This window comes from Trematomus bernacchii, unplaced genomic scaffold (genome assembly GCF_902827165.1).
Source record: "Trematomus bernacchii unplaced genomic scaffold, fTreBer1.1, whole genome shotgun sequence".
In the NCBI taxonomy this organism is placed as follows: domain Eukaryota; kingdom Metazoa; phylum Chordata; class Actinopteri; order Perciformes; family Nototheniidae; genus Trematomus; species Trematomus bernacchii.
Window position 1 is genome coordinate 5,434,736 of NW_022987588.1, and position 286,223 is coordinate 5,720,958.

Here is a 286,223-nt window from a genome sequence, read left to right on the forward strand (position 1 = left end):
AACATGTTATTCATATATACCAGAGGTGGGAGTAAGTCCGACATGTGCAAGTCATGAGCAAGTCTCAAGTCTTGACCTACAAGTATCAAGCAAGTCCCAAGTCACTGTGGTGAGAGTCAAGCAAGTCAAGTCAAGTCATTGCTCAGGTCAAGTCAAGTCAAGTCAAGTCATACGAAATTCTGATGAATAAGCCCAGTTTCCGCATTTAAATCAGTTAAAAGACAGTGGTTATGAAAATGGATTTAACCCACACTATGATCTTCATTACATACACAGTTAATAATTTGAAATCTAATTTAGACCGATGACAATCATATTAGATTCATATTAACCCTAGAACTGCAGACAATATAGCTAGGACTGTTCAAAAAGGCAGAATTCCAGGTAAGAAAATCATATATGGCATTTGCCATTAGACATATTTAATTTAAATGTCTGTTAACACTAGAACCGCCAACAGCGTCAGCACCTACATAGATATCATTTTCAAATAATTTAATTTCTTTCTCTTCATAATTTCCTTATAAACTAAGTAGGATGATTTAAAACTCAGTTAATTGGGTTAATTTAGAAATTGCTTCAGTTTATCATCATAACAGATCAAAAAGTTCAGATTAATTTTACAATAAATCAAGGAATGATGCACTTCTACAAACAAAAACATCATAATTAAAACATTTAAACAAACTACTAAAAGTAGATGAACTACATTATTCAAAAGTTTACAGTAACTTCTGATAATAACACAGGGGAAATAAACGAGGCATCTCTTTTCCTCTCTCTCTCTCTCTCCCTCTCCCTCTCCTGACAGCCCGTCAGTATCAGGGTTAGTCAAAATGAATCCCTTGGCGGTTCTAGTGTTCATTTACCGTTTTGTCTTCTCTTTGCAATGCTTAATCGATTTGAAACCAAGTCTAACGTAGCTTAAATTTAACGTTAGCTTTCTAGCTAACACAACACATTCACGCACCTTTCTCTGTGGGTTTTTTTGTAGTGACAAATGAAGTTGGATGTTGTGGTGGTCGTGTCACCGATCTTTATGCTGCAGACCCTGCATACCGCTGTTCTCTTCTTATTAGCGTCATCGACAACATAATCCAAACTTCACTATTTTTGGAGTAACGCTAGCCACTGCCATGTTAACTGACACGCCTGCCGTCTAGTGGGTTGCCAGGTTTGCGCGCACGGCGCTATAATCACCCAATCACGTTTTTCGAAAAAACTAAACGTAATATCTCACTACAAAACAAACGCAAATATTTAATTTTAAACAGTCAAGTCCTTTCAAGTCATCTGTCTCAAGCTTAAGTCAAGTCTCAAGTCATGAATACCAAGTCAAAGTCAAGTCAAGTCTTTTATCAATGTTAGTCAAGCAAGTCTCAAGTCAAAAAATATGCGACTCGAGTCAAGTCATGTGACTCGAGTCCCCACCTCTGATATATACATTTGTTTTGCTTTCTTCTTTTTAATCTTTAGTAGGGTTAACTTCTTTTAAATACTGTACATGAAAAGAATAGATGTGTCTTTCACGGCATATTTGGCTTATCAGTATTAGGGCTGCACGATTTGGGGAAATAATCTAATTGCGATTTTTCTGACAGATATTGCGATTCGATTTGCGATATTTGTTTTTAAGCGGCCCAACGGAAGTTTATTGTAAAATGCGGCCATATCTCCGGCTAGGAATGTTGTATCAACGTGCTCCCGTCTCTAGCACCCCCGCAGCCCGAGCTACGAGTGAAAGAACTAAACTTACATGAAACTTCCGTTGGGTTGCTTTAAAGTCAAGCTTCAGTTTAAGATTCACTCTGTAATAGATAACATGTGATGGAGCATTACTGACCTGACTCAGATGCTTTGTTTCACCAAACCATCTAGGAAAGCTCCATTGGAAGCCATTTGGAAAAGGGCAGGCACTTTCAAAAATACTTGGCAGGTGATTGGATCAATCTGTCTATCACCTTCTATCATGGGCCACTTCTGATTGGTTAACAATGGCTGGTACATGTGGAGCACAGCACTTCTGATTGGTGTGGATGACTGACACAAGGAAAAAAAAAAAAAAAAATCACAGGCTTTGCGATTTGATAATTGCATCATTTCAAATCGCGATTTCGATTTCATATCGATTAATCGCTCAGTCCTAATCAGTATATAGATAAGTTTGTCACGTCATTTGAAAATGCCATGAGAGCTTTATGTGACTTATGACAGCAAAGGGAGCACAGAAAAACAGATTACCAACAAGCAGCCTTTATTTCCAGGATGAATTGCAAAGTGAGACCTTCAGACAAGTTGAAAGCAGACAATAAGTTGTCTCTGAGCCGTTCGGCTGTCATCATCTCGCTCAGCTGTAAGTGATTTTACAGTCTTTTTCAAATTCTATTTGCAAAAAAAAAACCTAAAACGACGAGGTTAAAATATACTTTATGATTATTTATCGTATCATGTATGGTTATGGTTATCTTGACACATGCTGCATTGAGTGATGAATAACAGCCTTAAAGATTAATGTCAAAGGAAGGGTAATGCTGCCATCCTTATCTGGAGCTCAGGTCTTCAGATGCACGCTGAGGTTTCATTGGCTGGCTGCTGTGTGCCTCAGCCTATGATGCGCTGCCTCTATCATCCCTGTCAAAGCTCTGAGGGCCTCTGTGTCTGTCTTGATATTCAGGGCTGAATCTTCTCACTCCCCTGAGGTTCTGGTGAGGTTCTCACTCTTCCTCTTCATGTGCCTGCCTGTGTGTAGTGGTGTGACCCTGTCTTCTCCCTCTCACGTCAACACACTGCGTCAGCTTCTCATTTCTGCGCTGCCGTAGATTGGCTCTCGCTGCGAGATCTTCCTGCTACAAGAAAAGCAATTTCTGGTTTCAAAAGAACTACTGCAGACCAATAGTAAAAAAAAAAGGAAAAAAAGGAAAAATCACTTACTAAGTCTCTTCCTAACCACTTTTTCTTGAACTCTATGGAAAACTTCATGGGGTCAGGGAAAGATGTAAAGAGGTGTTGCCAAGGACTTAGGATAAGATAACCTTGGTTCTATGAGAATCCAGCTGCACTATAACACGACAGCGAATAGATGTTTTTATTTATTTTGAGCAACTTTATTAATAACCCTTACAAAATGAGTAAGGTAATCCTGTCCAAAACAGAATCACACCTCTTAGATGGGCCATACAATGCTCATTTTCAGCTTCATGACATGTCTCCATGCTCTAATGTTCAAAAAGCTCTTTATTTCTCTCATACTGCCTGTGCTGCAGCACCTCTTTTCACCCTCTGTCTGAAACCAGAGCCCAGTCTGCTCTGATTGGTTAGCTCTGCTCTGTTATGACAGTCAATCACTCAGAGATGTCCCGCCCCTTAGCCTATCATGTGCAATTGGTTGGAGCGCTAGCCAAAAGAAGCACGAGTGTTCCATAGAAAGAAGGCTGTGGCTCAGTGGATAGTATGATGGACTTCGAATCAAGGGATAGCAAGTTCGAGTCCCACTGCAGTCAGCATGTCGTTGTGTCCCTGGGCAAGACACTTCACCCCAAATTGCTCCTGTGGGGATTGTCCACAGTACTGAATGTATGTAAGTCGCTTTGGATAAAAGCGTCTAACAAATGACATGTAATGTAATAGTTATGTCACTATGTTAATTAAGTCATATATAATTTACACATATAATTTATATATATATGGGATTTTGGCCTTTGCAGACCATTTACATGGTCAAACACATATATAACACACTTCAGGAAAGGAAAAACCAAAAAAAACATAATAGTGCCTTTTCAAAAATGATAGTTTTAATTAGCCCTAGTTAACATTTAAAAAGTGATGGCTGATGTTTTTGAGACTGTATGGTAAATGTTGCTGTCTCACAGAAATGTGACACCATTATCTCCTTTCCTTCAGTTAAGGAAGGTCCAGTGTAGGGACTCTGCTTAGGGAGATAAGAAAATAATAATGGAAGCCCCTTCCCTTAGCATTTGGAGAATTCAAACAGCTTTATCATGGCTGCCACTTATGGCTAATACTTTGGGGAAATTCACTGCAAAAAAACAACACAATTTGACCACAGCCAAAGTCTCCCTGGCCTCTTGTTTCATGGCGGTGTGGTGTGGCAGTATCTCCAAGCTGTCGCTAACAAGAAATACAAAATTGGGCTAATAAAAAATAATGAGCTGCTTGTGTTGTCCCAGTCCCGGAACTTTATCAGCACATGATTTCATTAAACTCTTTAACAGCTCTATTTTAAATCTTTATTCTTTTATAGTTATACTGGATGAATGTGTTCATTTTTATATATTGATGTGTGCGTAGCTTTTAATGTGACGGAGTGTTGCATGTAAATTCATGTTTTTAGTGTCTGCTGATTGTTCTGTGTCCAGGGACTGCAGAGAGAAATAGACAACGAGCTAAATCTGGCATAAAACTCTTCTTTCTTTTTAGGATAAATGAGTTGTTGTGCGTGCTCCTTGTTTGATAAAGACTAATAATAACAGCTGATGGTATAACACAGAGATCCATCATTCTGTAGACGAACAAATAATTTACCTACGGCACTTTGCAGAATTCTGTAAAACACTCTGTGCTGTACATCGAATAAGAAATCAGTGTCAAATTAGTATTGTGTATCTAAAGTAGCTTATTTTATTCCTTTTTCATGCACAGACAAAATGACAACTTCCCTAAATGTGAAATTGGATTTGATATTGTTCAAGTGTATGAGTAATATCCTGTAAGCAGTATGCAGGCTTGAAATGCTATCATGTACTGAATCACTTTGAAAGGCATTCATAAACTGAATGTATCATTTCAAGCACCGTTTGATGCTCATATGGTTTCCTTAATATCATATGAGGTTAGACACATTCTGTAATGTAATGTAAGTATTAATCTAGTAACTAAGTGTTGTAGTTATATCTTGTAATTTTCTTCAAATATATCGTATCATTTAGTAACATATGTTCGTTTGTGGCTTATTAACTCCGAGTTTACGATGTCTTCCTCTAATGTTATCAATATGTTGTAGGCGCTGGCAGGGCATCTGTTTTGTCGATATTCACTTCGCCAGGTGTCTCTCACGGGCGGTGATGCAGTCATCAAAGCTGAACAGTGCAATTTGAATATTCATAACACACCCAAATCAGGATTTCCACGTTCAGCATGGAGGTGTGGATCAGAGCGGCATTGTATTTAAGATTATTTTCATTTTGTGTTAACACACACCGTTGCAAGATTATCTTCCCTTTCCGCCAATTTACCACCGTGAAACGAGAGGCCTTTATTGTATCCTTGTGTTTTCTGCCATGCCTGGGAGTAAGCTGGTAAAGGACAGGAACATATCAGGTGGGCACATGACCGTGATTCAAACTGCATTTAAGTTCATCATGTTAACTGAATCAACAGTGCTCACAGGGTTAAAAGGTGTTTCAAAGGGCTTTTGTTGAACTTCTTTCCTATAAAAAAACTCCTGAAAATGTGATTGTCAAGAGGGAGTTATCCTTCTTAATTAATCACATAATGCCTAATAGAAAAAAATGATTAAAATACTGCTTTCCGAGTACATAATGCATTTTGATTTCATTTTCATGATTATTTATTTGATCTTTTTCATCGGGGATGTGGTCAGAAGTGTACAGCATCCACAAATAAGGGATTATTATCAAATTGTTATTGATTGGATAGTTATACCTCAGCTGAAAACGAGGTTTTTTGTTCAGGAACAAATCCTATCAGAAGCTTACAAAGTTATTTCATAGATCGATATTGATCAACCAAAAAAACAGTTTTTACTATGATTGCCTTACATTGCTGTCACCGAGCTGTCAGCATCCTCCATGTTGCACAGATGTGAGCACATATTGCACGTACCCTTTATTATTAAATGGCTTCTGGATGGTTTCCTCCTGTTGCCAAACGCCTTTCTGTTCTCCACTGTCGCTCTGTGGTTCCTCGATGAAAAACAAGCTGCTATTTTTACATATGGCAATGAAGTTTGTTGGACCAAAATAAAACCGTAACCAAATGTGTCATCCTCCCAAACTAGTTCATTTTGATGGCGTATTACTAGTTGTGATTATGTGACTTCTACAAAGGAAATCTTATAAACTGAGACATATTTGTATCGGATTAAATCCTGTCATGTGCCATTACTGCAATTACATGTTTCAGGTTTGAAATTCACCTAAGCTTCATTGGTGCTTTCACTTGTTGATTCTTTGCTTCACTTTAACAAAAAAGTCAAAAGCTTGAGACTCAAACTAATTTCTGTAAATTAGATTTATCAGGCTGTTGCTAATCTTGGCAACTCAGTCAACACTCACTGAAGATACTTCGCACTGACTTAAGGGCGCATTCTTCATTTGTAAAAGGCTTTTTCAGGGTCAACACAGTTATCTTGTGCTGGAGTAGAAGTGGAACACAGTACAACTAAAGCATGCAAACACTGTGCCAGTGGAAAAACTGCCAATGACTGCACTTTGTTATGATTCACAAAGACAGCACCCACAAGCTGGATCTGATGCATCAGGTCACATTAGATGTTTTAATTTATAGTCAAACAGAGGTTAGAGCACCATTATTTTCCATATCCCTTAAATATAAAAGTGATTGGAGCTGTAGAGGACTGTTGGCCCAATTGTAAGTTGGATTATACACAGATTTTAGTAAGTTAGGCTGCAAATACTTTTTTGGAAAGGTGTTTTTTGCCAACAGGCATTGCAAGGACAACCTTTTATTTGCTTGAACTGGATACTACATTAAGTTGGATAATAAGTGGTCGTTAAGGCTTAAGCAAGAACAGTTTTCTGGGTTTGCTTCTTTGTTGTTTGTTTTACTGAACATCTGCATAAGACTTTCTCCCACTAGTACTGAAAACATGCTTTTAAAAATATAAAACTCACTTGGATTAAAGATCACACTGTCAGCATTTCAATCAGGAGAGACGGTTTTGATGTGAGAATACATATTTGTTGCAAAGATACACAAATTAATGTAATGGTGATTTTGGCGATTAGGCCCCGTTGTGCAGGAAGTATCATTCGGGAGGGGAGAACCGATCCGATGAAACCCCCCTGGGGTCTAGACACTGGTGGTGGTGAATAGATGGTTGGGTTCGGTCTGAAGAGGAGTGGCTTAGCTTGACCCTGGATTCAGAGGGACAGGAGGTGAAAAGAGGGTGGAGGAGGGTTGCGTCGAGTCACCTGAAATGACAGCTGTCAGAGGGGGGAGAGCAGATTTAAAAGGTTTGGCAGAGCGCTATGATAGGCTCTTGGGAATAGAGCGAAGTGATTGGTTAAGCTGGAGAGTGACGCCCCCGATCGAGAGAGAGTAGTTACGTAGGAATAGTGAATAGACGGTCTTCCTGGTTGAACTTACGCTGAGCTTCATTTGTATAGACATTTCTCTTATAAAGGATCACCTTTTTTCATTATATTATGTCTTTAAAGTTGAGGTCTGGATTTAAAAGTTTGGAGTTTGAAGTCTCACAAAGATAATATACTTGGTACAACAGAATGCTATACCTGTACCTGTCATTGTTTAATAAGTTACTGCTTGGATACACTTCAGCTGTCAAACCTGTAAACACTTTCTAAACTGAATGTAAGATGTTTTCCACCAGGCAGCTGTATTGCACAGACTCCACTCAGGCATAAATCCGGGTATACATTTTGAATAAAACATTCATATAGAAGCACTTCAAATCCTACCTTATACCGTATGCAGTATGTGGTAACTTAATAAATGTTTTATATCATACTGAAATGTGGCTTTAATACATTTTTGTTACATAAAGACTGCTATAAACAAATAAGTTTTCTTCTGTTGACATTTACCATAAATTAATAAACATCTAAAATGTCTTTAGATCTGCTTACATCTACATTCATGTGTTTGTTTGAATAAGGATAATTCATTGGGAAAATGGGTTTCATCATTTAAAAAACAATTCTTCATTGGTAAGAACAGTTTTGTGGTCAAACAAGTCATAAAATGCCTGATTATACATTCCTTTCCCCTTTTTTCTTCTCCATCTCCTAAGTTGTGTGAGTAGAAACAACAGTTTTTGACCTCTCTTTAAAACCTACTCTTTTTCTTTTGTGTCTTTGCGCAATATTAATTCAGTTAAAATGATCTCTACTGTATCATAATTAGATCAAAGCTTTGTTTGGAGCCATTTATTTGGTTCTGACAGGCCAGCAGGTGTTTGGAGAGATGACGACGCACCAGAAAAGGACAAACATTGTCCTGACAACGCTGAACAGCTGGTGTGGAGTGTGACACCTGTGCGCCCGCCCAGCGCCATGTCGGCCCGCTCTGGTACAAACTTCAATCAGGCTACGACAGCTGAACCAGAGACGTCGGTGCAGACGCTAACGGCATCTGTCACAAATCACCAGGCTCGCTGAGATGATGGAGCGTGGATTTTGGAGGGCAGGGGGGGATGCGTACAATTATGTACAGTATCTGCACATTTGTCCTCCTCTTTCATCTAGCAAGGTGAAACGCTCAATCAGTGGCATCTGTCTTACCTTGCGTTTGTTGCACAGTTTATCTGACTCGGTTTGATTGAGAGTTGAAATGTCTTGGGCAAACATCAAGGCTTTGGCAGCACTCAGCAGATAAGAAAGTCGAAATGTCAAAATGACACACACACTTTGTCAGATGTGGTTTGACTTAGTGTAACTACAAGATCAGAGGCTTTATTTTTTGAGGTAGAACAGGATGTTCTCTGTATTCTGGTGAGTGGGGTTAGACAAATATATCACACAATTCTTCCAAGGTAACTACAATCTTTTCAAATATTGGATTAACTCTATATACGAAGCCCCTAGTAAAAAATGTTAGAAACAACGCCAATCAGCACATTATGGCTCCATTAAACATGTCAATAAATCACCTTGCCATCAACTAATGTGTTGAGGTCTTGGAAACTTCACGTCCGGGTGATGCTGAGTGGTTGCTTAGTGATTGTGAATACTATCAGGTAATGCAGCAGCACGGGTAAAGTTTCCTAGCAACTGAAAGTGAGGTGTAAATGAACATTTATTGGTTCAATTACTGTCTTCATCACAAATGCTGTGGGAGCCATTGTTGTGCACTAACACTCTTACATATTTTGCACATGCATGTAGGTTTGATTTTGAGTTGACATGTGTTGGAAATGTTCAGATTCAAAGGCTTTATTAATGATGATTAATAATGATAACTATATTCATATAGCACCTTTCATGCAGGATGCAGCCAAGATTGCTTAAAAAAACAAGCAGAAAAACATAACAATATTAAAATAAATAAAAACTAGGTGCAGAAAGTATGATCACGATACAATAAAACATGAACAATGATACCAGATTACCTGAATTAAAGCCATAATTCACATATGCACCACAGTTACAAGTCCCAGGCTCTTTCAACATGGCAACATATAACATTACATTACATTACATTACATTGCATTTAGCTGACGCTTTTATCCAAAGCGACTTACAATAAGTGCATTCGACCAAGAAGATACAAACTTGAAGAAAACAGAATCATATAAGTACATCAGGTTTCAGAGAGCCAAAACATTTCTAGTGCTACTCAACTGGCTTTAGATAAGCTAGTCCTTTATTAGTATATAAGTGCTTTGTTAGTAATTGTATTGCTCGAAGTGGAGTCGAAAGAGATTAGTTTTTAGTCTGCGCCGGAAGATGTGTAAGCTTTCTGCTGTCCTGATGTCAATGGGGAGCTCATTCCACCATTTTGGAGCCAGGATGCATTCTGGATGAGCTGCAGAGGTCGGATGGCACATGCAGGTAGACCAGCCAGGAGGGAGTTGCAGTAGTCTAGGCGTGAGATGATGAGAGCCTGGACCAGAAGCTGCGTCGCTTCCTGGGTCAAGAGGGGACCTATCCTCCTGATTTTGTAAAGAGTGTATCTGCAGCAGCGGGTTGTAGCAGCGATGTTTGCAGTGAAGGACAGGTTGTTATCTAGGGTCACACCCAGATTCCTTGCAGCCTGAATCGGGGAAACAACAGAGGGGCCGATGTTGATTGTTAGGTCAAGAGTGGACAATCTTTTCCTGGCAGTTCAGTCTTGTCAAGGTTGAGCTTGAGGTGGTGAGCAGACATCCACTGAGAGATGTCTGCTAGACAAGCAGAGATGCGTGCAACAACCTGGGTTTCAGAACGGGGAAAATATACTTAAGATAAAAAGAAATAAGATATAAAATAGTGCGATAAAAAGAAAGCAATTTAGCAGGATTACACTTGCTCCTGCTTTAGTGTACATGAGTTAAGACTCACTGCAGACTCACTTTAGTTAAAGCTGTGTATATTGGGATCCAACATTTCCCCTATTCCTTATTTAAATATTGCTCGTGTTACATTTTACAATAAAACGCACCTCATTCTGAGTCTGAAATTGGCTTCTACCATCTAGTTTATTGTCCATTGAAAAGGTTTCTTGCCGGTTGGTATCTCAAAATGGTTTTACAAGAGCATTAACTGCCTCAATAGCAGGGAAAAGCACAATGTGCATACAGCAGAACAGACAGAGAGCAAATAAGGTTATAGAAACTGGAAAAAACCTGATTAGACAGTGTCTGGATGCTAACAGGGAGCCCCCACTCAACTAGCGCTGCTTCAAAACATTCCTCAGCAGGATTTGCCCGCCCTCCTGTGAGGCTGTCAAGTCATCTCTGCAAACTCTTTCCCTTAATTTCCCCCCAAAGACTCAGAAAGCCTATTTGTGATGTGAACGGCACAATTTGTTGTAACGTGTTTAACATATCAATGATTTGGGTCAGAGTTACAAATGAGATTCTGACAGTTGTTTCCAGATATATTGCTACTGCTACGCTACTCTGATTTTTCAAATAGATTCATACTGAAGGGTTGTAAATATACGACATTCAGAATCCCTTCATATTGCACTCGAGCAACGGCAGATCAAGTGTCATATGACAAGGTAGCCTTAAGCAAGAAACAGGATTTACATATTGACAATCATTTCTTTGATTAGAATAATGATTTGTACTTAATTCTTTAACTTATCCAGCTTAGAAAGGAGTTATTTATTTGATCTGCTGAGTGATTAAAACCCACTATATTAGCACGCTAGCTATCCTGCTAACGCTAGCTACCCAAACCATGAAGTACGATATGCCTAAATGTGACTTTTTAAACTGGAATATTGTCATGTATATGTCAAAGGTCAACTCAAAGAATGGTTGAGAAACAAACATCTGTGCAATCACCGCTAAATGCACTTTAATACAGGGGTATCTCCTCTTGCACTTCAGCTCTTGTATCTTCTCTTGCACTTGTTGCTGCTATATTGTATTACCATGTCATAAATACTTGTGTATGCTGCTCTTGCTCTTTTGCACCTTTTGCATATCATGTATTTTGTTTTTGCTATGTTTGTAAAATGTAAACTTCTTAAACGTTTTATGTGATGGAAATGAGCTCAAAGCTAAATCTGGCACTGTTACGCTTGACACATTTTAATGTTTTAAGTGTTCATTACTGTGCATTGTCCCTGCCAAATAAACGATTAAATTAATAAAATAATGTCATATAGCTTTATATGAAGAGAACTGTATTGCTGCTTTGGGTCAATACCTTATACTATATACCATCCTGAAATATTATCATCTTATCTGTTGCTATGGCAAACATGGAACAAGTCATTCATAACCAAATTAGTCATTAAAAAAACCCATTAGAGTGGTGTTTCTTATCTATTTCTGTTTTAGTTTCCACCAACTTTTAAGAACAATGGATCCTATGCTTTTTTTTAAAAGTGTTAAACGTGGCTGAGTAGAGTTTTACATTTGGATGATAATGCTCTGGTGGCCTTATGTATGATATGCAGCTACAGCTAGGGGTTGGAGTAGCTCAGCTGGTATGTGAATAATAGCACAATTGTCACTTTCTGTAACTGCAAAACACTGCATTTTATAAAACAAACATGGAATTTAATCCTAATTTGGTCAACAAACTTGCACACACAACAACACAACTATTAAGTGAATTGTTGTCATGGTGGAACATGCAAGGAATTCAAATCAGTAATTATACTTACCTTGAACATATACACACATAAACACCTGCACAAGAGGTGCTGCTGTCCCTCGGACACCAAGATCACCCCAAGCTTGTTTTGGTATACTATCCAAAATACTACGTCACATATGATGTTTGCCGTTGTCACCATTAATTGTGGTTTTATGTATCTAAGAGTCCTCCAGGTGATAAAAAGTCATTCTCTGTGTGTTCGGCAGTTTAAAACCACTCTCTTACAATAAATCTGTCCTGAAGACAGAGACAAACCTGTCACTCCAAATTGATTTGCGATCATTAACTGTAGAGTTTTTTTTCTGTTATTCGATTCTCTATTCTTTACCAGTGACTGTGTTGAATTCCCTCATCTCCACCAAACCATCTCCTCCTTCCAGAGTGTCACGGAAAAAACCTCTCACTTTTAACGCATAAATATCTGTGCGTGTTATTTTATATTTGGTAGTTACCCATGTTTGAGTATGAGGAGGAGAAAGAAAGTGGGCTAAGGGCAGGAAATGTGTGAGCAATAACAAAATAAATGGTGTGAATAGAGACGGGGGAAAGAAAATACACTCTGTTTTGTTAGAGTTTCAGGTTGAGAGTTGGAGATATGTACAAAAGCATTGTGAGTGAATTGTGTGTCTCCACAAAGAGATACATGCTTTCAGTTTATTCAGTATTCAATGCAATTTTTTTTGTTTTCATCAGGATGCAGGCGCTCTTTAGTACACCCACAAGACTTCTTTGTCAGATATATGTATCAGTAAGGATGCTTGGGTAATTTCCACTATCTCATACCCTTTCACAAGCATGGAAGTTGACAGCAAACAGAAATGATTCAGAGGTTTTCTCAGCTACTTCTCCTACGGCTGTTAAATCACACTTTTTCACAGCCATGAGTTTAACATTTGTTATGTCCTTTCCCAGAAACTCTTGAGAGGGAAAAATACTTGGCTAAAAATAAGACTATCCTGAATGTTTTTGGTTGTTTCATTGCAACAGTTTTTCAGGGTTTGGCTGACTGTCGGGCTGAATAGATTTCATTATGAGCCTTTGACAGCTGCCACTTAGTTTTAATTTACAAATTAAGTTGAATGAAAAAGCATTCATTTATAATTTTTTTATTCTCAAAAGCAAAAAGCCATAATCCAGTATGAATAATTTAGTAGCTATGAGGTTTTTTGGTCTAATAGATATTTTCACTGTCTTAAACCTTTATGGTAAAAGTGTCTTAGGGAAATAATAAAACAGGCATCTCATTTTGTTTCGTTGGATAAATATTTAGATTGAATATTGTTGGAATTGCTTGTTCATGCCAGTCCTGAGGGCCTCCATATTAACGCACACCATGCTGGCATTCATCTGTTCGGCCATGTTGTGTTTGGCCAACAGACATCTGAAGTGTCTGTTTCTTTGGCATATTACAGATTTACGGGTTCTTTCTTTTTGTGCAGGCTGAGAACATTGTGGCAAGTCAGTGGTCAGCTGTAGTTCTCGTGGTGTGTTCAAGTACAACGTTTAACAAAGGAGGCAATGAGAGCCAGCACTTCTTCGCTGTTGGCTTTGTGTGTCAGGGCCCTTAATCTGGTGGTGTGGGAATTGTCGGGATCACACAATTTCACACCCACCTGCAAGAAGAAACGTATTGGTGTAATCCGGATTAGTGTTCATACTGCCGCTTCCTTTCTCATTAGAATTCCTTGTGTCATGTTGTGAAAAAAAGTTGTAGAAAAGTTCAAAAATGCTAAAAATGTCCAGACAGTTAGTGCCAATGTATTTCCTCCCTCCCTGGCGGCATTATAATGTTTAGTTATTATATAAATCTGAAACTGTTACTGATCCTAAACATCATTCTAAATGACATCTTCTTTCATTGATTTTCAACAGTATTTTATTAGTGATAAACCAACTGCCCTGATGATACATACATTACTTTTGAGATTATGTTACACACAAACTATGTATTTTCTGTCAAAAATAAATAAATAATATAAAGAGCAATAACTGACCTTGTTTGCCATCACTAAAGGACAAAACATGGTCAAGAGAATCACCTCATGAGTTCATGTTTTAGGTAAATATATGTACAATAATTTACATTATTTGCAGTTGTCTAATACAGCGTTTTAACTTCCTTAACAAAATGACATCACTATGTAACACTCTCACTTCTATTGGCTAGCGCTCCAACACATGTTACAACATTTGCTAAGGGGCGGGAGATCTCTCAGGGGTTGGCCAATCACAACAGAGCCGGCCAGCTAACCAATCAGAGCAGACTGGGCTCTGGTTTCCGACAAAGGGTGAAAAGAGGTGCTGCAGCACAGGCAGTATGAGATAAATAAAGACCTTTTTGAACATTAAAGCATGGAGACATGTCACAGTAGAGGCACTAAATACAACTATGACCCTGAAAATGATCATAACAGGGTCCTTTAACTGGATTTCTAGTTGCAGTACCATGTTTGGCCACAATGTTGAACCTGGACGAATCATAAAATCATATTTAAAAACTCCCTTCTAATGGTTGTTTAGCAGCCTTTAAGAATATATCTGATTGTATTGAGTTGTATTTCTTGCCATGTCTGCACACACACCTGTTACTTCCTGTTCCGTAAGCTTACAGCTGTTTCTCCTCTTTCTCCTCCAGTATTTTTCTCCTCCTCACGGACTCAGTAGAGGTCAGGTGTTAACAGTGTTGGGTCGGGACATGGCTACTGTATTTATGGCCTCCCTACGGTCTGTGCTTTAATATGTCAACACAAACGAGGCAGGATTGAGTGTCTCATGACAAGGGACATTTTTCACCGCTCCCTCTACTTCACCTCTGTCCAGCTGTTCAAGGTCCAGATACTCTCTTCTAGCCTGTGAAGCAACCTATCAAGGACACAAAGGGTCTCCCAACAGACCCTTTTTTTTTTGGAGAGGGTATATTTTAAAGGGCAAACCAAGAAAAATAGCAGGATCACATGCTCGACAAAGTAGCAGATGATCAATCTTTCATCAGCGGTGGGACTGACTTTTCAGTAATGGAGTCCTGTGGAGTTTCAGCTCCTAATTACTAGACTAAGAGTCCCTGAGGAATATTAATTATAAACCAAAGTAAGCTGCCGATCCATTTCTAAACGTGTCGGCAATGTTTGCTACCTTTGTGTCTGAGGTTATTGTGTGTATGATTGTGACGTTTTTTAGAGCCCTTAATCTTCCCTCTATCTGTCCACATTGATATCATTCTTTATCTGTTAACACCTCTTGAAGCTCCGAGCTCAGATGTGGTTTTATTCTGTCGTATTTGATAAGAATAAAGTAACCACCCAACCCCCCCCCTCTACCCTCAAGCATTAATTCTGACGGCCGTGCTGCAATAAGTCAGAATGATATCTGTTTAGCTTTCAATAGATATTTTTCTGCCCCTGGCTATTTGTTTTGACAAGACAGGGACCGCTCCTCCATATATCTAAATGCATTCCTCCACCTCCGGCTCTCTGCAGCCCTTCACTGGCACTTAAGGCTCTACAGGCCGTAGATGTTAGGAAGTCGATAAATGATTTGTATCCTTTCTTACAACGTTAACAGCATCCACAGCAGTCATTGCAGAGCACATCCCATATATTTGTTTTTTCTCCATTACATCTTGCAATAAGACACTAAGTAACATTGTGCCTCTTTATTAAAAAGATGAATCAAAAGCCTTTTTATTCAGTCTGTTCAAGCATCCACTACCCACAAGTTAACAAAGTCAAGTGCTTTTTTATGATTCGAGGGCATAGCTGGTCACCACAAATCATATTTGATTGGATACATGTTTCATATATATTAAATCAAATCAAATCAAATCAAGTTTTATTTATAAAGCACATTTAAAAGCGATTTTTGGTCGAGCCAAAGTGCTGTACATGTAATAAAAACACATTACTACAATCACAATAAAAGACAATAAATTACAACAGATATATATAAAAAACACAGGGAAAAGTCAGGAGTCGTGCTCCGCTCTAACTACAAGGCCAGAGAGAAGAAGTGTGTTTTTAGTGTAGATTTAAAAATATTATTTTATTATACATAATATATATTATGTGGGTGTGTGTTTTTGTAGATAAGTGAGCAGGCATAGGGAGTGCGGTATTACGTTATCAAGATAGAAACAAAAGGCAACTGTATTCCCTGAAAGTTGCCACCCTGCTACAGTATGGACAATCTTGCACTATGTACATTCCCTAAGATATTGAAGTGACTGTTATTTTGTTATTTTGTATATATTGATTGTTGTGTTTTATCTTAATGTGTGCATATGTGTAAATGTGTCAGTTGATTGTATATATATAGGATATACATATTTGTATTATTATATTTTTGTATTCGGGATTGTTGGAAATGTTTTTTCGATCTCACTGTCTGTACACACAAACTGATTGACATTAAAGTTGACTTTGACTTTGATACAAGAAATATGTAGTTAGATTAGAGGTACATTCTTTAAATATTGGGATTACTGGGATTACAATGTTACGATAAATTACAATAAAGAACAATTTATTAGAATTAGCATTTGCCTTCACATTGAAAGACTTCACATGTCTCATAACATCAAGTGAAACGAGTCTCGAGTGAAAGCTAATCTACCAGTCCATCATTTTGTGAGGAAGATTGTATTTGTTTCATAAACTGTAGTATGTGATGAAGTGTTTCATTGTTGGTTTATAGCCTGAAATGCTTAATGAAAGGCATTTTCTTTCAACAACAAAAAAAGGAGAAGAGCAGAGGACACATTTAAAATATATATATCTTGTTTTCCTCTTTACTACGGTGAAATTATGTTTTTTCTTACGTAAATCAAAAGAAGTAAAAAAACAGGATATTGGTTTTTATTTCCTCTTGCCTTTATTTACATTGCATTTGATATTGATAGTGAGTGTCACACCCCAGTTCTACAATAGCTGGCATGTCACAAGGATTTTTGGAAGTAGGTTAAATATAAAACCAAAAACATTCACTGGCCGTTTCTCAATCGCGAGGATATTGGCTTCCAAGCCAATATTTCAAAGATGCTACGTCATCGAGTGCCGCCGAAGGACTGTTCCAATCTCCAGCATACTTGGAATTCCACCGAGGCCGCGTCCTTGGTTTGGGGGAAATTTCGAGGCTGCACATGGGTAGACTTCGCGTCCTTAAAATCCCCACAATGCTTTGCGCATGGACCAATTTCCCCAAATCTGTGGCGGAAGATGTAAGGCGGGGCCTCTCATATGACGCACACCTGCACACTTGCTAGCCTGTTCCACTCTTCGTTTTCCGAATGCCAGGAAGTATTCTTGCCTTGCTTCTGAAGCAAGATGCTCGGCTCGGCTGTGCTACCAAGCCAGCATCCTCGCGATTGAGAAATGGCCACTGTATACAGAATCCCATACGCTCCTCTATCCTGCCTGTTCAACAACTATTTCATCAGCTACACAATTTGCTTCTACTTTTGTTTTGTTTCTCAGGGTTAAGGTTCAGCCAAATATACCAGTAATCAGAAGAAACACCTCCATGCTCATCTATGAGAGAGTAGCAAGTTGTGAAACGGTTTCAAAAATGGACTAATGTGCAGTGGATAGATACTTTGTGTATACAGTTGGGACAGAAGATGTAGGTGTGGTGTTTCTGGACATCTGGTGCCTTGTTGTGTTTTTCCTCAGGATTTACAAGGAGGTAACTTGGGTTTGGTGTCTCACACAGAAGCGAATACTGATGAGCTGCTGCTAGCTGAAGGAGACCATGCTGTTTTACTCTCAGGTGGTTTGATGAATTAAACTTGCTGCCATCTGGTTTTAAAGCATGTGATATGTGAACACACATGCACACGTTTAACCGCTCTGTAATGTATTGTAAATGAACCCTTGTGTGGATGCGGATGTGGAAGGGCTTAAGGCTCTGGGCGGGGGGGGGGGGGTCATTGATCTGTGGTGGCAGCGTGGCGGTCGACCTTCTCTCCAGGAGCGTGTGCACACAGAGTCGTCGTCCCCCCCCCCCCCCCTCCCTTCATGGCTTTTCTGATTAGTGACGGTAAAAATTGACTTTCTGTCTGGTCACAGAATGATTCGTGCACATTCAGTGCATTAAGTTTTACATCACTGATGCCGGGTGGATTTAGCATTTCAAACTCTCTTGGCCTCCTTGAGTCATGATTGCTGCTCTAATAAACAAAGGCAGGAGTGGAGGCTGCCGCACAATACCCAGGCCGGATTGATAAACAACTGGCCCATTATTATAAAAACTGACAACATTTTTATCTCCTCATTTTTATATTGTGCATTACAAATGGATTCATAAGTGTTATCGCTGAGCGTTGCTTTGAAATACCAGCAGTTATAAAACATCACGGCACAAGTCGGTCATAATGTGGTTTCTTGAGAGAACTGACTCGGAGCTGTTTATTGAAATGCAAACTATTATTTTGGAGAAAAATACATCTTATAGCGATATTATCTTCTCTTATAAACAATGTACCTTATTATGTATAATGTAAGCCCACTTCTTTCTATATTTCTCATTCTTTCTCTGTGGCACTTTACTAACAATAGCTCCGTGGCCTGGCAGTCCACAAGTTCGTTATCTCTGTTTGATTATGTCATTCTCCTGATTTGAATTCAAAACCCTGGTCTAATATTTGGTCTTTGTCTTCACTTGACTTCATCACTTGATGACCACCATTAAACTGACCTCAGCTCCCTCGTTCTCTCAAACTCAAATTAATTAGAGTAATTGCTCTGCTTTCCCTTTTGAATATTAAACATCTTTGCGTGATGAACTGGTAGTGAGCTGTACCTGTAAATGAATAATCCTGTTTCACATGTGATAGACCAGGGGTGTCCAAACTGTTTTCGCCGAGGGTCACATACAGAAAAATATACGAAGGGCTGGGCCACTCACTAGAGGTGAGGTATATCGCCTCATAAGTTCAGTTATAAGTTAGCAAAATCAATCAAATGTAGGTAAATGATGCTTGTGAGTGTTGGCAGCTCAACCCTCAGCCTCAGATTGATTATAATAAGGGGAACAGGAAGGGTGTATTTCAAGCTTGTTGTGTAAATAAGTCATTGGGCTTTTTTCTTATCAACTAAGATATGTTAGAAAATGTTTCCAACTTTATTGACTGAATTTATTTGAGAAGTGGTCTTATAAACACATGAATACTACTGTGTAATATATTTTTACATTTACATTTAAGAAGTACAATATAAGACAAGCACACGTTTTCATTTGTGGGCCATATTCCATTCCGCGGGCCGCATTTGGCCCCCGGGCCGTAGTTTGGAAACCCCTGTGATAGACAATGTTAAACTGAAGGGAACCCTTTTTGGACTTGGAATTGAAATATTGCAACACATGTTTGGTAATGAATCTGTTCACCAATAATATACACATGCGCATGACAAAAAACCTTTACCATTCATGCACTGTTACCATGTGACACAGTGCATTAGCTTACAACACTTTGTGTAATACAATTAGAGCCTTTATATATCTCCTCAAGTTCAAGCAGGTGTTGCTTTATAGCGTCTTTTTATTGTTCTCAGTTAGCAGTGCAAGCCTGATGCTAGTTTTAATGTGGTTAAAATGGCCGCAAAGAGCCAAGCACGTTAGCACCCAACTAACCCGAGTACTAAAGCTCTATAGTGTGTGTGTAATATCCTTAAATCTATTCTGCCTCATTCACAGGGGTTGGGAGTTGCTTCCATCACGCAGGTTTGTTTCAGCAGAGTGATTAAAACATGATTATTATTGGGGTCGGATGCAGCTGCGTGCCGGCAGAACACTGGCCAGCGCGGTCCGACTGATGTGATGTGTGTCAGGAGCATCATGGGGGGAAAGACCCATTAAAGTGCTGCTCAGATTTACACAGCAGTTAAACCGCAGGTCAGAGTCGAGTGGGCTTTTGGAGTGCATGTACAAGTATAGACACACAGCAGCCTACCTGTTTCAGCATGCCGGCTCTACACATCCTTGCGTGTGTTCTGTGGGCAAGAAAAGGTCAAGCACTGTAACGGTGGAGGCAGAGTAGGGATTTTTGATGGTGGAGAGCAAGGTGCGGACAGCAGGTTACCTTTTCATCTCCCTTCTCCTCGCCCTGTCGTGCATCACCGTGTATATCGGTAAAGAGAGCAGGATGCTGATTCATGCTGGCAGAAATGGACCGGCCAAAAAGGAAGAGAGAGAAAGACAGAAAGATAGGAGCTCCTAAAATGGCTCTGAATGTGTGAAAAAGTACCCTGCCAATACTGGCCGTAAAACTTAAGCGACAGCCGGCACAAACCCATGAATCAGAGTGTGACAGGATTGTAGAGTTCAGTATGGCAGGGACAGGTTCCAATCAAACCAATACCTAACCTTCAGCTGGGCCGCTGACTGGCACAACAAGATCTATGGAGCCGGAAATGTTACGAGGGAATGAGTGATTGTTTGCTGGTGTAGTACTTTTATCTCTTTCTTAAACCAGCTGCAGAGCAATTTGAACATTCAGTTGGATTAGAAAGACAGGCAGAAGATAAAAAAACATGTGGCTTTGTGTCGCAGGTGGGTTGTCAAAACCAGAGTAAATGGCTGTGGGTAACAGTACTACTATAGGCAAAGTTAAAAGCGGCACTGTTGCTGGCAGCTAGGAAAGTCAGATCTCATATCAGAGCATTGTCATTTTTCCTATGTCGCACTGTGTATGTCATCTATTGAAAGAAGCACCTCAGGTAATTTGATGATGGAGTGCATATAGATTAATGTTGCTGTTGATGGAGCACCCAGTGGGAGTGTGATCTTGAGGTGTTTCCATCAGCTTGCCTTCTCATCTAAATCTTTTGAAACCTCCTACAAGCCCACAGGGAGACAGGAATATACAGCCTGCCAGGAGAAGACAATAGAGAATGGCCAGAAGAGTTTCATCTCATCAATCTTTGGCTCACATTGCTGTTTCCGTCTTACTCATGCAGAAACATATTCTTTTTCAGTCTCTAAATCATGGAGTTATCTGGCTCCACCGGATAACGTTAGGGTTTATTTTCAGAGGCTAACTGTATGTACTTGAAGCTATTGCAAACTTATTTCAACCTAATCTTTTTTAGCCTGACACGGTGCCACAGGTTAATCCCTCAGTTAAATGAATGGGTCACTGCTCGTCTTTCCGACCTGGTGTCATGAACCTCCTCTGAGCAATGTCTAGGACTGAAACGTAGAAGAACGTTTTCTTAACCCACCTGCCTGACTGGCTGCCTGACTGGCTGCCTGGAAGATTAAGACAAAAAGGGCTCAAAGGTTCGGAAGAGGAAGGGAGTAAGAAATTGAAAATAAATAATTCTAAAATGATGTGCAATTCCTTGTTTCAACATGCTGCTGTAACGAGAAATGTTTCCAATTTGGGATCAACAAAGTACATCTCATCTAATTTAATCGTATCTTATCTGATTGATTTGTTAAATTGTTTACTGATGATTTAGCCAATGCCACACAACACAGTGTTTCTAAACAAAGCTAGATTGTGCTTGAACCAACAAACAGAAACATATCTCTTAACTTAGACTGTAAAAACATAAACCTAGTTTCTGTGATCTCACTCAGATGTTTCTCAAGAGCCGTTGGAAAGCTAAAACAGGGTTGCTCTGCTCCTTCACTTATTGCGCCTCACCGGAGTCTTCTACAAGCTGCTACTGTAGCTTGACAGCTTTGAGTACTTACTACTGGGAAGCCATTTTTGTTGTTTACGTTTGTAATGATCTTTTTTTGGGGGACTGGCTTTGGAAAAGAGGCCTAAAGGGACAGGCTGTCAGTCTTGACAACATGTTGTAGCTAGTGCTGCTTGCTACTTACATGGCAAAGAGTTTGTATTGTCGGGCTGGGTTTTCCGGTTGGATAATAAATAAAAAAAGTCTAGTTTATTCAGGTTGGCTTCTTCATACCACCCAAGCTATAAAGAAGCAGCAACACTTTGATTTGTGGCAGTACAAATCACAAAATGTCCTTCATCATCATCTCTGCTCTGTGTGTTTGTCTCTGCTTGATCTTTGTTTCTGGGCCATTTGTTTTGATCAGCGTGCAACACACTGACAAACTCCCTGCTGTTAATTCATGTGTCAGCATATATGACCTTAATGTCTCAGCTGCTCAATGTTTTACTTTCTAAACATGAATTGTCTCCTTGTCTCTTGTATTCCTGCTGTGGCTTGCTGAGCGTAGCAATGATGCAGTTAATGAGAAAAAGCACAGCAGGAGTAAGACAGAGAGAATTACAACTTGCTGGCCTAGATTAGAAATCTATAAACAATTCCTCAAGAAGCAGCAGGACTTCCTGTTTTCCTGACACCAAAGCCAGCCTTATACCCTTGAAAAGTGAACAGGAGGAATGAAGCAATTAATTCACAAAGTTGTTCTTTCTTCCTCCCCCTCCTTCCTCACCCTGCCTCTGATGACTTAGAAATTACCTTGAATTGCTAACATTGTGTGTTAATATAGCGTATAATGTGACACTAAATATGCAGATATGTACAGCACAACACCTGATTTCACATCTGAGTGTCAAAGTGCCATCTGTGGGGTCACCTGTTGGCTCTGATGTCACGGCAACCAGCGGACAGAAACATGGGAGAGGAGGGAGAGGTAACAAGGAAGTGTGAATGAGAAAGAAGAGGCAGGGAGGTCAAAACACTTACCCCGATATGTTCGGTAACAAAGAGGGGGCTCAACTTTTCAAAGCACATTTGATATTGGACAGGAAGAAAGTACAAATACAAGAGACTTTTGTTGGAAAGAATTGGTTGAATGAATAAAGAAGAGGAGCAGCAGGCATTTGTGTAAATCTATGCTGAGATGCTTTAACTGGAAAGCGAAAAGGTTGCTCAGTCCACTACTAAATCAATGATTCACAATTTACAAGTTCATGCAGAAATTACTACAAATCTTATTATTAAGGTACTATCTGTTTTTGCATTAATTTGAAGTGGATATTTGTAGTGGAAAATGACTTTATATTAGTATTTATATTAAAAATTGGAGGGAATGGAGAAATGCCACTAGTTCTTTTGATCCTTCATGTGGACTGTGTTTATTTCATCTTGCGAAGGGCTTAAAGGTGGGGTATGTCATTTTGGAGAAACCAGCTCGAGTGCGCTAGAATTTGAAAGTACACAACCGGAAAAAATCTGCCCCTTCTGTTGTGGAGATCCAGCATAACACAACAGGAAAGAATGAAACAGAGAGGAATCAATAAAACACAAACACAGATATAGCTGATAAGTAATTATTATTTAGTTGTTGCAACAAACAAACAACAATGGGAAGTACATCACCTGCTGCCACAGCAGCCAATCGTGGAAATGCCCCCAAGAACAGAAGAAACACAGGGCTATATATACTTTTCTAAATGACACACGAACATGTTCCCCAAACATGTTTAACACACACACATTGTATCATGCAGCCAACCACACAAATGTCACATGTTTTTCTCTCTGAAAGCTATACCTGTATATGTTTAAACGTCATCATCTCATGACATCTTTACGATTAGTTAACAAACAAAGGTTAACTGTTTTTATAACCCAAGGCCTTCTCTGAACTTCCTATACCCTCGGTGTCAGCTCACTTAAAATGAATACATCTATTGATAATTCAGAACGACCATTGTCTCTCTAACTGTGTGTGACCCAACTCAGTAACACACATCATATGGAATACCATGTGATCATTAATGAATATCATAAATACGCTGTATTAAACATTCTGCCATAACACTTCCTTCAGACTTCCTTACAGAGCCCCTCCTCCAACACACACGAACGCGCACATGACCAATGAGGGCACGAGATAAGTTTGTGCACGAGATGGAAGGCTGACAGGCAGGTAGGCCATCCAGTCATTTTAGCCGGGCCGGCTAAAATGATTGGTCGTGCTTTTTACAGTATTACGGCTTCCACAGATGTATTTATTGTCAAAGCATTTAATATATGCATTGCTATCGGAATGTTAAGAGCATTCCATGGAATATAACAAAAAGTGTTTCTGAAGTGAATTACTAACCCCACCTTTAAGTTTAAATGCAAATATACTTGCATTTTATATGTTTTAAGACCATTATTCCACCCACACAAAGAACACTTGACAAGATAGAATATACATATCTTTACAGTACATTATATCCACTGTGTTCATATATTGTGTGGACCTTTTGACACTACTCACACTCAACACATGCAACTTAAAAAAACTGTCAGAATCAATCTTCAGTCTGCCTCATTGCTTTGCTGTCAGGAGTTTATTCAGAAATAAAACTGAAATTAAGACGGAGAGAATGATCGAACAGTAGAAGTAAGAGTGAGAGGAGGATTGCATTTGAGCAAAACTGTATGAGAGGGCACATCTGTCTGAGAGTGTGTGTGTTTGTGTGTGTGTGTGTGTGTGTGTGTGTGTGTGTGTGTGTGTGTCTGTGTGTGTGTGTGTGTGTGTGTGTGTGTGTGTGTGTGTGTGTGTGTGTGTGTGTGTGTGTGTGTGTGTGTGTGTGTGTGTGTGTGTGTGTGTCATATTTTTTCTGCGCGTGGGAAATTGGATGACAGCGCGTTTGTCACTGCAGTCGCACTCCGCTGCTCTGGAGTGGCACTGCAGATGGATGTCTCTCAAATGCTTCAGTAAGCATGCCAATTCACCAGCTCAAACAGATGCTAAATGCAGATATTAGCTGTAAAGACTATTTGCCTAACTTTGGTGATCAGGGAGACACTTCCTCAAGCATTCTCGTCGGAGAAGCTCTCAGAAGCAGAAGACAGTTTGAAGCCATTCCTCTTTTAGCTAAGCTAGCAGCATGGATTTCTCTGTTTGATAATGTCAGACTTAAATGTATACCATAAAGCAGCTTTTTATGTTTCATCGTAAATAGGTTTACTATTTTACCCGTGCCACATACAAAACAATACCTCTTAAACAAAAAAAACTAAACAAAAGTCTGATTAGCCTTGGCTGTACTTTGATATATGCTAACACAGGATATGTTAGCATGTTACAATGCTAGCTGTAAATATTTAACATGCTAACATCATGTTAGCATGTTAAAGACACAGTTAGTAACATGTATTTTATAAAGAATGTTAACAGGCTAACAGTCTTTATTATGCTAAGTGTTAAATGCTAACCGTAGCTTTCAGAATGTTAATACATGATAGTTTACTACAACGTCATGCCTACATAGCTAACCAATATAATGGTACAAGCTGAGAAGACTGAACAGAAAATAAAATCCTTTGAATTGTTTAATTACTTTATTTTCTCTTCTCTGTCACAACATGTGACTTTGGATGATGGTGTTATATCTGCTGTCAGTTTTCACCTGTCAATGCTCCCAACGTTTTGTGCAATTAAATATAAAACATTTTAAGGTTAGCTGAAGTGAAAAAGTTGCCCTATTAAAAAAAGAAAATTAGATCATTTTTCAAAAACTTCTCTACCACCATAGCAGCTGATTAAACACCACAGGACACATGAGAATCAGAGGAGGAAATGCCCTTCATTTCATCGTTGATGGGAAGCAGCAGTGAAATTGAGATATTGCGCGAGTTTTGTTCGATTGAAGAATTTTGCATAAAGGCACTGATTCACATTTTTGCAGAAACATTCTAATGCAACATGACTTGTTCTTCATCAGAATAATGCATCCCCATTGAGTCTTGTTTTCCTGAAGAAATGTTACACTAATCCCCAGTTGAGTATGTGACATAAGAAACAATAAACCAAATATCATTCAGAGGTAGAGAGTGACGTATATTGCATATTGAGATTAAGGTGGTACTAAAGCATAAAAAGGCTTCACAATGGCTCCAGATGTATTCATAGTCAAGTGTCTTTTCCTGAGCAGCCAAAGGGTGTTTTACATTTGCATGCTCCAAGCAGCCTGCTGGAAACAGGCAGGGCTCCAACACTGGCTGTGGCCACCGCACTGGAACAGATGTCACACCTGGTTTGTGTGATCTCTGTTGTTGGGGTGACCTCTTGGTCTCTAAGCAACACACTTGTCTTGGCTGATGGCCCCTGCAGATGAAGAAGTGTGTGTGTGTGTGTGTGTGTGTGTGTGTGTGTGTGTGTGTGTGTGTGTGTGTGTGTGTGTGTGTGTGTGTGTGTGTGTGTGTGTGTGTGTGTGTGTGTGTGTGTGTGTGTGTGTGTGTGTGTGTGTGTGTGTGTGTGTGTGTGTGTGTGTGTGTGTGTGTGTGTGTGTGTGCGAAAAGGCTTCAGTTCCCTGTGAATTTGCATGTGTGTGTCTCGTGTGCAAGTGTGTCTCCTTCCACACACAGTATACATTGGTGTACAGCCAAGCCAGATGACGACAGAACATGATGATGTGTGTATGAGAAATACTACACAGTATGATAGCGCTGATATGAAATAGGTGCAGCCCGCATTAGATACAAGTAAAGCATCTCCCGGTTTCTCCACATCCCCCCTCAAACCCCTCTAGACAATGATGGCATTCCTGGTTGTCGACTTACTGTTCCTCAGAAAGCCTTAGAAATCCTTTCTCCCGGCCCTACACCCCCAAAAGACACACACATGCACACACATACACACTGATACAACACTAATCTCCCTTTCACAGTCTCTAATGGAAAGGATTCAGCTGAGTAGCTTCGAGAAGAAAAAGAAAAAAAGTGCAGTGCAAAGTGAGAGCGTACAGAGAGGAAAGGTGGTATGTTCGGAGAGCGAAGACAAAATGGGATGAATAGAGAAATGAGTTTGTATGTCAAAAGATCATACATGCATGAGAGGAGGACACCACGGTAAGAGGGAGGGAGGGGGGGAGTTTAGACAGAACATGGAAACCAAATGGCAAAAAGAATAGAAAATCACGTCACCAGAAATGGCTTACTAGTCTCATTTCACCCCACACTTGAAGCTGAAGAGAAAAACTCTTTAAAGTACTTATCCGCACCTACACAATCGGGGATTACTCCTTCTATACAAACACATTGTCACCCTATAGCCAGGTTGTCCCAGCTGTGATAACATACAACATAAAAATAACATAGAACCCATCTGGCTGAGCAGGAATGATGCTCACACAGATGCATGTACATCCCTCTAAAGTATTCCATAGGATGAGACGCTGTAAGCTCTATGAAAGTGATTAGTGCTGCTTTGACAAATGAGCAGGCTGTCTTGACGTATAGCAGCAGCATATGTGTGCAAAATCACGTTTTTCCTGCACATCAGTCCGTGCCTGTGTGTGTGTGTGTGAAAGTATTTGAGTGAGACTTCAGCGCCGCCCCTTCTGTCCTCTGCAATTGTCCTACGTATGTGTGGACGCAGCACTCTGTATTTAGGAATGCGTGGGATTGGAGAGAGCAGGGAAGGTCACTGTGAAAATGTAAATCAGTTGAATGAATCAGCCGATCCAAATGTAGGCTGTGCATTAAGTTATGTAAAGGCCACGTTCGAACAAAAGAGGATACACCACAGTGTGGATCTCTCTGCTTCCGAGGTGAGCTCACTCTGTTGTGCCAGGGGCGGACAGAATGATTAGTAATGAGACCAAAATACTAAGTTCCTCTTGTTTTAAATAACCTGTGCTTGATCCACTGATAATCTTGAATGTCAGACAGTAAAGTTAAATGTGACAACAGCCTGACTTTTGTTTTGTATGTCTTACAGCACTTCTACTGTATTCCCAACATGGCCTTGCTGTAGAAGCAGTGTACAGTATGTTCCTGTAGATCTTCAGGGTATTGTGGGGTGTTTGGTAAAAATCAAAGATGTAGAAAAAAAGTGCGGATGCAGCACTGTAACTGTATCTTTCCTTGAATTTGTTCAAGTAGCACCAGCAACATAAACAATCCCCTGTGGCCAAGCAGGTGTTTTCCCCAGAGACCACCACTGTGAAAGAGACATCTGTAAAACTTCTCACAGGACACCTCAATTATAAAGACGCTCCGTAATTACTCTCTGAATGTATACAGCTTTTATCAATGTAGGTTTATATTTTTAAAACTTGTAAGGCACGCAATTTTGTTGATAAAAGTGTTGATAAATGTTTGTTTTTGAATAATTACTAATCTTCATTTAGACTTAACACAAATGTTGCTCTTCAATCCGCCACATACCTAGAATCATTTGAGGTAAAATGAAGGTATTCTGATTCTGATTCTGAAAAGTCTAAGGTACATAACATAATGTCGTCTTATCTTCAAGACATGTCGACAAGCCTCACATTTATTGCAGTCAAATATTTGAGCTGCAAGGTAAGCTACTAGCTGACAGCATTCAGGGCCGTCCCTGGCCAACTTGGGGCCCTAAGCGACATTGTGAGATGAGCCCCCCCCCCCCACCAACAGGAGTGAAAAAAAATTGTTTTGGAAACAAAGTACTTTGCAAATATAATTCCTGTTTATTATTATTATCAACACAGTTACTTTTTTAGACAGTGAGGTAAATGTGCATGTATGTCGTTCAGTATGCGTTTACAGGTGAATACGTCTGCATTTTCCTGCCAAATACTAGCCTCAAAAAGATTAAAATATAATGAATGCAAATAAAATACTTCTACTAATAATAATAATCATAATCATAATCAATTCAATAATATAAATACTATATTATTTTATTATAATATAGTTGTAATATAGTCAAGACAAAACATGCTTATTACATGCTCAAAAACTGATATTTTTTAAATCTGTATTCAAATGTAGTTCCCTCTGTCAGCAACGTATCAACAACTACACACACATTTCTATCAGTATTTCTCTGTGTTGTGGCTGACATGATGATGACTGTTAGGAGTTAAGGGGAGAGGCTGAGCATCACCATGAAATGTGCAAATTGACATAAAAATGAATAAAAGGGGAAAGAAATGCTCCGTTTTTTAGGCTGTAAACTTGAACTTATGTAAGCCAACTAGACAGACATTTTATCACTCTTCCTCCTGTACATTAGCAGATAAAAGGCATAACATACTTGAATGAATGGTGAATAAAGAATGCTGGAAATAACTGCATCTCCATTAGCCATATGCTAATGGAGGGGGGGGGGGGGGGGGGCTGGGTGCGCGGAGAGCTGCGCTGAGAACTGCGCACAAGCCAAGCTCATAAGCCGAGGCCCCCTGCGCGAGGCCCCTTGCGCAATGTGAGGCCCCATGCAGCCTGCATGATCGGCCTGTAGGGAGGGACGGCCCTGACAGCATTGATATCCTCTTGGGATCATTTGCAATATAATATAATATATATTGGTAATAAACTATTTAACAACAATTAGATACATTAAATTGCCACGGACGGTAAGAAAATGCCAGCAAGACATGCAAAATGTTTAAAGAAATCACATATATACATTGTAAAGGATATTGTAAATCTAATTATATAATTACAATATATAGCACTATACTGTAGGTTTTGTTTCTTGGGTCAGTCTGCATGTATTTGCCATATAAATGCTGTTAAACCTGCTTTTTTTTGGAATTACAATGGTAGTCTTTCGAGGTCCACACCACACTGTAGTAATCTGTATTGAGTAACAATGCTGTGAGTCAGTAGATGTTTGTCGTTCGGTGTACACACATGCCGCTGTGTGTTTATCTACAGGTGTACAATATGTGCTGGAAACATATTTATAACAAAACAGTCTGCAGGCTTTAGCTTTGATCTTTGTGTGGTGGTGGTCTGCGTGTTTCTGTGTGTTATGAGTGGGGGAGCACGGTTAATGAGATCTGGCCTGAGGAATGGTCTTGCTATGTGCCCTGACACCCATTTATTCTAATATAGGACATATTGACTCGCACTAGGAGGTTACGATGAGCACATGTTATTAATCACATGTCCATAGTAATCACACAGGGCACCAAACATTGTCATGAGCAAAGAGAGAGGAAATTATTTGTGCGTGTGTGTGAGTGTGTGTAAGTGTGTGTGAGTGTGCATGCCTCAAAGCATGCTTCTGTTACCATGGGCTCATTATCCCTCTGTCAAACACTGAGAAGGGCTCTTCTCTCTAAAGACTTTTATGACAGGGAGAGATGAAAACAATGACTGAGAAATGATTTGAATGAATACTGACATGAGCACACACGACTGAATACATACCTGGACACACATTTTGCTCATTACTCCTCTCAAGGTGTCATTACACCAAGATAACAAGGGTCACGGCAGGAAGTCAAGGGAGAAGAAAGACTGGACTTGACTAGGTAACCTAAAAGTATTTCATGGTGTTATAAAGCAGTTTATTGATTTATTTCTGAATAAACAATAAACACAAAGCCCATACTACTACTTATTTTAAAAGGATGGGAATGATCATGACTTTAATGATCGTGGTATTTAAATGAAACACGTTTTTCTTTTAATTAATGACATTAAACGCCCATGTTTAGATCAATGCATAGTACATCAAATCATATTACTTACAAATTAATTGTGTTGATCAATATGACAATACCGTTTTACAATAGATACAAATAGTATTTATAATAACAGGTTTTAAAAAAGATATGTAATGCTCATGTTCAGGTTCATATTTGTATTTAGTGCCTCTACTGTGACATGTTTACTTTAATGCTCAAAAAGCTCTTTGTTTCTCTCATACTGCCTGTGCTGCAGCACCTCTTTTCACCCTCTGTCTGAAAGCAGAGCCCAGTCTGCTCTGATTGGTTAGCTGGCCGGCTCTGTTGTGATTCGTCAACCTTTTAGAGATGTCCCGCCCCTTAGTATATCACCTACCATGTGTTGGGGCAGCCAATAGAAGCTTGATTGTTACCTAGTGATGTCACAATGGAATTGGAGTAAACAAAGTGGGCCAATGGAGGTGTTTCAAGCAGGGGAGGGGGGTTTGTGGGAAAGAAACTCCCTCTGGAGGGGAGGATTGGAAAACTCTGCTTCTTGTCAGTGTTGGTCTATGTTTGTGTTTGGCTCAATCAATACATATTTGAAGGCTTAAATTGATGATTTGTGCTCACAGTAACTATTAATGTATGTTATAATTCAGTCTGTACTTCTCGCTTGCACGAAATAAAGAATTGGAGGCAATCAGAAATGATAGAAGTAGGCACTGACAAAGATGACACTAATGGCGCATTTCCATTGCAGCGCGTAGCTCGCTTTAAGCGTGCCGTGTCGTGCCGTCCCCTTTTTTGGTTGTGCTTCCACTAGGCCTCGTTCCGGCGCGGCACGGCGCGGGGCCACTTTTTCCCCTCTTTTCTGGCCCTAGAAAATTGTGGTTCTATCGGGGCCAACAAACAGGACTGAGTCGGGCTGAGTATGCTAAACTAGAGAGAGGAGCGCTGGCAAGAGGGCTAGAACTACAACAAGATGGACATATTTGACCGTGATTTAATTGTAATACACGTTTCAAAATGATGCCGAAGTAACAACATACTGATACCGGTTAGTAAAAACCATGAATTAATGCTTTGTCAAGTCTGCAGACAGACGGCAGGCAAAAAACCTTTTAAAATTCGTGTTTTTCTAGATGGAGATTGGCTAAGCTAACGCAGTATATGCCCCGACCGTCCACACTCACAACAACGGCCTATACAGACATAAATAAAGCAGCGACTGTATTCACCATGACACAGGCAGTCTGTGGTTTGTACTTGTTTAACTTTTGTCGAGTTTCTGAACATATATAAGGAGCTGTGAGCTCTGAGTGCTCACAGCTAACGGCTGTGTTGTGTTTCTGGATTTCTCATTGAAGATGACGTCACGGCTCCGCCTACACTGCGTTACTATAGTAACTACCCCAGTTCCTAAACTGTAATGGAAGCGCAGCATGAAGTGAGTCGGCCCTGTTAAGGCCCAACGCGGCCAAGCCGTACCGAGCCGTACCGAGTGTGGCCGAGGCCGACCGTGTAGTGGAAATGCGCCATAATGCTTACATTAGTAAGTCCAATTGAAGCTGCATTGAAGATGATGCTTGTATACACTTGAGTCTCTCTGATTCTCTGCATATTCGTTGATGTATGTATATAATCCTGCTGTGCCAGTAAGCAGAAGTGCCTCCATAGTACAAAAAGCAATATCTCTGCAGGTGGTCAAACACAGCAAGTTTGAGTCTTATGACGAACACACACACATGTGTATTCACATTCACACAATATTTAGGCACACATGCATGCAGCTGTATCAACCGCCGTCCATTTGTTGTATGCATCTCAGTAAAGGAACATTTAAGTGCACAGTTAGCTATGATTCTGCATATGAAACACCCCTATGCAGATAGTGTGTGAATAATATTACCAGTAAACAACACTTAGTCTTACACGTTATTACATCAGCCCCACACACAGTGGTAAGAAACATGAGATTAAATCTCAGCTGGTTCACTCCGAACATTCAGTACAGAGATCTTAAGATCTAAGATCAGTACTACATGTGAGGATTAATACTAAATGTTTTATTGTTGGGCTTTTCTTCAACCTATTATTAATTACACATTACATACAATTGGTGAGAAGTGGTGTTTGGTTGCTAACAATACGTCTCCCATTGTATCTTTTCAGCGTTACACCCTCGTCTCTATGCAGTGCTCTTGTTCTTTTAACATTTGTAATCACCCTCCATATTCTGTGTAAAAAAAACTTCAGCACATGGGTTTATTTTGTCCCTGGGTATTCTTGTGTTTATCAGTTTCTGGCACCCCTCCTTCCCTCCCTCACTCTTCAAAGACTCTCTACCATACTCTTGCGTCGCACTCCACACACACACGCAAACACACAGGTACATTGCACTAGGACTAGCCCCAGGGGGTCACAACAAAGCGGGCGCCATTAATGGAACCTGTGGCGAGAAGAGAGAAGTGGGGGAGGAGGGGTATCATTCAACTGATATGCTGCAGCTTCTGGGTCAACAGGACAACATGTGACAAAGAGATACTGCATACTGTATAGGCAGGAGAGAGCTCTTACATTACCAGGGGAAACCAGAGGGACTGGAGAACACTGATTGATTTTGAGCCAATGAAAACAGACCAACATTTTGTCTTGGATGTTCATCAGGGTCCAAATGTTGAAGAACTAACAACCTTGAATGTGTTATAAGAACTGGATACCCAATCAAATGATCGTGTCTATTTACAGTAATGAGAATTGCTTGCCAGGATCATACAGTAAGAAAAGTCTAAATAATGGGTTTAGTTACTGGTTATGGCCACCGTATCTGTACAGTAGTGTTTCTCCCACTGACCTCATCCACAAGTTCCCATACAGCTCATATGTTACATTACATTACATGTCATTTGTTAGACGCTTTTATCCAAAGCGACTTACATACATTCAGTAGTATACTGTGGACAATCCGCACAGGAGCAATTTGGGGTGAAGTGTCTTGCCCAGGGACACAACGACATGCTGACTGCAGTGGGACTCAAACTTGCTATCCCCTGATTCAAAGTCCAGCACACTAGTATTCACTGAGCCACAGCCTCCCATGTGCATGTAGCTAACATGCTGATGATTGTTTTGATCTTTAATTGCAACTTCTTTGTATCAAAAAAATGCATGCATTATCCTACTTGTCTTTGTTTGCAGTTAAAGTTGTCCTTTCATTAGTAGTACAGCTGCTGTTTTACAATGGTGGTCTTACGGGTAAAATGCTTTTTGAGTTTATTGGGGATTTATGCTGCAATACAGAGAGTGACCACTAGGTAAAATCCAAACCTTGGCAGCCAGGGTTTATTATAGATCCATGCTGACAACATGTTTTACAGAATACAGAGATCCTCCCCTTAACCCAAAAGCATTATCGTTTTTCAGATATGCCACATGCCATGTATTTACAAATGATAGCGTTTAAATCGGTGGTTTGGTTCTAATACGACTCCATCAGTTTACTTTGTGGTCTATAATGTTTACTTTGATTACTTTTCCCTTGGGTGTATGATTCACTATTAAATGTGATAAATAATGCAATCAGTCATTCTGTTGACTTTGGATCCTTAACAGGCGTTAAACTAATCTTCTTGTCAAGGTAGGGCAGACTCAGGACTCCGGTGTAATATTCACATACACCTCATTTAAATAGTTCACGCTAAATGTTTAATTGATCTGTTAAACGTATTCTGTGTGGTAGTTTAAGGTCATTTATAACTGTATGGAGGCTATGCTAGTGGACTGCGAGCACCGGAACCTCGAAGCGGCGGAGAAACTGTGGGCTTACACTTATTGTGCCGCATTTGCGCTTCAGATGAGGAGGTGAGGCCCCCCTTATACCCTTTCTTTAGTAGTATTGTATAAATTGGAAGGCTAACTAGGTAATCAGCTCGCCGGTGATTTGCAGCTGCATGCGTGGTGAACTGCGTGTTAGAAAATATGAGATCTCAGACTGGCATACCTGTACGTCAATCAAGTGGCAAATGCCATAGTAAGGATGGATGATAGGCTAACTTTGTTTTTTTTGGGGGTTTTTTATTTCATTATTTCATTTTTTACTTTTGTTTTATTTAATTCTTTTTTTTTTCAATGCCATGCGATCTACCCAAACTACCCCTGGTTTAAACTAACACCATAACCCTCCTGATAAATAAACTCCTCTGTATTTCAGTTCGGTGGTGTCAAACTGTGTTTGTTTGCTGATAGTCGATGGGCCTCATGTTGCACAGGGATCAATACAAAAGGTTAGGAGGGTTCAGATGATCTTTTCTCAGTGGCATTCAGCTGGCCTCTCATCTCAAACGCTTTAATCTGAAAACAAACAACAGCATTATCACCAATTATGGCTGGGATTAGTTCATAAGCCTTATTTGAGTGAAGGAATATAAGATGACACGAAAAAACAATGTGGCTCAGAAAAAACAAATCTCAAGGTAAGAGGTAAACAAACAGCCAGGTGTATTGATGACAACACTGTTTGTGTCAGTTCTTTGAAGAGACATATTATCCTCATCTAATGTTCATATATGTATTGTGTGTATTCTGTTCTGTGACATGTCTCCATGCTTTAATGTTCAAAAAGGTATTTTTCTCATACTGCCTGTGCTGCAGCACCTCTTTTCACCCTCTGTCTGAAACCAGAGCCCAGTCTGATCTGATTGGTTAGCTGGCTGGCTCTGTTGTGATTGGTCAACCGCTTAGAGATGTCCCGCCCCTTAGCCTATCACACATAATGTTTTGGAAGCACTAGCCAATAGTAGCGTGAGTGTTAAAGTGATGTCATTATGTTACGTAAGTTAACAAAGGAGTCCAATCGAGGCATATTGTTGCTTTGAATAAAAGCGTCAGTTAAATACAAAGTATTTTATTGTAAAACATGACTCTATCTATCTATATTATCTTGTTACCTTGAATTAAATGTGTGTTGCATAACCTTGCAAAAACAGGTGGTGCATTTCAATATACCTACTGTACCTCAGATACTAAACTGAAGTCTAGATAATGCTTATGCCTTAGATTATTCTCATCTATTAGGTTCTAGGAACAGATACAGCATACTGTATATTGTCATTGGCGCATGTGGATTGTGTTTGTGTACTGTATGGCTGTGCAAGAGTGAGGGAAAGAAACAGGGATTTGGTACAAAGAGTGTGTTTTATGTAACAGTGCGGAGTAGATCAGAGAGCAGAGCATGACCTATTTTTAAGGCTCCGCGGAGACAATGTTTCTGTTCCATGCACTGGAAACCATGACTCCTGCTCTTCATAACCACTTTACAAAGCTTACGGTGCATTAGAAGGTTGAGTCGGGGAGAACTGACAACCCACCCCTCTCACAGATAGTGAGGGGAGTCGCTATTAGATTGAATCCTGTATGTGCAGTCAAGCCTCCATTACATGCAGCATCCTCTGTATTATAGTTTGGATTTTGTTCAGTGTACATGCCGTGTCTGATGTTATTTACTTCCTGTGGTCACTCTCACCGTCACGCTCTATGTTTTTTCTATCAGTGATATTGTTTAAAACATTTCACACTTAAAAAATAACACAGCAAAGTGTTGTCCATCCAAGATTGAACACTTTTTGATATTGGGACAATTTTCAGTGCCTGTTATAGGTTGTGAATGTGTAAAGCTCAAATCTAGCTCTAACTTAAACACTGCTGTAGGGATTTGTATGTGTATTAAATCATATACATGTACAATTTGAAATATTCAGTTTAAAGGTTAATCTAAAGTTCATGTTATAGTGGTGTTTTTTTTTTAAAGAGAATTCGTTTTTTGTTTTTTGTAAAATGCCTGAACACTTGGCTTGTATGAAATGAGAGACTGCTATCAAATCAAATCAAATCAAGTTTTATTTATAAAGCACATTTAAAAGCGATTTTTGGTCGAGCCAAAGTGCTGTACATGTAATAAAAACACATTACTACAATCACAATAAAAGACAATAAATTACAACAGATATATATAAAAAAAAACACAGGGAAAAGTCAGGAGTCGTGGCTTTGTATGGATTTGTATTGGTATTTCTGCATGTGAGTGAAAATGTTTAAATACTCTGTTGTCTTTCTTTCAAATAACAAGAGCTTTGACTTTATATATCCTTAGCTCATCACATGGTGAATGCATGAGGAGTTGGTTGAAATATTAAATGTGCCTATTCCTAACCTATTTTGAACAAATCTCTTTTAAAAAACGAAATGTATTGATTCCTATACTGCCTGTACAGCCAAAGGCTAAAGCATTCAATGTGTATAAGTTAGCAGCAGAACATAATCCTTTGCTGAAAACTACTCTGCCAAATGGTTTTAGGAAATTACTGAGCCTTTCAAAAATTAAACTATGCATTTAGGAGCTATTTTTTTTTAAAGATTTACAGCTTTATTATGAAGAATAGGCTGAGAGCCGCAGATGTACAGAGCGAGAGCTTAATTGGTTTTGGTCTTTTAATGGGAGACAATAAGAACATGTAGAATAACCAATCTTATACTCTAAAGGGATTTAAACCAACCATTTTATTTTGAGTTAAGAGAAGCGAGTGTACATATTGTTCATTGTTTCTATATATACCCTTTCCTCTCTTCTCTGTGACTCCATCTTTGTCTTCCTACCTCTACTGTATCTTTTACCACCTCGCTTTTCTCTCTGCCTCTCTTGTTGCCTCTCTTCTTCTCCACCCGGAGTTACATAAAATGGTGTGAAGGCCTGGCTGTGTGGGCTGCAGAGTGGAGGAGGACCACGCCACTTTTTGAACTTTCATTCACTAAGGAGCTTCCAAGTTCAGCATCCTTGCAAACCTCCTCAGCCAGCTCAGTGTACTATTTATGAACCCACCTCCATCCCTCGGCACATTAACGTCGCAACACCCTCTGTTTCTTAAGTATTATGGTCCCTCCGGAAGTATAACGTGCACATTTTGAACTAATGGATTCGGTTATGTCTTCTTTTATGACAGCATTGTCTAGTTCCTGCACTCCTCTGTGTTTGTCATCCTGTGACATTGCTTTGACCTGTTTCAATTATGGATTATTCTAATGATAATTGTTTAGTTTATAGAAAATGTTCAGCTACTGTAACAGAGCTCAAATTGATATCTTCAAAATAGATTGCATATTATGTTTGAACAGTTGACAAGCAAAATGCATAGTTCCAAACGTCTGAGATCTAATCGTCTGTAAATGAAATGCTTCTGTTAAATGATTAAGACGAAATACATTATACATCCTTGTACTATTCATCGTGCCACAATAGGTAAAACCAAAATCCAAGATAGAACAGTGATAATTGTTGGGGAAATATTTTCCAAGGCCCATAACTTTGACCCAGTTTATCAGTTCATACTGTCCTGACTGAGCACACGCTGCTGTACTCTCAGTGTTGTGTCTCCCTGTTCCTGCCTGTTGGCGTCAGCTGATAGAGGTGTTATCATTCTATCTTGTTATGCACAATGTTGATTATTCTCTCTGAACTAGCTAAATACATGGGTCTGGGGGAGAGTTCTTCAGAATTGACGTGGCAACTCTACCGTGAAGTCAGAACCTCTGACTCTTTGACTTGTTTTGTGAATTCTCCGTCCGAAGCTCCTAAATAAACCCATCAGTGTTTGCCATCAAAGCTCCAGCTCTCCCCGTGTCTCCTTTTGAGTCGGTGACTCCTCCTGCATTGCTACACAGACGTTTCCCCCACACTAATCATGGGAAGATGGTCACTTTTAAAATGTATTTGGCCCATAACAGTATAGCATGAGAGTCACTGGGTCAGCAAACTTGTTGTTTATGTAAATAACAGCATTCATTTCAAACCTTTATTTATCCAGGTTGTATCCCATTGAGATCATTGACCTCTTTTTCAAGGGAGACCTGCTCATGATTTGTGTGGGTAGAATAAAGCCCAGTAGTGCTATTATATCAATATGTATAGTCATAAATATGTATCAGCAATATTACTTACAAATATCTTTGTTTATGAAAATGTATTTTGACCTTTTTTTGTCAAAGAAAAAAGTGTCATGAAGTGGAGAGAGTCTGTTATAAGTATAATTGTAGGAAAACGATTTGAGTGGCGCTGTATTATTTACACAATGTAATGTGCAGATGTGTTCTCTTAAAATGATGTCAATATTGCATTTTTTAAATATCAAAGGTATTGTAAAAAAGGTTATCAAAACCCATTACCACCATAAGTTACATGTATAATGTAAGGGTCTACTGTATTGATAATTAATTTAGATCTGCATTTTTCCGAGCAAGATGTGCTTCTTCCTTTCTTTAAAAAAGTGACTTTATTTAAAGACTTGTGTTATATGAATGCAACTAAAAGCTTGGAAATACAATACACCGTGTTGGCTCGACACAGTCATGAATAACTGATGTCTAAATGAAAAGCAGCAGGTTGTGGTTTTTCATTTCTGTCAGTGTTGATCTTGGAGACGGTGTCCTGGCCGTATGAAGACAGAGTGTCACTTCATAACGTCGATGGATGGGATTAGTATCAGCACTTAACAAATGAAGAACATCCTTCATACTAATCTTCCTGCTGTCAGACATGAGCAGGGGAGACTCCTGCTCCCTGACTCCAGATCAGCTTACTACTAATGACACACCCACAGCTTTCCGCCCCGCCATAATGAACACAACAATAACAGCACGAGTGGCCAGACATGCATAAATATTGGATAATGTTTCTAATTTGTTGTCCTATTAAGAACACATTTGTCATAGCAGTTAATAGTGAAGCTTTTTTTTCCTGAGGAAGGAGGACAGAGTGACAGAAAAGTTTGAAAAGAAAGTCATTCACATGGTTGATTTTATGGGGATATATTTCCACTTCCAGTAACTAATTACAAGCATTTAGCTGCAGAGCAAATCAATCAGCGTATCGTGAGTCATCACACAAATTCATGCAAAATCATTCACAGCAAAATGATGAAGTGGCAAGCATCTAACACTCCTCCTTTTGTCACTCTAGGCTACCAGTGCTCTCCTTCTGTCCTTCTCTCTCTCAGTCTCTATTTTGACCTTCAATAACTTCCTGCCTTCCGCGTTCACATTTCTCTTCTTTTGTGTGTGTTCCTTTGGACTGATTGGAGTTTTTCTTTAGAACTTTACACTGTGCTGATGTCCTCATATGCTGTTCATGACGCATACTCAAGATTCTTCTGTCGTTTTTGTATTTTTAAAGTGAAGAGAGACTGAAAACAAGCATATTTCCACATTAACTGATTACATTCAAGGCGTTTTAGGTTGATGAATAAGACAAATATATGTTAGATAGATGCTATAATGAAGTGCACTTTAATGTACAGCATAATAGTGACAGTTTTCTCTGTCAATCATTGCATGCAGAGGACCCTGATTATGTTTTCTTTGGCTAAATTGGCAACACAAACCTTGAGTGTGGTTTTTCTCAGCTCATGAAATACTGTATGTCACAATGAAGGAGCTGCTGAACAGTGGCAAAGAGGATTGACAACTTTCCACTGTAATTATTGAAATTGTAGCTGTTGTGCACTGACAATACGTCTTGGCCTGTCTCTCTCCCCCATTAGCCCAGAATGAACCGGAAACACTTGATGCATGAGTGACAAGGCGCCAGCAGATGTTTCAACAGCTGTCTTTACATGTCCTCCTATTAACACAGGGAAAAGCTGCATGTAGACATCTCAACAGGACTGTGTGTATTCATTTGTGCACATAAACACAGTCTTTTTTTCTTATTGATTCTCAATTTGTTGTTTCTAGAGTAGTTGGACATTCAATCTTCAATGAAATTGGCAGAGTTAAAGGAGAGGTGTCATGGCCATTTCCACTGATCATAATTCCATTGTTGAGGTCTACTAGAATAGATTTATACTGTGCATTTTTCCAAACTCACATTGGTTTCTCATACAGCATCTCTGTAAACTACTTGTATTCACTGAATTTCACTCTCTGCCTTTAACGGCTCGTTGTAGCTCCAAAAGCTCCAGCCCCCACCCTCCCTGTGAGCACAGTGTGCTCTGATTGGTCGGGACGTTGTGAATCACGCTGAGCTCCGTGGAGGTGTTGTTTCCTTGTTTAGGATACATAGCGAAACACAGCCAAATTCATCCTGAGCACACACAAACTCACATCCGAAGTAAAAACAATAAGTGTGGCTTGATATTGAGTAAGAAAAAGGTTGATAAACGCTGTGAGAATGGGTCTGCGGAGAGAATTTCCAACTGTCTGTTATCAGCCTGCAGCCAGGGAGGAGAAATCAGCAGAGCTGCCTGCTCCCTGCACACAGATGTGTGTGTGAGGAAGTCCGTGGATCGGTCAATTTGGACCAATCAGCGGGGGCTTAACGTAACGGCTCCGCGGACGTAACGTGACGGCTCTTCGGGATTGGTCCATTTCGTTCCGGGTACCGCTTGACATCATGCCGTACCCGGAACGAAATGGAAGACTCAAATGGGCAGTGACGTATCTCCAACGAGGCGTTTTGGGGAGGTATTTTCTGTGTTAGAGTTTTACTCGCTACAGGGTGTACTTTGAGGGTTTTGACTCTGCACACCGTTTACATGCATAAAAACCTTCATAACACACAAGGGGACGGGTAATAACCGGAAAAGCATGACACCTCTCCTTTAAGACTGATTTTAGCACTGTCTGAATATTTCAAGCCCACATTTTTTGAATGGGACCACTTTGAAGTGTAATTACTTGAGCAGCGTATCTGTACTGTTTACCGTGCAATCATTGTTCCACAAAGTACAAAAGTTGCAACCATAATAACTTTTAAAAGCAGTACAAGTGTTTCCTTCCAATATTGCAAACCATTGTACTTTGGCGACTAAAATATACCCTCATACGTCAGTCTCAACAAGCTGCTATTTCTGTCCAAACACTCACTTAAAAGCCCAGAATATACGATTTAAAAGGATATACAATATATTGTCAGAAAAGGAACATCATATTTATAACTTTGATTTCATTAGGGAATGAAAAGTGTTTTAGTCACTTAGATTGAGTCTATCGTATCTACATAAGGAACGGGTCCTTTCCCATGGAGTCCACAGTGTTGCACCACCATGTTTCTATAGCCCAAAAGGGACAACCTTCACTCAGGCTCTAGGGCTTTCCAAGTCTTTAAGTAACCTGAAATTCACCAAAGTTCTCGATACGCTTGGAAACAGAGCGGAGACAGGGAAGGTATTCAGTTGCAATCTGCAAACTCACTGCAAATCCTACACACAAGTACATTAAGACACTCACACACAAATCATAGCAAACCTACTGAGGCAAGAAACAAGGGGAATGAAATCAAAGATTATTGGTGGTCGTATTTATCTTGATTGAATGATATAATAACAGAGAGACAGACAGGAACCAGGGATACTACATGTACTGTATGTGTTGTGCACCTTGAACATAAAGCAACCAGAGTTCCTATTCAGGATTAAATTAGATTATATCCCTTAACATTGGATTTACTGGTCTCAAACATCATTGTGTAGCCACATTGTATAGGCTGGGTTGTGGTGGAGTCGGGCTCTATCTGCCAGGGTGGGGGGTTGTTTGAACAAAATGATATAGCGTTTCACTTGAATGACATTAAATCATACATAAATACTGGCAATACCCATGATTTCACTCAATATAGGAGACTAATCAGACCCTGAGTCTCCTGGAGAAGAGGTTAAACGGGCCAAGCAACCCCCCCTCCCCACAGGAATTTATATAACAACAAACTGTCAGCTTGTCATGAACTGAGTGTTTCGCTGTTACAGTATAGAGTGGGAGGATTTGACAGTCCAGCCCATAGCTGTGTGGGTCCTGCTGCTCTGTCACTGAATTCTTAAAGAATTGTTGCTGTTTTCTGCCGTTACAGCAACCCTTCCCTCCCAATGGGAGTGCTTGTGACAAGTTTGTCCAAAACCCCTTGTGAGACAACAAAGAACATCTGTCTTATCCTTACAACCGGAGGGACAACAAGTACGGACTTTGCCTGCCTAAATAACAACCACTTAAGCACAAGGAGACATTTTATTGTTCAGTTTTGCTCCGTCCTTGTACAAGGTCTCACAATTTAACAACTAGCAAAGCGGGAATGCTGGAGGTCTGATCTTTTACAGTATGAGGGAAAATGTGTGCTTGCTCGCTGTTAGATTTCCATATTCCTGCTAAATAATTCACATGTTCATGTTTATCCTTCTTGCAGTATGCAAAGGGTCAGAGTTGATTTGTAATCGACAGAAGAGCTGTTCATGTGCGAGCCACTGTGCCCAACATCTCAATAAACACAAACGTATGATATGCAGTACAACCCGCTCAGGTCCTGACATCATATACTCCAACTGCACCATCGAGAAACATTTCCATGTCAGAGAAAGAGGAAGAGGAAAAGATACACAAAGAGTAAACGAGCGACTGCAGCACTCCTGCCTACGCCTCTGCCAGACAATTTAAGTGCAGATCTATCCCGCCTCTACCACCTGCGGTAGGGCCTCTGATACAATGGAGCTTAAAACAATGAATAAATCATCTCTGCTGTACTTAAAAGCACCCCTTTTGTCCTTCAAACCATTGAAACACTTGCTGTTATGGCTGTTTGATGTGCAAGAGCGGAGGGTAGAAACCCAATAGATGGAAAAGTTAGTGGCGGATGTGGTCTTAGTCTCTTTTCCCCCCTTTTGGGGCTAAATTGGGCTTGAAATGACAAGTAATAGGGCATATCTGAGTAGCAAATCAGGAGCCAAACCTTGTTCTGACGGGGGCGAAGGGTCGTGGATTTCCTGTTGCTTTGAGCTGGTAGTAGGTGATTTCCTTTACATCTCCTGTGGGACTTTCTACACCATTAGTTAGGACATTTCTCTCCCATGAATGATGGAGCTGTCAGTGAATGAACACTTTGGACTGACCGATTCAGAGACTAACTCACATAATACGAGACAGCCTTTGTGTCTTTCAAAAGACAGTTAGAGGCAAGGAGACAAAGTCCACTTTCACCCCTCTATTCCCCACGTAATATTCTGTAATTGTTTTACGCGCTGAGTGCTGACGTCCTGCGGGCTTCTGCGGGGAAAGAGATGGATTTTATTTCCATTTTCAGTTCTATGTGGATGAGTCCTGGCCTGCACTACTAATAAGCACATCCGCCACACTTTAAGGACTGGCTTAATTACTGATTCTTGGCTGACCTTGCTGTCTGAACTTTGCTTTAGAGCATCAATTGTGGCTCGTCAATTTCTATGTTAATGAACACTTGAGGCGATGGGGAGGGACAGGGAGGGGACTATTGTTTTTAGACAAAGTTGATGTTCCGAGGAGGCGCATGATTAAAAGACTGTTAAGTAACCTTGTGTGAGAGGGATAAATAACATAAACTAACAGATGTCCTTAAATCTGTCCTGTGTCTCAAAAGTAGTGCTATAACATTTTATATCTAATCCGTTGAGTCAAAACTAAACAGAGAAGCAGCGTATAGTTATTATGCGCCATATATCTGATTGTAGCTGCCTTCTATTTAATTAAATACCTATTCATATCTGGCACCGCACTGTGACTGTTATTATATTATTTCATACCTTTCTTATTCCACTTAAGCTTGTTATGTATATTCGTTTGCTTCTTCATGACTTTTTTTGTATCTATTCAAATGTCCTTTTATCATGTGTTTCTGTTGCGCTATACATTATATGTTCTTCTTTTGTGTAAAGCACTTAGAATTGCCTCATGTTGAAACGTGCTTTACCAATATACTTGCCTTCCCTTGCCTTTCCTTAATAACATTCTACAAATAGAGCACTGAAAAACATCAGCTTTAAAAAAAGGACTTACTGAGAAACACACACACACACACACACACACACACACACACACACACACACACACACAGAATAACAAGCTGAAAAATAATAACAATGTCCATGTTTTGGCTGGTAAAAATGGACAAATGAATATAGGTACATGATCATGTTCTTTTATAAATCCCACCGTGCACATACACTCCGGGAAAGGCACGTGGAAAGAGTACGTGTGAAGCTTTACATTGCTGCACCTGTGGGATTTCTTCAACCCAGCTCGCTCTCCCTCTTCCTCCCCTGTGATCCTCTGTCTTCCTCTATTCTTCCTCTACCTTTCCCTGTGTTCCTTTAGATGGAAAACGCTGATCCTGCTCCAGCCGTCTGATTAAAAGGAAAAGTCTCAACTGGGAATCATCAAGAACGCTCCCATGACGGCTCTGGATGCACGCTCTTGATTGGCTGCTTGATGTATAATTCAGGTTAGATGGGAGACCTTAATGAGACTGGCTAATGATGTTGACAAGTGTCTCAGCGTTGATAAAAAGGAGTTACGCCTGCATGCTTAGGCGCTGATCAGACAGAGCAGTGTGTGTAGGTAGAAAACGTGAGGCGCACCGCACTTCTTGTTTCTATTGAAGACACCCGGATCTAACAGTTTTAGGTTTTATTTTGCCGTTTGCTTCCACTGACTGACTGCTAATAGCTTAACAACCTCCATTAACAACCCAGTCTCACGGCATTTCATGTTATTAGTCACGAAATTAATTTAATCTATTGATTTGTGTTCACCAACACGATTTTCACCTTTTTTTCGTGTCACACAGAACGATTTTAAATGCAATGCATTTCTATTGGTAGTATGTTTCGTGCCTGCAACACGTCTTTTTGTCCGGTCGGGTCTTGGAAGACCAGAAGCTGTGTGGTTCATAAAAACATGTTCTTACTCAATATCTTACCCTAAGCCTAACCCTATCCCTTTTATTTTAAATTGTATAATGTCTGAGTTTTTTTGCCGTCAGTGAGGAAAAGAAATGGCTCAGAGCCTCAGAATACTGACATCTGTATTTTATGTCATCTTTTTTTCCTTCTAATTTGTTATTATTTGGTGCAGGCACGAAACATACTACCAATAGAAATGCATTGCTTCTAAAATCGTTCTGTGTCAGAATACTTAAATCTGTATTTTTTCCTTCTAATTTGTTATTATTTACATTGCTTTTAAAATCGTTCTGTGTGACACGAAAAAAATGGCGAAATCGTGTTGGTGAACACGAATCAATAGATTCATTTCGTGACTATAACACGAAATGCCGTGAGACTGTGTTGCCATTAAACGTACACTACCTAGTTAAAAATAGATGCAAGGCATATTGGCATAAATAATTGTCTCACCAACACAAAAGTAGCACTCAAAATGCTGTAACAAGGTGTCGTGAAAGTATTGATGATATCACCCGGGTCTGCAGCTCCCCTTAGCTTTACAAAAACGTTATAGCTTTAGCTCATTATAGCTTTCTGGCACGCAATTCTGCTGTTTTGATTCGCTCTCATCACACTCATTACCATGTTTTTGGACGCAGCATGCAGCTAACCCACTGTTCACTCTCTGCTCAACACCAAACAGCTAAGCATGCAGAGTAACTTGTTTTTGATTAGCTAGTTAGCAATTAGCCGCTAATCTAGCATCGCACATTGCGGCATACTGTAGCAGTTCAAAATGTTGGAATAACATTCATCAGGGGACCAGAAACACAACGCAAACACTATGATTGTATTGCTTCCTAATAGCCAGATGTGTAAATAAACAACTGTTTGCGTACAATTCCACAGTTCACCATATAAAGTCAAATGGTCAATGTTTTTTACACAATTTGTTTCTGCTGCTATTTAGCCTACGCTTAAGCTAACATTCATGTTGAATATTTGTGCTTTTATTTTTACATTTTTCACTGTGCTATTTGGATTTTCAAATGCTTTGAGAGAAGGTTATATGTCTTCATATCAGGTTAACTGTTTAAAAAATATATTTTTTATGAAATTCATTTTTGGTTTGAAGTCAGGTTTCTAGCTTTTGAACCCATTAAGTTTCTCTTTGCATCTACATTTTAATGTGATCTGTGTTTGTCCTAAGTGTTTTTGTTTTTCAAATGCACATACTCACAAACCATCTTGGTAGCAGAGTTTTCAGAGTGCTTCTCACTGAGCGTTCGCCTCCTCTCTTCCCCACAAGTTAAGTTCTTATGATAATTTATGTGGGTTGAAGATAGTTTGTTGGTGAGTTGCTGAAGTAGAACATCTAGTTCTCTGTTGAAATATTTAGCAGTACTCAGCTTGTGGAAAGATGCTAAACTGTAGAATCTGATTAATGTTACTCTCACAAGCTCTCACCACAAATAAAATGAAAAGCCAGTGAAGAGCTCGGGCAAATACAAGTGATAATGTCCTTCAATTTCCGGTGCCATAACACACTTTTAGAAAATAAACAAGGAGTGGGTGACTGACAAAGAGGAACATTCAACTTCATGTTAAATATAATGCACCCCTTAGACTAAATTAAACATGTTTGCATGTATGGCTTAACATTTATAGTATTAAAATATCAAACATGTGCGGTGAGTCTGACTATCTTTCTAAGACCTTTTCGGATGTGTAATTAAGTAGATTATTTGTTTATACATAATTTAGAATCAGTAATATTTTTGTATATCAATTTGACCCTGCTTCATTTTGTATTGTATACTAATTCTCATGTTACATTTTTGTATTATTGTTTTACAAATTCGAAATAAATCATATCAAAATCAAATCAAATCAAATACTTTTTGTTTTGTCACTAAAACTCAAAGTGGTGGGTGGTAAAAATACATGTTCTGATTCTAACAACCCTATGTGTCCTATTCTCAAACTCTAAAACCATCTCCTCTGTATTTTAAAATGGACCTGAATTGACTCCCTGATCAGAAAAGCTGATTATCAAAATGAGCCTTTAGTTTTAATGATACACAACAGCAAGAAGATGGGTCTAATTAGCCAGGAACCGTCAGACTAATTGTGTGTCACAGATGAACGTGTTGGCAGTATCAGTATCAATTATTAACAGAGCAAATCAGCCATAAAGGTACAATTTATAAAAATGAAATAACATTTTCTAAGGGGAACCCCTGGGGGACTGTTTAACATAAGCTGACTCTCACCGTGATGTATTGGTTTTTATTTCAATTGTGTGCTCTGGCTGTCATGAGTTTTGTGCTGGCACAGATGTGCATACCAGATGAGCAGGGGAAATGGCATCATCTCTACAATTACAGGAAGGTCACGACCTGCTGTCACGGCAACCGCTTGGCATCCGTTTGGAAACTGCTTGGCATCCGCAACCTGCAGATTTCATAAACCTGCAATTAGGCACTGGGCATGTATCAGTCAGCACACTCTGTGAAACATCTGCTTTTGTGTGTGTGTGTGTGTGTGTGTGTGTGTGTGTGTGTGTGTGTGTGTGTGTGTGTGTGTGTGTGTGTGTGTGTGTGTGTGTGTGTGTGTGTGTGTGTGTGTGTGTGTGTGTGTGTGTGTGTGTGTGTGTGTGTGTACAACAGTAACAGATTATAGGGGAGACAAATGCCAGGCAAAGAAAGAAACAGATTGATGAGAAGCAAGAAACCATTTTGTTATGCTGAAATGCAAAAACTATTCTCAGCTTTGTCATATTCGGCAGAATTTATCATGAAACCAAAGGACGAGGGAACATGAATGTATCGTACATCATGGATTTCGTTTTTTTTTTATATGTTTCACCTCTTCTCAGTCCACACAGATGCTCCACTGGGAGGATGAGGCTCCCTGAAGTTCAAGCTGTCGCCTTTTAGATCACACCTTTCTCTGTTCATGAGTCCAATAACCTGCAGTAATCACACAGACAGGATCCTTCATTGGCTCACCTTGAGAATATGTAAGGTGATTTATGTACGTTTAAAAAAAAAAATAAGCAATTAATTAAATGACTATGTGTAGTGTGACGAATCCGCGGAGAATTATCCACTCTCTATACAGTTTATTTTAGCTCTACAGAGCCTTTTATTGTCTTCCAGCTCATTGTTTTGGTTCTGTCTCGCCTCACCAGCTCTGTTTCCAGGCAGCTGATTTCAGATTAAAAGCTTTATAAACCTACACTAAACTACCTGTACACTAAGCATTTAGCAAGAAAACTAATTTGACTATTAGCTGATGAATAATTTAGCAGCTTGAAAATCATGTAGTGCAGACCATGAACGCTGATGCTGCTCTTTTTCTGCTGTTGTATGAGGAAAAAAGGCAACTGTATGCTAACATATCCATTGTACAACTCTCAAAGACTATCCAGGTGTTTGAAATGGGCTGTTCTGGTCCCAGGTATAGGCAAAAAAATCATCATATTTTGAACGTCTGATTAAAGGTTACGTTCTTAAAAGATAAACTGTAATGCATCAGCATGAACATACCAATACATATACGTTTTCATGTACATTTTATACTGGATTTAAATTCATTTAATGGCACCAATATATAGTATAGGTATTTCCAGTTATATCAGAGCTAAACATTTTCAAGAAGGAAGAAATGGACTTCATGTTGGAATCAATTTGTCTGTGAGCTACATCTGTTTGTGTGCATGTGTCTCGTCTCTATGACAATTCACATTATTTTTCAATTTGAACCAAGGAAATAATTGTTTCTTGATCTGATTGCATTCTAATGCCAAGTCTATTTCTGTCCTTGCGTGAAAGTGGGGCATGATGCTTATTCAAGATATTACTCTTTAAAGCAAAGTTGTTCCTCTTTTCTTTTCTTTGTGAGTGCTTTTATATATATATATAGAGTTGTTATTGTATTGTGAAAGAGGCTGCTGTGGAGAGCCGTTTAGAAACTGGACAATGCAGCAGCAGCAGCAGCAGCAGCAGCAGCAGCAGCAGGGGAAGAAAAAGAAGTGTGGGAGTAAGACGTGGTGGGGTCCTGTGATCTGTCAGTAGTTTCAATAGCATCACTCCTGCACCATTTATCCACTGAATATTCAGCAGGCAGCCAGTGAGTGAGTGAGTGAGTGTGAGTGAGTGAGTGAGTGAGTGAGTGAGTGAGTGAGTGAGTGAGTGAGTGAGTGAGTGAGTGAGTGAGTGAGTGAGTGAGTGAGTGTGCGAGCAAGTGTGTGAGTGGGTGATATTTTTTAAAGACAATGCAGAGGAGGATTTATGTCATATCAGTCAGCTCTATATTTTCCACATGACGGATAACGGTCAGGTACCTACTCATACTCTGAAAAGAAAAACTGTGGAGGCAGATACGTCTGTGACGAGTTTCCTGAGCCCCAGGCAAGTGTGGTTACACAAGACGGCCCTCTTCTTTCCCAGAAAGTTTACAGACATAACTGATCCTGATAGGATATGATGAAGAGAGAAGTGTCCTCATATTGACACACAAACACCCGGTCTCATCTGCAGTGCACTCGTCCTTGATGTCCTTGAGTTGTCAGGCTTATAAAAACATGGAAGTCTTTTCCCACCACTTGTCTTTCTTTTTGATTCATCATTTAAGGGTAATTTACTTATGATGGATAATGTGTAAACCCTCTTGATAATCTCTATTATTGAGATGACTGCTATTAGGAAAGGATTGATGTGTTCTTCAGTGATTGACATGCAGAATGGATATTCTCTGTCAGCTTTCATTTTTTATTTCATGTTGAGAAAATATCACAGTTTACTGGCTTCTGTTAAAATAGGCTTTACGCAGCTTTTCTGCATCAACAATTCATAATTAATACTAGAAAACAATACAAGATATTTAACAAGATGCTATCAGAGGTTTGAGAAAAACAAAAACAAAAGTCAAAATCAAACAACAATTTAGTTGGCGTGTGGAGTAGCTGTTTTAGGTGAATGAGCTGTGAGTTAATGAGATGTGTTCTTCCCACAATAGAATAGAATTGGGAGGGATGAAACCCTCTTTTAATTGTCACACATGCAGAGCACACAGCACACACAGGGTGTTTCTCAATCGCGAGTAAAGCTGCTTCAGAGCCACTATTTCAAGCATACTACGTCATCGAGTGCCACCGAAGTACTGTTCCAATCTCAAGCATACTTGGAAATCTACCGAGCACGGCGTACTCCGTTTGGAGAAATATCGAGGCTGCACATGAGTAGACTCCGCGGTCTTAAAATCCCCACAATGCTTTGCGCACGGACCAATTTCCCCAAATCTGTGGCGGAAGATGTAAGGCGGGGCCTCTCATATGACGCACACCTGCACACTTGCTAGCGTGTTCCACACTTCGTTTTCCGAATGCCAGGAAGTATTCTTGACTCGCTTCTGAAGCAAGACGCTCGGCAGACATGTGCTACCAAGCAAGCGTACTCGCGATTGAGAAACACCCCATATTTTAGGTCTGGTCGGGGACTTGAACTGGCGACCCTACAGCTCCCAGTCCAAGCCCCTACTGACTGAGCCACTGCCAGGGAAGTTTTGAAGTGATGGAAAGTAACTAAGTATTCAAGGTGCTTGCACATTACCTGTATTTCCGTTTAAAGCGACTTTATACTACATTTAAGGGGGAAGTATTCTACTTTTTACAGCTCTTTTATGTCCACTGCTAAATTCGTTATTCAGGCACATTTTTTGTTTTGCGGATTACGCATTATTCTTATTCTTATCATTCTTTATGAGCGCAGTAACGGTAAGGTATCTAATTACTTATTTATTTAGTATTCCATAACTTAATAACAGAGATGGTCAAATTAAAGTGGTAGAGACATGGCAGAAATCCTACAATGAAGCGGGAGAGTGAAGTGTTCTCCCGTGAGAGGGTGATCAAGAAAAGAGAGCGAGCGGAAGTAAAGTCCCCTGGTTTGTCCCCTACTCTAACGCCAGGCAGGCACATGGTATGATCATCATAGCCATATGAGGCCGGAGGGCTTTCCTTTGCTTCCAGCTGTCAGATTGTAAACAAAGTCACGTGACTGAGGGCAGATGTCAGCGCTGACAAGGTGTGTTTCCCGCAGCGAGACACTACAATACTAATTGTGGGCTTAACATGTTGATTCGGCCACAATAGAAAACAACAAAAAACGTACATTAGCCCGTACCTGTGCACGTCTCTGTGTTGATGTATTGTTAGATTAAACTACCAAACACTATGTCAATTGTTCCAGTTTTCTAATTGCTCTCACAGGGCTCAATTTCCTGCTTCATATTAAATAGATTGATTACAATTGTATTTATTATACATGTACATATAGTCTCAAGAAACATTTTTAAATCAGGACTTTTAGTTTGTTTACAGTGTGGTAATTTAACGGTTTTACATAGTTTCCCCACCATTGATTATAGCTGTGACTTGTTTGGTGATCACACTATGAATTGTGTTTATGTACATAACAAAGTATATCTGCTTATAACTGTTTGACAGCTGGCACAGGAGAATGGAATTTTGTTTGCGATAATTGCAGCATTTAAAATAATATCCAACAGAAGAGATGTTTATTTCATAGAATTATCGTCCTCTAGATAATCTACACAAGATATTGTTTCTTTTCATCCTTTATCTTTTTAAAGGATAAAAGCATGAAAAGCTGGTTTCGTTGGGACACAGAAACCAAAAAATAACCAGTTTATCAAGAAGACATTAGTAATTTGAAATACTTTGCAAATCAATATGTCTCTGATAACCTGACCTTTGAGTTTTATAACTGTGGTTTCGGAGGGATTCAGTCCAAATACTGTCAACATTTTAACCGAAAAATAAAGAATTAACTGATTTTAGTGCAATGCCCCAAATGTTCTATTAATGTAAAGCATTTGTTATCCAGCACGATGTTTTACAAGCCCCAAACAGACGGTTCACACACCTGAGGGAGACAGCGAATACAATGTTCAGTATTACTCAAGCAGATATCAAATCGCTAAAGTATTCACCATTTAGTGTGTGAGCTTTATTTCCAGACAGCATTTACCTGAAATTGTAGGATGTGTCTGATCTTCGCCACTAACGGCTCATACTGAACAACAAGTGGAGAAACTGAATCATCCACTATTGTTTCTGTATACCTGCACACCCACACAGGTTCTCTAGTTTATCTGATAACACATTTAAACAGGAGGAAAGTCCACACTTAAAATCACTTGTGTGGGATTATCAAGGGTGTGCAAGGCCTTTAAAGCCATCCCGTTTGCAGTCGGAAACAATGTCAACATGTTTGAATGTATTGTTAACATTGTTATACTATTCAAAGAAAGACAAAATAAATATCTTTGGGAAAATATTGTATCTAAAGTACTGCCTTTTGACGCTGTCTTAAGTGACATTTCTGTGTCTGTGTTTTTTGACAGTAGCTGGCAGGCTGAGCTCCTCAGATGTGGTTGTGTCTGAGGAACGAGGATACAGCAGATCAGCTTCATTGAAGTATTTAAATCACCAAGCACATCCTCTTTATTGGAAATCTGTAAGTAATTGGATGTTGCAACTGATGGGACTGATTTCCACATCACACCATCAATGTGTTTTTTCACTGGAGCGGCCACACAACAAAACTCAAGTATAATTCTCCAAGGTTTCTATTTTTCTTAAAGGGCCCATGTCATGCTTTTCCGGTTATTACCTGTCCCCTTGTGTGTTATGAAGGTTGTTATGCATGTAAACGGTCTGCAGAGTCAAAAACCCTCAAAGTACACCCTGTAGCGAGTAAAACTCTAACACAGTCTATGCTGCCCCAAAACGCCTCGTTGGAGATTTCTCATTTTCCATTGTTTACTTCCTGGGTTCTGTGACGTGTGAATACCCAGAGGCCACAACCTCTGCCAGCCTTTCACGAAACAAAGCTTCCCAAACCTTTCAGCGATTCATGCCGGATATGTACAGCGTAGGGCACTGAAGAACGATGCTGCTCCTACTTTGTTTGGACCAGCGGGAGATTCGGGTACACAACCTGTAAGTATTCATTGTTGTTTGTGTATTTATGATGTTTAAAACAAACAAGGTATCTACCACGACTGTTTAAATGGGTAAAGGTTTTTCGGGCTGCTAAGTTGGGATCGCGGAGAAATGCTCTCCGCAGACCCATTCTCACAGCGTTATAAACCTTTTTCTTATTCAATATCAAGCCACACTTATTGTTTTTACTTCGGCTGTGAGTGTTTGTGTGTGCTCAGGATGAGTTTCGCTTTATCTCGCTGTATCGTCGACCCGGAAGCCTGTCCGCTCCTCGCAGCAGATCGCAGCAACGAGCCTCGCAACTTCCCGACCAATCAGAGCACACTGGGCTCACAGGGAGGGGGGGGGGGGGGGTGCAGGAGCTCCAACAAGCCGTTTAGGACAGAGAGCGAATACCGGTGAATACACAGAGTTTACAGAGATGCTGTATGAGAAACCAATGTGAGTTTGGAAAATTGCACAATATAAATCTATTTTAGTATACCTCAACAATGGAATTATGATCAGTAGAAATGGCCATGACATGGGCCCTTTAATAGGTGACATTAATGGATTTGGGATGTGTCTGTATGTGTTCATTCATTAAACTATATGTTTCTCTTCACTTATCCACCCTTTAAATCATTATCATTTCATAGTCAAGGAGAGGTCTTATTAGTGTTAGCAATAAACACATGTTCAATTATAATTTCCATTTAGTTACATGTGAAGGTTAAGAGTGTGTCATCCATAAACTAGAGCTTTTATTTAGTGTGTGATATTAACATAATTGACACTTGCTAAAACATGTGGGCTAATAAATAATTTCTTAAAATTACATTGTAATCATAACCTGTTCTTCCGATAATGCAGTTACATACAGATATTCAATTATTCAATAAACACAGACACAAAGTAGGCTACTGTTAAATACATTTAAAAAACCTGTATCCACACATTTAAGGCTGGTTAGTTTTTTAATAAATGAGCAAATGTGTATGTGTTTATTTTAAGGGGGACATACAATGACACTGCTGTGCTGTACTGTGCACCCTTATTTTCATTAGGACAGCGCTGATAAAGCAATTACAAAGACCAACAAAAGTGTTATAGAATCCGACTGACAGCTGCTCCACCTGTGCTGCACATTGTCGTCAGAAACGGGCTACTCTTCACGTGACTGTTTACAGGAGAGGACATCAAATTCCTCAACAACAAAAAAATAGTTTTTCCTTTTTATGCTACCTTTTCTTGCATCTCTCCTTGCGTCGTAGGTGGGAGGGACTAAGGTGAATGAGAAGGCGGAAGTGAGGGAAAAGTGGAGATAATTAGGGGAATTTGCCGAACCCAAATTTGTTTCCTTCAACGTGCACCAAACGAACAATAACCCAACCTAAACATTAGACTATATTATAACCCTAACCGAGGGAGACAGCACTGGAAACATTTATTTTTACGGAGGTAAACACGAGGTCAATAAGTGGAAACAAATGTGTGCAACAGGGCAAACACAATACGGTGCAGGGCTAAGCGCTACTTGATCATTGATTGATTGATTGATTGAAAAGTTTATTAACAGCTTGTATATTGGGTACAGTACAGTACAGCTCAAAACATACAATTGTTAAGGGGATGCAGACCAGAGAAAGACTTTCGTCTTGTTTACATCAGGGTCCCCCATTTCCAATTCATCATATCATTTAAGACATATAAGACATATTTGACATACAGATGGCTTATTTACAATTTACATACAGGTGGTTTTTTACATACAGATGGCTTAATTACAATTTTCATTTTAGATTTCGTTCTAATACATCCTAACCGGACATTTAAGACATACCAAGTCTACAGATATACAGTTAGTAACAGAGTCTAAAATGCGAGTATATACATAGATGGGGGGGGGGAAGCTGTCCATTGTACGACAGGTTGAGATTTGTACCATTACCGGGGCCAGTTTTGCAATGCTCTCCCCCGAAGGTGCTCTTTAAGAGAGGTTTTGAAGGTAAGTATAGTTTTACTTTCCTTTACAGTTGTGGGAAGAGCGTTCCACCTTGATGTGGCATAATTGCGAAACGTGTATTCCCCCTTTTTTGTGCCAAATCTGGGTTTTACATGATTTGTGGAGCTCCCTCTGGTGTTATGATCATGGTATTCCTTGACCTTTGGGAAGAATTTTGACATGTACATGGGTACCATAGAGGTGTAGTGGATCTTGTAGACCAGGCCCATTGCAAGTAGCTGTACTCTGTCGTCTACTCTAAGCCATCCTAGGTTGTCAAAGTGGGCAGAGGTGAGGTGGGTTCTAGATGAAAGGTCAAGCAGTAGTCTGACCAGTTTATTTTGTGATGTTTGAAGTTTTATTTTTAGCGCCTTGGAGGTGCTATGGTACCATGACGTGCAAGCATAGTCATAGTACCCTTGAATGAGTGCTCCTGCCAGAGTTTTCAGGGTGTTTTTGTTTACCAGAGAGGAGATCCGGTATAGGAATCTAGTTCTTTGATTGACTTTTTTTATTACATTGGATGCCATTTTGTCACAGGAGAGGTTTGCCTCAAGAATAGATCCTAGGTATGTAATTTCCTTCTTACTTGTGACAATAATGTCACCCACTGCAACTGAGAAGTCGTCGGATTTGCTGAGATTATGTTTCGAACCGAAGAGAATGGACTCTGTTTTACCCAGGTGTAATGATAATTTATTATCGGCGAGCCAGGTGCAGATTCTGCCGAGCTCGGAGCTGAGGGTTTTTTCAACCTGCAATCTGCTCCTGTCAGAGACCAGCAGGGCTGAGTCGTCCGCGAACAGGAACAAGTTGCAGTCACATGCTGATGACATGTCATTTGCATAAATTAGGAACAGTAACGGACCTAATATGCTTCCTTGTGGAACACCACAGCTCACTGGGAGGGGGGGGGGACAGAGTACCGTTTACCTCCACCATCTGTTCTCTCCCCTCCAGGTAGGATTGCATCCAGCTCACCGATAGTTTATCAAAACCAATTGCTTTTAGCTTGTCAATCAGAATGGGGTGATTGACAGTGTCGAAAGCCTTTTGTAGGTCCAGCATCACCATGCCGCAGTATTTACCCTCGTCCACCTCTTGTTTGATGTGGTCGTTCAAATAAAGAAGGCATGTGTCAGTGGAGTGGGATGTTCTAAAGCCAGATTGAAATTCATAGATTAGTTTCTTTTCCGCGAGGTACTTTTCGACCTGTTCATATACTATTTTTTCCATGACTTTCGAGATGGAGGTAAGTATAGAAACAGGGCGGTAGTTGCCTGGGTCTAATTTGCTGCCCTTTTTGTGCAGGGGGGTTACTCTTGCAATTTTGAAGTCTTTGGGTACTTATCCCTGTTTTATGGAGAGGTTAATTATGTGAGCTATGACTGGTGAGATGGCGGTTGCTGTGTCTCTGAGGAATTTGGAGGGGATATTGTCGTGGCCAGTGGCCTTGTTAGGTTTGAGGGCGCTCAGTTTAATGAGTACCTCTGCTGTTGTTACCCTTGCTAGACTGAAATCATCTTTGCGTACCCCTAGGTTTTTGTAGTAGGTCATGATGTGATCTACTCCAAAAAGCCCTGAGTGGGAGGGTAATTTATTTACAAGAGTTGTGGCTATGTTTGTGAAAAAAATGTTCAAGTACTTGGCCACATCCAGTTTGTCTGTGATGAGCCTGTTATCTGTCTTTATGTTTAAGTTTGAAAATCTCGTTTTGAGTTTTTTACTGCAGCCAAGCTGGTTATTGAGTAATTTCCAAAGTTCACGGGGTTTATTTTTGTTTTCCTCAGTTTTCACATTGATGAAATTCTTTTTGGCAGTTTTGATCATGGAGCTTACGTCATTTCTTAGTCTGTTTCTTTCCATTTTTAGTTCAGTCACGTGGGCCTGGAGTTCACTGCTCGTGCTTTTGGAAAGCATTGACTGACTTTTATGAAACTCAGAGCATTTTTTGTCTCTGGTTTTCATGGCGGTCAGTATGCCGGAGTGCATCCACGGCTCAGCGCGATTGTTTACCCTGGTTGTTCTTAGGGGGGCCAAATCATTGAGTATTGCAGAGAATTTGTTTTTGAAACCAAGCCATGTTTCTTCAACTTGTGTACCACTGAGCTCATGAGGAGCATTCAAACGGGCCGCAGTGACGCAGGTGAGTTTCAATTCAGCTTGATTTGCTACCAGCTAGCTAATGAGCTAACGTTAGTGTATCGTGTTCTCAGTCGGTTGTTATGCAGTGCTTTTTCTCCGGTACATTTTTCCTTTGGTGGCATTTTAAACAAGCTAAGGTGCAGGATGTGTGTTGATGGTCAAATTAAATAATAACTTTATCAGGGAAACTTATGTTGGTTGTGTAGCAGGTGGTTGTTGTGTCTTTCATTATTATGTGTTAAATTCGGCCAGTGATAGGAACATGTTTCTGCTTAATGGAAACATTCCCTTGCTGTATGCAAACACGGCATGCATATACAGAGAAAACAAACAATATAGGCCATAACTATTTGTGCAAATGCAAGTTTGGAACATAATGGCTCACAGTAGGCTAGTTTTCTGCACCATAGTTATAACTACTCATAACAAAGGCTAATGTACGCCTAGCCTACAAGATTAGAGTCACTTTTATATGATTTTCCGGATAACTCAAATGTTCGTTTACATCCTAAATTGACTTTGTAGTTTCCAGTGACCATATCAAATAAAATAAATAAACACAGACTAATTATCTTCCAGAGTTCTTAACCTTATACATCTGTCCTATCTTTAAAATAAAACAGTATGCTTTTGATGTTATGCACAACTTCATTATAAACAACTAGCCTGCAATTTATCTGAACTGCTATGTTGTGGACTGCTATCAGGATTAAAATAGCACCACCTCTACGGTAAAATGGCTTCAAATGAAAGCTGTTATTCCTGTGTGTTATTATGCCTCTGCAGGGGAAGTTTATTGAGCACAGTGAAAGATAATTGGTTGAAAAGTGGCCACATTTCATCTTGTTTAAAGGACCCGAGCTACTTTGATAAACACCACAAACAATCTTTGATCACTTTTTAACTGCATGAGTCACATATTGCACCTGCTTGGTTCCCATATTGCTCATAATATCAACCACCTCTGTGTTTTGCTTTATGAATACTATTCATCTAAAAAGGAAGATGCTATTTAATAAGACCTCATCCCCTCTTGAGTCATTTCATTTGCAAGGACATTTAACCTGAATAAGACTTGGAAGTCAGACTGTATTTTTTAGATATCCCCTCTTACTAAACTGAAACATCAGCAGCATTTGGGACTGACTGTATTTGTGGTTCAATTTAAATCTATTCCCTCTCCTTCTGTTGCTCCCTTTTTCCTCTTTACCTCCCTTCTCTCTCTCCCACCCCTTCCCTCTCCCTCCTCCAACAAGTGAAGATCCTTTCCGCACATCCCGTTCTGTTCAGCGTTGTAGATTTGAGTTGAGTTATAGGTGTCTGCTGGAATTTATTTTCCCCTCATCCATTTCACTGTTTAAATCGATGAAAATGACAGAGTGCAGGTGCAGTCGCCGCGTGTGTTAGAGCCAGCGGGGGCCGGTGTGTGGTGCACTAGGACCGGGGAGAGATCCTTCTCGTCGTGTGCATTGCAACTGAAGAGCGGAGCTGTGGAGGAAACCCTCCATCGGATCTGGCCATTATATCCATACATTTATTTTTCCCATCTCCAACGCCGCGCTGCTGAGTGGGGATCGCAACCGACCAGTGCGTCTGGGATGGCGAAGCACCCAGGAGAGGATTAGTAATTGAGCAGATTTGCGTAAAAGTCAACTGTCAGCTTTTGGAAGGGGGTGATCATTTGGCATGCTTCGCTCCCACTCGTTTTGGTATACATTTGTTTATTGGTTGTAGTAGTATTCTTTTCTCTCATTGCTACCCATCATCGGTTTTATTTCAAGCGCGCAAAGTCACATCTGCGTAGGAGAGCGCTTGGCGCACTTCTTCCCCAAAGGACAGAGACAAGATCTCCATTATTCTGCTTGGATTTAAACCGGACGACTCTCTGAATGGGTGACCTCGCCGAAACACAGACTATCACTGGCTTGCACCCATTTTATGGAAACGTGTTTTCTCTTTTGACCTGGAGTTGTGATGTCCAAAGCCTTCCCCACTGACTGACTGTCGTTTCATTTTGGAATCGAGTTGAAGGTAGGCCAGTTTTTTCTCTTGGCTTGCCGACAAAACCCAGTTTTTCTGAGTATTTCATAAAGTTCCCCAACCTCAATTTAATAGGTACTTTGATTATTGCGGCAATGTATTAACAGCCTGTGACTCTGCTTGTTGTTGAGCAGTTGTTATTCTAGGGGTAAATCACGATGCTGGAGATGTGATATTTACCGGTTTAAAAAAAGGCTGTGAGCCAGTCTAACGCTTTAAGAAGGAGAAGTTCACTGTTGCATCAATGAGAAAAACAAGGAATCATTATAGCCAACAACATTCAGAAAGCAGGAGATGCATAATCAAACTAATGGTATGTGTCGCAGTGTGAGAGGGGATCTCAGAGCCTCTCTTCCTTGAACTGAGAGCCCCTGTTTTGTATATTTGGCTCACGATACCGCATGTTTGCTCATGAGCTCAGTGATGGAGATGCCGGAGGAGCCCTCTGCAGTGCAGTCTCACACACCGGCCCGCCGGGCTCACTGGAGCTCACTAAAGAGAGGATTTAGATAAAGGTGTAAACGAAGAGGCAGCTTTCCCTGAAGCCAGTCTCCCCGTAAGCCTTATTATATTCACTGTCGTGTCTTTTATACGGAGGATATCTGGTGCTGGTTTCACTTAGGGCAGCGGTTCAACACAAACATAGACCCAAGTTTCTTTGTAATGGTTGCGCCAGAAAATAACTTATCATTCTCTCTCTCTCTTCTCGCTCTCTCTCTGTCCCTCACGTGCACGCACACACTCCCCCCCCACACACACACACTTCCAGTGATCGATCGTGTGTGAGAGCGTGCGTCACAATAGTTGTTGCGGAGTCCAAATTCGACACACGGGCTACATTGGCATGCCAAAACTCGCGCACACGCTTTCAATTTAGTTATTGCCCCCTCACACGCTTATCGTATGACTCCGGCATGACAGCTGTATGCTTCATCCACGTACATTCTGTACATCCTACTGTACGAGTTTCCCATGAGGACAAACAGCGCGCTCCCTTGGGTGGAACTGCGCGAATGCCGACGCATGACGCAGGGGTCTGAGTGATGATCGATGACCACTTTTGATTCTTATTGGCAACCCTCCGGAAATATAGGGCTCAATTTTTTTGTTTGCTTTTTTAAATGTCAAGTCATGTTTGCTCGGCGCTGCTACAAGTCGTTTTGGGGAGAGATTGTTGGTGGTCTCTCGGTCAGTGGCTGCTGGGCTCATCTTAAACATGTGCTGTCAGTGAGAGCCTACCCCTCTCGCTTTCTCTCACACTCATGAGTATTTAGGTTTCCTAAACACATTTAAATGTAGCCATTGCTGTAGCTGTTTTTCTGCTGAACTGTATTTTGTGAAAACACCAAGGCTGGTCTTTTATGATGGTAATATGTGCAGACAGTCCTTTTTTCGTTTGTCAAGTGTCTTATTCTTTCAATGCTGCTAGAGACTTTGTGCCAGAGGCCAGTTGGAGGTGAGCCTCATTTCCAATGCACGTTTTTAAACATTAGAAAGTCATGAAGATGTCTCTGTGTCACTGTGGATTTTAGATGTCATCTTCTTCCTGCATTAATGAATTCCTAAAGTCACGTCTGTGCGATGTTTCAAAGTGCAGCAGATAAAAGTGGCAGGCCGTCGCAGCTGCCAGCAGCGCCTCATCTCTGGGAAGATGACAGGAACTGTCCGTGGTCCTGAAACAGACAGCTCCTTTGTTCAACTCTGGGCTGATTTTGTAAGTTGAAATGTTCAGTGCTGCAGTTAATTCTCTTTGGCTTCTCTTACATTATTGCTGTTTAAATATTTGAGCAGCCACTGAGCTCCAAGCATTTAAGCCATTTTGTGTGTGTCACAAGTAAACAAATTGTGCATTCATAGGGAACCATTAAGTCTGTGTAATGAGCTCCAACCATGTGGAATACATTTGAAAAAAGACTTTGAGAATCAGGCCAGCTATGCTGTCTTGTCACTTTTGTCTGATAATGGATTTCATTATACCAACATGCACATTATGCCTATTTACTTCATACTATACTGTTTGTGACCCATTTGGATTTACACATGAGGACCCATTGTTGCACTGCTCTTGGCGTAATGGCACTCATACATCCTGTGCCCTGTGTTTTCTTCAGTTTTGGCCCTGCATTACAGTGTTGGCTTTAAATGGCATCATCATGTGTACAGAGTGATGTTGAAATCCATTAGCTGATCATCATGAAGTGGTGCTTGTCCAATGCACAAATAGTTTTTTTTGAAAATGAGTCCCATCAACCCTATAGAAAAGGACTCTTAACAATATGACATGCAGGTCTGTAATAACTTGGGGACCTGCTCTGTCTGCTTAGTTATGTCATATGTATCTGAAAGGAACCATGTCTTCTCAGTATTCCATGTGGGTTATAGGTAATGCAATCAGAGAATACATTTACTTTTGTGTAAAATGTACAGAACATGTGTTTTATTTATATATATATATATATATATATATATATATATATATATATACTAAAATAAGAGCAGATACAAAGCCTTTAATGGCAGTGTTGAGGTTTGTCAGTATATTGCTTCAATTCAGGGCTTCTCTCTCTCCCTCTGCCATCAGATTCTTGGCAATAAAAAGCCCACATTTCATTCTCGCTGTAATATTTTATAAATGTGCCTTTGAGTAAAGTGCCATTGAGACTCCAAATCAGAAATACTGATGATCGTGCCTGAAAAGGCATTTCTCCCGCTGCAGTTTATATTCCATGGTCTAAACACCCAATCGTGCCTGTTAAAATGCACAGGGTGCACATAATGCCCGCCATTGGCAATGTTGGTGGCCTGAGTTCAAATCAAATGAGCCCTGGGATAGCCATGACATCTAATATGCCCCTAATAGTTGTCTGATTTACTTTTGCTTACGATTAATGTATGTTCCTGATCCAATGTGTATTTAAACATCCTTGCATGAGACCGTGATAACCCTATCAGTGTCACTAAGTTGCTCAGTACCCAGTGGGACCACAGCAAGGCAAACTGTTTGTTTGTAAGCGGTCATCTTGTTGGAAGGAAGCGCTGTTAGAGAGTCGCCCTGCACTGATCCTGTGTTGGTGATGAATGATGTGTGTTTTTTCCTAACGTTGATTGAATCAGACCGCCCCGCGGACCCATTGCCTTCCCAAGTAGCACTCGAAGGCGATCCTGCGGTGAAGTGTATCAATAAGCGGGTGGATGGAGTGTAAGTGGTGGTGTTGCTGCAGGCAGACAGCCGGAGATGAGAAGGGGAAACACGGTTAGGGAGAATACCGCTGATCACACAGCAGATTGGGAGCCCTTGGTGCTGGCGTCTGTCTGTCCCTGCCGTGGAGAGGGAGAGGGGTGGAGCTACAGAGCCACACACACCGGGCCAACTTCAGTTCGGATTCCTTACTGAATCCAACTCAGGTTAGCTGTATAATCAGGAGTCACAAGCCCTTGCTGTTGTATTTGGTCATTTCAGTTGAACTGTTATTGGGTTACAATCGCGGTTGAGTCACAACAAAGCGTCTTGCGAGAACAGCGTTTTGATGGCTTTGTTTTGAAGGCTGGTTGCTTTGACGTGGACCCCCATGAGGCCACTGGCAGCTGAGCTCCCACTGTGGCAGATTGATATTTGTAATTTAAGGGAAGCTGTCACACAGCATCCTCCAGATGGAGAGTGCCGCGGAGGCACGCAGTCGATTAAACACGGTTTGTTTAGAAATAATCATTTGATGTGGGTGCTGAGGATTCATTTGAGGAATACTGGCTCAAGGGTTCAAAATGTTCAATTATGCACAGACGCAGGCAGTCACACATTAATAAAATGTAGAATACACAGCAGTGTCTGGGATTAGATGCTTTTAGCCTGCCTGTCATCTGATGAAGCCCCTCGCATCACAGCAGAGGACAGGTCAGTGATTTGTTTCCCTGTTGCAGAAAAAGGTTGAGGATAGGTTGCGGTTGAGAGCTAATTCATTAATTCAACCACCGCCGGCATAGATACACACACGCACGCACACACACACACACACACACACACACACTCTCATGCACATTGTTTTGATCACTGAACTATCGGAATGGACATTCGGAGGAGGGTCATGTTTTAAAAGACCATCTCCTCCTTGTCACATTGATTGACAATAAAGAAACAATAAACTGCGCAGAGAAAATACTGCTTGATTGACTGCCCTTCAAAATAACCAAACGTGTGCAATAAATCTGGTTTCCATCTCACAAATTAGGACGACGGCATTTAGATGCTGGTTTGAAGACCTTCGATGTTGTAGTCTTAAGGCATTGCCGCTTATAGGTCTCGATGAAAGCTGAGCCCTGCGATGATACAGCGCCTAGAAGCACTTATATGATTTAGATTTGTCCTACTGTCAAAACAGTTTGACATTTGTGGGATGATTTGGTTGAAGGTGAGGCAAACAAAAGAATACATTTCAGTTCTTGTCACACAGCTATCGCAGCAGACTGTCTGAAATCTTTTCTAGGATGTCTTGTTCAAATCCCTGTGAATCATGAGCTATAAATTAAATGTGTCGCAGGGCCCTCTGATCCTTTTTGGCAGTCTTTTGCCGGGCCGTTCGTCATTTAATTTCCCCTCCATGCTTTATAAAATGTGTATATATGGTAGCCAGCTATGTAAAACAATTAGCCCCACATCACACGCAGATAATTGCCTATAGATTGGGCAATGATGGAATAATGACCTCGACCACTGTTGACCTTTCGTAGGTCATAGAGACAAAACAGACCAAATTGTTCAGCCTTCTTTGGAAAATCATGCTGTTTGATTCCCAGTCTCATAGAAAAGTGAGTATAGCTCTGGTGGGATCTGCAAGATCAATTTGAAAGTGATTGTTATATTTAAACATGTAGGGTTTTATATTAGTGTCACTACAATTAGAATAAGGACATTTAATACATGTACTAGTATTGTCAGATTAGCTTTATATATTAATGCTGATTGCTGTATAGTCAAACCTAATATTTAGAATATAAGGTTTTATTCTTGCGTGTAAATGCCAATATTATATTGATTCTTTGGTCCATTTTATTGTCCATATTAGCTGATACCTTAAAAACTGCCTGATGAGATTTTGATACAGCTCTAGTGTAAATATACTCATGTACGTGCTGATATCATTTCATTTTTAGTCACACAACTCACATTGGAAATGTTTATTAACAGTAGCATATTGTTTGAGTTTGCCATCTAGGCTTGGGTCTCATTGCCCCCTAAAACTAATATACATATAGACTATTGAGGAGTGATGATTAAACAACTGCAGCCACAGGTGGTTTCTTTGTTTTTTACCATTCTTCTTCCATACTCTAACTTCTGGCTCTCTGCAAGTTCTCACCTGAAACATTTACTTTGGTAAACTTAGCTTCTCTTTTGAATTGTACTTGGACAGCTGCCAATGTGGTAAACATAATCAGGCTTTTCAAGTTCACTTATAAGGGGTTGGGCTTTTGATTGATCCCTCTGAAGGTAGCTGGACTGAAGTGGTGTGTTTTCTTCGCTTACCACTGTGTGAAACTTTGTGTTAAGACATTTATGCAGAGCTTTCATTCAAAATGGCCTCAGTATCTAAATCAATGAGGGAAGAGGAACGACAAGGATATAATAAGAGTACAAAGTCATTTAAGTATTTATTTATTTAGCTGTCGAAGCATACTGAGATGTCTTTAAATCCCTTTTCTCCAAATAATACAGAGAATCAGTATCACATATGTTTAAGGGAATATTTATCGAGGTTGGACTGCAATTATATATTTCAATCAATGAATGTAAACATGCATGTACTGTAAGCACCTCACTTTTATATTGCCGGAGGGTTCATTTTATTCTTCATTCTCATCTTACTCACAAATCACAGTATCCAAACAAGACTGTCCTCCCAATAAATACGTCTTTTATGAAATGTCCACATATGGAAACATGTGACGAAGCACTCTTGTGGCCATTGTTATCATGACTCATGTCTGTGTGGAGCAGAAGGAGGTCAGGGTGGATGGATTGGTCACAAAAGGTAATTTTTACATGTTTTCTTGTCAGCCTTGGTTCCTTTCGATGATTACGATCGTTCCTTGCTGTAACTATTGTAACCATGACAACACAAGTCCATCATGCTTAAAATACAATTTTAACCAATATCTTTTGTGCTTACCCCCAACCAAACCTTAACCACAGTTGCGTCAGATCAGAACACTTTTGTATGAGTTGTTCTGGACTGCATGGGCAGCAGAAATGTAATTCGTTTTTTTAGGACTTTTGATCCAAACACAACAATACAATACAAACATAAAATATATTCTGCAAACTACTGACATATTTTCAGTTAGTTTGTGTCCTCAGCTCCTTACTAGTGTAAGCAATGATGTCCGTTATGTATTTAAAATGTATTTATCATAATGCTGGTGCTTTAGCAAGGAACAGAGAAACTCCCTATAACATCTTACAGGAAAGGGAAATCCCCGAACGCATGATAGGGCCTCTTAAAGGTCACCTATTATGCAAAATCCACTTTTTCATGTCTTTTCTACATCAACATGTGTCCGCTCTGTGTAAAGAGCTTCTGAAAGTTCCAGGAAAAAAGATTTGCTCACTTTTTGTCCTGATCCATTTATATAAAAACCTGTCTGAAAATTAGCTGATCAGATATTGGCCACTTTGTGATGTCATAACGATTTTTTGGCTTGTGTAACCATTAGCCAATCACCAACCAAGGTAACCCCCCCCGCCCCCACCTTATCACCTGAATCTCCTCCTAGAGCACCATTGTGTTCTTTTTAACCAAATATCTCTCAGAGGGGCGTGGGGAGTGGCTCCTTATTTTCATCTGAAGTAACAGACACAGAATCAGCACTTTTGAAACAGGGCTGAAACAGAGGGGATTATGGGATGCTGCAATGATCTGTTTGGTGTTTAGAGACAAACACTTCAGAGACATGTTTTGTATATATCTGAGACCTATAATATATTGATGAAAAACAGTATAATAGGGGACCTTTAAAAGTGATGAGGACTTCCTCTTGCCATTACTTTAGGTTAATTTAAATTAACCTGGATTGCAATCATCCCCTTATCTTAACCAAGCACTTTTCTTTGCATAATCACCAAACCTTTTTCGTAGAAGAGGATAGGGCTGTGCAATTAATCGTATTTTAATCTCGACTACGATTTTGGCTTGCAACGATTACGAAAACAATGTAATTAAAATAAAACGATTATTATTTTTATTAAAAAAAAAAAAAGAAATGTAATTTATTTATTTATTTTTGGTTTTTCTGTTGAATTATACTTAAAGTTCAGGGTAATCAACTGTTAAAAACATACTGTTCACATTTTCTTTTTCAATATATGGATGTTTTCAAAGTAAATGGATAATCGTTTTTAATAATCGTGATATCAATTATTGACCCAAAATAATCGTGATTATGATTTTTGCCATAATCGCACAGCCCTAGAAGAGGAACATTAGAAAAGCTTGTGTGAATAATGTATCTGTGATTTGTAAAGGTTGTGATCTTCTAGGTTGTTTGGCTGATGCAGACACCACATCAACGTTCACTTTGGAGGCAATGGCAACATAATTAGGTCTTTCAGTTTGGAGAACATGTGTCAGGTTAAGGCCCTCTCAGCATTATCAGGTCTGCTATTAGAAGATGAGCAGAAATAGATCTGGGTATACCACACCAGATGTAATGGAGTCATTCTCTTCGCTGTCACATTGAATTGGCACTGGTGAAATCTCAATGATGTCCCATGGGCAAACATGTAAGAGAGGAGATATGAAGCACTGCAGCACATGTGCACATACATCATGCAGAAATGAAAATGTCCATGAAATCTAGAAATGCAGTCCTCTGTCTTTCTGTGTGACACACATTTATGAACACAATAATAGTCTGGGAAAAGTGCCTTGTCTTACAGGATGAAATTGCATTTACAGGTGTAATTTAATCGTTTCCTTTTTTTCTTCTTAGATTTGGTGTGGAAAGTGAATTATCGTTGTAGCATTCCTACGAGACATGAGATGTTTAAAACCTCAGTGCTTGCAGTTACTTGTGAGAAAGTTGTCAAGATCAGATTTGCTTACAACAGTAAAATTGTAATCCGTGATCTTGCAGTGGACTGGAAAACAAAAAAGAGACAGAAAGAGAAGAGAGACTTTATCTCAATTTTCTGTCGCTTTGCTTGTCTACTTGTCTTTGAAATCCACTTATATGGTCCCAGCTCGGAGGTATAGAAGACAAAAACACAGATGAGGTCACGCTGGAATTTGCGAGAGAGAAGAGAAAGAGGCAAAGAGAACGAGAGGTGTTCCTACTGTTTCCTAAAGCTAGAACACTAGCCCTGTTATTTTGTCAGCTGCAATGAGTCCCTGGGGAGATTAAACATCGCACTGTGGAGCAGCCCTCTTTGATGTAGACTCACATTGGCTATTGGCGGCATCGGTCAGCAATGAGTGGCTACCGAGTCCCAGACAAAAGTCTTTAAACACTCGTCTGATCGAGGTCGCAGTAGAAGAAGATGTCCTCTTTGTTAAACTATGAGCTGAAAATCTGATATTCTTGAACTCGTAATGAACAAGCAAAAAAACGGCTTCTTAAGTTCAAACATAGTAATGGTGGATCTTTACAAGATGGTCACTACTGTAAGTGTTGGTGTCTCGGTTTGTCAGAGCTGTGACATTGCAGTGTGTTTGTCGAAGGTCAGTGACATCTCTGTGTGTGTGTGTGTGTGTGTGTGTGTGTGTGTGTGTGTGTGTGTGTGTGTGTGTGTGTGTGTGTGTGTGTGTGTGTGTGTGTGTGTGTGTGTGTGTGTGTGTGTGTGTGTGTGTGTGTGTGTGTGTGTGTGTGTGTGTGTGTGTGTGTGTGTGTGTGTGTGTGTGTGTGTGTGTGTGTGTGTGTGCACTGATTTGACACACAGGCCCAGTCAGTCCTGTTCTTGGCTCCAGCAGTGATCTGGCACTTGTCCTAGTCCTGCAGTCTCTGCCATGCCTCCTCTCTTTCCCTCTCTCTATCTCTGTTGCTGCCTCTCCTCCTCCTCCTCCTCCTCCTCCTCCACCTCCTCCTCCACCTCCTCCCATCCTCCTTTCCTCCCTCCATCCACACACCAGTGCAGATCAGCCTGCCCAAGCATTGCAGGGTTTCAGAAAAAAAGAGAAAGTGCGCTGACTGGACTTCTACCCAGTGTCTTCCAGTATGCCTCCTCATATCTGGCCTTCTTTGCATATGACAGTTATATGACAGTATTATGAACCTAATTATAATACGCCACAGAAAAGATACTGAACACATGGCCTGTGAAGAGCCGTGGCTGTTACACCAAGCAATCGACAAAGGCCTCCATATTCCTCTGACAAATCCTTGGATAACCCTAGGAGACACGCACACGCACACGCACACGCACACGCACACGCACACACACACACACACACACAGTTTCACTTTCTTACAGTTCTGTTTCTATTCACATAAAGCCTGTAATAAGATTCCATCTGAGATAACTGGACTGCTCCCCGCAGGGCCTTTTCCCCTCCCCAAGACCCACAGCAGCTGCATTGTAGAATGGATACAGCAATGGACAGAGAACAATCAATGATACTGAGTGTGTGTGTGTGTGTGTGTGTGTGTGTGTGTCTAGGAAAGAACAAAGAAACTATCCATCCAATATCTTTCTTGCGTCTTTGTATCAACATTAACAACACCTTAAGAATGATGTGACGCATATTTAACACGTTAAGAACTATGTTCTTATGATTCACAATATGTATACAACTGCTGCATTTAGAACATCTAACACATGCTGCTGTTTGGTTGCATGTTTGTACCTGTCAGGCTGTTCTCATACACAGTTAATCATATAATTACAACAAGTAATGCACTCAAATGTGTATCTAATCAACACAATTATTAACAAGAACATGTCCAAAGTATAAAGGGGATCCAAGTCTGTGTAAAGGTGTAGTCTGTATGGATAGGCTGCTCCAAAAACACAGCACGTTATACAGATTACTGTTCAAGTCCCCAAACCAGGAATCAATGTTATGATGTTATGTATCTTAATTTAAATACAGGCAACGCCACTTATGAAGTTATTTCAACCCAAACATTGACTTGTTTTTGTGTTCGTAATTACTCAGTTATTTAAACATTATCCACAATCCTTTTCTAAACCTTACAGAGTAGTTTCATTTCCTTAACTCCATTTAATAGTTGTGTTGCCTAAACAAGTATTCTGTATCAGTCTTGCCGGACAAAATAACTTTTATAATGATATCACATGAGCTTTTCTATAGGGATACGTTTTACAGCACCTGTACACCATGTGTGCTTATTAAGAAGAAATCTATAGTTGTGTATTGTCTATTGCAGTGGAGCTGTGTCCTCAGTGGCACCTTACTCTGAGATCAGGTTTGGATTCCCATTGTTTCAAACAGTGAAGTGCACACAAGGGCCGGGTTGAGACAAACAGTGGAGATTGTCAGAGACACGGGAGACGGTTGAAGGTCACGGAGACGTGCTTCAGGAGTGTAGTTCACACACGGCACATGTGGTGGAAGGGGAGGCGCATATATGAGCAACAGATAAGGAGGTGAGCACATGTTGAATAAAACATTCTTTGATTCCCCATCCTCCCCCTGTAAACCCCCGCCCCCCCCCACCGCTCATCCACCCCTTAGCCCCCAGTGAGTGTCTGATACCATCCGCTCAATAAGACCTCATCTGTTTAATAGGGCTTCCACACACTTTCCGTTGCTCTCTTTGTGTGTGTGTGTGTGTGTGTGTGTGTGTCTCGGTTGGCTGTAGCTATTGTTCTGCACCACCCACAAGTTGCTCACATTGGTCCAGTTGCTTATGAAGCCCATATATCTTCCTCTGCCAAAAGTGACAGCGTATCAGAGTCTTTATAGGCAGTACAGTAGAAGAGAAGACTTTTCCACCTCAGCGGCAGTCTGTTACAGGTTTGCCTTCACTTTGGTGAGTTTGCATGCTGTGTTTTTGTGATGTGTGCTTTTGCTTCTGGCATGAACACAGAGGCTTATTGTACTTTTTGTTAATTTAGCAGTCGTTTACATAAATATAATGTGACATAGCATCTCAAAGTGATTTGAGTTAATGGAGGATGTTTAATAGAGCACATCTCCACAGGGTTCAGTGTATGACTTGAGATGTTTTTCTAATTAATTTGATGAAGTTTCTTGGACACTTAAAAAGTTTTATTTCATTATCCATTACTTTTCTTCAACTGTTGTCAGGTTACACCAGAAGTATCATAAAGCTTTGCTGCGTAAAGTTACAGTCACTGTTTCATTTTAATGTGCACTGTAGGAAACATTGTGAGAGGTGACATGAGACACGAGGCAGCGTCCCAACTTCTGCTCGCAGATTTCATTGTTTTTCATGTCTTCTCTTTAAAATGTATTAGTTAACAAGTTGAGAGCATCCATCAACACATATTGAGATGACTACTGTGTGGATAGAACAATATTTCACTGTACAGTTTATAGAGGTCTATGTTTATTGGTGTATAAAGTGTATATATATGCTGTGTAGGATTGTCATAATCCCATTTTTTATACTGCAGGTTATGATTCACAACCAGTCACAAGATAATCAAAAACACCTGCTTGGATTTTTTACTTTTAGTATCTTCATTAGTAACCTTATCTTATCCTAATCCCCCCTGCCTCCTCCTTCTTTCCGAGACTTTCCTCTCCATTTCTTCCGGTCCGCTCTATCCCCAGCCTGTCCCTAGTCAAGCAGGGAATCGATTTTTAAACAGGCAAGACTCTGGGGACCGAGCAGGGGACCATTATTGGCCTCATTTAGGCTCCATTGCCATCACAATGGCTCCTCTAGACAATAGGATAGACTCTGTCATGGAGACCAAAGTGGAAGTGCACATTCCTGCTGAAAACCGCTCAGGCCAGCATTTCCTGTCTTCAGGGAGCTTTGTTTTAAGAAACCCTTTTCAGTTTGAGAGGATGGACCGCAGTGCCTCTCCACACTGCTAATATCGGCACATCCAGCACATTGCACAGCCGCGGGCGAGATGGGAGCGGAATATATCAAATATATAGGCTATTTTCATGCTATATACTGCATGCCATTGCCACCTTTCACTTTTTCATCAGCGCCTGTTTATGTGCAGTCTGCAACATATGGCAATGCATCTCTACTGTAAACAGCGGCTGCTGATTCTTCGTCAGGGGGACATTGCTCCTTTATAGCAGCTGTATGTCTGTCAGGCATCTCAAGCGTGGAAAGCCATTCCCAGTCTTCTTTCTCTTTCCAAGATGGAAAGGTTAGAGAAAAGCTTGTGTCATTCCAGCTGTCATTTGTCCTAGACAGCGACACAATATGTTGTGACCCAACCTAGATGATGAGGGTGAAAAAGATCCACTTTGTTGAGTTCCAGGATCCCCAGAACTGCAGGTTTCCCCCTCAGGCTCACAGTGAGTTTTTTTTATATTCATGAAGAGACAATGTTACACTGCAGGATCCTGAAAACAAATCTCAGAACCTGGCAGCGAGCAAGTGTGTGGTTGCACGACAGAGAAGCAATGTGATGCATCAGAGCACATACGATGTATACTACATTTTGGAAACAATTTAAAGTTTGCTTTTTAAGATCCGAGGTCTGACTTTGAATATATTTGAAACGACCACAGTTTAGACATGGTTGGAAAACGGTGTTGGCATTACACTGAACACTTGGACGCCCTCTAATAGCTGCTGTCAATATCAAACTGCAATTTGGCAAATGAAAGGCATTAAGTTCTATGGCTGGCATAATAAGAATCTTTTCAGACAAATCAATAACCATTCCGTGGTATTTTTATTGACCTAAGTAGATACAGTTTAGCAAATTGTACAACAATTTCCGGCTCTGTTGCTTGGCTACATGAATCAGTACAAAAGGGCAGCTTGTAGTGGTGTGTTTTTGAATAGAGATGAAAGGAATGTAAATGTATATTTGCATACATTTTTGCATCTGGTTTACGTACTGCTATATAATGATTTAGATACAGTATGAGGGTAACTGTTTTACCTTTAAACAAGTTGTAAGGCCACTTAGTGTGTGGGCATGTCTTGGTTTTGACCTCTTTATTTTCCAACTTACTTGTGACTTTTACCAGGAAACTAACAAATGCAAAAGAAAGGAAAAACATAAAGTTCACTTGTCAAATATCAACCTTTCTGTCTTACATTCAACATTGTTAGACATTTTATTTACTCTTTATATTACCCCTTTACAGTAGTTTTGCTTTAAATATGTTTACGGTAAGACAGCCTTACTCTAAGTGTGTTACAATAAAACAGTGCTGTTATTATAATTGCTATACTGTAAACGTACATACACCAGTCAGCACTATCACTTGTACCTTTTTATAAAAAATATATGTATCTGTATTCTGGCACACAAGGAAATAAGTATACCAAATAATACTCTTGAAAACGAGATGACTAGTAGCTTATCCTAAATAAAAATATCTAAATACAAGTCATCTTGATGCATAAAAGGAACAAATATTTATGTTTATATAAACGTATACTGTAGGTGAAGATAGTCAAAAATAATTGAATTCTAGAAGACTAAGGTTTACTTGCTTTAAGTGTGTGTGTGTGTGTGTGTGTGTGTGTGTGTGTGTGTGTGTGTGTGTGTGTGTGTGTGTGTGTTGTGTGTGTGTGTGTGGTGGTGTGTGTGTGTGTGTGTGTGGTGTGTGTGTGTGTGTGTAGTGTGTGTGGTGTGTGTGTGTGTGTGTGTGTGTGTGTGTGTGTGTGTGTGTGTGTGTGTGGTGTGTGTGTGTGTGTGTGTGTGTGTGTGTGTGTGTGTGTGTGTGTGTGTGTGTGTGTGTGTGTGTGTGTGTGTGTGTGTGTGTGTGTGTGTGTGTGTGTGTAATCGTGCGAGCACTTGCGTTTGACAGTCTTTTTTGGTTGATTAGTGTGTCAGTGGTGGTTGGACGCTCCCAGTGGGGGTGTGTGCACTGAATGGATGAGGAGAGTTTCGGCCCCTGCTCTCCATCAAAGGCAGCATTGACTGTGAGCATGAGAGTGTCTCGGCAGCCAGTCATCCCTGGACAGCTGACAATGGTCCTGCACACGGGGGATAAAGCTGAAAGCAATCAACAACCACTGGAGGAAAGAGCTTCACTGCTGGTGGAATGTGCCTGAACTCGTTCACAACAACCCTCAGCTCTGCTCTAATGTGCAAATGGCTTTAGTTTGCCTTTAAGCTCTTTAATTAATTATGCACACAGTGTTGCATTTAATGCGTTCCAACGTGCTCTTCAAGTGCGGTACAGTATCTGTGTGTCTACGTCCGACGCTAGAGGAGCAGCAGGGTTTCCGATTGGCTCAGAATCTTGTGGCAATTAATCTCACTCAGTGAAAAGGTGCATGTTGGGACTGAGTCCGGGCATAGCTCAGCGCACCTTGCTCGTTAACTCTAACCACCTATGGCCGGCCTCTGGAGATTAACGAGGGCTGCCCATGGTCAAAAGTGGTCAAATGCGTTTTAACTAATGCTCACTCAGCCTACCACCAAGCTCGCTTTTTTATTATTATTGTGAGGCAGTGATTCACATTACTGTTGCAGAATCATACCCACGGGACTTGACTCACACTGTGACACATCTGGCAAACAGCAGAGCAAACACACACACACACACACACACACGCACACGCAACACATGGCACAGACCAAGGAACAGGTAGACGCTACAGTAAGCATAGCTGCAGTGTGTTGTGCCATTTACTAGCAATCCCAGCATGAATGTCTTTGACACAGTGACACACAGAAACACCTCTGACTCACTCACTGTGTGCGAGTGTGTGCGTGTGTGTCTTGTCTTTGTTTCTGTTTCTGGTCGCTCTGCATGTTGTCACATTTGATGTTGTCACTGTTAAAACTACAGATGGAGAGGCAACAACAACGTCTGCACATAAACTTGCTTTCACTTTCGTATAAATCTGACTTTCAGCTTTAATTGCTGTGTTTGACTCTTCTGCTGAACGGGCTCTATACTACCAGTTTATGTGTCTCTCACTGCATAACTTTAAAGGCTGTTCTGTACTGTATAGTCACTCACTGCTCAAGCACATCAATAATGTAGCGTTCCTAGAATGGAGGATGGTATACATATACCGTATACGTCTTTTCGTCTCATGACACTAGGTTAATGATCTGAAATGCAGCTAAAGAGAATTTTTCCACCTGCCAAATTCTCATTTAATATGCAGCAGTTATTTCTCGTGAAATATTGATCAAAAACCACTACTGGTCTTGTCTTGTACAATCTTTTTTTTCAAACTCTCATCTCAATGAACATCATTCATTGTTAAATACTTAAACGCTTTATTTGTCCATTTAGATAGCACATTTCCACTACTCTATTAAATAGTGAATTAACAGTCTTTTACGAAAGAGAATATATGCTAATTTGCAGTTAATTTTTAATGTTCAAAAGAATTATTTATTTTGTTCATACTTCCTGTGCTGCAGCACCTCTCTTCCCCCTGTGATTGGTTAGCTGGCCGGCTCTGTTGTGATTGGCCAACCGCTGATAGATGTCCCGCCCCTTAGCCTATCATGGACAATGTGTTTGAGCGCCAGCCAATAGAAGCGCAAGTCTTACATAAGGATGTCACTAGGTTACAGAAACCCCCTTTGGAGGGAACTTTTGGATTTAAGCCTTTGCTGACCATTATCATGCACTAAAACCTATATAACAGACTACAGGAAAAAGTAAAACCCCAAAAGCATAATAGGGCCTCTTTAAGCAGTTCTTTATGAAACTACAGCTTTACATGCATTCATGTAAATGCATGTATTACATTAAAAACATTAGATGCTTTTTTAACCAAATAAAGCATCATCGTTTGCATTCCTGTCGAGGCACAGAGCCCCTTCTAGTAAATGCTACGAAGATGAACTTGACCGAAGACCACAGCGCAGACTGCTTTCAAATTGGATTAAATCCCTAAATCATGATCAATCATCTACAGCTCGCTGTGCCAAGATGGCGGAGGTTTGGAAGAAGATGGAACTACTGCATGCTATAGCAACAGAGCTGGACATTTTGTAGCTTCAGCTGCTGCTTGTAATTTGTGAATGTGTGTGTCCTGGTAAGAGATAAACACAAATAAAATGTAAGTACCGAACACAGAGCCATAGCGCACAGATACACACCACATAGATACACACCACGTAGCACAGCAGAGTTAGTCTGCAAGCAACAAAATGCGTGAGGTGATAATTGAATTTTGGAAACATTAAGGGGAGATAGGAGGGGGTGCAGCTATCCTGTGAGATACAGTCCAATAACAATGGCAAGAGACGGTAAATTCCTCTGCTCCGTTGTCAGGGCGAGACAGCAGGCAGCGCTGGGCCATGCCCCTCATTTTCTGGTAAAAAGCAGCAGGCAAACGGCATGTGTGCCACTGTATGGGATGATGTGTGCATGCTTCATGCCTCGCTGAAGCGTTGGTATCACGCCATGCCTCTGCGTGAGCCTCCTCAAACACACCTGCTCCTGACGCCTCAGAGAAAACAGCTTGGCCGTATTTAACTGTACGAGCAACGCCAGAATGTGGTATTACAATGAGAAGATATATCTTTACTACTTCTTACTTTAGTGCAGTAAAATAATATACTTATATACTCGCCAACATTTTTTATGTATTTGTTTTGGGAGAGTTAGTTTAAATGAGCAGTTGCAGACCAGCATTATAGCGTTTTTTCCCGTGTTGCCCTGGAAACTGTGAAGGTTGATTTCAGATACCTTCTAACAAGGCTGGATAAGTTTGTCAAGAGAATACAATTAAGAATTGTCTTTTATAGATTAAAAAACACTTCTTAGAGCCTTTCGGTTTGTGTGGCTATCTTGACTTTTTAGGAAAAAATAGGTATTTTAAATTAGTGTTTGCTCTCTTTTTGTCAAAGCGACCTTTAAGTTACTTGTTGACCTTTTACTATTAAAACATGTTTTAGCTAGCCTATTAGCTAACATTTTCTCCAACTCAAACTTGTGAGCTATAACCTACATTTTATCAAATGTATTTGTAAATGCATAAAGACTATGAAATATCATGTCTCAAAATAATCTTTTACATTGTCTTTCTGAGTGACAAGCATTCGGCACTACATATATTATTATATTTATATCAAAGGGAACTTTTTTGCTAACTAATTGGTTGGTTAATTTATTAAGAAATACAATGCTCTGTTTCTTTGAGCACATCGCTCTCATTTTAGTGCAGAGCGACAGATAAGATAAACAAATGCACCCTCAGCAACAGCACATTTGTATTAGCCACATCTCTCTCAGAAAGTTAACAGACTAATATTTAATGTGTGTAAATACTTTATTTCCCTACATAAACAAGTAGCGTTGTGGAAAGACATTCTGGTTTGAGTCCTTATTTGATGCTTTTGTCCTCTACTCTAAACGTATTTCTGGTGAGAAGTAAGGGGGAGTGTAGAGGGGGGAGAGGTGAAGGGAGTCGAGGTGCTTTGACGGTGTCTTGGGGTCGTGTGAAGCCCACAAAGCCTCTCTGTGTGTGAGGGTGGCAGGCCAGTGATGTCATTGCTGGCAGGACCCAAAGCCCACTGAGCCTGTGAAGGCATGACATGAGTGGGACACAGAGGAGTGTCGCCGGCATTGTTCTGTGTAATCAGTCCGTGACGGGGGCAGCGCTCCATCCTGCAGCTAGAGAAACACAGCCTGCCACTCAAATCAATTCGTATCAGCAGCTCCCAATGATGTGAGCTTTTTGGGTTATTTTTGGACAGTGTAGATCTCAACAGGAAGTAGGGTATATAAGGAGACACTCAAAAAAGAAGGCTTGACATTTTTTTTTTAAATGTTGGGTTCACAATGATGTGGTGCACTTGTTAACTGGATGCCACCAAATTAACTAATTCTAATTGTGTGACTTGTATTCTTTTCACGAAACTCTTAAAACCTCACTAAAACTAATATACTTTAGTGCTTTAACAGTAAATACTAGGATAAAGTCCCATGCTTACCCATTATACTGTAACATGCAGGTAATCTGTCATCACTATTTTAAAGCCTAAGACGGCATGTGTTTCACAGGCACAGTTACCGGTACATTAACAGGACCTTATAAGGGTTAAGGCATTATAAAGAAAGAGAAGGGAATAACATGATGCATTGATGTTTTTTGACTGTGGCAATGAAGAACTGCATACAGTTTCCTTCAGCCATCTTTCTTTCTTTTGCCTTGGTGTGTGTAGAATGCCCTCATGTCCCTCCTTTATGCTTGTCTTGTTACATTTCCGCCACAGTATGAGAGCTATAGTCATTGGATGTTTTTATTTTTAAAAAGGGTCATTGAGATCAAGGTCTCTACTCTGAATGAATTATGAACTGACTTCTCAAGGATTTGGTGTTTCTGGCAGATCACCATACACTAATTGCAGTGTTGCTGCCGCAGCTACAAATGCATCATTGGGAACAACTAGCTTATCAGCAACTGTTTTTTAAAGAGCCTTTTAGCCAAACAAAGAGAAGCCAATCCTTCAGCTGTGGCATTTGCCAGGCAGTTATTGGCAGAGCGGTGTTTATCGACTGCACGTTGTTTCCTAGTAGAATGTGATCGAGGACGAGAGAAAGGCTTCTTTTCAGAACGAGCCTTGCGAGTATCGTGTAAACACACACTGAGAGAGGCTCCTTTCATTAGCTATGCTAATCTGGAGTGCACGTGACTTGCCGCAGACTCGAGGGTTCCTCCTGGCTCTCTGTGCTGTTACTTTCTGTCTCCAAAGGCCGGGGCTCTCGTCGTCTTCTTTCTGGTTCATTAGGTTAATTTGTTGTGTGTTATGCTCTTTTTATCCTATGATGGAAACATCGATTTTGCTGTTGGTGAATTTGCTCTTTTCCTCCCTGCTGTTTGGTTGTCTGGTCCCTCTGACACAAGTACCCCGACTGGCAGCTTTAATAGATGGAGGGCTCTGATAACGCCAACCATGTCACCTTTTGCTTCTCTGTTGCCGTCTATGCTTAAAATGAAGCAAGGCAAAGGTCCTCTACCTAACCCTCTACCCGATGGTAAAGTTTGACGTTTTAAAAGATACTGTTATTCTGTTTATTGCAGAGAGCTGGTTAAGAAGATGCAACACTCTTTTTAGTTTTATAAATGTGAACCTTAAACCTACCAGAAACACACACAAATATTTGAAGGGAATATAATTTGAAGATATTCTTTACATTCACACTTTACATTACCGCTAAGTTCAATGAAAAATAAACTGGACTCTTGTTTTATCTGATGATTCTGTATGTGTGTGCATGTAAGCATAGTATGTAACTGGAGTTTTTCTTCTCTATAAATCACTTGAAGCTGTTATGGTAATCTTGCACTAAAGTTCTTAATTAAAAGAGAAAAAACTGCTCTGTAAGCTAATAAACTGTTACTTTGATGAGTGTATTCTTTTTTTATTTAACATCAAATTTATACGGCCGCACAGGATCCATTTCAGGAGCTGGCTATTAGAGGGTAATTACTACATGTTAGATTATGTCACTTACTCAGAGAAGATGAGGAGTGGAGAATCACTCACCTCCATCAATTAATATGATGTATGAGTCGATAAGGGATATGGGTGGGATATTTGCCGCATCTCAGCGTGTCAGAAGGTGATAATTTGCAATTCTCTTCAAGGTCTCCCCTGTTTTTAATGAAGCTGGCGACTTAAAGTGGTGTTTCTTACACATGTAATCATTTCTTTATTGATTCGTCAGCATCTTAGGGAATGGTTTCTCATGAAATATATCCCGGCTATGATAACCCATCTCAATTGCAATCATGAGAGGAAATCATTACAAGAAAGAACCCCCAGGGGAATGCACAAAATGTTGATGTGCCTGTCCAAGTGTGCGTGTGTCTGGGTGTGCAAATGTTTGCACAATAGTGTGTGTGTGTGTGTGTGTGGGCTTTGCTATAGTGTTTGCGCTGTTACAGAACATCCCTCCGCCATGACACTTACTCTTGTCTAGTAGCAACAAGGAGGTACTTGATCTCATGCACAAGCAGTGACTGATAACTCTCTTTATCTTTTCCCCCTCTCCTCCCATCCCTCCTTCTCCATGCCATTGTCTCTTCTCCTTCAGGCTGTGAGGACGGGGAGAAGATGAGACCTCCCAGCCCTCTTCTGATCCTGCTGTACGTCACACTGTCCAAGGGTGTAAAGGTGGTCTCCAAAAGAGGCTCAGGTATGTCACAGACCTCCTTTATGTTTGAAGCCTGTTTATTAAAATGGTCCTATAACTGTTTTTATGTACGTATGAATGTCTTCCATTTCTGTGTCTGCGTTTTATGGTAGCCGCCAACCATCAATAGCTGGCGCCGCCTTTGATGTAATTTTGAGGCTTCTGCTCAATTTCACTGACATAAATGCATCGTATTTGTGCTGTTCTTTTATGAACTTCTGTCTACACTAAATTTAAATAGTCTAGACTTTATATTCATTACATTACATTACATTACATTAAATGTCACTTGTTAGACGCTTTTATCCAAAGCGACTTACATACTCAATACTGTGGGCAATCCCCACAGGAGCAATTTGGGGTGAAGTGTCTTGCCCAGGGACACAACGACATGCTGACTGCAGTGGGGTTTGAACCTGTGCCCCCCTGATCCCAACAACAACGCACTAGTCCACTGCGCCACACGCCTCCAATGATAGTCACTGTTGGATGTGATTGGCTGGTGAAAATCTTCAATTATTGTTTATTGTTGTCATCGTGCCTCAGGGCACACTTTAAAGTGCTTGATTCTGCAGGCTTCAGAAGCTGCAGTGTGCGTGTTACATGCTTTAAAAAGATGATAGGAAGGAAATTGCAGAGGGTGATGCCCTTCCCCTTCTGTATGAGAATTACTCTCACAAGAAAATGTGTGCACTCTTGAGCAATTTAGCCTTAAGTGCAACTTGTCTTCCTGCGATTTAGGTAAGGAACCCATGAATTAATGAAAAGATATACACTGTACTTCTTTAAAATTAGCTAGACCTACCTCAATCTAAAGAGAGTGACAGCTACCAAATGATCCAATTGCTCACTGACTGGGTCACCAAGGGTTAGTGCGAAACTCATTTTGGCTCTAAATGCCAGCAAATTGAGCATCAATTGTGAACAAATGCAAAGGTCAAAAGAGAAAATGGAGAGCAAAAAGATTGAAGGTAGAAGCTTTTCATGACAGGAATACATATAGGGATTCAGGTAGTCAGTGAAAATACTGTGAAGACAAGCTGCCATCACAGAGAAAAAGTAGGCCTTTTAAACCACAATGTATAGCGGGGTTTTTTATGCATTTCATATTTACATATTAGTATAATACATGTTACTGGTTTGTTGAAAATAGTCACTTGGCTCGTCAAATCTATCAAAGGCATTTGTGACTGTGTGCTTGTGTTTTGTGTCTCTGAGTGTGTCTGGGTGTGTTTGTACCGCAGACATGAGTGGGCATGTCTAAAGATTTAAGGGCTGACCTTTAGATAAAGGTTTTATATTGAAGGAAGCACACCCACTAGACAGACACGGACACAAAGAGCAGAAGGGCAACTTATCAATGAATCATGTGCTTCAGCCCCGCAAAGAAGATGGTCAGCGACACAGAATACAGACACACTTACCCATACACCTACTAAAAAAAACATAGCCAGGAAGCAACCTTTTTGAAATATGCTGTGACGTTAGTGCAGGGGCTGGTTGGTAAAGTACTGTAGATGTACCCTAGCTAGTTCTCAGAATCGTACATCATGTCACTCAATAAATGCTTACTGAAGGGGAAAGAAGCTCCCTAAACTGCACTCTGTTTCTCAGTTAGCTCGGTCACTAAGTACATTAAGTTAATGCATTTTATTTCGAAAACGTATTTGCACAACTGACTCTCAATTAGTCAGCAAACCAGACATCTTTGTGGAGTGTATATACTCCGATAGAGTTGAATAAAACTGGATTGTGAAACACAGCTAAAAGGCTACAAGAGCAATGTGGCAAATTCAATTTACCAAAGTAAAGTTTAATCATAAACCTCTGTCATTAAATGCTGGATTAAAGTTGACCAGACAAAATGATATACTAATAGATAGTACATCGACCAATGATAACTGATAGACGCACTGTAACCTAGTCAATTGTTCATGATGGTTGATACATGTAATTGGCTAAACTCATGTAAGTGAATTCAGCGTATTAGCCTGATCAGGCTCTTAAGGCTAATTTAAAACATATCAATGAAGTCTAATTGATGTAGCAATTTAACAGTTTGAAAATCCATAGCACAATTATTATCCAACTAGGTTTCAGTATTTAATGGTTTTGGTCATTTAACTGTCCTAACAATTGTTCTGTCTTGTGGTCATTATATACAGAACTGCGATATAAGGCTTATTTAATGGAGTTTAACTTGATTTCTTATCAGCTATTGAGCTTTCCGAATAGATAATTGATTGCTTGTGTGTGATTATGTGTCTTCTGTACGTGTGTGTCTACATGTCGAGCTGTGTCCTGTATACTCCGGGTCCGTAGATAATTTTCCAGACAGATCAGAGACAAGACAACCCATCACTCCAGTCAAGTGGGTCCTTTGGGTCCTGTAGTCATATATTGATAGCAGTAAAGTCAATATTACCTCTTAACTGAGGGGTCAAAGGTGATGAAATGTCACTGGGCAGTTTGGCTATTTAATCGCACTTTGAAAGGTTTCTCTGTCTGCGTGGAAGATTATAAATGGAGGCATGTGGAGAAACAGACAAGCTCTCATTAAATATGTAATCTGGGACATGGACACTGTCTCCCTCTCTCTTTCTCTCTTTCACACACACACACACACACACACACACACACACACACACACACACACACACACACACACACACACACACACACACACACACACACACACACACACACACACACACACACACACACACACACACACACACACACACACACACACACACACACACACTAGGGGATGAGGAAATGCAACACACACCAGTTGGAATTGGTAAATAATTATAAGGAGTTTATTATATAGCAGGATAACAAAATGGAAGGCAAGCAACTTGCAACAAACAAAAGGGCCACAAGGGCGCGGGTTTAACGGAGCACCCAAACAAAGAGAAGGCTCTAGAAAGGGAGCCTAATTAAATACAAACAAATATACACTAACAACCAAAATAACAATAAAACAACCCTCACTATCCAAGTGGTACAGACTAACGAAAGGAGACTGTATGCAAATAAAGCTATACTATAAGACAACAGTCAACATAATACTATCCTAATCTAAACACATCTAATCACATCAATACTACACTAATTACGGACCACACGAGTTAACCCCTGTTAACAGAATTGATCACAATCGAAGAGCACGTAACGAGAGGCGTCTGTTCACATAACGGAGCCTCCCGACTCATCGCTGTCCACCGGCTTTGTAGTCGTCTCCGGAAGGTGTGCGCCGGATGTGCGCTGGGATTGGAGCGCGTCGGGCCCGCCGTGCTCCAATCACAATCTTCGGGGGCGGACCAGGAGATGGGTAGCCAATGACATCAGGGCAACCGCACAGCTCATTTACATAAGACACATTCAAAACAGAGTTACCAGGACCGGGGAGGCGGCGGCCGTAACACACACACACACACACACACACACACACACACACACACACACACACACACACACACACACACACACACACACACACACACACTCACACGCATACACTATGTATGTACCTTGTATGTGTAGGATACTCAAACCCTCCCTGAATGTCTCTTTTCCATCGTTGTTTTAAAGAATACGCGCCATGTAGAAACTGATTGCAAGGGTTTCAAATTTAGAACATTCTTTTTATTTTGATTCAATTGTGTCAAATTAATTTCTCTGCCTAACTCGACCATTCTCTACGGTACTACACTCTGAAAAATTGAACAGGATGAAGGTTGGGTGTCTGTTAAAGATAAAATGGCGTGGTAAAGGAGATGAATTGGCTGATAAAGTCCCTGGTGGGTGATTGTTTTCTGGTTCAGAGCTTTGGGATATTTGTCTTCATGTGCCGTGGATGAAAGAGATGAAGCAGCTTGACTATTATGACTGCTATTAAATAACAGCAGGTGACCACCGCTTGCTTTTTACTTGCACCCAGGTCAAAGTCATTTCCAGGTACTTATTGTGAGTCCAGTCCACACATTTTAACGAAACACGGAGAGAGTTGTTCTAATTAATTGTTTGTTGGGGCATTTGTTATCGTATGGGAATACTCTTGTCCTTATTTTTCTGTAGGATTTCAGGGAGTGTAGTTAGTTTTGACTCGTCAACCTTGAATGGGTAAAGGTGAGGGATCAGCTTTGAGGGCTTGATTAGCCCTCAAGAGGTGCTGGATAAAGCAGATATTTAATTGATTTTCCCAACCATTGTCCTGATGGGATTCCCAGAGTTTATAGCTCTCCGAAATCCTACAATTATTCCACTTGGGGTCTGTCAGCTTGTATTACCTGGACTAATGAGTTTCCCAAAGGTGTGGGTGTTGCATGTGTCTGTTATTCGCTCATTCTTTGTGCAACGCTTGGTACTGCTCCCCGTTTAATGAACAGTCAGCGGCTCGGCAGAATTGGATATCAATTGGGGTAGATTGCTGTTTTTCGGTTGTGATTTTTGTTTTGTGTGTGTGTGTGTGTGCACACCGTGGTAGATGAGTGCTTATTGCACAGGTGGTATTTGACCTGCATCTTGTGTGTGAGTGTGTACTGTATGCTCTGCTGCTACAAATGAGGGTTTTTACTCCAGGCGCTCTTTGTCTTCTTACCTCGATGTGATTCTGCAGTGGGCTGCCCCAGGCCATCCTGACACTGCGTGAGATTCACTCGCAGGGACTCTGAGGAGGTCTCTGACAGGAACAAGCTGTCAGGGTCTATCCGTCAGACTTCAATTCGCTCTTTCTTGGTCTGACCCCGGCCCAGTCAAACCTAAGCGGGCCCGTGTCAGCCTCTCTGCTGGCCATCAGCCCAGACTTTAATCAGACAAGACAGGGACTCTTTATCTGGGGTCTTTGTCTGCTCCAAACCCAATGGCCGGTTTGTAGCACACTGCTGAAGAATGTTATTTATGGTTTAGAACAATGCACAAAACCTGGTGGTCTGCACACCCCAATGCCATGCAGTGTCAAACATGGTTAAGAGAAAGAGATGGAGGGATCAACAAGAATACATACGGAGAAGGTGTTGAAAGGTATTGCTGAAAGGATAAATGGATTGGATGAACATAAAATGGATCAATGACCATTTAGGTCAGTCAGTCTTTCATCAAGTAAAACTTTCTTCCTTCCACGATTATATTTCTGAGTCAATTGAATGATTTCTATTTGTGTGGCTGGTCTGAGACAAAAGAGAAATATTTGAAGGCAATACTGAAATAGTTTTACATTGTGTGCAGGAAAACAGGATACAAAATAACATGCTCAAAGTTGGTTGTTGTCCTTTGTGGACGGAAAGGTGTTAGACATGGGCGGGAAACACGGCCGTGGAATATCTCGAAAGGTTTTTGTGAGTCAATCAGCAGTGACAATTGAAGACATAGGTAATGGGTGGAACAACATCGAAAACATGTTTTATATGGTTTTGTTACATCTTACACTGCAGGTGGGTTTTGCCATTTAGATGTCCTCACAAGTGAAGTTTTACAGCAAGACCGCCTAAGGACCCATCAGCCTGCAGCTCTTTGTCCAGTGTATGAATCTGGATCAGGTCTTGAGTCAAAACAAAAAGCTAATTTAGCCTCATTCCTCTGTGGATCCTCTCTAAGACTTTTGGCACTGCTCCGGCCACTAGACTGAATCAGTTCAGCTGAAATCGGTCACGTCAAAACTTTCCTGTGGGAAGTTTGGGATGTAGTGACAATAGTAGCAGGTCAACTGAAATAACAAGTTCATATTCATATTTTTTATATATATCTGTTGTAATTTATTGTCTTTTATTGTGATTGTAGTAATGTGTTTTTATTACATGTACAGCACTTTGGCTCGACCAAAAATCGCTTTTAAATGTGCTTTATAAATAAAACTTGATTTGATTTGATTTGATATTGGATTTGTTTGCCTTGTGCCAACATTTCTCATGGAAATATAATTGCCTTTTCCCTAAGGATCCCCCTAGTGCACACTGTGTGGGTCCTGACTGTCTCAAAGATAGAGGTCGCACTCTGCATGTGCTGTGTCCAGTTATGAGTCAAAATGATATTATGTATAGAGGGGACATACATTGGAAGAAGGGTGACTCTGTTGGTCCGTCACGCTCTAAAAGTGAGTTGCTAGGCAAAAAAGTACATTCTTGGAGACAGTTGACGGGTAATTGTCCACTGTCCCCTGGTTAGATCTATTGGCAAACAACATGAGAATAGCCTGATCGATCCAGATGGTCCTCAACCAGAGGCATCAAAACATGACACCTCATTAATTCCACTGAAATACACACAACTATGTGATGGCTCATTGGACTGTGATGTGTCAGGACAATGAGGCTTTTCCATGCGCTGTAGAACTGACACTATTTCAGTAAAAGCCTGTACTTCTGCCCTGAATGCTTCGGGCACAGGGAGCAGATATGGCTCAACGCACAAGACCACACTTAAGATAGTTAAAGTCATGATATATGAGCATTATATGCTTTGTCATGTGTGCCCTGGGTTGGTAGTAAAAAGGTAATAGGCAGGAGACTTATTGCGCTGTGCTGTAAACTTTGCCCTTAACTATGGATGTAACAATTACCACATTCATTCTAGTTAAATTGCTCACTGGGTGCACAAGCCAAATATTCTTCTTTAGATTTCTTCTTTTTTTAAAGTTTTACACTACTTACTAACTGCTGATTCCCTGAACATACTAATGGCATGAATAAAACATCCCAAAACATTGAAATGGCTCTCATTCAGGAATCATAATTACTAGTTTCACTGTCATTGTGGAATCTCATAGTAAATATCATGCCTTGTGACCAAAATGGCTGCCTGTCACTTAAAGAATTTTAGGATGAAAGTAGGGACCATTACATGCCTTTTATTAGTTTGGGTTAGATCAGAAGATTACAGAAAAATATTACTATATGATGTTTTCATCTGAAACTACCCAATTTTAAGCTGATCAACCTAGAAAGCCACATTAACCTAAATATGAGTCTTGCCGGAGTCTAAATCTTACCAGAGTTATACCATCCACATTTCTAACATCTCATCTCAGAAAAGTATAGAATTTGAGCCATGATACAGTAGTGTGTTTAACATGCCCATGTTTTAAATCCATGGGAATATGGTGATTAGTGTCACCTGGTCAAAGGTTGAGTGTAATGTATCATCATGAGAATGGTCCACAGACGCCCAGTGTGTTGTTGCCTTTTGCCCCAGACTCGCTGCCAGAACATAAAAACACAATAGCCGTGATTATGAATTGCTCACAGCTGTGACTCTGCGCCATCACAGCCTCTGCTCGCCCATACAGAGACAAAAAATAAAACGTCACATGAACACATTGTCCATTTATGCACTCCAAATGTCATGAGAGAATACACATCACTAAACACATCCAAGGCCCGCTGACCGGTCTGTTAGCTGGAATAATGGCTCTTAAACACAGCCTGCAGGGATGAGTGAACATGCTGCAGTGGAAAACAACACTCTGCACTCGGCTTAAATACAAGACCGGGAGCTCCGCTACGTCTTACACTTAACCCAGCAGAGGCACTTTCTTACAGTAAATGTGTGGAGTGCTTGAGTTGGTTCAGTTGCCTTTAATGTGATTATTGACTCCACTTTAAAGGTGAATTTTAAGTGAAAGGATAGTCTCTCTGCAAAGAAAACACACAATTGGAACTTGCCTACACTCTTAAATGGATCATGATCATGTATAAATAATACAAAGACTCGAGCTGGACACAACATAATCTCACTAAAAAAGGTTTTGAGGTTTGTTTACATGTTTGCTTGAATGGCAGTATTTCCATCCTATTTTTTATTTAATGGTAAATGGCAGAATATTTTTATTAAGGGGGATTTTTTAAAATTAGCCTTTTATTCATATGCAACTATACAGTAGATCGGGCCTTTTGAAGAGTGTAGTTGTAAAAACAGATTAGACTCAGAGCCGCAGAGAGTGGCACCAGCTGTGACTGCTGGTCTAATGTAGCGTGGTGTCCCAAAAGCCACTGCAGTCAGCTTGCTGTCTACATACGCTGATGTGACAGGGCATTGCTACCCAATGATCCCAGCAGGATATGTCAGTATGTGCGTGTGTGTGTGTGGGTGTGTGTGTGTTTGTGATTGTATTCATCTGAACGTTTCTCCATGAATGACTTGTGATATCCCAACCTTGGCCTCTTGCTATTTTTCTGAGCGGGGATAAAAAAGATAGAGCCAATATTCTAGATGACTCTGCAAAGTCCTGCTTCAAATCCCTGATAAGAGCCCGTCATGGATAACTGTAAATCTGACATGGCCCCAAGGCAGTGTGGGGGATGAAGTCCATGGAGCTGACGCCTGAATAACCTCACGATAAGTGCAAAGACAGGGACACAAAATCCAGTCAGTTAATTTATTTGTCAAGGCGCTCTCCTTTCATATCACAAATCATACTGGTGCAATTTCAGTGACACTTGAAAACTGAAATGTGCCCGTCTATACATTTCTCTGTCAGGCAGATTGGCTAAATGTCCCACACAAATAAGACGTAGTGAGGCCTTGTTTCTACTTGTCATGCCTGTCTCATACTCCCCAGGCTTTCTAGAGGAACAGAGTCTAACAGTTTATTGACAGATCAGCTGTCCACATAGACATCTACACTCACTAATATATGACTGCAGCCAGTCTCAAGTTAAACGATTGATCACCCCGAAACTTCAACTTGACACGTCTAAAATTATGCTACCCATTCAAGAGCCTTTTCAGCCTCCGCCTTGTCTCTCCTCGTGCATCGTTGTGCTAACTCAATTGCATTTGATGGTTATTAACAATGCTGTGCTGTCCTTCGTGCCTGTTTTTTTTCTTATGAACCACTAAGCAGGAATATCTAACTCAGGATGTATTGATGATAAGCAGAGAATACAGCCAGCTGTATCGGCCAACAAGACATCAATATGCAAACAAGCCAACTATAAACATGTTCTTGTTAGTTATCCTGCTGTCTTTCGCCCCTCCAATATCTACATATTTCCTTGGCTTAAGCATGCACATACATGTACAAGAACACAACAAAGAAACAAACACAGGATGTGTTGTATACAAAAGACAATTTTGTTCATTCTTATCCCGTTGGCTCACAAATGCAGTACAGAGGCTGTCCTGGCCTGGTCAATACCTCTCTCTCTAAATGATGAGGAATGGCCTGCGCTGCAGTAACACTGTGCCGGGAGATTGATCACATGCAGACTACTGGAGATTAAATGGCTTTCTCGTGGAGAGCCAGACTGCCCCTGGATGGTGCAGTGTGTAGATAGGAAGCCCGTTCTCTTGTCTCAGTTCCCAACAGCTGCACAGCCTTAGGACAAATCAGTATATGCAGGCAATCAAGCTACAATGCACTGATTTTTATTGGAAGGTAGAGGCTTGCGTTTGACTGCATCATTATTTAGGTTACTAAAGTAAAGAAGAACAATCTTATTTTATCTGTTGTAAACCATCAGTAACCATCAGTGTGTGTGTTTTTACTTTTGGGATTACAAACATGCATGAAACATGTCAGTGTTTCCCCTAGGATGGAGTCATAGCAGCGGTGCTAAGGCACGTGGGCCCAGCATAATGTGAGCGCGGAGCGCGTGGAATTTTTTAGTGTGTGCGCGTGCGAAGTGCGCCCCGCCAATTTGTTTCTATGTGTCTGCCAGCACAAGAAAGGCTCTTGAGGCCTAGTACCAGGGCCGGTTCTAGACAATTTGCTGCCCTAGGCGAGATTTTAGGCGAGATTTTATATATAAAGAATAAATGAAAAATCTCTACAAAAGACAAATACACTACAAAAACAGAAACTTATTGACATAGGTAATAGGCGTCAAAATGGCTTCAAATGTATTCAGTATCGTATGAACATGTTTGAATTTGGGGGTGGACGTCACATCCTCTAGGGGGGTCCGGGGGTATGCCCCCCCGGGAAGATTGTTTTGAACATTTTAAAGTAAAATGCTTCAATCTGGTGCACTTTGAGCACCCAATTACTAGAGACCTGATCTAGGGGGTACAACTCTAAAACACCCATATGAAAAAGATCGGTTTACATTTGAATAATCAAATAAGTATATGAACATAACCAATAACCAATAACAAATAAATGTAACTTATTTTATTTTTGTTGTTCATTTATATCTTATTTTACCTAGTTAACATTTATTTATTCATGCATATTTTTGTATCTCTCCAACTTTAAACGATATTTTTGGTTTACTGTCCTATACTATACATTGGAATGATTTCAAACCTGTTTTTATTTATCCTAATAATTATAAAGGAGTGCCTTGGAAATATGTGTTTACATAATTTGTGGTCAAACCGTTTGAGACCCACTGAGATAACTTAGACTAAAATGAACTATCTAAACCCTCAGAGAGTCCTTTACCTCACTGAGCCTCTCAGTCTGACAGGAGAGCTCTCCTCCACCCTGGTTGTAGAAACATCTACTTCTTATATCCGTTAGCGCAGCTAGTACCAGATTCTAATAACAACAGCGCCGGTACCGGTGCGCCCTCTCTCTCTCTCTCCCTCGCTCCCACGCTCGCACTTTGGCTGTGAGCTGCGGGCGCCTGATAAGCCAACATCCCCCACTTTCATCACTTACAGCGCCCATCGTACAGGGCAAATGAAAAGTGTAACCGGGGTGAAAAGGGTGTTAAATTTACTTAATTATGAATGTTGTTACATCAAGGCCGAAAATTAGGATGAGCGCCAACGGTCAAAAATGTTTTTTCCCCTCCCAGAGCTACCAGCGCAGCGCCCCCCAGATCTGGCGCCCTAGGCGACCGCCCATGTACTTGCCTAGTACATACAGTGGCAATGTCTCAAGATTTAGCAAAAATACACCTTTATTGAACTTACAGTAACACAAATACTACAAATCCACATAACAAACAATCAAAAATGAAAAAGGGTCGCCACTTATTATTATTTTAATAAAAAAAATATATATATATATATTTTTTTTAAGGGTACCTGGCTGGAGCCCCCTAGCAGCGGCGCACATATTTCAGCAGCGGCGCTGCGCCGCCACTATTTGTATATAGGGGAAACACTGCATGTCATACCATTTTTAAATTTGTTTGAATACATTTGAAATAATAGAACAAAATGGTAAAAAAAAAAAAAGGAATTGAAAAATGAATGCGTATTGTTTTTCAAGGCTGTGGCGTCAATCGCAGTCCCCGCACCGCTCTCCCGGCCAAAGCTTTTAATAATCGCTGTTGATTACTTCTCAATCTTCAAAGCCAAAAATTGTACTCGGGACAGCCCTAGTATATATATAAATATTGTGTTTTTCTCTGGTAGGATAGTGCTGGAGGGGCCCTGTGGAAGCGTGGCTTTTGTTTCTCTGGCAACAATATCTTGAAAACATATCACCGCTCAAACAGCTGTTGTATGATAGTTCCGAGATTTTTAACTTGAGGCGTTTGGAGTGGCGACCCGAAAAAGTCTGAGCGCCACGTACGCTATTCCCTCATTGGGAATAACTGAAAAAGATGCTGACTATCAGGAAACACACCCTTAATGTTTAAGTGATGCACACTAAGAAAAATACTTTTATCAAGGTAGAGAGAAACACTTAAGAAACCCACATGACATTATATGTTCTATTTCACTAGGTCTTTATTCCCCTCTAATGGTTTCCATTTAAAGACCAGCAGAGCCAGTGCTTTTTCCCCCTCTAGTTAATGTTGGCTCAGGAAATTGACATGAATGCGTTTGTGTAATGCAGCACATGTGTTTGTGTGCGATGGGTGTGGTGTGCGGAGGAGGAAGGCCGTATACTCCAAAGTGAAGAGATGATTAGAGCGACGTGTGGTTTGATATGTGCGCGCTGGTCTTCACTGATAATGAAGCAATTATGCTGCAGAACCATTTATGCTTGTGACACAAATATATTGTAAAAATGTAGCTCAGCATATATGCGTGTGTGCGTGGGTGGATGTGTTATACTACAGAAATAGACTGCCAGGTAATTAAATGTTGATACAGAGAAGAGCCACTAGACTTTTAATGGCATCAAGGCAATTGAGAACACATCCATGATTGTAATGTAGTTAGAAGGTGAGTGTTATGCTATCTCATTTCCAACAAGCCTTTACTGTCTTCTCTAATATTGAAACAACTATTGGTAAAAAAAAAAAGCATTCAGATCATTATCTTAGGTAAAAATAGGAATACTTAAAGGGGACCTATCATGCAAAATGCACTTTTGTACGTCTTTTATACATGAATATGTGTCCCCGGTGTTCCAGGGAACTCACCAAGTGTCAGAAAACACAACCCTCTCTATTTTCCTCCATACCCAAATCTCTAAAAAAGGGGCTGCAACGGATCTGATAAAAACTGATCCAGATTTGAACACTGTCCTGACGTCAGGACGGTGGCGCTACGGCTATTGGGCCAACTCCACCAATCAGGAGGAGACAGCCACGGCCATTGCCGTTCGAAAGCGCTGGAGACGCTGTAGTACATATGCCAGGCCTCTAGATGGTGCTGTTCTCACAGAATCAACCCTTGCAAAAACAGAGCTAACATTTTTCAAATTGAGCGAAATGAGGCATGGCTAAAATGCATGATCTGTTTGGTATTTTGAAAAAAAAAAAAGTATAAATATGCCTTATATAGGTATGGTCCTACACTATATTATTCAAATATAGCATGATAGGTCCACTTTAAGTGTAGAAGTAAACAGAAAAGTCCTTCATTCTAAATGAATGGGTGCTGACATCACTTTAAAAACAAATAAAATTATATTATGGAGTTATTATGACCAATGTGTAAACAGCGTTTTAACATTGCCGCTGGTTAGTAATAGTCAGGCACAGTGGCGTCGCCTGGCCTGGGCATTCGGGGCAATAATATAATCAAGGGTGCACATAACTGGTACGCAGGTACGCATGCACGGCAAAGATCTGAATTGCATAACGTCAATTTTGTCACTACGCGCCTTTGCGTACCTCAAAACATCAAAACAAAACACATATTTTGTCTACACGTGTTTCTTGTCAACACTCAATGGAGTAAACTACAAAACCCTGCAAAGAAATCTTCAAACTTTCTATGACTGATTGTACTGGGTGCTGGCCGAGCCGCGCAGGACATAACTTTACAGGAGGCAGAGGCTTAGGTCACTGGACGACAGAGTTGTTCACCGTGTGCACAGACAGGGTTAACGTCGGTATGAACAACAGAATTGTGCCAAAACTCCGCCAACTCGCTGCAGTGGGAGACTCCCCTGTGCACACTCTGTGTCCCTACGCACACACTGGAGAACTGCACAAAATCAGCTGATCACAACGTTCACGTTCTGTGGTCAAGCGGCTGCAGTTTTATTTACAACAAAGTGTACAGTAAAGAGTAAAACACACAGTTGCAAACTTACTCAGGGTGTTAATGGAAGAGTTTGAAATCAGACAGAGGTGGAAGAAGTACTCAGATCTTGTGTAGGAATACTCTGTTACAGTAAAAGTCCTGCATTCAAAATGTTACTCAAGTAAAAGTAGAAAAGTATCATCAAAATATAGTTAAAGTACCAAAAGTAAAAATATTCATTGTGCAGATTGGTTAATTTCAGAATAATATATATGATATATTTTATAATGATTGATCATTAAAGTGTTCTCAAAGCTGGTAAAGGTGAAGCTAGTTTGAATGACTTTGTATACTGCAGGGTAGCTTGTGAATTTACTCCAGGTGGAACTAAATTCTGATTTAACACTTGATTATATTTCACATCATTCATCCACATCTGTGAAGTAACTAAAGGTATTAAATACATGTAGTGGAGGAAAAGTACACCATTTACCTCTGAACTGTAGTGGGGTAGAAGTACAAAGTAGCATCAAAGTCAAGTAAAGTACAAATATCTCAAAATTGTACTTAAGTACAGTACTTGAATAAGTGTACTTAGTAACATCCCACATCTGAAATCAGATATGACTTCAAGTCATGTGATAATTTCTTAGTATTTGATCCTTCAACTTGGCAGGACTTCACCGTTTTGGCAACAAGTTTTGGAGAAAGCAAATCGGGGGCTTAAAAAGAGACAGGGAGGTGCATCTTCATCATCTTCATCATCTAGCATGCAAGAAGTGTAAATAGAGGACAGTGAAGGAGACACTGAGGAGGACCACCCTTCGTGTGGGGTGTCTCCTGGTACTCATCTGAGTAACTCACTAACAAAGTGATGTGCACCCCTGAATATAATACATTAACCGTGCTTTACCTGAACCTCATCATGACACTAGAGAGGACGGCAGGATTGTAATCTCCCGTGTTCAGTAAATGCAATTATTATGTAAAAGATTATTTCCAAGGCACACCTTCATATGATCATTATAGTTATAAAAAAATGAATGAAAAACAGTTATGAAATGCTATATGACAGTAAAACAAGAATACAGTTTAAAAAGAGAGTGATTTGTAAAATATCCATAAAGAAATCGAAAATCTGTTTACAGTTCTGTTTCATATGGGTGTTGAGAGATGTATCCATAGATCTAATCTTAATGGGAAACCCTAAGAAAATCTCTGGCGCCGCAACTGTGGGCTAAGCCCCGAATGTTTCCAGGTCCAGGAAACGCCCATAGTAACTGTAGCTCACATTTGAATATAGTACATTAAAAAGTACAATATTTACCTCTAAAAGGAAGTGGAATCAAATTAGCATAAATTGTAAATTAAAGATCCTGTAAATGAGTATATGCTTTAGTCACATTCCACCAAAACAGTGTATCATAACTGAGATATTATTTGTTGGCACTTGGCGTATGGAGGTGTGTTTGAATGTTCTCTGCCTTTGATTACACCATGAGGGCTTTTGAGAAGCCAGAGGTTAAACCGCAGGCAGCGAAACTACAAAGACCAGCATTCTAGGAACCCCTTAAGGCCTTTTAAACTACAATTACCTACAGTCCTCTCTCGTCTTCTCGTGTCAAAGTGATATGCACTCAGTTGTTGTTGTCAGACCTTTAGAAGCACAGAACTACGAGCGTTACATACAGGATCAAACGCACCCACCCACACACACACACACACACACACACACACACACACACGCACACGCACACGCACACGCACACACACACACATCCCCATTGTTTGCATGCATCTATCTACCATCCCTCATTAAGCAAAAACATACAAAAAAGTGAGCTCCATGCTGAGAATGTGGGGGAGGAATCTTAGTACATCTCCAAATGCTAATGAGAGGAGCCTGCTTCAACAGACTGCTTTGTCTTTCTGTGTATTCATCTGAGCATGTATGTATGTGTGTGTGTGTGTGTGTGTGTGTGTGTGTGTATGTATGTGTGTGTGTTTTCTTTTGCAAAGGTAGGGCAAAATCTAAGCCCAGTTATTTTTACATATCATTAGCAGCCCAGTGCAGCCCCATCACCCTGACAACTACATCCCTTCCTTTCCTTTCTGCTTATCACCATAACAACTAATCTACCGTAAATAGTGTTGTCTGCCTCTGTCTCTTTCTCTCTCTGTTTCTCTACATCACTCTTAATTTCGTTTCAATCTTTTCTGCATTTCTCGCCCTCCTTCCTCTCCTCTTGTTGCCATCGCACCGCCGCCGCCAATCCTTCCAATCCTGAGTCCTCGCTGTGGAGTTGCTGTGCGCTCAGAGTTCATTTTTCTGTGCCACTGCAGATGTGGGTGGTTCTGGTGACTGCACAATAACCTTTCTCCTGCTTCACGTTGTCAAGTGCCTGAGCTCAGATGCCGATCGATAAGAAAGGCAGCCATAACAAGTTATCCCGCTAACTCCCCGATCCTATATTGATTCATTTTTTAAATAACTTTTAAAGGCATTCTCCTTTGCGCATACTGTATACATATATATAGAGATATGTACTTTAACTGTACGCGATTACACAAGGATGCTTGGCTAGATTTTTGTTTTATAAAGATGACATTAAATACAAGTAGCAAACAATTTATAGTTTCAAAGAGTCTAGCTTAATGCCAAAGCATTATGAAATGTGCCTTTGAATCATCATCTGCTGATAAGCAAATTATCTACAATATTTACACAAAAATCCAAATTAAAAGCAAACATTAATAGAAAGCTGCAACTATATTTAAAGGGTACATTTCAATAACATAAAAAAATGGATGTCAAGAGTACAACAGAGTAGACTTCAAGAAGATAGCCTTAACAAGAGTATCAAAGTATAGGTATCAGAAAAACCTACTATATATTACACAATACTGTACATATGAATACATTATAAATGTAGAAAGTAAACATTGTTTTCCAAAATGGAAGAGGGGGAAAAAGGGTAGTGATAGATCTATGAATACTTGTACCGCTGTAGATCAATTTCTGATTGGTTATGTCCTCAGGAGCTCAGGTCCACCCCATGCCTTTGTGTTTGACCTGAATGTGTTATTGACGGTGAGCCGGGCCTGACAACTTGATTGGCCTACGACGCTCCGGGATTAACTTGCCATCCTGGCAGGCTTTCACAATCAAAGATCAAGCCAATGGTCTGTTTGGCTGAGTAGCTCTGGGATTGACTTAACAGCCTGATGTGCTAATGCAGAGTTATCCCAAGGTTGAGCTGCATTGGAAGGACACGCATGCTGTTCTGCGGTCCATGTAGATCCACAATCTTTACAGAGGCTCGGGACATTTAGAAAGGTGACAGCAAACACTTATCTGTGTTGAGAAAGTATTCCTGAAACAAAAGCTGTTGCATTCATTTTGCATTTTAATTCTTTCCTCTATTGTTTCCCCTTTGCCCGTCTCTCCCTCGTTTAATCACTGTTTGCAATCACTAATTATTCCGGTGCATTCTGTTTCCTTTCCGTTGTACTTTCCCTGACTCAATCTCTTCATCAGCAGCATATGAGAGGTCATCTTTGTTCACCTCTGCTCCATTTCCTGTGTCTTCCTTTGTTCATACTCCGTGTTCCTCTCCTCTGCCTTCACGTTCCCTGCAAAGCTCAAGGGAAGCCCTCCTGGATCCCTTCTTACATAACCGCCTCCCCCTCCCTCTCCTCGATAAGCGTATGTGTAAAAAAGCAACGCGAGTGTTCGAGGCAGAGGGAATATTGATAACATCAATGCTCATATAATATTAGGTTTATCCCGCTAATGGATCGCCGCTTGTGAGGCAAAACGAAAAGCCTGATTAACATCTCCTCCGATCACAGCCCCCCGGGATTGTTCCCTCGGGATTGACTGGCAACCATTGTACAACCCTGAAAAACGCAAACAACAGACGCATGAATGCTGTTTGGAGCGTACCACTTGAAATGTCACTTGAAAGGATATTCTTTCAGGCTTTATTTGAAGGCCGCTCTTGAATTGCTATAATGTCCGTTCTCTGGCTGGTTCCCATACACATGCTTCAGTGGCTCGCTGTATGTGATGTTGCAGCCTGTGACGTCAGGACTCGTTTGAAGCTAAAAAATGCCTACGCTCTCCCTCTCCGTCTCTTTTTCCCGCTCCCTCTCTATGCCTTCATTAAGAGGTTGTCTTAAGCTACCCAGCTTAACGCTATTTACATTTTCATTATTCTAACGCTACCAGGAAGAAATGGCATGAAATCCAGCAGTGTTCAAGACATTAGACAAGCTTCATTCTCACAGCAAATGGATTTACATAAATAAGGAGGTTGATACATGGAAGCGGAGCGAAAAGAGAAGAAGAGATGAGGCAACAAAAGATGCAGAGGGGGGGAAAGTGAGAGAAACCTCTGAAACGATCAAGAGGACAAGTTGTGATGCAGAGGCACGAGAGAGAAAGAGAGATGTGAAGTAGTTAATGAGGGGGGGGGGGGGTTGTGTTCTGCGGCTGTATAAAGTGGGCTCTGAGGGACTGACAGAGGTCTTCTGATCCACTGCATGTGATCAATACAGCTCTGGGTTCCCTCATTACTGGAACAGACCTCATTGTGTTTACCATGCAACGGACTAGTCAGGGCTCGAGCTTAAGGACCTCCCGTCGTCCCGGGGCCGAAAAAAATCGGGTCGGGGAGGATACAAATTAATTTTGGGACGAATTTGGGACGAGAGTTAAAAATAAAAATACCCTGCTAACTCTACTACGAACGGCGATGAAAATGAAACTGACTGCACGTTTTGTGTAGCACACAGTTATTAAACCTCCTTGTCAACATAAACACACACAAAGCATTTAGCAACCCGCGAAATACACACACACACACACAGTACGTAGCTACAGCTGTCAGCCAGCCGCACAGCTGTGATGTAACTACAATTTTTTTACCCCGGAGCGGTGCGGAGAAACGAAACTTAACTTATGAAGCAGCTTTTGACGACGCGCTATGCATGGGGCACCCTAGAGGGGGTTTCCAGACATGTCATTGCAGCTGAGATGAGAACTCTCCATCGCATTTAGTCCTTAGCAATATGCTGCGCCTCTCCCCATGTAGGGATGGGTACCGAGCCCCGGTATTAAACGGGCCCCGGGCCGGAATTATTAAAGACAGTGGTACCAACAGTGGTCTTTTTATCGGTACTGGAGACATTTAAAACATACATGTCATATGTATTATTGCTACATGAACATTACATTGCAGTTTTAGTTTCGCCAACTCCTTTTCTAATATGCAATAAGACTACAAAATGCGTCTATGATGTATTTTCCAATCCAGACGAGAGAGCTCTCTCCCCCGTCTGTGTGCGAGGGGGCGGGGCAGTTTGTAAAGGTCTCCTGACTGTGTTACAGACTGTCATCCTGGTTAGTGGTTACTCTTGGTTCTGTCTTCTGTCTTCAGGACAGAGTGTTGGATTTTTTTGTTAATCGGATGGGACTTGATTGGATTCAATATTAGAGTAACTTTGTCGCTTGTGTGTTTTTTTAAAATATATTTGGCCTTTGTTTCTGTGTTTGACTGATTTACTCAAATAAAAAGGTTGATGAATTATCATCTAATGATTTGTATGATGTTTTATTTATGTTAAAGGTCACTTTGAATGATTTTAACTAATGATAATGTAGAAAAACAAATATTTTAAATTCGGGACGGTCCACATTAATTTCGGGACGGCTTAGATTGTATTTCGGGACGGTTCCGGGAGGATGGTGAAAAAAGTTAGTCGAGAGCCCTGGGACTAGTGAGATCAAACTCTGTGTGTTGGTCAGCGTCTGTGTGATTGTGCATAATAAGGTATCTTAGACTAAGCCCTTTTCTCTCGCCCTTTAGTCGGTTTTCATCTCCTCTTAAGGTTATCACTCTTATGTTGAAGATTTGCTTTATGAGAAATGTTATCTTACTTTAGTTTGAAACATTTCATGTGATATTTTCCCCCACCCACATATGTGTAATTTGCTCTAATGGAATCAAATTCACTGAATAATCCATATTTGATGATGAAGATTTATTACCAGCTGATGATCAAAACATTTTCTGATGCATTTTCTCTAGATTTATTATTGTGACTTATCATGTATTTCTTGAGATTGACGGCATTAGTGTGTGTGTGTGTGTGTGTGTGTGTGTGTGTGTGTGTGTGTGTGTGTGTGTGTGTGTGTGTGTTGGTGTAGGGTGTGTGTGTGTTGTGGGTGTGTGGTGTGTGTGTGTGTGTGTGTGTGTGTGTTGTGTGTGTTGTGTGTGTGTGTGTGTGTGTGTGTGTGGTGTGTGTTGTGTGTGTGTGTGTGTGTGTGTGTGTGTGTGTGTGTGTGTGTGTGTGTGGTTCCTTCTGAATGCTAATGATAGATTAGCCTCAAAGGTTTGCTCAAGCCTCACCGATTTCTCCTCTGGGAATCTCAGCCAATCACCGAGCACATTTCTCCCTTTCAACCCACTCCAATCACATTTTCACCCACTCTGACCTAAAGACCCTCTTTTTAAACCCGATATAAAGATTGATCAATAACAGGAAAGGATTTAACTTAGGTTTGCCTTCATCAGTATATTTTTCATTAATAAAAAAAAAACCTTGTGAATATTTCTCCCTCTTATACTTGTTGTTGTCCAGAGTGAACTGTGCAGCAATGTTGTAAAGAAAGTGAGGAAATCATAAAAGAACTCCTTAATCCTTCAAGGAGTTAAAATGTTAGCTTGCTGCTTACAGTACATACAGTATGTTATATGGCGATGTAATAAAGAACTTTTATGATGATGGTGAGTGTAGAGCAGCGTATAATGTACTCAGTTGTTACAAGAATCACAATTTATTTTTCCTCTTGTAACATACAGCCATCTTGTAAAATCATACGAAGGCTCTGAGAAATTACAACATACTTAGCCTTAGCCACGAATATTACATTACATGTCACTTGTTAGACGATTTTATCCAAAGCGACTTACATACTCAATACTGTGGACAATCCCCACAGGAGCAATTTGGGGTGAAGTGTCTTGCCCAGGGACACAACGACATGCTGACTGCAGTGGGGTTTGAACCCGTGACCCCCTGATGCGAACACCAACGCACAACCCACTGCACCACACGCCTCCCATAATATATAAAATGTCCTGCCTCCACTAGTGTATAATCCATCTGTTTTTCTGTAATGTTCGATGTTATACATTGTACCTTTTCGTATCCTGTAAAATGTTTAAATCTGTGGAGTTAGGAGTAAATTACGATTAAAAATAATCCACTATAACTCAAAGGCTCCCACTGTAATAGACACATCACCTAGTCTAATGAAAGATAAACAGCATGAGCACACAGACAGTAGGCAAATCACTGTGTGCACAAGAGCTGAGTACACAGGCTCTGCATCCCCTCTCCAAACTTTGCTCTGTTTGAGTACGGGGGTCAAAGGTCTGCCTCTTCACACTCTGAAAGATTGAGACGGGAGTGTGTTTGTCCATACGAGCTCGGCGGTCTGAGTCTCTTCTCCCAGGCGGTTCTATATAAATCAGAGTTTGAGAGCCTCTGTTTCCTGATTTTGTGACTGATGATATCTGATAATGCTGTTTCAAACATTGAATTTGATTTTCCCATCCCTGTTTTAGGTTTGAATTCGCCCCGAAAACACAGCAATCACATTAACAGAGTAATTCAGCCTTATGTATCACACTGTGATTTGGAGATGATTTTTGATTTACTATTCTCGTCCATTAACTGTACATGTGCACGATGCTGCCATCCATCATACAACTGAAGCAGCCCCTGAACACACACACACACACACACACACACACACACACACACACACACACACACACACACACACACACACACACACAAGTTCATCATTTCTGTGTATGAAAGCGGGAGAGAATGGGAGCCAAAGTGGTTGTAATTTGCATTTTGGTGAAAGGGTGAAGGACAGCTCCTCTCCACAGGTACACCCCCCCCCCCCTCCCAAGAGAGCCCTCGTATCCCTGATCATGCATTCAGTCCACTTCTCTGTCCCTACTTCATCCACTGCTCTTTGTAGATTTCATTCATCAATAATTGAACCCAGAGGTTTCAGGCAAATTAGCTGCATTATTTTGAAGCTGAATGCGTGCTTTTCGCTAATGTGATGGCGCTTCCGGGCAGATGTTTTATTGAAAAGGAGGAGGTTTTTAATTTGCTTGACATTTTTGATAAGTGGTGTTATACTTAGGTTATAGGCAAACCAATTTTCTCCACTTCTAATGGATGCGAGAGCTTTTGGAACAACTTCACCACAAACATCAAATGCTCTGCAGTTCCCTGCTTCACGCAGAATGGTACATTTCTATTTCAGACAGATTGTAAGAGACAGTAATGACCATAATTGCCCACCAAGACTCAATCACATCCTTAGCTCAATCAGCGTTTGTGCTGTTTCTATCTACTTTAAACTCTCTCATTCTTACTGCTTCTAGTTTAAACTTCCAAATGATAACTTAGGCTATAGCCACAACTTTAAATGTATCGCACCCAAAGCACAATGACCTTCAAGTTTGTTTCCCTGACGTGCCGCCTCCAGTCTGTATCCTCCGCGCTGTCAGCACATATACACACCGCCCCTCTCCTCTCCGTCTCCCTCCTGTCCTGCACTTATCTTATCCTGCAGTTCTAACCATATCGCCTCCTGCCCTCGCCTGTAATGTCCACTTTAGCATTCAGTCCTCCCACCAGCAGCCTGACTGCTCTCTGTCTGATCCCTGGTGCATCGTTGGCATGACTGAGCAAGGCGCAGCTGTTCTGGAGTCGGGCAGAGCGGGTATGGGCACCGGTCCAGACTTGCCGGCAGCTGGATTAGCAGCGCAGCCATTAGCATCTGAACTCTGTAATGTGACAATATGACAGGGATTATGCCATCTGAGGGCGAGTGGCATGGGCTGACAAGGAGAGAGGGCCAAGCAGGGCAGTGTAAAATGCAAAACTGGGAAGAAGGCAGGTGAGAAGGCATGTGTACTGCAGGATTATTGGATGCTGAGTAGAGAGAAAAAGGGGATGCTAAAAGAGAGTACGACCTGAAGTTGCAGCGTGGACAGAAAAACGAGAGATTGGGTGGAAGAGGAAATAGGATTATCAGAGAAGAATCCTGAATTAATGGAAGAAAATAATTGAATTTGTGCGCATGTAAGAAGAAAAGGTATTGTTGTTCTCCTGCAGATTTCAATTTTAAATACCTTTGAGATTCATGTTCTATGTTTTATTAAAGATGGCCAAAGGAGAGATTAACTATTTATTCAATGGTCACACTGTAAACTCTTTAGTACATATACATATTTATGAATGTGCAACAATATACACAATCAGATAAGGGCGGCAACAATCATTTCCATATTTAATATGTTGATTATTTTCCTGGTTTGATTTACACAAGAAAACATGAATTACACAAAATACAATCTCCTAGTTCCCATATGAATCTCATTAAATGTCCTTTTTATTTAATCAGCAATTTTGCCATTAAGTGAGTTAAGCAGATTCATTTTTAAACGATCAGTTTAACAATTAATTGTCCAATCACTCACACAAACACATAATGTTTCAATATAATTGAATTTGTATTGTTAGGTAATCATATATAATTATGCTGTAGATTTAATTTAAAAAAGTACACACATCTGTATGGTGCTACAATCTCTTTGGATACAATACAAAGTAGTTTTCACTATAAAATAATCAAATATTAACATCATCCTGGCCTTGAGGTCACACACTGCTGCATTAAGATGTAAGTAACAATGCTGTGTGTGTGTGTGTGTGTGTGTGTGTGGTGTGTGTGTGTGTGTGTGTGTGTGTGTGTGTGTGTGTGTGTGTGTGTGTGTGTGTGTGTGTGTGTGTGTGTGTGTGTGTGTGTGTGTGTGTGTGTGTGTGTGTGTGTGTGTGTGTGTGTGTGTGTGTGTGTGTGTGTGTGTGTGAGTGAGTGAGTGAGTGAGTGAGTGAGTGAGTGAGTGAGTGAGTGAGTGAGTGAGTGAGTGAGTGAGTGAGTGAGTGAGTGAGTGAGTGAGTGAGTGAGTGAGTGAGTGAGTGAGTGAGTGAGTGAGTGAGTGAGTGAGTGAGTGAGTCGTGCCTCGTGCTTATGGTTTGCGTTCAAACTATTTACGGTTTAGTTAGAAGAACGTTAGCAAACCACATTCTGATTCTGAGTGCTTTCTATTGCTTTTCTTGCATAAACCTGACAGGAAGATTATACCTTCGCATGATGTGTTCAGTAGCAAGGAAATGGAAATTGGGCCATGATTGGGCTTTGTCAAAAAACACCAAATTTCATTACATGTTGGACGCTTTTATCCAAAGCGACTTAGATACTCAAGACTGTGGCCAATCCCCACAGGAGCAATTTGGGGTGACGTGTCTTGCCCAGGGACACAACGACATGCTGACTGCAGTGGGGTTTGAACCTGTGCTCCCCTGATCCGAACACCAACGCACCAGTCCACTGCGTCACACGCCCCCCCCCCAATCAGTAGACTATGTTGACTCACTTTACTCACTGCCTGCTTCAATTGATATACCTGCATTTAAAGACAGTAGGAAAGTGTTTGTGTGGACTGAGCTTTGATGTTGTTCCTGAGATGTAGAGCAATTCTCCAAACTAGGGAATTACATCCAGATGGGTTTTTACCTCAGCTTGGACTGTTTTTGCCAATAGTTTGAGCCTAGAATATTATAGTACTTGCAGGGGATTTCAGGTGGAACAACTATATTTTCACTGCTGCCATTTCCTTCTCCTTATCTCTTACCAGCTGGTTTGCAAGTACTTGTTTATCTGTCTCGATTTGCAGTATCACGTCTGGACTTGGCGGGGTCTAACCCTTCCTCGGTGCATATATGCTCGTACATGATTCCTGCAACGTGACTGATTTAATCCTCTGTTTGTTTTATCCATTCATCTTAGCTTAGCGAGTGGGGTTTTAAAACCAAGTTTGTGATGCAGTAAATCCTTTGTGTGTATAGTATCTTTAATTCAGGAAATACAGCCTAAACGGCCTCATGAGAAAACTGAATGAGGCATTAAAAGGCAAAGATATAAAACATTATCATAGATTACATAATGCATCCATTTCAAAGCATAATAATACTAACGCAAAAAGACAGGACAATACATATAAAACAGGAATTAAGGTGTATATCAATATGATGTAATAAAACAAACCAATGAAATAGTCTAAATGAATCGCCCAATAATCCCAGAGATGGGAAGTAGCACCTTGAGAGCCATGTATGATTCAGTGTAGAGCAATTTGCTTTCCAAGGAAACAAATGTTACTTTAATGTGGTCTGATTTATTATATATGCAAAAGGTAATCTTAAAAAAAGTATTTTGGCGGGCTGCTATTTAATATATTAGGAGAATAAATACTAGAAGCCGCTTCTACAAACATTTTAGTCATCGTCAAGGGATTACTAAGGGTCAAGATATTAATTCATGTTACACATATACTAATGGTTTGAGGAAAGTGAGTTATATCTGTGCAGATGATGCTCATAATAAAATAGGGTTAAATTTTATTTTAAGGATACCAGTAGAGAAAAAGGAGAATGAGATGTACAGTTTGGTCAAATCAAACATAATTTAATATATGTTTGTGTATATAAATCAAAACATTTTCGTTTTGGAAATTTCATATTTGACATGACCAGTAAATAAACTATAGTTATGCAGTAGAGAAAGTTGTAATATGAAAGGGAATATTAAAGGAAAGAGATAATTCTGAGTAGAAATGGGTCTAATCCAAACCTGGGCAGAAAAAGGAGAGTCCTGTTCATTTGAGATAGAGGGTGATGGGTATAAGAGGCCATGATTCTCTGAGCGGGTTGATGTTGAAGAGGAAGTGAAGGATCAGGATCGGCCATCAGAGGGAACAGATCTCCACCGACCGCCCAGACAGAATCGGACTCTCGTTGCTGTGGTAACCAAATATGCCATTGGGGACATTCATTGAGTATACAGTAGAGATGTTCAAAGAGGCCCTATCATGCTTTTGGGGTTTTCCACCTCCTGTAGTGGGTTAAATAGGTTTTTGTGCATGTAAATGTTCTGTAAAGGCTTAAATCCCCAACAGTTTCTCTCCCACACACTCCCCCCCCCCCCCCCCCCCCCCCCCCACCTCCCCCTGCCTTAAAACGCCTCCATTGGACTCCTTTATTTACTTACGTAACATAGTGACATCACAACGTTACATTCACGCTTCTATTGGCGAAAACTCTGACATATTATATGCGATAGGCTAAGGGGCGGGACATCTCTTAGGGGTTCGCTATTCAAAACAGAGCCGCCCAGCGAACCAATCAGAGCAGACTGGGCTCTGGTTTCAGACAGAGGGTGAAAAGAGGTGCTGCAGCACAGGCAGTATGAGAAAATAAAGAGCTTTTTGTCACAGTAGAGAAGCAAAAAAGACAAATATGGAAGATGAAAATCAGCATAATAGGGCTCCTTCATTCATGCAGTTATTGATGATAAAAGAAGAAAAAATCACAATGGAGAACGGAAAAAAGTCCCCAAAGTATGAATGTGCTAAACCAATAACCAGTATCTGTATCTGTCTGATACTGGACGAGATCACTGGATCTGTAGGGGGAGTATAATCTGATTTGATCCATCAGGCAAAACTGTCATCAAAATATAGGCTACATTCCTTATTCATAATCTATTTGGTTCAATGGTCATTATTTTCCTCCTTCAGGTGATGACTAAATGCTTGGCTAATGATTCGTTTTCAATGCCATAACATTCAGCATAATAGCTGTCGGGTTATTTAAAACCATGACAACAAACAACTCAATTTTCAATGTAAGAATTTTTAAGTGTGTTTTTTCTTTGTTTCCCTCTTTATTTTTTATTCAGTTGTCAAATTGTACTCTTGACATAACTTAAAATGAGGGCATTCCCTCAATGATTAAATTGAATGCTGATTAAATTAATAAATTGAGTGTTGAGTTTTATGCAGTATTTTACCCTGGATTTATAATTAATTTGTTATTCCTAATACTCAGATTCAACCTTTGCACGAAGGTGCACTTTTGTTTTAAGTACACAGAAATTAAACTCGGCCCATTCTCATTTATAATCAAACGTGTTTTTCCGTGAAAGGCTGTATAATTGAGTCATATTGTGAGCAGTGTATTTCTTTCTTCAGTGGATATTGGTCCATCCGTACAAATGCATGTATTATATATGATCTGTTTAAGAGAGAGGGTTGTCAGTTTGATATTGGTTAAAGCACATACAGAAGGTTTCGAGCCGTCCTTCATCCCATCTTCAATCGATTGTAAAGTACTTTTTGTGTCTTGGTCATTTTGTCCGACTATCACGTTGTTGAATCGACTAAGTGGCTGCTCTAAAGCATTTAACTAATGATTTACTCCGGGCTCTCTTGAGTTACTAGCGAGAAAGACACACTACTCAAAAAAAATGAAACGAGTAATAAAGACAAGACCGCACACGAGAGACTGAGCACTAAACTAATTACTGCTGTCAATCACTTTGCATTTGCTTACAGTAATTAAAAACATTGCTACTAAAATAAGGATCGGCCATCGGCAGCTCAGTGGTTAGTTTAGCCCGGCGCATCTTGGGGCCAGACATCAGTGCAGCTAATCCTCTCAAACAAGTCTACTGCTGCACTCGACCTGTGAACAACCACTCAGAGAGAGCAATGACCTGCAACTCCTGCCCTCATTTACATTTTAATATCGTATATCACTGTGCGGTTGCTTGCGTACCGGAGTGATGCAAGAGGTCTCTTTTTTTGTATTTTTATATGGCTTCTTTAGTGCAGTTTTACTCCCCAAGACCTGCAATCAGATTTTGATTTGTAAACTCATTTCAGTTCCCCGTATACACAAAAGAAACCTGGAGGAATTATACTCATCTGATTCTCCTTTTTAAAATACTCTTTGAGTGAATCACTCAATAATTATTTGCTCAAAGAAAAGATTATCATTTGTTTTATTCACGAAACACTATGAGCGTAATTTTTTTTTAAATAATCAGAAAAGCTTATTTTCACTTATTTTCAACATTCATTCATATGATTTGCATTGCTGACATAACCATTAAAATGCTTAACAAGCAGCATGCTTCTACATAGGAATCTTATCATTAGATTCCTGGTTATATTTAAAATATGCAGCAGATGTATGATAACATTCCCTAAGTCAAGTCAAAGTCAACTTTATTGTCAATCTTCCAGTTTGTGTGTACAGACAGAAAAACTGTTTCCCACAATCTCGAATATAAAAACAAATGTATATAAAAATATGTGTGCAAAGTAAAAAAGTTAGTTGAGCGAACCTCATGGTCACAGTGGTCATGATTTCAGAGAACACTTTTCTTTCTTCTGTAACAACATGAAAGGCTCCTGTTGACACCTATAACAACAACTTTAACAGCTTGATGAAGCCAGCAATTCTATGTCTGAAGCTTGAGATGCTACAAACCAGGAGACATTTCTTCGCCACAGATATGTGTCAGGCCAAGTCCAAGCCCGAGATAACCACCTGCCCAATCATTCATCCATGGGCGCACCGCCTCGCCCCCCAGAGCCGACCCAGTAGGAGCTCGCTGCCGCTGGCCTGCTTCCTGGTTCCCTCTGGGCTCAAGTGCTTGTCACAGGCAGAGCTGCATTTAGATACAATGCTCCATTACATCAATAATAGATAGGGGGATGAAGGAGGAAGGCCAAATAGGATGGGACGGCTCGCTCAACAGGAGATGACAAGTCGCACTGACAGGGAATCGTGTGTGTGTGTGTGTGTGTGTGCAAATGTACAGCAAGTGCTCAGGGTTCTACATGAACTGAGGCGGTAGACTGACAAGTGTGTGATGGACTGTGGGATACTGAAGCATGTTGACTTAGTGGGTTCCTGCTACGGTGGCACCATTTAGGATCAGATTGACCCAGTTTCCTCCGAGCCCGTACATTTGAGATTATCTCTTGAGGAAACCGTACAGCAGGTAGAGGCAGGGACACAAAATGAAGCACTTAAACGTACATGCTGAATCATGCACGGTTGTGTTAAAGAGAGGATATTCATTTCCCTCCTCCTGTTAAACCACCTTCCTTTGCTCTTTTCCTCCTCCTCTTCCTCCTCCCCCTCTCCCTCCCTTTCCCTTTTGCACCAGTTGAAGTGGTTATGTGGCTTTATGCGGCAGCCATTTAAATCATTACCTCTCCCACATTGATCCAGCCAGAAGGTAATTGGCTCAATCAAGAGAATTAAAAGCCCGGGTAAGATGGAATAATTCAGCTCACAGATCAAAAGAGGATGGGAAGACGGGAGAAAGAGGGGATAAGAGAAATGCCGGTATTAGCACGTAGGATGAGAAAGTGAAAACTGCAAAGAAAAGGGAGGGCTAAAAGTAAATTAAAATAGGAATATTAGCATATGAATGAGACGGAAATGTATGCTTAGTGAAGGACAAAATAGAGGAAAAATAAAACATTATGATACTGAAAATGATAGAGAAGAAGCTCCATGATTGCCTAGAGAGAAAACGACTGAGGTTCAGTAAATAACTAAAGGGAAGATAGCAGGTTTTTCTAGGCTTCAAATATTTAACGTCAGGACACATTTTTATCTTTGGTAATCACAAAACCTTCACTGTGTTTAACTTGCTGTTCCAGTCTCTTTGATTTAGTTTGGAAAGGCTTTCAGACTGTCACTTTATCCCTACCAAACATAAGGCTGCATCCTTCAATTAGGGAACAGACGGCGGTGATAAAAGTGTTGCAATGGCTTCAGGAGGCGATCAATTCACCGGTCTGTCGATGAAGAAGTAGCAAGATTTTGTCGGTGTGTCGATTTCTTATTTATGAACTTTCTTTTTCAGTTTGCTTGTGTGGATTTGTCCAACAATTTGTATCAGTTATGGCAACACTGTACTCACCGATGAGTCAAGTAGGGCAAGCGACATGAGTAATGCTGATTACATGATTCAATGATATTGTGTGTTTGGAAGACATCCGCAGTCTAGCCACCTTATCTGAACTATTGTATTAGGGGAAGCACTCTTTGTGTTACAATGAGTCCAGACCAACTTCAGCCCCTTCATTCATGTTAATGCCATGGGAGTGCCAACACAGAGGACAAATCAAAACGTGGAATTGGCTCAAAGTTTCCCACAGTGCAATGCGGTGTCATCCAGCAAGCATTACCCAAATCCATTTACAATAGAACAATTGGGAAAACATTCAATAATTAGATATTATTTGTTGGAAACTGAGCATCGAGATTACCAGCAATCATAGGTTTAAAAAAGTATTACAAATAAGGCTCTAGAACTACTAAGAGCTATTTTAAACACGTCTAAATGTTCCTAAACTGTTCATTAGACGTCTTCTGTGCCATGCTGCAAGATTAATGCTCTGGCTTTTGATTTATCATTCCCACCTTTCATCACACATTCAGTGAAATTGCTCATTATCTGATTGTGATCAACGGTAGTCAGGAGCGCGTATGAAAAGAACTCTTGAGTTATGCAAGGTGTGTGATTGAATAGCCTGTTCCTGTTATGTAAAGCCTTCAAACTCACATTAATGCCTTACCATGACCAACCACCATTACCTGAGTATGGAGCCATTATGGCGTGTAGACCTTCAGACCTGCTGTGTGTGTGCGATTATGTGGCTGTACAGTGTATGCGTTGGATTCAGGGACCCAGTAGTTCCCTTGTAAGTCACAGATGAGCAAACCTGACACTGGCGTTGCCCCGGGGCTGATTATGATGAGGGATGAGGGTGCGCATGGGAAAAAAGGAACAGTAGGTGGGGGGGCGGGGGGGGGGGGGGATGTAGTGTGAAGCGATCACTCCATGACAATTAATGATGTCAATTCTTGCCGTGACAGTTTGAAGAAAAATGAGCAGGAGGAAGGGTTATGAGAAAATGATAAGGTGCAATAGCTTGTGTGTGCGTGTGAGATAACGTGTGGTGGAGATGACGTTCATGAGTCACAGTACCTCCATGATCTTGGCTTTCAAAGCTGAGATATTCGTTGTTTATTCATGCAGCTAAGGAAGGTCAAGGAAATACAACAGCGGTAGAAAATGCTTTTAAAGATGAAAGACAAGCTGATTAAAAGCACACGGATGCCAGCACTGCTTTTTAATTACAGATGGGAGGTTAAAAAGACCATTTCTTTCCATATATATCATTCTCCTTAGCTCGATATTTTATTCTTGTTGAGTAAACCTCTACCTTTTTATCATTCAGAACATTTCTGTCTGCTCGTAAAGCCGCTCGTTTTGTGTGATTTTGAAACAGATGCCGAAATTGGAATCCATTTTAACTGGACAGATGCTTCCGTGTATCTCAGTTTCTCCGAGCATATCTGCAGCGGCCTCGCAGGAGTCTTCCTGTCGACTTAACTGGAGTCCCAGTAGTGTGAGCCAGCCTGTCAGTTTACCGCCTCTCCCACCAGTAGAGGAGTCACATGAGCCCCCCCCCCCCCCCCCCCCCCCCCCGCTGCGTTCCCCACACTGCTACAGATAAACTCCAGAGGAGACGTCTGCATCTTGAAAGCACCCACCCTGCCAGGCTCAGAGAAGGAGCACGATAAATAGATGAATATATAGCACACATACAAAACAAGTCAGCGTCTGGGTATGAGCAGCTTGATTGTATTGGAAAACACAGGCCTGTTTGTGAAGAGGTTTTTAATTGATGCGTGTAATTATCTTGTGAGTAAATGCATCATCTTCATCAGAGTGTTTGTGTTTGTAATTCAAACTGTTAGTGTGTCTATTCTCTCATGCAAACACACGCAAACATGCAGAGACGCTGTGGTAATGGAAGTGTAAAGGCAGTAAAGTAAAGACATGTTGAGAAGATGACCAGGCACGCCCAGAGCTTTTTTTATTGCCATTCATGCTAAATATTTCATGCAGCAGGTTCCTTCATCCATTTCTAAACACACGCGTGCACCACACACACACACACACAAAAGATAGCTCTGTCTTTCTTTTGTATTTTTCCCCAGCACTAGCGGAGCGTCCACACAGCAGCGGTAAAAAAAATCTTGGAGGTGGGCGTATCTGAAGCTTGGGGATTTTTTTGCGAGCAACGCGACCAACAACCAATCACATGAATCTCCCGCCCCCGACATATGAAGCAAAAAAGCCCGAAGTAAACTGGATATAAACTCCCCAAACAGGCGAAAACCTACCACTGTCTCTGCCACCTCCCTCCATGCCTGGCTCCTCCGGTTTGTATCCCGGTAGGTAAATAGGGACTGGTCATAAAGCACCGGGTGATTCCCTACCGCTAATTTCTCCTCCATGTTTTGGAATATGAGGAAATGACCTGCGGTATGTCTCTCCCAGCATACACGCGGTTTGATTGGCTAGCGCTTGAACTGTCAGATTTGCATAAACGAGATTTGATTGGCTGACGCTTCCACCTCAGCTTCAAAAGTTGAACATTGTTCAACTTTGAATCCTGAAAATCTCCGCTCTGCTTCCCACAATGCAGTTCGGCGAAAAGTGAGGCAAAGTGACGTCACCCCATTCAAAGTGAATGGGCACAAGCGTTAGAAGATTTTTTTTTAACGCTGCTGTGTGGACGCTCCGTAACAGTACCCAGAAAGCCAACATCAGTATAAAGTTGTGTTCAAACACGAGTGTAACGTGTCAGTGGTAATAGCTCATGAATTATGGACATGGCTCATACTTCACCCTTGTGTTCCCACTGTACCAAGCATACATTTGCATATGAGATTAGTGAAAGCTGCTTGACCTCTAACCAAGGGCATGATGGGTGGTGGAAGGATGTGATGTGGTAGATGAGGCTCTAAAATACGAGTCAATTTCCTGTGGGGCTTATCAGAGCTGTTTGACTGGCGTGCGAGCAGCGAGCGGCCGTCACTTGTCAGGATTTAAACTTAGGGAGGAAATGAGACACTGGGGTGTGCTCTGAATATCCTTCAATGATAGGATAAAAGTGAGAGAGGGAGAGATGGAGAAGAAAACCCATATGCTGTACCAAGGAATGCATGGTTAGTATTTACACATCATCTAAATAGAAGTTCATCTGTAGTGTTTCTCAACTGGAGCAGTATTAGTGCATAGCTTTCCTGGTGTGATATGAATAGATCTACTGTACTGTAGTGGCTGCATCAACTGTCTGGGTGACAGACAAATCTTCCTCCCTTCATTAATCTCTATTTAGTTCTGCACTGGAGAAGAGGGGAGGGTTGGGAGGGAGGGAGGCTGAGCGTTGCACAAGGGGGGGGGGGGGGGGAAAGGGGAAGTGAAAGATTAAAGATATGGCTGGCCATGAAATCGAAAAGGAGATGGAAGATGGGGGAAGAGGGAGGAAAAGATTGAGAGGATGGGGAGAAGCAGAAATGAATATTGAAAGTGATGGTACAGTTGCCTAAAAGAGAAGTGAGGAAATGGAGGAGAAATGGAGGAGAAAGCTAGGAGCGTAGAATAGCGAAGGAATATAGGTATAAAATTGGAGAAAAACTGAGGCAGGAGAAAAGGACAGGAGGAGGGAAAAGGGAGCCTGCTGTTTGATCTTTAACAGGATTATTTCTCCCTGCTTTCCTTTTATTTATTTGATTTTCCTTCATATTTATTCATATGTAAATGCTGGCTGTGTGCCTGCAGACATATCCGAGTTGTGCGCTGCAGTGAGCACCCTGTGACTGTGCATCCCGACACACACACACACACACACAGCCATACTGGGTAATCCTAAAGGGACATCTGTGGGCCCGGACAGATTATAACAGGACTCACTACGGACTGCATTTTATTTTTTTAGAGTTGTTTTGTTTTAACAGCTCGACCTTTTCAAAATGATGTTTGACTATGTGGCCATCTGTTTGTTTGCTCTCTGTGTGTGTGTGGAGGTGGATTCAGGTCCAGCTCACACTCTCCACAGCATCCAGCTGCCCATATAGAAAGACACAAAGACAAAAGCCAAGCCTGTGCCCTGACGATTATTTCGATTCCCTTATTAAAACCGGGAGCTTGGGATTTGCCTGGTAGTTGGCCTCGGGGGTTGATAGAGCTTTTCCAGGCTCCTGCTTGAGCGGGTTTAAACCCTCATCGGAGTGATAGGTGCTGGGTCCTGTAGTGGATATTGATTCGGCCTTTCCTTTAGATTATACACGTCTGGCTCTGTTGATTGTCAATAAGTCCATCATTGAAGGACAATACGTAATCTCCGTGGCCTGCAGCCATAACAAGATTCAGTTATCTCCTTATTTGTGGGTTTGGTTGTGCTAGTTTTTGAATGGTTACAGGATACATAGATGCCTTACTGATCCCACATATCTTTTTATAAATCAAGATATTACATAAGGTTATTGTAGCATGTACAGTATGTGCATATGCTTAACCTCAAACCTCTCATCTGGCATGTGCAAGGCCATTCCGGTCAATAAGCAGAGGCAGAAAGGGCACACAGCCCATTGTGACACCACCGCACGCTTCACACACTCTCAGAACCTGCTTTTGTTTATTGTGTTAACATACGCACACATCTCAATGACCTATCCCTGTATGAGAAACCTCCGCTGTACAGACACCAAACACAGATGTGTGTGAGCTTCACAGATACTGAGTCCATGAGCTGGATGTGTGTGTGTGTGTGTGTGAGTCTGCACACACTAACATACACTTAGGAGTGTAGCCATTAGAGCAGTACTGCAGATTGTCTGGTAGGGCGCTCAGGGCCACAAAATGCAATTAGATTCTGGTATAAAATATTTATTTCCACAACACCTACTGTGCACCAGGAGCCTTTACCCACTGTGTGCTTAAATATGAAAATAGTATATAAAGTGCATGCCCGAGAGAGCAACAGATACAATTCCTCAGTGTGGGCTCGTGCCCTGCTCGGTGTCTTCAGGCTCAGATGAGTGTATGCACGTAACTGCGAGGGCAATACATGCTAATAGAAAACGACTGCTTATATTACTTTCTCCTATATTTGAATTGAATGCTTTATATTGAACTTTTAACAACTGGGGTCAATTTACTTCTGTTGGAATACATTGTTTTCTATATTTGGAATTGAATTGTCTTCTCGGAGTATGATTGTTGGGCTCTGTTCTAACTAGAGGATTGGTCCAATATGCTTAATATGTCCAATTGTATTCAACTAAAGGTTCTGAATACTTCCTCCACCACCAATCATATATATTTAGTTTGTCATGTGGTGTCCATTTAATGTATATGTCCATTTTAGTTTATCCCCTTGTGTTTATCATTCGTCCTCAGCGTTAGCTACTGGAATGCTCTGAAGGGACATTTTTCAAAAGCTGAAATATTTAAATTCAGGAACTCAATACAGCCATCAATCGACTCCAGCTTGACCTTTCTATTGTTAACACCAGCCCGGGTCGATTTATGTTGCGATACTTGGAAATTAAAGCCCAGAAACCACATGAGGAATTTATATGTCAGCTTGGAATACTCGCTGTGTGTGTACCGACCCCGAAAGGAGCAGGGATTAATGGATTGTGGCTTTTAGTCCTTTGAAACTGCCGTCCTCTCCGCTGCGTAATGAACAAGGACCACACTGCTGAAACACACACCAACCTTGGATGATCAGGCCTTTTGCAGTGAGCTTTTGTGCGGGGCTCAATGAAGTTTACAAACTGACTTTAGATTTGGAAATGTATAAAGTGCAAAGACAGCTGAACTCTGTCCGTGGGAAGCTTTTGAGAGAAAGAGTTAGTTCAGCGCTCTCACTGTGTCTCATCAGCCTGTGTGGGTGCTGCATGAGTGGGTGGAGGCCAAATGTTAAGAAATGAGCAGTATGGATAGTAGTTACAGTGAGGATCCAAACTCAAGATAACATACTTATTCATATTATATCCACACAGTCCACAAGAGACACACTTACAGGGCTCTGAATGTCATTTCCGATTGATGTACCAAATAAAAAAAGCAGTTATAATTGGACTTGTATGCCTGTGGGCTAAGCTAATTTCCTTTTTTTGTCGGAAAGAAATAAGCATGTATGTGCAATATTTCCAATATTTCCATGCATGTGTGTATGTACAACAATCATGTGTGTGCGTGTGTGTTTCTGTCCTGCACTGGGAGGATTACTGTAGATTTACAAGGCCTGGTAACAATGAGCAGACCCACCCGAGGGACCCATACTCAATCACTATCACAATGAAACGCTGCTAATTCCTATTTAAAGCCGCCGCACAGGCACTGCCCTCCCTGCTCTCCAGGCCGAGGGAAAACAGGAAGCTCGGAGACGGCGGCGAGGACAAATCCATGTTGTGTTAGTCGGTATCATTTCTGTACATTTCTGTCGCCGAGTTCCTCTCTTAAATCTCAATAAATCACTCGTGTGTCATTGTTTCCTGGAGGTTTTAAGAGGTGACTTCATGAGACTAATGTGTGAGCCACTGGAGAGCAGTGCATGTTAGCGTCTGTGTCATCTGTCTTGGAAGTGCCCACCGAGAGACCCCCCCGTCCTCTCTAGCACCGCTCCTTATTGGCAAGCCGCTGAATAATTCAACAGCTTTAGACGTAGAGGGGTTTGTTTTTAATTCCTAGCGAGCAGGTTAATGTTGTGAGTTTGTCGAAGCATTAAACGCAGGCGGTAATCTATAATGTCGACACAAGCGAAGAAAATGCGCACATGAAGTTGCATGTTGTTTATTGTGTTGCAGTCAAGGATGAAGATGGTGCATATATTCTCACTGTACTGTATGTTATTGCCGCTTACTGTAGGTGTGTGTCAGTATAAAATACAGAGTGGGTTGCGGTGCTGTTTTGTGCCTCTGCAGACTGCTGCCACCTCCCCTCATGGCTCCGGCACAACCACATTCATTTAGCGATTTAATTGGCTTTAGAATCAGGGACAGAAATCTCCAGCTGCATAAATATTTTAGAAGAACGCATCGAACAAGTCTGTCTATCTGAGTGTCCTCTGTCTGTTTCATCTCTTTTGTCTCTTTTTCACTTTCACGCTCCTGTCGCTACGCATGCATCCAGGTGCAGCAAAGCATGCACTTTCAGTATGCACACGCACACAAGCTGTGCCGGTTTCTGAGAAGCTGTAAAGCTCTTCTCCTTTGGCCATTACCGGGGATGAATTATTGGCACCAAATCACTCGAGGAATCCATTTTACTTACACAAGAGACACACGCTTGCATGCAAAAGCTTGGGAACAAACACACATGCGAAGGCACAGTGCCTTTAAACTGGGGCGCTATCGTAATGGGGGTAATGATTTTTGCATTATTAATGAAGCAGGCTTCATACTCATCTTAATTGAAAATGTTCTTTCATCACCAGCCCTTGCTCATCTATCGTCTCCCTCAATGCAAGTGGTGTAATACATATACTGTATAGCCCATATACAGTAGGGCACTTACAACAGGCACACACGGCACACACACTTGACCACCATTTTGTAATCGTTCTGGTGTTATTGGTGTATCTATACCTTTAAACTAACAAAGACCACGTCACTTAAATATGCAAAAGAGTTTATCGGACTAGAGATCAGGGTCGGGGACGTTGGGATGAGAGGGGTTGAGTTTTGAAAGGTGGGATTTAAATAAGGGTCGTTCACAAGGGGATGAACACAGGATCGAATGAGGATCGATGGATATAAGCCGGAAGGTGTCATGGCAAGAAACCAAGGAAGTGAAACTCTGTGGTGGCATCATCCTGCAGCCTGATCACCCCCCCCCCCCCCCCCCCTGTGGAGCCTGTAATGAGAGGAAGAGGGAGGTAGGGGGAAATAAGGGTGTTTTTTTTTTGCAGTTGATAAAAGAGGACTACATATTTGAATCAATTTTTGTGTTTTTGAGCTGCGTTATCGATGAAAGAAGCTTTTCAATGTTATGATGTTACATAAGTTGTTACCCTCTGTGGATCACTGACCTTATTACCACCCTGATAGCACCTCGAACAACAACATAGAGAAGTGGAGAAACCTCAGAAATAAAGAGACAGAGAGAGGATGAGGTGAAATTGGAGAAATGAATTTCGGGCAATGTGCCAGCAGAACACCAGCGACACTTCAACTTAGTGTTACCAGTCAATAACCAGCAGCAGATGATGAGGGTGAACTGATGGAAAGAGCTCACTCAAACATTGTACCAATTGTTCATGGCAGCTTTCTTTAGAGGACATACTGGTTAAAAGAGAAGTTTAGAATAGAAAGTGTGTGTACAGTATGTGTGTGTTCCTATGATCATAGGGGTGATGCCCGGGCAGTAGTGTCGTTATCCTCCTGGCCCCGAAGCGTCCCCCTCACTGGAGATGTGTCTTTACTGACCGAGAGACGGACGGGTCATTGCTTCCATCCCTCTTCCACCCCCTCTCTCATGGCTATCACCTTGATTTAGCATCACATTTCTTATTCAACCATGGCCATGATTTTATTTATTCATCTTTTTAGTTTTTTTGGACATGGATTTGATCTTATTCTGTGTTCGATTTGTTTTAGAGGTCAGAGTTAAGAAAAACACCAAACAAGCCTGGAATTTGTTATTAATAAACATCTGAAGTGGAGTCAGAACACAACCAATTCTTCACTGTAACATAAATTACTCTCCACACCAAGAAAACAACATTTTCTAAATGACAATATAATCTAAGATCAACTTGAAAAAAAATGTTTTGTTGTTGATGTAAATACATTTGATGTAAAAAAAACAGATTGCAGTGACAAAACATACAAATGCAGACATACTGTAAGCATGTACCTGTATAGTAAGAGTTTTTCTATACAGACAAAATGCATACATTATAAGTGAGAGGCCATGAATAAACCATTCACATGCATTATGAAACATGCTAAATAATGAAAGATATACATGAATTACCAAAAGTATCGTACCAATTTATCTGCAGCCAACCTGACAGTGAAGTGATGCGATTCCATATAACCTTTAATAATACATGCCGTGGTCTGAATCAGAGTAACCCGCACGTTACACCGTTCAGCACCACGGATCGCTCCATGGATAGTCACCATGGAGTTCACATCTGAGATCAAGCGCTGATCTGCAGGGATTGGCACAGTGAACCAGAACTCCAGTGTTAAGCGTTAGTGTTGGCAGTGGTTAGACCTGATTTCCACTGTGTGTGTCCTTGTCTGTGTATTTTTGAGTTTCCCCCCTCAGGCTGTAAGTTGTACGCTTGCTAGTAGAGGTCAGGAGACATACTCGTCCACAAACCCTGAGGATATGAAAACCCCATGGCCTACAAAACTTTACAAGAGACAGTTCAGTTTTGGAGAAGTTTGTTTTGTAATGGGAAGATTTGTATTTGTATTTATCAGTGCAGTCGGTTCAGAGTGCCTGTGTCTGTTTGACAGATCGTATCGAGCTCAGACTGCATGATGTGGTGCAACATCCTCATAAAGTTACAGTCGTGGTTTTCTATACCAACAATCAAATGTTCATTTCTTTACCATGACAACGGCCGTTCCATCACCTGAATCAGTGGTATTACCATGGCAACAAATGTTCCCTTGCCTTAACCAAGTTCTTATCTCAGTGTTCATAGTTGAAATAGTGTCAGATGTGTAGCGAACTCACCAACAACGTATGGATTTATTTTTCATTTTTTGGGACTTTTGGGTGAGATTGTCCACCATTTTCTATACAATACTGAATTTCCACTATTTTCCAGCCATTGTCCCTTCGTTCTTCACTGCGGGCCTGAGGGTGAGCAGAGCCATGTGCTTCTCCTTGCTCACATATAGCCAGCAGCTGCCGACAGCCCACAGCTTCACCAGGAAGACTGTCTGTTTCTGTATTTTATAAACGTAATCGGGCCTTAGGGAATTATTTTTTTGAAAGATGGAACGTTTACCGAGACACCTGAAGAAGAATAGCCCTATGTAAACTAACGAAAGTAACAATAATCCTCCCTATTCCAGCCTCAATGTTTGGATTACCTGATTATGGTGAGCACAATTGAGTGTCCGTGAGTGGAATTCAATACCCTTATTTTGTCTCCTTCATTCCTCCTCCTCCTCCTCCTCCTCCTCCTCCGCGTGTCTGGGGCCGCGAGAGGGAAGAGGGAGAGGAGCATGGGTGATAATGACTTGTCAAATTAGAAGTGATGGAACCTGCAGCGAGTGTAAACACAATTCTGAATGCTCAGATGACATTTTCCAAGCTGTATTTCTACTGGGGGAGATTAGCGGAGTGACAGCTCAGCCTGAATCTCATGGATCACAGCTGCACAATGGAGAGCAGCAGCACACAAACATAGATAGAGAGAGGAAGAAATGGCTGGCATTTCAATACTACACAGCAGACTGACACCTGCATACACAAACACAGAGATTCCCTCACATTCGCGCACACACTTTGCATCGTCTGATTTGAAATGCTTCACCGCTTTCAGGTCTTTCTTCCCAGTCATGGTCCGAGGGGCTGTGTATGGATTCAAGTCTGTGCAGCCTGCCCACACTCCATCAGTGTGATGGATGGTGCTAACACACAGCCGTGACTTTATAACTTACAGGGACTTTATTTGCATGTGTTTCCATTACCAGTAAAACTGCTCATGATATAGGGGAGCTGTAGACTTTCTTGTTGTTAAGATATTAGGGTCTCCTGTTTCTTAGTGTTTCATTTTCCGCATGGCCGTCCTCCCCGGCACAGCAGCAGCAGCAGCCATGAACGGTGCCGCTCATTTCCCAACTTCAGCCTATGAAATAAAGAGCCATTTACGAGGAACAATGACCCGGCCACCACATCTCCCTCCATGCTGCCCCCCCCCCCCCCCTTATTGGAGAGATACTATTGAGAGTCCTGAGCGCATCAATTTGGGCTTCAAATGACTTTCTCCAGCTGGCCAAATCCTGACAAGCGTTCTGTTCTCCTTAAAAAGAGCCCTTTATCAGCAAGAGAAAGGATGAGAGGATGAGCAGGGGAGGGAGAGAGAGAGGGAGAGTAAAGTCAAAAAGCTAATGTCTCAGTGACACCCTTTCTCACACAACAGGGGACATTTCTGTTCTATAACGGGTTCTGGTTAATTTGAAGTCAATTGGAGAGTTATTAAAGGATCTGAGTGAGCTGTGCTGAACTTGGTCAAGGGCAGAAAACGAGTCACCCTGGTTTATTTTATGAAACAATAGGAACGAGACTGTCACCTTCAGGCACACTTGAAAGTTTCTATACTTTGCTTATAAACTACTTTTAATAATGCACTGTATATGTAGATTTACAGATTCCATCCTCTTTTTTTGTTCATTTATCTTAGCAGCAAATGCATCCGCCTGCAGTTTCCCCCTGGATACCTGCTTAGTTTGTGTGGGGCGAATCTCATTGTGGAGGATTTGCTTCATTTTTTAGGTATTGTTTTGGTTTATCTCTGAAAAGCTTCATGTTGCCTTTGAAATTACTCTGCCAATATGTATGCAAATGTCAACATCCACTGCCATAAATTAGATTGAGTTCATTTCCCTATTGTTCCTCCTATATGCTTTCTGTGGTCTTCAGGTGCAGGTTCAGTGGTTTCATGTAACACTGCTGTGCATTACCGCACCATTTACAGGCAGTGGGATATTATGAGAATATCGCACACATGTGGACACTCATAAACAGGTATGGCTGTGATATTAAAGGTGGGGTAGGTCATTTTGGAGAAACCGGCTCGAGTGCGCTAGAATTTGAAAATACACAACCGGAGAAAATCTGCCACTTCCTTACAGAGCCCCTCCTCCAACACACACGAACGCGCACATGACCAATGAGGGCACGAGATAAGTTTGTGCACAGATGGAAGGCTGACAGGCAGGTAGGCCATCCAGTTATTTTAGCCGGGCCGGCTCAAATGATTGGTCGTACTTTTTACAGTATTACGGCTTCCACAGATGACATTTCTTTATGGATTTGTTGTCAAAGATATTCATTGCTATGGGGATGTTAAGAGCATTCCATGGAATATAACAAAAAGTGTATCTCGAGCCGGTTTCTCAAACTTACCTACCCCACCTTTAAGAAACATAATGTGGATAATGGCTTCAATTGAAAGGTAGTACAGGGAGTGAGAAGCTCTTATGTGTCGTTGAGTTGTTACTTTTTCATTGAAAATAACAGCACTTTATAACAACAACCTAGAAACAAGTCAAATGTATATAAAATGAAGAGGAAGAGACAAATACCGCCATTAGAGCATAACAGCAACAACAGCGGACATTAAGAAAAAGCAATGATTATACATTTAGTCATTCAGCAAGGTTAGTAATAGCAGTAGCCATTTACGGCCATGCATTACATGTTTTAATGAAACCAAAATGATATCATCGATGTTTTAGTTGCTGTATTGTTAATGCAGAGAGAAGAGAAGATGTGTTGTTACAGACAAGGCAGAGTCTGGAACATATTTAATTTGTAGTAAATCAGCCAGCCTGGTTTAAACACATTTTGAAAAGGTTACAGTAATAGGACATTTTCAAAAGGACATTTTCGAAAACAAGTGTAACATTTTTACCGTGACATTATCAGAGCAAAACAGACAGCTATTGTTAGAGGTCTTACCGATTTTATAGCTCCCACCGTGGGTAAATATTAGTGGATTTTGCAAGTCGTAATTTATCTTTGTCTTCCTTCTTATTAGGGGATAATAAGTGTTGAAACTAAAGTTCATCTGATTCGGTGGCTTTGAGGGTTGTAACGAGGAGGTATAACGCCACATTAGATATCACACAATATCTGTTGATTTCGTTTTTTGTATATTGGCACCATTTGAAGTTCGAAGAATTAACCATTTTGCCATGTTATGGACAACTATTAAGGATAACATTGATGCAAAAGAACATTTAAATACATGATGATTCTGAGACAAGTTCTGGAGCGATTAGGTGAGTTTAAAAAAAAAAAAGATTTTCAAGCAAATTCATAATAATCAATAGGAAATGTAAATGACACTGAATCTAAAATACATATGCATCTGTGTTTTATTACTCTAGGAGAAGTAAGATTTTGACATAAAATGCAGGCTGTAAAGTATTTAAAAGACCTTATTTGCCTCCATGAGCTTTGAACAGCTGATAAGCGGGGCCAAACTCCAGTATCTCCCTTCCCATTGTTTAAGAGCATCAGCACACACCTGTCCCTTTCACCTTTTACTCAGTATCTCTCCCTCATGTCTCTCATTCCCTACGGGCATGTGCCTCTCCATTGGAAATCCTCTGGTGTAAAATACTCCAGGCTCTGGGTATAACTCGAGTTACGAGGAGAAAAGCTGGAGAGGAAAATAAGCTAGAATTCACTACAAAGAGACGAAAAAGGAAACTATCTCCAAACAAAATAACAGGGCTGTGAAAGAACTAAATATAAGATGCATTCCTCAATACTTATTTGAACAATCAGCAACAGCAGAGAGATTTGGGCTTCAATAGCCATGGCGGTGGGATGGGGGTGTTCAGGTGGGGGTGTGTGTCGGTGGGGGTGTGTGTCGGTGGGGGTGTGTGTCGGTGTGTGTAGCATCAGGCCTGGCAGACATGCTGCTTGTTAGCTGTGCATATGCAGCCTTCACATCACATCACATCACATCACATCACATCACAGTTTCTCTTCCCTCTATCTCTCAGTACAGTATGTGTCTCTGTCTGGGCCTTCAATCCTTAATTATATAAAATATTATGTGTTAAATACTTATCAACTTGGTAGGGTTTAAACTAAAATGAAAAACAAACGGAAGCAGTAGCGAATGGAGCCCAAAAATCAAACATTGATAAGGGTTTTATACATTTCTTCTGCAGTTGTTTGGTCAATACATCCAACATTTTTTAAGATATCTCTACTAACTGAGCCAGATCTCATTTAATTGGGTGAAGATATTCATAGTCCCCCAATAAATACTTCTATTCCTTGAGTGTATAGGTTTCTAAAGTATCAATTTACTTAAGGAATAGGTGCATATTTCTTTCTCATGGAGCCCAGAAATAATGGCGTTTAAAGGAAGTTGTAGACTACTGTAAGATAATTAGAATTAAAAAAGGGGACAACATATTGTTTTGAAGTGAAATCCATATCGTTATTCCTATATGTGTTATTCAGTGTTGACAGGAAGGCTTACACAAAATTGCTATTCCCTGTTTAATGTTATTTGTTTTGGGATGGTTCACCACCACATAGAAATAATTAGTATTAGTCCACAATTGCATATAAATGAACAATGGTTAACTGTCAGTGAGAGTACATGATTTTGAAACAGAGAGATATGTAGTGGCACAGAGGGAGAGATGAAACAGTCAGATATCAAATGACTATAGGAGCAGATTAAAAAGACAACGACATCAATTCACAAACGCCTCTTCAGTGAAACATATCATGTGTACATGTATTTATATCCATAACATATTGCGACAATAACCTTTTAGTAAGGTTAAAAACATTAATAAATTATAAATGATTTGTAATTATTCAACTCGCATGCTAAAAGGCGCTGGTATTATTGTTCATTCAGGTCACGTCAGTTCCTGTTAAACCTTATCTAGGTGGGAGACATTTCAAAGCCAGGCGACAATAACCAGGTTTGTTCTACTGTTTTTGAATCCCAGACAACAAAGATGGACGGCACAGAAGCTTATTTTCCTTATCAGGTGGAAGTTTGTTGAATCTTGCCGGAAATGTCATTTCAACTTCAAAGGCCTGGGTCTGTTACTGAGCTTACAGGACTCCCTTCTTTTGGCTCTTTTTGAGCTGAATCAGTTGGAAATGTGTACAGGAACAGGTGGATCAAAAACACTGAAAAGTCATGCAGAGTTCACTCAGGTTGGATGCTTTTAACACCTACCATTATCTTGAGTCTCAGCCTGGTATTCGGAGACAGTTTCTTCCCGCGGGCAGTGAGACTGTTAAAAAATTGAACTGTTGAAACAACTTCAAACATTCAACTGCTACTCAGTAGTATGTATCTAATACCTAATATATATATATCATTCCAATAACTTGTATATAGACTCATACTGCACTATTCCACATCATAACTTTATTTCATTTTTATAACTATTATTATTTTTGTATTGCTCTTGCTCTTATTGTTATTATGTTATGTTATTATGTTGCATTGTTGGAGAAGCCTGTGACATAAGATTTTCAACTGCATAATTACTCTGTAGCTATGTCAGATTGACAATAAAGAACCTTGAACCTTGAACCTTGGTAGTCAGACTCAGTCAGGGCAGAGGCACACAGAGAACTGTTGGCTAAATATAAAAACAGCGATTTACAGAGGCGACAGCCAATCCACCACTGCAGGTTAAGACTATAGTCAACTGATCATTTATGAACTATCTCTTGTAGCTAAAGTAGAGAGATATTCACAGAAGGAGAATAAAGCACATTCATTAAGCCTTACCTATTGTTCTAGGTACCTTTGCTTATTTTAAATGCTAATGCAAGAATGTTGTTCTTGTCTTCTCTGTATATCAGATACCACATATATCTCATTGCAGAAGAATTACATCAGTGGCGTGTGCAGCAGAGGAGAATAACATGTAATTTGCCAAAGACTATGCGTGGTGTTTTATCTTATAGCGAGGCGTACTAGCACAGTAAACCGTTTACCATAGATTCTGCACAATTACCTTTAGGGGTCAGCCAAAGTACCTGCGCTTGTTGAGGCAGAAAAATAGAGATCTTTAGCATATAATTAGCTATTGCTAGGAAGATATAGGGGCATTTCCATAGGGGGGCATTTGTTTTGGTGTATTGGTTCAAATATATGTTTGTTGTGTAAGGAAAAACAAGAATAAATGACAAAATATACTGTATTTAAAGGGAATATTGTAGTAATTATTTGGTAAAAAGCAATAAATAGGCAAAGGGGGAGGAAAAAGATTGATGCCAAGGTAAAGGTACTGTAATGAGTCGGCTGGATAGGGGGATGGAGATGGAGTCATGTTTGCCGGGTCGGTGAGGAGGAGAGAAAGAGAACGTGAGAGACAGAACGTTATTAAGAGTCCTTATCTGCATATAGATCATTGAATGTCTTCCAGGCCTGCGAGGACCCTCCCGCCCACCCAACATCTGATAATTACACTTCATTAGGAGTGCAGGTAGTGATTAGGGGAGAGACACGAGAGAGGGAGTAGGAGACATGTAAGTAGGGAAGCGAGACACACTTGAGTGACACTACTGTTGTGGAAGGATAACGGGAATTTGATTATGGGAGAAAAAAACGCTCTGCGATTGTTTATGTTTGTGTGTTTGTTGTGAGTGTGCATTTGCATGAATGTGGGTCAATTTATTGTAGCTCAGGGGTCTATATTTATTGCCTTGGTTTAATGTCACAGGAAGATGGACAGGTCCGCCTCGACACAGAATGTAATAAGCTTTCTGCGACACACACACACACACACTCACACATACATATATCCTGTAGCTTGACATTCCCCCCCCCCCTTGCTTTTTCCTTGCACCCTCCATACCTATGCCCTACACATCATGTGATGAAGCAGTGCTAGCACTAAAGGAGTGCTGCAGCTCACAGTGCTGCAGTGAGAGGCCAGCTTCCCTCTGTCTGACACCCATGTGGGGATGTGTACACTATGGGCTTGTCCAGGAGTGGCTGAACAGAATCGCTACAAAAGGTGTGATGTCCCAGAGGTGCCGGCAGGAACAGGGAGTGATCCTGTTTTTGTGGATGTGCATGTGCTGTCAGCAGAGAGAGAGTGAGAGGTGAGGACTGCAGTATTCCTCCAGCGGGAAGCATCGATTTTCCGGCCCAGCGTGGGGATGTGGGAAATGTCAGCCTCTAATTGAGTTGATAAAACAGTTTTGAGTTTCAGACATAAATATGGTTTCCCCCCACAAAAGGCTACCGCACTCAACAGCTCCCATTTCTCTCTCCTGTGGATTTTTGTAATGCATCCATATTTTACTTGTTGTAAAAATGTACAAAATTAATAACATTTCCTGTCAAAAAACGGCTCCAAATTGGAGGTCTGTAGGAATGAAGGGTCTCCTTGTTATGTGTGTACGCCCTTATGCATGCGAAGTTTGTTGCTCGGACATCACATGCCTGCAAATCTGCACAGTGAAAGACACTGACAGGCGCACCGCCTATGAATAAAATGTTTTCTTTCATTGTGAATCAGCATACAAGCTCGTTAGAATAAACTGTTATTCTTGTGGCAGCGAGGGCACCAATGGAGATTGTGAGAGCGAGGCAGAGGTCATATCCATTAGAGGTGTAGAGGCTTAATAAAGAAAAGGGCTGAATAAACGCCCGCTGTCCCTGCTGATTAGCAGATTGAGATGCACAGAGGGCAGAGGACTTACCTGCTGCCTTCAATGGAAACTCACTCTGATGTCAGGGGGGGAATAGCTGTTTGTGGTTAAGCGTTTCCCTGGTGATTATCTCCTATCTAATGCTTAAATGTTCAAAGGAGATAGACGCACAAAATGGAAGTGAGTGCTGCTGTTTTTTCTCCTGCCAAATTAACTGAAAATGGAGATTTATTTCTTGTTTTTTGGGTTATACTTGAATAATTTAGCCATATAACTCCATTGCAGAAACAGCTTGTCTACTGTGCTTGTTAATAGTGTTCATCAGTAAGGTGCTTAACAGTTCAAGTTGTGTGGAGTGCGTGTGAGCATGTGAAAGTGCACGTGTGACTGTTTGCATCTTTTGGGGCCCTGCTCTCATTATTAGGAATGATAATTAGACAGAGTTTCACACATTACGTCGCACACACACACACACACACACACACACACACACACACACACACACACACACACACACACGCGCGCAATTTCACCTCCTCACACTCGTATGCAAGCGCACACACATTTGTGGATCAGCCTACTGGTAATTAACAGACATAATTAGGCAGACAACCATTCGTATAGGGAATGCACGCTCATGCAAACACACACACGCACACGCACAGACACACACGCACACGCACAGACACACATTACTTCTCTGGTAATTAAGAGTATTAATTACAAGCATAGCTGTCCCTGTGAGGCTCTGTATCACTCACAGACTGGCACACAGCAGGGTTCTTATTACTTTATCTCAGCACATCATCACTACTTCACTCCCCCTCTTCCGCCTCTCTCTGGTAACACATGCACACACATGTACTCCCTAATACACACCTGCTGGAGAAACAAATTGGAGCTAATTAGTTAGAGACTGATAGCTGACCATAGGTTAACCTCCGCCTGGGAATTGAGAGAGATCTGCTGGCTGCAGATAGAACAGACCAATGCGCCTGGGGGGCCGTGCCACAGTCTTTGATTTTTTTTGTCAAATGTTCTTTCAGCTTCTGTGCCCTCAGTCTATGTTTTCCTTCTCTGCACTTGTTATACTGCCGCAGCTGAAGTATACATTTCACAAATGAGGCGGAAAGATGCAGTTTCTTGCTGTATTGCTCTTGATTTTATCTGTAAAATGAGCTTTCACCGTAGAATGCTTACTAACCTAGATGGACATGTAGGCCAGACTCTCGGTCCAGTCAGGGCGGAGTATCTTTAGTGAGTGGATTACAGATGAGCTACCCTGTTAGCTCAGGACAAAAACCGTGAGACGAAGAGCCTGAGGAAAATATCTGTCCGTAAAACCGTTAGACAAGGAACCCGCCACGCTTCTAGAGCTCGGGGCGTATTCCTAGTTAACAAACTCTCCTTGCACTCTTTGACATTGGAGCTGTGGCGCAGCCTGAGCACTTGGAGGAGCCTGACATCATTTATGGAGATATTTTACAGGTCCTCCCTAGATTCCACTGTGGTTGCATGTGTGGATATTGCAGGATCGTGTCTGAGTTGTCTCTGCAAAGGCTTGTGTGGCACACATGCCCTGAATGTGTGAGCAGCTGGTAGAAGAAGCATTGAGCAGAAAAACTGCAACCAAAAAAAACACAAAAGGTGATAACATCTATGGAATTCACACCGTTAAACATGTGTAATATAATGATACTGCACTTAGTGTATCATTACTACATCTATTAAAGTGTGATAAGAAGAGGATTATTCGGTGTGTTATATGATCCTCTTCCCACTCATATGTTCTTGTGATGTGGATATACATTATATCTCCATAACAATTTGCTGTAAATACAATATTTATATGCGTTGTAATCACACTGCAATAATGATTTCTTAACTATTGTATGACACCCACCTCAGTAATGTGTTGTTTAATGTCTCTCGTTCTCTCTGTTTCTCCACAGTGGAAGGCTGCACTGATTGGTCGGTGGACTACCTGAAGTACCGGGTGCTGCAGGGGGAGCCGGTGCGGCTGAAGTGCGCTCTCTTCTATGGATACATCCGTGCCAACTACAGCCAGGCGCAGAGTGTGGGCCTCAGCCTCATGTGGTACCGCAGCTCTGGCCTCGGCCACAGCGACTTCGAGGAGCCCATCTCTTTCGACGGCGTGCGCATGAGCAAGGAGGAGGACGCCATCTGGTTCAGACCTGCAGACCTCCAGGACGTGGGCCTCTACTCCTGCGTGCTACGGTAGGAAGGGGGATGGGGAGGATGCATTTAAATGTCCTGGGTAAAATGTCTGATTTTATTTTGCTGTAGTTTTAAAAAAAATGATGTTCTCTCTTGACCACATTCAGCTAACCACTTGGCCTCTTGTATTGCTACTTGCAACGACTTCAAGCTCAGGGCTGCCAACACTCACGCATTGAGCGTGAGAGTCACGCTTTCCTCACGCTAAGTTTTCGTCCAAAATAAATGTATATAAATATAAAAATAAAGTGAAGGAACAGCAAACTGAGCGGTCTACGAAATGAGACGGTCTTTTGGCTTAGTTCAGTAAAGTTGGAACGATATTGGGAGATTCTGATTTCACGGATCAATAACTCATGAACAAAACGTTATTCAGACACAAATGACGTCTCCTAAGTACCGTGGTTAAGGTTGACAACGAACTACAATCACATTTTGAAAAAGAAAAGCCAATATGCGCCGTCCTCCGAGCTGGACACATTACATTGGTCTCTGTCAGGGACCGTCTGCAAAGTGCAACTCCGAAAAAAGAGAATACAATAATATTCAATCACTATTATACAGCTTATTACTACCAAACTCACTACACACATCAAGTCTCCTGGTGGTCATACTACAGCAAGGAGTTTTGAAGAATATGCTTTTGAATAATTTTGGGGAATATTTATAATGTAAATCTTCGATAAATATGGCATCATCTTAAATAACTTTACTATTATACTATACAGTATATACAGTGAATTGCCCGACCGGCCCACTTCGGTACCGGCCCACCGGGAAAACTCCCGGTATTCCCAATGGCCAGTCCGCCCCTGCCCCTAGAGGAGGTGACACACTTATAAAATAGCACTTTACCTCTGTTTTACACCTATATGCAGCGCCCGGTACATTAATGGGAAACCCTAGTTTGTACATGTTCAATACATTTGTAACACTGTACACATGAACGTTTCTTTTTTCGGTTCACCAAAAAAAAAATCTCACTCCAAGCTGAACTCAAATGTTGGCAGCCCTGTCAAGCTCAACATGCAATAGTTACAGACAGAGATTAATTTCAAATAAGTTAGATAGATCTACATTTTGTAAGACAATTGTTGTATTTAGTTTTCTTGTTGAGAGTTATATAAGAAGTTGTACATCCTTGTATCAAACTTGAACCTGTAGCCTAGCTTAGCTTAGCATAAGTATAGGAGGGCAGCTAGCTTGCCTCTCTCCACAATTAAAAAATAACTTTCTACTAGAAATTATAAAACCTACTAACTAACATTTAGTTGAACTGTTTAATCCAGATACAAACAGAAATGTCTAAAGACATTGTGGGTCTTATTGCAGAGTGATGTGCTGTAGCAGTTTATCTCTCCTTTCAATCCTTATGCTAAACTAAGCTATACCCTCCAGCTCCTAACTTGGACTGTACCTGATCCACAGACACAAGAATACTCCTGGTATTTTTGCCTTACTCTCATTATGAAAGCAATTAAGCATCATCTCCCGAAATGTTGAACTATACCATTTAATGAATTAAAATATGTCTGTATTGTCACATATAACCTTATATACATTATTTACAGTACATGATAATCATTATTGAGTGATTACTCTTATTTGTTCCTAAAAAGTATAACTGCTGTATTGACTTAAACAAAATGAAATTGATTGATGGTGATATGGTGAATTATAGGCCATGTGGAATTGCGAGGGCAGATATAGAGACAAAGAGATTATACAAACAACCACACACACACACACACTCACTCTAGGAGGTCCATTACAGAGAAACCCTTCTTAATACAAGATGCATAATTATGTGGCAGTAACTTATTAACCTTTGCAGTGGAGAACATCCCTCAATGAACGGCTCATTGCAGCTATTCATTTTCAAGAGTTTTTATTAAACCCAGTTAAAGGCCTCTTAAAGACTCAGAGAAGCTTGCAGGATACATTAAGTGTGACTGGGCGAGTGTGTGTTGTGTGCAATGATACACCAGACTATACAGCAATTCATTACTGCATTCTGCAGGACTAATCTGCCACAAACTGTGTTTTCTCAGTATAGATTAATGTTGTCTATGATTATTGACAATTTCCTCCAACAGGGATTGGTTCGAGAGCATGCTTAAACACTGTTGAGCGCTACACTTGTTAAAAGAGCCTTGGAGAAACAAGTTTAGCTTTAGGGGGATTTCAAACTTCTCAGATACCCTAATCAGAACACTGCCAGAGATTTGCCTCCGAGCTGAAATCAATTGTCTTTTTGTTAGGGAGTAAAGCTTTTGAGTCGCACGTTTTAGCATACATGACCTAAACTCCCTCCCCTGGAACTCCCTGCAGGCAAAGAGAGGAAAGATATGACTTAATCGCTTCTCCAGAGTTCACACAGTACACGCCGTAGACCTTCATCTACCCAAAACTCAGACATCTACATAATGACTTTTATTATAACCCCCAATCGGAGATACAGTACATAGTACACTTTGTAAAGGTAGGCTTTATTGCAGGACTTATTGAGGTTCTATTCGATTTACCTACAGTAATGTGCACTTAATAAAAGGGCAGCTCTGTTTGTCTAATCCAAAATCCTTAATGAGTTTGGCGGTTGTAAAAATCTCATCAATATTACATGCAATTAAAAGCACATTACGTGCTGCTGCTGTATAGCGAGTCAGAGTGAGCGTGCACATTATGTCTCATATTTCACAAATGTTATTCTGATGTAAATTAGTCCTGAGACCAAACCCCAGTGGATTTAATGGCCTCCGCTTATGTGTGTGTTTTTGATGGTTTTCTCTCAATATATTGTTGCGAAAATTGAAATACAGTCAATTACAATAAAAAGAGTGGCAAAAAACAGTAAGGTATATTCATGATCACATTTAATGCAACACTTCTTACCACAAAGACTCACAGTAAAAAAAAAAAGACATGGTCTAATAATTTCCTCTAGACAGGATAATGTCTAAAAACATGCAACTTAACAACTAAATGAGGCACGTCACCCCCTTTTCTTTGACTTTAATTAGAAAACAACTTATCCTCCTTTACAAAAGTTTTCCATCTTTTTTTAAACATTAGAAATCTATGGTTTTGTCAAAGTATCCGACTTCCTAAAGCAGGGGTCGGCAACCCGCGGCTCTTTAAGCCCTCTACTCTGGCTCCCTTGAGCTTAGACAAAAATAAGAAGGAAATCAAATACAAATATTTGTAGGACTATTTAAATATTGTTGCACGGTTGAAAATGTTTTGTATCTTGTATTTTGAGGTGATACTGTGACACATACAAACATTTTAAAAAACGGTTTTAATTAGGTCAACTAAAATATGCGTCATATCCTGCGGTCCCGCACCAGCGCCTTTTCTTGCAGGCGAATAACCTGACCCCCGGCTCGATGAGCGAACTATGGATACATCAAAGAAAAGAAAAGTATCGGAGGAACACAGAGGGTTTAATTCTGCGTGGTTAGAGTTCTATGCTTTCACAGCAAACGATGCTGGCTTACCGGTATGTTTGATATGTGGAGAGAAGTTGTCAAAGGTGCTGCAGCCTTTACGTATTGGAGGGAAAACACGGAAGAGGAAGACAGCTGACGATCTTCAGTCATAATTCAATCAGCTAACTATTTTTAGGGTGCAGCTATATGTTTTATTTATTTCAAAGTGGGCCCACAAAAACAATTGGTGGAAAAGGGGGCAAAATGGCTCTTTTGGTCAAAAAGGTTGCAGACCCCTGTCCTAAAGGAACCAATGTTAACTGCTTTGGAAATGTGACTTCATCCGAGGGCTATTTAATGCATTTTGACCTCCATGACTGTTGCTGGTCAGATTTGAAATGTTAGTCAGTATTAGTGAGATGCATGTGTACCAGAAATATAGTGATGCCAATGAGCTACTTAGCAGCAATGATAACCTCACATGCTACAATGATTCTATTGTATCACAATACAATCTGATCTTGATATAAGCACCGTCAAATGAAAGCTGATAGTCAGCACTTTAAAGCCATAGTCATTGTTTCATTTCTAATCCTGTGTGCTGGAGTAGAAAAGCCAACACAACAAAAGACGTGTCTCTGCCTTAATACCTCCCGACTGCACTGCATGTATCGCAGGATAGTTTCCAATAGCTCGGGGCGTGTTGTGTACTGTCTATAAATGTAGGTAAATCCCCCTGTGCTAAGTTCGGCCTTTCACTGAAGCCCTCCAGATGTTTTACTCAGACAGAGATATAGAGGCAAATTGGAATGCGTGTCTTTTTTCAATGTTGCGTGAATGTGTGTGTGTGTGGGTAGTTATCTTTGTCCTTCTCTGTCTGGAAATATAAGTCTAATCACCAGTTTTCATGTGAAGGTGACTTCATTTACATAGCAATCGCTTCTTGCTGTCTTCTGCGCTCCGTCTCTTTCACCCCTTTGCTCCTTCTCTGCCTCTCGTTCCTCCGCATGTCATCTCACATAAGGCCTGTAACATCGATTCAAATCCATCAATCTGTCTCCCTCGCTCTGCCTCTCGCTTAACCACAGTCCCTCTGTGTTTCACCTGACTTATTTTATAATAGTTCTTGTAATGAGTCTGTGTTCTGGAGTAGGTGCAACCACGAGTATTTCCTTCCCGTGATCACATTATCCAACGTGGGGGGGGGGGGATAATAACGTGTGGAGAATTAGCTAACGTGAGCAGCAGACTAATATCCAAAGCAGATACACTCAAATAGAAAGTGACAGACGTGAAAGACACCACAGGACTGTGCATCGACCCCCGGCTGTCCATCAATCAAGCACCTCCACTGACACCTTCTCACAATGCCACAGGGTGCCCGCTGTGAATATTTTTAACATGTAGGGATGTCTCCTGTTGGATCCCCGGGGACTTTAATGGATCAGGTGCACAACTATGCGAGGTCATTTCTGATCATCTGCCTGTTATATCAACAAACGGCGGGGGTTTACTTGTACGTGTGTGAATCTGCCTGCACGTGCATGTGTGTGGCCACGTGTGTTAGGGTGTGTGTGTCTGCATGTCGGAATTTGTTCTGTAGACGGATATATTATCTAAGTGTACTCTGTAAGCCTACAGCACCGCATCTTCCCACTCTTTTCCCTCTAGATAGGACGTAGCAAGTCGATAATGTTACATATCAGCACCAAGAGGGCATTTCTCTGTTTCAATATCTTGCTTCTTACTTTTGCTTCCTACAGCGTTTTCCAGATGCCCTCTTAGTCATCTCCTATGTTGTTGTAGAAGTACAGTATCTTTTTGTGTTCTCATTCCAAGTAGATATTCTCCTTTTCTCTACTCTCTATCTCTACTTAGTCTTCCATGACGGCACATAGCCACATATGTCTTTACACGGTGTGTGTGTGTGTGTGTGTGTGTGTGTGTGTGTGTGTGTGTGTGTGTGTGTGTGTGTGTGTGTGTGTGTGTGTGTGTGTGTGTGTGTGTGTGTGTGTGTGTGTGTGTGTGTGTGTGTGTGGTGTGTGTGTGTGTGTGTGTGTGTGTGTGTGTGTGTGTGTGTGTGTGTGTATGTGTGTGTGTGTGTGTGTGTGTGTGTGTGTGTGTGTGTGTGTGTGTGTGTGTGTGTGTGTGTGTGTGTGTGTGTGTGTGTGTGTGTGTGTGTGTGTGTGTGTGTGTGTGTGTGTGTGTGTGTGTGTGTGTGTGTGTGTCTGCATCTGTGTTTTATGGTCCCAGTGGGTCAGAGGTGTTTATACGAGAGAGGTGACTCCCTTATTGCTTCCATAACCTGAGTAGATCATATGAAACCCTGTCATTTACAGTGAATGGGAGCATCTGGCGAGCCGTAAATGTAATGTAATGAAATGAAATGAAAGCCCGTATGGCTGCACGGCAGTGACTGACCGACCAGATCACAGCCAGGCTGCATGGAGGGAACGCAGACCTTATTAAAGGGTGTGGACTTTAGTCTGGATTGTTGTCTGGGTCTGTCTTATTTGGGACCAGGTTGCCTTCTTTAAATTAAGGAAATCCCTAATGTTACAACTATTTTAGATTTCAGTGCAGCAGATCTGGAGTGGACTCTGTGGTGCTGTTATCACTATTAGCTGCTTACCACCCGCACAGCTGTTGGCACGTTGAGAGCCGTATGGAGGCAATCCTTTGGTTCAAAATAAGAAATTGAGAAAAATGTGTTGATTATTATTATTATTATTATTATTATTATTAATTATTTGATGAAATAGTTTATTTATATTTATTAAAAAAAGCCTCTGCAAATAAATTGGGTGGACATGCAAATTTAAATAGGAAATTAAATCACCAAATGACTAAAAATCGAAATAGTTATTTAAAAAAAAAAATCAATTTGTGCAACTTTTTGTAAATTAATGGTTGCCTAAATCAATTTTTTGAATAACTTTTTGCATATTAAATGGCATCTTTAATCTATTTAGCGAGATGTTTTTTCTATATTTTATTTTTGGTAGCTTCTGTCCTCCATACCCTGCCCTACTTTCTCCTTTTCTGTTTCTGATACATGCTTTCATTACCTCCAGAGTACACTCCAGCAATAGCATTCTTCATGGTGCATTGTCCAATATCTTTAATAAACTCCCGTACATCCACAACATTGCTGCTCGCCGGCTCATTCACTCCCACTCCTGTGACCACATTACTGTCCTTAAGCACCTCCACTGGCTTCCTGTCCCAAAACTGATTTTATTAAAACTCATTCTCTTTAATCACAAAGCCCTTCGTAACCACCCACCTTCTCCACAGCCACACTCATTTCCACAGCCTCCATTTCTCTGCACCCGACACTGGATCTGGGCTTTCTTTATTAAAGCCCCTCTTTCTCTGGAACTATTTTCTAAAACACATACATCACTGCATCAATCATGCTATGTTCAAGAAGTCAGTCAAAACTCACTTTTTAAAAACTGGTTTTAAATGTATACCTTTCTGTGCCACACAGTGCTTTTGCTGTATTTTAGCCATCTAGCTTATTCTATTAAACATGTCATGTAAAGTGTTTTTGTGCATCTATAAAAGCTCTCTGTGAATAAACATGTGGCCAACCTCACTAATTCCCTGGTGGCTGACGAGAGCAAATCCCTGCAGTAATGATGATTATGATGATAATAACAGTACGTGAATGAGAGAGAGGTATCCTTCACCTCTGCCAGTGTGTGTGTGTGTGTGTGTGTGTGTGTGTGTGTGTGTGTGTGTGTGTGTGTGTGTGTGTGTGTGTGTGTGTGTGTGTGTGTGTGTGTGTGTGTGTGTGTGTGTGTGTGTGTGTGTGTGTGTGTGTGTGTGTGTGTGTGTGTGTGTGTGTGTGTGTGTGTGTGTGTGTGTGTGTGTGTGTGTGTTGTGTGTGTGTGTGTGTGTGTTGATGGTGGCTAGGAGATGAAGGGGGGGGGGGGGGGGGGGGGGGGGATGTGCAGCGGGGACTAAGTCCTTGTGATGACCAAGCAGCTTTCTCCTTCCTTCATGTCGTGAGGCCCTCTCAGCGTTTGTCTCTCCTCTGATTAGCATTCCCAGGCCCTGGCTGATTCCCCCCCATAAATCCAATAGTGGTCCTGAGTGTGACTCATTGACTCGGTAAAGCTGCTGAACACGTCGTTATTGCTAACCCCACAAACAGAGGGGAGGAGGAGGGAGCCAGAGGAGGAATGGAGAAGGATACATATAACTTAAAGGGTATCCGGGAGAGTTAACATAAAATTCCACCTGTGTGAGAGTTGTAGTACTATCAAGGCTCATCTTATTTTCCTTAATGTATCATCAGCAGTATGACATTCAAGAGGTCTTACTAATACTTTTTTTCTGCCCACAGGAACGCTACATACTGCATGAAGGTGTCCATGTCTCTGACTGTGGCGGAGAATGACACGAACATGTGCTACAACTCCAACATGAGGCGAAATGAGAAAGCTGAGCTCAGCAAGAGTAAAGACATCCTCTGTCCTGACATAGATGACTATGTTGAAGCTGGAAAAGATCCGGACATCACCTGGTCTAAGGTGGGTGTGATCCTGTCATTATATCATAGTTATGCTTGCCTAATTTACGTTTTTTTCTGTGTGTGTCTTAAATACTGTTATTTGTTATATTCTAGGCAAATGAAAAAGGAAGGCATGTGTCCTTGTGATTATACAACCAATACATCTTCTTAAATGCTTCAGTGGTTTGTTTTCATCTAACTTCTTGGCTGTTTTTGCTTAAAATGCTTGGTTAATAATGTGGTTCCAGATCACTTAGGCAGATTATGTATGGATGCAAATGGTCCGGATGAATTACATAAGAGCGTCTACTGACGAGAGCAAGGACTCGGCAGAGGGCAGCCACACAGAGATGGCTTTCATAATGAACGCCAAACTTATACGAGGAGGGAAATTGTGCGATGTCACTCTACGCCCTGGGGAATAAGTGGACGCCCTCCAAATGTTCCCGGTCCGTGATCTTTATTCATCCTGCCCCTCCCCTCCTCTCACCTGGGTCCTTGCCTTTCCCAGGTCATGCACGGCCCGCGGACAACAGAGTGCATCCCAGTGCAGGGCTCAGGCCAGACTAATCACAGGCAGATCAGCAGTAGATTAGCTCGCCGGGCTCGACCTCTAGGTTTTTCCAGAATTCAATTACATTCTGGGTAATGACTGGGAGTGCTGGAACCTGGAGTTATTTGGACCACTGCAGAGACACAGTGATTGAATTCGAAGGTTGCCGGGGGCAATGGCAGAATAAAATCCGCAGAGCCATCGCTGTCCCTGCCACAGCATCGACAGGCTGAGCCTCGTGTCATGGAGATGCTTATTGTGCCTGCACACACACATATATATATATATTCACACATGCTCACAGACGCAGCACAAACACACTTATTTTGCCAGCAGAGACTAGTGTAAATAACATTCTCTGTCCTCGGTGGCTCTCCTGCAGTATTGAATGGAGGATATTTAGTTCAGAGCAATACATCTTGATCAGATAAAAAGGGAAAAGCTTTATTGCTTTACCGTATAGAGTTTTTATGCAATCCCACTTCATGCACTTTCCTAACGCTCAGTGACGTTCAAAAGCTTCTTTGTTCAGCTCTTGAGGTCTCATGGTGAGTTGTTCTTAAATGACATAATGTCTTGGCCAGATTATTTAATCCCTGACCATATGCACTACACAGCACCTTTCCCCCTGTCTTCTGCAGGTCATTTTGTATTCCACAGTGAGTAATCAATAAGCTCTGGGTAGAAGTTTAAAGTTTGACCTTTCTGTCCTCCTCTAATGAACAGGAGTGCCGTCCCAAGCAGTGGCGTGCCAGTATCATCCAGAAGAGAGACATCCTGTCCATCCAGGACGTAAAGGAGGATGACATTGGGAATTACACCTGTGAAGTCCAGTTTGGTGGCTTCGTGGTCAGGAGGACGACCGAGCTCACAGTCACCGGTAAGTCTCTAGGAGAAGAGAAAAACAACAACAACATTAAAAAAAAAAAAAGGGTGTTTTTGCATCTGTGAAATGGCTCGGGGTGTTTATTCTACAAACTCCTGTTAATGCTGGGGGAATCGATAGTGTAGCAGTTCTAACAGTCACTTCAAGAAAAGGAATGGATAGGATAGGAACGAGTACACACACACACACACACACACACACACACACACACACACACACACACACAGACACACACACACACACACACACACACACCATTGAGCACTGCAGCGAAGTCCTGCTGCTGTGTTAATTGCTGGGGGAGGTTGAATGCTGGGGTCTGGCCACTATGCCTTCTTCTAACTCAGCACTTTCCAGTCAACCAGGCAGCGTTGAAATATTTAAGGCTATAGGCTAAACCCCTTCACACGAGAGCTAAACAGCCAGGACCAAGGTCAGGAGATTTACAACTCTGCTCTCTGTGGCTATCCACCTCTATCCCTCTCTCTTTCTCTCTCTCTCGTTCTCTCTCTCTCTCTCTCTCTCTCTCAACAAATGAATGCATTCATTCGTTCTCTCTCAGCTTGAATGCACTGCGGGGGGGAGACGTGGGGATAGGGTGCTCGGAGCACTGCCAGGTCAATCGCTCTGATTAGGGTTGATGCAAAGGTCAAATCCTGTATTCATGTTTTTCTCCTCTCCTTTCTCTTTCTCTTAAACCAGTCTAGCTAGCTAGTCCCACCCATTGTATGTCGGTGCTGCGTACATCTGTTTGATGCCACCTATTATTCGGTGCCCAGAAGCATCACAGTGTACAAATTAAACGCCTAAAATTGTGTTTGTGCGCATTGATGCCAAAGCAAATTGAATGAGCTTTGCTTGACCTCCAATTTGTAGTAATTATATGGCAATCATGAGGGATTGTTGGAAAAGACTACATTTCCAGGAAAAACTCATCCGTGCTTCCATTGCACCGTTTATTGATGTTTACTGCAGATGTGAGTAATTAAGATTGAAGGTTGTAAGCTCAAAAAGCCCGTAGTACAGGCTCATTGCATCATGTTTGGTGTGTGTGAGTTTTATATCAAACAAAGACAATAGGAAGAAAATGTGGCCCATGCTGCTACACTGTTTGTTGGTTTTTAACTAGGTCATGTAGTAAAGCTCTGAAGATGTTCAATGTTAGTCCACACAGAAGTAGTGTAAGCATTTGATGAGTATCTTGTGTGGTGTTTATTTGTGTGGCTGGTCATTGCTCCTGTGTGAAATGAAGGGGATAGCAGTGTGAGATACACAGGCTATTTGCTATCTAGCAAACAGGAACATACTTACCTGAACATCAGCACGGTGTGCAGCCGGGGGAGATGTGATCCTGGAGGTGTGGCTTCCAGATTGGCTGCTCTCGTGATTGATGGGCCAGCATTTTATCCCCTGTGGGGCTCAATAAATATGAGGCAGATATGAGGAGGAAGATACACTAGATTTCCTTTTATCACCATTACCATCACAGAGGGGTATGCCAAGCGCTCAGTGTGGCCATGAAAGTACTTAAATCAGAAATTCCTGAAGACATGCATGGGCGACATGCATGTGAAACTATATTCAGAGGTAGTGGCCGCCTGAAGTAGTTTCTTAACCAGGTTAGTTCCTTTCAAATTACATTATTCCCAATTAAAAACAAATATACATACTGTATATATATATATATATATTTCCCTCTCTATCCATGTCTTTTTTATTCATTTTTTATTTTCTCATGCTTTGAGATATAGGCTACCGAGAGCTCTGGGATATTCAACATGTTTTTGTGAAAACATGTTGAATGTATGTGTTGTGGAGATCCAGCACTCGCACAACAGGAAAGAATGAAACAGAGAGGAATCAATGAAACACAAACACAGAAATAGTTGAGATTAATCATTATTATTTAGTTGCGCACCACCAAACAACAATGGGGAAACATTACCTTGCTTCAACAGCAACCAATCGCAGAAATGCTCCCACGAACAGAAGAAACACAGAGCTAGATATACTTTTCTAAATGACACACGAACATGTTCCCTCAACATGTTTAACGCACACACATTGTCAGTTCTCCTAAACTTGGACATGTTCCAACCTTATACAGTCATATATGTTGCATCCTCTGAGTTCTACATGATCCCAGATTTCATGACCTTATTTAGCAGCTACCACACATGCCAATGTATACAACTGCTGGTGAAGAGTTTCAGCTGGTTGCCTATAGATGGGCCTCCTTCCAGCAAACCAAATGAACACCACACCGTCCACTATACTGTTGCTTAATACCATGTGACATTAATGAATATACCAGAAATACACTGTGATAAACATTCTGCCATAACATATGCATGTCGAATGAGTCCCATGTTGGCTGTGTGCTGTATACTTTGGCTTCATCCACGTGTGTGTGTTAGCCTGTCGGCATGACCTCGATGTTCTTATAATGACTGCGGTCATAAAAGCTTTATTGGGTTATAAATAAACACAGATCACATTAATGATACAGAGAGGAGGAAGGAGAGAGGAGAAACTGCAGGATAAAGATACATACTGTAGAGAGGCAGTAAGAAAGAGAAAGAAACACTGGTGAGGTGAAAGACATGTTATTTTTAAATATGAGTCCTGCCTGTCGCCTGTATGCAATGTGATGTCTGAATATCTAATAACCTTGGCTGAACAATAGAAAATAAATAACTGGCAGCAGCAAGGTTTCGTGTTAAATCAGCCTTGTGAGTCAGAGAGAGTTAAAAGTAAAGAGAATAAGAGTCATTTGTGTTCTCTCTCTCTGAACCAATTTTCAATTTTTCTGTGGCGTTTTTTTTTCTCGGTTTCTTATTAAACCCACACTAGTTTCTGGTATGTGTTTGTAAAATGCTTGCATGGCCACATCTGCAGTATAATGTATCTCATAGAAACACCCGCACCATCTGGGGTATACAGTATTTGCGCATGTTTCCTTGATGAAATGTCAATAACGTGTCAAAATGGAGAAAATCATTTCGTTTCCACACAGGAGGTGCAACGCTCTACAGCTTTAATGCAGCAGGTTGATTCGGGGGATCCCATAAATGTTTCCTTTCCTGTAATACAAAAATTAACATCAAAACACATTTTTAAAATGAAGACAATGCTCAAGTGTGACTGACCCAGGGTCTTATATTTATTAGAAAACATGCTACTAGCAGAAAACCCCAGTGGCTACTTAGAGAAATTGCATCACAATAGGTGCCTGTATTAGTCCCCAATTCTCTGTTCTGCTGTCAAAATACGGCAGGCTCTACATTAATAACGCATGTTGCCTTATTACAATACCAGTGGGGTTCCTCCTCTTTAAGGCTGTAGTTGCCTTGAATTAGATTAGCTCCATCTGACCATAGGCTCATTTCCTTTAATAAACCTACACCATCATCCCCTCAAGTGGGCGTGAGATTATCCGCATTTTATCACATCCTGTTAAAACCACCATTGCCTGGACGGCGAGCATAAAAGGCCAAACTATCCCCGAGCCCCGAGCGCTAATGCTGTAGTTTATATGATCGGCCACGAGGATGAAGGAGGTCATTAAGTTTAACTGATCTTAGAAATAACGCAATAGACACTGGCCTCTGCTTTGACCCTGCCTGGCTGCAAATTGTGTGTGCGTGTGTCTGTCTACTGTTCTGACCCTGCTGCGCAATGTAAAGGCCTCCATTAATAGTAGAAGAGGGGCTGCTATCTGAACTGAGGTCAGTCTTGTAATAGAGGTTAACTATGGGCATAAACATAGGCTCGCCCAGATCAGGCTGATCTAGGAGCCTCTTAATCAAGCCCCGATGCTCCTCAGGTTAATAGAAATGTAAAAGAAACAGCGACCCCTTGTCTCATTTATGTTCCCTCCACTTTATGTCAGGGTTCATTTAAATGTTACGAGCTCATTCCGAGTGTCCGGAAAAAGCCTGTGCAGCCATCAGGGTTGCGTATTGAGAATAAGAAACACCATTATCGACAGATGGAAAGATTTTGTTTTCTCTCTGCCCTCCATAGACCTTCACCTCAACCTCCCATCTGCGAAAGAGAGTGCATTTTGGTGTACTTTTATAATTGATTCATAGCTGAGGCAGGTTCACTATTCCCCCGGTTCCTCTGAGGAATACAGAGCGTGGTCAGATAAGTCTGCTCCTGTGTTTATCCCCTTTCTATTCTCAGAGACACGAGAAGCAACGCCTCGACTGAAACGACCCGGTTATGATTAATTGATACTTGTGTACAATATGGGCCGTGGATTCCTGTTATTGTGTTTGTCTTCTTAAGGTTATATATGCTTATCTACAAGTGTCTGGTGCAATATGTCTGTTTTTTTTTTTTTTTAATAATACATCTGAATCAATTCTACTCAATGTTTATAGTTCTCCCAGGCCTCATTCCAGCACTATGATGGTAAAGGTACAATGGTATAACACCAGATAAAAGCCCTGTTCAGCTGATGTATGCAGCTCCCTCTGGGTTCTGTATAAGGCAAACTACTATACAGAGGAAGCGGAAAAGGATAAAGAGAACAAGGGGGTGATAATGGAGAGGGAGAGGAGAAGAGATAGACAGAATGAAAAGATGAGAGAGGGCTCTGCTCCTGTATCTTATCTGTATCCTTGCCAGTGTTTCCCAGCAGAAACAGTGTGTCCAGGACTATAAACAGATTATTATCCTAGTGTTTATCACAGTGCACATTACCGCTTGCCTCTGTCGGACTTACTGTAATGGAGTCGTTTGGTTTGATGGATGCCTCGGGCGTGGGTCTCTATCTATTGCTCCCATTATACCTCTGTCTGCATCGCCTCTCTGTATAAATGTCTGTATGCGCATTCAGCATAGCCCGCCGCGAGCATGGTGATTGAGGTTATGACCAATGTAAATGTACCGTTTGGCACAGTGAATTGGAGGTTCAGAGGGCAAGAGGGAATAGAGGGGGGGGAGAGGAATCATCTGCCTTACGTTTGCGTCTTGCAGTATATCCACAGTCAGAGGAAATATGCTATTGGAACACGCTTAATGTACAATGAATACAGATATACAGAATGTGTGGAGAAAAAATAATCGGGTGGGTTTCTTTTTTTTTCTTCTGTGGTGTACCAGCTCACTCGGGCTGAAAGTGCTGTGGCTGAATTGCACACTTTAAGTAGACGCCGTTACATTTAACATTCATCCATCAGGGTTCGCACAGTAACCCGATTGCCCTTGCCTCTCTGGGCGAGATCTCACATTTGAGATAGGACGACATGCGTGTGTGTGTCTTGGTGAAAGTGTGTGTGTGTGTAATGAGGAGTTGAGGTGCGGGGAGGAGATTCAGGACATGGTCTCATCGCAGTAAAAGGTTCCTTACTACCGAAATAGGGTCACCTTCAGAAGCATGAACACTTCACAACCTTATAAAATGTTACTGCCGGTATGTGAGCGGACTTTTATGCGTGTCTCTCTTTGTGAGTTCTATTTATTTATCATGCTTGAGTTTTACCCGGCCAGCTTGGCGTAATCTCACCTCTGCGCATTTTGGAAAATGCAGGGAAGGACGGAGGCAGAAGCATTCAGCAGAGACTAAAGGAAAGAGCACTGTGGCATCCAAAACTCCTCCATCTGTCTTCCTTCGCCATCTATCAGGCTGGAGGTGGATAGATGGACGGAGAGGCAGCGATTAGTGCTGATATTATCCTAGAAAGTGGGGGGGGGGGGGGAGGAACGAGCGGGGTGAGATAAGAGGTGTGGGGGAGACAAAATGAGATGGGTTTGCTCTCGACTGAAACGTTCTCCATCTCTCGAGCCCATGTGCTCAAGTCTTGCGTCAGTGCGTGGCACCTGTGAGCCTGCTTTGGTCACGCTCAACACTCAGCCTCAGTTACATGTCCTTGGGGAGAAGATGATAAAGTCACACCTGAGATAAGTGTTACTCCAGCAGTTGACTTTTCCTGACTTCACCTACACAAATGCATGCACCTGTGTACACAAACACAAGCATCGATCACACGGTGGCTGCAGCACACACTGCGAAAGCACTTTATATGTGTGAGTTGTGCAGTTGAACCTTCTGTCTGTCATACCTTTACAACCTAAGAGTCAGTTATGAAGAAGTCCACGCACTTGTAATGCCCAGACTGTAAGTTACTCATATTACAACCAGAAGGGTGGAGCATGATGGCTCATTAGTTTGAGGTCAACTATCACTCGTGTCATTTACTAATCTCCCTCCTCTGTCTGTCTTCTTCACCTCTCACCCGCCCCCTCCCCTTTCTCTCAAGTGTTTTCCAACTCACTTCATCACTATTCACCAGCTGTCCTAGATTCTAAGCAGGCCATGGTTCACATTGTTTTAATTCAATTAAAATTGACATCAATCTGCGTGTGACGAATTAAATTTACATCCCCCACAATTAATCTTGCCTGACCTACCCAACCCCACCCACGCACACACCCCTACGGTCTCTAGTTGGTATCATTATCTGAGCGTATAGGGCTGGTACCAGAGTACGAGTGGTGGAATTCAAATCATAACTCTTTCTTTTGAAGCCTTTTGAAGTCTCGGTCAATAATTAAACTGTTTTTCAGCGGCTGGTAATGCACACTTGGAAAAAACCTACTTTGAAACTTATATTTTCGAAGCCAAATAAATGTAGCCTCCTTTCAGTTAGAGAGGGGATGAGTGTTTGGCACTTGACATCCCTATCAGAGCTATATCGATGACACACAACTCAACATTTCGCTCTCCCTTGCTAACGTGAGCACTTTAAACTGCTTGGAGGACATCCGTTTCTCTATGTCAAAAAACATCCTGTAATTTAACTGAAAAACAGATAACGTTCTCTTCATTGGGATAAAAACAGATCAGTCCCTTACAAATGCTTTCCAAGTCAAAACCGCTGACCAGAATGACTATTCGCACATCAGGACATGAAAACACAAAAAACCTGTGATGTTTCCTCAAGCTGTAACCTCTGGTGCTGACAAATTAAGCTACTCTCATGTTTTACCATTTTGAGTTTCAGTAACATGTTACAGTAAGTATTGAGCTGTCGGTGCTCGTAGGTAGCTTTTTCAACGTTTGGAGTGATTCCGTAACATGTTGACATCACTATGAAAGACTTGCGCTTCTATTGGCTAGTGCTCCAACACATTGTACGTGATAGATCTGTAAGTGTTTGCCCAATCACAACAGAGCTGTCCAGCTAACCAATCAGAGCAGACTGGGCTCTGCTTTCAGACAGAGGGTTAAAAGAGGTGCTGCAGCACAGGCAGTATGAGAAAAATAAAGAGCTTTTTTGAACATGCACGCTAAATGATATACAGGGGTATCTCCTTTTGCACTTTATGTAGCTCTTTGATCTTCTCCTGCACTTTATATGTCGTAGCTGCTACATTGTACTGCCATGTGGTAAATGCTTATTTTTGCTATGTATATAAATGTCATGTTCTTAAATGTTGTACAGTATGTGAGGGACTACGGATGGAAATGAGCTAAAAGCTAAAATCCGGCATATTTACATTTTGAAGCATTAATTGTTAAAAATGTTCATCAATGTGCATTGTCCCTCTTCAAATAAACGATTAAATGAAAATGAGATGAACATAAGAGCATGTAAACATGTCAAAAATACAATTATGAAACCTGAAAATGAGCATAATATGTCCTCTTATAAGTTTTAAGTGTGTGGTCCCAGATTGAACAGTATATCTGGCATGCCTCTCTTTTACCAACACAACACATTTTCGTGGAAATGTCATTACATTTCCAGAAGCCACTCAAAGGATTTAGCACTTTGAATACGATGTGTGCTCAATTTTGAAATCTTGGGAATTTTGGGCCATCAGCATAATAATGCCCTTCCCCCGTTTATCTCCTTTTTTTCATTCATTATTTATTTTGTCCAATGACAAACCAAATTACGTTTATTAAAGCATTTCAAATGCATTATTTTCTATCCGAGAAAATAGATCAAATCATCTCATGAAAATAGGTTTTTAGGTTGTTTTTTTATGAAATATAAAACAACTTTGGTGTGAGCAAGGGAAGAGAATATCTTTTTAATGTCGAAAACCAGAATCTCAGCCTTTCTGCATCTTTCATGAGCATCAAAGCATACTTCTGCTTAAAATGCATGGATCTCTCCGGGGAGTATCAAATATTACTAGGCTCTTTTTTTAAGTTGCCTCAAACACTTTTATGTGTACTGCCCTCATAAACCTGCTGACACCCTGCTGGTGTGAGCCTGGTGCAGCGGTACATAGTAAAACAAAGCTTTTGTTGTCATGTCTTCTGCTCCTGGTGGAAATCGCCCATGTTAGCATGAAGCATTTTGCTTTCACTTCACTCTCTGGAGAGGACAGATGTTCTATTTCTTTCTCTCTTCCTTTCTATATGTAAAAAACCACCATAACATGCAGATTCTATAAAGCTGTGAAACTGTTCTCCTTCTTTGCTCTGAAAGACGAGATCCTTTTGAAGTGCACGCTGTGATGAGGACACACGTGATGTTTGAAGCCTACATGTGAATTAGTCTTCAATATTGCACCTTTTTAAAGCAAGATTAGACCTGCTCGCACAGTCTCATTTAAACACAGCAGTAGCTTCCCCTTGCACTAATGGCCTCAGTGTGTGGTTTCATTTGAACAACCAGCAGGGAAGATGTGTGAGTCAGCTTGTTGCTCACGGTGTAACACCTTGTACTTACATTAGTGGTTTTCCCCCTCATTCTCTGCGTGTCCTCCTCCCTTTTATTTGTTCACTAATTAAGTTACAATACACTGTTGACGCTGATCATGTTATGGCCTTTGTTTCTCAGATCTCCCTGCATTCCCTGTGTGGCTTGCAGTCCAGTGGTAATTAGCCCCTTAGATCCTGACTCTCTTCTCTCTGCAGACATTCGCCTAGTCTCTCTCTTTTTGTTGTACTCTCCTCCAAGAGGCAGTGACCACCACCTTACTTTGGGTCCATAGTTGCTGTCTCAACAGAATAAAGTTTGCTCTGTTACTGTATATTCCACACAGTGCCATGTGCAGTATTGTTCTCATGATAGGATTTGAAAGAACTGAAGGTCAATAGGGGGCTCTAAATAACCCTCTCATTATACAGTGTCCTTAAGAAAAGAAAAGACTAGAAAACCCTCGGCCCAATTAAAAGATAAGAAGATGACCATTAACAACCACGGGGGATGGGGACAGAAAATATGACAGTGTCACACATTTGATCTCAGCCACAATGGACACAGTATCCAGCAAAGCCCTGAAGTGTCTCAAATAATGAAGGGTTTCAATGTCTATGTTTTGAATTTGCATATATAACCGCCTCCTACAGTACATACTCACTCAGTATATACGGCATACTGCCTCCAAAAAAACGCTTATGCGCTTCTGCTCACACTGAAGCATATGCTCAAGTAAGACGCATGTGATGCAATCATATGACAGGGTGAGATAAGATTGATGCAACCGTCGCCCTTTTCTTGTCACTCAATCCTCTAAATCATACATATAGTGTACAGTCAAAGCCTCTAAGCCTAAGGGGTGGAGACGCCAAGAGATCTCAGATGTTGAAGAGCACTCCCACATTACATGATCAAGTCCCCATGTGTGTATAAGAGCTGCTGTCCTTTAAAAGCATGTTCGTGCACACATATGTGTTATCATGCCCTCTCTCTGGAGTGTGTATGTCCTTATACGTCATTCTGTTATTATGGACACAACAGCAGTTCCTTAGAGAATAACGGTTATTTTAAAACTACGGGGTTTTTTTTTGTTCCGTTCCTTCCAGTGAGCCCGTGACTAAACGCCTTAACTGTCATTACCATTTTGTGTTGCCACCACTTTCCCTGGTACATAATGGAAATGATGTCTTCGCAGCTCGCTCTTTCTCTCCTCCTCTGGCATCCCTGCACAGTTAGAGAGGCCGTCCAGGAAGCCAGTGTCAGCATCTAGTGTGTGTGTGTGTGTGTGTGTGTGTGTGTGTGTGTGTGTGTGTGTGTGTGTGTGTGTGTGTGTGTGTGTGTGTGTGTGTGTGTGTGTGTGTGTGTGTGTGTGTGTGTGTGTGTGTGTGTGTGTGTGTGTGTGTGTGTGTGTGTGTGTGTGTGTGTGTGTGTGTGTGTGTGTGTGTGTGTGTGTGTGTGTGTCTGCGCACACACAGTCTGTTGTCTGTGCCACGGCTAATGCCTATGCCTGCATGTATATGTATGTGAATCTGTTTATATATGTGTGTATGTGCACATCCATCCATGCGTGCCTGCCCAGCTGTGAAAACTGCAAATGACTGGCCGAGTTTCTGTTCCCCTTTAAGGCCAGTTTCCACTTTGGACACACATGCAAGTTTAAGTTTCATTGCATGTCTTGCCAGGAGAGGAATGCTGTTTTTCTCTGTAGCAGGTGTTTGCAGAAATATATGAGATGATGTTAAAAGGTGCCAGCAGCACCCATATAGCAGTTTTATTTGCTATAGCTGTGACTATGTGACAGTTATCTGATGGCGTGGGCGAGATCATGTTGATGAAAGTCTCAGATTGCAACATTCACTACTTACTAAGATTACACTCACTTCTGTCAAGCCTCGACAATAAAAAAATGCATCTGCTGTCTCCATGACCACCTCTGCTCCTCACTGTGTCTAGCTCAAGATCAGATACCTTCTGTACCTTCATCATTCTGTACAGTAGCTGTGTGGAGGAAAGAGAAAGGCAAATTGTGCATTGCTGGAGGAGGTTGAGTCAGCCTGTGTTACTGACTTGCCAGTTTGCTGCAGAATGATGTGAGTTTCAGGAGTCTACTCTCCTCTATTCTGCTCTATATTTCCTTTCCATCCTTTTTCTCTCCTCTCTCTTTTGGCCCCTGTCTCTTTTATTCTCCTCTCCTCCACCTGTCTCCCCTCCTCTCTCCGAGCGTCTTTTGTTGTCGCTCAAAAAGACAAAAGGAGAGTCAGATAATTACCGTGGGCGAGGGCTCTGTCCTCTCATTGTCTTACCATCCTCTCTCTCTCACCATATTGCTCTCTCCAGCTGTCTCTGTAGTTATTTTTAAATCCCAATTAATTACACATTTTGGAGGGAACAAAGAAACTACCTGGTCTTGTAGTAGAAATGCTACACTACTGTATACGAGTTGTCTCTTGCTTCCATGCCGGCTGGAGTCCTGGGGTGCTGCAGTGGGAGGGCTGGGTCCTTCCTGCAGTTGTTGTTTAGCAGTGCACTGGAGCAGGCTTTATGCTGATTAACTGCATCAAATCTGATGGATTCCCAGCGACCTCTCCACCCCTACATGTAGCTCTGGGAGCCTTTCACGGGAAAAAGGCTTCCCTTTTTAATTAGACAAGAATAGGAAATCTATTAGTGAATGCAGAGAATGCCCAGTGTTGAAAGAGGGAGTTCACTTAGTGCTGAACTGAGTACACTGCATTACTTTATTCATAAGCTAACAAGTGCTTTCTGTGTCTCTCATTCAAGCCTAGGTATTTTACTGTAACAAAAACATAACCCAAACGGAATAAGGCTGATGAAAGCAACAGTGCCTTTCTACCAGGAGACTGGAATTGAAGCAGCTATAAATGGAAGTAGGCTTTCATTCCACACACAGTGTCCTAGCATTGTAAAAACTCAGTAGCCCACATGGATCAATATAAGAATATAAATACTTACCGTACATACAGTTCTCACTGTAACATCACACATGCGTTTGTGCACCGCAGTTTGAGTTTAGTTACATGAGAGTGTTGAGAACAGTACACAATGTTTTTTGAGGAACAAAAAGTTACAATTGACTATTTTAACTGCAAACGGGGAGCAGCCAGACCAGACAACACAATGCTAACAAGATAGCCTTGCCCTAAAGCATGTCTTGCTCTATCGTCTATCTTACTCTAAATGGACCATCATTTCCTAATTAAAAACCTTGCTGTATTGAAGAGGATTTGAAATTAGGGACTTGAGAAACTCAGGAATCATGAAAATCTTTACTGAGGAGATACATCAAAAAGGAAGTGAGGTCATTTTTCTATAGACTAAACAATCGTGACTTACCTGACCCTGCTGGCCATTTAAAAAAAAAAAAAAAATGCAGCCCACCAGAAATGGGTATTAATCCATGGCAGAAAGTAGTCCCTAAATAATGTTGTATTCATTGGAAGATGTTTGTAGTTGCCAGCAATATTTAAGAAAATACTTATTTTAAAAATGGAACAAGGTGTAAGTCCTCACCAAGAAAGAGAGAGCCACTGACAAGGTAGTGAAGTCAGAAACTATTGAAAGACAACAACAAAAAACAGGAACATTATCATTTGATGGAAATGTATGCACACAAATACCTACACATGTATTTATTAGGCACCGCGCCCTCTCTCATAATACTCCACTTTGATGCCATGCAGAGTACTCTTCAGTGTACGTTGCGTAAGGCTCTATGACTTTGATAAATAAAAGAGCAGAGAGGTCTACTTCATAATCATGTTATATTTATGTTGAGGCGCTAACAGAACAGAGGGAGAAGAGAGCTTCAGCACCGTCTCTGACCCAATCACTCACTACCCAGCCTCACTGTTTATTACTTTCACGTTTTAAAATCGGTTTAATTTTTAATGTAGGGCCAGAACTTCTCACTGGGAAATGTTTGTTGAATGATTAATTCATCTTGCTTGTAGAGGGGAATATTTGTTTAACAATCAGTTGTGGTTCATGTGAGGATGCCCTTATTTCTTAAAAGTGCATACTTTTCACAGCATTTGACTTGATTGAATGCTTCTTAATGTGGTGTGTGTTATTTCTTCTGCATCGTGACTCATTGAATTCAGGAAGCAGATGCAGACGAGCTTCACAGAGTGTCTCTCTAAATGCTTTGCTATGCGATTCTGCAACACTCTTCCCCACGCCTTTGTCTCGTGGCATCTGGGGCGTCTCTCTGGGATAGCATGTTACATCATTAGCACCAAATTAACACTCAATTAGGCAACTCGTGTTGAGAGGGTGGGGATAGGCTGTCTTCTGAGGCTTCGGAAATCACATCAGAGCCTCAAACACCACCTGGCCTACTGAGAACATACTGTATGTCAAATGCATATAAACTTAGTTCCCTTTTCTAAAACATCCATTAAAGTACACTTGTCGTAACTTGGCTGCAATATTTAGGAATTGTTGGCTGGAAGATCGATCGCTGTGTTTCATGTGCTTTATGTTGTTTCAGCAAAAAGCTTTGATTTATAAATTGAGGCGCTAGAACGATGGGTCCTTTGTGATACTTGTGCTTCTCTGGAGACTGAAGCAAGAAATTAAAAAGTGAGAAAGTTTTGATAAAGTTCAACTTGAAAGTTTTCTTCTGCAGATCCGTCTGCAACGGAGCCAAGTGCAAGATTATTCTTTGTCATTAGGCCAAACATATGAAACACTTACTTACAAACTCTTTCTGCCGTGCTTTTTCTGGAAGCTCTGATAAGAAAAAAGAACTTTCAATACCCATTCTTCCTTTTAATATTAAGATTTGTTGTCTTGTGTGTCTTATCTCAACACAGTCCCTAAAGTAAAACTTTACAAAGAGACAGAATGAATATCCATACATGGTTAGAGAGTCAAGTTGTCCCAGATTAGTCCTGTATTATGCAACCAAGACATCTAGAAGCTACAAGGTGATATATTGTGATTTTAAGGGTCTATTACCATCTGGCCGGGGACAACAGCTGGAAATTAGTCATGTCGGCTAAAGCTGCTCCATTTACTGTTTTTGTGACAGTTCATCGATGGGGACTGTCCACGACACTATAAATAAATAAACTAAATTAAAACTAAACTAATAAACTAAACTAACAACTGGAGTGTTCTGAAGCAACGGGCTCAACAGCACGACTCCGACAATGGCTTTAGTTTGAAGAAAACATTATTTGCCTGACAAAATGGCGGAACATGGTACAGTAGAACAGTCATACAGGCAACCAAAACAGACGAGAAGTACGCAAAAGCAGGGTCAGGAACATAGCAAGGTCAGGAACACGAACACTGGGGAAAAACAAAATGTCCCCAGAAACAAAATAAGACAGAAATTACAAAATGACAACAAAAAGTGAACTTGCCGGAGAGGACCTTACAAAAGGAACATTTGGTTACCTTGAAAATCTGTACAGGAGCACACGCAATACCTGCTCATGTATATGTTGGTTACTATAGTAACTTCATAAACATATTTCTCTTTCACTTTTAATGTTTGTCTCTGCATATTCCCTTCTCTGTCATACACTCAAACAGCCCTCACCCATCTCTTCCTCTGTCTTGTCCCCTTCTTCTTCTGTTTTGCACACACACTCCAGCACACACACTCGCACCTCTGTTGGGGTGGGGCTCTTTATTTCATTAACAGCCGCTTGCACGCCAAAATTCATTATGCCAACCTTCTGTTCTCGTGCACCCAAGCATGCCAGCTAACGTGCGGAACAAATTTCTCTCTCCCCCTTCTCTTCACCCTTCTTCCCCCTCTCTCCTCCCCCCTCTCCTGCTAATAAGTATGTTTAGGATGTGATTCACCTGCATCAAAGGCTTTCTGTGAAGAGGCCCGCTTTGTATCGCTGGTCCATGATTAGTCATTACTGTCAAATCCTCTGTGTTTCCCTCTGCTGCGGCGCTTTGATGCTAACAGGTGGTTGTATCCGAAATGCAAATAACGCAGATATCGTTACATCCTCTCGTGTCACGTAGCTCTTTGATGACGTAGAATTTGACGGTACAGCGCTGATGGGGCTTCTTTGTGAAACATAACCGTATGGAGTGTCCGCCTACTACTCACTGTTTTATTCCCTTTGATCTAAGTAAGGGGAATTGTTGTCTGACTCAAATTGCACATGGGATTGTGTATGAATTAAACAGACACAAAAGGATCTGAAGGGAACAATTCACCTACAAAATGACCCTTTGTATATCTATGCATCATCCCGTGTTTCCTTGAGTTTTTGGAGGAATTTTTATTTTTCTCACATGCCTTCAAAAGTAAATGTGAAATCCCCAAAACTAGTTTTATTGTAAAACAAATGTGGCAAATGTTTTTATTATTTGTTAAACTGTTATAATACATTTATGTAAAAAGTTCTGAACGCAACATTTGTAGCATTTTATTAATGCATGAAAATGCTTTTTTGTTCCATCTGAATAGCCGCCTCCGCAGAGACTGCCATGAAGGACTGCCCCCTTTACTTTGTTTAACATTTGCCAATGAAATAGACCGAGTTGCAATATAAATTGACAGGTTGGCACCTTTGGTTCAGCTGTTTTGTAACAGTTTTTTCAAGTGGAATAGAAACAGGCAATATTTTGTAACAAAGTGTGGACTTAGAGGGCTTTCCGGCCCTCTGGGACCTGCCTTATTTATGTGAGACAGCCATGGAAAAAAACCGCCGAACATGACTACAACTCAGAGCTCAAGTCTCCAGTTCCAGGACTATGTACAGTAAATCTCTTACTTTCACTTAGGCTACAATAGGAAAGACATTGATAGAAAGGACTGCAAAGAAATGTTAACTGAATGAAACATTGAATCTCTACATGCTTAACAATTACACTGACAAGGCCAGAGAATGTATAACCTTCAGAGTAACGGTCAAAGCAAGGTGAAACATCTTTGCTACATACATAGCATTTTTTACATCTTTGTTGGCATATAATGAGCTTTTCTATTTCTTTATCCTCACCATTCTACCTTGTGCTCTTGATATTACACTTTGCCTCTTTTACAGTATATTGCTTTGTCCTTTTAGTTTCTGGTCCATGCAGCAACGCTGGTCGGAAAGTGCTGTGTGTGTGCGTGCTTGCACACGGCTTTCTGTAGGTTGTAATTGCTGGTTGATTTGTGGTCAGAGAGGGTCAGACATCCTGCAGGGAACATGTCAGGCTTTTAAAAGCGGAAAAAGAGAGCCCAGCCCTGCACCCGTTTAACCTCGGCCACATCCAGGGAGGTCAAAGCACTCAATCAACTCCTCTACTTTTATTAGCTTAGGATTCAATGTAAAATACTGGCAAGAGACTGCCTTCTGGTCTATTGTAGTGCCTGTATGAACTTGTGTTACTTGTATGTTGGCTGACATTTGCGTAAACCTATCACTGTAGAGAGTAGTTTAAATTGAGTAAAGCAGGAAAGGAACTGGAGAGATTTAATCTGAGGTTGAAGGGTTTTGTTATGTTGCCAAGCATTTGGATTATTCCTGTATCACAAGATCATGAGGGTAGTTAGCGTAGAAGCTGCGATAGAATCAGTTATATCAGAACTGGATAGTATTGCTTTATTCAAAGAACAGCACTGATAAATGTCCTCGGTTGAAAAAAAAAATAAAAGTTTTTATTCTTCCTCTGAATGGCTTTGGCGAAAGTTTTATTGACAGATGTTATTCTGATCACCTGTCACGTATTTTCTGAGTGCCTGACTTTCCGAACACTCTTCCAATGACAGCTTCTCAGATGGTGCTGTGTAAACAAACCATCTGGCGCTTCAGGTTAATGGTGTAGGGCAGAATAACACAAATGAACCTGCGATATAATGGGAATTCTTGTTGAAATCAACTCCATTTCCCAGAACAAATACCTGAAAGAACGCAGGCTGTGTGTGTGTGTAAATTCACTGAGGAATCTCATATGAGGCAAAGCTCAAACCCTATTAAAATTAACTCACTACTGTCGTAACCAAACACTGAAATCTTAATTTTTTTCAAGACAATGATTAAAATGTTTTCTCTGGACTCTAAGGATGCATAAACTATCATTGCCTCTTACATTTACTTTGTTTCACTTTTTAAAGAGGCCCTATTGTACTGTTTGGGGCTTTCCCTTTCCTGAAGTGTGTTACACAGGTTTGTGTTGGTCGCAAAAGCTTAAATTCCAAAGTTTCCTCCAGAAGGAGTTTCTCTCCTTGTTTATATCCGTAACATAGTGACATCACTATGTAACACTTGTGCTTCTATTGGATAGCACTCCAACACATTGTGTATGATAGGCTGAGGGGTGGGACATCTCTAATAGGTTGACCAATCACAACAGAGCCGGCCAGCTAACCAATCAGAGCAGACTGGGCTCTGGTTTTAGACAGAGGGCGAAAGAGGTGCTGCAGCACAGGCAGTATGAGAAAAATAAAGAGCTTTTTGAACATTAGAGCATGGAGACATGTCACAGTAGAGACACAAAATACACATATGAACCTGAAAATGAGCATAATATGGCCCCTATAAAATTAAACATTTAAAGTGGACCTATCATGCTATATTTGAATAATATAGTGTAGGACCATACTTATACAGTATAAGGCATATTTATACTTTTTTTTTTTCAAAATACCAAACAGATCATGCATTTTAGCCATGTCTCATTTCGCTCAATTTGAAAAATGTTAGCTCTGTTTTTGCAAGGGCTGATTCTGTGAGAACAGCACCATCTACAGGCCTGGCATATGTACTACAGCCTCTCCAGCGCTTTCGAACGGCAATGGCCGTGGCTGTCTCCTCCTGATTGGTGGAGTTGGCCCAATAGCCGTAGCGCCACCGTCCTGACGTCAGGACAGTGTTCAAATCTGGATCAGTTTTGATCAGATCCGTTGCAGCCCCTTTTTTAGAGATTTGGGTATGGAGGAAAATAGAGAGGGTTGTGTTTTCTGACACTTGGTGAGTTCCCTGGAACACCGGGGACACATATTCATGTATAAAAGACGTACAAAAGTGCATTTTGCATGATAGGTCCCCTTTAAGTTAACAAACACTAAGACAATCTGACATTGACAGTGAGCTCGGCGACTTGCTTCTAAATGGCCCCTCCTATCGCTGGTCCCACCACCACGGTGTCATGATGACAGATTAGGAGTCGGGGCCACAGAGGAAGTGCTGGAGGAATTGATGGATTCGGTCCAGATGGTCACCAGTGCAGGCGGGACAGCAGGAGCTCTGTTATCACTTTTCAGCACTACTGCAAGCAGGCATGCTCGACAAACTGTTACAATACTAGCTACACTGGTGTGCTGTTTATTGTATATAGCCACATGTGTCTCATAACAATGCCATCAAGATATGACAGAGGTTAATTTACAAATAATGGAGTCTAAATGCCAATTTGCAGATTTAGGGAACCGCAGGGCAATTGCAGCTTTAAAAGTTACTATGACTTTTGACTCCCCCTGATTGATAAAATAATGCATGAACTTTCTTTACAAGTGAAGTTTCAGAGTTAGGAAATGGTGTGTCTGACACATGTCCAAAGAGCTGCTGGTGTCCATGTGTCTAAGTCGAGAAGAAGAGGAACACCTTGATGGAGGCCTTCCCGTCCAGGATCAGCAGAGTCTAATGGCTTCTCATCAATTCCTCCTGTCTTGGGAAGTGTGTGTCATGACTCCTGTAACTACTTCTGACAAGAGTGATGAAGCACTTGTTAAAGTTGTAAGATTCTGCTGGAGTTTGAAACCTTTCGATATAAATCTGTGTAGAGGGAGATGGGCAGAGACAGTGAGTGAGAGGCAAACGGAGGAAAGGGTGAGTGAAAACGTGAAACAAGGAGCGCCTGTGGTTTAGACGTGACAGATCGTGGGGAGAGAAAGAGGGAGGGGTGGGTGAGAGAAGCTAATGATCTCCATCTGTCTTAGAAGGCTGGGAGAGAAGAGCATCGTTAGGCTTTTGGAAGAGGGGAAGCAAACAAACACAGGATTTGCAGGTCTCACCCTGGCACTGAGTTACAGTATTAGACTGGCCTCACCCTGGCACTGGGTTACAGTATTAGACTGGCTTTATATGAATCAGCTGGTCAAACACAGCTTAGAGACTCTTTAGTCCACCGTTTGTGGCATGCTAACAATGGCTGCTCTCCATTAAAAATGCTCGTGTGACAATATGTTTGTTTACTTTGTACTGTATGCCAGAGTCTATTTTGGTCATTTCCGCATGTGTGTACGGTGCCCATGTTATTGTTTGTTTGTGTGTTGTGTGCATCATGATCTCAGATGAGACTATTGAATCTCTAATTAGAATTTGGCACAGATTATAAACAATCTATAGTGGCTCGAACATCAAGGAGTGTGTGTGTGTGTGTTTGTGTGTGGCCATTCATGCCAGAACAAAGTGTTTGTTTGTTTGTTTGAGTCGCACTTTGAGAATACTTTCTCTTCTGCTATGTCTAGCATGTCCTCATTGGCATATGTCTGGTATTATTGTACATCTTTGCCAATGCACATGAAAGGGTTCCAAAGATAAATGATTAGTATATAATATCTGCAGGTACGGATTGGTGTGATTTAAAAATAATGACAATATTGGCAAAACACAAAAATAAACTTGATATGCCACCCTCAGCACACCTACTTCCTGCAAATATAGTATGGTATGGTATAATGTGAATTAGTCAATTGTGTATCCATTACACTCAGTCTATTGCAAACGTAACTGTCCACATACAGAAACTTAGGAAACATAGGAACATAAACTACAGGTACAGGAAATAGCCTGTCAGAAAATATATGAAACTTGCAGAGTATATTATTTGTATCAATCTCAGACAATAATCACAGCGCTGTACGTTAATGACTCCATCAGGTAGAGCTATTTGCATTTCTTCAGTAAATGCATCAAGGTTGACATTACGCAACATCTAGCACTGCAACATCATGATTGTCTTGGAAGTAAGTCATTAAATGAAGTACCTACAGTAAATAAACGTTATTTTGATCAGATACTGAAACAAATATGTTTTAAAATGATAGTTATTCTTTATATCAAACTATGATTTTTTTCGTTAAAGGCTTATTTGTAGAATATAACATCCCATGTTGTTGATCTGTTCCAATCTTAATTTAAGTTATATTGAATAACTTTTAATGAAAGTTTGATGGTAATCATTGTTGAGTATTTGCCTGGTTTGAATTCATGTTTTTTAGGGTCTTTTTAGCTTTGAACCAAATTAGAAAAACAATTATAAAGTCACATGTTCATAAAGCAATGAATAGAGTTACTTTGCTAATTATATGTTTAAAAAAATAGCTAGTAATCTGTAACCTATAACGTTTCCAAAGTTACCTTCCCAACACTTAAATATATTAGTGGTGTAACACACTCACCGTCTGTTATCAAGACATCCCAGGATCAAATCCAGCTGGGTAACTTTTTCACACACTTAAATTCACTCTATAGGCGCTTTCACACCGGAGTACTTTTCCCAGTATAGTTCCAGTATAGTTCCGAAAATGTGCGTTCACACCAAAGAAATCCGGAACTAGAACTTAGTTCATGAGAACCTTTTCACTCCCTTTTCAGTCCCTAGAGAGCAGGTACTTTCATGGGAGAAAAAGGTTCCCGTTTCTGATTGGCTGGGCGGATTGCAAACCACGCCCCGTAAAACTCCCAAAAAGTTTTGTGAAGCCGCCATTTTATTTTCCTCGCATTAGCATTATTAGCATTAGCATTAGCCCAGCGCACAAACGGAGAGAGACTAACTTATGGCAACACAAAAGAAAACATGGGAGCGGTGGAGAGATGAGGAGGTGTCGGCGTTTCTTGCGATTTACTCGGAAGGCTTCAGAAGTCCCCAACTCCGGGGACTTCCGGCCGGGGACTTCGGGCCGGGGACTTCGGGTGGCAGTATACGCCGTGAAGTTGTTTGCGGCCTGCTAGTAAACCCAAAGCAGAAGAAGAAGAAGTGACGTCAGCGGCTTCATTTGCCTAACCCTCCCTCAGGGACTTATTCCGGTGTGAACGCGTTCCGCTCTTTAGTTCATCAGAACTAAAGAGTTCTGATGAACTAAGTACGGCAAAGTACTTGGTGTGAAAGCGCCTTACAGTATGTTGTTAAACAGCTTTACTCAGGCAGACAATATGAGAGTAATTAAGGTTTTTTGAACATTACAGCATGTACAATTATTCTGGTCGTATCAAAAACCTATATATATGGGGACCTTTAATGGAAGTGGAACGCACATAATAACATAATCCTAGTAGAGCACAGTGGAGCTACTACATAGACAAGTTAATTCATGTACATTTGTCACGGGGTTATTAAACACAGATGAGAAGTAACAGTGGATTATGTGAACTGCTGAGGTTGCCGTGGCGACGGGTCAAAAGGAGCTGAAGGAGCAGATGGCGGTGAGCTGACCCTGCAGGCCGCCTTTCTGTTCCTCTGTTTCTTCATGTAAATCTCAGCCCTATGAGTGTCAGGTACAGCCTACTGCTAGTACCAGTGTGTGTGCACACCTGGTGGAATCAGAGACACACACACCCTTCCAGTGGGATAAGACTGTGCGTGCTGGTTTTAATGTGCCAGCACTGTGTTAATCCCGTCCCTCAGGTGGGCCTCCACCTGCTCCCACTCCCCCCTGCAGGGGACTGGGTTAGCCTCTTCCTTTTGCTCTGAGCGAGGAACAGAACGGACACCAGGCCACTCGGGCTTCCCTCTGAATCGCCCACAGAGATTGGCACTGATTACGGAGCTAATCCTCTTTCATTGTACTGTAGGACTAGCTGCAGGGTTTTTTCATGGTCAGTATCTCCCCTATCTGTTAATGTTTTTTTTATATTTCTGTTGAGTGCCACATGTCTCCCTTTGTCGATATTCCCCTCTGCCTATCTGTATAAGCTCCACACAGGTGTGTATATTGTAAATGTTCTCATTCATTTACCAGAAATAGCTTCTTTATCACCACTCCACTGCTGGGTTCTATATCTGAGGCTGACAGGAAGGTGTGTGTATTATATGAGTGTGTGTTGTGCATGCCTGGTGTGTCTAAGCAGGAATTAGGCGCTGCACTAGTGCGCACCAAATGCGTGTGTGTATACACCATGCGTACACCATGTAGCCAGGGTGTATGCCGATGTTACACCAACAGACGATAAGCACTGATCTGCATTATTGAATGTGTACACAATGTCTGTGAGCTGAGCCCTAATGGAAGAACAGTGTAGCGTACACTCTGCCCATTGGGAAACATTAAAGTTCACAGTGATATTATCCAAGATACACTGCACACAGACTTACATGCTGCCATGGAGAGGCAGGGGCATAAGCTGGGATGAGTGTGCAGGAAGAGCAGCTAATACAAGAAGTGGAGAGGTTTACTGAAAGGAGTGATGAGCAACTCTGGGACGGTGACAAAAGGATGACAGTGTGGGAGAAAGGGCTTCTTAGTATGACGGAGTGAAAGAAAATATCGCTCTGCTCGAGTGAAAGGACTTAAGGACAGAGCGGTGTCAGAGAAAGAGCTGTTGAGCGCGGGGAGGACACGAAGCAGACTGTGCTAAGCTGCACCCACACAGATTGTTGATATGTCGATACTTCATCAGCAGTATGGTTAATGATGGAGCAGACTCTGACTGTTAACACTCTTCAACTTCTCCTTTCGCTCCTCTCTACCTCCTCCACCCCTCTCTGTCCTCTTTCATTACACCCCTTTGCATGCAATCCCTCTTTATCTTAGTGTCTTTCCACTTCGCAGCCATCCAAGGTCCCAGAAGCACTAACATCCAGCGCTTGCTCATAAAACAAACTCAGACATACACGCACAACTTGTGGTTTGCCCTTCAATTTATTCATACTCATTTGGACTTTGAATTACATCACAGATGCATCCATCCTCACATGCTCCCTTGTTATGTATCCTCACAGCCAAATGACTCTTTGAAAATCAGACTGTGTTCTTTATCCTTCACACTTCTCTTTCTTTTGCTGACCTTCACCAGTGTTGTCACCGGTCTTCTCTCCTTGTACATTCATGGGACAATGGATGAGAGCAGACACTCAAGCACACTCTCTCAAAGGTTTATATCATACAGTACATTCTGTCTTGCTGAGTTCATACAAGTTATTTTGTTGAAGGAGTAGTACATTCAAAGATTTATATATTAATATAAACTAGAAAAAGTAGAACTTTGCCTTTTGAATCCACGTCTGTTTCTGGCGTAACGTCAATCTTGTTTCAGTTTGATGATTTTATTAATACCAGCACAAAAGACTAATTTAAATGTGCATTAATAACACAATAATAGTTGTATACATGCACATAAATAATTAAATGGGGACATATTATGCTTATTTTCATGTTCATAATTGTATTTTTTGCCTCTACTGTGACATGTCTCCATGCGTTAATGTTCAAATACTCTTATTTCTCTCATACTGCCTGTGCTGCAGCACCTTTTTTCACCCTCTGTCTGAAACCAGAGCCCAGTCTGCTCTGATTGGTTAGCTGGCCGGCTCTGTCTGTGATTGGTCAACCGCTTAGAGATGTGTTGGAACAAGCCAATAGAAGTGGAAGTGTTTCATAGTGATGTCATTATGTTATATAATTGTTATATACCATTTATATACAGAAAATCCTATATAACACATTATAGGAAAGGGAAAACCTCAACAAATTATAATAGGGCCTCTTCAAATGAATCACTACCCAGCCAGTTGTCAAGGTTGGGGAAAATAGGACCCAAATGCAGTAACAGGACTAAAAAGGTCAGGTAACAGAAGGTGAGCTTTATTAACCAAAGCCGATGACAAAAGAAAACAAGGAACAACTTAACATTACCAAAACCAGGGGAGTAACAGGAAGGAAACCAGGACAAAAGACTTCAGTAACAAACATGGAGCGTGACATCAAAGACGGACGGGTAGCATGGACTAGCATGGACGAGAAGAGACGGCGAACAGACATGGAGCACAGGGGAAGACAAGACTAAATACACAGAAGGGTAATCACAGGACAAGACACAGCTGGGCAGGGGAGGCAGAAACACACACAGGGGCAACAGGTGAACACAATCAGACACACCAGGGAAACTAAAGACAGGAAGGCAAACACAGGAAGTAGGATCAGACAAGACAAATGGAGGAAAACATCATTCAAATGGGCATCAAAAAATAACTTGTTCAAAGCAGGATATCAGTATGCATTGATCTAAAAGTGAATAAGGTTGATTCTGATCCACAGCTGCTTTATACCGGATATAACCGTCCTTCTTCAGTTCATTAGATCTGCAGCCATGTGAAAGCAGCAGGACAGATGCATTGATAAACCTGCAGCCTCAGATTTGATAATGCCGCCCCAGAGTGCAGTGCGGTTTGCCGTCCACTGTGTTTCCCTTCCTTAAATCACGTGCAAATGACACACATATCAGAAGGGTCTGTTATAACTAGGCATTCTGCTGTTGTATGCCTGAGACATTAGATTACAGGAGCTCATTAATCCTGTGCATCACAGCCTCCTGTCCAATTAAAAAAAAAAGAGAAAAATCAGCGGTTTGTGTTTTTATTCTTTAAATGCACAACAAAGCAGATGCAGCTGAATCACATTTTAAGATATAACGAGCCATTTACAAAGTGCAGGGTTAGCATTGGATTGATGCAATTGTATAGACCGTAACTGTTATATGTAGATCTGTTGAATGCAGTTCTATATTGAGCTGTGAGCTTAAACAAAACAGGTTGGTTTATTTTTTAAATGTTGTTTATTTATTATAACTATTAAACTGTATTTGCAAATCTCTGTCCCTTAATCTTACTCACCCTATTGTCCGTTTTTTATTTACATAGATAAGCAAATGGTCCTATTTCTGTGAGGTTTCATATTGCTTTATACCATTACAACCATAGCTGAGAGTAAACTTATTTATCACCACACTTTCCAATATATTCACCTTCAGCCAGCCCTTTTCCCTGCTGCTCATACATTACCTGAGATAGGCGTTTTCAGAATGTAACTGCCCATGAAAAACCTAAGGCTTTGCACTTGTTGAGTGATTAAGACGGGCCCCTTATGTATCACAGATCCCTTCAGACTGTAAGAAGAAATTAAAAGATGTGTTTGTGTGACAAAGGCTCCATTTGTTATATTGCTTTTTCCGACACTTGGCTCGCTTTATCAGTGTAATTACTTTCATTTCATTTCATTAGGTCTGGAGACAAAGTCATTGTTGTCATTTCCACACTGAAGCAAAACCTGCGTGATATCACTCATCTGCGTCTCACTATTTTACTCTGCTTTTACGATTAATTACATTTCTGTGGGTTCGGGGACATGTTCTCATTGTTCTGCTCTACTCTGATGCACAGTGGAGACCATAAAACCTGGAGGACACCCCTGTCTCTCTTCTCTATCCCCCCCCCCCGCCTCAGCATCCCTGCTTTCTGCTCACTATTCTGTCAACAACAGACCCATAAAATCCTCATTCATTATAACACTATTCACATTCCCTGACTGCTTAATTGTGCCTCTTACTGTGAGTACAATGCGAGTTATTCTATCAACCTGCGTAAAATGTCATCCTTGTTGAGAATGTGGAAAATAAATTAAGACGGTCTTAATGAGGTTGCTTTTTAAGTAGAGAAGGGTAGTTATACTGGGTGGAGGCCTATATTTCCTGAGTGTCTGCAGCCACTTGAAGTCTGACTCACGCTGACTGTTTGGCTAATTGATGTTGATTTATAGATAAAAGGCTGTTTAATTTATTTTTGAGGAGCGGAAGCATGCAGACAGTTCTCCTGCAGGATGAGACAACAGTACGATTATGGGATGGAGCAACAGCATATACACACTCACACTGGCATAAAGAATCACTGTCACCGTGACATGCTTTTGCCACAACATGGATTTTACGATATCGTTTTTAACTTGATAAACAATGTTTTAGGTTTTAAATGTAATGTAATTCCCAGTTTGGCTAGTATATATTTGTGCTGTGTCTCTTATGATTTGGCACCTTTTATTTCAGTGGTGAAAAGCTTTCAAATAATAATAAATAACAGTAGTCGTTAAAAAAAAAATCTTATTGCTCTGACCAAGGTTGCTAAGAAATACATTTAGTTTGGCTGATACTGGAAACTCTGATAATGAATTACATTACATTTACTAATTACCCGAAACTACCCCTCCTAAAACATGTAGATATATACCCAATAACAGTTTTAAATATTGTTTTCTTTCCTACGATGTGTTCTTTTAAATTGCCAATAGAATTTAACAAGGTAGAGAACTATTTTGAGCTGTGGATATCTTCTAATTTTGTAACATTATGATATAAAACAAGTTATATTCATAATAATAAGAGGGCTGAAACATGGTGAACCCCCAGCCATCATTAACACATTTTCCCGGTCGGCTCCCTATCTCTGTATCGCTCTCCCGCTTCGTCTTCCCTCTCTCTAACAGATTCCCGGTCCTTTAGTCAAATTCATCTTTAATTGCTCTCCATGTAGTACTTAGTAGGTAATGAATTGTTAAATGTACTTCCCATTGGTTGGTTAACATGCTCAGCAAATGAGCAAGAAACTGATAGGACACACTTGCTTTTAACGTCCTCTTACTTATTTTACATAGATATGGATTATTGAGGCCTCACAGCTGGAATCTCACTTTGAACAGCTTGATCACTGCCGTGCTTCATCATCAGATGGTCTCCTAGAAAGCTGCTTCGGCAGAAAAGCTCCACTGGCTGCTTGGCCAAAAGGGAGCAATTGTTCTCCCTGATTATAGCCATTAAATGTTCCTGGGACTATGATCCAGAAACTTGTCTAGTTATATTCCTTGAATAGAACGTGCACTCATGTTGCTTTTTGATGTTGAAGTATTTCAGCTGTGCCAGAGGCAGGAGTCTTAGAGAGCACAACATTAGTGGACAGTGAAGGAGCGGGATGTGGTGTCGTGTGAATATAACTCCTTTTATTAGCTTCCTCTGGATGACACCACGCCGCTTTCTACTCGGCTTCTCTCATGTGGGAAATGGTCGGGCCTGGAATTGAATTCCGTATACTCTGAGGTGACTTTATAAGGGAATCATACAGGATGGTTATTGCACCATCAGGAATGTAATGAAACTGGCTCAAAGGTGACAACTGTACAGAGGAAGGTCACTGCTAATATATGGTGATCTCCCGCAGTACAATATAGGATTCTGCCAGCCGTAGAGGAGAACCGAACCTTCTCTACTCAAGCTTAGCAGTCTTGGGAGACTCACAAGGACTTTGTGGTTGTCCAAGTCTCTCCATCCTCTTATTTGAACCTTTCTTCTCTAGCTTGACTTCCTTTGTTGGTAGAAATACTGAAAACCCTTTGGGAGCCAATTTCCTGAGACCAAAGGACAATGCAGTTCTCTGTTAGCTACTTCAGTGCCGTGTGTGTGTGTGTGTGTGTGTGTGTGTGTGTGTGTGTGTGTGTGTGTGTGTGTGTGTGTGTGTGTGTGTGTGTGTGTGTGTGTGTGTGTGTGTGTGTGTGTGTGTGTGTGTGTGTGTGTGTGTGTGTGTGTGTGTGTGTGTGTGTGTGTGTGTGTGTGTGTGTGTGTGTGTGTGTGTGTGCGCGTGTGCGTGTGTGTGTGTGTAGCCATGAATTGGTGTGAATGCCAGTTTGTCCATGTCTATTTGCATGCCTGTATAAGTACCTGCTCACCCATATGTACCAGCAATTTGTACATTCAATTTGTTCTTATTTTCACCTTTGTCACTAATTTGCCATCAGCATTTTTTCTCTGTTGCAAAATCCCCCAACACCCACACCCACAATTTGAATGACTAACAAAAAAACCAGTGATCCAAATATCTCAGCTCCATCCTTAATTCACTCATTTGCTGTTTCCCTACAGCCAGTCACCCAGAATAATCCATCAGGAAAGTCCAGTGAGCTTTTCCGCTACCAAGCAGAAATGGGATTGTGGATGACTTATCACAAAGCTTATATCCACACACAGTCCCACTCTCTGTTAATGTATCCAGGAGTACACCACACACACATTTTCACATATATTTAGTATATAGTCTCTCCTCAATAGCACTTAAAACCTACTCACAGGGAAGCATTTCAGGCTTTGAAAATGCAAACCCCACCATGCTTGCAATTACTTTGCAAATGTCGCACCGCATGCTACATCTTTCGCACAGTTACACTTACGCTGAGGCTCGGTTATTTTCCACTCCATGTGTAACAACTTCATATCTATAGCATACATCCAAAGTTAAAGCAATACAGCTGTAAGACTTTGCAGAGATACTTCTGAGATTAGTTCAGGCTGGTTTGCAGAGAATAAAAGCTGCCATAATGATCCTGAGACATCAATGTTTTATAGTGAATCATCGATCCCAGAGTATAAGGTTTGGCCAAGCACACCGGCAAGGTCATTATGGTCCCCTAAAGACGCATACTCGCACACATTACATTAATTGACTCAGACCACCATGTCATTCACTCCGTCATACCCAGACACGATCAATGAGGAGGAACTCACTACGGTTTCGCCAACTTTAACCAATTATTTAACAAGCAAAGCTGCAGTTTCAATCATAGACTCAAACTTTATTCATATGGCACAAGTCATACATCAAACGCAACCAAAAAGGATTAAAATAACTGAAGTTATATAAGTGGACGGCTGCGGCTCAGGGGGGGGTCGTCAAGCAATCTTAGGGTCGGCGGTTCGATACCTAGCCCCTGAAGAGTTTATAGTGTCCTTGGACAAGATGCTGAACCACAAATTGCTCCCGATGGTGTGTGTGTGTGTGTGTGTGTGTGTGTGTGTGTGTGTGTGTGTGTGTGTGTGTGTGTGTGTGTGTGTGTGTGTGTGTGTGTGTGTGTGTGTGTGTGTGTGTGTGTGTGTGTGTGTGTGTGTGTGTGTGTGTGTGTGTGTGTGTGTGTGTGTGTGTGTGTGTGTGTGTGTGTGTGTGTGTGTGTGTGTGTGTGTGTGTGTGTGTGTGTGTGTGTGTGTGATGCTGTATGAGAAACCAATGTGAGTTTGGAAAATTGCACAGTATAAATCTATGTTAGTAGACCTCAACAATGGAATTATAATCAGTAGAAATGGCCATGACATTTGACATTTGACATTTGACCTTTAAGAAAGAACAGCCATACAATTGGACTCCATTTACCACTATACAAAAGTACACTTCAATGAAATGCAATCAGCATGTTGTATGAAAAAAAGAAATGGAAATTAAATCTTGTTCTAACACTGAAAATATATATTCATAGCTTTGACAACCTTTGATTTAACAGCTCACCAGATGTATTTGCATGTTTAATTACCTGTTTATTTCTACATTAGCTTAATTTCTTTTTATTTATTTATTTGTTTGCTAATGGCAATCGGAGACTCTTTCCTTTGTTTCCTGTGGTGCTCTAAATGTTCCGTATTTTAAACGGTGTCCCCCCCCTGAACCGTGATAATTGATGTATTTCCCATAAAGAAGAGGTAATTAAGATAATGAGATTTTCAGAAGCAAGTGTAGCATGCCAAAATGCGGGGGTGCATGTTTCTTGACGGGTTCACTTTAGCTTTATCAATTTCCCTGTTTCATTCTCTCTGTTTCAACAGCTCTACTTTTCTTCCACTGATTTCCTCCTCCTATCTGTGTTCTCTTACCACATCTGCTTCCCCTCACGCCTCCCATACACAGCTTGTCCTCATTTGTTTGCCCAGTGCATAATTGGCTATAGGATCACCCATTGTGTAATTATGTATAGCAGTTTGATATGTAATTAAAATTGTATCAGTATCCAGTGTAATTTGTGCTGTGTGATTACCTATTAACAGTGCAAACAGTTATGCCTAAAAGCCCATGACCGCCCCTCTCATGGATATCACTGTGCGTCTCCGTCAGTATTTACATACCAGCAGGTTCTGCGTACAGTAGTAAACTCTTTGGTCAACTTCTCCTCATGTGAACGCTTACTTCTGACAGTTTGGAGCAAAAATAAATGTTATCTCGCAGCCTGTAACCAAGCACTTTACACGACCGCAAACTTTCCTTCAGACAAGACCACACACTTCCCCGAACAACATTGCATGGCACTTTCTTCCCAAATACAGACACCAAAACAGAGCAGGGCTTTCAACCCGCTTGTTAGAGTATTCTTATAATGAGGCTTAAGAAGGGGGCTTGTGAGGACGCTCTGAGGAAACATCTTAATGAAAGCACCAGGCTACAAACTGGCCTGAATATGCCGCCTTTGCAAACTCACCACCACCACATAATTAGACGTGCCTGAGAGCTCTGCTGTTGGGAGAAGCTTCTGTTTTATTCAATAAGGGTTTTTTTGTTTTTTTCATTGCTGGAGTAGGAAGTGCAGAATAAGTGTTTGCATCCTTAGTGCCTGCCAGCCCCCGTACCTTATGAAACCTGTTAACATTTTTAAACATTGTATTATAATTAGGAATGAGTTCGTTTTTGCACAGAAAAGTAAATGTTAAGGTCTGCAATTATATCAAACATGTCATGCTTGCCAAGCAGAGAAATGCAGGTTATAATGAGCTTAACATGCCCCAATTTTTCCTTATGATGTAACGCCACCGCAACAAAAAATAAGTATTGCAGGTTTAAATGTATCAGTGGATATACCAAACTCAGTGTTAAAAAAAGCAGATAACGAATATGTGCATGAATTTCTTTTCCCTTTTTACATACAGTAAAGGTGAGCCGACAAAGCGCTATTATTATACCTTTGATTGTACTTATTATAATAATTTTGAAGTATATACTGTAAGTACAGGCCAGTCTGTCATGGTTTCATTACTTGCTGCTGTTCTGATAATTGCTATAAATAAAGGGTTTGTATTTAAGTTCCACATTAAATGGTCAGAGGTCAACATAACATGAATAAGAGTCAAAGAGTTCTCCATAAACAAAAAGCTTTATTCTTTATATAAGTGGACTACCCAGATTCAACAACGCAGCACAGTGACTTAGTGTTAGAAACGGCACAGTTTGAATAAAATGAATGCCTTTCACCCAAGTACAAAAGGTTTCATTTTTAGATTAGAGGCACCAATCCAAGTGTTCACTGGCCAAGCAGCTGCTGTTACATCTCATGGTTTAGTGCTGGACTGCAGGAGACGCAATTAATATTTCTCTTTTTGAATTGTGTTCTCTTTGTAAAATCTTGCCACAGAAACTAGCATTAACAATGATGCTAGCACGCCACTGACTTTCAGTCACGACATAAGTGCATGCACTCACATAAACTGACAAAATGTGGCTCTTAAAATATGGGCACATTCAATCACAAAATAAATATATCTTACATAAGGCAAAAAGTTATACAGTGCACATTAATGTGTGGTTTGGTCTTGACTTTCAGCACCACTTTAAATCAATGCATGCTGTATTCAAAACAGAGTTGTCACATGCAGAAAGGAACATGTGTTTGTAAATAAAGAGGCCATATTATTTCCTGTAGTGTGTTTTATAGGTTTTTGTGCATTTTGATGGTCTGCAAAGGCTAATCTAAAAGTTCCCTCCAGAGTTTCTCTCCCAACCCCCCCCCCCCCCCCTCCTGAAACGCCTCCAATGGACTTCATGTGTAACATAGTGACGTCACATTTTTAAGTGGTTCACCAATCGCAACAGAGCTGACCAATCAGAGCAGATTGGGCTCTGGTTTCAGACAGAGGGTGAAAAGAGGGGCTGCAGCACAGGCAGTATGAGACAAATAAATACCTCTTTGAACATTAAAGCATGTCACAGTAGAGGCACAAATACAATTATGAACCTGAAAAGAAGCATAATATGTCCTCTAAAACCCTTTTAAACATAAAACACTACCGTAACCATAGCTATAGCTTTAAACTCTCTTTATATTGTAATTGCCAAAAATATGAAAGACCTCATAGAACATTGATCCAAGACTTCCAGCAGCTCAGTAGCCAGCGGTATCAAACTTTGAAACTGTGAGACTGTGCAAGTATGCTGCAATACATTGCTGGGGGAAAAAACACATTTACAAATTAAAAATGCAAAGGTTGTTTGTATTTCTGAGTTGGAGATAAAGTACCTTGTGTCAAAGACGTCTAACATGTAGACACTGCACCTCCATTCCTCTCCTATGTACTGTTTAATCATGTACATACAAGTCCCTCTTGCTGTTCTCCTCGACCTTAACCCTAAGAAGTGCAGAACACACAAACGCTTTTAACAACAATAGCTGCTGCATGTTCTGCCGTTCCCCAGAGGAAGGTCTTCAGCGGCAGACATCTGACATCCGCCGTATGGATGATTAGCATCATTAGAGCATCAGCTGCTCCCTCTCACTCAGACTCCATGATGGCTCTTCAAATATCTAACACTCATGCAGATTAAATGATGGCTTGTTCCTGGCAAAGCATTGATTAATTTATGATTGGAAGTAGGTCAGATGAAGTGAACGTTAGGTGTATTACGAAACTAGAGAGCATAGACTGCAAAGAGACAGTTTTTGAATGCTTGAGGAGTTATGATAGAAAAAGAACGAGCGTTTATTTATTTTGAGGAGAAAGTAGGAGATAGCTTCTGTCTGTGCCCTGTGTTCAAATGCTTAACAATCTCTGTAAAGCAGAAGGGGATGCAAAGAAAAAATAATGTGAACCAAGTGCAATAAATCCTTTCCTTCGTCTTTCAAGACATTCTGCCTGTATTGTTCAATTGTTTTGTATCGCACTATATTTAAATAGTTTTTCCCTCCTTTTCAGCTCCGTTGACCGACAAGCCGCCAAAGATCCTGTTTCCCTCGGAAAACAGGATTACCATCATGGAGCTGCAGCTAGGTAAGAGCATCATGGGATTTCCTTCAGCTGCATTCAGTGCTATCTGTGTCATTTCCAAATGACAGGAAATGGATGAGTTTACAAATCCTCTCCAACACGCCTCGGGGCGCCCAACACAGATTGATGATGGCACTTTTATTTGCTAGACAAACGGCAAAAGAAAAAACAATTGTAAAAGTGTTTTCCATAATATGCAAATGGCTGCTGCTAATGTCCCTTCGGCTGTTTTGTCAACAATGGAGGGCCCATATGGTGCCAGGGTTCCAAACGCCGGCTCGCCACATGGAAAGGCGGCTGCTTTCCGACGCCGTTGTTTGTCTTCTTTGACGTGAGGTCACGATGGGCCTACATGTGTGCATGGGCTTGCGTGAGTGAGTATATATGTGTGTGTGTTTGTTTTTGTCTGTGACAGCATATTGCATGATTTCTGGGCACAGCCCGCCGTCCACATGGTGCTCGCCGCTCTATGAATGGCTCATGTGTATGTCACGATGAAGCTGATCGGACAAGACTGAGAGTTCTCGAAAGCAGGAGAAGGATTGGATGAGTGTGTGACAGAAAGAGAGAGAGGGAGGGAGGGAGGGGGGAGACAGAGACAAAGAAGGTGTAATGATTTACCGAGAGGTTACCTTTTGTCTTGTATCTGATGCTGTTGGAATCCAGGTAGTTCATTTAAAATGCCTCCACGGTTGGCTGATCAAGAGTGAAAAATTGCTGCTGTTGATAAACTGACAAGCACGCACCCACATGTCAGGATACTCACAACCATGCATGAACAGGTTGCACAATGAACCCAACAGCTATCTGTTTAAATTGTATTGACATCAGTGGGATTTTAAGGATAGCATTGTCTCATTGTTTGAAACTTTTTCGCATTAATCGAAAGACTATCCGTCTGAACTTTCTAAATGCTGTGTGAGGTATGTTTCTTAAAGGGATTGTGCACCTAATCCTGTGCAGTGATTTAGTTCTGTACTTTCATAATATTCAACACCTGAACGAGACAGTTTTAAAAGAAGAATGGTCTAAATTAGTGCAACACAGGTTGAGATCATTTTTATTTTAGTCCCATTCAAGCTATTTAATAGTGTTTCTTTTTCAAACCTCTAACCATCCATCTTCTTAGTTTGAAATTCAGTTTGTTTTTAAGCCCAGGGGAAATATGCAGTGGTTTAAGAAGTAATCAGATCTTATACTTAGGTAAAATAAATAATACCTCAGTGTAGAAATAATGAAGTAAACAAGTAAACATCCTGCATTCAAAGTGCAACTTAAGTAAAAGTACAAAAGTATTAGGGATGCATGATTGTGTGTAGCATTTTAATTTTGCAGCTGGAAAGGTATGAAATAACATTCATAACCTTTTATACTGCCAGGTATCTCCATCTGTAATAATTCATCATAATGTATTAGTTGATTTAATTGCTGTATTAATAATATAAACCTGCAAAAGGAACTAGTAACTAATGTTGTCAAATAATGTAGAGCAGTAAAAAGAACTATATTCGCTGCTAAGATTAGTCAAATGGAAGTATAAAGTAGCAGCAAATGGAAACACTCAAGTAAAGTACATGTAGCTCAAAAGTGTACTTAAGTACATTACTTGAGTACATTTACTTAGTAGTTTCGAAAATATGAGATTAAAAAAAAAGTGCCAAAGAAGACTTTAGAAAACTAAAGAAAAGTATACCCTCCTTAAAATGGGTTTTGTAGATTCTGACATCTGTCCTCATTGCTCACTTAACACCACAGACACCTACAGTACATGCATGCCACATGGGAATGCACAGCAGTTAAAGGGCCCATGTCATGCTTTTCCGGTTATTACCCGTCCCCTTGTGTGTTATGAAGTTGTTTATGCATGTAAACGGTCTGCAGAGTCAAAAACCCTCAAAGTACACCTTGTAGCGAGTAAAACTCTAACACAGAAAGACCTGTCTATGCTGCCCCAAAACGCCTCGTTGGAGATCTCTCTTTTTCCATTGTTTGCTTCCTGGGTTCTGTGACGTGTGATTACCCAAATCAACAACAAATGACCGGATTGGCCCAAATGGACCAATCCGCGGAGCACCTCCCACACCAGGATCCCTTGGCTAACTAACAGGGAGTCCCCATTGACTTGCATAGAGCTCCCTGAACGCTGGTAATAGACGAGTTGGGATCGCGGAGAAATGCTCTCCGCAGACCCATTCTCACAGCGTTATAAACCTTTTTCTTACTCAATATCAAGCCACACTTATTGTTTTTACTTCGGCTGTGAGTGTTTGTGTGTGCTCAGGATGAGTTTCGCTGTGTCTCTCTGTATCGCCGACCCGGAAACCTGTCCACTCCTCGCAGCAGCGAGCAGCAGCGAGCCTCGCAACGTCCCGACCAATCAGAGCACACTGGGCTCACAGGGAACATCAACATTACATCAAGTAGAATTCTGTCCATAGCCCTAATCATTGCAAAAAAAAACTATCCTCATGAATTGGAAATCACGAAAAACCTGCTTACATTACATTTCAATGGAAAAATGATCTGCCGGCATAAAAAAACCAAACCAATGATATTGATGCAATCTGGAACCCATTTATTGAAAAATGTCATTAATAATCCTCAGTCCGATTTCACCCACCACCCCTTTCTACTTCTTTAAGGTCATGCTACTATTTATATGCCCCCCCCTTTCTATGATATATGACTATTATATTGTTACTCATTTCATTTTAATTATAATTTTGTCATTTATTACTCTCCCAATAATCCATAGTCCAATCCCCCAGACGCACGCACACACACACAGTTTTTTTTTGTCTCCATGTATATTTTGTTATTTGTCTTGTATACTTGTAAAGGCTCCTTATTAAAATAAAAATAAATAATAAAAGTATACCCTTCTAATGGTATGGTAGAACATGGCTTAGCACTACTATGGCCATATGATAATCATAAGCAATAGGAAAGAGTACATATTGTGCAGTTAGCCTCCGCACTCCCTGAAGAGTGTCTAAAGCACAGAGACACCGAGGTAAATATTTTACAGCCGGGCTCCATTTTGTGTGCAGAAAAGTTGTCTCTTCCGCAGACGTGAGTTTCTATTTTGCTTTATTTATTTATTCTCCTATTCCTTAATATTTGTTGAGTCATGCCCTAAGCAGCTTTATGGAGCATCGTGGCAGATTTATGGCAGCCAGAGCGTGCACAGAGAGAAGCTGGTCCCTTATGGCAAGAGGGAGATAGAGAGAGAGAGGGGGAGAGAGATATGGGATCCAGTGGAGGCTTGTGGATGGGCAGTAAAATCAGAGCCGTAAGCAGAGAGATAAATCTGCAACACTGCCGGGAAACACGGCCCCACTTTATCTCCTCTGCTGCTGCAACCAGTGCAGATCCCAGAGCCTCCATCACAGCTTTACACAGCGAACGCTCACGCAGACATGAATAAAACACATATGTTACATAAACTCTCACAGAGGACAACGGGAAATCAAACAGTGTGATGCAGAGAGGAGGAAAGAGAGGCACAACAGTGGTCATAAATAGCAAGAGGATTGGGAATGTTGGGTGAAAGGGGAGATGGGGAAGTGTAGAGGCATGAGTGGGAGTTTGTTTGTCTCCAGAGAGGAGGGTCTTGTCATAGTCCCCTGCTTTCCGAAGACTTCCTTGCTGCTCTGACACTGTGTCACTTTCAGCTGGAAGACCAAAATCCCACAGCTACAGATTCTGTCACTCAGGCCTACACACGCTGAACCACAGCACCAACAAACTGTGTGTGTGTGTGTGTGTGTGTGTGTGTGTGTGTGTGTGTGTGTGTGTGTGTGTGTGTGTGTGTGTGTGTGTGTGTGTGTGTGTGGTGTGTGTGTGTGTGTGTGTGTGTGTGTGTGTGTGTGTGTGTGTGTGTGTGTGTGTGTGTGTGTGTGTGTGTGTGTGTGTGTGTGTGTGTGTGTGTGTGTGTGTGTGTGTGTGTGTGTGTGAGCTTTCTATCATCCCACAGATCAACAAGGCTTCAGGGCCTCAGGAGTCCTCAGGGATGTGTTCCTGTGTGAACACTGAAAGCCGGCCTGTTTTCCATCACAAATATTACTTTCGGACAACTTGACATTTTCAGTTTTCAAAGGAGACAAAATGAAGGTTGTGTAGGATGGTTTGTTTTCTTGGCAGTAGCCATCCACTTTCTCTATTGCCAGATTTAGTGCTGTCCCCCAGTGGTGACTTGGTGCAGTCCACCTCCCCAGAATAGGATTATGGTACATTTTCTGGACTTTAGTTTGAGCTTGGGTTCGTGAGACAGAAAAACACACACTTACAGTATGTGACGTATTACACAAAGCTCTAAATGTAATACACACGTGCTCACTCTCAGACTCACTGACTGGGCGTTTATTCCCTCGGGTTGATTTGTCATGGATTTGCCGTCCCTTGAGGAAGGGATGCAGGGATTCAACTCACGCTTACGCAGCACTCCACTTATAGCATCTCTCTGTATCACTAGCTCGACACGTACACACACACACACACACACACACACATACACTGATATTTGCACATGCCCCCTGCACCACTCAGCAGCCAGGTCACACACACTTGCAGCACAATCCTCAGTTACTGTGGGATAATTGTAACTGATAGAGGATTTCACCGTCCCCCAAAGCCAGCAGATGGGTGCACTCTAGTGGAAAAGAATTTGAATCAATTATTTCAGAGAGCAGGACCCAACAACACGGGCCGGGTGGCAGGAAGGAGATGACTCTTATATCTATTTTAGTTCAACATGCAATATGTAGAGGCACACACACACACACACACAGCCATGGAGACGTAGACATCTGTAATAGACTTACAGTTACTGACATTGCTGATTTCCTGGTGTTTCGCAATATGTTTTGACAAGATCTCAAAGGAATAGATGTATAGTGTAGCTGTGACTCTGATCCCACTCTTTTACCCCAAATGACCTCTCAATTTGGAAAGAACTATAACACTGTCCAAGAAACCAAACACTCTATTATTTTTTCCCCATTTCAATGGAATTGCTCGAAACAGAGGATGTGCTTGTGTAAGCGAAGCTAATCCATGCAGGGCTCATGTAAAGTTCAACTTTGTTCAACTTTTGCAGGCGGTCATGACATTTTGGGCAAAATGAGATCCAGAGTCTGAAATTCGAAGAAAACAAATCATACTAGTTGTGTCACACCATCCAGTTTACTAATACTAATGTACTAATACTAGGATGGGTTTAATTCAGACACTACATTTTACTGTGGGCCATGCTGTGTACATGTGTGCGACAATTAAATACGAATTCATTCAAATCCTCCATTTCCATTTTTATACAATTCTAGTATGTCGTTTATAAACTGCTCCACAAAAGAAGCTGAATGTTTTTTATTCAGTCATCAGTTCTCAATAGAAACTATCTTGGCCGGGCAGTATTAGCGGTGACATGTTAGCTGTTAGTAATGTTCCAACATCACCTTTTTCATACGGAATCATTTTTTGTTATGCCACTTTCTGGTTTGACCAAAGGCAATTACATTTAAATCCTGCTGCTCTTTATTTTATTTCAAACGTTCACTATAAAGGGGGCTATTTTCCTGTTTTTGTTACAGGTTGCTATGACGACTGTACTCCTGTGAAACACATTTTTCATCAAAGGTGGTTTACTTCCACACCGTATACCTTTTTTGGTACCTGCTGTTTAAGTTGAATAATATATCCTCTACACTTTTGGGGGGATTATGCTTATTTGACACTAATATAGTGAATCAGTGACGGGTACCAGGGGTATCAACAGGACCTGTTTATATATATTTTTATAATACTCCTTCTATAAAAGCCACTGTAGCTTTGACTTTTGTCATTTTCACTGAATATGAGGTTGAAGCAGACTATAACCCTTCAACATGTAGCGCCTCTCTGTTCTTCATGTTCTTGCTCTCTCTCTCTCTCTCTCTCTCTCTCTGTTTTCTATCTGTTCCCTCATCCTTTTATCCCTCACACCCCCTCTCTCTCACTGCCTCACATGTTGACCTCTGCCTGTTTGAAGATTTGAGGACTCATCTTTGAGGATGTACTGATGTCCCAACGTCTCTTCTCTTCTCTTCCCTTAAAGAAGTATACAATAGTGAAGAACACCTGTTTCACCACACATGTACTGCTTCCCTTGGAGAGGGGTGAAATTGAAATTGACATTGCTCTGGAGAGTTGCTAAAGGTCAACGCAGAGTCACTTCACTAAATTACTCTGCCTCTGCCTTACTCCCTGACACTCACACACACACTCACACGGAAACAAACAGTCTTTCACTTGAACGCTTTATCTTTTCCAGTTCCTCTCACTCATGTTTTGTTTTTCACCCCAGATGTGCATGAAAGCATCTGTATAAGTATGGAAAATAAGAGCTATTGGTTTTTTTATGCGTGACTGTGGTTATGCTGTCAAAATAGGCCACATTTCTATATAATTCATCTAAAAAAACAAAACAATATTTATTATATGTCGATGACACCCTGTCCTAATTGACCAAAACAAGCAACAAAATTATAATTTTGTTGGAGATATTTGTGATAAAAAGGATGGATATCTTACAGATAATCTATGGGAAAGACAAGTATGGCACCCTTCATGCTTTGAACCAGTCACATCCCTATTTGAATGAGATAAAATATCAGTGGAAGATTTTTAATTAACCCTGTATCTATATCTTAAAGGGATGTACAGAAGCGCCACAAGGCACTTTCCCAATTGGCTGGGAATGTGTGGATATGGTAATTTCCTCCCTGTGATAAATGACATATTTACATTCTTACATAGAGGAAAGAAATACAGCCTTTAAAGGTCACAGGGAATATATGGAAGCGGGGGAAAAATGTGTGTCGTCATTGAATATGGTTTCAGCCCCAGTGTGACCCAGAGTTAAGTAAGCCGTGGTGACCGGTATGGTAACTAGTGTGTCAGCGAAACAAAGCTAAATGTTTAAGTGTGTGAACGGTCGTCATTAATCACTGAGTCTGGGGCTGAGAGCTGGAGCCGGCTGTATGATAAATGAACTAACAGCGCCTCTACACATCCCTAAAAGGAAAGGGAGAGAGAGGAAGGCATGAGGATGAGAAAATACACACCCTGCTGTGCATCACGTACAGCTCCTTGTTTGTTGCTGCCTTGACATTACTCACCACAGGGCGGTAAGAAGATGCACGAGAGGTATGAACCTATTCTGGATTCATACCACGCTCCTGGTTATTTCCCCCCCTCAGGCTCCAGGCTGACGTTGGACTGTCAGGCGGTGTCTTTGAGCAGCTGCGGTTTTAGCGGCATGTCCAGCACCGTTGGTTTTAATAGACCTTATCAGCAGCCGTTAAGCCGATTCAGCGTGTTAAATCGGAGGCAGTTGCCGAGAAAGAGCTGTCTGACTGGCTGCTCAGCCCCGTGAATCAGTGGTTTCATCCATTTAGAGAGGTTTCTCCCAAGTCTTTTTCTCTCTGTGTGCCTTCCACTTCTTCCGCTGGCAGTATTCAACAGCAGTGCAAAAGCAAAAAAGTTTTACAGTGACAGAGCCAACTTTTCTTCAGACACATTCTCGATTCGGCTCCCACTTAGTCTGCAAAGGATTGTCTCAGATTTGACTTGAGATCCATTCAATAAATCCATCTTTCCTGTGTAATAAACCAAGTTACACCCTCAGAGGCAGAGCTTATTTCAAGGATTTATAATTGATCACAGCAGATCTGGTTTTATTTTAATCTTTACTTTATTACGTATGCACTCTAAAGTATGTGTCATGACAATATCACATGACGTTAATAAAGAAAATATCTGCACCTGTATTTCTGGCACTTAAATACACAACATCAAATCAAATACAACTTTATTTATAAAGCACTTTTCGTACAAAAAGGAACACAAAGTGCTTCACAAAACCAAAAACATACCCTTTCCAGGTAGTAACAAGAGTAACACATAGCTTTGTGATTAAAAAGATAACTTAATACCAACACAGGACTGAATAAAACAAGAACAAATAATACATTCAATTAAAAGCCAATTAAAAAGGTATTACCAACAGCTATGAACATAACCTTATTGAAGTCCACTTAATTAACTAACTATTACAAATACATTAACTGTTGGACTTCACTTATATAAGAACATACTGTATATCCCTTACAAGGGGATGTATTCATGGTACAATGGCATGTTGGGATATCTGTGTAACTTCCTGTCACGCATATGTGACATGTTGCATGTTGACAAGATGTTTGCTGTAGTCTTCGTTGTGTGGTTTTAGTGCTACTTAGAAGAGTTGAGGTGATGTGAAGCGACGCATCAGAGGGTTTTGTCAGCACTTTTATTGTTTGGTGTGTCAGGTCCATGAGGTCCACCCACAGCAGGAGCATCAGATCTGCTTTGTCTCTCTCTGGCCTGGGATCAACGTTATGCTTACTGTCAGATTCAGTTCAGTGTGTGCGTGTGTGTGTGCGTGTGTGTGTGTGTGTGTGTGTGTGTGTGTGTGTGTGTGTGTGTGTGTGTGTGTGTGTGTGTGTGTGTGTGTGTGTGTGTGTGTGTGTGTGTGTGTGTGTGTGTGTGTGTGTGTGTGTGTGTGTGTGTGTGTGTGTGTGTGTGTGTGTGTGTGTGTGTGTGTGTGTGTGTGTGTGTGTGTGTGTGTGTGTGTGTGTGTGTGTGTGTGTGTGTGTGTGTGTGTGTGTGTGTGTGTGTGTGTGTGTGTGTGTGTGTGTGTGTGTCAGTACTCATAACACATCCAGTATCTAGGCCATCCCGAGCAGTTGTGTTAAATCACCGGTAAGACTTCTCCACCTTTTGAGCCAGGGTATGTGTTTAAAGGGAGATGATTTAGGTATAGCTTTTACCTCGTCTGCCTCTGATGCTCGGGCTCACTGACAGGTAATCAAAGAGAAGGACCACCCCACTCATCCCATCATCACTCTGTATTTGATACAACAAGGGCAGACAGGGGGAAGAGGCAGACAGGGGGAAGAGGCACACATAATGAGACCCACTTAGGGTCTCTGCTTCAAGAAAGTGCGCGGTCATCATATTCGACCTGTCACTGCCACCTCGGTTTGGTCAAGGTGGCCGTGACAAAGTCAGCGGTTATCATCTCCAAAAGTAACTTGGTGTACAGTAGTGAGAGGAAATGGAGGAAGGTTTGAGAAGAGAGGAAAGAAAGATGAGGATAGAGAGAGATGGAGGGGAAAGGGGGGAGGGAGCTGGCACTGGAATGACATGCATGAACAGCAAAGCGAGCAGGGGGAAAAGGCGGCTTTGCCATTCACTTTGAAGCTTGCTCCACTTCTGTCTGTCTTACGTAAGAGAAAAATGAAGAAAAACAAGCGCCAAAAAAAAAAAAACAGGCAAGACAGAACTTCCAAACTTCATTTCTCTGATGTTTCCGGCAAGTGAGTATAGCTGGGTCTGGATCTGGACGTTGGAGTTACTCAACACGCCATGCAGGGCTTTGGTGTTGAGTGAGGGGTAAAAGAAAGGAGGAGGATCAGTCAGTGGTGTGAAGAGGGACAAGAAAGGAGGGTTGAGAGGAGGCTGTCTAACAGAGGAAGAGAAGGAGAGAAATAGAGGCGGAGGGTGGATACACAGAAAGGAGAGCAGAGGGAACGCGCTGAGCATTTGAACCCCAGAGAGCTACAGTAGCTCTCTAGATTTCCTCCGTGTTACATAAGCCCATCTCTCCATCCTCACTGCTGAAAAGTATTTGGAGACCAGCTGAGGCCCTTCACTTCTGTCTGCTCTTCCCCACAGCAGACCCCCAACTGTAGGCCGCGGCTTTCGCCCACAGCGAGGAGCACTGTAGCACTTTACCTAACACCTCCATTACCGTTGCCCTCTCCCTGCTGTACTATTCCTTTTTTTATGACAATCAATCTTCATGATGTCACCATCGCCCACGGCAGTGAATGTTGCTATGGAGATCAGTAGATCTGCAGCGAACTGCTGCCTTGGGGAGAGTGCATGCAAGCTTACGCTGGCACATGTGTGTGCGTCTTTCTGTGTATGTCTGTGCACACGGTTCATCTTTAATTGCCATCTGCAATCTGCATCCTGAACACAGTCAGTAATTGGAGAGGCCCAGCGTGGGGTAAATAGCTGAGACTCATTTACAAGTGTGTTAATGGACTTTCTCCATCTTTGTCGTTCTTGTTTCTTTTTCTCTCCCCCGCCCTCTTCCTCTGCCAGTCCTTCTTTTTCCCTTTCTCTCTCTTGCTCTCCCTTCACATAGCATTCTCACATTATACAGTACATCAAAACCTACTGCAGAGCAGATAAACAAAAGCTGTATAGAAGTGGTTTGTGCATCATTTGCATAATTTTATGAATAAACACACTGTTTTAGGCGGATAATTATCTTCAATTTGATCATTACCATAAACATTGTTGGTTTGACTATGAATGGCTGCTGCTCGCTCTGTTTTAATAAGAGTGAAGTTAGCAGGGCCGGTGCCAGCCTGGAGGAGTGCTTATGGGAGACTATAGTCGGCTTCAATTATTTTCTTTTTTTTTGACAATGGTTGTTATTCTCACTAATGTTCAGAAAACTCTTCAAGGTGTAAGGGAAATAGTGGTACATTAAAATAAAAAAAACAGATAATCCTTTTTTAACTGTAATTTGCAGAGAAAGGATGAGAGAAAGCCTCCTTTCCTTGAGCTATTTTAGCCTCCCTATGCAATTTCTCCCTTATTTTCAGCTCTTTCCTCCCCTTTGCTTCTTTCCTTCCTTCCTAAACTCCACACTTCAGCCCCTGAAATGTGTTATTAGTATCAAACAATGGGAGAAAAGGCATTTAAAGTACTGGCTTTACTTTCCTTAATAACTACCCTCCGTGGTAGTAATTGCCCCATTGGAAATAAAAGGCCCTTCTTGGGTTACGAGGCAATAAGTGTGCAGCTGGGATTGTGTGTTTGGATGTGTGGGCGCACACTAACTGTTATGCATTTGAACTCAGAACAAGAAGAGGGGATTTATCTCTGGTCTCGCTGAGAGTTGTGTTAGAACGGTGTCTGTGCACGGCCAGTGTGGAGAGGAAAACATTTACAATGAATTCAATTACTTCAGGTGATGATAACAAATGCTTTATGTTTGTTTTAAAGTGGACCTATCATGCTATATTTAAATGATATATTGTAGGGCCATACCTATATAAGGTATATTTATACGTTTCTGTTTTCAAAATACCAAACAGATCATGCATTTTAGCCATGCCTCATTTCGCTCTATGTGCTGTTTGCTGTCTACGGGTCTGATTCTATGAGCTGCAGGAGAGGGGAGCCGTGCTCTGATCAAGTCAAGAGGGGGAGAAAAAAAGATCTCCGTCCTCCGTGTTTTATTATATAGAGTCGTTATTCATTTGTTTTAAAGCTCAATAAATAACAAAGAAGACCTTTGACCGGCACTTTTCTAATTTTGTCCGGAAGATTTAAACTTGAACGGACATCTTGACCGGCGAAAGAAACTGAAACTGAAACTCTGCCGCACGGTCCCCTCGTTCCTTGGAAGAGGCGGAGAGGTGGGTGTTTGTCATCTGCTGGTGGACTAACCGGAGAGAATTACAGCGCTTGCCTCGACGGGGAGGGATTGCATTGAATTAAAGCAGCGGGAGCAAACGTTTGCCTCTGGGAGGGAGAAAAAAAGCCACAGCGGAGAATAAACAGAAGGGTAACCATGGTAACTATGGGCGGGAAGTCTTCTTCGCTGCTTTTGTGGCAGACTACAGCGCCACTTACAGGCCTGGCATATGTACTACAGCGTCTCCAGCGCTTTCGAGCGGCAATGGCCGGCTGTGGCCCAACCCCACATTCCCCTGATAGGTGGAGAGTTGGCCCAATAGCCATAGCGCCACTTCTGTGACGTCAGTGAAGTGTTCAAATCTGGATCAGTTTTTATCAGATCCGTTGCAGCCCCTTTTTTAGAGATTTGGGTATGGAGGAAAATAGAGAGGGTTGTGTTTTCTGACAATTGGTGAGTTCCCTGGAACACCGGGGACACATATTCATGTATAAAAGACGTACAAAAGTGCATTTTGCATGATAGGTCCCCTTTAAGTAATATAAAACCAGGTTTGCGCAATTAACCATTATAACGTTACGTTTAATAAAAACATATCTTCCAGATTTTGCCTTAGGTTGGTAGGTGATATTGTATATATAAATGGGAAATATGGTTAGATGGGCGGTTGATATTTAACAGAGGTCTCATACTGGAGTCAAACTAAGGACAATAATCATTTATTGGATAAAATGCAGTCCCAGAAATAATCGCAAAATATATATGTTTGTCATTTTACAAATATTTAAATAAAATTATATAATGATAACATTTTAGCATAATAATGGTTGTACACCCTTTTAAAGAGCAATAACTTATCTTAGGAATAGGGTTCTAGTTACAATGTGAAAAAAGAATCAACAATTTCTAAATAAATAAAACCAAATCCCCCAACCAAAACAATAAATAAATGGACTCTAAGGCTCTGGTAAAAAAAAGTTGAACTTAAATAAATATAACACATGTTTGTATCCAGAGTCTTTCAAGCCATAACAGGCCATATACTGCCAGCCCAGTTTTGTCACCTTTTTTAATATAAAGTGCAAAGTAAAGACATATAAGCTAGAAGTCAGATCTAACAACAAGAAACCTCCTCTCTTACTCGGCTCAAACCTAAAATGTGCCTTCACTGGAGCTGAGGACAATAACTCAGAACCGTAGAATGATAGTCATATATATTATCCATTAGGTCGATAACGCAAGCCTAGATGTACCTAGCTAAATGTTAAATGCCTTAAACACCAGGAAATAACTGTCTATAATGAGGATTTGTAACATTTACCCTTTACAGTATGTAATAAAGTCCAATTGATTCTATACTCAACATATGTGAGCAGTGTATTTAAATCTCATTTGACCCATTCCTGTGGGCTATGCACGTTAGCCACATGTCACAATAATACATCCCTGCTGTCATTAATAACCACTTAACTGACTTCATGTTGAGCCAACATTGATCTCAATGCGACATTAAGAGTATGGATTGGTTTTGATCAAAGCCAGCTTCCTCACGGCCTCCTCTACGTGCTATTATCTCAGCTTTATATGTTCCAGGCTACAGACTGTGACAATGGGGGAACGCTGCCTAACTATCTCTGAACTGAACATCCTTTATTGTTATTGGCTCTTTTCATATAGATTAACTTAATCTTACAAAACCATTCACTTTTTTTTAATCAAATCTGGCTCTACCATTGTCAATCTCGAAGGCTCTCACTTAAATATTTGCTTTCTTAAAACCTTCCTTTCCAAAATCACATGAGATATAGCAGGTTTAAATTCCTTTTGTTACGTTTTTTTGGCAGCTGGTAATTCAAAACCTGCCATTGTGATGGTCATCAAATTAAAAAAAAAGGTAACTGCTTTAATTCTGATCATGGGGTAAGGCAGTACCTGATAACTATGTATTTGATAGCATTGATAGAGAAGTTGGCCCCTATTGAGCCTCACATGGGAATGAGACATATTTTCTTTTCCTATAGTGTGTTATATAGGTTTTTGTGCTAAAATGGTCTGCAAAGGTTTCTCTCCCACACACTGAAACCTCTCCATTGAACTCCTTTGTTTTCTTCCTTAAAGGTGGGGTAGGTAATTTTGGAGAAACCAGCTCGAGTGCGCTAGAATTTGAAAATACACAGCCGGAACAAATCTGCCACTTCCTTACAGAGCCCCTCCTCCAACACACACGAACGCGCACATGACCAATGAGGGCACGAGATAAGTTTGTGCACAGATGGAAGGCTGACAGGCAGGTAGGCCATCCAGTTATTTTAGCCGGGCCGGCTAAAATGATTGGTCGTACTTTTTACAGTACTACGGCTTCCACAGATGACATTTTCTTATGGATTTTTTGTCAAAGCACTTAAGATATTCATTGCTATTGGGATGTTAAGAGCATTCCATGGAATATAACAAAAAGTATATCTCGAGCCGGTTTCTCAAACTTACCTACCCCACCTTTAACATAGAGACATCACCAGGTAACACACGCACTCCTTAGACTCGCGCTCCAACACATTGTACGATAGGCTAAGGGGCGGGACATCTCTAAGCTGTTGACCAATCACAACAGAGCCGGCCAGCTAACCAATCAGAGGAGACTGGGCTCTGGTTTCAGACAGAGGGTGAAAAGAGGTGCTGCAGCACAGGCAGTATGAGAAAAATAAAGAGTAGTGATGTGTCGGTCACGAACGAGTCGGCTCAAAGAGCAGGCTCTTTTAAGTGAACGACGGGAGCCGGCTTTTTTTCTTGTTTGTTATGTAATACAAGACAGAATGATATGATGATCTCCTGCATGCAGTGACATGTAATACCCAAGGATTACAGACTGTTGGATGCTGCTGTTTTGAGCATTGCAATAGCCTATATTTATTTTCATTATGTTATTTATTTATGATGATTTTTAGGCTCAGCAAAGATCTGTTGTCAGTTTGTATAGGTGTTGCTATCTGCTTTTTTTTTCGCGTGGTTCTACAATCAGAGAGTTACAAGGGTCTGTAAATGCAATGAAAACAATTGGCCACAGCAAATCATTTATATCAAAAATGTAATTTTTACTTTTGAATACTTCAGTACAAAGTCAAAACAGGGCTAAATTTGATTGAATTATAAAAGGTATATTTCGCAGATAAACCTAGTAACCCCGCCCCCTTAAAAAAATAACGGCTCTTTTGAACGGCTCTTTTGAACGACTCTCGCAAAGTAACGGAGCCATAAGATCCGGCTCCCTTCAAAGAGCCATAATTCCCATCACTAATAAAGAGCTTTTTGAACATTAAAGTATGTAATCATGCCACAGTAGAGGCACAAAATACTAATATGAACGTGATACCAGACGACAGTTCTTTCTTATTATTTCTCACAGCATGCATGTTTCAGGAGCACAGTGGAGAAATACTTGTGTAGTGTGGTGTTTGCATGCTTTCTGATTAAAACCAAAACAAGAAGCGTTCTATTTAGTATCCTGAATAGACCCTTAACCCAAGTGCTGCATCGTCGTCGTCATCATCATTATCATTATCATCATAATCACAGTGTTATATAAGAGAACTCTAAATGACTTCCTTCTGATAAGCTCTCACTGTCGGGGAGAGTGTCGAATGGCAATCTTTAAGTTTGCTCCTGCATTCAAGTTACCAACAAATATAATACAACCTTACAGCCTGCCCAATAAATGTGTGCCATATCCTAGTAGTGTTTGTTTTGTTAACCATTAAAACAATGTAACATTATACATGGGAAAAAAGGTTAATGTATTCCAATACAGTTTCAGAAAACAAAGACAGATCACCAATAGATTTAGTAAAAAAAATGGTTGATTGTAATCAGGATTACAATTTAAAATGCATTTTAAACACCGTACAACATTTGATAGATTTGTAATCTCAATGCGACTTCTCCTGGTTAAAAAATACATACATGCTTCTCACAGTGGTCTATAATGCCCATGAAAAAATGGATATCGTACTGCAAGTAATCTCAAAGCAGGATGGTTTGCACACTCATTTTGCCTTAAGGTTAATTTCATTTTCTTCCAATTGGTATCGCTGCAAATTCAAATCTGCAACACTAATGTGCGCAGTGATTCGAGGCCTTGGATGATGACAGCATTTCCACAGCTGGAAGGCATGACTTGTAAACTACTGTGATGATGTTTCCTTTTTTTTTTTACATACAAAATAACGGCCAAATTGTTTCTTTTTATTTTCCCCGTGTCTTAAGTTGCATATTTGGTATTAAGTTTAATCTAAAGAGAAACAGAACATCAATACATTATATTTATATATCCCAAATTACACATTTAAAGTGTGTAGATGGTACAACAACCTCTCACGTTTTAACAGGGAATAAGTAGTTGAATTGGAATACAATTGAGCTAGCCTTCCCAAACCCAGCCTACATGTTATCTATTCTTAAAGGTCACCTATTATGCAAAATCCACTTTTCATGTCTTTTCTACATCAACATGTGTCCCCTCTGTGTAAAGAGTTCAAAAAGATTCGCTCACTTTTTGTCCTGATCCATTTATATAAAAACCTGTCTGAAGTGAGCTGATCAGATTTTGTCCACTTTATGATGTCATAACGATTGTTTGGCTTGTGTAACCATTAGCCAATAACCAACCAATAACCCCCCCCCCCCCCACCTTATCACCTGAATCTCCTCCTAGAGCACCAAATATCTCTCAGAGGGGCGTGGGGAGTGGCTCCTTATTTTCATCTGAAGTAACAGACAGAGAATCAGCACTTTTGAAACAGGGCTGAAACAGAGGGGATTATGGGATGCTGTTTGGTGTTTGGAGCCAAACACTTCAGAGACATGTTTTGTATATATCTGAGACCTATAATATATTGGTGAAAAACAGTATAAGGTTGCAGATCGAGTCAAGCTCCATGTGAGGAACATTTTTGGAACGTTAACAGTGGTCATGTAGGCAATATACTGTAAAAGACAACGTTGTTAAATTATAAGATATTCTAAAGATATTTCCTCCCCTCTCTTCCTCTCCCTCCCCTCAGTTTGCTGTCACTGTACGTCTCAACACTCAGAGGTGTTGTTCTTTAAGTTCCTGTAGAGCTCTGCCCATCTGTCCGCTGCCGTCTGCTTCATCAGAGCCTCCTGAAGAGAGGACGTGTTGGTCTGCGCCTCCACCAGCCAGCGAGAGTTTGTTTGAGTTTGAGTGACTCTTCTCTTTAATCCGCAACATCTTCATTTGTCAGTTGACGGCGTATGGGCTTTATAGATTAGGGCTCTTTTTTTCAGTTGCAAGATCGGGTAGAAAATTGGATTTTAGGATACTTCTCGCTTTACGAGATTTACATATTTTTTTAATGAGTCACTCAGAGGCACTCAGACAAATAGTTTGCAGCTAATTTTCATTTTTTTCATATATCTTTGTCTATTTTGTATAACTGGAGAGTTACAAAAATGCATTTACTTTTCAAGTTTTATGACATAAGGATGGCCTTTTCCATATGAGGAAGACAATACCTAGCAGCAACTTCACTCCACTGACTTGCCACTATATTAATCTCCTTTCTCTTCTTTTCTCACTTCATTCTTCTCCCTATTCAGTAGCTTTTCTAATCGCATGCACTCCCCTATTAGAGATAACATGACCTTTTGTGTGTTGGCACTTTCTTGTGTGACCTTTAAGAGTTAGGCAGACTGAGAACAGCTGTGGCTCGAGTGCAGCATAATGTGGCTCTAAAGTGGACTTGATCACAGAGTTCAGCCGGAGAGGGCAATTATAACTCTTTGTCCTCAACTGGAAAATGAGAAAATTACTCACCTTTACGTATGTGCAAGTGAAGCCAAGCTTACATGCACTCCTCTGACCTCGTCCCTTGTTCTCTTCGGTAAACCCGGCCTTCCAGATCACGCCTTGTTTCACAGGTAATCTGTCACTTTCCCTCTCTCACGGAGTTCCTCCTCATCACATTCTTTGCCGCTCTTTGGTTATGGACTCCTGTCTCTATTTTCGTTCTCCATCACCTGTTTAATGTATCTCTCCCTCTTCTCACATTTCTGTGGCTTTTCCCACTGAAACACTGATATTACTTTCATTAACAAACCTCATCTTCAGCTTTTTGTAGCACCGCAGTGAAAATATCTTGCACTTGTTTACATGAATATTCCTTTTGTTATTGTTCTATCCCCTCTATACACCTTACTCACTGGTGAGCGATAATTATATTGAAAGTAAGCATTTCTCTAATATGCTCGGACTTGCTTTGTGGTTGCGGTTAATGCTCTGTAGCTGGTTTGAAAAAGAAGAAAGGAATAAAGCTTTTTCCCATTTTCATATTTAATGCATCGGCAACATTGTGCAGTCTAATGCTGTCTTTGCCTCTTTCAGGCACTTCTTCTGTGTGTGGTAGTTCAAGCATGCACTCATGTTATTTCCAACAGAACAATTGATTTCCCTTTTGGCTTTAACTCTATTTGTGAAACAAATAACTGTTCTATTACCCAGAATCCCCATGCTCTGCAGGTAGCTTGGCTTTCCACCTATGAGAATTAACAGCACGCACACGCACTGGTGAACACACACAAGGAAACACACTTGCATGCAAAGAGACACACACTGCCATGCCTGATAAAGGAATCATTGTTACTGTTTGATGGATTGTCCATTTACCCATTTTCTGCCCACACATCTTTTTCCATGGCCACTTCCTTCAGAATCTCCTGCGGGACCCTGAGACCCTCCAATGGCAATAAACTGTATGTACCGAAGTGAGACAAGGCAAAGCGCTGGCAGCTACTTGACTCAGTTAATGTTGCCTGGAAAATAGTGTGTTTTTTACCCTTTCATGTACTGAGGGGAGTTTCTATCTCACAGGAACGCCCTGAGCAGCGTTGTGGTTGAGGGCCTCGTTTAACGGAGCCTTTGGGGATCAAATCATGCTCACTGTGATGATAATCCTCTCCTGACCTTAGTTATAATATATGAAAACATTATTTTATTTTATTGTTGTTATGATGTTGGGACAAGTGATAAACATGCCAAAAAGATAAAGCCCTATGCACAAGGGCATTGTATTTAAAAATGCTTAATACTTAAAGTGGACCTATCATGCTATATTATAATAATATAGTGTAGGACCATACCTATATAAGGCATATTTATATATTTATTTTTTCCAAAATACCAAACAGATCATGCATTTTAGCCATGCCTCATTTTGCTCAATGTGCGCTTTTTTAGCCCCTGTTTTTGCAAGGGCTGATTCTGTGAGAACAGCACCATCTACAGGCCTGGCATATGTACTACAGCGTCTCCAGCGCTTTCGAACGGCAATGGCCGTGGCTGTCTCCTCCTGATTGGTGGAGTTGGCCCAATAGCCGTAGCGCCACCGTCCTGACGTCAGGACAGTGTTCAAATCTGGATCAGTTTTTATCAGATCCGTTGCAGCCCCTTTTTTAGAGATTTGGGTATGGAGGAAAAGAGAGAGGGTTGTGTTTTCTGACACTTGGTGAGTTCCCTGGAACACCGGGGACACATATTCATGTATAAAAGACATACAAAAGTGCATTTTGCATGATAGGTCCCCTTTAAATAGTCTCTCATCAAAGGGTGACGAACTGGTATGTTTTGGGGAAAAGACGTCTTTCTACAATTCAACATGAATGTATTGAAAAGGCCGGACAGTCGAAATCTAAAGAGGCCTATATGGTGCTTTTTGGGGTTTCCCCCTGCCTGAAAAGGCTTCATTGGACTCCTTTTACTTCCAGAACTTAGTGACATCACTGTCTGGCTGTGGCTCAGTGGATAGAGTGCTCGACTTCAAATCAGGGGGTACCAAGTTCGAGTCCCACTGCAGTCAGCATGTCGTTGTGTCCCTGGGCAAGACACTTCACCCCAAATTGCTCCTGTGGGGATTGTCCACAGTATTGAGTATGTAAGTCGCTTTGGATAAAAGCGTCTAACAAGTGACATGTAATGTAATGTGTAACACTCGCACTTCTATTGGCTAGAGCTCCAACACATTGTGCATGATAGGCTACAGGCAAGACGTGTCTAAGTGGTTGACCAATCACAACAGAGCCGGCCAGCTAACCAATCAGAGCAGACTGGGCTCTGGTTTCAGACAAAGGGGGAAAATAGTTGCTACAGTACAGGCAGTATGAAAAAAATAAAGAGCTTTTTGAACATTACGCATGGAGACATGTCACAGTAGAGACACTAAATACACATATGAACCTGAAAAATGAGCATAGTTTGGCCACATTAAGTTTTCCTGATTTTTGTTTTCAAATGACATACTCTATGGGCATGTACATGAACATCTAACACACACAATGAATACATAAAGGGAAAGTATATTTCCCTGTTGGGTGCTACACCATATCATTTTCATTTTCATTGTTCCAGTTTCTCCGGAGTGATGTGGTTGTCTTGGTGGGAACGATAGTGTGGTGCAGTGGAAAAGTACAGAATGGTAATGATATCCTACAGGAGAACTTCCAGCCGTGCAGCGATAATCATTTCTACAGGATTAAGTCCTGACCCACATCAGCCCAGCATATTAGCATTCAGAGAGAGTACTGCGGCAAGATCCACACTGACTAAATGCCTGCAGTTAATAGGATGGGAAAGAGGAAGGAAACAGAGGGGTGGAAGAAAGAGTGAGTGGGAGAAGCAAAGAAAGATAGAATAATGTGGGAAAGACAGTCAGCTTTTAGTTTGTGTCATGACGTGCATGTTTGTTGAATGTTTTTTCAAGACGAATCCTCCTGACAGCCAGGCGGAGCTGCTCAGCTCTAGAATCATTTGCATTCTAACTCCTGCATTTAACTAGGAGAGGTATCTGTGAAATGTCCTGCTGCTCAGTGACATTGGACCCCTGATATGTAACTTCAGAGGAACTTTATTTGAATTTCATTGATTTTTTTTCCCCCCAGCTTAAAGCCACTGGCATTTAAATGTGGAAGGCAAAGCTACCAGTTTGAGGACCAAAGACGTTTCTTTTTTTGCCAGAGCAAGATCAATCAAAGGATCACATAACACATATTAAACAAGTTGATGTTTTATTTTTTCTGCGCTCACCAGTACTGCCTCAAGACATTTTTATCCAACCAAGAAACTGCTTCATGACACCTTTTCCTACTTTCAATCATGGCACCACACAACCTTTGATCCTTGACACATTCCCAGGTTTCCTAGACTAGAACGCCTCCAGTTGTCATTTGTGTGATTGAAGATTTGAGAGCACATCATGTAGTAATTACAAAGTTTAGCAAACAGCTTTTTGGTGGGCTTCTGCCTTGCACCTTTTAAATTTACATTGGGTGGGAGTAAGCGAGCAGCAGATGGTTTATTTCGAAATAATGAAATCACTGGCTCACTCGAAGCTATTAAGGGAACATAACACTTTTTTGACCCAGGGTTTAATAGGTTTGACCATCATTTATGTTGGTCATGAGGACATTTAACTAACTAGCTGCTTTGCTAAGTACTCAGCGATGGGACTTAACATTGAACAACAACTTTACAGCAGCATGCACTGGGATAATGAGCCTTAAGTCTGTCCGTTAATATAAAGCAGACCGTGTGCAGTCATTTTAATTCTGCATTGCAGTAGACTGATTATTGTTCCATCCTTATTCCACATGCTCTCCTCCTCCTCCTCCTCCTCCTCCTCCATGAGTATGCAGTAGCCACACATTTCCAGCTAAATCAGGACTTGTCAATTAAACAAACATATACAAGGAGAGTTGTTCTTCTTCAGGGCTCTATCAACTATTGAACAATCTGAGAAGCAAACATTACTTTTTGATAGAATTTCTCTCAACTCATGAATACATGCAACCAGTAAAAGAGGGTGCAGAGTGAGCTGCTTAGCTTTAAAGGCTAACAAGACAAAAAGGTCTGGAATTACAGGGCTATCTCCAGTGATGCCCTCCTATATTCAAAATGCAAAGGTGTTATTGTCATATGCACATAGGCTACAGTGTAGAAATGGCAATGACATTCGTCTGACCTGAGCTCCTTGAACAAAGCAACATATATAAAAAAATACAAAATAAAGAAATAGTGCAAGAAGTCTATATTCATGTAAATATAACATGATATGTACAAGAACAGAATATGAAATTAAGACAACATTAAATACGGTTTATTGCGGTGATAACTATTTATATAAATAAGTAGATTGCAAGATGACAAACAGGAACGTTTATCGGGGCGCTTAGCAGAGCTCAGGTGTGTATATCCTCGCACACACACACCTACAGATATATCATGCAACACACCAGCCCTTCCTCTCTTTCCCAACTCTCTCCTCATGTGCCCCCTTTTTCTTTATCTCCTTCTCCTTACTCTGCAGAAAATCAGGAGATAAACTCTTAAGCTATGTCATTCATTTCTAGCCAAATGGCTGTCTTTATAATGCAACGGGGCTTTTTAGTTGTGTGTACTGTGATTGGTTGCGAGGTGTTTAAGGAAAGAAAAAAGCTGTTTAAGGGCAGAGATTTGTTCGCACAGTTGTCAGATATGGGTCAACATAAATGTGAGGCAGAAGGATCGGATCAGGAGAGGAAAATGGAATTGCGCATTAAGCCTTGTCATTCATCTTCTGCTGTTTGGATTCGACCCTGTAAACACAACTCATGACTACTTTAGGTACCTTCCATCAAGTGGATGTAGATCTGCATTGCAGTGTCAAGCCTTCAGTGTGAGACAGAGGAATCTGTTTTGTATCTCCAACTATCAATACAACTTACTCAACTTCAATAAATGCATCAGCAACAAGTCTCTATGCTATACCAAATTGCATATTTCCATACAGCAAACTCCCAGTAAATCAAAGTACATTAAAGATCCATAAAATAAAATGATACCCAGAGGCAGACGAGGAATCAGCTTGGTAATAATTGTTTTGATGAGGCTGTGTTTGCAGGATGGTCTACAGAGAAGAGCATTTCATATAATATGTCTTTTTAAGGCAATTAGAAGTGTGTTTGGCTACAGCACAGAACGTTAATTTGGATGCTGAGACTTATGTAATGCAAAAGGTATTCATTAGAAGTTAGATAGACACCACAGTGCAGACAGTTTGTCTATTTTATATTGTGACCTATCAGGTCAGTGGTCATTTAGTCTGTATTTATTTAAAAGTGTGTCAATACATAGGGATCTTTTATTTTTTACACGGATGTTCATTCATTATTCATTTACTTGTATTATGTATTTCTTCTGCTTATTTCAATGAGCTTTTGTGCTGGTTATTAAAACAAGCAACCACAAACACGATGCCCTGCTGCTTGAATTCATGCCATACATTTTCTTTATTTTTTATTCTGCAATCTTACCTTAACATTTAATGGTATTGACAATATTTTCAATCCAAAGTCATGTAAGGATGGATTTATAGAGAAAGGACTCCACTTATGTTTACATGTGCAAGGCTTCAGTCATTATGAGAAACTGCTGAAATAATTAATTGAGTATTGATTGACAAGATCGTAATCGCTGTAATTTGAGTTTTAATTTGAAGAACAGAGCTATAGCATTTGGACAGGGAATTTAACAAGCCGTTATTAAGAGAAATTCAAAGAGGTTTCCTCTCAGATTTCCTTCAGCAGCTGACTCATTTATGAGAGGCATTTAAAAGCTGTCAAATCAGAGACATTGTATAATATCAACCTACTAACGCACATGTCACAAAAAAAAAAGCCCACACAGCAGCACTAGCATGTGCCCACTTATTCAAACAGCTCTTTTTGTATTAATCTTAAGATATTATGAGTCAGCAACACTCAGACCACACTCCTCTGTTAGTGTGAGTGTAAAGGATCTCCCAGCTGAATCGGTTTCATTTCCAGACACATTTGTTAATTGTTCAAATGTGACCCAATCAAATATTGTATTATGCACACCGCCATGATTGCTGTGAGAGTTTATCTCAAGGCCAGTTGTCTCTGAAATGAATTGCCAGGCTGCCTCTCTGGTAATACCTGTCTCTTTATGGAATCAATTAGACTCCACCATAAGGCAGAGCTTCTGTTGACACACAGAGAATAATCACTCACACTTTATCTGAGCCCAGCGGACCATGGATAAATCCAGGCTACTGTATAGTTTAGTGATGGAATATTACTTACTCGTCATTTAAAGGCAAATGAGGGTGTGTGTCAGTGTGTGTTCTCTGGGTAAGCACAGGTCCAGGGTTTTAATACTTAGATATTCACCTATGAAGCAGTTCCACTTATTCCACGCTTTGAATGTAACCCTTGCATTCTGAGAATAAAGCCAGAAATCTTTAATCTCATAATTAAAGAAAAACTCAGAATTCAGATTTTTTTTAAAGTCACAATTCTACAAAAAGTCAGAATTTAAGAAAAAGTCAGGATTCTCAATTATTTAATCTCATAAATCTAAGAACCTGGACCTAATCCTCTTCCGTACATACTGTTGAATTCAACAAACTTACTTCTACCATTCACTCTTAAGTCCATTGAGGATATGTTGGTTCATAAAGGTTTATAAAAACACAAAAAAACCTTACTTTGTATTAACATCACTCATTTTAGACTGTTTATGCAACGTACATAATGACGTAAAAAGCCAATCGTCTATACACCAGATTTACCAAAATACACTAAAATCAAGCTGTGAAAACTGGGCTTGTGTAACTCATGCCTGTCTCATTGTTTCCATGGCAACTTTATACAAAGCATGATGGGAACCGTGGTGGATTATTTCAAGAAGACTTTAATATGAAATGTAAATAAGAAAATGAAAAACAGCGGTGAAACTTGAAAATTAAATTGAAGAAAGATAGGGAGAACTTCACTGGGTCAATAAAACCATGGGTGGTGATGTTGAAATCAGGTGCTGTGAGAAGTCGAGTTAAATAAAAATCAATATGCAAAGAACTGTTTAATTTCTTGCTTGAAAATTAAACAGTTTTGTTTTATTTGATTCCAGAAGGATATGAATGTCTACATCTACTTGATCTTTTGGTTCAGAGATATTTGATATCTGTTGTGAAAAAAAGTGAAAACACACCTTTAAAAAATTACCTACTGTACAATATGTGGTATTCTTAACAAAAACATGTATTTATTCGAACTGAAGCTGTACATTAAACAAACGAAAATAGCGTTTGTGTTAAGGGTAAAAAATAAAATCCATCACATATTATTTATATAGCCCAATATTACAGATATACAAGGAAAAACCAAGGTGAGCAACCATCAAACATTTTTCGGCAGATGAAAAAAGGAATCCGCTTCATAAAACAAAGAGTTATTGGAGAACATAAATATATACTATTACTCTTGGCTATACAGGGCTCTCTAAATTATAGTCTGACCAGGACATGGCACCACGCTGGTAGTAATTTAATGTCTTGTTCTCTCTGCGCGTGGATAAGCTATGAAGGTAAAAGTTAACTTTCCTGTTTCTATAGAAACCATCCTAGTTACGTTCTTTTAAAGTTCTGATCTTCACGGAGAAAAGTAAAAATAGGATGTGATGTGTTTAATATAAGGATCCTGGCAAGTTTGGATCATCAACAGGAGGCTCTGTTAGATTTATGGCAAAAAGCATTATATCATTACAGTAACAGAGCAGCAGAATTTAAGGTTATGTTCAAAGTGACAGAAGAAAGAATGATGAGTCATCACTGTAAAGATTTGTGCCGTGTTTCTTATTTAATCTCTTCTGGAGACAAGGGAGCGCTGATTGATGCTGAGCTCTCGTCCTGGCATGATGGAGCATATATAATCTGTAGGTAGACACACACACTCGCACACATGCTAATACACACACAAATCAAACACAGCCGAATTCTCGCAGGAAATCATTGCAGTAATTAACGTCCTAGCGCGCTCCCTAGTTACCTTCTGATTGGCTGAAAGTCGCCCTAAGAAGCAGCTCCGCTCAGTTCCCACAGGTATTTTTGCCGGAGCAAAATTATCCCAACGCTTTGCCGGCACCGGGGGACATCATCAGCCGGTGTTAGTGTGTAAACATTTCTGTTTTCCCCCGCGCCCTGTCCCAGTGTCTCCAGCCCACACGGCACAAGTCATTTGTCAGCCTTGATTTAGATTTATCAACACTTACCCTCCTGCGGCTGGTGCTCCATCTGCACCCACACTCAGAAGGCCTGGATTCACCGGACACGCTCTCGGTGGGCTGGCTTTAGGGGATGTGTGATGGATGGAAAACTAAAATTGAAACAGGGGAGATGACAAGGAAGGAGTGTGAAGTGTTGGACGAAAATAAAAAATAAAGAGGCGGCGGAGGGGTAGCCAGACTTCTTTGTATGTCGAGGCTGAAGTGGCGTGTTGAGATTTGAGGGTCAAGTTAAAGACCAGAGGGTGAGAGCTAGGAAAGGGTGCCGGAGGAGCGATAAGAGGCAGAGGTTTAGAGGGGTGGGCATCCCTTTGTGCTATAGAAATGCAGAGGGCTGAAATGTGTGTGTGTGGGGAGGGATGTGCTGGAAAGGCAAGGGAAGGAAAGGCAGGTAGGTGATGATAACAAATAAATAGGCCAAGGGGGTTTGGAGTGATGTTCGAAAAGATAAGCCTGAGCTTTGGTTGGTTGAAATAGCGAGATAGCTACCAGGGAAAAAAGGTGAGCTGCAAAGTGGAGGGGCGACATATCTGAAGGATAAAGAAACAGATAGAGAGGGTCTCTGTGTTCAGGAAGTGAAGATATGTGATCTCTTGCATGGAGAAAGGAGATGAAAGAGAAATAGTCAATTAATTCCTTAGATCTGCTATTCTCAAGGCGAGGTATGAGCGTAAAGCCAGGGGTATGTGTAAAGCTCCAGAGGGTGTGCAAAAAGAAAAATCTCAATTTCTGCATAAAATTATTATCTTTAGGTACGAACGGCATGAGAAAGTCTTGTCGCTATTAAACTGTAAATTAGTATAATGTACCTTCATGTTTTTAAATTAGGGCATGAATATCTTTCGGTCTAAATTTGTTTGAATGTGAAACTGTATTTCCCTCTCCCTATTGTTATGAATGTAGGGATTTGAAAACAAAACCTCAGCAATGACATGCTTTCAAAGTGTTAATCATTTCAATCTCACAGTTATTAGCATGTGTGCTTTATTTAAGCTATTTTAATTATAGTCGGAACATGCATGGATGATCTTTCAGAAACATATTGCTCCACAATGACATTCACGCCCGAGCTTCCCACTGCAAACACCATCCTTTTGTTCCACTGCTGCTGCATGATTTTAAAATGCTGCTTCTCATTATACTGTGAATCACTGAGGCTCAGAAACACAATGCATCTCTGACCTCGTGCTACAACATGGACTCTTCTATTCTCACTAGCTAACAACACTTTCAATAAAAGGTGAGGACAGAAGTTGGCCTTGGAAAGTTTGTGTGAGAACTGCAAACTGTGAAAACACATTCACTGTTAGTGACTGTAAATAAGAAAACAACGGTAAGAATTGATTCTTAGTGAAATAAATAAAGGGTCAAATAAGAAGTTTAAAACACGGATAATTACCATAAGACAGGGGTTAGCAACCTTTACTATCAAAAGAGCCATTTTGCCCCCTTTGCCACCAAAATAACATTTGTCTAGAGCTCTAAACATATTTGACAACTCAGCTTTTGAAGTTTATTTTGTGTATCTATAGTGAACCTAGATACCCGTAAAGGTAAGCGTAGTATTCAGTAAAATCAAAGGAATCTCTATGCCCAGAATTAAACTCTTTAACCCGAAAGCCCTGGGGTCCAAAACGTAGGATATGCCTCCCCCGCAAGACACCAGGACATAAATGTAGAAGGATGTAACGCATATTAGCTGAGCAAATATTGATTCTATTTGTATGTCACAGTATCACCTTAACACCTTAAAACAATTATCCACTGTGCAACAAAAAAGCTGTTATTTATTTCCACGTTATTTTGTGTCAAAGCTACAGGGAGCCACTGCAGAGGGGCTCAGGAGCAGCAGGTGGCATACCACAGCCCTAAGAAGTACAATACAATAATACATGTATTAAATACATACTCGTATAACAATTAAGCCAAGAATAACTTAACAGAGAGCTTAAAATGATGCACCCTTACAGCGAATGAAAGCTAAAGATCCGACAATATACTGATTTGATTTTGCTTCCTTTGACTGGTTTTATCGCCATAGCAACAGCAGCTGAGACTGTGGGAAAAAAAACGTAATTTTTCAGAAATGAAATTATAAAAAACTGACATCTTTTGAAGAAAGAAAACCTGAAGACTTCCTGTATTCCTTGGTTCCTGATCAACCGTGTGATATATAGATTATTAAAACCACACGTTGCCCCTTCTGACCCACATCTTCAGTCGGATCACCACTGATAACACTTATGTAATGAGCTGATAACCCTTAAACCCATTTGTTGTTTTCCAATTGCCCGAGTGTAAACAGGGTCCATCAGTTTAACTGTTATGGAGTAGTTGCTAGTAGCAACAGAATGGTCAACTAAAAATAACTGCCAATCATCAATTAGTTCTCGAAATGTGTTTTGTTATTTCTTATCTGTTTAATAGATTCACCTTCTGTTGTTTTTGTTTCAGAGTCGTATTTTAAGTACTATTCATTGCTTTAGTTTGGAATCTTTTAAATGCTTTTTATTTTATTTTGTTCATGTTTTTATTTGGTTGCCTTTCCTGTCTCCTCAGCAGTGGTAACTAAGGAGGAAGGACTCGTCATTTACTTTATCTGATTTTATCGAATTTGAAATATATCATCAGATTCAAAATTCCCTATTATTAATAACATATTGAGACCCATAGTCCCATAGGAAAGCACGTATTACTGTCATTATCTGTATTATCATCATGTTCCGTTCATTTGAAATACTTTTTGACAAAGCTCAACCTCACAGGCATCATTGTTTAGTTTGGAAATAGTAAGTTGTATTGGATTATAGGACCTCTCTGTTGACTTGGTCGACAGTGGAGTGTGTGAACAGGGTAGTAATAAAGTCCACTGCTATACGTGAGCTAATAGTGGATGGTGGTCACTGAGCTCTGGGTTTGATTGAATTAGTCTGGCGTCAGTTGATATTCTGGTCAGTGGGTCAGCGCCTGCAGCCAGGCCTCTCTCCGTTCGTTAAGATCATGTTCCTCGTCAAGTGTTCAAATCACACCATTTAATTGGCCTCCTGCCCCCTGGATAGGAGCCAATTACAGCACTCTCTATCTCCTTCTCTCTATCTCTATATCCCTACTATTCCTTTTCTCTTTATTTTTCCTTTATACGTTGTCATTTTCCTCATCACAGGTATTGACATACTTTTGAATTTTTAATACATTTTCTCGGTGAGTGGTAATTTGGCCCCTGGCTCTCTGACTGCACTTCAAAGGCAGTGTTTAGAAATAAGACTCACAGTGTCATTGAGGGAATTTTACAATTCTCTTTGGTCTCAATTTGACCAAAAAGAAAATCCACAGCGGTGGGGGGGGGAAGTGGTCCCTACACCCTCTGGCGTAAAAAAGAAAGGGGGGATGTGGAGCCTGGAGCGATGATGAGGCGTGTGCGACAGACACTTTGTCAGAGAACAAGACACATTAGTTCCTAAATGTCTGAAGTGATTTACAAGTGTGTCAGGGTGCAGACAGGTTAGAGAGGCGAGGCTTCACAACATGGTTGAGCTCGGGGGTGTTGAGGAATTTTATCTCTGCTGCCGTGGTGTCAAACCGTCATGGGATGTGGACACTGCTGAGGTTTTTAGGAAGCAGCACTTGATGCGACGCTGATCCCTCAGTCGGTATGAAATTGCTAGGAAGATAAAGGAGCGCTTATTTAGTTCATCAACACATCATCCCGTAATCCCCTGCGGTGCCTCTCATGGTATAATGGGCCTCAGTCTTCCGCTGCCTCGGACAGAGCACCTATTATGTCATCAAAAAGGGACGATTAGCAGAGTAAAGGGGAGATGAAAGCAAGGGCACCAACTACCTGCTCACAAAGGCTTTAATTTTTACCGGTAATTAAAGGCTGACATTTCCCTGATGGATCATCGGGGGCCACAGAACAAACGGGGAGAAGAGGCGAAGAAGCAGGATTCTCCTCTGTTAAAAGCTCTCAGGCTTGTAATGGTAATTAAAGGCTTGTCTCTGGAGAAGGGACGATATTAGAACAGACTGAGGTGGAGGAGAGGGTGGTCCCCAACTCGTTCTTATTGTTTTCTTATTGCCCTTAATCGTGCCCCCACATACTCTGCCCAAACCCTCCAATGTGCTCTTCCACTGTACTTCTCACCCCTCCAATTCCCCCACCTCTCGCCGACCTGCACTTCTCCGCAATGCAGAGTAAAAAGTAATCAGTTCAGCCTATCGCCATTGTTCCACATCGGCTCACTGCTGTATGCAATGAACAAAAAGGCCACATCTTTACGTGCAGCAGGGCTTATTCCCAGGTATAGCTGTTCTAAAAATGTTTCAAAGAGCCGCTTGATAGAAACCAGAATGTTCCCGCTTGTGTGCACCTGGTATTTTGTTTTGGCTTGTCCCCCAATTAGAGTCGACACTTGCTTGCTGCTTGCCCTCGGCACAAAGCCTCAGAGGTCCTGATGTGTTGCAGCACCTGTCTTTACTGTATTTTCTGGTCCTGACGGAGCATGCAGAGCTGCTCCTACCCAGCACAGCAAGGCGTCGTCATGGTAACCTGCTGGCAGCTAAAAAAAAGGGGGATGATGACAGACAGATTTGGACTTTTCTCAACCCAGCATCCCACTCCAGAAAGCAGTAAACACACCTGTGCGGTTCTTTGGAGATGCCCCCCCCCCCCCCCCCCCCCTGGATGGAGAAGAGGGATCAGATATCTTTAGCGACAGGGATTGAAATGAGTATTACATGAAATCTCTAGTGGATGTTGTCGATGCTAAATAACCATTGTTTTCTCATTTTATGCATCTCCCCCCCCCCAATTCATCTCAGTCTCCTGCCCTTCACTGGAACGTGTGCATATTTTTGAAAGTGTGCTACTGTATGATTGTGAGGTGAATTTGAGGCTGCATGTAGTTTACATAACAGAGCATACAGAACATGTATGTATTATCATATGCAAGATGCACTCGGGGCTTTCTTCATAGTGATCCATGCATTTTTAACCGTGCAGATGCTACATTGAGCAGACACACAATAGTTTGAAATACATCTGAGTTCTATTGTACAAGGCCACATGTGTCTTATTTATTGCTTGTCTTGTTCGCTTTCTTATCCTCCACGGTGCAGAAAAAGGGTTATACAGTGCTATGTTCACTTTTCCATGCTTGTTTCACACCTTGTGGGGGAAGAATCCTGAGTGACAGGACTTGTATATCAGATATTCTCCTGCAGAGATATCCACGGGAAGTCTTCTCAAACACAATGTCTCTCTCTCTCCCTCAAAACAATTTTTTCAGACACACACATATAAATATTTGAGCGCTTTCTGCTTGGCCATTTATTTAAAGCTTAAAATACTGAAACTAAAACAACAGTCGCTACAGACTACCTCTGTTTGGTGTGAAAGCGTTGTGAATTAACTCCTCAGATAAAGGTTTGAATGGCATTATATGGATTGAAAAAAGTCATCTTTAAACTGATAAAATAATCAATACAAAACAGACCTTCAAAATAATATAACATCACATCCGTGTAGACAACATCGTCCTTGTTGAAAAATACAAGTCAAGTGAAACTGTAGTTTGTTTGGTGCAAAAATCAATCTTAAACAATTGCCAATACCTCATAATCTGATGACCCTATTAATGAATAGTTTGGTCAATTACTTTTAAATGAAGCTCAATAATGGTGGCTTCAGCATACTGTACAGATTGATGTACAGTATGCTGAGAGATTGTCACTCGGGAACTGTTATCACATTCGTCTGCTGCACTGTGAGTTTGAGACATGCACATATGGGCAAAAATCTTTTCACATCACAACCAGTGTGGCAGCCAATCAGCACGGCCCAACAATCTGAGTGATTACACAACCACAAGAGAACACTTTCAATCTCCAGTGGACATACTGTATAATCAGAACACGCTTTAATAAAGAAGTGGAAAATCCTTATTGAAACTAAATTAAATTCAAAGCATGTTGTTTTTACATTTCACTAAGATGGGAAACACGTAGCTGGTTCCCTTGGTAACCATGGTAATGATTTTGGGTGAGGCAGTGATGGATTTTTAATTGGAGACTTATTTCAAATTCAATTTGTTCAATGTGAACTAAGCAACCTTTATACATTTCAATGCATCCCGTGAGTCCCAACATCTACCACATTTTATGCTTCTAGGATATTATTCGGTCAAACTATAGTTTGTTTATTTCTGCAGAAATGTGATGTGCTAAGGGGCGGGGCATCTCCAAGTGGTTGACCAATCACAACAGAGCCAGCCAGCTAACCAATCAGAGCAGACTGAGCTCTGGTTTTCATACAAAGGGTCTGCAGCACAGGCAGTATGAGAAAAATAAATACCTTTTTGAACATTAAAGCATAATTATGTCACAGTAGAGACACACAATATGAACCTGAAAATGAGCATAACATGTCTTCTTTAAAGTAGCTGATCAAGTAGTATCAGCTCAAATGAATTAGGGAGCTCATGTGCAATGTGTGAGGAAACTAAATAAGATAAAATACCAACACCTCAGCTTTCTTGGTTCACGTGTGAACTCCAACTCACTCTGCCTCTCATCCCACCTGCACACAGCGAGAAAATCAAACAAATGTACAAAGTGCTCTTTAGGGTGAAGACAACAGCGATCGTGGGATTGCATCTTGTGCCAGACTTCGCGCTGCCTTGAAAATCGAGAACATTAGGCTGTTATGAAGACGTGTGTTATGAAACATCACTCTGACTTATTCAGAAAGCGGCCCAGATTGTTGCGTATTCAAATAAAATATGGTGGTTGCTGTCACACACAAAGAAAATGTAAAATCTATCTGTGCTCCGAGCAATGGCACGAGAAAGACAACGGGCCTATTCAATGCAGTCTATTCAGAACGATATGAGACAGAAGGACAAAAATGACATTGACGTGTGTGTGTGTGTGTGTGTGTGTGTGTGTGTGTGTGTGTGTGTGTGTGTGTGTGTGTGTGTGTGTGTGTGTGTGTGTGTGTGTGTGTGTGTGTGTGTGTGTGTGTGTGTGTGTGTGTGTGTGTGTGTGTGTGTGTGTGTGTGTGTGTGTGTGTGTGTGTGTGTGTGTGTGTGTGTGTGTCTGTTCGTCTATAATCGTGTTTGTGTGCGCATGGTTTTATTGTTTGGATTTGTTTCTGCCTGTCTGTTCATTCATCTGCCCATTCCGTCTGCGTATCTGTCAATCTCACTGTGTGCATCTGTGCTGAATTTGGACAGCATCTGCAGAGTGTTTTCTGTGCAAGGATTGTTTTCCTCTCTTCTGGCTTGGAAAGTATTCCTCTGTCTGAATCAGAGTGCCAGCTCTGTGAAGCCTAATTATCCCAAATACTGTGAAATCAGCTAAACATGCACCAAGTTGATGCAAATCAAATTCATGACCCTGCTGTAGCACACATCATTTTAGAAGTCTCTCTAAATGGGATTACCATTCTATGTCTTTTACGCAGTCTCATTCCCTCATTCATTCATATTGTACATTCATTCATTGAGATGTACAATGAAGAAAACCAAAGACTCTATTTTGTATTTATGTATTTTTTTTAGGGCTGTCAGTCGATTAAAATATTTAATCGCGATTAATCGCAAATTGTGTGTGTGTGTGTGTGTGTGTGTGTGTGTGTGTGTGTGTGTGTGTGTGTGTGTGTGTGTGTGTGTGTGTGTGTGTGTGTGTGTGTGTGTGTGTGTGTGTGTGTGTGTGTGTGTGTGTGTGTGTGTGTGTGTGTGTGTGTGTGTGTGTGTGTGTGTGTGTGTGTGTGTGTGTGTGAATGTGGAGACACTGTGATGGATCGTTGCAGCTATGTGCCGCTCAAGGCATATATGCTCGAACGTGTGCTGCCTGGACGCTGCAATCATGTAGCGCGTACTATCCGTGCTGAGTGCGCTGACTTTTCGTACAATGTCCCACTGTCTGGCTACCTGCATAAAGTCAAGTGCTCGGCGCAGTTGTCGGCGAAATGTCATTGAAACAGCTCCTTATATCCGTTAGCGCAGCTAGCTAGCACCAGATGCTAACAACAACAACACGTAAGGTGTGCCTCGCTCGCGCGAGTCGCGCCACACATACACACTCCCTCCCGGTCCTCCCGATGGCCAGTCCGGGCCTGCCGGTGAGCGTGGAAGTGTGGTCTGCCACAAGCGGGCGGCAGGAGCGGGGCTGTAAGCATCAGCTTGTAGATGGTATTTTAAACTCGATGCGCTCTGAAACTACGGGGCGGCGAGGACAAAAAATACACATGCGTTAATCGCGTTAAAATAATTAGTGGCGTTAATTTTTTTTTGCGTTAACGCGTTAACTTGACAGCCCTAATTTTTTTCAATAGTGGTGTTTTATATGGTTCAGCACGATGTGATTATATCCTTATCTGGCATCAACCTGAAAAGTCTGGCTCAACACAATCTTCACCTGTGGACCTCAAGAATGAACACCTTAGATCAAATCTTTACTGCCTTGATAAAAAACAATTGTGCATTTCCTGCCTGCTAACCTTACAGTGTGACTCCAGGAAGTCACTGTGCCCGAAAATCAAGTTACATCCGATCTGTAATAGCGAACTTTGGAGGTGCTGGTCGATTTAGTTTTCCTTTGGACAGAGCCGGGCTAACTGTTGAATAAAGTTCTGTTTCAAATTCATGAGGTTTAATAGCCAGTGCAAGAATACATTTGCCTGGAAGCCAGACACATTTGTAAGCTGACTTTTCTGCTTTGGTCGGATTTCCAGCAGCCAAAACAACAAATAGCTGATGTAGAATGTTCCGTTGAAGCTGCTTCTTCACTCAGTATTAAACAAATTGGACTGTTCATTCTCCCAAAAGAAGAATGCGCTAATACATTTGAATCTATTACACAAAATGTGTATCGGACATGATTTGGCCAATTGTTTTAAATAAACAACTATTAAAACCCATTGATAACCCATAGAATTTAAAAAGCATTAGGAGGTTCCAGACAAATTCGAATTTCGTACCCATTTGTCTTAAAATATGAAAACTCTTATTTCAGATTTTCTCAGAGGCCAATGAAAGAAGCCTACTCTGAGAAAGGTGTTTTTTAAGGCCTTAAGTGCAGGGATTACAATGGTGATGGGAATTTGAGTTTCTATGCAATTTAGACTCCCCTGTGCATCCTACTTTTAAGATGTATCCTAACAAATGATCAAAGTATTCAGTATGTGGCTATTTCAGGACCAGAGTTGCACTCAGTGTGGAAGTTGGTAAAAACACCTGAAAGACGCTGGGCAGGAATAAGAGAAAGGGTGGATCTTACGTCTAATTTCCATCAGGCGCCGTGACCAACTCTCAGCCGCGTGGAGGATGTCAATCACTCAGATTACATGGATTTGTTCCACACCCACGCATACGTGAAGGCAGAAACAACACAAAGACGTGCGCACACAAAGAGACACACACTCATGGAAACACTTAATCACGCTCTTGTGCTGTGCAAGGCGCACATTCAGGCAGCGGGGGATCTTTTTCACACCACATCTTGCCAAGTCTTGAAATGGCACATTTATTTGTGAACTTCTAAAAATGACACGGTGATGGACTCGAATTTTTGGGTTTTGACCAAAAGAGTGGTCGCACATTATCCTCAGAGAGAGGGCCAAGGAGATACCTATCAATGTAAATGTAAAACAATATTGCTGGCAGTCTGTGAAATCATATTATGCCAAGGCTTGTTTTGCTAACAGTGTATTGAAGGCATGTTTTCCACATTTGTTTTCTTTCAATTGTTAATGAGGATGTCCAAATATTATATTTGTACCAAGGATTATCATGACAAAACCACCATGAGGATAGCAAAACAACTACATTTAGGTTATATCCATTAATATATCCTTTGTATGTAAAACAACACATACTATTTCATATATAAACTTTAACATGTATTTTTTGGTTGCAATCCTACAAATATATATATTTTTAAAAGGTGGCTCATTGTGATATGTTTCTCTCGAACAGTAACATATCGTCAGTGTTGGATTACATCTCCCTAACACTCCGAATGCTTAACAGCTTTGAAAAGCCAAATAATTAGTAGTGTCATACAGTATGTACTGCAGATGAAATGGTTGAACTACTTTTGGACGCAGCGAGTGTAGCATTCGCACTGGAAACGTCACAGTGACTGTAAAGGGTGTTTTATAAACAGTTTGACATGTTGTTGTTTCATGGAGTATTGTGCTGACTACAGAAAGAGTTATTTGAGTTTTCACCTGGCCCTTTTTGGTGGATATAGGCTTGTCAAGAGGATGATGCGTTCAGAAAATAACTACTGCTGAAAAGAAAAAAGCCAAGAAACTCGTAATGTTCCCATTATTTTAGAGTAGCTACCAAATTAAAAATGTTTCTATTACATTTTACGAAAACATGTAACTATTACTGCAGCCTCCGACATAAGTGATCCTAGCAGGGTGAAGCAAGCCTCACTCTAATGTGAATATAGTGCTGGAGCACATCTTTCACTTTTTCTTTTGGTTTTTTATTCTCTGAAAAGCCTCTCCGAAGCCCGGGGTCATCATTTCACTTTCTCTGGCTTTCCTCTACCTCCGTCATCCTTTTATGTGAAACGTACTTTTTTTCAAAATTAATTGGTAAGCCCTTTAATCACCCAGGTTTTTAAAGGTGTATGTGTTTCTTCTTTTATGGTGCCCAAGGTGGTCATGGATGGACCCTTGTACTCCTAGAAAATGCACACACACACACACACACACACACACACACACACACACACACACACACACGCGCTCACATCATTAGCACTGATTGCAGCCTGGTCTGGGGTCTGTCTGTGCCCATACCCATTTAGAAACAATAACATTTTGGTAATAATTAACCCTCAAGATCAGTTCAAGTCAACACACACACCCTTCTTGTGATATACCAAGGGTTACAATCTGCTCAGGCATAATAATGGATCATAATAACGACACTGCTGGTGGGTTTGACAGCAGGAGAGAACAGATTTAAAAAGCTTTAACTTGATAGTGTGCAAATGATTCACCTCATTGTTTCAGTCCTGGTTAATAGTCTTCCCACCATCTGCTCAAACTTTAAGCGGCTTGACATCCTAGTTGTTTGCTGGCTCAGAGGCTAATGACAGAGCCATGCCAGATATTAATCAGGGCTAATATTTGTCATCTTTTTGTCAACAGCATTGCAAACACATTTGAACCCTCGTCCACTTAAACTGGAGCTGTAGACCCATGATGTATATAATGTATAGGTATTAAATGAAAGAGGACATCATATGCTCATGTTCAGGTTCATATTAGTATTCTGTGTCTCTACTGTGAAATGTTTCCATGCCGAAATGTTCAACAAGGTCTTTCTTTTTCTCATACTGCCTGTGCTGCACTGTCTGAAAACAGAGCCCCGTCTGCTCTGATTGGTTATTCGGCCGGCACTGTTGTGATAGGTCAACCGCTTAGAGATGTCCCGCCCCTTAGCCAATCACGTACAATGTGTTGGCGGGCGGGGGGGGGGATATAATAGGGCCTTTTTAAATTACCTCTGCGTTATTAAAATGGAATGTTTTTGGAGTAATACAAAGAAAGGCTGTTTATAGAGCTGGAAGAAGGTTTAGTGTAGGCGGATGACGTGGTGACCATGGAAACCATGAATAATACAGCTAGCATTCAGCCTTGCTGCACGTTTTATTTTATTTTATTTCTGTTAAACTTGACAAAACATCTTGAATTACTTGGTCTTTGTTATGTGAACAGTGGAAAGGAAGCATTTGGCCCTGGTAACTTGCAGTTTGGCAAAACAACTTTAAATCAAGGTTTATTTGTAGTTGCTCTGGAGCCGAAAACCGTTTCGTTACATAGTGCCTGTACTACGTAATGACAATAAGTTGAATCTTCTTCTTCTTCTTCTTCAATAATGTAACAGTAACGTTCTCTATTAAAGACCCCTTGTCTACAGTATGTTGGTTGGAAATCTCTTCTCCTTCATTCTTCATCGCTTTATTCCAAGAATAGGCTTTCAATCTTTAACATTTGAGCCAACGCTTAAGTCTGTAGAGGGCTTAGAGAAATACATCTACATCTACAGATCAATGACAAGAGTAAACTCCATTTGATGATGAAGATTGTTTTATGTACGACTCCTGACTTTTCCGTGTGTTTTATTTTTATTTTGTTTTTAAGATATATCTGTTGTAATTTATTGTCGTTTATTGTCGTTTATTGTGATTTGTAGTAATGTGTTTTTATTACATGTACAGCACTTTGGCTCGACCAAAAATCGCTTTTAAATGTGCTTTATAAATAAAACCTGATTTGATTTGATTTGATTATGTGAAGGAAATCTCCAAAACGGCTACTAATGCACCTCTTTGTGTTACAAATAATACTTGTACATCTTATTAGATTATCTTATCAGAGCTACAAATCTAAAATGACTTGCACGGTAGTTGAGTAAACAGTAAAGCCCGCATCACACTGTCCCGACGTTGACACCCGATGGACACACGAATACGGAATTGTGAATTTCGCCCGAAGATGGCCCCCGAACCACAAACGAAGGCAGCATTTACATTACATTTAAGACATACAACTGCAACGAAAGTAACAAAATCAATTATGTTAAAGTACTATGATACTGTACTGATATTTTCAGACTTTGTTCTTTACTTTATCCGTCTTTATATATAGAAGATATTACGTTTTCTCCGTAATGTTGTTTCCATAGCAACAACAACTTCCTGTCAACTCGCCTTCAAAATAATATATTATATCCTTTTCAGTTTCACAGAACACAAATTGGGTTATTTACATAATATGTTTACATGATTTTGTTGTGCAATAAAACAACCCGATGGACACACGATAAAGGAAATGTTCAAATTCGGCTCTGATCGTAGGAACATCGGGCCATTCGTGGGGGCATCTTAAGCCATCGTATGACCGCCGGTGGAGTTTCTCAGGCTCCGACAGCAACTTCTTTGGCATGCCAAAAGATTGCCGAAGGACCTTGCGAAGGTTCATTTTCGTGTTGAATTCGTGTGTCAATTTTGCCCTTCGTAAGGCCATCGTGAGGGCATCTTCTTATCATCGGTGCCATCGGGCATTCGCCCCGATCAGAGTGAGGGCGAATGCCCGATGGCACCGATGATAACACGAAGACAAGATGCCCTCACGAGTGCCTTACGAAGTTGCTGCCGGAGCCTGAGAAACTCCACCGGCGGTCATACGATGGCTTAAGATGCCCTCACGAATGGCCCGATGTTGTTACGATCAGAGCCGAATTTGAACATTTCCTTTATCGTGTGTCCATCGGGTGTTAATTTCGGGGCAGTGTGACGCGGGCCTGAACCTATTATAAAACTAAGTGTTTGAGCCTCACCTGTGTGTAGAAATTGCCATTCTTGCCTTGTAATGTGTTCGTTTTGTGCTTAAAATAAGAAAATAAATAAATATGTGTGTGCCACTCTAGTTTAACTAATCCTTTTAGGGGAGACACTTTTTTTTAAATGATGGCAACAGTCTTGCAACCAGCTTTCATACTGAATCCGTGACCATGATGGTGATAATGCAGGTGAATCAAGCCCACTGGTGTTTGTAGAAAAAGTAAGAAAAGTGGCTGTGAGTGAGTTTTGGGGAGTGCTGCACTTGGATTAGAATAAAACAGCATGAGTCCTTCAACAATTTCCTGTGATTCCCAGGGAGCTCAGCGGAGACTTCCTCTGCAGGCAGCGGCTCCCGACAGCATGACATTCCTAGTTTGCAATTGATCTGTGGGGTAAACTAACAGCATGAGGGGATTTACAAACAGATACAAAAGGGAAATGCTGAATCAATCTCACACAAAGAGACACGCAGATGTACAATATGTACTTTGCACAGTATAGTTCTTTTTAATGTCCGCTACACATATGATTAAGTGTGACTTTGCAGTTGAATACCGCTGCCCCTTAACCTTTGTATGTGTGTAATCACACGCAGGAGGTTACTATTTTGTAGGTACCGAGTGTAGCCTTTGTCGAGCGCGGCTGTGCACAAATACCAAGCAGAGAGTAGCTGTTGAACTTTGAAAATGTCAGCCACTGCTCCTTGAAGACAGTAGCGCCGGTTCATTCCTGTGCGTCCTCCCATCCTCCTTTGCTGCACGCCTTAAAACTTTCCTTGTGCGGCGAGTGACCTACTGAAATCGTTTGAAGCTGTGGCATTGGGTTGTGGGAAGATGGAGCACAGAAGATACATGCCCTTAGTTCAAACAAATACAAAAAAGAAGCGTGCCTGTTTTGCTCTGAGACATATGTCCACTGGTCACAGCTAGAGCATCTGAGAGAAAGGAGTTCTGGGAGGTGAATAAGGCTCAATATCATCTGAGAGAAAGGAAATGTTCAATGCAATAGAACAGTCTTGCAATGAATACTTGTCATGACAATATTAGAGAGAATTTGACTCAAACATAGGTATATTTAGGGGCTGTAAATTGCCTTTTATTCCCTGCAGTAGACTGGGGAGCTGTCCATGGTGCTGTCACAAGAAGGATTAATGAATACATGCCCCATACCAGTACCGTTTACCTTGCACTCCTGCACATAAATCCTGCTGTGAAACAGTGAAAAGCATCTCCTTCACCTCCATCCCTGCCATGCCTTTGCTCCCGGTGTTTTCTCCAATCACATGCCTCGCAGCCAGACACAGCATCAGCGCTCCCCAGAGGAGAGCGGCCTCCACCATGCAGTTTGCAGCACGTGCTGCATGATGAGCCTCCCTCATCTGTGCGTTGTTTACATGTTGATGTGCGGTTCCCTGAGAGGCAGCCGCATGTGATTGCTGCACCGCAGGCCTTCTGAGAATGCCACTTCAGAGGAATGCCAAGTAAACATGTACGCCAACAGTGCTCTGTCTTTACGCTAAGCAGCCTAATACATGCAGAGTTCATGGACACTGAAGGTCGTGTCTCTATGCAAACGGTAATCTGCTCCCATCAGTGTTACATGTAGCATTACCATGTTTCACTTTGAACCACCAGCTCATTAATTTCCTTTATAGAGGCCTTGTTGTGCTTTTCGGGGTTTGGCCTTTCTTGTTATATAGGTTTTTTTGTGCATGTCAATGTTCTGCAAAAGCTCAAATCCTAAAGTTTCCTCCAGTGGGAGTTTCTCTCCCCCCTGCTAGAAACGCCTCCATTGGACTACTTTGTTTACTTCTGTAACATAGTGACATCACTACGTAACACGTGTGCTTCTATTGCCTAGCGATCCAACACATTGTACAGTACACGATAGGTTAAGGGGCCAAACATCATAAAACTGTTTGTTGACGAATCACAAAAAAGCCATCCAGCTAACCAATCAGAGCAGACTGGGCTCTGGTTTCAGACAGAGGGTGAAAAGAGGTGCTGCAGCACAGGCAGTATGAGAAAAATAAAGAGCTTTTTGAACATTAAAGCATGGAGACATGTCACAGTAGAGGCACTACATACAGATATGAACCTGAAAATGAGCTCAATATGTCTCAAAAAATACCACAAAAAGTCAAGAGAAACGTTTCTGGATTTGGGGCATAAGGTGTCTCTTTCTTCCATCTGGATACTTGCCCTCCCTGTTGAACCCAACAGATAATCCATCAATTTACAGAAGAAGGCCCTGTCTTTTTTCCCAGTAACAATACCTTCCACATATCATCTCTCAGCAAACTGACGTTGTTGACCCCTGACCTTTCTTCATACTCAGCAGCAGCTCTAAATAAAATAACATTATTCTCAGCCTCCTCTCACTTCCTTTTGCTCTCGGATGCACACAGAGTGCATGGAGGGGGGGTTGGGAAGCTCTTGAGTGCCCTCGTGTGTTCATTAATGTTTACTTTCAGATTAGTATACCTTACTGTGTTTGTGTACTAGTGACGTGAGCAAATCAAAACAATTCAAGTTGTTCTTGACTTGTTGAATACAAGACTTCCTGTTTTAATCATAGCTGCACAGTCCCCCTGTGTGTGTGTGTGTGTGTGTGTGTGTGTGTGTGTGTGTGTGTGTGTGTGTGTGTGTGTGTGTGTGTGTGTGTGTGTGTGTGTGTGTGTGTGTGTGTGTGTGTGTGTGTGTGTGTGTGTGTGTGTGTGTGTGTGTGTGTGTGTGTGTGTGTGTGTGTGTGTGTGTGTGTGTGTGAGCTATAAATGTGATTGATACACACATTACATGCCACATTTCACCAACAAGATGTCTCTGTTGATGTCTCTCACTTTGAAGGTGCAGATATGATATGGTTCACTCTGTTTTGGTCCGTGCACATGAAACACACACCTTTTTAAAAAGCCATCAAGCATGACAGCCTATCGTCTCCTTGTCTTCGTAGGAAATGCTCTGAACCTGACCTGCCGGGCGTTTTTCGGCTACAGCGGGGACGCCAACCCGATCATCTACTGGATGAAGGGAGAGAAGTTCATAGAAGACTTGGACGAAGAGAGGATCCAGGAAAGCGAGAGCAAGTAAGCTGGAATTGATTTCACATGACATGACGCTAATGAGGAATTAATAGCAGATGTAGAGAGATTCACTGGAAAATATTAAAACAGGATACCAATGGTTTTGCATGTTTTAGTCCATTAACTCCAAATTGCGTACACTAAACCAACCATTTTCCAGAGATTGATGTGCTGCCTACTAAGCACCCGCTGGCTTCCATTTGTTTAGCTGTTGTACAATCGTGCAGGTACTTAAAGCTTGTTTAAATTATTATTATTCCTTCATTTCTGACACTTTTTATTATATTTGTTTAAATGATGTTGTCGTGGAAATGCAATAGCAAGCAATGAAAACAGGATCACTTATAATATGCCATATTGTGCTCAGTAACAATGGAACTGAATACATCATGCACCAAGCAGGTTTATTATCTATTATACATCACAACATGTGTGTGAATGCGGAGGGAACACACATCTCTGACATGGGAAACTCATATTTCAACAACAGAAGTAATACTATTTATTAAGTGCTGTTTAAAGTGCTTTTATCTCAAACATTTCCGTGACACAAAACAATGAATGGTTATCATTACAACATACTTCAGTATTGGTACCAAGGCTATTGTACTGCAGTTTAATATTGATTATTTGTCCCATGCCTCAATGCATTTACCAGCTATGCCGTCCAAATTCAAGCCACGAGACCAAAGAAAACCTGCAAACCTGTACATTGAGAAAAGAAAACCTTGCTTTTGTCTTTCATTATAAAGTGTATTGTTCTGCAGCTGACTCGATTCAGGGTCGTTTGAGCGTCCTTCTGTGCGAAAACAAAGAGACCAGTCCTTGTGTGCATCAGCATCACAAGTTCTGACAGAAATATGACAATGAATGCAGGTGGTGAATTGTGTGTTATGATGGATTATTTAACGCACGCTAGTTTCAAGTCACTGCTGAATGGTAGCGGATATAGTTCTGTCATTTTAAGTTATTGGCTTTATTTGATTTATTTTCTGTCATAGCTGATGGTGTGGCTCTCTTATTCTCTCTCACGATTTTCCCAAAAATGTAATATTTTATTATGCATTCAATTTGTTAAAAAAAAATTATATTGTATTACATTACATGTCATTTGTTAGACGCTTTTATCCAAAGTGACTTACATACATTGAGTACTGTGGACAATCCCCACAGGAGCAATTTGGGGTGAAGTGTCTTGCCCAGGGACACAACGACTGCAGTGGGACTCGAACTTGCTACCCCCTGATTCAAAGTCCAGCACTCTATCCACTGAGCCACAGCCGTATTCAATTGTTAGTTCAATCAATAATACATCTTATTAAATATTTAAAAACATAAACATTTAATAAAGAAAGTCATCAATATGACATTCAGTTAGACATTGCCAGTTTTTAAGTAGCTTGTCTCCCAGTATTGCAGAGTTAACTTTCCACTAAAAAAGAGAAGGAAATCTGGACTTTTTACAATCAATCAAGAAGTATCCATGTCAATTCTATTGTATATTTCTCAAATTTAAGTTGAACCAATTGTCCAACAATTAATTTCCATGGCAAGATTGTTTAACTTAAAGCTGTTGTTTATCAGCTCCAGAACAGGATGCACCCTCGCTTTTCTCTACCCACCACAATATTGTACAAGTCCAGCTTGTATGCAGTGTTTTCTAACATTTTGCACCCAGGATTAATGCTCTAAATGTTAAGCTTGTCTTAAAAGAGCAGCTTCTCTAACGTGCCCTCTCTTGCTGTCTCCTTTTAGATGTAACATTGTAAAATGTGCCCAGCAAGCCTCACTTTCACAGCCGTAAGACATTTAAAACAAGCCCATTTCCATGTTTCTCCCTCCTAGTGGTGTAACACATTTAAACAAGTCCATTCTCCCGGTCCATGTGCGTGTTTCCCATTAGGGCTGTTTGGAAAGGCTGCAGCTCTGGGGAGACAGCCCTGTCAGATGGTTAACAACCGCCATTTTTCACACCGCCGCCACTGTCGCTATCTCCCTCGCTGCACCCACCTATAGCGGCATGCAGATGGGCCACAGGGAGTAGGAGGGGAGCGGAGGGAGAGCAGACGGAATAGAATTGGATATAGTAAGAAATATGGGAGAAGTCACTTAGGAGGAAAGTAAAGAAGACACATCTGTGATAGTGAGTTTGCTTATGCATTCATATAAGAATGCAACAGAAAGGAGTGCAGCTCTCCTGTCCTCTGCCTCTGTCTGCCTCCATTACTACCTGACAACAGGATTCCCCCACTCACCAGCCGAGGGGTTATCTCTCAATAATTCATACCGATATTTCATGCAGCGGATCAATAATGTATTTGATCATCCGCTCTCTGTTGCTGATGCTGCCACCCTGAGCTTCTTCACATACAGCCGGTGCAATGGGGTTTTATTTCCACAAAGACAGCCAGACATACTGTATGGAGCTGGAAAAGACAGGCGAGAAAGGGAAGGAGAAACTAAGCATGAACAAATGTGTGCTACCCTGCAGTGTCTCTTTTAAATGTTACAGTAGGCATGTTACCTCTCTCCTTCACACACTTATATTACTATATTACTAATGGATCAGCAGCCAAACTCAAGCTCACAGACGAGCATCCATACCTTGGGTTCAGAGTCTCTGCATGCATTCATTAACCCAACCCTGAGCATATTGATTCAGTGGAGTTGATTGCAATGGTAGCCCGAGCCCATAAATTCTCATTTGTGCCACCGGGACAGGGCTATTGTTGTTATCATAGCACGGATGACTGGACATTAGCATAGCATGCAGAGATGAATAAATTAGCAAAACAAATCTGGCTCAGCAAATTACAAAAAAAAGGGTGGTCAATATGTTATTGACCCGATTCAGTTGTTGTTTTGCAGGTGTGCGTTCAGTTTACTGTACACAAGGATTGAATAAGTTGCAAAGACTGAGGTTCTGCTCATGAGGAAGGGAGAGAGAATATTGAGAAGAATAAAATGCCTGCAGCGGTTCGACTAACTCCATATCGATAAACTCAATCACCCTGAAGAAAGTATTTTTTAGTTTTACAAAGAATTGCATGGATGGAACATCTCGCGGCGATACACAGCATAGTTTAAATTCCCTCTTCAGCCCAACTGTGTGTGTTATGTGGGATCATTCAGCTCCCATATGTGTCTGTGCTTCACCTGGACCTTGTTATCCACCTCCTCTAACTTGAGCCCCTCGTTCTGAGGCTCAGGTGTGAACAGCCGTGGTCATTATCCGTCAGGTTGTATGGCGAGCGAGAGCTGCGTTGCCTCATCCAGTGGGATAATGTGAAACTGGAGGCTTCAAAGTACCCACCACTCCCTGGAGAGATATGAATTATTCCCGTGCCTACATCCCCCCCCCACCAACCAACCCCATTGCACAACAAACTCAGCTGAAACTACAAATATATCATCAGCCTCTCCACGCAAAGCCCAGGATACACTTTCAATTACTGATGCCAAATCTTCCCCAACAAGCTGTCCGTATGTGCGGTTTATCGACTCGAAGGCGAGAGAAGCTTGAGAGTCATTAAACCCCTACACACTCAAACACACACTTTTCTCATCCCACTCCTGCTTCTAATCGCAGCCGTTATTAAAATACCATAGACGATACCTGCACACACACACACACGCATACAAACAGAGGAGATCTTTTGTTTCCTCCAAAGTGTAATTTGTGCTGAGGGTGCTGCAGAAGTGGGCTAAGTAGTGCGTCTAAGGTATGAGGAAGCATTATCTCCCAATTCTCTCCTCCATCAGGCTCAACCAGCCCAACGGGGGACACTCATTTACTTTATGGAATATTACTTTCTCTCCTCCTCGCCGTTACCATGGCAGCCGCTATAAAAAGATTTTCTTCTGATCGCCATTATTTGATTTCAACCCCCCACGTTCTCCGTTGGAAGAGCCCTTATTGATTTTCATTTCTCATATGTTATGAGTACAGAGAGAAGAAGTGAACATACCTTAAAGTACTTACTGTAAGGGGGGGGGGGGGGGGGTTCATGGAGATACAGAAATGTGCTGCTTATAGCCGTTTTATGGCTCGACCATCGCGGCTGAATATGTTGTGTGAGTGCTGCTCCGGTTCTCTACTCTTCAGGCCCCCGTCACACACATGCTGCTGACATTTTCACACTCGCACTGATTATATGTTCTTGTATATTCAGAGTGTTCTTGTATTATTCTCGTCTCCTGTTTCCCGACATAGTCCTTCAGAGAAGCGTTGCTGCTTGTAAGTGTTGATGGTTTATCTTGCAGGGTTGTCAAGGAGCATCTTGGAGAGCAGGAAGTGTCCATATCTTTGACTATTGACTCATTGGAGGAGGAGGACCTGGGAAATTATTCCTGTTTTGTGGAAAATGGTAACGGCCGTCACCAAGCTACCATCCAGCTCTTCAGACGAGGTAAGGGCAGTGAGGAGCTTTAACCCCCTAACACCATATGTACACATTCATTTCCCTGTGTGTGGCTTAAAGGTTTAAAAAGTCATCTTGTTCCTTCAATGTCTGACACTATCATAGATATTCTGTATCAGCTCGTTCCAACTCTTCATTAAAGCTTTATGATGAGTGAAGTATGCAAAGCCTGCCAGCAACATTTCATCAAAATGGGAATATTCTAGTCTTATGAATATATTTTTTCCACATATACCCAAATATCAGCCTGATATATTTGGTAGCTCTAGGATCCCCACTAAGAAGCAGATGAATCTTTATTAATCCCCAAGGGGAAATTCAGCTTTTCACTTCTTTCACTTTTTAAAAAAACACATGCATAGGAAAACAGATATGCACAAACACGTGCATTTAAAGGAGAAGTGTCAGTGCGTAGAGGCATGGTTTTCAACTGGCAACCCTTCAGTTCCCAAGCCAAGTCCCTACAGACTGATCTACTGCCACTAATCTTACAAAAGACTGTGAACAAATGTTGGCTGATTAGCAGTTGCTGCTTAATTGAGTGTAAAAGCTTTAATCAACATTTTATAGCAATAATGACTATGTGTAATGTGGAATCTGTCACCTGCGGCAACACTACCGCAGAGAATGATCACCCGACTGCAGTGTTCCTCCGCCCTACAAATCACTTTCGCATATTTCAGCTCATTGTTAAACAACTGTTCAGTTTCAAAAGCGCTCAATTCAAAGTAGAGCTGGTGTTGACTATCATTTTTATCGCCAACTAGTCTATAAAAAGTCAGAATACAGTGAGGAATGTTCATCCCAGTTACTCAAAGTCCAAGGGACATCTTTAAAATGTCCTGTTTTAAGACAAAGAGGACATTCACTTCACAACCCAAACTCCTCACTGCCATCTTCACACAGGCTTCGTTTTTGTTGTCCATTTTGTATCTCTTTATCCCTCCATGTGTGTGTTAATGCTCTGTGCTTGAGCTCCATTTGGTCGCGCTGTTCCTTCCCACGTGAGCTCCAGCAGCTGCGTAGCGTTTTTGGCTCTCTGGCATGACTTGTCTGAAGCTCTTTTCATGCACTGGTTGTCACCCTGCAAAGAGAGGTAATTTGATGGCTGTTTAAACATCAAATTGGTCCTCAGCTTTTCCCAACAGGCCAATAAGTTCAGCATACAATTACATTTTAAGTCTTTATCTGTCTGTCTCCCCGCTTTAATCTCTGTCTCTCTGACCGTCTTTTGTAGATGGCCCAATTCCTTTTGAGTGTCTTTGTAGACTCCAGACAGCTTCATTTAACTCTCTTTCAAAGCGGCAAGGAGAGGAATGCTAAGAAAGACTTTCTCTCTGTGTCTCACACGTTATTCTGATGTTTATTTCATGTTTCCCCTCCCAGAATGCATCAGTCATAAGCCCTGCAGCAGGTTTGTGAATGTCTGTGCTGCAGGGCTGCCTTCACTTTCATATCTGAAGAGTGCGAGAAATAAAAAAGGCAGAGGAACGTAGTAGTCAGTGAAATATCTACTCCTTTTATTTGTTTTTAAAGCACTAAATGGGCTGGCTCCGGCTTATTTAGCAGAACTCCTCCATCGCTACACCCCAGCCAGAGCTTTAAGGTCTGCTGACCAGCTGCTGCTGATAGTGCCCAAGACCAGGCTCAAAACCCGAGGGCACCGAGTCTTCGCAGCAGCTGGCCCTAGGCTCTGGAACACTCTGCCCCTCCATGTGAGGTCGGCCCAGACCCTAGGGGTTTTTAAATCTAAACTTAAGACTCACTTCTTCTCTCTGGCCTTCTAGTCAGAGCGGAGCACGACTCCTGACATTTCCCTGTGTGTGATTTTTATTTTTGCTGTTGTAATTTGTTGTCTTCTGTTTGCTATAGTAAAGTGTTTTTATTGCATGTACAGCACTTTGGCTCGACCAAAAATCATTTTAAAAATGTGCTATATAAATAAAACTTGATTTGATTTGAACTAGTTAAAAATGTTCAAAATATGAGGGAAGGTCAAAAAGTGAATTTTACAAAGCCAAATGTATTCATGATATATTGTAGGATATTAGGACTATATGACATTTCAGGGATGCTCTTGGATAAGCTGGATAAGAACATGGATACCACTCTAATATCTTCATGGTCAAATGAAGCTATAGCAACCAGTAAGCGTTGCTTTGCATGAAGGCAGGAAAATGTAACTTCTCACAGGACTCGACTTCTAAGAATCCAGGAAGTCATAGTGAGGCATGTCACCCCAAATAAATCCGTATTGTGACATTTGTACCCCTTGGTTTGGGCACAGAAAAAATCATAACTTTTAAATAAGTGAGCTTTAAATGTGCTGGTAGGCAGAATTGTTGCCCTATGACAGAGCCAGCTGTTTCCACATCTCCAGTCTTAAAGCTAAGATAGCTAAGCTACATTTCTGGCTGTCGTTTCATATTTATTGCACAGAGCAGATAGTGGTATTATGAATGCAACATTGCGCCTTAAATTGAAAAAATATACAATCAATCTTTTAGGTGTAAGCTTGGGGTGTGACAACTACTGTAGGTCTGGGCAATATTGCAATATAATATTGATGTTGTCATATGAGACTAGATATGGTATTACATTTTAGATATGGTAGTATCAAATAAGGGTCTTTTTTATTTTAAAAGCTGCATTAAAGTAAAGTGATGACATTTTTTTTAAATCCCAGCTTGTTTTAGCTCTTATTTTATTTGCCTTTACCCGCTTATTGCCAAATAAATCTGCTTGTCAATGATTATTTATCAAAATTATTATTGCAAAGCATAAATTCTCAAACCTACAATATCGTATAAAATATTTATATTGAAGTATTTGGTAAAAAATGTTGTGATATTGGATTTTCTTCATACCACCATGCCTTATATTTCTCTCAAATATGTTATCCTTTTTCTTTAAATAGGCGATATCATATTGAAAGTAATTAGGTATCACTAGCTTGTACAAAAAAGACAATCACTGATATAAAACGCTGACATTGAGAACTAGAGCAGATATCTTATGTCAATGAGATAAATGGGAAGGTGCGCCTGTGTACATTTGCAGTGCACATAATCTGAGATAATATAGAAGCTGCATAGCGGTTGCCATGGCAGCCGTGCATTGCTCCAGTCCACAGTGACAGATATAAGGTGAACCTGCTCTCGCTGGGCCAACCAGGTAAATGCTGCTTTCATAAACAACATAACTCATCTTTCCCCCGAGCCAGGCCTCTGAGGGGATAGAGAGGAGATAATCGAGAAGATAAATGAATGTGGAGATAAAGGGGGAGAAAAGAGGGCGGGGGGGGGGGGGGGTGTGTATGATGGAGAGAGAGAGAAGTGGAGCCTCTTGTTTTGAAAATGCCTTCATCCATGTCCACAATTGTCTCAAGTCACAGAATGGACGACAGACAAAGTGCAGAGCTGTGTCGCTGCTCCAAAGAAATGAACCCAATCTCTCAATCTCTCCCTGCACTGTGCACTCTCATCTTTTTTCCCAAAGTCATCCTGAGCCGTGTGTGTCTCTTCCCCCTCTTTGAAGAATGATGCTGCTTCGCTCTGAAAATACTGATGATTGCCAAACCTTTCATCAAATGTAAATGCGTCCCATAAAGTGCCTAATGTTGCGTCTTTCACAGGGACATGTGGAATAAAGAATCTGTGGGTTCAACCTGCCTAGTCAATAGCCTGTTTTTGTGTATTCAGAAGACGTAGCGGTGTTCACCACACCGTGCCTCCACTGTCTCAGCAGTTTTGAAATATGTTCTGGTCTGTGTGTCTTCAGCAGAGCTCATGTACACGGTGGAGCTGGCAGGAGGGCTGGGAGCGATCCTGCTGCTTCTCATCTTCCTCATCTCCCTCTACAAATGCTACAAGATCGAGCTGATGCTTTTCTATCGGAGGCAGTTTGGCAGCGAGGATGTTGATGGAGGTAAAGAAAGTGAAAGGCAACACAAACATCAACTCAGTTTCTATCTGAAGACCTGCAAAAAAAAAAATGTCCAGGCCTTTCTCTTATCCCAAATTCGATGTCAAGCGTGCATAGATGATTGTGTATGTGCCTGTTTGGGTTTGTTTCCATGGATGTGATTATGTCCTGTTTGTTTATCCATGTGCATGAGATGTAATGTGTGTGTTGTGTGTGTGTGTGTGTGTGTTCTGTCAGAGCCTCTCTCCATAACAGACTCCCCGCTAGATACAAATGTCGTCTCCTATCTCAGTGACAGCAGCCCATTTCCTCTTCCTCAACTGTTGGTGTAGAGGTACACGTGAATGTGTGTGTGTGTGTGTGTGTGTGTGTGTGTGTGTGTGTGTGTGTGTGTGTGTGTGTGTGTGTGTGTGTGTGTGTGTGTGTGTGTGTGTGTGTGTGTGTGTGTGTGTGTGTGTGTGTGTGTGTGTGTGTGTGTGTGTGTGTGTGTGTGTGTGTGTGTGTGTGTGTGTGTGTGTGTGTGTGTGTGTGTGTGTTGTGTGTGTGTGTGTGTGTGTGTGTGTGTGTGTGTGTGTGTGTGTGTGTGAGTGCGTGCGTGCGTGCGCGCGCGTGCGTGCGTGTGTGCGTGCGTGCGTGCGTGCGTGTTGCCGCAATGGCTGCATAGGGAAGAGAGGAGACAGATTTTCAATTTGTTGCCCATTTAAAAAGAGATCAGTCTCAATATGTCATGGGATGATGCCCACCCTCTGCTGTCGAAGGCCAGATAGCGGGACAGGGGGACCGGGCAGGCTCCGAGCTGCTTTCCTGAGAGACAAATGGGGCCGTAAACAGTCTGAAATTGCGGGGCAACTTTCTGTTTTCTCTCCTGAACATAGTTAACTTTTGCTGCAGTTAACGATCCCTCTGTTTGCGCCCCAGACTTTTTCCCTTTTGGCTTTGCTTTGTTGCCTTTTTTTCAAGAATTCTAGAAAGACTGAACCCAAACTCGAATCATTGTATTGTTTCCACAGGAGCATGAATTATCTATTACACGCTGTTTTGTTGATTCAAACTTCCACATGATTAAGTCATACCGTCAGGGAACCGCAGATACAAGCTGTTTTTGATTTTCCAAGTTTGCTAGGTGGTTAATTTGAGGCTGGTTGCTAATTTGAAAGCGTCGTTTGATGTTTGGATCCCATCGAGCGCAGTCCTGGCCTTTCCAGAGAGTTTCAAAGCTGCGCAAGCTCCTCAAAGGGTTTCTGTAAAAAAACCCTCTTCCCTTTTTGGCTGGCCCACAATCCTGTTTCTGCAAAGCGTAATGACTAGGACTCACTGAATATGTCACCAGTAGTGTTTTTTTTCCCCCATCTTCTATTTTCTGCCTGTTCAGATCTTTGCCACTGTCTTCTGGGAAATCATTTCGAGGTGGAGGAAATGATATTGCCTGCGTCTTGATTTGGGTATTCTTGTATCTACCCCAATTTGTTTCCTATATTCGCCATATAGCCAAAGATAAATGGACAACCCCTGAACTAATGCTCTTGTGTACCGTCAGTGTGCGGCTGGATTTTGTTATGTAGGCCACAATGTTTCAAAATAAGGATGCAACTGCATTTGGGAGAAGTGTTTTTTTCTGTTTCAACGTGAGGAAAGTCAGATCCAGAGAGAAATGGTGAACTGGAACGTGAACTAATGAACTGCAACGAGCCTAACATCAGTGGCCGACTTCACTAACACCCCTGTGGCTAAAGGGGAGCAAATTCCTGAATCTATGGTCTGAAGAAAGCCCTCTCTGAAGAGTCGAGAATTGTTAAAGCAGCAGTTTACAGAAAAGTAAAATATCAGTGTGTTGGTGTGTTGCATGAAAACAAACTTTGTGTTCAGTGCAGGACAGACAATGTGAACCAATCAAAGGGGAAGAAGTAGTCAGTTCTTCATTTTAGTAAAAGTAACACTAATATGTTCTTAAAATACTCCATTACAGGTAACACTATTACATTAAAGTGTTTACCTTACTGTAAAAGTACATGAAAATGGCTCTATCACAGACTGTTATTATTGTAGAATATTATACTTTTCACAATTAAGAGTATTTTAAACTTGTAGTGTGTCACTGTGGAGCACATTTTAGAGACTTTGTAAAATACTGGGTTTAAAAGTAGTACAGTACTGCATCATATCAATGAAGTATATCATGTGTTTTTATATATACATGATGTTACTAGTAAGTGTTAAGAGTGTTAAATAAATGTAATGGAGTAAAAAGGGCAATATTCCCTGTTGTGGAATGAATTGGAGTAGAAGTATAGGTACAGTAGTATGTAATGGAAATACTTAAAGGGGACCTATCATGCAAAATGCACTTTTGTACGTCTTTTATACATGAATATGTGTCCCCGGTGTTCCAGGGGACTCACCAAGTGTCAGAAAACACAACCCTCTCTATTTTCCTCTATACCCAAATCTCTAAAAAAGGGGCTGCAACGGATCTGATAAAAACTGATCCAGATTTGAACACTGTCCTGACGTCAGGACAGTGGCGCTACGGCTATTGGGCCAACTCCACCAATCAGGAGGAGACAGCCACGGCCATTGCCGTTCGAAAGCGCTGGAGACGCTGTAGTACATATGCCAGGCCAGTAGATGGTGCTGTTCTCACTGAATCAGCCCTTGCAAAAACAGAGCTAAACAATTTCAAATAGAGGGAAATGAGGCATGGCTAAAATGCATGATCTGTTTGGTATTTAAAAAAAAAAAAGTATAAATATGCCTTCAAATATAGCATGATAGGTCCACTTTAAGTAAAGTTAAAAAAAAACGTCAGTACAGTACTTGAGGAACCAATGCAGTGAAGTAAAAAAACAATCATTATTTTGTCCTGTATGAAAGTCATTTTTACTGTAGTGTAAAGTCAGTCTGTAGAATATGTCAAATGTACTGAACTACAACATATTCATAAAAAGATGAATTTCTTCTCCATCATTTGAATACTGACTTACTGCTAAAATAGAACAATTTAGTATAATCTTTGAGGAAATTACCATCAAATACTGTCATACTTGACAAGAGTTAGTTTAATTTCTGGCAGAATTATCTGAAAATGATTACTTGATAATAGTTTATAATTCAACAAATGTAATTAAAACAAGCGGTGGCTTTAATAAACTAAATGATGGTGATGAATTATTTAATTTGATACAGGCTTCAAATTGTGCTACGCAGATGAGATTTCAAGCCCAAAGTTAATTTGTGAAGATGATTGGGTTAAGTTTTTTTTCTAATTGAAATTGCTTTGAAATTTGAGCCAAAGCTAAATTAAATTGCTATAACACCTGCATGGATTATGAATGAGATAGTTTCAATCAAATAAGGGTGTAATGTTCAGGTTTGTGATTACACGTCTTCGACTGTGCCGCGAGGAGTCCTGGGATATCATGATTTGTGAGCTTGGATGTCACTGTATTTAAAACACCTTTTTATAATCCACTCCCTGTTTTTGTATACAGAAAACAAAGACTACGATGCGTACTTGTCCTACACCAAAGTGGACCCTGACCAGTGGAGTCAGGAGACCAGAGAGGAGGAGCGCTTCGCCCTGGAGATCCTCCCCGATGTCCTGGAGAAACATTACGGCTACAAACTCTTCATCCCAGATCGAGACCTCATTCCAACAGGAAGTAAGAGCAGCGACTGTCTCTGTTTACATGCCTGCACACATGTGTACTTGTGTCATATTCTATTGGATGGTGAGGGAATGTACAGTTGATTGTGTACTGTAGCTGCTGCAGTGTGTGGCACATTTGGTACACTTTATCATTCAGGTGCTTGGACCATGACACCACAATATGAGATTTAACAAAATTAGGAAGTATAGGATGTGGAAGATGATTGTGAGGAAGAAGGAAAGAGGGTGATTGTATAAGACGAAGTCAAGGCGTTTCAAAGGCAGAAATAGTGTCATGTCGTGTAACGGAGCGTCCACACAGCAGCGTTAAAAAAATCTTGGAGGTGGGCGTATCTGAAGCTTGGGGATTTTTTTTCAAGGTATACTGGATTAAGTTCAAATTCTTGAGAAACCAAAATCTCGAAGCCATTTTCCATGTTTCGGTAAAAAAGAGCGCGTTTGTGAGGTGAGGTCTTGGTGTCACACCTCGACTTTTTGTATTGACTATTATTCTAGTATTGGCTGAAGGAGTCTTGATGCAAAGTGTAGATTTAGAATGACATACAGCAGGTTTAACTTTTCCAGAGTGTGAATATGAGTATAAATAGTGATGTCAGATAGACTGGCATAGAGAGAGAGAGATTGTAGGTAGATCCGGATCCCTGCAGGAAGCTGAAATATAATCCAGCTAGAAAACGGGTTCTTGAGTTAAATCGACCTTGGGGAATAAATAGCATAAACATTGGGAATGGATGCAGAGGCTGAGAAGGTCAGAAATGAATTGCAAGATTATGCTGTGAGAAATAAATGTGGTGGAGGTATCAGAATAATGGCTGCCTGTTACTAGTTTGATATACTTTTTTTTTAAAAAGGCTGATTCCTGATAAACTGGCTATGGATGGATTAAGCATAGGTGATACAATTGCAGATAGACATGACAGAAGGAAATGGCAGCTGGTGTGTGTTATGATATGCCTGGAAACAATTCTAGTAGAGAGAGTGTATGGAGCACTGCTGTTAATGATGGCTTCTTGTGAGGTATTCCAGCTGTCGAAATAGTTTAATATTGGTATAAATAATGGTAGGTCTGGTGTGTGTGAAATTGAATCACCCTCAAACAGATCAATGCCTGAATGAACGGATTGATCTGCAGTTCAGGACACACGCTGAGCTGTATCTTTGGTGTAGCTTTTGTAAAAAAATTTAGATTGATGCAAGTGAGTGATTAGGCAGGAAGTAGAGTATAAGAAGGCATGATAATGGATAAGTTAACTTCATTAGTTTACAATACATGTTTGTCGTGTGTCTTCTGTTCTGTTTCTCACTGTCTCTGTCTTGTGTTTGAATGTTTTGTACTGTTTGTGCAGATTCAATTACATTAGCGCAAGTAATGAGTGGCATATTATTCAAAATGTCCAAAAAAGAGAAGAAGAAAAAGTCAATATTAAGTCAAATACTATGGACAAGAATCTTTTTTGTATCCTCTCTGGATTAAAGTAGCGGATAAAAGTTTTTCACACTATGGCTATTCTGATGTTATGTCCGCCAAACTTGGGAATATTGTATATCGTGTGGCTGAGATATTAAACAAATTTACCATCGTACTAGTTTTTCCATGCATTAATAAATCCATGAAAATTCTGTGTGAACATATCCTCTTGCGTGCTAACCCTGCTTAGTAGTCTCTCTGTGCCAGTGGTACACAGTGTGCTCTGCTTAGTAGTAATGCTGTGTTTGTACTGTAGGCTTCATGTGGACCAGATAAAACGCAAACACATCTCACTTGGTCCAGATAGAATTAAACATCAGTGGGAAATGTGCGAAGGCTCTGAGCCCCGCCGCCTCTTTCCTTTAATCAAAAGAAAATTGCCGCTAGCATCAGTGCCAAGCAAACTCATTGTAGATGAATGTCCAATCAGTGAAACATGGTATGTGATTAATCATATGTGAAGTAAAGAAGGACGAGCGAGAGGAGATGCAGCTACTTTTACAACTTTGTTGAGCATGTTTCTTTGTCTGTACTGTGTTCTGCCTGTGACCTAAATGTTAAAATGTTTATGTTTAGGTCTCACCCATGAGCATTACCAGGATGAAACACGACTCTTTGGAGGTACTCGCCTTCAGTCTTTTCCTCTTGTATCAGCCGCTGTCATTGACCTGCCCCTAGGATGTAGGTGTGATCTGAAATATCCGGCCAAGTTCAGTAGAATAAAATCAACCCAATCCTACAGACTGTGCACTTTATCAATCATTTCCCCTCCAATCTAGAACCATTCAGTGCAGAGCTTAGCTTAATCTGTGGGTCTGCCCTTCAGTATTGTAATATTACAATACTTAGAATAATACTTTAGATTGCACCAAAACAAACACCATGCTTTTAGATATGTATGTATGCATTCACATATACAGTAGTCCTTACATCTTCCTCTATGAACTTTAGACTGTTATTTGATCAAATACTGGACAGTAGATTGTCAATGTCTTGTGTTTTGTGTCTAACGCTGTATGTTCATCCATCATTGTTAAGTGTTGTGGTCTTGTCCTCTTTTAATCATATTAGCTAAAAGACATCCTGAATGTACATTATTCAAATATGTATCCGCTCTTATTTCTTATTCATGTTCCTTTTCTTCCTCACCTCTTTCCCCGCAGCCTACATAGAGGACGTGGCTCGCTGCGTGGACCAAAGCAAGCGCCTCATTATCGTCATGACGCCCAACTACGTGGTGCGGCGAGGCTGGAGCATCTTTGAGCTGGAGACGCGGCTGCGCAACATGCTGGCGACCGGAGAGATAAAAGTCATCCTGATCGAGTGCGCCGAGCTGCGCGGCATCATGAACTACCAGGAGGTGGAGGCCCTCAAACACACCATCAAAACCCTCACCGTCATCAAGTGGCGCGGCCCCAAGAGCAACAAGCTCAACTCCAAGTTCTGGAAGCAGCTGCAGTACGAGATGCCGTTCAGGCGCACAGAGCCCATGCTCAGCCACGAGCCGGCGCTGGACGTCAGCGAGCAGGGCCCCTTCGGAGAGCTGCAGACCGTCTCTGCTATCTCCATGGCGGCGGCCACCTCCACGGCCATGGCGACCGCCCACCCCGAGCTGCGATCCACTTTCCACAACACCTACCACACCACGATGAGGCAGAAACACTACTACCGCAGCTACGAGTATGACTTACCCCCAGGAGGGACCCTGCCACCTCTCTCCTCCCTGGGGAACCAGCACACCTACTGCAACATCCCACTGACACTGCTGAACGGACAGAGGCCTCCGGGGAAGAGCCGGGAGCACAGCCTGGAGGAGGCGCACGCCAACAACGCCATGCTGCCCCTGCTGCCGAGAGAAACCAGCATCTCCAGCGTCATCTGGTAGTGATGAACGGGCGCCAGATGCAGGAGGAGCCAGGCGAGGAGAGGCTCAGTCTGGGAGGAACTCAGTTTATGGTCGTGATAACGGAGCAAGGTCTTTTGGATCCATCTGGTTCCAAGCGTTGGCAGCAAGCGATGGAGCTACATGACGTTTTTGAACAGTTTCCCCTTGTTCTTTTGCAAGTGGACAGCACCTCTGTTACAAAGGATGTTTTCTATGTGGAACTACAGGAGGTATAATGAAAACACTGTTTCATCTAGGAGCAAGATACGGACTTGCAAGAACTTCACATTAAAGAACTTACACTCTATGGCAATTGTGCACACACTCGCATTCACACACACACACAAATGTGCATACACACAAACAAAGGAAAACAGGGTCTTGTACATATATTTCGATTTATTTGTAGCATCAGTGTTTTCCTGTTTTTGTTCTTTCGTTTGTTTAATTCAATCATGTTTGTTGCCTTCTCTACTGTAGGACTTTGCTTTAACTTGTTATACAGATTTGTATATTTGTTATTGTTTACCTCTTTTTAGTTAGTTTTTTTAATCTTATCTCAACACGCTTGTTTGGAAAGCCAGTATGTCATGTACCTGCGCTGTTATGTTTTGTTTGTTTTTAAATCTTTGTGTAGGTTAAGAGAACATTTTTAACACTTTTGGAAATTGCCTGGACATTTCAGGAGCGTCAATGAGCTGAAACTTCTTTTTGTTTACCTGTAAAAGGTGTATCTAGTTTGAAAGGAAACTCTCTTTTAAAAAATCTTAGAATATGCAAAAAGAAGGAGCTGGCAAAAATAAACCGTCCTGTGGGACCGAAACGGACGAGCGATTGGGGGGCGGGGCTAGTCCTCTCCAATCAGACGGACGGACAGACTGGCAGATCTCTCTCTAAAGCTTCATATTTTCTATTGAAACAAACAGCCTTGCTGTTTTAGAGTGATAGTGAAATGCCTCACCTTAAAAGGAAATCTGTAGATTATTTTAAAAAAGAAATCTATTTTTATAACAGAAAAGAGTTTGCTTGAGAAGTCATACTTATTTGCATTTCATCTAGCACAGGAAGGGGATTTGTGTATAAAGTGTTATGCTGGTTTTGTACACTTGCAATGTGGTTCCTGGTTTGTAAAGAGGTGGAGGTGGCTTTTGAGTCCCACATGAAAAAAAAATGTCCTCTACTGTTCTAGATTCAAAAGTAAAGCATTTTCAATGTTTTGGTTTGTAAAACATAATATTATTCCCATCCTGATAATTACTTTGGGTCCTATGGATAGTTCATGTTTAAGGAAAGAAAAGAATACATTTGTGTTTTGAAAGACTTTTTAAATATATTTGAAGGTGTGATTTTTGAGTATGCATAGCAAATAGATATGTATTCTATATATAATATAGATATTTATATAAATATATAAACACGATTTTCACTTGGAAAGAAATGTCTATCTTTATAGAAACACAATCATTATCAGTTGCCCTTACTTTCTCACTGCACATTAAAAACATTGATTTCCTTTTGGATGTTTTTTTTTTTGTGTCCAACTCTGACCATTTCTTTGCAGAAATTCTTAACATCTGCGTCACGTACTTACTCTCTAAAACTCTACAGTAATAGTCAGATTAATGGCATATTCATCGCTCTTCATTACTTATTTTGTGACAGTCTGTATTAATCAAATCAAGAGCCTGGTTTTTTAGTATCTCTACGTGTTTTCTCTCAGTGTTTCCAAACTAAGCTGCTGTGAACAGATAGTAGATACTCATTTGATTTGTCTAAATACTACTGAAGCATCATATTAGTAACATCACTTACAGTTAGAAGCACTTCAGGAAGGGATATTTGAATGGCTTTTATGAACAGGAAGAATGATTACTGCAAGCTGACAAATTAATAGTGTTTTAAGGCAGACTCAAAATATAATTTCACTTCAATTCCGAAACCCCAAACATACCGCTACAGGGAGATAGTCACATGTGCTTTGCAAACAATAAATAATGAGATATTTAGTTTATAAAAAGAGGACATATTATGCTAATTTACAGGTTGATATTTGGATTGTGTGCCCTTACTGTGACATGTTTGCATGCATTAATGTTCAAAAAGCTCGTCTGAAACCAGAGCCCAGTCTGCTCTGATTGGTTAGCTGGTCGGCTCTTGGTCAACCACTTAGAGATATCCCTGTCTTCCAATGATGTTCATGTTGCATAATAAAACACTCATCGACAACAAACAGGATCATTAACAGAATGTCAATGCACAGTGTAAATGAGAAGGTTACACAATTAGACAGCATCATATGTCAGAATCTGCATCCAGTTTATTGCCAAGTAGGTTAACACATTTGACAAATGGTTTGGTGGTTAGCTTTGGTTTGAATATAATTTAAATAGAAAAATAAATACCAAAAAATGGACGTACAATTAGAAAATAACTATTTAATCTGAGAATAAAAATGTGTGCAGTTTATCAGAATGAAGTGACAGAGATGCAGTTATAAAAGAGTTACCATTGAACAATAAGGTGCACAATTTACAGAGGGATGTGTAATAACAGTATTGAATATAAGGAATGACAGTTCAGAGCATAGTATTCAGAGTTCATGCTGGGACACACAGTTTAGTGTGGGCTGATTTGGAGGTCTCTCACCATGTAATCACCATTTCTCTGGTTCAACACAGGCGGGGAAGTTTTTGCTGCATCGTATCCCCATTGCTCACTCCCTGTGTTTCCTGTCTATCTCTCTTGTCAGATAGAGGGAGAAATGTCAAAGATAAACCTTTAAAAAAGTGCTGATAAAATAAACATTTTGGCTTAAAGCCAAGGAGTCTCATTTGATGCATGACTTAAACACAGCGGCGGTGCAGTGCTGCCAAACAGTGCCCTCTCCTGGGGATTCACTCTACCTACAAGGGGTGTTTGTGATTGAATGCTGGTAAACACACACAGAAAGCAGATTCACTGATTCTCTGTCAATCCCAGGAGAGAACACAGAAAAAGAGAAACTGGGGCAGAGGAAAAAGACGGGGACAGAGTTAAAATAAGAGGAGGGGAGAAAGTGAGTAGAAGAGTTTGTCAGAATACAAGGCTATGGGCTATTTTTGTGTTGGTGCAAAAGTGTTGAAATGAACTGTAAACCTCTAATGGTTTGAGACTATGCAAACACGAAGAAAAAACATCTACGACTTTCAATGAAAACTCAAATGAATCAAAACTGCTGGAATTAGCTTTGGCCTCATTACGATGCCTGCTGTTTGAAAGCATGCACACATGCAAACACACACACATGTTGTGTAGCACAACAGAGCTGGTGACTGTTGCATGTTGGCAGCCTCTTCCAGACAGCTGGAGTTTTATCACCAGACACAGGATTAAAAGACTATTTATTACCCAGAGCAATTAAGGACGTAATTGGAGACAAAAAAGGGAACATCTAGAGGAGATAAACATATTTGAATAGTGGAAGTAACATATTACAATCGTGTTGCTGTAACAGAGCTGTTTCTGTATACTTTTTTAAAAATGTTTCAGTAATTGTATTTACATTTAAGTATTTTTAATCCAAATTATTCTACTAGGCCTTTGTATAAAAGAAAGGAGCCAAATCAGCTGCTGCGACAGAGAAGAAGATGCTGGTGTGTTTACAGCTGCAGGATTACAGAGATGCAAAAAGGTGACACTGGAAATGATGCATGTCTTAAAAGGGCATGTTTACCTGTTGATATTTATCAGATAATGAACAATAGTAGCTATAATAATGGAGTCAGTCTATAAATAAGGTAATTGTGTATTGAGGTAAAAAAGGCTAAATGTATTTTAATTATTCACTGGTTTAATGCACCACCCATCCAAGCTAAATGCCACAAATCAAACGCACTGTAGATCTCTGGGTTCACTGACGGGTCTGACTAAATAATAATGGCGGATCTTCCGGTGGGGATTTCTTGGTTCACTGAGGAACTTTTCATCTTCAAATGTGGCTGCAATTCATTTTTTCAGTTAAAAATGTTTGAAAACTTTGAGGAGCACTGTGGGACAGAGTGGTCATGAGGATAAACGAGCAGAAAAGTTTAACCTGGAGCAGATTGAAGAGGATCTCACCGAGCAAAACTACCTGAAGCAGGTGATTGGGCCAACAAAAACTATTAGTGCGGGTTTAACTCTGGCAATGAATTCAACGTTAGTACGCAATGTCGCGGGTTTTGTTTGTGTATTGTTGGTGTGTTGGTTTGTTTGTTTGTGTGCGCGGTTAAAAAAGGTTCAGTATCTCCTAGCGTTGTTATGTTTCGTCTTCTGTTGCTGTGGAGTTTCATGTCCTACATGTCTATGTTGTCTGCCTTGGTGATGATTTATTCTGCTGTTATTTCAGAAGTGACTCATTGTTTAACGTGGTTTAATTATGCTTGTTGCACCTGCCGTGGTGTTCACATCTCGTCATATTTGAGTGTTTTTTTTTTCTCTCGTTTTTGTGTAATTTGACCACTTCTGGGTAATTTTAGTAGGCAGTACACTAAAACAGATTGTTAGTCCGTTGTGTGCACTGCTTCAAAGTGCCTGCAGTAACATGTTGTTGGTTTGAAAATAGGGGCTCTGTGGTATGATGTGAATTCACTTTATGTGTAGTCTATCTTATTATTATTATTATTCCCTTTACCCATCCTGCTACATCTCAACTGACCTCCTATCTATATAGTAACTACTTGTAGCTGAGTAAAACTTCTTTAAATTAACCTTTCCTAGAATAAAATAAAGTACCATATATTTCCATCCCTGGTAATAAAGCATATCAGCAGAGTAAAGTCTAAGTCAGTGGTATGTGTGTGCCAGGGTTGGTTGTTTGTGCTTCTGTGTTATTGTTGTCTTTCCCTGCAATGCCTCATCATACCACCGGGAGGGGTTTGAGAGTTATCAGTGAGGGTCTCTCTTGAAAAATAGGTTATTGTCTTGAACTACTTCCTCCCCTGTGTCATTTCATTGTGATTGCATGTGGCTTTTTTGAACCAAATATAAAAACTCACTAGTTGGCACCCTGGAGAAGGATTGCTTCAGAAAAGATAAACACTCTATGCATGGGAGTATCTGAAGTGTTTTATTAATAATCACCACTGAGGCAAAGTCTTTGCCCCTCTAAGGCACACTTGGAAACACTACTGCTCTTGTCAACATCGTTTCATTGAGTTTTTGATGAGACTCCCAATTTTTTTAATGAAAAAAATACTTGGGAATCAAGTATTTAATTATATTTTTGGATGTAATGACTACAGAACAGCATTCTCTACTCAGGTTGCCAAACTTGGGAGTTCATAATAAATGTGAAGAAGCGATGAATGAAAAGATCCTTGACAAGTTTATTCAATAAGACCTGTCAAACACCTCTATCAGACGCAGGAATGTGGCGCATGATACCTTTGATCCCATCAGTCCGTTTCGCTCAATATCAAAGAGAGATTTAATAAGGTTGTTGCTTTGGTGAAGCTCTTCTGCTTTGTGACTTTTTGACAATGTGCCACCCTCTGCCCTTCTCTCTCTCAGACTCCTCCACTCACACAACCTGTCAGGCTTCATAAGGGTCAGCCACTGACAGCAATGCTCCCTGCTTCAAGGTCTACCCAGGAACAGAAGGTCATTTTATTATCTATTTAATAAAAATAGGAATGTTTTTTACTTTTTGTTTTGATGCATGTCGCTCTATGCCTACTTCTACCTCTCTTTGTTTTGGCAAGGGTATAATTTGAAATGTCTTAATGTGACACAGAGATGGAACAATTAGTTAGTTGATGTAAAAATAACTATAGTTTTGATAATCTTTCCAATGTGAAAATGTTCTGCTTTCCTCTGTTTTTTTTATATCAAATGTAACTATATAATCACTTTAGAATTGTTTCTCTATTTGTCATAGACAATGATTCATTATCATCAATTATCAATATATTAATAGGAAATGAGAATAATTGCTGCTGCCTGGTTAAAAAAAAGTAACCTTCTGGACATTTATTTGTCGGAGTTGGCCAAAACTAAAGTGCGGGGACTGAGCACAGGTACTGGCCGTCTGCCCTTTGAACAGTGACAAAGTAGAATGGGAGCTGGAAGTAATATTCAGGTGTCCTGGGACTCATTAAATATTTAGGTCATACTTTTCTGTACTGCACTGGTAACAGCAGAAAGTCTTTGCACTATTGTTGTACGTCACTTCATCATCACTTCAATCCCTATAGTTAATGGAACATAATACTGTATGATGTTGCTATAGGCCTACATGATCCATCTTCGCCTCTGTGTGCAGTCTCTGGATTATTTTTCTTGGCCAAATACAATCTTAGCGAGTCCATCCTTTCTCTACTTTTTGCCAAGGGCATTATAGTCTGTGTCCACATAATTCCTCACTGTAATGGCCAGAGTTGGAAAAATAGTTAGAACATTACCTGAGGCACTTTCACTACACCATTTCTCCACCTATAGTGTGTTTTGGGGTGGGGAGAGATGATGCATGTGCACAGCAGAGCGTCTCCAGGTGGTATTCTGTTGCACTCTTGTGGTCTAACATGGCATTTCAGCTGAATTTAGAAGTTGCATTGCCACTGTTGAACTGCACTTTACCTATTATACTCGGCAATGAAAGGCAGTGTGAGTAACCAAATTGTAGCTAAGTCTGAAACAACAGTTGTCGTCACATCATCATTATCTTCTGTGAAGAGGATAATAATGAGACATTAATCAGTGACTGGTACAATCATTGCCTACATGCTGCAATATATTATCTCATAAGATTCTGTCTATGGCTGAGTTCAGCTCTTATCCCAGTGAAGAGTGTGTCAGAAATGATAACGCTGATATCACACACCAACAAAAGAAGAGTTAAAGGAAGTTCAGAGAGTATTTTTTTATTATAATAGAAAAATAGTTTATATAAAAACAAATAAGTTATGAATTCCAGCAGCTGCTTAGTATTTTTCCTCCTTACCACATATTTTTCCACACACTCTTTCTTTCCCTCATGCGCACACACACACACTCTCTCTCTTGCCCGTTGGCCATTTCACAGTCCTTGAAGATCTCCTACATACATAGTTCAGTACATTTTCTTTTATCCTTTTCATCAGCTTCCTTCAGCTCCTATAGAAAGAGCTTTGGAGTCATTCAGTCCATCTGACAGCAGACTCTGATGAACTCACTCCACCTACTTCCCGTAGAACATCTCCATCAGCACCTCCTCGATGCTGACGGTGCCAATGACGGGTCTGAAGAAGAGTTGCGCCACCACCGCCGGGCTGATGGCCCTCAGCATGGACAGAGCTATGAGCAGTTTGGCAAACCGCGTCGTGTCCTCGCGGTGGATCAGCCTCACGTGCTCGTTCAAAGCCTGGTGCGCCTCGCGACGCAGAGACTGGATGTAGTGCAGGCAGCGCAGACCCTCCACATCTGAAGGGGGGAGAAAGAAAGACAGAGGATAAGAGATTCAATTGAGATGACTGGAAATAAAAGTTCAGTCCGGTTTCCAAGCACGCGTAAATCAGCAATGTGTTCCCCTCGTATGCCAAAATGATAACAATTTAGAGCTGGATTATTAAAATAAAGTATTCTATCTCTTTTTAATGAAACAGCTAAATATCGCATTCTTTATAAAACATGCCCAATTAAATTGACAAATAAAAGAAGTAAAGGCTTGTCAATAATATGATAAACCCAGTCTCAGGTGAGGTCTGCAATGAAACTCCTCTCTTGCTATACCTGAGTAGAATAACTTTGACACACAGGTGTGAACCTACCTGGGTTGAACAGCACAGCTCCTTTCAGATACGCGTACTCCTTGGTACTGATGTCTACACTCCAGCACCTCTTCAGGAAGGCTTTGATGGCTTCGATATCCACCACAGAGACCCCGGCCGCCCCTCTGCTCTGTCCGGCCAGCAGCTCGCTCTGCCGGTCGGGCAACCCAGTGAGGATCCGCTGCAGCATGCTGGGCTCCACCGTCTCCGAGGTCTCAAAGTCCACCCGGTCCTGAGCCAGCCCCAGCACCAGCAGAGGAGCCCAGCCGCTCCGGATCAGCATCAGCTGGTCGTCCTCCGGCAGCTCACGAAAGCAGGGGACGTTTTTCACGAACCGCAGCGTCTTCACCAGAACCGCCGAGGCGGCTTTGCAGGTGACCTGCGGGGCGCGGAGGACGCCCCTGCGCCGGGTGGATCCGCAGGAGCACGCCTGCTGCCGGAGCTCCTGCAGAGAGGCAGGGCCGGCGGTGGAGGAGCTCTTCTGGAGCAAGTGTTGCAATGTGTGTTGGGGTTGGTGTTGATGCTGTCGCTCCTCGGCGGTGGCCAGACTGTCACTTTTTAAAATGCTGTAGAGGATGCTGTTGTTGTTCCGACCGCTGGCTCCCCGGCAGCGGCAGCTCTCCAGCGCGGCCATGAGAGCTCAGCATGGGCCGGAGCTCCGCGCGTCCTCTCTCTGAAGCTCCGGAGGTCAGTGGATAGGTAGCGCTGTTTTCGTAGCCCCTGATAGCCCCGAGTGAAGGGCAGCACGTTTATATTAGCTCCTGTCTGTCCCAGCGCTGAGAGCTGCTTCAGACTCTCTGCATATTCCGCCTCCCCAGGCTCAGGCACCTCCTTTTACTCCTCCTCCTCTTCCTCCCTAACTCTCTTTCACACACACAACTTAAAACACACGTATATATACTTTTTAGGGCTTTCACATATTCAGGACATTTTTATTTTTTTGCAAGAAAGACCTTCAGACAAAAATCTTAAGCACTTTATCTTCTTTGCTCCCATTGGAAAGGCTAAGAAAAGTTTAAATAAAACTGAAAACATGTGACACACAGCAACAAAAAAAAGAAAGAATAAAAAGCAGTTTTCAAAAAGCCTTGGTAACTAAGCATATATTCTTAATATGAGAGAGTGCGAGAAAAGCAAAAAAGGAGACAGACAAGGAATCTGAGCCCAGTTCTATTCTCAGCATTACCTTGACTCTCTGGCAGTGCTGTTTATCAGGCAGGAGCCGGTAAAAAATATAGGCCAGCGACGGATCTGAAGGCTTAATTATTTTAGGGACAATTTATATGATTTTCTTTGAGAAAGAAGTAGGAAGTGCTGAGCTGTGAAGGCCAGCCTCCAACCTTGACTCGGACACACTGATATTGATTTAACCGTGAAAACAGGAGCTGGTGAATTATGATGTCATGACTCAATGCTCTCCTTGCCTCTGTCACTGAAGGAGGATGGGGGGGAGAAAGAGGAGGGGTGGGGTGGGGGGGTAGTTTGAAGGAAGGGAGGAGTGGAGGTCAAGTGAATGAGAGACTGAGAAAGACAGGTCGGGATAAAGCAGATGAATTAGAGGTTTATCTTAATTGCTCCTTAGAGGGATCACAGGTTAGGGTTGGCTGCCACCTGAGAGAGGCAGAGGGAGAAAAGGGGCTCTGGGGAAATCAGAAGTGATTACGTAGGAGTAAATCCAGAAAAAAACAGTTGTCAGAATGAGAAAAACTGTCTGTGAATAATGCAAAAGTTCTGAGCATATCATAAAGCAAGCCATTGGGTGGCGAACAGTTTTGGTTTAAAATGACACCGCATATGTCACAGAAGAGTCTTCATAGAAGGTCATTTTTGGTGTAGAGAGAGGACGACATTGAGTGTATGGCCACATTCATGGACTCGCAGTAAGTAGGAACGTCAGTGTCCCCTTGCATCGAAGGACACGGATTTGAATGGAGACGGGAAGAAAAACTTTTGCAGTAGTGCTCCAACATTGTTCAGAGGCCAAATGTCTTTGTATTGATTTAGCTGAGAGAGAAAACAGATTTTTCACATGTTTATATCAAGGGCACCGCGCGATAAACAGCCTTCACCCAGCCTGTCTTTTCTCCTGCTCAAGGCCCAGCCAGCGCAGGTTATAAAAAAATCTTTCTGTCTCAAGGAGAGATTACATTATGTTTTGTTGCAAAAGCACAAAGTTGAATAGACAGCCACAGCGCTTTGTCTTGCTCTCAGGTCCTTTTTATTTCTTTCTTATTTTGTTTATTCATTCATCCAATTTGTGCAAGATGTACTTGTAATAAGTGTTCTCCACTCCACCATCTTCCCTCAGAGCGATTGAATTATGTCTTAAAATATTGCATTATTTTATTTACCTCAACGTATATGTGCAGCCATGTGGTTAGACATTATTTACCATTATGTGTGGATGAAAAAGTGCTCAAAGATGTCATATGTATGGCTACATTTTGGGAAATAATGCACATGACATGAATATTTACATTTGATGATTTGCAAAGTTCTTTATTGCTATATTGTTTTAATGTTCCAGCTTTCAAGTGCCTCACTTGAAAGAAGGAAACTAAAATAAAGATAAAAAATCTGCATGAGTTCCCACCATCAAGGGAGCGTCATTTGTCACTGAAATCGACTTTATCTGGTAATCCTTCAAATTTCACTCTGGTTTGATTTGGCGCCTCCCATGGATAAAGGGGCAACAACAAGTGCAGATTATAAAGCAAACCTTGACAAAACAAAACAAAACAAAAATAGCAACTGTTGTATGTATCTATTGAACTCGCTAATACTTATTTTCTAATATTGTTTTAATAAAGAAGAAGTTATAACACAATGATCTGATGTTGTGCACGGTATGCATGTCATTTTCCACACATGATATTAAGACAGTCATACCAATTGTGCTGGATTACATGTGCACATCATCATTGTCTGTCATTATGTCTTATTTGTAGGTATGCAATCCAAGTACAGCATGTGGAATAGCAGATTCTGTCATTTTTCAGTCAACTTATTTGAAGTATATTTCTCAGTGGCAATTTTTTGAAACATGAACAATATCATTCATTTAAAGAGGCCCTATTATGCTTTCTGGGGTTTGTGTTATACAGGGTTGTGTGCATGTGAATGGTGTGCATGTGAATGGTCTGCATCAAACGCCTCCATTGGACTCCTTTGTTTACTTCTGTTACGTAGTGACATCACTATGTAACACTTGCGCTTCTTTTGGCTAGCGCTCCAACACATTGTATGTGATAGGCTAAGGGGCGGTGCATCTCTAAGCGGTTGACCAATCACAGAAGAGCTGGCCAGCTAACCAATCAGAGCAGACTGGGCTCTGGTTTCAGACAGAGGGTGAAAAGAGGTGCTGCAGCACAGACAGTATGAGAAAAAATAAAGAGCTTTTTGAACATTAAAGCATGGAGACATGTCAGAGTAGAGACACAAAATATAAATATGAACCTGAAAATAAGCCTTTTATGTCCTCATTAAACGCTCAATTCCTACTTCATTCTGCCAATGCCACAATGAAACAATCACAAAAAAGAGTTCCCATGTTTTCTCTATCTTTAATCTGCACTTCTAGAAACTAATTGCTGCGACACACAGACAGCCCAGATCGGGCGGCATCAGTGACACTGCAGCTTTGTGTCTACTGCTGAAATCTGGAGCAAGGTCACGACCGAAGAAGCTATCTGCTCTGAGACAAAGGGCATGGGAACGTGAGAGCAGAGCAGAAATAACTGAGGAAAGTGCCATTAGAAGTCAATTACAGTGCTTTAGGTTTGATTAAGGTTAGTAGAATTACACATGGTTATAAAGGAAACAGCAGAACAGCCACTAGGCTTTCTCACAACCTCTCTGGAAATACTAAAAATGTCTGTCGTACCTCAGCTTTATCTATACAACAAACAAATATGTATATGGTCAATTTATGTAGATAGTTAAAGAAAATGTTTTCAACAAGTGAGCATTGTTATGTTAAGTGATTTAGCAGCAGTAAGCATTTCCTGAAGGCTGATCACACAAATGAAATACTGAGGTTGCCGTGACCCAAGAAGACAGTTCTTTGGCGCATTTAGTGGAACCGGCCTTGGAACACAAGTGTGGAGAAAAACACACAAGGTTTTTTTTACCAAACACTTGGGGCTTAGACACCCACAGATACTCCAAGACAGGTCTCAGAAACTTAAGAGGACAACTTTGTATGATTCAAGGCTTTGCATTAAATGCCTCCCCTGAAAAGTCTTGGTCTGCATTGTTTGTTGATTTGTTGGGCGCTCTTCTGGCGGTTGCTATAGTGACTGCCTCCATTTTCTCTCTGTGGCTGCTCACATAAAGGGCTGTGTCCTTGTCTCTATAATAGTTACAAATTGAATACTGCACTTTCCAAGGACTCATGTCACCAACGTGTGTGTGTGTGTGTGTGTGTGTGTGTGTGTGTGTGTGTGTGTGTGTGTGTGTGTGTGTGTGTGTGTGTGTGTGTGTGTGTGTGTGTGTGTGTGTGTGTGTGTGTGTGTGTGTGTGTGTGTGTGTGTGTGTGTGTGTGTGTGTGTGTGTGTGTGTGTGTGTGTGTGTGTGTGTGTGTGTGTGTGTGTGTGTGTGTGTGTGTGTGTGTGTGTGTGTGTGTGTGTGTGTGTGTGTGTGTGTGTGTGTGTGTTGGAAATATTGAGTCATAGCTATTAGATTCCAGGGAAGGGTATTGTGGTCATCATGAAAACAATTTTTATCATCATGTTGCTTTCCATATCAACAACAAATCCAATGAAAGACCACAACAAGTAAACACTTTCTGACTTCACTTTAAAGAAGGCTCAGTAATTATATTTTATTCGGCATGGCAGCAGCACACATTACTGAAACACTAACAAATGTTATGTTTTTGATCTTTGAACAAATCATACATCTGTATTGAATCAAAAATATATGGTTTTGTTGTCAGGATTTCAATGAAGATTCTTAAAGAGGACATATTATTCTCATTTAGGTTCGTATTTGTATTGTGTGCCTTTTCTGGGACATGTCTCCATGCTTTAATGTTCAAAAATATATTTATTTTTCTCATACTGCCTTTTGCTGCAGCACCTCTTTTCACCCTCTGTCTGAAACCAGAGCCCAGTCTGCTCTGATTGGTTATCTGGTCAGTTCTGTTGTGATTCGTCAACCGCTTATGGCGCGGTTCCACTACAGCGCGGAGCCCCGTTTAAGAGAGCTGTGACATCAGCGGCCCGTCTTTGGTTGCGTTTCCACTTGGCCTAGTACCGGCTAGCGGGTCCTAATTCACAGTTTTTCTGCCCCCATAAAATCGTGGTTCTAGGGCCAGGAACAACGAGGCTGAGTATGCTAAACTAGAGAGAGAATCGCTGGCAAGGGGGCTACAACTACAACAAGATGGACATATTTGACCATGATTTAATTGTAATACACGTTTCAAAATGATGCCGAAGTAACAACATACTGATACCGGTTAGTAAAAACCATGAATTAATGCTTTGACAAGTCTGCAGACAGACGGCAGGCGAAAAACCTTTTAAAATGCGTGTTTTCTAAATGGAGATTGGCTAAGCTAACGCAGTATATGCCCCGACCGTCCACACTCACAACAACGGCCTATACAGACATAAATAAAGCAGCGACTGTATTCGCCATGACACAGACAGTCTGTGGTTTGTACTTGTTTAACTTTTGTCTAGTTTCTGAACATATATGAGGAGCTGTGAGCTCTGAGTGCTAACAGCTAACGGCTGTGTTGTTTTTCTGGGGTTCTCATTGAAGATGACGTCCGCCTACACTGCGTTACTATAGATACTACCCCAGTTCCTAAACTGTAATGGAAATGCGCCATAAAGTGAGCCAGTCCTCACGAGGCCTAGCCATACCGAGCGAGGCCGTGTAGTGGAAATGCGCCATTAGAGATGTCCCGCCCCTTAGCCTATCACGTACAATGTGTTAGAGTGCTAGCCAATAGAAGCGTGAGTGTTACATAGTGATGTCATTATGTTATGGAAGTAAACAAAGGTGTCCAATGGAGGCGTTTCAGGCTGGGGGGATAAACTCCCTCCGCAGGGAACCTAGGGATTTAAGTCGAGGCGGACCATTTACATGCACTAAAACTGAAATAACACACAGGAAAGAGAAAACCCTACTCACACAATTTTGTCTTGAGCCCAAACCAGGGTTGCGTCTTTGGTTAAACCTTTTAGAGGATTTTTCTTTTGGAATTGCTTTCTCTTACGCCAGAGAGTAGGAAGCTTATCAACACATTTGTGAGTTACATTTCTGAGGAAACAGTATCTGTCAGCTGTATTTAGAAGACTGCTAACTTAAAGTGGACCTATCATGCTATATTTGAATAATATAGTGTAGGGCCATATCTATATAAGGCATATTTATACCTTTTTTTTTTCTTCAAAATACCAAACAGATCATGCATTTTAGCCATGCCTCATTTTGCTCAATTTGCACTTTTTTATCCCCTGTTTTAGCAAGGGCTGATTCAGTGAGAACAGCACCACCTACAGGCCTGGCATATGTACTACAGCGTCTCCAGCGCTTTCGAACGGCAATGGCCGTGGCTGTCTCCTCCTGATTGGTGGAGTTGGCCCAATAGCCGTAGCGCCACTGTCCTGACGTCAGGACAGTGTTCAAATCTGGATCAGTTTTTATCAGATCCGTTGCAGCCCCTTTTTTAGAGATTTGGGTATAGAGGAAAATAGAGAGGGTTGTGTTTTCTGACACTTGGTGAGTTCCCTGGAACACCGGGGACACATATTCATGTATAAAAGACGTACAAAAGTGCATTTTGCATGATAGGTCCCCTTTAAGGAGGACTGCACCCCCTGTATTCATAGGGTCATAAACAGCAGGTTGATCCAGTTCAAAGGGATTTACTGTTTTCATTATTCTAAAGTTATGTTACATGCACTTTACCACTACTTGTCTTTACTTTTAAACAGTGCAGTTTGAAACCATTCTATTCTGTTCAAGAGTGTATTTCTTTATTTTCTGGGGTGAACCAGAGGACTCTCCTCGACAGATACTTGACTCTCTTTGGATGCTTAGAGGACTCTACAATGCTTCCTTCTCACATTCAAACGGCTCTAAAAACTGGAATTATTTCAAGCAAAAGAAAACTCCTTCTCAGAGATTCATTAGTCAGAAGTTCACTGTACTTCAGGAACTGGTTGCTAGAATTGTTTTGGTTATTCGCACAAAGAAACTGCGAGCACATTTCAAATGTCAAGATAAACAGGAATCATTTCAAGTGCCCTTTTGCCCGTATTAAAAAATGGTTGTATTTATATAGTCATTGGGTTTTTAATACCTCTGCTCCTCTTGAATAGTCCTATTTCTGATGGGTTGCATTTAACAACCACATATTTTCCTAGTACCTGTAATGCTTTTTATCAATCTAGATGTATTTAAGTGTGATTCACAGTGTGGGAGATATCGCCTGTAGAATATAGAATATCTCAAATATAATGGACCTAGATGGTGTCCAGCTCTTGGTCCGAGTAGTCCCAAACATTTTTGAAAATCTCAAGAGCTATGACCTTTCTTGAATTGCAAGGATGAGGATGAGGTGACGCTACATGCACTTGTTTAAAAAGTGCAAGACTGACACAAGAAAGTCCAGAAGAATATCCATAAATATATTAAATAAAGTGGTTATTACAAGCGGATATTATATTGTCAACTCTGGCATTTTGACAGATAATTTGATAAAGCATGTTGTCAGTGAACACTTAACTGATGCTTTCAGAAACATTAAATAGGAGTATAGAGAAGGTGTAATCCAGTTAGCATCACATTTATTTCAAAATGTGAGCTGTTGCTGTTCATCCAACTCAATAGTCTTCTCATGATCTAATTATGGAACTTAATCAAACCCTTATCAACACTGGTTTCAGATTTACAGCTTTATAGTTCAGTTGTGTGTAGTAACCCCATCAATTAGTAAAAACATCTTGGGGCCGCATCGAAACTCTCTTTGAACAAACACAGCTTTGCTCATTGTTTACTTCAGCTGTGAACCTCTCACTGAATGTGTGTAAACAACACACACACACACACACACACACACACACACACACAACTAACACACTTGGACTTAGTCTATTTGCCTCTCCTCTTGCGAGAGTGTTCAAGGTTGTTTTATAATCACAAGGTCACACAGTCTACAACAAACTAACTCGCAGATAGGCTATCTTTGACCAGATAGACCAGGCAAAAACTATTCTGCTATTACAGCGTTTGCTGATTTGTGTTCTATCATGTGATAAAGCTTGTTGCATTGTGTCATGTTGCATGGTTTTGTTTAGCGTAATTATGCATGGTGGTGGTTTTCATTCGTGTTTTAACCCTGCGAGAGGGATGTTTGAGAACAATCTCTTTTAATTTATTTTAAATATTCATTTGTTATGGCATTTGTATTGGGTTTAGCCTTATGCATTCAATCCAGGCTCATGCATTCATTTTATAACCATAGCAACTGGGTTTGTGATGCAGCTTGCCTTCTAAAGTTTAAAAAGTTTATTTTAACAGTATCTAATATAAAGTAACGTAAGAATGCCCAGCATCCAAAATTAAAAAGGACCTTTTACAAAAGTTCTGCAGAGAAATGTCGGATTAGAGAAAGAGCTATATTCAGTGTATTGCTTTGAATTACAAAAAGAATTACTCGCAAGAGTTAATTCTGCACCACAGTCTCAGATGACTAAGTGTTTTGCAATATTTACAATTTAGGTGTTTATGAGGCCAATATCTACCATTTCAATATATTAAAGTAAACAGAATCACATTTTTTTTTTTAAACCTATAGGCTGCATTTGTAATTAAAAGTAACAATTGTACGCTCTGTGTTAAGGTATTGTTTAACTAAGATCCTATGAATGGTTAAAGGAGTGATGAGGCACAGTGACATGGATCTGGGGCACGATGCCCCTCAAACTGCAGCCTCAGGCCCCCCTCCTCAGCAGGGAGTGTTGAGCTCAGCCAGACCGCTTGGCAACCAGCTGCCAATGAGAACCACCTGTGTGTTGGTGTATTTATTGTGCTGTCACATACAGCTTTATTTGTTATAGCACTTTCCAGCTGTATTTACTATTGATCTGAATAGATTCTATACATGAAACTTCAAAGAGAGTTGATATTGTTGTATGACGGATGACTGACATCAAGTAGCTGCTGTCTGGATTGCTTGTCTAACTTTTAGTTTGATTGTTTGACCGTTGGCCCAGTTAGTGAGGTGAAGTTAGTTTAAGGTTGGATATTCGTCAGACATTCAGATCCAGTGGCGTCTTGTTCCTCAGTTTCAGATTGTCAGCAGAGGAGGATTAGCTCCCTCAGAATTTCACTTTGAATTACACAAAACCAATGTTATTTTCAACACCTCTACGCTAACTAACCCAAATTAGGGAAAATTATTCAAAACAGATTGAAATACATTTGTCTTATGTGGCACATCTTGATGACTGATGTCATGAATGTACTCTTAATAGCTTCCATGTCATGTGACCCAATGTCTCTATATGCATACCAAATATTATAACTAAACTGGAAGAAAAAGACCATCTCAATTTATTACATTTTTGTGCTTTTTCTAAATTCTTATGAAGATATGGCAGTTTGTTGTTGAAAAGCCTCATTTATTTACGATAGCCTCCATTTTTGTGTCCCTTTTGACTCCAAATCAAAGCAGTAATGTCACAAAACTGGACGAGTAGGACCTATTTCTTGTTGGATTTTAGTGTTTATTTTATGTGAATATTTTTATGGAAAATCAGCAGTTTATTCATTTTAAATTCTTGGATTTGTCTGTATTACTATACTGGACATAGGACACACCTCTTCTCTTTTGTATTTAAGATTTAGATTTTTTCAGAGTATTCATTTGGTACAGATCCTTGCAAAGAAATCACATCATGATAAATGTAATCTTTTGTGAAATGATCAACCCTTCCAATATCGAGAAATATCACACAATAATTGAATTAAGAATTTTTTTTTCAAAATGTAAGCCCTAGTAAAAAAACACACATGCACAGAGAAACCCAGCACAACAACTGAGGGAGGGAGCGGGAGGCAGAGGCGGGACACTGCAGTTGTAATGTCCTTGTTGTGGATAAATTGTGTGTTGAACATATGCCACCGGGACGTGAGCTAATTAGCCAAGGTTGAGTGGGACCCTGGGGGTTGAAGGAGGGGAGGGGGGTTAACATATAGGGAGGAGGGAGGAGGAGAGGGAGAGGCTGCCAAGGTCAAACACATGAATGTGCACATGCTACCAAATCCATACGGCACAACAGTGGCACTCACACAGTCTCTATACTTAAAACCAGCTTCAATTTGGCCAACCACACCTCCCTTTATCCCCCTCGGCCGGTCACAAAGGATTTACCGGTATCGTCATAAAAATGCATTTAGACATAGCAGCAATTAAAATGCAGATTTCCTCACCTGACTATCCCATTTACCTGCCTTCGTCCTTTCTTTCTACCCCTTGCTTGTCCTTGCCAATCTATTCATCTTATCCAAATATATGTCCCACTATGAAATAATGTTGCTTTTTCATATGTATAGCCATTACTGAGCCCCCGCATGGGAGATACGTGTGCATCAGTGTGTGTGAGTGGAAAGGCTACGGAGTGAAATATGAACTACGAGCCGCGGAGCAATAATTTATGTCCCTCCTGTCTCATTCTTTAGTGGTCTCACAGTGACTACAGTATGAATATTTTTGCCTTACAGCATATCGAGGTTAGGGTCATGTTTGCATAAGGGGGTAAATTATGACACTAATAACAATGTTGGCGTGCCAGCGAGAGCCAGGGGGGGAGGGAGGAAGTGGGGGTGAGAGGAAAACAGGGAAGGGCTCTCATAAGGGGAAGACCAAGGTGAGGGAAAAGACATTGGCAGACTTGGAATAGGGAAAAAAAGGAAATAAAGACATTTGAATGGTCTTTTGTCTTTCAGGGATGAAATGCAGCGAGGTGACATTTTCATTATCATCTCGAAAAATTCTCATTAAATTTGTCATTGAGGTGTCCTTCGTTTGAAACTTGCGCAGCTTGAGGAACAACAAACACATTTGAGACTTCTGTAAGTGATTCGTAGACAGGCAGTGAGTCACGCTGTCTGACTTTGCTTTAGTAATACTTGTGTGATTAAAGACCCGTAAGGCCTTGGAAATGCAATGTTTTTTATCTTTCAACATGTCAACCTGAAAGTATTGAACTTTTTTCTTTGAAGTTGATGCTGTGAACTCTTTACCTGAAAACCATGTTGAAATAATGCAACTTTATACAACAGTCCATGTCAGAAGGCTATCATCCTCTTCTTTTCATCTTTTCTTTTCTTTGTGCTCCAGTTCTTTTTTTCTAATCACTATAGTTTCCAGTTGCCTGCAGATGAACATGTTACATGATTGCATAGCCAGAGTTGTAAACTAACTAAGTAGATTTACTCAAGTACTTTACATATAATATATATTTGTCTGAAATGGACCAATCTGCAGAATGAGTACTTTTACTTTTGGTACTTTTAAGTATATTGTGATGCCAATACATTTGTACTTTAACTTGAGTAACATGTTGAAAGCAGGTCTTTAACTGTAACAGAGTATTCCTACACTCTAGTACTTCTACTTTTACTTAAGTACAAGATCTGAGTACTTCTCCCACCTCTATGCATAGCTAAATATGAAATCAGTCCAAAAGCAATGATAGTATATGAAATTGACCCCCCTTTGTCACCAGCTTTAAAATAATGATAGCATGTTAATGGCTAAGTCTTATTTAAAGTGGACCTATCATGCTATATTTAAATGATACATTGTAGGGCCATACCTATATAAGGTATATTTATACGTTTCTGTTTTCAAAATACCAAACAGATCATGCATTTTAGCCATGCCTCATTTCGCTCTATGTGCTGTTTGCTGTCTACGGGGCTGATCTCTGTGAGCTGCAGCTGACCACGCCCCCCTGCAGGAGAGGGAAGCCGTGCTCTGATCAAGTCAAGAGGGGGAGAAAAAAAGATCTCCGTCCTCCGTGTTTTATTTATATATACAGTCTATGGTTTTATTATATTATTATAGGCCTATAGAGTCGTTATTCATTTGTTTTAAAGCTCAACAAATAACAAAGAAGACCTTTGACCGGTACTTTTCTAATTTTGTCCGGAAGATTTAAACTTTAACGAAAGAAACTCAAACTGAAACTCTGCCGCACGGTCCCCTCGTTCTTTGGAAGAGGCGGAGAGGTGGGTGTTTGTCATCTGCTGGTGGACTAACCGGAGAGAATTACAGTGCTTGCCTCGACGGGGAGGGAATGCATTGAATTAAAGCAGCGGGAGCAAACGCTTGCCTCGGGGAGGGAGAAAAAAACGACCCCATCTCTGCTCACAACTAAATGCATTTGTAGCCCAAAACATAATATGTATATACATGATAGACCAGTACATATATGTAAGGCTTTTAAGTAATTGGTGACATTCTTACGTCTTATCTCTGGCTCTTAGCCCCAAGCCAAGTTGTTCCTACTGAAGACATTAAAGCATTTCAATATATTTGTTCCTTTCTTGCAACAAATGGCTGAGTATTCCTAAAACAGCTGGGAACTGTAGTTTTTTTAGCCAATTTCACTCAAACAGGACTTTTTCATAAATCTAATCGCCAGAAGCAAATGCTAACGTTATGCTATAAACGAACTACAGCAGGGTCGCTGCTTCAATGTCACGCCAACTTAAGATCCATATTCAAAGATACAAATTCAAAATTGTACAAGTTGAAGCGTTTGTTTTAACAGTTTGCAAGAGCACATGTACTCGCTTTCAAACAGAACAGGGGCAAACAAACTTAGAGGGAGTGTTTACGTGTTCGGCGTAATGACGTACAACGTCCTCGACAACTTCTGTAGTCCTATTCAGTCACTTGTTAACAACCATCGTTTTTCAGACACGTAAACACTTCAAACATCACCAGTTGGGTCACTGCTGATGTATTTAATGTCGTAGAACAAAACGTGATCCGTCTCTTAAATTTGTGTCAACCACAGACCTTATTTCCAGCTATTTTCCAAAATCCTATGGAGAAATCCCATTGGCTCTGAGACGAGGGAACCCGTAGTGGTAAAATGCTAACTCACTTCCGGGTTTTAGGACTCGTCACTGCACCACTCTATTGGGTATCTCTACAACACATTGTACACAATAGGCTGAGGGGCGGGACATCTCTAAGAGGTTGACCAATCACAACAGAGCCAGCCAACTGGGCTCTGGTTTCAGACAGAGGGTGAAAAGAGGTGCTGCAGCACAGGCAGTCTGAGAACAATATAGACCTTTTTGAACATTAAAGCATGCATGTCACTGTAGAGGCTCAACACACTAATAGGAACCTGAAAATGTGCATTATATGCCCTCTTTAACTGCCTATTTGGTGTGCTAGAGTATTATTGACTCATAATAAACTCATGTTCATCATAATGAATGAATACATACATGTGGCTCTGTTTTTCCAAACAACACCTGTTAGTTTTCTGTTTTGTTCTTCACATGAGATTTGGTTTGACACACTAACAGTATACACCAGTAGAGCTTCTCTCTTTTTGTCAAACAAGAATTCTCCACAATTAACAGCCTTTTATTATCCAGGGCAGTGCCTCTTGAGTTGATTCAGAAGTAACCTTGCCAGTCTGCCATCATAATTGGCTAAAACTTCACGAGCAGGGGATGTATCCGAAATGTCTATCCTTGCTGTTCAGCCTCAGCTGCATTTTCAATGTGCATACAGATTTATTCTTCCTCAGATTCTGTCTTTGCTTTACATAATGAGCATTGGTGGACTACTGGACAACAATAACAGGCAGATCAGGTTTATCTCATCTTACTCTGATATATCGCCTTTTATCTTTTCATATTCCCCATAAGAATGTGAGCATCTAACACAGTTTCCACCTGTGATAACAGGTTGAGTCATGTCATACTTCTCCCATTTTAATCTAATCCGTGGTTCTTTCATTAGAAGAAGTTTATGTTTTTTCCAATTTCGCATCCTCCTTTCTTCACTTTCAAGTTCATATTTTGGCCTTGTTTAACTAGATAAATTGCTTTGGTACATCATTCTGCCTCCTCTTCACAATGTGTTTGTACCTGTATCATTTTCTTCTCTTTTCAGGGTGTTGCTTTCTATAGCTTCACCAAGGCTAAGGCCAGCGCTAAATGCCAGATGAACTTGTTGTATTTCCTGTTTTTGAGACATTCTGTTGCTGAGCTACCTCGCCATTATGTCCAAAGGTCTTATAATGTGCGTCTTTACACTTTGTTTTATTCAGATCAATCGAATAAGGCTCAAACCAAAATAAACATCATACATTGCAAGGAAACTTCACGAGAAGGGCCATCAACATTGCAGATGAAGTGTTTGCAAAACAACATCTCTACAGAAAAAAATAATGAGTTTGAAACTTATCAAAGCTGAGTTCCTTTGATAGGAGTTTGGTATGATAAATAATTGGATACTGAATTGATGCAGGCCTTGGGTGAGACCTTTTTAAAGCCTAATGTTTTGTATCGAGACTCCAAGTTCACATCTAGCTCTAGGTTCTGTATTATTTCACTTTATATTGTGCTTGCAGGTTGCATATTTCTGCATAAATGTGTACTAAATCAAACTAACTTATGCTTATACAATGCATAGAGGATAGGAGAAGCTTATAGTTCATTCTTTGTCCTGCCAAGAGTATCTGTGTACTCAAGTTGAGAACATTGTGCAGCCTTATTTCATAAAGTATTTCAATGTTATACAGCATGCTGATCCTCCCTTATGTATAAGGGAGTAATTATTTTCCAACTTGCATTGTATTGCACATGTACAGAAAACATGAGATTAAAAAGGCCCGGCATTCAAAGATTGCATACTGTACATTTTCCCATTTTATTAAAGTTCCATTGACCTTGGGCTTTTCATGGAGGTATAGAGGAATAAAATAGTTTTTACGGTTTCATAGCTCTTACATGAGTGAAGTACAGGGTTTTAATCATTTTCAAATGGTGTGTGCTTGACCTTGAAGCATCTGAACTTCGAGGCAGTCTGATGTTCAGTTCAGATCTTTGACGTTGCACATGATTAGTTTTTTTGTTAGCACAACAAAATAAACACAAAAAACGTAGTAATTCAAACTTTAAAGTGTTGGTAATATAAATGCAATAGAGATTACAATAAAAGGTCCATGTGATAAGAAGAAAATAAACTGAAATATTAGGAATTGGTTTCATTTAGTGGAGGTTGGTTAAAGGAAAGCATGACTAAAACAATGAGATCCCGAATACAAGCGGTAGAAATAGGTTTCCTCTGGAGGGGCTGGCATCTCCCTCAGGGATAATGTGAGAAGTTCAGTCATCCGGGAGGGACTGGGAGTAGAGCCACTGCTCCTTCATGTAGAAAGGAGCCAGTTGGGGTGGTTGGGGCACCTGGTAAGGATGCCTCTTGGCTGGGAGGAGACCGAGGGGCAGACCCAGGATCAGGTGGAGGGATTATGTCTCCACGCTGGCCTGGAGCACCTTGGATCCCCCAGTCAGAGCTGGTTGATGTGGCCGGGAAAGGGAAGTTTGAGGCCCTCAGCTGGAACTGCTCCCTCCACGACCCGACTCCTGGTTAGTGGTTAACAATGGAAGCTTGGACCCGTTGCTCTTAAAGGTCACCTATTATGCAAAATCCACTTTTTCATGTCTTTTATACATCAACATGTGTCCCCTCTGCGTTAAGAGATTCTGAAAGTTCCAGGAAAAAAGATTTGCTCACTTTTTGTCCTGATCCCATTTATATAAAAACCTGTCTGAAAATGAGCTGATCAGATTTGGGCCACTTTATGATGTCATAACGATTTTTTGGCTTGTGTAAGCATTAGCCAATCACCAACCAAGGTAACCCCCCCCCCCCCCCCCCCCCACACACCTTATCACCTGAATCTCCTCCTAGAGCACCATTGAGTTCTTTTTAACCAAATATCTCTCAGAGGGGCGTGGGGAGGGGCTCCTTATTTTCATCTAAAGACACAGACAGAGAATCAGCACTTTTGAAACAGGGCTGAAACAGAGGGGATTATGGGATGCTGCAATGATCTGTTTGGTGTTTGGAGCCAAACACTTCAGAGACATGTTCTGTATATATCTGAGACCTATAATATATTGAGGAAAAACAGTATAATAGGGGACCTTTAATTTTCAGAAAACTGAATGTCTTACTTGAGATGGTCCACATTTGCAAGGATGGATTTTTAGCTTTCTTTATGATTTTCAATCCAAAAATGTCTGACAAAGATGCTGCTGCTTACAACTAATGTTACTGACGACGAATGAATTCCTGAGATGATTCAAAACTGGATTTAAAATGGATCTGTATAATATAACCATCAACTTTGTAAACATGTAATACATAATGCTCCACAAAAATGTGTGATGTGTGTGTGAAGACTTGTTCCTTTTTCCTCCATAAATGTCCTGTAACCAAGACATTTGTTGCATAATGATTTATGCAATCAGGACGTAGCAGATAAAAACAAAAGACAATAATAAAAGATAAAAGAACGAGTATGTCATCCAGAAAACAGGGTCAGGCTGATAATAACCACAATCTTTTTGTCATTAGATAAGAGGACCATGAGAAAGCATTAGCATTGTTGGGGGGGAAATATAAAACCCACTTGGCAGAAGCATATATGGCCCTGTCCGTAGTGAAGAAGAATAAACATACGAGTGCATACAAATGTGTTTTTCTATCCAGTTGCCAGTCACATACAGGCACTGTGTACTGTGATATATAGTCATGCATTACCACATTATGTTCCCCAGCTCTTTGAGAGCCAGATCCTGCTGCCCGCTGTCTCTCAAGGTCTTTCTCTGTCTGCTTGAGCTCTGCCAAGGTCACGCTCGCCGCTGCAGGCTCGCTGCAACCTTGAGCGGCTAACTGACCGGGAAATGTGTGTTCTCCCGTTCCACCACCTACGTGTCCCGGTGTCAATCAGCCAGATACAGAGCAGGGGCTGTCATTAAATGTTCCCGCAAGCTGCCACTTAGACATTAGGTCACTCCGCTGGATGTGATGTTAGAAGAAAAAAACACATTTGCTCAAGGCCGCTGAAGAAATTAGGAGTGAGAGCACAGCTTCTGGACCTAATTGAATGAACCGTCTCCACATACAAACTGTAGTCTGAAATGTTTCCACATGTGTGGCATTAGTGAGTGTACACTTATAGCAGCTTTACATAACATGAGCGAACTTATTTATTTGTTTAAATGTCCTTTATGAACATGTATGTGTGTATCCCACTACAGAAAAGAGCTCAAAGCATTTCCACGATCTTTAAGCCTTGAAAATATGTGATGGAACTTTTTAAATCACAAAGGAGGAAAAACATATAAGTAAACAGTATATGACTGTTCCAATTAACAAGGCTACATACTAAAAGCTTTTTAAATGAAGGTAAGCCACAGAGTGCTACAGAGCATTAAAGCCACAATGGTGAGAGTGTATCTGGGACCTTGGGTTTGATATGAAATCTTGCAACCTTGCCTTTACCGCCCTCCATGTTAAAAGCTCTTTGTGACAAGGAAATTACTTTATGAACCTCTGAAAGACGCTCCGACACTTCAACCTCCCCTTTTAGTTTCATCGCTAGACCATGAGAGAAGTGTGAGGTGTTTTTTTCTTTTTTGAAATTGCTGCAGTTCGTTTTATCCGTTTTCTGGCCCTGCTCTCATTTCATGGCTTTAACCTTTTATTCTTTGACCTTAGTTTCACTTTTTCTCTAAGAGGAAAACTGCTGCTAATTACAGAAAATAAAAAACGTCTTTGCCCTTTTATTTATGCTTTTTGCAGCTAAATAAAAAAACACCCAGTGGGAGATTTGTTAAGCTTTTGACAAGGAAAGGTAAATAAGTTGTGTAATTTGGTGAATCTCAGGGTAAATATTGGCAGCTTGTGTGTGTAAGAGACTGCAGTGTGTAACGTTACCTTCATCCCTGTAAACAATTCCTAACCTCCGCTGGAATAAGAGGAGTCTGTTTTTCATGTTTCCAGGGTCTGTGGAATCAGTTTGTTTGAATACGCTCACGATGCCGAGCTTGGCATCAGGTGAATCATATTTATAAACGAGCGTGTTTTTGTTTAGGTCTGTAAGGATTCGGTTCCTCTAACATGTACCTGGAATGTTCAATCCGGATAGAAGCAGAAATACCAAACATGTGTCTCGGCAGCCTTGAGACTTCACAGGGCTCCGACTGCGGCTCGGTAAACACAGTTTCCTCCTGTGGCTCTCTGTTTGGACAGGAAACAAGGAAGCTGATCAAACGCTGCCTCAGAAGGCCACGGCTGCAAGAAGCTGGAATAGAGTTGCAGGTCTTTCAAAGCACTTTTGAATACGTGGAAACCTGAAAGAAATAACATTGTCATTGCATCGGTCTGCAGCACTGCCGAGCTTCTCATTTGTGCTAGTGCAATAATTTCCTAAAAATAAATCACGAGGTGAAGATAACCTTATCTCAAGCTTTAGAAACCAGTATCAGACACAGTGTTACATTTGCCTGTGTGCTTCAGATTTACAACTGAGTCCTGATGACATCATGGATTAGCAGATGATATAGCATTAGTGGATGGATGGATGTTGTGTGAGGGAGGGGGATAGACGGTGAAGAGGATGAGGAATAAAATAAAGGAGAAGAAGGTGTGTGTCAAAGTCATCGGGGTTAATAAGTAAGGTGATAATGCTTCCCCCTTGTGCCCATTTAATAAACTGCAGACTCATTAATGACATTTCATCATCGGCAGCAGAGCATGGGAATAACCATGAATGACCAACATGTGTAATACATCTTTAGACACAACAATATATGTATTCATAAGCAAAATGGTGGCATTTAATACTATCTGATTGTGCACGGTAAAAATGGCTTGCTCTGTGATTTGTATTTTACTTCTCAGCTTCTGATCAGAGATGTCAATACTCTTAGCATATGAACAGGTAGTTGAAGAGCCCTTCAAACATATTTTGTAAGAGGGATATTAAGACTTCTACAACTTCAACCTCATTGAGAATCCAGAATAAAAAATGTTCTTAAGTTTGACTACTGGAAAGCTCCTGCTTATCTGAAAAGCTACATTTCTGGGTATGTGCACGGTAGGTTTCAAGTTTCCACATCCACATATTGAACCACATGCTTTTACCAAAATATATGTATTTCAAACAGCCCTTCTAGTGTCAATCTCTGCACATCTCTGTACATTATTATTCACAGAGAAGGTCGAACAACCAGGTGAAGCGACTAAAAGCAAAATACCTTTTTAAGGTGGAGGGCATCTCTGCTTCCAGCATGAGTTTATTCCATTTAAATAAAAGATAATGGAGAAAACCTGTTGATTTTCAAACTTGTATATAAAGTTCCCTAAAGGACTTGAGACCATGTTCTTCTTCACTAACCATAGAGAGACATTTATGTTTATCGTTATGCAAAGACCTAGCAGTTTGAACATGCTGAGAGCAGTTTCAGTTTTCAGTTCCTGTCTTTATTGTCCTTTTAGAAAGTGAAAAATGCACCAGCCCATAAACTACTAAAATGATGACACATTAGATTGTCATAACATTGACGCATCAGATTTTTCTTACAACACCATCCTCTCCAGAGCTTATTAAAAAAAAAAAGAGGGAAAACTAGAAAAGAAACACAAGTTGTTAGTTAGTTCGTTTTTTTATTTTGGTGACCAACCTATATTGAAAGGGAGAATTCTCACTACGGTTTCTCCTCTCTGTTCTCTGTTAGCTGCTCCCTGGACACTTCACTGGAGATCTGCAGGAAGGGGGTGCTGATCTCGCTGGACTGCATGTCTCCGGCCACCCGCAGCAGGCAGCTGAGGACCAGGTCTTTGGCCAGGCCGGCCTCCAGGTTCCCCTCCCGGCTCAGCTGCAGAGTGATCTGGTCCAGGCTGGTGAGGACCAGCTCTGAGCCCAGCAGAGGGATGGGGTCTGAGTCAGAACCAGGGGCTCCTTCCCTGGCCATGTTCTCCATCATGTACTGCTGGTACAAATCCAACAGTTTCTGCTCCAGGTAGTGATTTAGAAGAGAGTTGGAGAACGGACCTTCACGGCCCTGGAACAAAAAGCTACGATCTCGGGCACTGCCCATTCTCCAGCGATTTGAGCCCCCCCTCAGAGGATGCAGGAGCCCACCCTGAGCTGCGTGTCCTGGGGGAGAGTCCTCCACAGCTGAGGGGACATCACAGGAGTGGAGGAAAGGGCCCACAGCATTCGCCTTAGGACAGACTCGGATCTCACCGTCATTGGTGGAGAGAGGCAGCACATGGTCGCCTCCAATATGGAGGTCGCTGTAATTTTGGCAGATGCTCTGACAGAAGGAGGGGACCAAGAAAGGAGCGTCGCCCACTGAGCGAGCCTGAGCCGGGATCTCTATCTCCGGGGAGATCTGTCTGCATGGCCGGGCTGCCAGGACGTCAAAGGACTGCAGCGGGGAAATGTACAACTCCACCGGATCACTGGTGTTGTCCAAGCAACCCGTCAGCTCGGGGGAATTGTGATGGAGGAGTGGAGAGTGTCTGCTGGAGCCGGGCACCAGGGTCGCAGCTGCTCTCGGCAGACCGTAAACTCTCTGGGGAGCGTTCTGAGGAGGGAGAGGATCCAGCTCCTCCAGCTCGCCATAGGTCATTCTCAACAATCTGCCCTCACAAAGCATGGCTGCGAGAAAAAAAATGACATTCTCAGAATCAGAGTTATTAACACTGCATGTCAGTATGCTGTGTGTAAAGGTTTGGTAAGCTGCATCTTCCATAATACTGCAGATTTATATTCTGTTATTTGTATTTATATCGGGGTTAGGTAATATGGCCGAAATCTTCTTCCTGATATATGCCATTCATATCTTGATGATGACATACATCAATATAGCATGTTTTATAAAAGAGGTATTGTGCACAAGACATCCTGGCTTACATCCAGATACCTATCTTTTGGGCAGAGATCCTCTTCAATCAAGTGAATCTTAAAAATATTTTGTAGCAATAATGATACAAAAGAAAGTATCCCTTCTATATTGGCAACATCAGTCAAAATGATCGCAGTAGGGTATCATTTCCAATTTGTGCAGCCCTGCATCTCCAAATGATATCCCCTCAAAATACGTCTCATCAGACTATCTTAAAAAATGTATTTTGTATGTGCTATTCATTCTAATTGTGTATCAACATATGATCTATGATTTAATCACAATACAATCCCATTTAGGATGAAAAAGATGATATGGAATTATCACCCAGCCCTATCGTACATAAAAAACATATAGCATGGACTAATGTTCTGCGACAGAGAATAAACCGCCTCAACTAGTTTGCTAAACAAATACACAAAACTCAACAAAAACAAATAAAACGGCACAAAACAGATACATTACATTTACAGTAAAGCTCAGTCTAACACCAGACCATTGATGACTTTATGAATGATTTCCAATTTAAAATCTGTTTCATCTGAGTCTGAAATGATCCTATGAATGATTTAAGAGTTCTGAGGGTGAGCTAAGGTAACATATTGATTTCCCAAATAGGAAAAAAATCACAAAGATGAATCATATTCCTCTAAAAAAAGAACCTACCTTGGAGCAGAATCACCGTCTCTGGGTCAGCTTTCACCTCAGGGTGCCAAGTGTTGTTCCTCAGTCACAAAGAACTTCTTATAAACATTGCATGTGTCTATCGCACACCCTACCCAATGTGGCTGCATGAGTAACGGTGCGTTCATGGGCGAGGGTTGTTATAAACCACCCTTAGAGGAAGTGGGAATGGTCGATGTTTTTCTTTCTTCCCATTTCTGCACACTTATTGTTGCAGCTGGCTAAATCCTAAATATACTCTAACTCTTCCTTTTGCATACTGATATCAGGCTGAGCATATCCTGCTGTAGTTCATACTATTTCAAATGATATCTATTTAACTTCTTACAATAAATATGTATCAACCTCTGCTTCAGTTTGTCCTCTTGCAACATGAAGTGAAATGGCAGATGTTGTATTCTATAAATGCAACCTACACTGTAAAAGGAAACCACAGAAGTTCTGTTTCCACGTAAAAAGAAACAGGTGTGCGTTTGAGGTCAAGTTAAAACCAGAAGAGAAAGTTATATTTAATATGATACAAATTATCCGGAAACTGAAAGGTCGACAGTTGCTGCTTCCTGTTTTCGTTCTCTGATAAGTCCCATCACACACTCCGAGTTATCTCTGTTTGAGGACTTTATTTGAGGTTTTTATGTTGAATAACTGCATTTTAGAGCTACTCGCTTGACTCCTGTTAAAGGTAGGGTAGGTAAGTTTGAGAAACCGGCTCGAGATACACTTTTTGTTATATTCCATGGAATGCTCTTAACATCCCGATAGCAATGAATATCTTAAGTGCTTTGACAAATAATCCATAAAAAAATGTAATCTGTGGAAGCCGTAGTACTGTAAAAAGTACGACCAATCATTTTAGCCGGGCCAGCTGGATGGCCTATCTGCCTGTCAGCCTTCCATCTGTGCACAAACTTATCTCGTGCCCTCATTGGTCATGTGCGCGTTCGTGTGTGTTGGAGGAGGGGCTCTATAAGGAAGTGGCAGATTTTCTCCGGTTGTGTATTTTCAAATTCTAGCGATCTCGAGCCGGTTTCTCAAACTTACCTACCCTACCTTTAACTGTGTCTGCAGGCAAAAGCAGAAATGTGACTTCACGCTGTGTTAGGTAACCACAACTCTTCATTTCCTCTTTGAAACCATTCAGCTAAAGTAAATGCTGTTGCTTTCGTAAACATGATTGTGCCTTTCGGTGATATTTAATTTCACCACCTTTGAGCTCCTCCTTTTGTTTGAATCATCCATCCTTTAAATCAGTTATCTGGTACAGTAATGGAAACTCTCGAGCTTTATATATTCATGTGCCGGGATTTTTCCAAAGTGACAGTTCCTTGTCTGCATGTACGCCTCGCTTCAGTTCACTCTTGTATTCAGACGTCTTCTGCCTTCAGCAGGGAAGACATCATTAGAGGCACATGAAACACGAGAGAGCGTGTTTTATTATTAATCAGGTGAGGAGACCTAGACATAAGTCAACATCATATCACTTCTGGTGTTTGTAACAATATCCAAGTGGTTCACATAACTAAATGTATTATTTTGATATAGATTCTTCTATTTTCTCTTCTTATTTAATCGTTCATATCGACACAAGCATTTTAAGAGTTTCACCTCTAAGCATCTTCTGATCTTTATCACATTTGAATTCAAACCCAGGAATGTGAACAGTTTAACATGCCTGCATCTTCTTTTATGCTGTCTTGTTTAAAACATGGTTTATTAAGGAAGCATTCACTGCCTCAAGAGGTGCAGCTACAGTTTGTCAGACTGCTGGTTGTTGTTATTTTGCCCACTGAGTCCCGTATGACTCAGGATATCTGACACAGGCCGGCTGCGCAGCAGTAATGGCAGCACAAAGTGTAGGGTTACCGACCTGTTGTCACAGCGATGTCGCTAAGCAACACCCCAAAACATTAAAGACTACCAGAAACTCTGACCTGCTTTTGTGTCACCAGAGAGCAGCCATTTGGCCATTTCAGCACCCTGGACAGCAACAGTGAAGAGCTCCAGTCAAGTTTATTTGTGTTCGTTTGCTCTGAGACATATTGTCTGGCTTTAAGGGGGCTGAATATGGATAGATGCTTCACCAACACTAAGGAACCTAAAGACACGTCTGCTACCCTGACATACTTTGTTTAGAGGGATGTTCAGGAAGATTAACAATGTGTTTCGTCCCAACCAACACGGACCCAGAGGGCGGGATGCGGGGGGGGTTCGGTCGGAGCAGGACTACCACAGCGCCTGCACCGTCCGGCTGGTCCGCAGCACCTCCATGCTCGTGGTGGGAGAGAAAACTCAAGTCGTGAGCTCCACTTTGAAACGCAGCAAAAGCACAGTGAGCATCGAGTCGACCTTGTACTACTATCAGAGACAAGAGGACAGGATTTGGCTCTACTCTCAGAATCAGAACTGCCTGGAGTACCTGGAAGCACTTGTGGCTTTGAGACGGCAGTACACAAAGAGCGTGAGTGACTTCAAAAGTAATGACTCAAAGGCCACAGTGTCCTCCAAGAAGAAGCATGCACCTCCTCCGCCTACAAAGGAAGGAACGGTAAGCTTAAATGATCCAAAGCAGAGCACATGGCAGGCAATATCAAAGACAAATGTTTTTTTCTTTTCCCGCAGATATCACGAGCCAAACCCTCAGCTCCTCCCGTCCCCAACGTGGAGGACTCGCTGCAGTTCTTTGATGCGGTCATCGCCGGCTGTGACAGCGAACCTTTGCGAAAATCGTATATGGATGATGGACACGCAGATGTGGACTTCATAGGTGAGTTTGGAATGATTTTTTATAACTGAAATGGTGCTGGGGTTTCGGGCCTGCAAGCCTTCTACTATTAAATAAAGATTAGACACTAAAAATGGTTGTATTCAGGGTTAGACAATCAATGGTGGAATGAAAGTGCATTCATAATAATTAGCCCATGATACAATAAATTAAAATGCAAAGATAACTGGGATTGTTTTTATGCCTAATGAGTACTTTGGTTATTTCACTTTGGATACTTGTTACACAAAATATAATATTCACCTACTTTTACTTTATTAATGGATCTAAACATTTCTTCCACCACTGTGAATGAGAGATGATCAGGGTTGTCATGTCATATGACAACCGGCATTGTCCGGCAGTGGCTCAGTCAGTAGGGGCTTGGACTGGGAGCTGTAGGGTCACCGGTTCAAGTCCCCGACCAGACCTAAAATATGGAGTGTGGACTGGTACTTGGAGAGGTCCCAGTTCACCTCCTGCCCTGCCGTGGTGCCCTTGAGAAAGGCACCGGACACCCCCCTTCCCCCCTCACTCCCATTGCTCCCCGGGCACTGTTCAATAGCTGCCCACTGCTCCTAGTACTAGACTCCTTGTACTAGGATGGGTTAAAAGCAGAGAACACATTTCACTGTGTGTGCTGTGTGCTCTGCATGTGTGACCATTAAAAGAGGGTTTCATCCCTCCCAATTCTTCTTCTTCTTCTTCTTCATATCAGTATATTTGCTCAATAATTGTACTTTATTATATATATTTGATGTATTTGCATCTTCTATTAGTTATTAAAAAAAGTTGCTTTCATATGAATGCAGTCACAATTAGAACCCAATAAATAATTTAATACAATAACAATGAAGTTCAAGGAAGCTAACATTTACACACCAATTTGGGGTTTAGTTGACTGCAGGAACTGGAATCAAACCAACAACCCTTTCAACCCACCACCTCACAGCCGCATAGTATATGTAATGGTATATATTTAGGTCTTTGTTGTTTTAACTATATTTTACCTACATTAGGGGTTTAGTTGTCGGACGTCTAGATTTGAAGTTATCAGGGAAACAAGCTGAGGAAACGTAGCTGTCCCTCTGTCCTTTTTCCACTGGGGAAACACAGATTATTTACATAAAACGATATGGTTCATTGTTTTCACCCGTTTTACTAACCGTGTGCATTGGTTTGGAGAGGAGGAGATCTCGTGAATATTTCTGTAGAGGGGTTAAAAACCTGACAATTGAATGCCTAAAGAATCCTAACCATGAATGTGACTGCAATGACAACAAAGGATGTAATCTCCCATGATCCCACACTACTTCACAACGCCGACAAACTCCTACTTATTTTAGCCCATAATGGCAACAAAAATGACATATAGTGTGTTAAAGATTGAGATAGCATGACATCATTTGTAAGATAATCTTTCCAGATGGTTATCTATACATCAACAAATTAATCCGATACAAACGGCTTGCCGCTGAGTTAAAATCGTTCAGATTCTTAATGTCCAGTAAAGAAAGCTTCTGGTCTCAAAACGACTGCTCTCAGCTTCAACTAATGTGCTTGCCCTCGGCTCTCCTCTCTCCCACAGTGGCCTCCAGCTCTGCCGAACACGACCTCCACTCTAACTGGGTCCTACGGGTTCCTCGGGTCGCGGATGACTCCAAGCAGAAGGAAGTACACGTGTGTGCCAAGGAAAGTGCCCCGAAGAAGAAAAACAAGAGCGGGTCGACCAGCAGCAGACTGCGGCTGCAGAGGAACCCGATCCATCTGCCCAAAGTGGTGGAGAGCGCATTCCAGACTCTGCGCTTCAAACCCAAATTAAAAAAGCAGTGAAGCTTGATGGACATTCGAAACCACCGGCACTGCCACTCTGCTGACGAAGAGCTCAACCCAGTTTGTATGGACCTGCACTATGCTCTGCTAAAACTCCATCCGGACAATTAAAGAGGCCCTATAGTGCTTTTTGGGGTTTTTCCCTTTCCTTTAGTTATATAGATTTGTGTGCATGTAAATGGTCTGCAAAGGCTAAAACCCCACACACTCTGAAATGCCTCCATTGTGACATCTCTATGTAACATTCGAGACACAAAATACAAATATGAACCTGAAATTAGCGTAATATGTCCTCAAAATAATTTTAATAAAGCAAATTGTAAAAAAAAAGATATCGGTCAAGCCAACAACATACTTCCTTTTTTTTACCCTCAGACATTTTGACTTGACAATGGCTTGCACTGAGAACATGAACAATTTCTCCGTTTTATTCAAGGTTCCCAGTAAGCCTTGATACTGTTACGAAGAACCAGCATGCACAATATCATGACCCCCAAAACTAGGAGCATGAATTCAGCCGCTATCAGCAAAAGTCCATCATCAGCTACAGGCAGCAATCTCTATTCACTATCTTTGTTCTTTCAACTCTTAATTATTATACTCACGTTATCTTTACTGGCACTAAACATGTTTCAAATATTCAGCTTACAAATTTCCTTCGAACATCAAAATATTCCAAAAGTGCATGACAAGAAAAAAGAAATCTTATAAAATGTTGTGTTGTTTAAACATTTTTAGAACATAATTTAGGATACAACCAGTAGGGAAATGTGTGCTCTTTAATACAATGTAGCATTTGAAGCAGACAGACTTCTACATCTCTCACCGAGCCTGAAAGTGAGAGGAGAAACAAGGAGCTGCAGCACAGACCCCAATAATAACTGAGACAGGATGTTTCTGGAAGAAAGCAGACAATGTTTATTTAACTGCTCCCATCCTCACATCAAATCTACATCAATGCACTCGGCAAAGTCTTTTCTCTCTTGGTTTAGTAATATTTGTACTGAGAAGCAGTTTAAAAAAGTATGCTTCAGCTTAATTCAAGAATCAAGAAACTCCATTTATACCTTACAATGTTTAACATCTTTCACACAGTATTGGTATTTTTCTATTATAAAAGCCAGCAATCCAGTTTAGTGTCTGCTTTTCAACATCCACTATTCACGCTGCAGGGTCTTCAGAAATGACCTTCTCAAGTTTCCTTCCAGTTCTGACATGTCAATACATCTCCTGTGAAAAAGCCAATCAAGTGTCGTTTGTTTCAGGGCTTTAAACCTTAGCAGATTAATAACAAATTAATTATGTGATTTATATGTATCAATTATATGCCACTATAAATGAGACTTCTTTAAAGACATCTCACAATACGCCTGCCTTCAACCCATGCATCAGTAGCATTGTTCAAATGTCCTTTAAACTGAATTAAATAGGAAAAAAGAAATATAATAGCGTGATGGTATGGAGTTTAGATTGAGTACAGTTCATGGTTTGGCCCTGCAGAGACTCCCATTGAATTGAGGAATCAAAGCCAGAGTTAAATTGCAACAATGTCCTTCAAGCCCGGCTGAAAGGTAAACATGTTTCCCTCCTGCACGAAAAGTCTGAGAGACGAGTGGATTTGTAAGGCGAGTCCCAAGGCTGCACTGACTGAAAAAGTTCAAAACCAGCTAAGGTTATTCTGTTCGTTTCCTGAAGTTAAAATGGACTGCGAGAAACGGTATTTCAAGATTTCTGTATGTATACCACATGTAGAAATGTTGACAATAAAGCTGACTTTGACTTTAAAGGGTCAATTCACCCAATAAGAAAAAAAAGTTACATTTTTGTAATGTGCAATGATGGTATTTCTGGATGTATTTGCCCAGCATGCGAGCGATTTGTTAAAGCTGATATCAAGTTACTAGTAACTAAAGAAATACATGTACAAGGGTACAACAGTTTATATCTTAAGAGGTATAAGTATAACAAGTTGCTCAAATACTGTAAAGTCGTATATAAATACAAACAATAATGAGGTTAAAATGCTAATTAACATGCCTTTTTAATTCTCATGCCTTTTTAATTCTCATTCAAACCATGAATCCAAATGAAGAGCATATGTCCAATACATTTTTTTTTTTTTATTACAAATGATTCATATACAAAACCAGGAACTAAACAACATTCACTTCTTTTCTGCTTTGACTTTGGGGCTGAAGAAGGAGGACATCGACTTCATGCCAGTTTTGTCCCCCTTCGCCAGAGATTTCTGAGCTGCTGTCATCTTCTTTGGTGGCTGGAATAAAGGGCAGAAAAGATCAATACCATACAACTCAACACCTCTGCAGAGACACAGTAGGGAATTAATCACACATCATTTACTTCTATAGAAGCTAAGAAAAACATGTCGCCCCAAGGTAAGCCAGTTTAACCCATGTGTACTACACACAAAGCTTAAAGAAGACCTTCAACAAACAAGAGCTATGCTAACAATCACTCAAGGTTTTTTACTCGACACTGCAGAGATGAAAGCAAAGATAAGCCCATAAGTTATTATGATACAGTCAAAGCAAGGGATCAATGCCTCAGATTCCTCCATTGATTGTTTGGTCTATTCAGGTAGCTCTGTATAAACTCACTTTCCGCGCAAAGTCTGCACTGTTGAATTTAGTGTAGTCCTCTTCAGCCTCCACAGGTAATTCAGAAAGTTTCCGCTTCTACAGAAGGAGGAAGTAAGACAAGCTTTTCATGACAAAGAGCAACCATAGAACACACACCAAGCAGGTTAAAACACCCAAGCACAATGCAACAATGTTAGTGAGGTGGAGCACTACAGAAAGCATACACTGTGAGTTTAAAGCATGCAGAAAGAGTATATAACAGCTATAGTAACGTTACACTTCTTAGAGAGGCGCTAACATACCTTGGAAGGAGGTTCTGGCTCCTTTGGGCTTGTGAGCTCTGGTAACCTGTGGAGTAGAAAAAGGAGAGGCATGCTTGATCACCCCGATATCTGTTAATAATTAAGATTATAAGTGTAATAGATGTCTGAACTTACTGCAGGTGTTTGAGGAGGGCTTTGCTGAGGTCGTCACTGAGGTACTCTGATAGGATGCCATGAGCGTAGCGTAGGAAGTCCTCTGTATCAAACACATTTACCGTAATCAACAATACTTTATTGGTGGGGAAAATGTTGTTTGAGGTTTATAACCCTTAGATGTAAACGGTGCAATATTACTGCCATCTATTGGTCAACATCATGTCCTGCTTCTATTTTCATTTTTAGGAAGGTGAGACGGGAATTTCCCACAGTGTTGAGATGGGACAAAAAAGGGAAGTGGTGTAAAGTAAAAGTGGCTCACCTGGATGGTAGTCTGACTCGGACTTCACTCTGATGTAGGTTGTGGATTTGACTCCTTCTCCCACAGATATATTTCTCGCTTTGAGCACAGTGACTGTCCTCTCCACCTACAAAAATAAAAAAAGTAAAAAAATGGTATGCAATTCTGCTTTGTAAAACTAACCGTGTTTTTTTTACATGCACATTTCTTCTGATATTTTTGAGTAGCATTGAGGTAAAAACAACTTGCTCTCTAATGACTCTGAACAAAAATGGTTCATCTAAAATAAGGTGAGTTTTTACCTTTTTCTTCAACCAATTCATCGTCTTCTCTTGACTGTAGCGATGAAACTTGACTCCTCCCACCTCTGGAATTATGAAACACAATATTTAAACAATGCAATCAGCATAATAGCTGAGGAACATTATATTATATATATATAATAAACTTCACCTTTTTCCTCTGCAATGTGGGACAGGGCACGCGTGCAGCTCAGCAGCCTCGGACAGGCCGGGAAGTCCTCGTCCATAACGACCTGATCCAAGGGCTGGAACTTCCCCTGAGCAGAGGGAAAAGATCATTAAACGTCCTTCATATGTGAGGAGTAAGTTACAACATTTAAATTACTGAAATTATTTACAATCATTTATACAATGCTTAAAGGGGACCTATCATGCAAAATGCACTTTTGTACGTCTTTTAGACATGAATATGTGTCCCCGGTGTTCCAGGGAACTCACCAAGTGTCAGAAAACACAACCCTCTCTATTTTCCTCCATACCCAAATCTCTAAAAAAGGGGCTGCAACGGATCTGATAAAAACTGATCCAGATTTGAACACTGTCCTGACGTCAGGACGGTGGCGCTACGGCTATTGGGCCAACTCCACCAATCAGGAGGAGACAGCCACGGCCATTGCCGTTCGAAAGCGCTGGAGACGCTGTAGTACATATGCCAGGCCTGTAGATGGTGCTGTTCTCACTGAATCTGCCCTTGCAAAAACAGAGCTAGAAATTGTCAAATTGAGCGAAATGAGGCATGGCTAAAATGCATGATCTGTTTGGTATTTTGAAAAAAAAAAAAGTATAAATATGCCTTATATAGGTATGGTCCTCCACTATATTATAATATAGCATGATAGGTCCACTTTAAGTCATATCAGGGGCCCTCTATTTATCCTCTACTGTAAATTAATGTTGTGATGCCCACCCCTGTAATTATTACTTATATTAAGCTGGTTATGTTCTCTGTTTGGTGGTTTGTTTGTTTGTTTGTTTGTTTGTCAGCAGAATTACAGAAACACTACAGCCCGATTTTGATAAGGATGTAGCTTCGGCCATTGCAGAGACCATTCAATTTTGTAGCGGATCCTTGATTCTAGTACAGTAAATGCACTAATGTGATATCAAATCACCAGCGTTAACACCTTCTGACAATTTCAAAAAGGAGTCTTATACACACATTTACACAGATTTCTGTTTCTTACCTCTTTGCCCACTTTGACCAAATAGGGCAACATTAGATAGAGAGGATCCATTGGTGTTACAAAGAGAAGTCTCCCATCTGTTGATGAAATAAACATATGGTTAAATCATGACCATAGGTAAAATGACAGAATAAAGGTGCAGCATTTCTGAATATTTAAACGCACAGAGTTATAAAGGTATGTGTTTTTTTGGGAACCTGTTGTCAATCACAGACCTGATGGTTATACTTATTTTGTGTCAGCAGTTCGTCTTTCTAGAGGTTGTTTGTCTGTGCTTGGCAAATGTCGTCATAATATACAGACACTGTTCCTCTAAATGTTGGATATTTGTTTCAGTTTTTATGACTAATGCACGTGAGGTTCCTGCATTGATGATTGGCTTATTTAGAGCTCTGTAAGTGGAACCAAGCTGCTCAAAGTGTTTGGTACAAAACTATTGCTACTACTACTACTTAGAATTACTGCAAATAGTAGACTTAAAGTAATGTAGCAGTGTGTATGATTATGATTAGCTTGAGTTCACACTGTAATGACGCATGAAACCAACCTCTCTGTACAGTCTGGCCAACAAACCAGGAGTGGAAATCTTCTTCAAACGCTTTGACCTCAAACAGCTGCACATCACCACCACTCAACATATACAGAGAAGCTGCATCTGCAGGACAAAACAAAAGAGGAACAGTTACTTTCACTACCACATCTGCAAATGCAAAAGATACAGAATTAGACTGCTGGAAAAATTCTTAATTTTGCTATCGTGTTATCAATAATCATATGTGGACTTTATGTTAAAACAGTTTTAGATTGGTTAGGGCAGCATCAAACACTCACTTTGATCCTTGATGTTCAACACATTTGATTAATTAAAAAGGGCCATGTGGAGTTTTCTTGTATACAAACTAAAGTGATGTTTATATCCAGTGATAGGCTCCATAGCACTACTAAAAACACAGTCAATCATTATAAAAAGTGTCTAAAATGCTATTATCTCTGTCCTTTACATGTGAATAATAAGTTATTTTCATAATCATCTATGATAGTAAACTACAATTTTCTAAGGTTTTAAAATTTGCTGGACAACACCTGGAATGCTTTGGCTTTGATAACGTGCACTAGGGCTATTTAAACTTAACATGCACATTGTTCAGTGCCTTATGATATTGTTAGTTGCAGCCATAAATAGATGTATAACAAGACTTGCCTGTAACAGGGTTCCTCAGTCTCACAAAAGCTGGTTCACTTTCATGCTTCTGTGTGTCGATGGCAGAGTCTGGGGACACAAAAACAAAACAAAAGATCCTCCATTAGACTTCCTCAAAGTAGTAATGCAATAGTGCCTGTAATGCGTGGTTAAAGCAAAGCATAATAACTCAAATGTAACCTTTAGTAATTTACGTGGTGACAGTTATCAATAACTTTTGTATTTCCGTAACGTGAATTAGCAAGCTAGCTTTAGTTAGTGAGCATAAATTGAATGACTGCTTCAAGTACCTGCAGCAATGACAACCCAGCTGTCATTTTGCATATTAGGCATTCGCTTCTTTTTAGTAGCCATGTTGTATTGTTAAACTCGAAGTGATGGCTTACTGTTGACTGAATGCTAATTGTGGCTAAAAACAGTCGGCCTACAACATGAGCTCAGAAAAGGCGCCTGTATCTCTGAGCACTTTCTTCGTTACTAACACAGGTGAAAACAATACTTTCATTTTACCGCTAACGGCTGATTTTTATTTTTCTTCTTAAAACAAGCGATTATAAACGCGTTTTAAAATAAAGTAGATATTGCAGTCTCGAAACAATTTCAAAAAGAAGCGGAAAACTCACGATGATAGACTTTTAATTCAAACTGTTTCCCCCTTTTTAATACAGTGGAACATTCCGTTGTGACGTCATTCAACATGTAGTTTCTACGTAAGACCGCGAGATGTCGCTCAAGAACTTCGATATAAGTATGCTAACATTTTTCTGCACAGTTTACAGTACAGTCACTGAACGGAGGTTTCTAAATAACCTTTTGGTCTTCACAATTAGCAATAAAGTAAGTAAGTAGTGTTCCTTCCAGTCACTTACTATACTTTAGTACTTTTTATGAGGCAGTATACATGTGGTCTAGTGTAGTATTTGTATTTCATGCTTCTTTATACTTCTACTCCAATACATGTCAAAGGCAAATATTGTAAATGTTACTCCACTACATTTTTTTGACAACTACAGTTACTACTTTAAATATTCATATTATTACATCTAAGAGAAATCAACTCATAAAGGATGATACATTATTGTATGCCAAGCTTGTCAGAGACATGTACAATTTGCTCCACCTTTACCCACTGCATGATCAAAATGTTTCATTTAATACAATTTGATGTTAATACATTTCTATTTTAATTATAGTATTATTTGTAATGCAGGATTTTTACCTGTGACAATGTATTCCTGCACTGTAGTACTTCTGCTTCTACTTAAGATCAGCATAGGCTTCTTCTTCCACCACTGTCCTTTGGCACACTTGCACACAGCAGATTGGGCGATCCATCTGTCCTTCAGTGAGAGGAGGGCATCTCTCACTCTCTCTCTCAGGATATGACACTGTGTGTCCCAGTTGGTTTTCAGTGAGTCACTTGTTTGTTTTTTTCTCCTTCTCTCACTGTTCATGTGCATGCTCAAACGACTGTATTACACGACTGTGCTTGGGTGAGTTTTCATCCCAATTAGATGACTTTAGCTGTGTCATCAGATTGTTAAACTGTTTGGGGGTCCCTCTGATATATATGGCTTGAGTTGTTGATTTCCCTCTCCCCTAAAAACACCCACAGCACATCCTATTAACAGGTTTTTAATTAGCTTGTTTTGGTAATGAGGATGGGAGGGATTTGTGTACTGGTGACTGAGTTTTAAACATTGCCTATACAGTGTCCCTGTGGTGGAGCAGCATGACGTAGAGGAAAACTATAGATCCTACGCAGGGTGACTTATGGTTTCATGTTTCTCTGACTTGCTCATTTTCCTGTGATCTTTTTCTGCATTTTCAGTTTATTGTGCCTTGTATCACTTTTTTTAGGTCAGATTCGATCAACATACGCTCTCAACCCTTTGAACACTGTCTCCTCCTTGAAATCAGATAGATTTATGTTGCTGTAGTCTGTGGCAAAGAGAGCGTGGGTGAGATATTGTCTGTGAATGACTTGTTTTATGGGTCCCGGGAGTATCATACACAACAGTCTGTGCGGCTAAACAGAATATTCCATGAAAGCTTTCTTTCTTTTTGGGTTGCTTGAGGGAACGTCTGCGTTTCTGACTGCCAGGGAGAACAACAGCGGCCTTTCTGGTACGCTGGACCACAGGCAGCCCCAGAGAGCCGAGTCCTCTGTCACCAGCATGCAGAGGAGAACAAAGTGGGTCTAAATTTAGGCCCCAATATGGCTTCTTAGACCGTAAATCTTGGACCCCTTTCCCACACAGAAATCCTTATCCGTCAGACTTCCAACAAAGAGAAAGTCAAGATAAAAGCCATCCTAAATATAAGAAAAAACGAGCATGAGAAATTCAACATAACCAAAGTCTGATCTGTCTATCTCCCCCTTCCTCCTTCCCCATGTAATTCATTTTGAGCGTGCTACTTCTTTCTAGAAATTAGATGATTCCAATAAACTTCTCCGTGGAGGTATAGAGTTTATTGCAGCCAGCAGGCGGTGGACGGTTGGTCACACTCTGCTGAGCACATTGAACAGCCCCATGGTCCTATCCATCTCTGTGGCCTCATTTGTGGTGGTGGTCCAATGCAGGGTGACTGGTTACAGCTTTACATATCGACTCAGCCTCAAACTGTCATGTCGCCACCATGTGTGCTGGGCACAGTGGTGGGATTGTATTTAAGGACAATTTTGAGCTACTTGTACTTTCCTTGGGTATTTTCATTTACGCTACTTTATACTTCTACTCTGCTACATTTTAGAAGCCAACATTGTACTTTTTAAATCTGTTTATTTGACAGCATTAGTTACTAATTGAGCTCTACGACTGAGACACTTAGGGGGATAGAGATACTCAAGTAAGATTTTGTATGCAGGACATTTACTTACAGAGTAGCCTATTTTAAAATATGGTATAGGTACATTTTTCCATCACTGGCTCTGCATTACAGAAGGAGTAGTTGTACCCACTTTGTAGGAGTTGTGAGTCCATCAATATGACTAAACAAGGTGTGTCATTACAGCTAAAAACTCAACAACAAAACCATTGGAAACAGTAACTGACAACATTCTGTTTCCATAGTGACACACAGACACTGTCCAACTGCTACTGTGTTAGTGTGAAGGTAAAACATGACAAATAACACACAAGATAAGATATAAGCAAATGATTAACTTCAGACCATGGTGAAGTATCTCCTCTTAGAGTTTGCTATGGCTTCATCTTTTATTTTCAGAATGTCCAAAGTGAAAAAGCTGAATTCATAAGCATTCATAATCACGAATTGTAACTGTCATGGCTGCCAAGAGAAGCAGGTTATAAATAGAAAGACAGCATCACTCGGGGTGCTACTTTTTCTGTATAGATTCAGCTTTTTCATGCAGCTGTCAAAGCCACATATTGAAATCCCCACAGATCAAGGACATAATGTACACACTAATACTAGACATGCACACACATACACAAAAACAGATGTGGAGAGAATTCCCCTTGGCAGCCGAAGCCTTTGAGTCATCATCTGGGATTCCCTTCCTCTCACTTCCAAATATGGGTGGGATATTGAGCGAGCGGGAGCTGAATGTGGAACCCCCTCGTGATGTCAGAGCTTTGACTGGAAATTCACAGGAAAGAATGCCGGGAATGCAAAAAAATCCCCCAAATACTGTTCCCGTATGCATGTTTGTAAAGTCTGAGTTTCAGCACACATGCCTCATGTTCACTCCCACTCACACACACACACACACATGTAAGGTTCCTCGCCAGTGCTCTCATTGACAGATATTCTTTCCCGTAAAGTATTTTTCCTCTTCACCCCACAGGATGGTGACTCCTCATTCCCAGCATCACTTGCTCTGTGTGAGGCCTCTGGATGAATGTGGTACTTCCCCTCTCCCTAATGGTGTCATGGCTGGAACATTAACTCTGTGTTTGGTGTAAAAAATCTGTAAGTACATTTTATTTTTGTTGTAAAAAGTACAATATGCTACATTTTTTATCTACTACATTAACATTAAGGGTCTAGTAAATTTGCAGAATACATGCTGAACTTATAATAGGCTTGTAACATTAACTTATGTGACTATTTATCTCTACACTACAAACTCTTCCTTTGTACTGTGAAGCTTTGCACATTTCTGCCCAAAACGACCCCATTTAAAACTGAAATACTACACTTACAATTAAAACCAACAAACAACGGGCAGATTAACCTGCTCTGTGGCCCCAGGGTCTAAATTAGCAGTGGGCCCCTATCCCACACCTGTTGCCTGTTAAGAAACGATCAGGTGGCGTCATTAACCAACCAGTATTCCTTTAAAACTACTTCCAGTGGGTAACTAAGTGTTCTAATTATTCTGACACCACTTGAATGCAGCACAAATGCCTTATCTTGAAATATTACAAAAGAAAAACATTGTTTGTGTTTCTGCCCATGATTCGGATCTGCCCAGAAATGTTATGAGTCCCTCTTATAATAATAATGACCATTTCACAAGAATTGGGCAAGTTGTGTTGGGCAATTCTGCTGAACGACAAACAGACAAACTAATCTGAGGCTTTTGGGAGGCAATGGGAACCTGATCCACTCATAGCTACACACTCCTTATCTCTTGCCAATAACTATGAAAAATGGCTGTTTTCTTTGGAATGGTGATTGCTAAAAAGTTAATCTTGCAAGTGTGGAAAAAATGGCGTCTGTACCCACTCATGATTTGTGGTTGAGAGAAATGGCAAACACATCGCATCTGGAGAGACTGATATGTTGTAATGAAGATGGAGGAGGTGTGTAAGATCTGCGTCCCTGTACTGCATTTTTCAACTAATGTGTCTTATGTAAAGCATCTTGCTGCGTAGATCTCTTTTTATATACATTATTCTACATTGTGTGCATGTGCTATGTATTATTTTTCTTTCCTTTTTTGCAAGTATTTTTTCCAGCTATGCTCTCAGAAAATAATGAAAACATATAAAGTGAATTTAAAATAATTTAAACTCATTGGCCCCTCTATAAAACAGGGCCTAAGCAACTAATCAAATTACTAACCACCTTTACTACACAGTAAATCAGGGGATTTCGGGGCTAATGAGGGTCCAAGTTCTGGGCAATTAAAAACTACCCTGTTGAGTTTTTGACCACAAGTCGAAATTCTTGGAACCACTTTTTACGAATTATAAAACTTAAGGTCCCCTTTGCCCAATTCAAACAAACATTAATATTGGGTAAATGATTCCGATGACAGAATAAAAAAAACGACCAGTGTTTAAAAAAGAGGTGTTCCCATCTGAGAAGACAACAACTCAGAGCGACTTTGTTCTTTGTGTTCACTGTGGCGTGACTCTGATGTCTGAGTCAGATGAACTAAAAGAAAAGGAGTACTATTGCACAATGGTTTGATGAGAGGGTTCCCGTTTTGTTTGCACACGATGTAGGACGAGAATCACACGATTCACATTCCTGCCAATGGTGTCACACTATTCCTCTAATTGCAGGTGATAATTATGTGCCTAAAAAGTCGCACAGGGTTTGAAGAATGTAGAGAAGAAGAGTACAAGCAAGCAAGCACAGATGTAACAAAACAGCTTTCAAGTTTTTCCGAAACAACAGTTTCTTTGTGAGACAATATATCCATTCTAGTAAAAAAATGTAGACTGCCATAATACGCACAATGCTTTTTGGTAAGAAAATGTGTTTGTTAAAATAAATTTGTTTTTAAGAAAACTGCACACAATAAACGGACAGGTACATTTTAGTAAGATTCCCTCAGTTTATAAATGTACTGTAAATAAAGTAATATTACGCAGACATGAATTTCCAATTTTGCATTTGCTGCCTTTTTAGTGACTGAAATGTGTGTTGTGTTAGTATTTTTTAGATCTTTATATGGAAAACTTAAAGTGGACTTATCATGCTATATTTGAATAATATAGTGTAGGACCATACCTATATAATGCTGCGTTCACACCGGACGCGATGCGATGTTTGGGGGCGACGCGATTACATGTAAAGTCAATGCAGAGACGCGGACAGACGCGAATTCGCTCCGACGGTGCGCATGAAGCGGTGGACGCGGCGCGAATCACGCGATTGAGGCGATTGAACGGTGCCGCGTTAAACGCGAGAGTTCAATTTTTTCAACTCGAGCGTCAAATTCACGTGACGCGTTCTCGCGGAAGCCAATCAGCGGTGAGGATCTCAGCCTGCCGTCACTGACGTTCAACCACACAACATCTGCCGTTAGCTGTTAGCAGTTAGCACACAGAGCTCACAGCTCCTCATATCTGTTCAGAAACTGGACAAAAGTTAAACAAGTACAAACCACAGACTGTCTGTGTCATGGCGAATACAGTCGCTGCTTTATTTATGTCTGTAGGCCGTTGTTATGAGTGTGGAATGAGCATATACAACGTTAGCTTAGCCTGGTCGACCCGATCTTCATTCAGAAAACAAGCATTTTAAAAGGTGTTTTGCCTGCCGTCTTGTCTGCAGACTTGTCAAAGCATTAATTCATGGTTGTTACTAACCGGTATCAGTATGTTGTTACTTCGGCATCATTTGGAAACGTGTATTACAATTTAATCACGGTAAAATATGTTCATTTGTTGTAGTTGTAGCTCCCGAGCCAGCGCGTCTTGTTTGAATGATGCGAGTAAACACAGCTGGCAGCCGCGGTGAAACTCCAGCGTTTAGAGCGATGCGATAGGAGCGATTAGAGCGAAGCTTCGCATTCGCATCGCGTCTGGTGTGAACGCAGCATAAGGCATATTTATCCTTTTTTTTTTTTCAAAATACCAAACAGATCATGCATTTTAGCCATGCCTCATTTCGCTCAATTTGAAAAATGTTAGCTCTGTTTTTGCAAGGGCTGATTCTGTGAGAACAGCACCATCTACTGGCCTGGCATATGTACTACAGCGTCTCCAGCGCCTTCGAACGGCAATGGCCGTGGCTGTCTCCTCCTGATTGGTGGAGTTGGCCCAATAGCCGTAGCGCCACTGTCCTGACGTCAGGACAGTGTTCAAATCTGGATCAGTTTTTATCAGATCCGTTGCAGCCCCTTTTTTAGAGATTTGGGTATGGAGGAAAATAGAGAGGGTTGTGTTTTCTGACACTTGGTGAGTTCCCTGGAACACCGGGGACACATATTCATGTATAAAAGACGTACAAAAGTGCATTTTGCATGATAGGTCCCCTTTAAGTGTATTTATCATGAAGAATGGGCTGAGATGAGTTGCAAAAATAATTAATAAGAAATAGAAGAACTATTTGCAGAAGAGTTACCTCCAGTGTTTTGTATTTTGTCTAAATTATTAAATACTAAAAAAACATTGAAAATTCACAATTTCCACTTTGTCAATGTAATGATGATCTGTTTTGTTAGCATTGATTTTGGGTTACCGTTCTAAAACATAGACTAAATTAGTAGTGAATTAAACGAAAAAATATTGGAAAATGTATCAAAATTGTAATTTAGAGCATTGCGACTCTAACATTGATCTGTGGGTCCTGATAAAAATGTAAAAAGAGGGGGGAGGTCGGTCTGTCCCATAGGCTTTCATCTGCCCATGATCCCTGCCTGTCTCCTCTCCCCCTTTCTTTACGTTTTCCCGCCGAGTAGCTGTCCCGCAATACACCATCATCCTCAACCCTAATTATTGTTTACTAGGATCAATCTCTCCCTCTCTCCCTCTCACTGTAACAGGGACCAGAGATGATGTGGTAATTACATCTGCCGACTGCTGGTCAGACCGCAGACGGCTCCGCAAGTCTCTCTGCCCGGAGAGAAATTAGAGACTGCTCAGCACATGTCCAGGGCTGTAATTACAATAAGTACTCTGTGTATGAAATGTGTTTATTTGTTTATTTATGAGACCCCAGAACTCCAGGATACTTCCCTGTGCTTCTACTTTCTAAGGTTTTTGTCATGTCAGATGTTTCCCGCTAAAACAGGGAATTATGGGAGTATGCAGCTCTAGTGTCTCTTACCTTAAGCACCAGAGATTGTATTGTGAATCAACTGAGAAGTTTAACACTATATATTTTCTTTGAAGGAACACACTTCTTCAATTCAATACGCTCTGAGGGACTTTCTGAGTCGTGGTCTGGTATTACTTAGCTTATAGTGGCTAACAAAGCTAATGTGAGTCTGTTCTCTGACTTATTGACACTTTTCTACTAATAATGCTAATGTTATTGCTACTATGTTTTAAGGAATAGTTTAACCTTTTGGGAAAGACACTTTTTGCTTTTGTAGTTAGTTCAATTGTTTGACTCTACTCCCCTGTTTGTATTTGCTAACTGGCAGCCAGTTAGCTTAGATTAGCGCAACGACTACAAACATAGTGAAACAGCTAGCATAGCTCTGTCAAAGGGTGACCAATTCTGCCTTGCAGCACCTCTAAAGTTTACTAATCACCACATTATATCTTGTTTGTTTTACCTGTACAAAAAGGGAAAAAATTACAGGTTGTGGTTTTACGAGAGCAGGCTTGGTTTCTTGTTGGTATTGTGAGGAAGCCAGGCAACCAGCGGAGCTTCATATTAATGTTACAGCTCAGTGAGTGGTAGCCTATTAATCATAACTCACTGAAAGAAAGTGAAAACAAACACATTTCACAAAACGTATTACTATTCTTTTAATCCTATTTAAACCACTTGTGGCCAAGAATTGCTGAAAAGATACATACATGTAAAAATAAGCATGCACACAGGCTAGTGTTTTGAGCTGTTTTTCTGCATTCAAGTTGCTCTCTTATGGAAGGTGTTGCATGTTGAACAGATTGTAAAGTTTGTAGTTTTGTGTTCCATACACTGAAGCTGATTTAAAGTCACTATAAGAAATGTAGTGCATTTAGATTCTGTTATTGTATATAAGAGGATGTGGTTGGGCACAAACATGCGGCTCAAAATATCTTACTTTATTACCAAATGTGGTAATTTTTCTCGAAAATAAACCTACCAACTGGAGTCTTGGTACCTCTTTAACAACTTTTCCTCTGACTAAGAAGTCCACAGCTGGGGCTAAAATCTTTGAATCTCACCAAAGACTCACTTTTTCTCTTTTTCACAGATAGCAGCACTTCTATCTGCCATTTCACTTTGCAGGGATCCAGTTTCAGACACAAAGTAGTTGAGGGGACCCAGAGCTGCGAGGGGCGCTTTCTCCACTCCCAGATTTATGAGCTGCGGCTGCTGCGCAATGAGACAGTCGACAAGTCGGGTCATTAAAAGATTATCTGGATCTTTCACAGGCATACTGGGATAATTTGGGAGCAAAGTCATTATGTTCATACCATATAAATCTACAAGGTAGAGGGTGACACACGAGAACAGTCTATAACACAATGTCTCTGTACGCACATGTGTATGTTGCATTATATGTGCTGTGACACATCTGTGCCTATTTTATATTCCCCTTAAGACAAATAAATTCTCCAGTTTTTTGAGAAATTCTCAGCTTTGAAGGACATTTTTTATTTTGATCCCAAACTGCTGTCATCGTGTTTTGCATGTTGTCTCTTATCAAGGATACTGAATGATTTAAATGCGGTTTTGGGGTGTTTATAAGCAGTGCAATTTAAAAGAGCCCTTATTTTTGGGGGTTCAGCTTCCCGTATAATGTATTGTTTAGGTTTGTATTCATCTAAATGGTCCGCAAAAGCTTAAATCCTAATCTTAAAGTCCTCTCCATAGGGTGTTTCTCTCCCACACACTCCCTCCCCCCCTGCCTGAAACGCCTCCATTGGACTCCTTTGTTCCCTTCAGTAACAAAACGACATCACTATGTAACACTTGCCTATTATTGGCTAGCGCTCAAACACATTGTAAGTGATAGGCTAAGTGGCAGGACTGTTCAATCAGAGCAGACTGGGCTCTGGTTTTAGACAGAGGGTGAAATGAGGTGCTGCAGCACAGACAGTCTGAACATTAAACACAGTAAAGCACAGAATACAAATATGAACCAAAAGGAATAATTATAATAGAGGTCCTTTAAACATGTTTTATTCTATTTTTCAGGCCTCTCACTCTTCTTAGTTTGAGCATTACTACTCGAAAAGAAAAGCAGATGCTAGATGCAAGCAGAGGACAGACTCAGAGGCAAACACGTGAAGGTGTTCATGTCGAGGGAGGCAAAGTGACTTCACACCAGTGACAGGTACCGGATGGCTGAGAGCCCGGCCTTTAACTTACCTCAGAAGATGGATTGACCCAGCTGCTTCATAAAATAACTAGTCAGACTTTTAGTGAAATTGTTCCCATGATGGATCTATGCTTTAATGTCAGAACTGTCATTTTTCCACTAAACTAAAACGACTCCATGTGCTTTGAGGGACTTCACATCAGCGCTGACCTGATGCTCAATAAACACATTGGCATTTTTAAACACAATCATTTTTAAGTGATGCATGAAAGGGTTTATGTCAGCGAATATTTATATTGGGACATGAATGGATGGACGGTGTGTAAGACCACTGACTTCATTATTCGTGACCAGAAAGACCATTACGTTATTAATGTGAAATACAGTAAGAATTTTGGCAAATTTCCATGGTATAGGTAATGACAACTTTACTTGCCAACACCATTATCTCAGAGTGTGAACGAGAACTTCCAATATGCTCTTCTAGCAGGACGAGAAACCAGACGCTTTCATCTCAATAGTAAAATGGGTAATTACTCTCCAGACTGGACCCTGTCTCACAGTCTGCATTTCGTCCTTGGCTTCTCAGGGATAAGGGTCTTGGCATGTACTGGCCAACTGTAATGTAATCAGAAAAGGCAAGACCGTGAATCTGGTGGCGTGATGTCATCACTATGAGACACTAGTGTGATATCATAATTATGAGGTAATGGCGGGAGGGGTGTGTGAGTTTATGACTTTGGCACACGCTCAGTTTACCGTCAGCCGACTGCAACAGGGTACTAATGAGAATGGATAGCCTGCCTAAAGCTGTGTGTGTGTGTGTGTGTGTGTGTGTGTGTGTGTGTGTGTGTGTGTGTGTGTGTGTGTGTGTGTGTGTGTGTGTGTGTGTGTGTGTGTGTGTGTGTGTGTGTGTGTGTGTGTGTGTGTGTGTGTGTGTGTGTGTGTGTGTGTGTGTGTGTGTTGGCAGAATGATGTATTCAGGAAGGGGTTGAAGCAAATGACCTACAGATACACGCCGCAGGAGGACACATGAGGAAAGCATGCACGTTTTCAAGTCAACAGGTTTCCCATGGACCTGATTCATTTCTCCCACTGACACATGTCGTTGTTTAGACAATGTCTCATGGAGCAAAAGATACAGACAACCAGTCATCAGATGAGGATCACTGTGAACCCAGTCAGAATGACCAAAGGTTGAGTCCACTTTGAAATGTACTCTTTGTGGTTTGAGCAATCGCCACAATCATCCACGCGTCACTATTGGGCTTTCAAGTTAAAGGCGAAGCAGCCATTCTGTAATGGATTGTTGATATTTGAACTCAATACCCTAATATCCAAATATCCCACTTAAGATTTTAAGGTCTCTCCGGCTCCCACTGCCTTTCTACAGATATGGCCTTTTACCCTGTCATGGACACAAGCAAGAAAGTCCCCTGTTACTCGTTTTCTGGAAATAGTGTTGTGTGGCTTAGTATGAGCAATTGTTTGGTTTCGGCTGTGTATGACCGAACGGAAAGCTAGTGAACCATAAGGAGATATTTGCTAAATCTGGCCAAAAGTTGATTGACTTAGAAATGCAGACTATACCTTTAAAACCCAACTTAGTTATCTTATAAACTTAACAATTAATCTTAAATTCCTCTTCTTAAATGTTGTGTTTGACACAGTAAGAATATCACAGACCGGGTTTTTCTAGGCTAAAAACAACTCTTATTTTGTTTTTAAAGTAGTATACCATGGGGAATCTTAAAAGCATTAAAAGAAATAGTGCCTCAAATGAACTCCTGCCAAATGCCCAAGGGATGAGTTCACAGCCTGAGGATATTATTGTTATATATTTAGAGGGGAGCATGAAGGAGCTACACCTGGTTCTTATTTCAGACTTAACAGGTGGAGGATGGAGGGTGTCATATTCTGTATTGAAAAGCTCTTTCGGACACATTTGTGATTTTGGGCAAAATAAATCAAATAAACTTGATTCTCTGAGAGTTCCTTGTAACAACTCAATAACAAAAGCCTAATATACTGTAAATATGTTTAACCCATATTCATCATAAATAGACAACCAGCTAATGGTTTCTTAAGAGAAGTGGATCCATGACTCCACCTCTTTATTAGGAGGTTGACGTGAGGGGTCTGTAAGGTTCATGTAAGGATTCAAAGGGTTCATACTTTACATATAAAAATCAAAAATAACATGTTTTTTTAACAAAGGGAAATGTCCTAAGGTGGCATTATGGTCAGTTTAATTTACCTTAAGAAAAACGAAATTAGTAAGAACATGAATTTCCAGTTTCTTTGCCCCACATTATGCCATCTATTGTTATGACAAATTTAAAGGACTTTTGCACACAGTGGAGGGCGTAGACGCATTGTCCTTCACTGTTTCCCCCTGCTAAATGTTGACATTGAAAACGGAAAAAAAGCCACATAGTAATTGATTCGGGTGTTCAAACCCTTTGTTTCCTGCACACCAGTCCTCTCCTTTTGCCTGAGGTGGTTTGTAGATATAATATATATATGTGACAAATTAGTTCTGAGCAATTTAATGTGAAAATTATTGCCATTTTATAAAGTTCATACTAACAATCGACAAGGTAGTGTAATACTCTGAGTGAACATATGGAGAAAGCATTTGACTTACATACAATAGCAGTGCACAAGAACCATGCCATATGGAGCACAAAAGCACACACGGAGCATAATGATCATATATTCTCACATCAATAAAACCTTTATTATATAATCAATAATGACATACAGAAATCAAATCCAGATCGTGTTTAATTCTTTCAAGGACCGAGACAATGAGTGTTACAGAAATGAATCCTGTGTTTTGTTAAGAAAAATGAAATGATTGTATTTAATGTAAAACAGTTAGTTCTGACTACCTAATTGGCTGCTACATTTGACATGACTCAATCTGCAGCGGTGACCTGCTGTTTCATTGTCAATTACAGTGAGTTAGAAGTGAAAGTGTGACCTCACCCAAACGATCACATGTGCCAAAGTCACCCTGCAGGAATGACATCATGGATAATGATGTCATCCCAGGATCCCAGACCCTCTCCCATTCCTGCTTAAATGCTTTTAGGCTTGGCTGCACACACACACACACACCAGAGCGCGTGCCTGTTTACACACTTGTGCTCACACAGACACATTGCGCACACATAAAACCCACTCCAGCAGCCTCACCCAAGACTGAGTCGTGATATAAACAACACAAGCGCACAACAGATGCAATAAGGAGATCATTTGGCTCCAGTACGGAAAAAGCAAGTCTCCTGCTCTAAAAAATCCTAATAATACGCTTTTCAAACCTTCAGGTGTCTGACAGAAGCCAGACCACAGCTTTTTATATTCTGTAATGTCAAGAGAACCTGACTTTATCAGACTCACCTTGTGTATTGAGCCCAAAAATAGTAATCACAGTAAATCACTGCATTCATTTAATGCCTATAGAGCGTTCCTCTGTGTGCAAAAATAAATCAACTGGCAGTAAAACAGGACCTTTACTCTGAAAATAGCCATGTGTGTTTAGTGGCATGCTTTCAACGCAGCGTGATGCCTTCTCTGAGCATGTTTTATGTTTACGTCTTATATCAAAATTAGATTATTGCCTTGATATATAGACACTAAGGTGTTGTGGTATTATGACGGCAGCAGTGGATTGCAATTTCACTTGCATCTCTCTCTCTCCCCTCTCCCTCTCAAACCCGTACAAAGACTCCCCCACGGGCCCTGTGCCCAGTGCCTGACCTTAGTAAATACGTGGCTAATTTGAAGCATGTGGCGGCAAATTGGAAACACTGAGCTTTTAAAACTATGGACTTTTCTTTTGCACATGCTAATTCGTCCCAGGAGATCCCATCAGATGAAATGACCCAAAACATGTCAATGTTAGGGCGACATTTGGGCCCACGGGGTGGAGGGAAGGAGGGAAAGGAGGGGGGTTCGAAGGGTGTACACAAAGCGGCTGAAGGGCAGAGGAATGAGTTAAAGAGGGTGTGTTTAAAAGGGGGGATTTCATTTATGTCATTCAATATAAAACACCACTGTCGCTCGCTCCTTCTTTTAATACCTTAGTCTTTATCTGTAAACACACATACACACACACACACACACCTCCCACGCACAGGTGGACATTCTTAGTGTTCTACCTCCTGCTCAGGGGAGAGCTGCATGTTCCCTGTAGGACAACAGGTGCACGCAAGCAGGAGAGCACATGGGCTTTTACATGTGTGTCTGAGTGTGTGCATGCATGTTTCCACACTACTAGTCTTCATTTTGAAAGGTTCAGAGAAACAGAGAGAGTGCGCGTTTGGCTGGGGTCCACGTCTCACTCTGGCTGAAATCCTTGCCCAGCCCCCGCAACGCTGCAGAAAAATATCCAACCTCACCTGGTCTTCAAGTGAGAAGTCCTGTTAGTCCTACTTCAAATATTGCAAAAAACATATATTTTTTCATTTTTGTATCCCGATTTCTCTATGGGAATTAGATCGTGTTATAAAAAGACAAGAGCCATTTTCTTATATAAACTCTGGATAATGTCTGCACATTGTCCGAAGGTGCCTTTTACACAAGAAACACCTAAGAGAAGTTTATTTGTTACAGAAGCGTTCTCACTTGGGGACAAGTATTTATCATTTATCCTGAGCGACATGAAGGTGTAAATCCAATTCTGTGGCAGTCCATCCATAAGATGTTGAGACATAGATGTTGTAGATATTTAACACAATTATGGAAACATTGCTTGTAGAGCTAGAGGAACAGTCACTGGGATGTTGTCCCGGGAATTTCATAGCAATCAAGCCAATCACTGTTGAGATATTTCTATTTTGGACTAAGCAGCATTTTAGTGGACCGACTGCAGAGTATTGCTGCTAGCGTTGCTAAAAAAAATCAAAAACATGATGCTAAACAGATCTTTTGACATCTAAAGGGCGTAGATTATATTCAGTAAATACCCTCCCTCTAAGCTTGGCACAAAGATGAGGGTTCCAGTTTTCCAACAATCTGGAGAATCTCCATCCCGCTTCGTGCCCACAGATGAGCTTCCTCACTGGGCTAAATTTATCCCTGGTCCCCTCTGGAGGATGGAGCAGGTTGAGGTGACGGGGGCTCTGGCCTATCCTCATGAGACAGACGGGTAAACACCATGACCAAAGCCCCAGACCACACAGCCCCAGATCTGAAAATCTAGTTATAGGACTGATAATGACATCCCAACCTCAGCACACACACACACACACCTCTAAAAATGAGTCTGTCATTGCCTCAAACTCATGGTTATAATCTGCGTCATACTATGTTACAATCCCAGGCTGAAAACAACAGATTTCACTGGCAGACTCGAAAACCACTTATCAAAACTCCTCAGCATCGCCACATAAAAACCTCCAGCCATGCCTCAATATTTTGAGACTTGCAACATGTAATTTGAGACCAGCTTTTGTGGGCACACAGTCTCCAAAGCTCACCAATTTCCCCTGTGTGCAGCGAGAAGGGGAGAAGAAGAAAAAAACACCAAAATGCTGCAACTCTATCTTTCCACTCCAATATACTACTACACATGATGTCTATCCCCACCGTTTCTCATTTCAGAAAGTTGCTGATCCCCGTATTGCCGGCCCATTCACCAGGATGACATCATTGGCTCAGACTGTGCCAACTGTGCTCAATAAAGCCCAGGCGTGTTTCTGTGTGGGAGTGCCTCTGCTGCACTGAGACTCGCATGAAAGACGTGAGTGAGAAGATCTTTGTACCAAATTAGTCATGGCAAAAAATGGAGATTATTGCTTGTCACCAGCATTCACAGATTGTAAAGAATGTGAATCATTAAAAAAAAAAACACCCTTTCCTGCCTCCTGTGGATGTGAGTGTGTGTGTGTGTGTAGCTGGGCTGAGAAAGGTGGACTGCTCCGTGGTGATGCCTTTCATTGTGAAAACAGTTTGCAGTGGGCTCTATTTCAAGAAATATAAAGTGTTAATTGTTGAGTTTTAGAGAGGCTGGCAGCAAGTACAAGACCTCTCAAGGAGAATGACAGCATCAGTCGTTTAAGCAAATTACCAATAAAGACATGTTTATGTTCAAGTGACAAAGACCTGCAGCAGGCGTCGTCTTTATGACAGGAGCTAAAAAAGGTAAAAAAAAAGGTGATCATAGATTGACAAAATCCTTGTAGGGAAAGATCTGGGTGGATAGGACGTTAAAACATAGGGTTGAAACGCAGGAAACGCAAGAATTGACATTATTATTATTAAACATGGCTGTGATTGTTCAATAGTCTAACACAAATCACCTAGCCCTGTGGTTTTTGTGCCAAAACTAACCAAATCTATAGCGTTTGTCACATCATAAAAATGTGCCGTGTTTTTTTAGCATTGATTTCTTATGTTTTTTAATCGTTCTGCTAATTGGGATATCGAAATATGCCTTAAAATGTAAGTTTCTTGTTAACATGGTCTGTGATCAGTAGTTTGACCATATAGACTGCATGATTACCTTGGTTAAAGAGTGCTGCAGGGATGATGTATTCTTGTAGTCCATCTCGACAGTTAGCTTTGCTCTGGTTCCCTCGAACAAAGCAAACACCACTTTATGTTGTGGAAGCAAAACTGCAATAGCAGATGTAAAAGTTAAACTAAATACACTACGTTTGCATTACGTGTCCTCTTGAAAGCAAAAGGAATACTAGTTTCAGTAGATTCATAAGTCTTAAATGATTAGACATGTAAAGCACAGTTGGGTATAGTAATCTGATATCCCACGCTACCAAAGAAGAAGGTTTAGTTTTTATTATATTTCTATTGTCTGTGCTTTCACACAAAATGTAAAAGACAAGCACATGTGTGTGTCAGAGTTGTGCACCAGACAGTGAAGTCTTAAATACAGTATATGCGTGTTAACGGCAGACAATAGAGCCAAGCAGAAATGTCTGTGTACCTCCTACGTGAACTACTTTGAATCTTAATGACAGTGTATGCCTGGCTGGGCATTGTGGTGTTATGGTAGCAGCAGTGTTGTGTAATTAAACCAACTTGCCCCTTAGACTTCGCCACACCTCCACTCTTCTCTCTGTGTCCTCACATCACACCACTGCTGCTCTGAACACTAGCTCGCCTCTTTCTTTGTGCAAGTGTTTCTGCTTTTCTCTCTCCTCGTTCTCCTTGCTCTGCTCTCTGCGAGTACTTGTGCTAGCATGGCAGTTTGGCTGATGGTCTCAGTATCGCGGGTGTGTGTCAAACACCACCTTCCCTCAGAGGAAAGAAACAGAGGGAGAGCTGCAGGAGGAGGAGGAGGAGGAGGAGGAGGAGGAGGTGTAGGTGGGGGCACACACACACACTCACTCACATAGCACAAACACACATACACTGCATGGTGATGTCATCTATAATGACATCATCCCATGGAGGGGAGCCAAGGGACCTGATGGGTTAGCATCCTCCAGTGAGTTAAAGGGAGAGAGTAAGGAGACAGTAAGAGAGAGACTTGTAAATACAGAGGAGGGGAGTGGACATTGAGAGACAATGACTGGGATCTGAATTTAGTTTTTTTACGACATGCTTTTTGGTCCTGCAGTCTTCACAGAGCCACGCGTCTTCTCTCTGTTAGGGAATACTTCCTTTATCTCCATTTGCAGGTGTTACAGTCCTGAGGGAAGTATGCATGAGTGCAGCTAAAGTGCACCTAGAGTGCAAGAGAATCAATACCAGTGAGCTAATACAAACACCCACATAAACACATCAAACACAACCTTAATATCATATCTAACACAAGCACATGTACTGCAGTGTCTATACATGCAGTGTTGGAACATATGCTTTCATATTTACACATGGACATAGGCTCACAATAAAGACTGTCACACCCATTGGGTTCTTAGCGAGGACACCTGTGTCTCTGCGTGTTTCCATTGTTGTCCACTTGGCTGTGCTGTGCTCCACACTGTGCTCCCAGCATGCTTGCCATCTGAAACCAGACACCTACGGACCAGCATCCTGCAGGACTCAAACACCTCTCCTTCACTGGAGCCGATGCTGAGGATATTCCTCCTGGCAAACAGCGATGCTTTATTTGTAAAAAAAACTCTATTTATTTGAAGCATGGTTATGATTATGCGATCTCTTTTCTTTGTATCTTTTACACACTTTGATGAACAGCCAGCCACTCTCATTGTCAGTTTTCTTTTAAGACAGTATATTGATAGATGAAAGCTTGGTGTTTCTAATACACGATGATCAATCTTTATCGCTCACCGCTGTCAGTGGCAAACTGACACAACTGTATAAATAGAGAGGCATGTAGTGTGGGACAGAGAGGAACAGGGATGAGAGATAGGAAGGGAATGGGGGAGGGCTCATCGTGATGTGAGGGTGTGAGTCCACACTATGGAGGAA

The 286,223-nt window shown here is 41.0% G+C and overlaps 5 protein-coding genes across 8 annotated transcripts; 2 read left to right on the forward strand and 3 right to left on the reverse strand.

The window, feature by feature from the left end:
* Positions 1–58,923: 58,923 nt before the first annotated feature.
* il1rapl1a (interleukin 1 receptor accessory protein-like 1a) lies at positions 58,924–229,141 on the forward strand. Of its 2 annotated transcripts, XM_034128401.1 has the most exons (12): positions 58,924–59,281; positions 79,435–79,536; positions 128,050–128,335; positions 136,118–136,304; positions 137,565–137,718; positions 170,129–170,203; positions 212,164–212,296; positions 216,557–216,702; positions 220,495–220,641; positions 224,127–224,297; positions 226,350–226,394; positions 226,937–229,141. In XM_034128401.1, exons 2-12 carry the CDS (start codon positions 79,455–79,457, stop codon positions 227,656–227,658), a joined length of 2,148 nt encoding a protein of 715 aa, XP_033984292.1. In that variant the 5' UTR covers positions 58,924–59,281; positions 79,435–79,454; the 3' UTR covers positions 227,659–229,141. The 2 variants fall into 2 exon arrangements, with proteins under 2 accessions (XP_033984292.1, XP_033984293.1); XM_034128402.1 differs by lacking the exon at positions 226,350–226,394.
* Positions 229,142–234,520: 5,379 nt separating this feature from the next.
* On the reverse strand, positions 234,521–236,159 carry nr0b1 (nuclear receptor subfamily 0, group B, member 1). Its single transcript, XM_034128403.1, has 2 exons — positions 235,422–236,159; positions 234,521–235,074 (listed from the first exon to the last, which is right to left on the reverse strand). The coding sequence occupies exons 1-2, from the start codon at positions 236,053–236,055 to the stop codon at positions 234,833–234,835; spliced, it is 876 nt and encodes a 291-aa protein (XP_033984294.1). The 5' UTR covers positions 236,056–236,159; the 3' UTR covers positions 234,521–234,832.
* Positions 236,160–255,142: 18,983 nt separating this feature from the next.
* LOC117480993 (protein CXorf21) lies at positions 255,143–257,424 on the reverse strand. The gene is made up of 2 exons (XM_034128420.1): positions 257,070–257,424; positions 255,143–256,156 (listed from the first exon to the last, which is right to left on the reverse strand). Exon 2 carries the CDS (start codon positions 256,152–256,154, stop codon positions 255,198–255,200), a length of 957 nt encoding a protein of 318 aa, XP_033984311.1. The 5' UTR covers positions 256,155–256,156; positions 257,070–257,424; the 3' UTR covers positions 255,143–255,197.
* Positions 257,425–258,081: 657 nt separating this feature from the next.
* Positions 258,082–263,604, forward strand: LOC117480997 (uncharacterized protein C13orf42). Of its 2 annotated transcripts, XM_034128426.1 has the most exons (4): positions 258,082–258,189; positions 259,275–259,632; positions 259,707–259,851; positions 261,437–263,604. In XM_034128426.1, the coding sequence occupies exons 2-4, from the start codon at positions 259,354–259,356 to the stop codon at positions 261,679–261,681; spliced, it is 669 nt and encodes a 222-aa protein (XP_033984317.1). In that variant the 5' UTR covers positions 258,082–258,189; positions 259,275–259,353; the 3' UTR covers positions 261,682–263,604. The 2 variants fall into 2 exon arrangements, with proteins under 2 accessions (XP_033984317.1, XP_033984316.1); XM_034128425.1 differs by having other exon boundaries at positions 258,082–259,632.
* Positions 263,605–263,781: 177 nt separating this feature from the next.
* On the reverse strand, positions 263,782–268,168 carry rnaseh2b (ribonuclease H2, subunit B). Of its 2 annotated transcripts, XM_034128759.1 has the most exons (11): positions 267,979–268,168; positions 267,689–267,757; positions 267,035–267,142; positions 266,488–266,564; positions 265,455–265,560; positions 265,304–265,368; positions 265,023–265,128; positions 264,719–264,800; positions 264,584–264,629; positions 264,300–264,377; positions 263,782–263,956 (listed from the first exon to the last, which is right to left on the reverse strand). In XM_034128759.1, exons 1-11 carry the CDS (start codon positions 268,040–268,042, stop codon positions 263,846–263,848), a joined length of 912 nt encoding a protein of 303 aa, XP_033984650.1. In that variant the 5' UTR covers positions 268,043–268,168; the 3' UTR covers positions 263,782–263,845. The 2 variants fall into 2 exon arrangements, with proteins under 2 accessions (XP_033984650.1, XP_033984651.1); XM_034128760.1 differs by lacking the exon at positions 264,300–264,377.
* Between the last annotated feature and the right edge of the window lie 18,055 nt (positions 268,169–286,223).

Coding starts and splice junctions, on each gene's coding strand:
- il1rapl1a (XM_034128401.1), top strand. CDS start 79,455: ATGAGACCTCCCAGCCCTCTTCTGATCCTGCTGTACGTCACACTGTCC. Junction 170,204..212,163: donor CATCATGGAGCTGCAGCTAG/GTAAGAGCATCA, acceptor TTGTCTTCGTAG/GAAATGCTCTGAACCTGACC. Junction 212,297..216,556: donor ATCCAGGAAAGCGAGAGCAA/GTAAGCTGGAAT, acceptor TTTATCTTGCAG/GGTTGTCAAGGAGCATCTTG.
- nr0b1 (XM_034128403.1), bottom strand. CDS start 236,055: ATGGCCGCGCTGGAGAGCTGCCGCTGCCGGGGAGCCAGCGGTCGGAAC. Junction 235,075..235,421: donor AGCTGTGCTGTTCAACCCAG/GTAGGTTCACAC, acceptor TCCCCCCTTCAG/ATGTGGAGGGTCTGCGCTGC.
- LOC117480993 (XM_034128420.1), bottom strand. CDS start 256,154: ATGCTTTGTGAGGGCAGATTGTTGAGAATGACCTATGGCGAGCTGGAG.
- LOC117480997 (XM_034128425.1), top strand. CDS start 259,225: ATGTTCAGGAAGATTAACAATGTGTTTCGTCCCAACCAACACGGACCC. Junction 259,633..259,706: donor CGCCTACAAAGGAAGGAACG/GTAAGCTTAAAT, acceptor CTTTTCCCGCAG/ATATCACGAGCCAAACCCTC. Junction 259,852..261,436: donor CGCAGATGTGGACTTCATAG/GTGAGTTTGGAA, acceptor TCTCTCCCACAG/TGGCCTCCAGCTCTGCCGAA.
- rnaseh2b (XM_034128759.1), bottom strand. CDS start 268,042: ATGGCTACTAAAAAGAAGCGAATGCCTAATATGCAAAATGACAGCTGG. Junction 265,129..265,303: donor TGAATTGGTTGAAGAAAAAG/GTAAAAACTCAC, acceptor TTATTTTTGTAG/GTGGAGAGGACAGTCACTGT. Junction 263,957..264,299: donor GTGCAGACTTTGCGCGGAAA/GTGAGTTTATAC, acceptor CCTTTATTCCAG/CCACCAAAGAAGATGACAGC.